This window comes from Cryptomeria japonica, chromosome 10, assembly GCF_030272615.1.
Source record: "Cryptomeria japonica chromosome 10, Sugi_1.0, whole genome shotgun sequence".
Classification (NCBI taxonomy): Eukaryota; Viridiplantae; Streptophyta; class Pinopsida; order Cupressales; family Cupressaceae; genus Cryptomeria; species Cryptomeria japonica.
Genome location: NC_081414.1, coordinates 283,072,335 through 283,360,692, shown reverse-complemented (window position 1 = coordinate 283,360,692; position 288,358 = coordinate 283,072,335). Strand labels below are relative to the sequence as shown.

General features: G+C 36.8%; 2 protein-coding genes and 1 pseudogene across 6 annotated transcripts; 2 read left to right on the top strand and 1 right to left on the bottom strand.

Moving 5' to 3' along the window:
- Nucleotides 1-70,624: 70,624 nt before the first annotated feature.
- LOC131053796 (probable mitochondrial import inner membrane translocase subunit TIM21) lies at nucleotides 70,625-226,835 on the bottom strand. 5 transcript variants are annotated; one of them, XM_057988441.2, is made up of 9 exons: nucleotides 226,429-226,835; nucleotides 224,648-224,768; nucleotides 221,927-222,014; nucleotides 199,827-199,878; nucleotides 192,647-192,822; nucleotides 162,706-162,896; nucleotides 135,288-135,336; nucleotides 135,057-135,176; nucleotides 70,625-71,377 (listed from the first exon to the last, which is right to left on the bottom strand). In XM_057988441.2, exons 2-9 carry the CDS (start codon nucleotides 224,677-224,679, stop codon nucleotides 71,219-71,221), a joined length of 867 nt encoding a protein of 288 aa, XP_057844424.1. In that variant the 5' UTR covers nucleotides 224,680-224,768; nucleotides 226,429-226,835; the 3' UTR covers nucleotides 70,625-71,218. The 5 variants fall into 5 exon arrangements, with proteins under 5 accessions (XP_057844424.1, XP_057844425.1, XP_057844426.1 ...); XM_057988442.2 differs by having other exon boundaries at nucleotides 226,500-226,835; XM_057988443.2 differs by having other exon boundaries at nucleotides 162,706-162,887; nucleotides 226,429-226,831.
- Nucleotides 163,833-164,585, top strand: LOC131053797 (protein TIC 20-v, chloroplastic-like; annotated as a pseudogene).
- Nucleotides 226,836-278,740: 51,905 nt separating the features above from the next.
- On the top strand, nucleotides 278,741-279,511 carry LOC131053794 (uncharacterized). Its single transcript, XM_057988436.1, has 3 exons — nucleotides 278,741-278,930; nucleotides 279,127-279,327; nucleotides 279,429-279,511. Exons 1-3 carry the CDS (start codon nucleotides 278,778-278,780, stop codon nucleotides 279,498-279,500), a joined length of 426 nt encoding a protein of 141 aa, XP_057844419.1. The 5' UTR covers nucleotides 278,741-278,777; the 3' UTR covers nucleotides 279,501-279,511.
- Nucleotides 279,512-288,358: the final 8,847 nt, after the last annotated feature.

The window sequence follows — 288,358 nt, the reverse complement described above, 5'->3', positions numbered from 1 at the left end:
CACTTATCAAAGAGCAATGACAACCATATTCCATGATATGTGCACACATTTATGGAAGACTATGTGGATGATTTACTAGCAAAATCCTTCACTAGAGCTGAACATCTCATCATCCTAACAAAGATCTTTGATCAGTTGCAGAAATTCCAAGTCTGACTCAACCCTAAGAAGTGTGTCTTCGGGGTTACATCAGGCAAGTTACTAGGCTACATAGTCTCAGCTAAAGGTATTGAAGTTGATCCAGCGAAGGTACAAGCCATCATGGACATGCCACCACCAAAGAATATCAATCAACTTAGATCTCTACAAGGATGACTTCAATCAATCAGGAGATTCATCGCTCAACTAGCAGATAAAAGTCTGCCATTTAACCACTTACTACACAAAAATGTACCGTTTAGATGGGAGACTAAGTGTGCAGAATCTTTTTACCAAATTAAACAGTACCTGATGAATCCACCGGTTCTAGTACCACCAATTGCAGGAAAGCCTCTTATACTATATATCTCAACAACAGATATTTTACTGGGGGCACTATTGGCACAAGAAGATCAACAAGGAAAGGAATGCGCCATATATTACATCAGTAGAACATTGAATGACTATGAGCTCAACTATACATTCATTGAAAAGGCTTGCCTAACAGTGGTTTTTGCATCTCAGAAGTTCCGACATTATATGCTAGCACACACCATAAAGCTAGTGGCAAAAATTGATCCTCTCAAGTATCTACTCAGCAAGGCAGCTCTCACAGGCCGATTGGCTAAATGGGTCATGATTCTCAGTGAATTTGACATCCACTACATAGAAAGATGAGCCATCAAAGGACAAGCAATTGCAGATCAGCTGGCTGAAGCACCATTATCCGGAAAACAAACCATGGAGATCGAATTTCCAGACAGGGACTTTTTTGCTCTTTCCTCCAAACAATGGACCCTATACTTTGATGGATCCTATACACAACATGGTTTAGGGGCTGGCATTCTATTCATCACTCCTGAAGGACACACTATGCCAAGATCATACAGGCTTATGTTTCCATGTACAAATAATGTGGCTGAATATGAAGCATTGGTCATAGGCATCAAATGGCCGTCGAGTGTAAAATCACAAAATTAAAAGTCTATGGAGACTCACAACTTGTCATCAATCAAATCAACAACAACTATCAGACAAAGGACGACAAGCTACTACCATACAAACGGATGGTGGATGACTTCAAACAATATTTTGTGCACGTCACCTTTGAACAAATACCAAGGTTGAACAACAAAGCAGCCGATGCAATGGCTACGATCGCTTCATTACTACAAATTCCAGAACAACAGAGTCATTATGAGTTCCTGGTAGAGCAACTATTCTCCCCCGCCTATGACCACTCTGAATCCCAGGTTATATATGCCTTGACCAGTTCAGATTCTCCGTTATATGGACCAATATACGACTACCTCAAGCATAATATCTTACCCATTGACCAATCCCGTAACCAAAAACATAACTTTATCCGACAAGTTGCCCGTTACACCCTTACCGCTGATACCTTATATCGTCGAGGTCTAGATGGTACTCTTCTTCGTTGTCTTGATTGTAATGATTCTGATTTAGCTTTACACGAGCTTCATGAAGGTATTTGTGGCACACATTCAAGTGGCACTACTCTTGCTAAAAAGCTTCTACGAATGGGATACTATTGGCCTACAATGGAGAAAGACTCATATCATTTCGCCAAGAGATGTCCTAAATGCCAGATCCATGGCAATCTGATACATGCACCAACACAGGAACTGCAGCCATTTACAACATCCTCGCCCTTTTGTCAGTGGGGACTAGACCTGGTTGGCAAAATACATCCTTCATCTTCAAATGGATACAAGCTCATTATAACTACAACAGAATACTTTACCAAATGGATAGAAGCAGTTCCCATGACCACAGTGATCGAAAAACAAATTTCCTCTTTTATCCTAAATTATCTGATCTGCAGATATGGTATTCCAAGTTCAATCGTCACAGATAATGGACGACCTTTCAAAAACCAAGATGTACAGGAACTATGTGAAAAATTCAAAATCCAACATCAGTTTTCTACACCATACTACCCACAGGGAAATGGTCAAGCAGAAGCATCTAACAAGACAATCCTAAAAATACTCAAGAAAACAGTAAATGATGCAGGCAAAGATTGGCACGTACAACTCAATCCAGCACTTTGGGCATACAGGACCAGCATTCGCACACCTACAGGAGCAACACCATATTCATTGGTATATGGATTAGAGGCCATTTTACCCTTGGAGGTAGAAATTCCATCTCTTAGAGTCTCTTTGAAAGGTTTAATCCCCGATGAAGAATATCGAGTTAACCGACTGCAAGAACTGGAACTATTAGATGAAAGATGCCAACATGCTTATACTCATCTCAAAGCATATCAGCAACGCATGTGCAGGAGCTACAATCACAAGGTCATTCCTCGCAACTTCAAGGTTGGTGATCTAGTCCTCAAAGAAAATCCAAGAAATGAGCAAGATAGAGAAAAGAAAGGGAAATTTGAACCTAACTGGTTGGGTCCCTATGTCATCATATCAGTCTATGGATCAGGTGCCTATCAGCTAACAAATTCTGAAGGAGATGTGCTCGATGATCCAACTAACAACATTCATCTAAAGAAGTACTATACTTAAGGTAGCCTAATGGACGGAAAAAGCCAAAAACAAACAAAAAAAAAAAATCAAAAAAAATCCAGAAAAAGAAAAAATACAAAGTACAATAAAAACAAATGGTGAAAACCTAGTAAATAGGCGCCCTTGTGAAAGAACGACTCCTTTATCTATATCCATGCCCTTTTATACATCAAAACACTATCGGCCATCGCCCAACACTTAGCATATATCCATTTAGGACATACTTAGCGTAGTCACTATCCTGAGTTATCCATCTGTATCTATTCTCTTATCGCATTCCACCATGGCTTGGAAAACACTGTACATAATCATATCCAGAGGTGCACTCAGCTAGGGGCGTTAAATTGTTCAAACACTTGCAAACATTCAAGCCATTCCAACTATTGCAAAACTCAGACGCATGACATCCAACAAACACAACTACACTTCATCGCAACAACCAAACCAAAAACAATACACAAGAATCTCAAGGATGGATGATTTTCTGAAGTACTAAATGTTGCATTATCGCATAAAAGTCTTGATTATTTTGAATTTTGAACTTTTAAAAATCATTGGAATCTTCTCCTTATCTCATAAAAAGCTTCACAGCTTGAGATCATGAGGAACTTCCAATATTTTCTTAGTCTTCTATCGGGGAGGCGATCACTTGTACTGTGTGAATATTTGCCTCGAGACGTGATACATATCACTGAAGGCCTGATTCCATTTCACGCATATAAATGATCTACTCTTGTATGTTTACGCAATACGCACTCAGGTCATCCTGGTTCAATTATACCTTGACGCTTGTGCTATCTTGCAAAATCAAAAATCATGTAAATTTTACTCAGGTCATTATGGTTCAATTATATCATTATGCTTGTATAAATTTTCAACATATCCAAAAATCAATAAATGCTCCATGATGATATTTACAAAGAAAGCAAACAAATGGTTATATCGAATGGCAAATATAGAATGAGAGATGCTCCAAAAACAATTAGTTGCATTTCATTTTATAATTAGTTGCATATCATTTTACAATTAGTTGCATTTCATTTTATAATTAGTTGCATATCATTTTACCATTAGTTACATATCATTTTGCATCATTATTACATCATTTTACATCATATCATATTACATGTAGCAGCATATTAAATCATACATCTCATTTTCAAGATACATCTCACAGCATATAAAAGCATACATGACGTCATCCATGTAAACATTACATTATCATATGAAAAAGGTAGTCGCTCACAAAACATACATCCATATACACATCACATGATCAAAAATGGTGCGATCCATATATATATCTCAAAAATGGTCCACATGTGCAAAATATGTCAAAACTGTGTCCAGTACAAAGAATACAGTGCTCAAAAATACAACAGAGACCCTGTCTCTCAAGTATGACTATCTCCGGATGGAGATGGTCTCGCTCTAGATGCGCCTGCCCCTGGATCTCCAGGAGGGTCCTGTCTAGCTCCAGATACACTCGCCCCTGGATCTCCAGGAGGGTCCTATCTCGCCGACCCAGTCACTCCTCGACTCTCAGATCGTGTACCAGTAGTTCAAGATCGACTCGATCTCAACTGTGCAAAGCTCTCTACTCGCCGATCTCTGGGTACTGCAGCCTCATAATGCCGCCTATAATACTCAGCCTCCTGCACTCTCCGCGTCATCTCTCTAAGGGTGTCTCTCAATGGACCACCCGCTGCGGCTCTCTGCACAGTCGCCAACTCCTCCTCTGCTCGACCCCGCCGCTCTATCTCAGTGTCTCTTTCAGCGGTCAACTGCGCGATCTGTCGCTGATATGTCAAAATTTGTGCCTGCAGCTGTTGAACTGTAATCTGTAGGGTCCGGATCTGTGCATCCTCCACATGACCTGGCACTCAAACCCGCAGCGGTACCTGTGCTGGAGCCACCCCTCCCACTCGGCCTGTCCTAGGTACTGGAGGTGGGAGTATATCTACCCTCCTCCTCTGTGCTGGTCTAACCACTTCCTCCTCTCCCCCCACTGCAGCTAGTACCTCCGCCACTCTCCCCTCTCTCTCGGCTCCGATAGCCAATCCTCCTCTCCCTCTCTCAATCCTCCCCTACCGTACAACTCTCTCCACACCTCTACCACCCCACCTCCCTCTGGCTCCTCTACCTCCTCCATCATCTCCCCCCTCCTTGCCATTCGAATCAAATGCTGGCCTCATCTCCTCTGGATCCGAGATCCTCGCCACTGCCCGCGCAGCAAACAAACGGGTGAACTCGTCTGTCATACCTGCATCATGTATCTCTGGGGCATAATCCCAGATCTGTCCCACCAGCCTTGTGAAATCCTCTATAGCCACGACACTATCAATAGTCGGCCCCCAATCGGCCACATCCTGCTGTCGCCGTGCATACAAGCATGCTCCCTGCGGAACCCCCTGCTGCCGCCCGAACTGTCGCAAAACTCGGGTCACCAAAAACTGCTCAATGACGAACGGGGTCCTCCCAATCAGATACCTAGTCATAAAAAAAAAAGGCATCTCAATCCCATCCTCCGCCCATACCTCGCAACCTGTATACGATCTCCAGGTGACCGTATCTATGTCATCATAAACTCTCCTCCAGTGCTCTAATTTGCCCAGTTTACGCTGGACAACTAGACCTCTATATCCATAGGCCTATGCAGCACCTACGGGCCTGTCTCTATCTTCCAGTGGCCTCACTGCTGGAATGTGCTCCCAGCACCATACCTGTAATAAGGTCACACCTGCTGATAAGCTACCATAACTAAGGTATACTACCTCATGCAGACTCCTGTAAAGATGGGCCAGTATCACTGACCCCCATGCAAATCTCCGGCCCTGTGTAACCATCTGCTCCAAGACCAGCCCCCATCCCACTGAAAATCTCTTTGACCTGCGATCAGGACAAAGGAATCCCCCAATGAATCCTGCCAATACAGATGGCAGTGGTGCATAATCCAAATCCAAAAACTCCTACCAGGGGATCTCATATCCACAGACAGTCTCATCATGAAATATACGGTGCAGTGCCTCTATGCCGCCCTCCTCTGACTGCTCGAAGGGTAACATGGCCCCTACCATAGGAATGCGCAAAATCCGGTAGCAATCCTCTAGTGTCACGATCATCTCTCTAGTGGCAAAATGAAAGGTGTTCGTGTCGCTATGCCACCTCTCTGCCAATGCTGTCAAAAGTCCCCGGTTCACAGTGAACCAAGGCATATCCAGAAGAGAGGTCAATCCACATCTCTCTATGATGTCCAAATTTACTTGTGATAGACGTGGTATCAGCGTCCATGGTCTCGAGAATCTCTCCCTCGACTGCACAATACCCAATCGCTCCTGTCAACAAACCAAACATATCCAATATCAGTTTCCACATCAACACAAAGATATCAAAATCAAACTTACATCAACAACATGAAACAATTTGCTCATCTACAATCAAAGTTCAACATCCTATCATTTCATATCAACTTGTAAAACAACTCAAGTTTTCAAAAACCATATCAAAACTTGTAAAACAACTCAAGTACCAAAATCACATAAACTTGTAAAACAACTCAAGTTTCCCACCCATATCAGCTTGAAAAATAACTCAATTTTCCAACCCATATCGGCTTGTAAAACAACTCAGGCTTTCATACACATTGAACTTGAAACAGACAACGCAAATGCATCATATTCTGATCAAAACAACAGCTTGATATCTATACATAACCTGGAAAATTGCACATCAAAACAAGTTATACAAATACTCATCTTGGATAGATTCATCAAAACACGACAGGCAAACAAAAACAAATTTTCAACTCGGCCAAAACTGCAAAATTTTTCGGATGCGCTAAAATAGACCTTCAATGCGCTAAATAAACCCTACGCGCTAGGCTGTTTCTCCTACGCGCTAATCTATCTATCCTATGCACTAGACTCTATCTACGCGCTACTCTTTTCTTTCATTGCGCTACCTAATCTGTCCTATGCGCTACCTAATCTGTCCTATGCGCTAGACTCTATCTACGCGCTAATATACCCCTCCTAGGCGCTACCCTTTTAGCCCTATGCGCTAGGTTAGTCCTACACGCTAAACCCCCTTCCCTATGCGAACCCCGACGGCTCCTATGCGCTAGGTCATACCTACGCGCTACCCTGTTGATGCGAAGTGCTACCAAACGCAATACATGCGCTGTTCTACGTGCACGCGCTAACCTAAAAATCCTATGTGCTAACAAACATTTTTCGAACGCGACCTCTAAATTGAACTCGATGCGCTACTCTAAACTTTGTATGCACTAAATTAAGCCTTAGACGCGCTAAACCGAAAAGCCCAAACTTTAAAATTCAAAAAACACCTAAAAATGACAAAAATGAAAAATTCAAAAGGGGTCAGAACATTGACTTACTGGTGGTCCACGCGCTGCAGGTCTTCAATATCTCCGAACACGCTCGAAACGGTGTCTGTGATAAGGAATAGACATTTTCTCTCCAGAGCAAATTCTCCTTTTTCAAAGTCAACAAAGCACAAATGAACCTAATTTGACTCCTTTTCCCCTTTTATAAGAGGAAAATGAAATTAGGGTTAGCCAACTGGACCTGTAATATGGTCGCGGTCTCCCCTATACCAAAACAATTGTAACTTATCGGGAGATGAATCAATCTGCGCACTTTTTACATGCACGAAATTATAAACATCATACAAACTTCATCAATTTAAATCAAAAAAATTTCAAAAAAAAAAATTGATTCATCTCCCGAGGGGGCATCACCATGGCATCTCAAATCTGGGGCATCACATCAAATCTGGGGCACGACTGGCAAATCAAAAGAGTGACACAAAAATTGCATTTAATCATAAATCATAATAGGACATCATTTTCTTTGAAATAACATGTGCACACACATCACTTCAAAGAGGGGCAAAATGTAGACGTATAAAAATGACCATATTCCTAAATGAATATTTTATGTTCATTTCCCTATTTAATTAAATCCAATTTAATTAAATTATCCACATTCTTCTATTTTATTAAATAAATTATTCAATTTATTTAAATAAAATTCACCATACCATTTAATGAATAAATCATTTTATTCAATTAAAATCCCCCTAGCCACTTTTAATTAAATTCAAATTTAATTAAATAGTTATCCTAAAATTGAATAAATCTAATTTATTTCATTTCTCCAAATTACAACCAAATTGAATGAAAATCATTTAATTCAATTAAATCCTATTATCCCCCATCCACTTGCAAAATCCCAAACCCCTTCCTAATCCCTTCTAGAATCTTCTAATCACTTCTAATTAACCTAACCCTCCTCTAAACTTTGTCACATCCCTAAGCAAAGGGAAGTCACTTCTCAAATGACCCAAAGTCTTTGATAACCATTAAAGGTTTTCAACCTTCAACCACCAAAACCCTTAAAGTCTTTGAAAACCATTGAAGGCTTCCAACCTTCAACCACTTAATCCCCAAAGTCTCCAATAACCATTAATGGTTAATTCAAACCCTCCCACATGGTTAAAACATTTGTTTTGACTCAACCTCTACCCAACCCAAAGGTCTCATCAGGCCATTAATGCTTTGACTATGATTATCTCTTAATCATTTGCACAAAGGTTTATTCTTGGATTAACTCTTAATCCAGTGGGTAAACCTAATTTAGACTTGACCCTTAGCCTTTAGATAACCATGAGGTCTTCTCAGGCCTTTAATGTCTCCAACCTCTTCTCTCAACCCAATCCTATGTTGACACTTGTCACTATTTTATTGGTGCCAATTGTGCACATGGATTCCCAACTTTCAAACTTGGCCCTTGATTAAGCCATTCAATCTTGACCATCCATTGCCCTATTTGTGCTATAAATAGAGCTCTCATTCCTCCATTTTTAACAATCATCTTTCAAATTTGAAGCATCACACTTATGCTCAAATTCTTTCAAGCTTTTATGTCATTTTTATGTTCATCATTTAGCCTCTCTCTAGATCAGGAATATAGACTAAATATGCATGTTTAGAGTAATTTATTTATCATTTTAGCTCAATCATAGACTAAATATAGTATGCCAGGATAGTATTCATACTAATCTTGTCATCTTATCATTTAGATTATTGCATTTTAGAATCATACCTAGCTTAACATCCATCTCATACTAAAATCTAAAAAAAAAAGCATCTCTCGTTCTCATATTTGCCATCCCTAAACCATTTTGCTCAGCAATCTGAGAGCAAAAACGTTGGTTTGAGGGACATTGTGAGATACAAAACCATAGGACCCTCCTTGGGATGCTAAGTAACACTACGTTACTCCATAGCTTGCATCAAGAAGTCCTGTGTGTGTGTGTGGACTGGTATTAACTAAATTTTCACATTTTAAGTTTTATTCGCCCACTTTTCTCACATACAAAAACAGATGGTGAAAACCTGGCAAACAGACGCTATCTGTTAGCTAGCTCTTCCATCTATTAGTTCATGCATCTTTTCGCTTGCATTCATTTTCCATCAGCGCTGTTCATATGCATCATAAGCCTTTGTACATACGCAGGCATCCCAGCTAAATCTCTCACCATGGTTTGGATCATTGGGTATATCATAACGAATTTGTTTCTAGGCTTGGGGGAAAATCCTGCACTTAGTTGGGGACAAAACTTTTGATAAATTCTGAGCTTAATCAAATAGGTAGAACAAACGGTTAGACAACTCTTATCAAGCGAAAACTGTGACATATCCAACATTGAACACATGATCAAATTATCAACCATCAAACTATCATAAAGTCGGTCTAAGAACATCACACACTTTTCAATGGATGATATCTTTTGGATAATGATTTTAACATGATTTTTCAACTTTTCTATAATTGATTTTCACTATCATGATTTCTGAGTGACTCCAGGATGTCTTTGACTAGAGGAACATGGAAGGAACATGATATTTTTCTTGTCTGTTGTCTGAAAATTAATCATTAATATGTGCAAATTTATCTCAAGAGATGATCATCGAAGTATCATCAAAGACATTTCTGGTTTTCATATTGAAATGGTTAATACTGCCTATTTTACACAAGCAACACTCAGGTCATCTTGGTTTAATTATACCTCAATGCTTGTGCTAACTTGCCATATCAAAATCCAGGAAAGTAGTCTTCAGGTCATCATGGTTTAATAATAGCATCGATGTTTGCACTCACTTCCCATATTTCAAAATCTCAATGATGATAAAAATGCAATAATCTAGTGATTGGTCCATTTGTAGCTTTGCATTTTCATTTGTATTTAGCTTGCATTTCATTCTTGCATGGGATTTCGCATGCTCCTTTTCTCCAAGGTTAAATCTATCACAAGAATCATCAAGGTATCATCACAAGTGTATACACAATCAGACTAATGACTCATTTCTCTCTAGATATTGACGACCCAGCGAAAATCTTATGCTATCCTCTAAACGGAATCAACATCAGCATATCCAAATCTTTCTGCAACTTGATATCAATAAACTGATAGTTCTTTATTCAATCAATCTTATCAATTCTATTAATCAATCACATCTAAATCAATTTTCTCATGTCTTATACAAGATGTATCTTTCCTGAAACCAGACGTTCTGATCATGTCTTATATAGGATATATCATTCCTGAAACCAGACGCTTTGATCATCTTTGTCTTATACAAGAGGTGTCATTCCTAAAACCAGATTGAATCTTGATCTTATCAATCTAACCAATCAAACTTTATCAATCATCAAGAACCACATCACCATGATTGTAGAACTCGCATTTTCATCAATCAATATTGCAGACATCAAATCATTTCTAATCGGGATATCAATTTCGCAAAGATCACAAAACTCAAAGATCGATTATCTCAATTGATCTCCTGAGGGGGCATCATCGTATCACAATCTAATAACCAAGAGCTGGGGCATCCTATCGAACCAATATCATCATCAAAATGAGATTATTCTTTGAATCAACGTGTCATCACACCTCACTTCAAAGAGGGGCAAAATGTATACACCTAAAAATGGTCTGGAGAAAATTAATTAAATAAGCAATTGTTTAATTAATCCCCCTTCCTAATTTAATTGAATTCACTAATTAATTTGATTAAATTCCCTCATTCATCTACCTATTAATAAATCTAAGGATTTATTTAATAAGTTCATTTCAATAATCCCCTTTAATTAATTCATTCAAATTAATTAATTCCCCCCATCAAATTCACTTCTTCTAAAATCCCCTAATTAATTAAAACAAATCAAATTCATGAGTTGTTGAAATTAATTAGCCTTTTCCTATTATTTGAATTTTTAAATTCAAATTCTCCTAACTTCTAACCACCTAACCTAACCACTCCCAAACCTAACCCATTCCATCTAGCCCCATCCTAGCTTGCACATCCTAACCACCATGTCCCCTTTCCTTGAACACTTTACCCTCTCATGAGCAAAGCTTCTTGACACTTGTCACCATAGAGATGACAAATGTTCCCTTTCATCCAACCTCTTCTAGAATCCTCTTGACACTTGTCACCATAGAGATGAAAAATGTTCCCTTTAATCCAACCTCTTTGCCAACCTCCTCCAATTTCACCATTGATATCTTCAGACTTAATCTTGACCGTTGATTCCTACCACCTCACCTCTAGCCTTGGAAATCCTATAAATAAACCCTGATCCATATCCCGATTGATCCCATCTCATTTGCATTTCAGGCATTGTTACTATAGGCATAATATCTCTTAGCATATTATCATTTGAGCATTGTTATTATATGCAATTGCATTCTTAGATCTAGCTTATTTTATAGCATAATTGTTGAATAATTTAGCTTAATCTTCTCTTTTCTAGCTTAAATGCATCATTATCATCTCAAATCCTTCATCTAGGTGTAGTCAAGTCACTGGAATTTGCTTATCCAGATTTGAGAGAAAATCTATACAAAAATTTATTAGGAGGTGATAGATCGATTAGTCATGGTTTTATCTTTACTTGTTTTAAATTCATTAACCATGCTTGTAATGATCTATTGAGTGTTTTGTGTTGCAGTTGTAGGTATCACAGGTATACACTTCTCAGGCACGACACATAATATTGCCTTGTATTGTTATATCTGGTCTTTGTGCTTGGATTAACATGTTATCCTATTGTGAGATAGTCCTTGAAAATTGTATAATATTCCTCCATCATATACTTATGCATTTCTATTCTATTCATTAATCCATCCACTCAAAATCCCCTTTGCCTTGCTAGACACTAGGGGCAAACATTAAAAAATCATAAAATGTCCTCAAAAAATCCTAAAAAATAATAAAATGTCCTAAAAAAATTCTAAAAATCATAAAATCTCCTGAAAAATCATAAAATGTCTAGAAAAAATCCTAAAAATCATTAAATGTCCTGAAAAATCCTAAAATGTCCTGAAAAAAACCTAAAAATCATAAAATATCATAAAAAATCCTAAAATATCCTGAAAAATCCTAAAAATTGTAAAACTTTTCATCCAAATCTAAAAACATTTAATAAACATTGTGAAGACACAGACACTTTGGATAAACATGCAACTTTGGAACTTCAATGAAATCATGACATGGTGAGATTACGATTGAGAAAACATAACAACACATTATCGACTTATCAAAATCAAACACATTAAGAATGAACAAAAAATCACTTTGACATAAAACATAATGTCTGTTTGTTTGATTATGTCTTTTGATTGTTTCTGATTTTATTTTTGGTGATATGTCTTTTAGCTTTTTCGAGATGTCTTTGACTAGAGATTTTATCTCTAGGATGTCTTTGACTAGAAAGGCGATGATGGGGCATGTTCACTTGTGTGTTGCTTGTGGATTGTTCCTTAGTAATATAATGACTCGTCTTAGGACATGATTGCCTAAGATCATCAAGGACATATGTGTCTCATTCGAACTTGGGCATTCCTTGACTGTTTGATGTGTTTTCCTACACACAATTGGTATGTTGATTCATTTGGGTCTAATCCATATCCAGATGAGTTTATCCTTTTTCCATAATAAGGTCGATGATGACTTTATCACTTAAAAAGCACAAGAATTCTCATCACTTTCATATCCTCTTTCTCATCACTCATTCTTCTTTCTCAACACTTTTCTCGTTTCATCACCCTTTTCATCTCTCTTTTTCATCATCTTCTTCATTCTTCTCATTGCAGTGAGATCAACCAAATACTTTATCCAATTGATGCATGTCTCTAAATATTAAATCACTTTATTGGATCAATCAACTTGCTTCTTGAAATCTCAACTCCTCTAGATCAATCACTCAATCAATCATTATATCACCTTGTCTTGCACTAGCATTAATTCCTATCAGCTTAATCAAATCAATCAGTTGAATAAGCTTATCAACTTGGCTATATTGTTCATTTCCATCAATTGTTCAATTACACCTCATCAACTGTGCATTTCCATCAAATGTACATCTCAACTTAATCACTTGCGCAATATCAATCATCCAGTATTCTCTCCCATAATCTATCAAGAGATCAGTCTCCATCAATTTGTTCAATCAATCTCTCGAGGGGGCATAGCTAATCAATCATCATCCTCACCAAGATATCTCTGAGGCATGTATCAGATGATCATTTTCTTTGAAACAACGTGACAGGCTGCATTGTCTCAAAGAGGGAAAAAATATAAATACATAAAAAAATTCATTACAATTGTCTTAGCAATCGACCTCAATTTTCCCATTAATCAAGTGGATCCATTATTTAATAATCTTATTTTCCATTATATTCATCCATAATATCATTCTATTTTCTCCATTATTCCATTAAATCCATTAAATCAATATATATTCTATTATTCATCCATTTAATAACATATAATCCATTTTCTCAAACCCCTCTCATATCCATATCATACCTTATTTATCATATTTCACCTCTATCTATTACACCCACCTATGCATGTGGGACCAACATCTCCAACCTAATCTTTTATCCCACATTTATCCTACAATTTGGATTCCACCCTAGGAACATCTATAAATACTTTGCTCCTCATTTCTAAGCGTGACAAGTTATTCAACATCTTACATCTCTCTTTCTCACATTCTTTCTTTTCTTAATCATTCTCACATCTTTTCTTATCTTGCATTCATCTTACATAGCTTCAAATCATTCTTCAAATATCCATTCACCATAGCCTCTTGTGCACAGTGCTCTAAGAGCCAAAATATTGAAAACACGAGACCTTGGTTGATAGGAGAGAAATAGAGTAAAAAATCCATTTGCATGCAGATGTGTTTGAATTAGTCATTTTGTTTTGCATGTGTGTTTGGTAGGTACTCCATTGATATGATGTCAGAACATTTGAATCTCGATTCATGAGGTTTTAGACTTGGTTTTGAATTTGTATCTACACTATGAAATGTTGATATATGAATATGTTAAAGTATGAAGTTGTGCACAAGAAGTCAGATTATTGAATGATTATGTGTTCGGAACAATAGTAGTGTAGATCTTGAGAAATCATTTTTGGTGCATCACCTGTTTAGAGTTTGATTTTTCTAATTTAAGCATTAGCTTTCACTTTTCTTCAACAAATCAGTAGTTTAAGGATAGGTTTCAAGTGTTAAATCAGAGGGAGCCAACCCTTTAACTTGGAGGTTTGATATCACATAAGGTACCCACACCTTGAGAACACTCCAATCTTTTAAGATATTATTGAACTATAGGTTCATTAAGGGTGCAAATCTCATTGATAACAGTTTCTAGTATGCCCAATGGGACTGTGAACTATTTTTCAATCCATTTTCAAAGTTTTTTTTACTGTTGTTTGGTGTTTGCAATAGTAATTCTAGCTTTTAGGAGATAAATAAGGCACATACCTGGAGACTCTGAGCTCTAGTCGAAAATATTTGGTGCATAACAACGCATTAGAAGTGTGAAAACAAGAAGTAGCTCAGTCCAATTTGAGTATTTACAACTCTCTCCATCTAGGAGGAAAGGGAGGACAACTCAAAGGCTAAAGGAAACTTTGTTTTATTCTAGGAGAACTAAGTCTACCCCCCTATTGTAAGGTTGCATACTATTGTTTCACCTTTTTTTGTCTCAAGATATCAAATTCCAGTGATTCCTATGGCTACACCTAGGAATAAATCTTTTCTTCCCTTCAATCAAGGTAGCCCTTTGAATTTAACTCAGCATGATGATATCATTGTGGCTAGCTTGAAGAGTATCTTGTTCTTTATTGGAGAAGACCAAACCACTCCAATTGAGCACATAAAAGATGTGGTCAATATTTATGTTGTCCACCATGTTATAGAAGAGAATGTTGCACTTAGATTACTTGCAACATCATTTAAAGGAAAAGCCTTAAAATGGCTCAGAGGATTACCAATGAGTTCAATAGACACATGGGACAGATTGGATGATTAGTTGTGCAAGTTTTTTGAAGATAAGTCAGATCATTTGTATTTGGTAGAATAGATGTCTACAATCAAGAGAGGTTTGCATGAGGACATGGTTAATTTAAACTTTTGGCTCCAAAGGACATGGGAGAGGATTCCACAAATGGTAAGACCCTCAACTGATCATGCATTTTTGTATTATTTGAGGACTTTAAATAGTGAAATCTTTGTTATGATACAATATATGGGGGTACTACACTCCTAATTGCTTATGCTATTGGAATTAGGGCTGAAAATAACGTCATACAAGCTAGAAAGATAGCTCATAGACTACCCATGCCTTTTTTCCCAGAAGTACAACCACCTACATCGCTGAAAATACCCCCCATAGCTACTGTCCCAATATTACCTACATTACCAACACCAAATACTCAACCTATTAGCCAAGGAAACAACCCTCCAACTCAATCTTTTGAGCTACAAGAGATTAAAGGAATCTTGCAATCTTTTGGCAATGAGATCATGAACCTTAAGAGGCAACAAAATTAGAATATAAGACCTTTCCATCCCTTGTATCAACCCTCATATCAGTAAAACCAATACAATAGACCTCAATATCAGCCAAATAATCAAGGTCAAAAGCATGTCCTTAATCCTAGCCATATCAAGATTACAATCCAAATTTTGCTAGCACCTCAAAAGAGCTTGTGCCAATTCAAAATAACATGGCTCAAGAGTATGGGTGGTGTTTTTCATGTAACCAACCTCACTAACAAAATACTTGCACAAATGGTTTCATAGATCAGGATTTAATGATCCAAATCAGTCCTAATTTGTAGCCTAATGTTGGTATTTTGATAATGATTAGTTGTGATTGTCATTGATGGACACACACTTATTTGATGTATGAGTTATTCTCAACCGATATTGTTTGTTGAAGACTATCGATGTTTTGCATAAGATACTTACTAGTCAAAGCATGACCGAAGACCCCAAGCAGTATGAAGATCTCAAGCAGAACGAAGACCCCGAGCAGCAGTTAATCTTTTGATCGAAACACTATGTTCCAGTTTTCTAGTCTTCATTTGTCAACTGATAATCGGTATAATTTGTTAACCGATATAATTGTAATGTGTGATGAGTTATCATCCACCGACACTTTGACGATGTTTTTGTGTCGTGTTACCAAATGTGTCTAGATGCACTGTACCTAGGAAATTGTAGTATAATCTTATTGGACTGACATGAAATCAGACTCCTATATGAGGACATCATGTCTAGGGTTTTTAAGGATTGATGTGTGCGAGTATTGTAGAGCAGATCAGGTCTATGCGAAATAGGTATCTCACTACAGAGCTTGTGAGTGCAAAGGATAGAAGACTGAAGTAATGCTGTAATGCATTAACGAAGAACTATCAAGGATCTAATCAAGTATTCTGTGCTATCTTCTAGATCATTCACTTGTTGATTACTAATCTCTGCGACAAGTCTGAAACCCTTAACTGGGTAGGCGCAACCAAGCCTTTTGTAAATCCTCTAACAAGGTGGTTCACAATCGTGGATCTGAAATCCTTTAACAGGGTAGTCTTTAACAAGACTTATGTCCTAACAGAGATCTGGATTCCTAACAGGATCTGTTCAGGTGAAGAACATTGTAAGGCCTTAACTAGTCTGGTTACTATTCTGCAGGTAGTTGACTTGTGAGTTTTACTCATTGTGGTTTTTCCCATTTGGGTTTCCACATCAAAATATCTTGTGTTATGGTGATTGTTCTTTTGTGTGTGAATGCTCTATTTGCTATTTGGCTTGTTTATGTTTTAACTAGTTTGTTGTTTAAACTACTACATCGGTCTGCTGGAAAATTGTTTAAGAATTTGATTAAGTATTTAGGCATACTAATTCACCCCCCTCTCTTAGCATTCATCAATTGGTATCAGAGCCAACCTTTCTATAAGTCTAACCACTTGGAAGGAGATATGGGGGAATACAACATGAGGGAACTCACTCGCCATCTTACTGAGTCTAAGAGAGCCTATGATGAACTCAAAGTCAAGTATAAAGCCTCTTTAGCCAAGAGAAGAGAACTTGCTAAGCAATTGATGAAATTTACTGAAAACAACTCTTCTGATGAAGCAGACATGAAGTCCCTAGTCGGAGAAGTGGAAAAACTGAATGAATCCAAAACTAACCTAAGGAGGGATTTGGAAGGACTGACTATCAGGATGAGTCAGGAGCTAGAAAATAGAAGAAAAGATGAATATTTAGTGAAGGACAAGGAGCGTATGATCTCTAAGTTGAAACAAGAGATTGGTACCATCAGCGCTCATCTGCAAGAGAGTAATGAAGAGAAAAGAGAAATACAAGCAGACCTTAATGCTGCTATCTCTCAAAATGAAACCTTGATGAAAATCAATGATGCTCTTTCCAAGGAACTTGCTGAATCAAAGGAGATACTTGCAAAGTTCAACCGGGGTGCTACTAAACTGGAACAAAAGATAGAATCAGTGAAGCCATCAAAGGATACCACTAGAATTGGTTTCTCTGCATATGAGGAAGGCGAGACCTCTAGAACCAAGAGTGATGCACCAAAGGAACAATCAACACCTAAGAACAACAACAAGAGAAAAGGTAAGCCAAAGTTTAAACTTGTATGCTTCAACTGTCATAAGGAAGGACATACTGCCAATGTATGTAGGAGCAAGGCTTACAATAATTTTCCTTACATACAAAACAATATGGCTAGAACTGGTATATTTAATGGTCACTATTATGCATGCAACAAGTTTGGGAATAGATCTTTTGAGTGCAGGTCGGTTAGGAACAACTCTAGAAGTTATGCACCAAGATCCAAAGGAGTTGACCCAGAACCTCCTATGAACGGGAACCCAAACTAGTACAGAACCTATGACCACTGGTCAAATGGTTATGGAGCAGCAAACAGTTGGAGAGCAACTTGTTTGATCTATCATGGTAGCGGTCACACTACTGCAACATGGAGAAGGAAGAATGGAAATGTGAACACCGGATCATGGAGAACACCTAGAATGGTATGCTATCATTGCAACAAACTGGGACACATTGCTAGAGCATGCATACTGAGAAAGAATCCATTGGGAGACATACCAAACAACCCAGAAGGGAAGATTGATGTTGAAACCGTTCAGGCGGATATGGATAAAACTTGCAAAAAGAAATCTGAAGAGAAGCCACAAGATGTACCAGTTCCCGCACCCAGTGTGGAGACCCCTGAACCAGAAAACTGAGCTTCAAAAAGATTAGCAGGAACATATTAGTAACAATGTTTCGAACCCTAAGAGTATATCGGTAAACTGCCTTTATCGGTATTGGTTACCTGTCGATCGACATAAGAAACAAATTGGTAAAAGGTAAAGTTAGGGTTTGTGCCCTAATGATGATGCATTTATTATGGTAGGTGGGAGTATATTTAAAAGTGACTCTCATCGTCATTTTTACTTACCTATTCTCAGAGAAGAATTTTTCTAAGCTTGAGCAATACAACTAGAGCAATTCATCTTGCATTCGAAAGAATTCAGAAAGATATCTTGCACAAGATTTTGCAGTCATTTAGAGTGGGGGTCAGAGTGGTAAAATAAGCTTTTGGAGAAGTGTGTTGCATTCGACATTGGTGTACGCTAGTTCAAAATCGATGAACCCCAGTTTGGAATAATAAGGTATTTTCGTCGAATCACTCTCATCATTTGGAATCTTCTAAATATGGCTTCTACATCTAAAATCCCTTCTAGTTCTACCAAACCCGAGGATGCACCCGAGTTTCTTATAAAGAAGATAAAATATAATGCCCTATCTTAAATTCTCGTCGGAGTCATTGTCAAAGGTGATGTTTCAAGATATATTGATTGCAAACTAGAAGACCTAGGGTCCCTAGTGATTCACTCCCAGCTGAGTCTGTTTTGTGGAGACGATAAGAAGATTAAACCTGAATACAACATAATCAAGAAGAAGAAATTACACAATGCAGTATATTTTCTCAAAGAATTTACAGAAGAACACATTAGGATTATTCTAAGTAGGGTTCATGGTGATAAGATGTACCTTGAGAAAACCCATGATATTACACTAGAGGCAATTCATGTCGTGACCAGTTTCTGCAATGTTGGGGAAGTCCCCATTCTTCGCAAGATCACCAAAACCAAAATGACAGAGCTCACCAGTTTTGTGAGTGACCTACGAGCAATGAGTGTAAACACCATAAAAGATGACTTGGTGAAGTATGCATGTCATGTTTGAAAGATGACAATCGAATTGGATGAAGTCCTTGCCAGTTTGGGTGAAAGAATAGCAGAACAAAATGAACCCATTGATGTTGATGCACTAGATACTAAGAATATCACTCTAGATAAGTAAAAAGATGAAAAGGAGAGAGCAGAGAAAGAAAAAGATGAGAAAGTGGAAAAAGAGAAACAAGAAAAAGAGAAACTAGAAAAAGGAAAACAGAGAAAGAGAAACTGGCAAATGAGAAATCGGAGAAAGAAAAGCAAGAGAAAGAGCAAGCGGAGAAAGCGAGACAAGAGAAAGAGGGAGAAGAGAAGGAAGTAGACAAGAAGAAGGAAGAGGAAAAGAAGAAAGAAGATGAGAAGAAGAAGGAAGAGGAAAAGGAGGAAGAGAAGAAGAATAAAGAAGATGAGAAGAAAAAGGAAGAAGAGAAAAAGAGGGAAGAAGAGCGGAAGAAAGAAGAAGAGAAGAAGAGAGTGGAAGAGGAGAAAGAGAAGGTCACCAAGGTAGCCCAAGAAAAATAAGAAGAGGAGAAGAAAAGACAAGAGATCAAGGAAAAGGAAGGAGGACAAACTCCTAAGGCAACTGGAGATCAAGCCAAGAAGGTTGATCACACTGGTCCCACCGATTTGACTCTTGCTTGTCTTACACAATCAATTGATGAAAGTGAGCTACTAAGGAGCATTCAAATAGCTTAGGTTAGATTGGAAGAACTGAGGAAAAAGAAAGAACATGGTGTCATTCAATTTTTTGTTGACACTCTTTCCAATCTAATTCTCGGTACTAACCTTCCCAGTACCGATTCCTCACTGGCTAAGTTAAAACTTCTTTGCACAGTGGTAGATGATCAAGTGCAATCTTTAGAAGATGTTGCCCAGGTTTTTGCAGAGAAGAAGCATGAAAAAGCTCTAAAAGATTCATTAGTAAAGCAAATGGATGTAGACAGAGCAAAACTACTTAAGAAGAAGGATGATATACGTTTAGCTATGGGTGAAGGCAACCTACTCTTGAGAAAAATCTACCTACCTCACCTATTCTGTGAAGATGCTCTGCAACAAAAGAGTCAACTCCAATCGGAGCTAAAGAAGTATATCGACAACTTCAAATTGCCATATGATTTGTTCACAATATATGGACAGATTGTTCACACTCACCAACATCAGATTGTAAATATTGAATCAAAGATCTGCAAGCGGACTCAAGATCTGTAGGAGCTTCAGTTGCTTCTATTACCAAAATTGCAGGTTCTTCAGAAGTGTTTTCTAAACTTGGAGGCTATTACTATGACACAGGAGATGAGCACTATCGATGCAATGGAAGAATTAGCCTTCCAGATGAAGACTAAGAGTGAAATTGTTGCCTCACTTCTTGATTCATGGTCTTCAGACATGAAGAATTTTTTGAAAAACTTTAAATCCCTTTTTGAGAAGTTTTACTCTTCATTGTCATGAACATATGCTATGTTTTATGCAATATAACTTTGGTAAATTACGGTGAAATGGGGAGTGCTTGCATTATTTTGTCATTGTTGGCAAAGGGGGAGTAGTATTGAAAATTTCTTGCACATACTTGTAATTTTTGCAAAGGGAGTAGTGTATATGCTTAGGGGGAGTAATTTTAATTATGGTGTCTGTTTTTGTTTTGTAAGCACTTAAATGTAAGTGTTGCCATCAATGCCAAAGGGGGACATTGTTGCTATTTTGATAATGATTAGTTGTGATTGTCATTGATGGACACACACTTATTTAATGTATGAGTTATTATCAACTGGTATTGTTTGTTGAAGACTATCGGTGTTTTACATAAGATACTTACCAGTCAAAGCATGACCGAAGACCCCAAGCGGTATGAAGATCTCAAGCAGAATGAATACCCCAAGAGACAGTTAATATTTTGATCAAAAAACTATGTTCCAGTTTTCTAGTCTTCACTTGTCAACCGATAATCAGTATACTTTGTTAATCGGTATAATTGTAATGTGTGATGAGTTATCATCCATCGACATTTTGACGGTATTTCTATGTTGTGTTACCAAATGTGTCTAGATGCATTATACCTAGGAAATTTTAGTCTAATCCTATTGGACTGACATGAAATCAAACTCCTATATGAGGACATCATGTCTAGGGTTTTTAAGGATTGATGTGTGTGAGTATTGTAGAGCAGATTAGGTCTGTGCAAAATAGGTATCTCACTACAAAGCTTGTGAGTGCAAAGGATAGAATACTGAAGTAATGTTGTAATGCATTAACGAAGAACTATCAAGGATCTAATCAAGCATTCTATTCTATCTTCTAGATCATTTACTTGTTGATTACTAATCTCTTCGACAAGTCTGAAACCCTTAACCGGATAGGCCCAGCCAAGCCTTTTATAAATCCTCTAACAAGGTGGTTCACAGTCATGGATTTGAAATCCGTTAATAGGGTAGTCTTTAACAGGACTTATCTCCTAATAGAGATTTGGATTTCTAACAAAATCTGTTCTGGTGAAGAACATTGTAAGGCCTTAACCAGTCTGACCTTAACCGGTCTGGTTACTATTCTGCAGATAGTTGACTTGTGAGTTTTACTCACCATGGTTTTTCCAATTTGGGTTTCCACATCAAGATATCTTGTGTTATGGTGACTATGATTTTGTGGGTGAATGCTCTATTTTCTATTTGGCTTGTTTATGTTTTATCTGGTTTGTTGTTTAAACTACTACATTGGTCTACTGGAAAATTGTTTAATAATTTGATTAAGTATTTAGGCATACTAATTCACCCCCCCTTCTTAGTATTCATGACCTAATGTGTCTCACGAAGCCCCTATACAACAACAAGAAGAGAAAACACATGATACAACTCTTCTCAATTGCCAAGGGAAAGAGTTTTGTGGTGTCAATCAAGTTGTCCATCTATTTCAGACAACACAAGAAGTAAAAAGAGAGCCATGGATGGTGGGAAACACTTTGTGAATAGTCGTTCACAAAAAATAAGCTACCAAATGGAAATCAAGGTACTCCTAGTTCTTCTAGTGGTGTTGGGGTTGCAGATTGTGGTGCTAACTTTTCCAATAATGCTAACATTCACATATTGCAAAGAAATCAAGCTATGACAAGCAAGGAGCAGCCCAAAAATCCAGTGCAATCAACTCCTACAAAAGTTGAAACTATTGCTCCAAAGGGCCGAACAAAGGTTAGTGTGACTCCTTTAAATATTCTAGAAATATGAAGACAATAAATGTATCTATGTCTATGTGGGACTCCTTGAGTATTCCTAGCCAAAAGGACCTTCTCCAATCAACCTTGTCAAATTTGAGCATATCTTGTGATCCTAATAGAGAGAAATCTAAGGTTGTGTTGACAATACCATTGAAAATGGTAAGGAACAACAAGTTTCAAAAATTAAACCCCCACCATTTTATGTTTCCTTGATCATAGGTGACCATCTAGTTCATGATTTTATGATAGACTCTAGGGCTAAGAGTTCAGTCATGCCAAAACAAATTGTTGATAAGTTTGGAATATAATATGAACCACTAGAAAAGGGAGTAGTACAACTGGATGGTATAGTTGTTAACATAGTTGGAGTCATAAAAAAATTGAACCTTAAATTGCATGCTTGTGCAAACTTCTCCATACCCCAAGATATCTACGTTATAGAGTTGCCTCCATACTTTTTCATATGGTTGTCTAGAGATTTCATTGCTAAAATTGGTAGATAATCGTGTTCCAATTGGTCATACATGCTCTTTTTGTGCTCTTTTTGACTATGTATGGTACCAAAGTCACCATAAAGATAGAACCAATTTCTAAATATCCTCTTGAGCCATAAGTTCCTACTATTGTAAATGCAAATTGCACCATTTTAGCTCTAGAAGATCATCTTGTAGCCAAGGATTTGGATACTCAAGTTGAACACATGCCTTATATAATTCTAGATGATTGGGAGTACGAGAACTATCAAAGTATCACAAATGAACAACAAGAGGAGGTAGGCTTGGGAGTTTATTTCATACATGAACATAATTCTTTTGTACCTAACCTTGAAAAGAGTGATGAGCAACAATACAAACAACAAGAAAATGAAGTATGGAAGATGTTCTTTGATGGTTCAAAGAGAAAAAATGGTGCTGGTGGAGGTTGCATGATTATATCTCCTAAGGGTGACAAGTATCACTCCTCATACAGGTTCACCTTCAGCTACACAAACAATTCAACAGAGTATAAGGCCTTAATCCATGGTCTGTAAAGAGAAAGAAAGGTATTAGTTGTTTACAAGTGTTTGGATACAATGAAGTTATTGTCAATCGGGTAAGAGGCTTTCATACCACAAAGAATGATCTTTTAAAGTCTTACAAATATAGCATATGGGATTTTCTTGAAGATTTTGAAGCCTTTAATCTGTTGTCCATACCTAGAAGTGAGAATAAACATGCTGATAGACTAGCTTCAATAGGTGCTCAATATGATATACCTGATGAAATTAGCAATAATAGAAAATAACAGTATGTTAAGGTTGTTGTTAGGCCTGTAGTCCTTGATAATAACTTTCATTGGCTAGTGTTTAATAGTGTTTAAGAGGGTATTTAATTTTGATGACCAAGCCAAAAGGCCAAAAGCCAACATGTTGAGGAAAAATATGCTTTTATTCAACTTTGTCAATATTTTAATAATATATTTGCATGAGAATATTGTGATCTAAAAGGGTTTGATCCTCAAATCGCCCAGCATACTATTGAGCTTGAGCCTAATGCCAAACCTGTGAGGCAAAAGAAAAGGCCCTTGAATCGTAAACTTGAGCCACTCATGAAAAAAGAGTTGAATAAACTGATTGAGAGTAGAATTATCTTTCCCTTTAAGCATACCTCATAGGTATCAAACCTTGTCCCAGTTAGGAAGAAAAATGGAGTGATACGGTTGTGTGTTGACTTTAGGGACTTGAATAGACCCTCACTCAAAGACAATTATCCACTTCCCTCTATGGAACAAATCCTAAAAGTTATCTCAGGTTCAGAGAGATTTTCATTATTTGATGGGTATTCTGGCTATAATCAAATTTTGGTTAAAGAAGAAGATCAATTTAAAACAACATTCACAAATCACGTGAAGTACCATGTTCTACAAGAAGATCCCTTTTGGTTTGTCCAATGCTGGGAAAACTTTTCAAAGAGCCATGGATATGTCTTTTCAAGGTTTGATTAAGATTGTTCTAGTTTATCTTGATGATATCATTGTTTTTCCTAAGAATGCTAAAGAATATCTAACCCACTTGAGATAAAAATTTTAAAGGTGTAGAGATTTTGGGATATCTCTTAATCCCAAAGTGTATTTTCTATTCATGAAAGTAAGTTGTTGGGCTATGTAGTGTCAAAACATGCCATTACTATTGATCCTGAAAGAGTGAGTGTCATTCTAACTCTTCCTTTATCAACACATAAGAAAGGTTTGCAAAGCTTCTTGGGGAGAATCAACTTTGTTAAAATATTTATACCTAATGTTGGTGATTTATTGAGTCCACTAATAACCATCCTGAGGAATAATGTGCCTTTCAGTTGGACAAAGGATGGAAAAAGGATTTTTGAGCTCATCAAGAAAGCCCTTGCAGTAACATCTACCCTATTGAATCATGGTTTCTCCAAGTATTTCATACTATATTCTTATGAAAACATTGATTCTATCTCAGTTATGTTAGTACAACATAATGATGAAGGTTTGGAGCAGCCTTTAGCCTTTTTAATTCAAGCACTTAAAGACTATGAGCTAAGGTATACTCTTATTGAAAAACATGTTCTTGTTGTTATAAGAAGTTTGAAAAAATTCAGACACATGCTTTCAAATAATAATATTATGCCGATGATTGCTCACCCAAGTGTGAAAGAGTTTTTATTGAGAAAGGATTTAAGTGATAAGAGAGTTATTTAGGTGACCAAAGTGATGGAGTATGGCACAAAAATTAAGGTCACTAAGCTAGTTAGGGGCAAAGGCTATTGTAAACATCTTGTTGGGAGCACAAACAATAATGAAGAAAATGGGAGCACAAACAATAATGAAGAAAATGAACAAGAGGTTGTCCTATTCCTCCATGATGAAGAACAAATTGTTGCACCTATTTCTTCTACAAGTTGGATGCAAGCTATGAGTCATTTCTTGCAAACTGGTGAGTGTCCTCAAGGTTTGGATAGAGACAAAAGAAGGTAATATAGATTACAATCCATCCCTTATGTAATTTTAAATGGTGTTCTTTTCAAGAAGGATTTTAATGGAGTTTTGCTAAGATGCATTGAAGCTGATCAGATTGACAAGGTTTTACATGAGTTACATGAGGGGTCAGCTGGAGGTCACTTTTCACCAAGGGAAACAACTCTTAAGATCATGAAAGGTGGATATTATTGGCCTATTTTTTTGAAAGATGCACCCTCATGGGTAAGGAGATGCAAAGAATGTGAAATGTTTGCAGGTAAAGAAAATTTAGCAACACTTCCTTTGCAACATATTCAAGTTGAGCAACCTTTTATGAAGTGGGGTTTGGACTTCATTGAAGTCATAAATCCACCTTCAAGTGCTGGTCACAAGTGGGTACTTACAACCACTGACTACTTTACCAAATGGAACGAAATCAATACCACTAAAGGAGGCAAATAAGACAACTGCTTTGAACTTCTATGAAGAGCTGATCACAAGGTTTGGTGTTCCTGAGTCCATAGTTTCAGATAATGCTCTTGTTTTTGTTGGCACAAGAATAATTGTTTGGGCTATTAGAAATGGCGTCTACTTGAATACTTCCTCCAACTATTACCCTCAAGGTAATAGACAAGTGGAGTCCACAAATAAGAACCTAATCAAGATTATCAAGGGAACCATCGAGGGTAACCAAAGAGCATGGAACGATAAATTGAAATTAGCCTTGTGGGTTGATAGGTTAACTCCCAAGAGATCCACTGGATATTCTCCATTTATGTTGGTTTATGGGAAAGAGGATAGATTTCCCATTAATTTCACTTGAGCTCCCATCTCTTGATTTGGTCAATCAACCTGATATGATGGAGGAAGAGCCCATGGTTGCAAGGTTATCTCAACTGGTTGAGCTAGAAAAAGAAAGAGATGAAGCCATGAAGAAGATAGAGAAACACCAAGCACAATTAAAAGGTCTTATGATGAGAGAGCATATCCAAAGAGTTTCAACAAGGGAGACATTATCTTGAAGTGGGATGAACTTAAAAGAAAATCTTCAAAACACTCTAAGTTTGATTCTTTTTGGAGTGGGCCTTATATAATTACTGAATGTAAACAACACAATGCATTCTAGTTGTCCAAGTTAGATGGAGAAATGGAATCAATCACAGTCAATGGGATTCATCTCAAGCATTGTTTTTGAGGTATGATCATAATTTTGTACATATTAGAATAGGTTGATAGGTGTTTAATAAGTGTTGTATCACACTAGTTTTCTAATTTTTTGTTTCCTCCAAGTGCTAATACACATTAGTCTTCAGTTTAGGTATTTTGTAGTTTTAGTTTCAGTCAGTTTCTTATTTGTTTCAGCAAGGTTATAGCAGTTGTATCAAGTTTGGTTGAGTTTGATCCATATCTCTTGTGACCCCTATGCCTAATGGACTTTATAAAGGCTACTGGTCTCATTATGTTCAACAAGAAAACACCCTCGAGATGTCACCAAAATGTTATCCAATTTTCATTCTGTTAAATGATTATTGTCTTTAAGGGGGTACGTTTAAAATTTTAATGTTTGCCTTAAGTTTTGGTCCCAGGTTCATAAGTGCATGCAAAATCTCATGAAATGAGCTTTTAAGAGGTTACATCATGACTTATTTGTCTAAAAGAGGCACTTTGAGTTTTATTGCTAAATTTTTTATGAAAATGGAACCTTTTCCTTTTTTTTTGTTGAAGTTGAAATCCAAAGAGTTTTCACGGGAGTAGGAGAGAAAAATAGGTTTCAATCTTTTAGGAGGGAAAGAAAGCATTTTTCATGTCTTCGTTCATGTATTCAAGAAAAACTAAAGGCTAAACTGAAGAAAGAAAGGTTTTCATGGGTTCATTCATGAGTTTGACCCTAGTTTGCAGCAAAAGAACGGCTCTTAGAGTCACCATCAAGGGTTTCATGGAGTTTCTTTTTAGTTTGTCAAAGTGTTTGCATGGAAATCTTGAAGTTTTGGAGAATAAAACATCTTTGGATCACATGTAACCAGTTGTTGCATTATTACAAAGGCAAGAGAAGAATATGTGTGGAGGTATTCATGTTTTATAGAGGCATTTCTAAGATTGAGATTTGATTTTTCCTCTCATATCTCTTATTTGGTGCCTTCATGTTTGTTAGGTGAAAATTTTGTAAACTAGGAAAGTTCACAAAATTGTTGTTTCAGCCACAATGTGGGAGATTGAATCTATTCTAAGAGAAGGCTCCCCCTTTGTACTACTCCCACTAATTTAAACACAAATTTAATAACTATGAATCCTATTCTAACTTGGGTGGTATATCATCTTATTCTCTCTTTAGAATAGATGTTATTCTCTCCTTTTTGTTTAGGAAAGAATTTACAACGCAAAGTAGTAATGATTAATATAACTTCAAAGTTAAAAAGAAATAACTTAGAATATCTGAATGAAAAATATAAATAAAGAAGTAAAATTTCCATGAAGGCTCAAAGTCCTTTGTTGCTTCTCCGAGACGAGAAAACAATGTTCAAGCTCAAAGTCTTGCAATCACTATAATCTTATCAACCTTTTATGAATAACTTATGTAACCCACAGTGTGTACTAAGATAACAAAGCAAAGCACAAAGTCTCTATTTTAATTTCTTGTTACAATTTTGATAATATTTTCTTGAAAATAATAAAATGAAGCTCAAAGTCTTCAAATTATTATCTCCTTCTACTAAGATGACAAAACGAAACACAAAGTCTTTGAAATGCTATCTTATTATAATTCAGCTAACTTTCTTCAAAATAAAAAAATGAAGCTCAAAGTCTTCAAAATGTTATCTCTTTCACTAATTAGTAATCCTTATAAACAAGAGATGAAATATGACACAAATTTCAGAAGCCAACACTTATTCTACTCTTTAACAATATCTTTCCACAACACCTTTACTTAATCAAAACAAGGTTTTAGTAAGAATGCTCTCACCATAAGCACAATGATGCACAATGGATCCAACTCAAAGTTTGAATGCAAAATATTTCTTCTTATTTGATCAAGTTTGCAATATAACAATAGGAACACAAAGTTTCACTTTTTCTCTTCACTTCAGCAGAGTTTTGTTGCATTTAGATTAAAAATGGTAGATTCTAGATATATACTACAAAGAGAATCCTCATATATAAGGGCGAGGTGCAATGAGATAATATAGGAAAATTATGACTAAAACAAAGAAGAGTCCTATTTGACTTAGAACTCGTGCACATTCTAGATGCAAAAGCATGAATATAAAATGACACTTAAGGTGTTAATTGAGATTAAAAAATGACACTAGGCTAAAGATGCATAAAAATGACCAAGTGTCTGAAGCCTTGTCTTATTCATCATTGTCGCCATTTTTTTCAAGAAATCTTCATATTGTCGCAAGGTAGCCTATATTTCACAAACATCTCATCCCAATGTACTCAATCTAGCATCTGGAGTGGAGTTGTAAAAATGGATTTGAAGAATTCCCATAGTTGGACAATAAAGACCAAACATGTGGTTCATGAAGTGCATCTCGGACTTATAAGTCCGATAAGAACTTAGGGAGGGTCAACAATCATATAGGTGCATATTGGACGTACAAGTCTAATGTATGCACTTATACAAAAGATAGAGGAAAGAAACAATGTCTTTGGTGCAAATCAAGGTTATAACGCTGATTTACACCTAAGAAAGAATCATGGTGCAAGTTAGAGTTACAACCCCGATTCGCGCCAACTTTTAGCACTTGGCAAAATGTAAAGGAAATGGTGTATGACGGAGACAGGGCCTCGAAATGCACCATTGGGTAAGGCCTTGATGTAGGTTGGGGTTACAGACCCAATCTACACTATTTTTAGTGGACTTAGTGTAGGTCGGGGTTATGACTCCAATCTACACCAGAATGGGAGGACTTGGTGCAAATTGGGGTTATAATTCCACCTTGCACCAGAATGGGAGGACTTGGATTTTTAAGTCTTAAGTGTAGTTCGGGTTTATAAACCCGACCTACACTTGACATGAGGTTTCAAATGGCTATGAGGTGGTGTAAATCGAGGTTACAAACCCGATTTGCACCGAACAATAAAATTTTGAAGGGAAGTGCAATTCGGGTTTATAACCCTGATTTACACGTGTGTGCACAAAAACTAACTTAAAAGACCCAAAAAGGACTAGAACCTCTGAATCAAGAATTCAAAGTCATAAATCATGCATGAGGGGGAATAAAGACTACCTTGAAAAGTGTGCTTGGAGAAAATGAGCTACAAATTGGACAAAATTTGTAGGGGTTATCCTGTTTTTGTGACATAGCCAAAAATGAGGACAACAATGTTCTTTTTGGAAGCATTTATCTTCTTCCATCTTCTCTTTTTTATAACTATTAGAGGCCTTTTTAAGAGTTTCTTTTATTATAGTCACAAAACAAAGTCCAAGAATGGAATATTGCTCAGTCATAAATATAGAGAGGGCCTCTGTGTTGAGTACATTATGCAATAGATGATGATTTCATGTTAGATAAAGTGTTTTATAAAGAATGAAATCATGGAAATCATTCAAGGGAGCAACTATGTTTCAGTCATTTCTCAAAAAATACGAAATAGGTTTCCACAATTTTTGGACAACAAAAAGAAAAATGTAAAATAAGAAAACTCAATAAATTCTTACAAACCCAATTCGTATTTTTTGAGAAAACTTCACCAATCCAAATAGAGATGCCATCTGTCTAAAAGAGGCAAGTTATAGATATTTTATCAGTCTTCATCATGACAAAAAAGGCCTCCAAAGTAGTTCTTAGCCTTCTTGAGAGTTCAAGACCGAGGTGGAAATGCTTGGATGAGAAGGCTACATTACTCCATCTAGGAACAACAATGTAGTCATCAAATGCCACTTAAATACGACAAAGATTTCATAGTCAAAAGTCACAAAGAGAAAACCAACGAGCGTGAAGTTGAAAATATGTCTCAATTGAGGTTAAAAATAAGTAACAATATAAGAATATTTAAAGGTTTTCAAGGCCATGCTATGAAATTTGACTTTCTCGGTTATAATTCTATGAATTTTTCTTTGTTGCTATTCTTAGTCAAGTTAATGCAAAGGAAAAGTCATGACAGGTCAAAATATAAAGGGGAGTTTAAGACTTGTAAGGACATTTTGACAAATGTGGGAGGTGCCTATTGGATAGGTATGCACTCAAGCATCCGTTTTAAGCCTTAATGACTTAGTTTATGGAAATTATAAGGGTTTTTATGATCTAATATTGATTCTATCCGACCTCAAGAAGGTTGAAGACAAAAAGGATAATTGTTTCAGCATAAGGAGAGCATCTAGGGGGAGTTAGTGAGTTGTCCAAGTGATGGAGTAGATATAGCAGTTGATTGAAGATATTTTCTAGCCATTTGCAAGAATTTAGGAGCAAATTTAGCAACCTAATCAATAAGACAGTGGTTGGGAAAGACTTTTCTTCATCAAGATACCTTTTTGAAGTACTCTTCAAGCCAATTAAGTAGAGAAAAGGGAGTTGGACGACCAAGAATATGGGCATCAAGTAAACAACTTCTCCTCCTTTCTTCAAATTAAATGCAAAGTAATGATGTAACAACTTCTTCAATCTATAAAGCACAACTTATTTCAAGTCAAAAAGTTAGTTCTTGCTCTTATTTTTGCTTAGTATTGTATCTTGTTTAAGTTCTTTCACTCATAATCACAACACTGTAACTCAAAATCAGTCACTTCATGACTAAAATAAAAGAGTATTTTCATTTGAGAAAACATATCAAGACTTATACCTGTTATTGTAACTCATTTCAATCAAAGGATTTGAGCATTTTGGCCTTCTCCAACATGTTCTATTGTGTGCAATGTGGTAAAATATTTTATTTTTGAAATTTCATTTAAGGAATTCTTAAGTGAATATTTTATTCCATGCACCTTTGGAAAAATTTGCATATCTTGTGTAGGTAGTAGTATGTGTTCATGTTAAGAAGCTTCTATTTGTGAAGAATTATTCATGTGCCTTCCTTTAGAACTATCAAAACAAAGACCTTTCTATGAAATGTTGATATATGAGTATGTCAAAGCATGAAGTTGTGCACAAGCAGTCAGATTATTGAATAATTATGTGTCCAAAACAATAGTAGTGTAGATCTTGAGAAATAATTTTTGGTGCATGACCTGTTTAGAGATTGTTTTTTCCATTTTAAGCATTATCTTTTGCTTTTCCTCAGCAAATCTGTAGTTTTAGGATAGGTTTCAAGTGTTAAATTAGAAGGAGCCAACCTTTTAACTTGGAGGTTTGATTTCACATATTATACCCACACCTTGAGACCACTCCAATGTTTTAAGATATTGTTGAACTATAGGTTCAATAAGGGTGAAAATCTTATTGATAACAATATGATTTCATGTTGTTCTCATATTTCTACAATTAAGCTTCGTATCTAAGTTTTTCTCATTCAAGTTATGTGATTTATGCATTCTTTGATTAATTTATATGCTACATTTAATCCTTTAATTTAGGGTTTACTCTAATACACTTGAGTAGGATTCTAAATTACTTTTATGCATTTTAGCTCATAACAATCTTAGACACACTTAAGATTCAAGAGCACAAACACTATTTCAGTTTCATTATCAACTATTTATGGAGGTGGACATCACCAAAATAGGGGGTTGACTAATATAAACCCCTATATAGCCACAAATTTACCTTATCTATATTTTGTTGAACCCCTGATAAGATTGAGAGGGGGGTGAATTAGTCTGAAACTTCAAAGTAGATTATTAATAAACATCATTAACTTACTTAGCGATAACACAATAACCATCAACACAAGCATCAATAATAAACACATGAACATCATATTTACTTGGAAAACCCAAACAAAGAAAAACCATGGTAAGAATCTAACTCACAATATAAATCACAATATTTACAAGGTAAAAACACAAAGTTGTGTCACACTTTTATAAAGGAAATGGCCAATTCTGTTTCAACTTTTTAAATTGAACCAATAGAAAGTGAAATATATGTTTTGAATTTTGAAATTGATGTAAACTAATAAAAAGTTTTTTTTTTTGTATTTTATGTTTGTATTTTAAAAAAAAATTAAAAAATTATTTGAATATACTTTCTTATTAAGGTAAACACTACAATTTAGTTGCTAATAAAGTACTGAAATTGAAGTTACATGAGGTGTCACACTATATATAATAAATTTTACCTTTTTCTCTTCAATTTTTTTTGTGTATATTGATAACTTGAAACTTGAGTGCAAAAATATATTTTTAACTATTTTTTATGTGTATATATTTTTTAATAAATTTGAAAAGTTGTGTGTACTGAAATATAACTCTTTCCATATGGCGTCACCTTTTTTCTTAATTATTTGTCCAAATTAGAAAAGAATTATATCATCTTGACAAAGACTCCTTTCTCTAGTGCATTTAATTTTTTCAAAAATTTTAAATAAATTTTTGTTTTTTTCCTTTACAAGATAATCAACCTTATATTTTAGTAATGATGACCTACTTTCAATAGAAATAAAATTTTAAAATATTAAAACTAATTAAAATATTAAAATACATATTTTGGAAAATTCACTTATAGATCTATAAAAGGGTAGTTTTACATTTCAAAAAAAATATTATTTATAAGAGTAGGAATAGTTGAAACATTGAGTTTTTCAAAAAATAAAAAAATTAGCAATTAGACCCAAAGTGGTATAAAATATACATTTACTAGACAATTCCAATTGGAAAAGTTGTGGCCCATGTATATGATAGTTATAATGCATCTCTATAGACCATATGTTTGACTAAAATTAAGATTTAGTTAGAATTACTTAAATTCACTTGTGTTGATAAGTTGGTCTGAAACATGACACAGTTTTATGCTTTTACCATAGAATATTTTAGGCTTACTATTAAGGAGCACCAACACCTGAAGGACTTGCAAAAATACAATGCACAACCTTAGGTAAGATACACAAAGGACTTCCTCAACTGAATATCGCTTCCTTTGCTCAATTGAAGATCACTTCCTTTGCTCAACTGAAGCACTTCCTTTTCTCAACTGAAGATCACTTCCTCAGGACAAGATACAAACTATTGTCAAAAGACTCATTGCTAGTCAACAACGAATGAAATAGAGGAATTGAAATTGAGAAGTATTCTCTTGAACATGAAATTGTACTTGAACAACTAGATCAAGCGACCAAAATCATGACAAACATCTCTGATAATATTCACTGACACAACACACTATCTTGCAGAATATATCACCTTCAAAGCTCTTCTCAGACTTACTTTTGCATAATCACAAACTCAATTTTGCTTGAAAATCATTCGCATACACTTCCCATGAAATTTAATTCTCTTCCATAGTACAATTGATCCATCCACAAATCTTAAATATGAAATAACATTGAAATCTTAATTAAGGGCCAGCCAAAATAGAATAAGCAATATGACACAAAATAAACCACACAAACCTAAAATACTTAAATTGATCCACTCCAAGAGAAAGAGAGAACCAAAAAACATTACAATACATCCTTACGTAATTGATCCAACAATACACACATGATAACACATACTCCAAAGTCTTAACACAATTAACACCATATTTGGAGGGCACCAAAAAGTTTTTGGACCATCCTAAATATAGGATGACACAACCAATACCAAAAACATTATTCTACAACCAAGAGAATATCCAAACCAACATCCATTTGGACAACTAGGTTTGGCATCAACGATAACCATACAAGCTCATTCTACCAACAATCTCCCTCTTTGCCATTGATGACAACACCAATATAATCCTTTTCTAGACAATGCCAACACATCAGTTGATCATAATAATACCACAACTCCCTCTCACATTGACAACAATGATAAATATTTTTGCAAACCATACTAACCAACTCACACCACTGCTCCCCCTAAGAGAAGTAACAACATAAATCCAAGAGACAAGGATAAGCGAAAATTCTCTCCCTGGAAAGTTGCACCACTGAAAAATGCATCTTGTTAGAAAAAGGAGGGGCAATAACCCCTAACTTCTACCTGAGATACTCAAAAGTATCCTTCACTAAAGCCTTAGTAAAAATTTATGCAACCTGCTTTGTTGTGGAAATGTATTCCAGTCTAACTTCTTTCTTTGCAACCTTCTCTCTTAAAAAATGATAACAAATTGAGATATGTTTAGTTCTTGAATGCATAACTAGATTCTTCAAAATGATTATATCACTAGTATTATCACACATAATAGGAATAACTTCATCATCTACCATTCCAATATCATTAAGAGTCTACTTCATCCAAAAAAAATGAGTACAACAAGATGTTGTAGCAATATATTTAAATTCTCTAGTGGATGATGACACTGATTCTTGCTTCTTACTTATCCATGAAGCCAAATTGTCTCCCAAAAATAATTTACCACCACTAGTACTTTTCTTGTCATCAATACTTCCAGCTCAATCAACATTTGTATATGCTTTCAACATGAAATATCCATCCTTCTTGTACCATAGGCCACAGTCCTGAGTTCCTTTCAGCTATCTAAAAATCATCTTCACTACTTAATTATGAGTTTTCTTTGGACTAGCTTGAAATCTTGTAACCAAACATTCAACTTGCATAATATCTGGTTTAGAAGTAGTGAGATATAACAGTCCTCCAATCATAGATATATACTTCTTTTGATTAACATATGAAGATGTGTCATCTTTGCCTAATTTGCATCCAACAACTAAAAGGGTAGTAATAGGTTTACATTTCTCCATATCAAACGTCTTTAACATCTCTTTAGCATACTTAGCTTGAGAAATAATGATTCCATTATCCAACTAAGTAACCTAAAGACCAAGAAAGAATGACATCTCTTCAAACATAGACATCTCAAATTCTTTTTGCATCTCTCCTACAAAATTTTTACACAAGCCATCACTTCCTCCAAAGATAATGTCATCAACATAAACAACAACAGTCAAAAACTTAATGTATTCAACCTTAAATAAATATTGTTGTTTGTAGTTCCTTTCCTGAAGTTTTTTTGTAACAAATATCTATCCAATTTTGCATACCAAGCTCTAGTTGCTTGTTTGAGTCCATACAATGTCTTTTTTAATCTATAAATCATGTCCAAATCTTCTAACAATCTAAATACATCTGGTTGTTCAATGTATACGTCTTTTTCTAGTTCCCCATTTAGAAATGCTCACTTAACATCCATTTGATATATTTTAAAGTTCTTGTACAGAAAAAAAGCAAGAAACATTCTAATAGCTTCCATTCTAGTATCTGGAGTGAAAATTTCTTCAAAATCAATACCTTCTACCTGAGAATAGCCTTTACATACCAATCTTTCCTCATTCCTTGTGACTTGACCTTGTTTGTTGAGTTTATTCTGGAACACCCACATAGTTCCTATCACATTTTTATCCATTGGTCTAGGTACTAGCTCCCAAATATGATTATTTTGTATCCGATTCAATTCTTGTTCCATTGCTTTTATCCAAATTTCTTTTTTGCTTTCTTCTTCATATGATATAGGCTTAATAAGTGAAAGAAAACAACAATTAGTTTTCTCATTTACCGAGACAACAATTAGTTTTCTCATTTACCTCTGTAACACTTCTTGTCTGAACTCATTTATTCTTGTATCTAATTATCTGATCTTTTGAATGATTCCTTTGCACATATTTCGGGGTCTTGATTGCTTGCTCTGGTTCTTCTTTATCTTCTTATAGTTCATCTGATTTTTCTTCATTTTTTCCTTTTGTATCTGTATTTTCTTCTATAACAAGAACAATAATCTCAAATTTGGTCTCTTGAATAGGTTCAGGGGTAGTCTGATCCCATACCTCACATAGTTTCACATTTGTACTCTCCCCTATCTTGTTTAATCTCTTATTGTAACACTAGTAGGATTTTCTATTTGTAGCATATCCAACAAAAATTCCTTCATCTTCTCTGGTATCAAACTTTCTGAGATCATTCTCATCTTTTCTGATATAGCACTTATTCCCAAAGATTCTAAAATATTTCACAGTACATGTGGTCTTCCATACCACAACTCATAAGGTGTCCTAGTATGATGTACTCTTATTTGAACCCTGTTAAGAATGTAAACAACAATATGCACAACTTTTTTCTAGTACACATTAGCCAAGTTAGCATATTCCATCATAGTTCTAGTCATCTCAATAGTAGTTCTATTCTTCTTTTCTAACACACCATTCTGTCGAGGAGTTCTCAGAGAAAAAAGATGTCTTCTAATACCATATTTCTCATGAAAATTGTCAAATTCATTTGAAGTAAATTCTCCACCTCTATCAAATATCAAGCACTTGATTCTAGCATCCACATGATTTTCTACCATCGACTTGAAAACTTTAAATATTTTGAAAGTTTTCATATTTTTCTCTAAAAAATGTAACCATGTCATTCTAGAATAATCATCAATGAGATACATAAATTACTTTTCACCATTAAGTTTATTTATCCTTGTAGGGCCGCACAAATATGTATGTATTATCTCCAATGCATATGTCGTAAATTTCTCCTTGTTCTTGAAACTTCTCTGTGTACTTCCCTAACTGACATTCCTTACACATAATGTCAATAGGCTTGATAATATTTGGTAAATCTCTTACTGCCTTAAAGTTATTGATCTTTATCATGTCATGCCCCATCCTCTTATGACATAAGCTCTAGCATTCGTTGCTCTAATTTAGATAACATTTGTTTCCACTTATATCATTTATATAATAAACATTTTTACTTATCATAATTCCTTCTACTACCAATTTTTCAATTTTTTCTTTTATGCTCATACATCTAGTATTGGTGAACACAACTTCATAACATCTATTGCACATATAAATATCAGTCAACAAACTATGTCTCAAACCTTCTACATAATAAAAACCATCAGTTTTATGCTTACCATCAATCAAGATACTTCCTATTCCACAAATTGGTGCAGTTTCCTCTCTTGCAAATTTCACTAATCCGCCATCATACTTCTTCAGAGTGATAAACTTGTCCTTGTATCTGGTCATGTGATTTGAGCATCCAGAATCAATGGTCCATGATCTTGGTTCAACTTTAGCATGTAGTGCAGTCTTTTCTTCCACTCTTCCGGACCTATCCCGATTCTTCTCTTCTATAGCCAGCAATAAAAATTCTTTATTCAAGTCTTCAACATCTTCTTCTTCAAACGAATGTGCCTCCATAGAGAAAAAACTATTTTTCCTTTTATTTCTATTATCTGCTCTTTTCTTAAAATCATGTCTTGTATATCTAATTTTCTTTTTATCATCATCAATTTTTTTATTGTCTTCGGGTAAGTGCACCAAGATTGTGAACAAAAAGGGGGGTATAAGTGACCACTTTTTTTCTTCTTTTGAAAACAGGTAAACCTGAACTTCAAAGAGATATTTGAAGGTCGTGCACTAAAAACTAGGAGTTGAGAAAAGAAAAAGAATTGTAGTGCTCTGAATCTAGTTTCTAAACTACTAAAGAATTTTAAAATTGGATAAGATTAAGAGGGTCAAACCTCTAGTGCACGAAACATTGTTCCTGATTTTTTTCAGAAAAATATAACATAGCTATTTTTGTGCGCTGCACAAAATATATAGTTAGATTTAGTATTTTACAATACCTTTGGTAGGATGATAGGTAAGAGTGAGATCTAGAAGTTGTGTATTTTTTTTGTAATTTTTCATTGAATATTTTTTTTTATGATTTTTTGAAGTGACTGCATCCTAAAAATTTGGTACCTGTTCGTGCGTTGGGCATAACTTCCATCAAAATAATTGAAAATGCAAACTTTTTTTTTAAAAAGTGTATAGAATCCAGTGTAGAACAATACTATATAATTTATTTTGAATTTGGTCAACTATATCAAAATTTATTAAAAAAATGGTAGACATATGTATGTGAGGACTGTCAAGGCATTGGCAAAGAAAATTAAAGTTTACTATGCTAATGTTGTCCAAAATAGAAAAATTTATGTAGTCAGAAAACTGAGAAGACGTGTGAGATTATGGTGGTAATTTTAGAGATACCCACTTGATCATTTGCAAACTTGATGACGACAAAGTCGAGAACATGGATAACTTTAAGAAACCACCCCCCTGGGAAAAAGTGTAAAATCCTGGCAAATCAGACATTATCTTTTGGGGGAAATTTTCATATTGATGGCAAAAAAAATTCAAAATAGGGAAAAAAAATATTTTGTATTGGCGATTTTTTTCTAGGGTATGAAAATTCCATAAATTTCTGGCGAATAATACCTTCTATGGGGAAAATATATATTGTAGGAGGCGAATATTTTTCGTTTAAAGGAACAAATATATAATTATATGGGCAAAAAAATTTACTCCGAAGGAAAAATTATTTAAGTGTATTGCCGATAATTTTTATCCACTACTTGAAAATTATTTAATTTGTTTAGCTAATATTTTGTTATTTATGGAAAAATATATATTTTATTGGCGATTTCATGAATTCATTGCCATTAATAGACAAGGCACATCACATCACATCAGTACATCACATTGAGTCCAGACTCTACATGATGTATCGATAAGCCCGGCCTCTTTGACACGTGAAGGGTGACACGTACCTAAAATCCATCAATGATTTTAAACCATTCGATTATCGTAGATCAATGGCTGAAGTTTTATTTCAACCCAATTTTCTGAAGAGAACATAGTTCACCAGAAAGTGCCTGGAACATAATGTTGGTCATTTAATATATGTCTAGTCACTAACTGCAATCCACTCTATCCCCACGACTTCTAATGTGGTATTTGCCAACTTGGTACTAGTTTATAGCTGTTTCCAATTTCACACACTAGTGTATTTATGGAAAAGATTTGCAGAGATATATAAAAGATTTTAAAAAATTTAATGGAATTAATGCGGTTAGAGAAGTAATTATTACAATTAAGAGCTTCAACTATTTATATACGATCTCTACTTCTTTCATCTTCAATTAGCATTTGTCATTTGGTAGATAAATTGTCGGAGGTCACAAAATTTAAATTTTGCCTCTGGTTTATGTCTATAGGCTCAGGTTGTTTAATTTGGTAATCTGATTTGTCAAGATGGACACTCCTATCCGCTTGAGAAGCATTTCTGCGGAGGACCAGAGGGCCTTTTTGGGCTCCGTTAAAGATCCAAACCTCCAATCAGTTTGCAAGGAGGTTGGGATGTTCACCAATGAGGTTGTTAGGATGGTGTTGGGCAGAGACTTTCTGTGTAACAAAAATAGATACCATGTTAACACAGACATTACATCCCGATTCTTGGTGTATCTTTTAGACCTTAGAGGAGACAAGGTGGACATGTTGATGTTGTTAAGGAGGGCTTTTAAGGAAGACTTCCTTGGAGACGACATTACTGTTGTTGTCCTTGCAAAAGTAGGGGTGGGGATCCCTTGGGTGAGTGAATTAACCAAGCTTCTCCTCTCTAACTAAACAGTGTCAGTGGTCAGGCAACCATTTCTTTTGAACCTGAATGCAGAGCAATTGACGCATCATAGGAAATGGGCGCGGATTTGCAGGGACTTTCTCTGGAAATGGTTGCTCCTGGACGTCTTTCCAAACTATAGTTGGCTTGAAGAATTCTCTCAACTTATGATGTCTAAAGAATTCTACATAGAGGGAGGGCCAGATTCTTAGGGTAAACCATCCACTACCTATGCCCTAGCCTCAACCCCCTAATAATTTTTTTTTTTGGCTACATCCTCACTCCTCATAACCTTGCAGGCTCGGTGGCTCACTCGTTTTATCTTTAAAGTTTTCGAGGGACTCAAGTCTCAGACATGCAAAATTTGTAAATTTTTGAAACATAAATATTAATGATAATTTTGCAAATTCTAGTTCGTTTCAGTTTGCCTCTTATGGATATAAAAATTCTTTCTATTTCATTTTATTAATGATAGTTTTGCAAATGCTTTTTGTCTATGAGCTATGTTTTTTCAATATTTTGTTAAACAATGTAAATAAATTTAATACTGTGATCTTTTTTATGTAATGTTTCTTCCTCTATATTTAATATATAAAAATAAAATCCAGTTCATTCCATTAATTATTTGTACATTGATTATGGTTGATTATAATTTTATAAATATATTAAAAAAGATGTTTATAATTATTTGTACATTGATTATGGTTGAGACATTTATGAACGGTAGATGGGATCGCTTTCATGGAAGAGAACCAAGGATGTGAATATACTATTAGAATAGTTTCAAAAAATAGAATTGATAAGCGGATATATTTTATCATTTATATGTATCAATATACAAAGTAGTAATTGATCCCATTTATTTTGTATCAAACAAATTAAAGTAATTAATTACTTAACAAAACACCCAATGAATTAGGTATTTTACGAAGAAAGGCACGTCCTCTTATTTGGTCCTATCACTCATTTGATCTTATAATCTATCTTTGTAATAGAAGAAAAAGACTATTTAATACACTTTTGATATGATAATCAACAACTTACCCTCTTTTTTAGTCCCTTTGGTGGCCTTGTTTTTTCTAGCAATTACATTGTACAATGCTTTTTTTTTCTATATTCAAAATGACAAAATTTTATGAATCTGATCAATATATCATACATATATATATTGGAACAAATCATGAGAGTATGTCTTTGATCTTTGCAGTGATATATAGTGGGCTATCAAGTGTTTCAATAGTCTCACTAGGATAAAGGTAATACATATTGCATAGGTCCTTAGGAGGTGCATGTTTATCTATAAGATTCACCACATTATTAGACTCAACTTCAAGGCCAAGGTCATTAGAAGAAAATTCAAGATTCTCATACTCAATTAGAGAACAAGATTAGACTCAAATAAATCAATGGCTTAGGGTGGATTCCGGCCCAAATGTGGGAAGTAAACACATTTGTGAAAACTTCGCTTGGAATTGAATATTTTACATTTAATTAAATAAGTCTATAAAACTCTATTTCGGGTGGAAGTTGAAAATGATTAAATAGACTTAAAAAACAGTTTGGAAAAGTGACTCGAGTGTGTTGATGTGCCCGAAAAATGGCAAAATTCATGGGACCCACGACAACTGACTACTGATACCATCATCCATTGGAGGAGCACAAATCAATGACTTAGGGTGGATTTCAACCCGAATGTGGGAAGTAAACACATTTATGATAACTTCCCTCAGAATTGAACATTTTACATTTAATTAAATATAATTAAGTCTATAAAGCTCTATTTCGGGCGGAAGTTGAAAATGATTAAATAGTCTGGAAAAGTGACTCGAGTGTGGTGATGTGCCCAAAAAATGGCAAAAGTCATGGGACCCACGACAACTGACAACATATACCATTGTCCATTGGATGAGCAGAGATCAATGACTTAGGGTGGATTTTGGCCCGAATGTGGGAAGTGAACACATTTGTGAGAACTTTGCCTAGAATTGAACGTTTTACATTGAATTAAATATAATTAAGTCGATAAAGCTCTATTTCAGGCAGAAGTTGAAGGATTAAAAAGACATAAAAAATAGTCTAGAAAAGTGACTCGAGTGTGGTGATGTGCCCGAAAAAGGGCAAAAGTCATGGGACCCATGACAATAGACAAAAAATACCATCGTTCGTTGGATGAGCACAGATCAATGACTTAAGGTGGATTTCAGCCCGAATGTGGGGAGTGAACACATTTGTGAGAACTTCGCCTGGAATCGAACGTTTTACATTTAATTAAATATAATTAAATCAATAAAGCTCTATTTCGGGCAGAAGTTGATGAATTTATAAGACTTTAAAAATAGTCCGAAAAAGTGACTCAAGTGTGGTGACGTGCCTGAAAAATGGAAAAAGTCATGGGACCCACGACAACTGACAACAAATACCATCATCCATTGGATGAGCACAAATCAACGACTTGGGGTGGATTTCGGCCTGAATGTGGGATGTGAACACATTTGTGAGAACTTCGCCTGAAATTGAACGTTTTACATTTAATGTCTTCAGAATTTAGAATGAAGCAACGAATGTTTTGTCTTTTGGCGGTGAATAGATATTAATAATAATTAATAAAATTACAACAGGCTTCTAGATATTTTCCCCTTTAGGTATTACTTTTGTACTTTTCATTGTTTTCAAAATAAGTGACTCATAAATCATAATCATATTTCATTTCATGAACAAACCAGTAAATCGAGGAAGATTAAAAAACGACTACTAGATTGAGGAATGCAAGTTGCAACAGAGGTTGTCTACACCAATCTAATGAAATAGAAATTTAGGGTAAAATCTAGAGCACCTACATCCCGCTTTTTTTACTTTTTTTAATCTCATGGTTCAATTTGAGGGTTAGCTTTTTCAGGCTTGTATCTAGTATTATTTTGAATTATTAACAACAACAACGATGGGGAAAATGAGAAGCAGTAGTTCAATAGGAAGCCAAATGAAACAAAAAATGTACCTAACTGAACTGGTTAAAACACTAGGTTCCATTGATGAATACCATGATATTTATGACCCTTCTATCCATTGTGAAAAGCGTATCATAGATATTAGGTATGCATTGTCTAATAAGGTGGTAGATCCAACTAGGGCAAAATTTACTGTTTTCAACACAATGTTAAAACAAAGAACACATAAAATCGCATCGTGGGATGCTAGATTGGGAAGCATGGTATTACCTGAAGTATTCCCTTGCCCTAATTTTGTCATGGTCTGCGTTGAAAATTATGATGAAGATAAAAAAGCAATTGTCAATAAAAATACAAAAAAGGAAATTCTATCGATAAATGTGGGAGAATTTGCTCATTTGTTAAAGCTAGTGTTTGAAGCACAAAACTCAAACGTCCACATTGACCTAGGAAAGCTGGTAGAGAATTGTGAGAGTCTCGATCCAAGTCGCAGAGATTCATTTATCAAAGCTCTAATAATGTGTGGTACTCTGTTGGATCAGAATCATAAGCCTCCTTATGATTCTAACATTTTTGTTCCATGGGTTTGGGATACTATTTCCTTGCTGACATTTTGCCTAGGATTGGAAAATGATAGGGAAGTGGGTGCTAGCCTTCTTGAAATGATTTTTAATATCCATTGTGTAGCTCAGCCAATAAGATATAATTTTGTTGAGCACGTTGTTCAATCCATGCAAAAACAATTACTAATGATAAAAAAGGTTTCTGTAAGACATTTAGGTTCTCATCCTACTTGTGCTATCTGCTTCTATCCAAGTATCGTGCAATATTCGAGACCAACAATCTTCAAATTGCGAACTATAAGATTGATGAGAAGACTCGAAACAGAACAATGTGTCCAATATATGAATGGACACCAAAGATAAGGATGCATGATAATAGAAAGAACTACAACCATTTTGTAGACTTCTTTTTGGCACCAATGTATAATAAAATTACAAGCACTCCAATGCCTAGATTGCCTATGTCTTGTAGAGATTGCATTCAACTTGGAAGTCAAATACAATTGGTTGACTGGTTCTTCATGGAAGAATACATTGTGTTAAGGTTTTACAGATCAATAGTAAACCATTGCTAGAAACGATTAGAAACATGGACTCTTGGGATGAGGTATTCCCATTGGTGGTGAATCAAGTGCCACTGCCACTGGTGGGGAATCTAGGGATAGTATTCCTATTAGTGTTCAGTCAACTGCCACTGTGATTGGTGGGATTGGCATGGGTACTACTACTGATACTATTTGTCTTGGTGTTGGATGAGGGCAACAACAAAATATCTCTCGCAAGAGGCCACTAGTGGTAGATACTCATACTATTCAAAATCCTATATCAAGTGCCACTGACACTACAAATCAATCATTTGCAGCTTTAGATCACACACCTCAAAAGATTATAAAAACTACACATGAAAGTGACAGTGGGACATAATGAGGAATGGTTGTTGGTAATCCTAGTAACGCATTAAGTAAAAATATAGGCATAAGTGGAACTGGAGCCTCTGCTATTCCTATTTCACCTTTAAAATATTCAATTGCTTTAGCAAGCCCAGATTTTCAATTTCATGATTACTATGAAAAATTTGAACATACAACAAATGCAAATAAAGAAAAAAAGAGAGCATTTCATAGGGTTGCCCTGACTGAAGTTTTAGACCAGCAGCCTGCAAGGAACAAGGTATTTCCAATAAATGGCCCACACAAAGATATGATGGAGTTCATGGTTGTTATGCCCCCAACTAAAGATAAAAAATCCACCACACAGTCAGATACATCCCTCTGAATTTCAAGTTAGCACCCTCCAAATGTATTTTTCTAAAGTACATAATGTGCACAAAATTAGTGTGTCAAAAGGACTAACAAAGTGGTCTACACTTCACTACTAAAGGTGGAGAGAGAAAAAAATAAACTGGAGAAACAAATAGAAAAGTTACAAGCAGACCTGGCAAACAAAAAAATCAAAGAGGAATGCAGCGGATAACAAGTGCAATGATTTACAAAAAAGGATAAAAAATTTGGGCTCTGCAGTAGAAATTGCAGAGCAGGAAAAGATGGATGTAGAATTGAAGGACCTGAGAGAAAAACTGGCTAAAAGCAATAATAATTTGATGAGGAAAGAGCCAGTTTTCAAAAATTATACAAAAGTTATGAGTCTGTTGCTGCCAAAATAAGAAAAATGTAGGACCTATTGGATCATGAGAAGGAAAAAGCAAAACATTTGGAAGAGGAAGTAGAGGAAGAAAGAAAAAAATGTGAACAAACGAAAGAAGACTTGCACAATGCAAACGATAAAATTAAAACTTTGGAGGATAGATTTAAAGATAATATGAAAAATACAACGAAGTATATACAAGAAAACATTTGGCAGCAAATAATGCAGAGGAGTGACAATTTGTGTGAATGGTTTGAATTGAATGAAAGTTTGAGATTAATTTATATGAAAATCAAAGGGCACATTGAGAAGAACATGCATGTTTATTCAAAAGAGGATATGACAAAACATATTTTGCAAGTAGTCTACAGTACCAGTGACAACTACCTGGCATCCAAGGGAATTAAGAGTCGCATTGATGGGACAATTAAGACATTGTCTATCCTTCAAAAATGCCAGAAACTAAGGGAAACATTAGAAGTTATGGATAAATGTGGCAAAAAGATATTGAAGCTCCCAGAAAAGACAACTACTTTGATTAAACTTGGTTTGCCTAAGACTGTTGACCCATCAAATAAATTCATTGGAAAAGAAGCTTACAAAAAAAACACGGAGACAAAAATGAAGTTTGATTTAGACTTGCTTCCTAAGAACACAACTCCCCAAAGCTTTCTGGAATTCATCCAACCATTTACAACTCTGAATGCGGTATTGGGTGAAACAGTGATGTCAAGTCACTCTTCTAAATATGGATTGTTGACGAAGTTGCAATTGACTTTCCATGGTTTACAGAATATTGACCTTCCATCAGACGAAGAGTGGAGCACCCTACAAAAACTAGCACAAAAATCTTAAGAATCATAGTATGTATTGCACAGTTTTCTTCTTTTACTCTTAATTTTAAGGTTTTATGTTTTTTCTATTTGGAATTTGGCATCGCTTGAAATAACTTTGTTTTATGAATAGGAAAAAACTAGCACTCGCTATTGCTAAATTGCTAATCCAATCTGTGAATCTATGATTCATAGTGCAAAACTTCAGACTGTAAATTTGTATTCTCAAATTCTCCCAAGTTTTAACATTTCTGCATTTCTCTATTTCTGATTACTAAGTTTTGGGCACTACTATTATCTATATTTAATTTGTCATGGCTTGAATTAATATATAATTTTGAACTCTATTTTTTGAATAGGAGACATCAGACATGTAGCAGTTGTTAAATTGCTAATCTGGCCTATGATGGCCATGTAAATTTGTGCCGAGTTTGTGATTTTGACGTTGAGTCTTCACATGTTGCAATTTGACCTGAAGTTGTTGTTTCTCCCTTGTTTCTATAAAGAGAATTCAGGGTCATTTGCAAAGGGTTTTGAAACTTTGTATTGACTTTTGCATGGAGAATCACACAGAGTGGTGCATTGAATGAATTGTATCATATGGCTATATTTTGAAAGAATAATGAAAATCTAAATTCTCAAACATGTCTGAATAAAACATCTATGTATCAATAAACACATTATGGTCTTTTATTATGTTATTTTAAATCTGGAAATAGAAAGTTGAAAAATACAATTACAAATTAATATTAAATTCTAATTGCAAAAAGTTAACAGACTCAAAATATCATCAAGTTATCAACCATAATAATATACTTTTGTAATATGAATGATGAGATACGGTAATAAGATTAATAAATACCAATCTCTTATAGTTTCCATTCATCCTCATCAAATTCAGAGCTTTCTTGATTCTTGTCTGTGTTTTCTTCACTCTGAGTCTGCATACCTTCGTTGAATTGCATCTCAATGCTACCAGTAGGTCCAGTACATGAGTCAATAGTCCCACTAGCACTTTTATTTGAAGTGTTGCCCAAACCTCTTCTTTCACATTTGGACCTCCAGATTTGAATGCCCTCAGGAAAAGTGTGGACATCATACCTAGATGTATAGAGCCTCAAACAATTTTCCAAATTTTTGTCTAGTTTGTTTCTTAGCTTTGATTTTAGGAACCCCAAAGCACTAAAAACTCTCTCATCTTCCATCGAACCCAATATCATGGTAAGACATAAATCAACAAGCTTCAAATATTTTGGCATTGAATCACACAACACTGCATTCTCGGCCATATATTTCCAAAGCCTTGTTATTGATCCCTCTTCGCGGGTGTTCTCCATTGTGTCATATTGTTTTTCTAATAGTGTATGAAAAATGAAATGATTGCTCTCGAAGATGAGTTTCATCTAATATTCCATTTATAGTTACTCCATTCAATTCTCTGGATATGCAAAATTGTTTTATCAAAGTCAGTAGCTTACTTTGAAAATCAGCTGCACTGTTGAGGCTCCAATATTGAGGAAACACAATAGACATGGCTTCGAGTAGGTTTTCAAGAGGGAATCTGCTTCTAATTTGTGAGGAAAGATCGTAGGCAATTTTCTTCACAGAAGTAGTCACAGTCTCAACAATCTTGTTGAAATCTTCCCTTGTAACTCTTGCTAGTTGCTTCTTGGGGCGCTTTCTTGGTTCCTCGGGGTCAACAATGGCATAGAAGTGCATTGGTATCTCAACTCCCTGTACATTGGCACATACCTCCCCATTTGCACCAGTTTGTAAAACGTTATCAAGATTGTTCAAATTTGTGAGTGTCCACCACTTAACAAATTTTTCATCAGATAGTGTTGGTTGATTTTGATAGAGATTGTCAAGGGCCATGCATGTCATCTTACATAGTGTAGCATATTCTGCAATATACAGAGCTATTTTTTGGGAAGCCTTCAAAATATTCCCCATTTCCTCTAGCATGGGCAGAAGAGCTGCTAAATTTAAGAGTGTCTCTAGATTACTTAACCTCCGAAGAACGTCAAGAAATTTTGGTTGCTTTGATTTGTTGCGATTTGTGTGAAATAGTCCAATCAAGGATGGATATTCTAAAAAAACTGGATGCGTTGGACCATCCAAAGAGATCCATTTGGTATCATTGTCCTTGAGAAGATTGTTCCCATCAATTATTCCATCAACAAAGTGTTGAAATTCCATAAATCGCTCGGGACTTCGGCAGAAGTGTGAGTAGAGCTCTTTGATTAATTTTTTATTTATTTTTACCGAAGCATACTTGCTCACAATTCCAAAAGCTAGATTTATTATGTGAGCCATGCAGTGAATTGTAGTAATGTACCGTGCAAATGAATTTTCAATCTTTGTACAAAGATTGTTCCTATGACCTTGCATTAATAAAGCTCCATCTGCTCTAACACACACCAATTTTTTGGCAACTGTCATGTCATCCATACCTCCATATTCAGTTAAACTTCTCTTTACTAGTTGAAATAATTTTTTTGCTGTTGCACTCTCCTTCATTTAAGCAACATATAGTAGATGAGGTTGGTAGGCATGATTCTGTACGGTATAAACATGCATGCATACCCATGAAGTATTGTCTACTACCATAACTTTGTCTAAAGAAAATGTAATAAAGTTTGACTCTTATTTTTTCCTTTACATCTTCTTTTTCAACCTCAGCAAAACAACTTGCCCATTCCCATCCACTGTTTACTAACTAGTGTCTATTAGGATAGTTAGGAACTTTCAAAAGGTGTAATAAATCACTAGTTGATGGGAAATCTGACATAGCATGCCCTTTGCTCAAAATATAAAAAACAACGCTTAACTAAACAACTTTTCCCAGTTGTTCTATTTGCATTGATTTTCCAAAACTAGCTTCAACAAAACCTTTAACTTCAGCATGTTTCATCTGTATTTTCTCATGAAAATAATACTCTTCAGCATTCCTTGCATACTTACATTCCTCCTTTGTTTTCCATCTTATCACTGACTTTTTAACTCCATCTATCATTTGTTTTTCATAAACTTTACCCATATGCTTTTCTATGGTGTCAAATTTTAGCTGCAACCTAATTTCCTTGTTATGTTTCCAAGTGAAAATCTTACACCTGCATTCTATTGGAGGCTTGCCTTCAATTGGATTCTCCACTGGTTCAATGAATGGATACTTTGATGCCCAATTAATTTGAAAATCCCTCATTGACATATCCCACTCGCGATCCTTTTTTTTTTATTGTGGTTCATCCTTTTTTGATATGGCTTTTCTTTTCCCCTTCCGTGCATTATCATCAATGGCATTATCACGCAAGTCGATTATATCATTCCGGCTAACTTGGGCATCTACCAAATAATCTTCTTGAAGATCATCTTGATCTGAGATATCAGGTTCATCGTCATCTTCAACATGCGGTGTAGGTTACGAATTTTGTACTTGTACTTGTGATGATGTACCTTCCTGATTTTCACAATAATATTTTCCAAAGCCAAAGTACGAAGACAATGTTCTGTTTTTTGTTGGCCTCTCATGGCCTTCCCCACATTCAAGTTTCCTACCCTTCTTCCTGTTCGACATCTCCAACGAAATAAAGGCTGCCAAAAAAATATCAATTTGTTGAAGAAGCAATAATAGACTATAAAGTATACTATATGTTTCATTGGCCCTACTAACTACAATCTAGATGTCTAAGGTCTGAATGTCCCGGCTGACCACTTGGCACTGATGGGTCGCCACTGAATAAAAATGAACTCAACAGTGCAAATAATATAGATAAATTCAAAATAATATTATAACACTTCAAAAATATGATCGCTCACCTTTAGGTCACTAGCAGTCGCCAATGCAGTCAACAAAAATGATTTTCCTTGGTTTGAAACTTTTCTATTGGTCAAAATTCAGAGCCTAGAACCCACTAGATTGTGTAGAGATAGATATGATCTTTGCATGTATTTATACCAATCCTTATATGGTGAATTTTGTGGGAATTTTATATGGTATACAAATATTTGGCGAATCCCGCGTAACTATAACAAGACATGTAATTTTCAAGGTGATTATGGGTCGTCCAAATAATTGGCAAATACAATATAGTTGGCGAAAGGTGGGTTGAATGGAGACATGCATCAACAAAATGTCGGGTGAATTGGGTCCTCCTAGCTAACAAGTCTTTACATGCCTATAGGAGAGTTATGGTCATCTATTAAGACAACCTCGGAGAGTGTAGGCGAAAAAATTAAATTTACCATGTGTCCACTGTATATTGTATTGACAAAATCCTCACATAGAAACATTTAATTACATAAAACATATGGCGATCGGGTCATGAATTTGACAAAAAATGATAATGTTCTGGTGACATGGACACCCCCAGTCAGTACAAAATATTAGCCATTTCCTAGGTCGCCGACGTGAAAAATTTGCCACTAAAGTAATCTCTGGTCGAGAAATCATGTTGGAAGATGAAAAAATGTGTAAAGGGACAAAAATGGGGGTAAAATGGGCTTGCAAGCCTTAGGGTTATTTTCCAACCCTCTTACCATTATTTTGCGTTTCACAAAACCCATACGGGTTATGAAGACATAATAATGTATGCTTGTAAACTTAGCATTTACTACACATATGTATAGACATACATATATAATATGTGTTTATGTATGTATATATGCATATCTATAGTTATATATACATATATTTATATAGATATATGTATATATGTTTGTATACATGCATGTCTCTCTTCTTTTCCTCTCTCTCATCTTCCTTCTCCCATCACTATCTCTATCTATTCTGAGCCCTAATTATCCTCCTTGAGTTCTATCTCATCTCTCTCCCCCTCACACTTCTCTCTTTGTCGAGTCTCTCACCCTTTTCTTGTTCTCGTTCTCACGTTCTCTCTCTCTCCCTCTAGTTATCTTATCCTATTCTCTCTCTCTCCCTCCCCCTCCCCCTCTCTTGACCCTACTCTCTCTCTCTCTCTCTCTCTCTCTCTCTCTCTCCTTTTCCCAATCTCCCTCTCTCTCCCTCTTGCCCTCTCCTTTTCCCAATCTCCCTCCCCCTCTCCTTATTCTACTCTCTCTCTCTCTCTCTCTCTCTCTCTCTCTCTCTCTCTCTCTCTCTCCACCCTCCCTCTCCCTCTCTCCCAATATCCTCTCTCTCTCTCTCCCTCCCCCTCTCCTTATCCTATTCTCTCCCTCTATTCCTATATCCTATTATATCTCTTACCCCCTCTCCCCCCTACTCTCTCTCTCTCTCTCTCTCTCTCTCTCTCTCTCTCTCTCTCTCTATATATATATATATATATATATATCCTTTTTCCAATCTCCCTCTCCCCCTCTCCTTTTCCAAATCTCCCTCCCTCCCCCTCTCCTTATCCTACTCTCTCTCTCTCTCTCTCTCCCTCTCTCCCTCTCTCCCTTCTCTTTCTTTCCCTATCTCTCTCCATCTCTTCCTATCCCCTTCTCTCTGTCTCTAACTCTTTCTCCCTCTCCCTCTCCCCCTCTACTTTTCCCAATCTCCCTCTCTCTCAATCTCTCTCTCCCCCTCTCCTTTTCCCAATCTCCCTCTCTCTCTCTCCCCCCTCTCCTTTTCCTAATCTCTCTCTCCATCTCTCTTCCTCTCCCATTCTTTATCTCTTAAGTCTCTCCCTCTCAGCCTCTATCTCTCTATCTCACTCTCCTCTCTCAAGTCTATCTCTCTCCCATTCTCTCTCTCTCTCTCTCTCTCTCTCTCTCTCTCTCTCTCTCTCTCTCTCTCTCCAATTTCCCTCTCTCTCCCTCCCTCTCCTTTTCCCAATCTCCCTCTCTCTCCCTCGCCTTGTCCCCCTCTCCTTTTCCTAATCTCCCTCTCTCTTAGCTCCTCTATATTTCATAACCTATATCTACTTTGTCTCTTCTTTATATTCCTCTCTCTCTCTCTCTCTCTCTCTCTCTCTCTCTCTCTCTCTCTCTCCAATTTCCCTCTCTCTCCCTCCCTCTCCTTTTCCCAATCTCCCTCTCTCTCCCTCGCCTTGTCCCCCTCTCCTTTTCCTAATCTCCCTCTCTCTTAGCTCCTCTATATTTCATAACCTATATCTACTTTGTCTCTTCTTTATATTCCTCTCTCTCTCTCTCTCTCTCTCTCTCTCTCTCTCTCTCTCTCTCCTCTCTCTCTCTCTCTCTCTCTCTCTCTCTCTCTCTCTCTCCCCACTTCCTATTTGGTTCCTAGTTCTACATAACCCGTATGGGTTATGCAGAATTAAGGCCAAAACGTCTAGTTTTGCATAACCCACGGATTTCTAAAAAATATAATGTGAGTTCTGAGGAACTTTTGATTTTTTATTATAAAATATAATGTACGGGTTTTGAGGAACTTTTTGTTTTTCTAATTGTTTTTGGCTAGGCTTGGTGTTACGAAGCCTAGCACGTTTTTGAATTTCCAGAACACGCACGAGTTACAATTTTTATTTTTAGTTTTTGCATGTGGCCACTTTTCTGTTCACCATCTTGGTGCACTTATCCTTCTTTATATATACATTTAGAAGAATAATGACCAGTTCTTCCACAATTAAAGCATTTCAAGGGTAACTTACGTTTGTACTTTCCAGTTCCTCTCTTCAGTATTCTTACAAAGTTTTCTTCAATCTCATCTAGGTTCTCACTTGTTTCTAGTTCATCTCCTAATATCCTTGAAATGTTAAATGTAGCTTCTCTTCGATAGGCTATCATATATTCCATCTCTCCAATTTCATAGGTAGACAATGTTTTGATAAGATGATAATTTGAGTACTTATTTAGGTCATGAAATTCTTCAATAACACACTTCTTTGGTTTATAGGGTTTGGTCAATGTGAACAAGATATTTATGAAAACATCACTTTTTTTCTAGTAGTCCACCAATAGCCTGGATAGCCTTCATCATATCATTTACTCTATTTATGTAGATCTCAACACTTTTATCATTAGTTATTTTGAAATCTTTGAATTTCTGCTTCAAGTTTAAAAGTCTTGCTTGTTGGGTCTTCGGATCACTTTCATGTGCATAACACAACTTGTTCCAGATTCCCTTAGCTTCTTTCATTCCTTTAACCTTTCCAAATACTTCATCACTAAGATAGTTGATAAGTATTGTTCTAGCTTTTGTATTTGTCTCATGAGCCTTAATTTCATCTAGAGTTGATGATCCATTTTGAGGGCGTTGATAAATCTATCTAAATAATCTCCCAAATTCCATTCTACAATGCTTCCAAGTAAGACTCCATTCTTTCCTTCCAATATATTAAATTTGTTCCACCAAACATGAATTATTTAACATGAAGGTCTTGCACCATCTCTAGATCTACCTCAAGTGATTAAGCTTTCCAAAGAAGAAGCAATGCTCTGATACCAATTGTTGAACACCCGACAAGACTAAGAGGAGGGGTGAATCGGTCTAGAACTTAAAAATAGATTATTAATAGATAACATTAACTTACTTAGCAATAACACATTAACCATCAACACATGAACACCAGATTTACATTCAAAACCCAAACAAGGAAAAACAACGGTGAGAATCAAACTCACAATATGAATAACAATGTTTACAATGTTTTAGGCTTACTACCAAGGTGAACCAACACTTGAAGAACTTGCAGAACTAAGGTGCACAACCATAGGCAAGATATAAAGAGGTCTTGCTCAACTAAAGGTCACTTCTTCAGGACAAGATACAAATTATTGTCGAAGGACTCACTGTCAGTCAACAATGAATGAAATGGCTAAATTGAAATTGAGAAAGAATCTTTTGAACATGAAATTGTCCTTGAACAACTGGATCAAGAAACCAACATCATGGCAAAGATCTCTAATAATCTTCATTGACACAACACACTATCTTGCAGAATATATCACCTTCAAAGCTCTTCTCAAACTAAATTTCGCACAATCACAAACTCAAATCTACTTGCAAATCATTCGCATACACTTCTCACACAATTCCCTTATCATTTACACTACAATTTATCCTTCAACACATCTTAAATATGAGATACAACATTGAAATCCTAATTAAGGGTTGGTCAAAATAGAATAAGCAATATTACACAAAATAAGCAACCCAGACCCAAAATACTTAGATTGGTCCACTCTAGGAGAAAGAGGGAACCAAAACATATTACAATGCATCATTCCATGATTGATCCAGCAATTTGCACACGCTAACACATACTCTAAAGTCGTAATGTGGAAATAAAAATTAGTTGGCCACATTCTCTACCGATGCAAAATACTCAATGTGGATCTTCACACACCATGGTGAGACTCAAAACAACATCTTAGCACATCTTCCAATACATATCTGGACCAAAATAATATGATCCACTAAACCACAACACAATTGGCAACATATTTGGAGGGCACCAAAATCTTTTCAAACCATCCTGAATACAGGATGGCAACCAACAACAAAAGCATTAACTGCAACACAAAACATAATTTTGCAACAACCAAGAGCATATCCTAACCAACATCCATCTAGATAACTAGTTTTAACATCAATGACAACCATACAAGCTCCTGCTACCAACAATCTGCAATATGTTTTTGTAATTCAGCTATAGATTTGTTATAGACACAAATACAAAAAAAGGTGCCCAAGACCCAAGGATAGAGAAACACTACAAATTTCATTAATTATCATCTTGACAAAGTTGTTGGTATTATGGATGACTTTGTCATGTGTTGCATTGGTTTTGTCATTGATGTCAACACTTGTCTTCTTGGAATTTTACATTATGTTCACTGGTATGGTTAGTGGCTTATGCACAGTCACCAGCAGGTTATATTGTTCACCGGAAACGATGATGACTTGTTATCATCTATCATTTGGTTATGTCGAAGACATGGACTGGAAGTTTGGACTTGGTATTTTTCTTATTGGTCTAATCGGGTTGACAGATTTGCCTTTACCGACAAATAGGTCTAGGTTATGGACCGGTACTTCAGATCAGCACAACACGTTATGGAGATTGTTTATTGATTGGTTATTGTGGTAAATATATTGAGTCGACATGTTGTATCGCATCAAGACTTATTTGTAATTGATTTAGTTGTAATATCTTTAGTGAGTCGACCTATACATTTGGTCTTAGGTTTTGTATACATGATTGTAAGATCTTATTGAAGATTGGGGATATGGTTATGGTATGAGTGTGTTCAAATATTGAAGAGAAAAAATAAGCAGATCCTTGTGTGAATCACGCAGACATTATTTGAAGGTTGAAGGAAAGTTATGAAGGTGTTTTGACACTCATGTTCAAAGCTCAACTGGTAGTGAATCTAGCATTGGAGATGCTATTTTGAGTAGTACATTATCATTGGATTTAACCATCCAATTGTGTATTCAGTGTGACTTATATTTTGTGATTGAGCAGTGAGCTCTAGGCAGTTGCCTTTCTACATGTGTAGACCCCATTTGTATACACAAACTATCTGCAGTAGTATCATCTGATTGTGGGTAAGGTTTCCCACCGTGGTTTTTCCCCTACCGGGTTTCCACTTCAAAATCTTTGTGTCATGTGTTGTGGATATTGTTTTTGTTTCTATTTCATGCATTAAGTTAAATCGGTACTGCTATATCTGTTAATTTGTTTTACCGACACTTAAGTTTGGTTTACCAGAATTAAGTTTAAGTTGGAATAATTATCATTTGGTTTATAATTTATTGACAACTGGTTCACAACTGATTCACCCCCCCCCCTCTCTCAGTTGTCCTTCATGGGACCTAACAATTGGTATCAGAGCCAAGTCCTCTTTTTGCAGAAGCCTGACAGCTTGAGGAGATCCTACGACAACAAATATTTTCAGGAAGGACTGTCCAAAGCTTGATGGAACTAACTATGGTATATGAAAGATCAAAATGGAAACACATATGAACCGCATTGGAAGAGATATATGGGATGTTACAAAGAATGGCTATGTTGCTCCTATTTTGAATCAACCTCATCCACTAACATTGGCTAAGGACATGGACAATGATTGCAAAGCAAGAGAAGCACTTTTGAGCGCATTATTAGATCAACAAATCATGGGATTATCAGACCAATCTACTGCTAAAGATATTTGGGATAAACTGGAAACACTGAATGAAGGAGACACCACTATCAAGATTGCAAAATTAGAATGTTATCGGGTCAGGTATGAAAATTTAAAAATGGAAGAAGATGAAAAACTTTCTGCATTTATGGAAAGAGTTAATGAAATTGCTTTAGGAATACAATGATGTGGATGATCCTTAAGTGAAGATGAAATTGTGTCTAAAATTTTAAGAGCGTTGCCACCGACTTACAAAATGAAAGTGACTGCTATTAATGAAATGAGAACAATGCCTAATACTTCAGTTTCTAGAGATACTTTGGCTGGAAAACTTTCAGCATTTGAGCTTGAGGAATTTGGTCTTGTTGCTACTGTAAAGACTGATTTAGCTTTTAAAGCATCATCATCATCTAACAAAGCTGATTGGAAAACACTTTATGCAAAAGAAATTGAAGATATGAGGAGAGAAAATGAAGAACTTGAAGAACTTGAAGCACTATTTGCAAGGAAAATGCCTAAAGGTCAGGCAAGAAGTAAGTATAAAGGCAAAGCACCTTTCAAATGTTTTAATTACAATAAAGTTGGTCATGTGGCATCTAGCTGTCCTGGTAGACATGCAAGACTAAGGGAGGAAGCAAAAAGATCTTATAAGCCTAACCCTAAATACCAGAGATACAAATTTAAGAAAAATAGAGATAAGTCATGCTACTATGCAGATGAAGGTGTTACAAATGATTCAAATGAAAATCTAGTAGATAACGGATGGGCTTTTGTTTCAATAAAAGAAGACCAACCAACACCTATTGTCAAACAGGTAGAGCAGGCATTGGCAACAAACATTGAAGAAAAAGATGACTGGATTATAGATTATGGATGCTTGCATCATATGACTGGTGACGAAAGCAAATTCTTATCTTTTCAGGAAATTCATGGAGGCCTAGTAAGGTTTGGAGATGATAAAGCTTGTTTAATCAAAGGAAAAGGCACTATATCCTTGGATGGTAAGCACAATACTGACAATGTTTATTATGTAGAAGGTTTAAAGCATAATCTTTTGAGTGTTGGTTAGTTACATTGAAAAATGATTTCAGTTACCATTCGAGGATGGAAAATGCAAAATCATAAACAAAACTGGATTGGAGATTGCAACCGGTAATCAAACTAAAAGTAATATCTTTCACTTGAATACCAGTGATAAAACATGTTTGATTGCACACATTGATGAAAGTTGGTTATGGCATAAAGGACTCTGTCATGTGAATTTTGATTGCATTGTAAAGATCAATTCGACTAAGGCAGTAAGGGATTTACCTAAGATTGTGAAACCTCATAATTTGGTATGTAAGGAAAGTCAAATGGGAAAGCGAGTTAGAACAACATTTAAGAGCATTACTAAGAAGTCCAATAGTATTCTTGATTTAATTCATATTGATTTGTATGGTCCAGGAAGAACAAGAAGTCTACAAGGAGATAGATACTTTATGCTAATAATTGATGATTATTCTAGAATGTGTTGGGTTACTTTTCTCAGGGAGAAATCAGAAGCTTTTGGAAGATTCAAGATATTCAAGGCAATGGTAGAGAATGAAACCGGCAAGAAAATCAAATGTTTGAGATCAAATCAAGGAGGAGAATTTACATCTAGAGAATTTGATGCATTCTGTGAAGTGAATGGAATCAAAAGACAACTATCAACACCCCGGACACCCCAACAGAATGGAGTTGTGAAAAGGAAGAACAGAACTATTCTGGATGCAGCAAGAACCATGTTAATGGAAGCAAATCTACCTCATGTGTACTGGAGAGAAGCAGTGAATACAACGGTTTATACTTTCAATAGAGTCACATCAAAAGTGAAACTGATAAGACCCCTTATGAACTATGGTTTGGTCATATTCTTACTCTTAAGTATTTTAGAACATTTGGAAGCAAATGTTAAATTAGAAGAGATGAGTATATTGGAAAATTTGATCCTGGAAATGATGAAGGAATATTTCTTGGTTATTCATCTAAAAGCAAGGCATATAGATGTTAAAATAAAAGGTTATAGAAAATCATTGAGAGCACTAATGTGAAGATAGATGAACACTTTAAAGGAGATTCAAGATCTATAGAACCGACAGTTGAAATGATTATAAATGAACCGACACATATTGCACCGGTACAGGATGAAGAACCAGTCACATCGACATCATCAGAAAACTCAATTGTGACTGAAGAACAACAGCATGTGAATGTTAATCAGTACAAACCTAGGTATGTAAGATTGAATCATTCAAAGAATCAAATAATTGGAAACAAGAATCAAGGTGTTATGACTAGAGAAAGATTGGGAAATGAAGAGGTATGCTTAATTTCTCAAGTTGAACCAGCATTTGTTACTGAAGCATGTAAGGATTAACATTGGATAAAAGCAATGGAAGATGAATTAAAACAAATTGAAAAGAACAACACTTGGACATTAGTTCCTTGGCCTAAAGACAAAAATGTAATTGGAACTAAATGGGTATATAGGAATAAACTTAATGAAGATGGAGAAGTAATCAAGAACAGAGCAAGATTAGTTTGTAAAGGTTATTCACAGAAAGAAGGAATTGATTATAATGAAACCTTTGCACCGGTAGCCAAAATTGAGGTAGTTAGAGTATTTCTTGCATTTGCAGCTTATAAAAACTATAAAGTTTATCAGATGGATGTAAAATGTGCATTTCCAAATGGAGATCTTGAGGAGGAAGTCTACATTGAATAGCCTGATGGATTTTCTTTGACAGATAATAAGGATATGGTTTGCAGGTTAAGGAAAGCTTTATATGGATTGGAGCAAGCTTCTAGAGCTTAGTATGCTAGATTGGATAAATATCTTTTGAAGCTTGGTTACACAAAAGGTAATGCTGACAACAATTTAAATTACAAAGTTACCAATGATGATATTTTGGTTATTGAAGTCTTTGTAGATGATATCATTTTTGGAGGTGAAGATGGATTATGTAAGGACTTTACTAACCAAATGCAAAAGGAATTTGAAATGTCTATGATTGAAGAGATAAAAAAATTCCAGGCTTGCAGATTTCACAAACAGATATAGGTATATTCATAAGTCAAACAAAGTACTTGAAGGAACTTTTGAAGAAATTTGGTATGGAAAATTCCAAACCGGTAAGTACTCCTATGACTACAACTGATAAATTGACATTGAAGGATGATTCGGCTCCTATTAATCTAACAAGATACAAATCTATGATTGGAGGTTTATTGTATTTGACACAAACAAGACCTGATGTAATGAATGCAGTGTGTATTGTATCTAGATTTCAAAGCAATCCTAAAGAAAATCATGAATCAATAGTTAAAAGGATTTTTCGGTACCTCCAAGGCACAACAAATCTTGGTTTATGGTATCCTAAAGATGAAAATTTTGATTTATGTGAATACATCGATGCAAATTGGGCAGGAGATTAGATGACAGAAAGAGTACCACTAGCGGTGCATTCTTTCTTGGTAGCAGATTGATTTCATGGATAAGCAAGAAGAAGACTTGTATATCATTATCAACAACAGAATCAGAATATGTTGCAGCAACAACTAATTGTACCTAGGTATTATGGATTAAGCAAATGTTGAAGGATATAAAGGTAAAATGGAAAGAACCAAGAATTATTTATTGTGATAATTCAGCAGCAATTGATATATCAAAGAATCTGATATTTCACTCTAAGACAAAGCATGTTTCTATTAAATATAATTTTCTAAAAGAGTATGTTGAAGCAAGTGAAGTGAAATTGGTTTATGTGAATACTAAAGAGCAAATTGCAGATATCTTTACAAAGCCTTTGACTAAGGAAACATTTGAATATCTCAAAGAGCGGCTTGAGATAATTTCCCCACTGGAAGAGACTTAGATGTTGAAGATTGACATCAAACTAGTAGGAACTAATAGAAAAATCTTTTTTTGGCTTTGATGGAGGAGAGCTACTTCTCAGGGGGAGTAGTTAGTTGAATGTTAAGTTTTGAATTCTTAACTACTTTGGCATTTGATATCAAAGGGGGAGAAATATCTATGGAAAAACATTATACATTGGGGGAGAGATATACTTACATCGGGGGAGAGATATATACTCTTTGGATATGTGTATTTTGGTTTTGGTTCTGTAACAAACTTTGTATTGATCTACCTTTGGGAGATTGTTGGTTTATTGTTTTTGGCACTTAGATGTTTTTCCATCTAGTGTTGTCATCAATGCCAAAGGGGAAGATTGTTGGTATTATAGATGAATTTGTCATGTGTTGCAGTGTTTTTGTCATTGATGTCAACACTTGTCTTCTTGGAAGTTTACATTATGTTTACCGGTATGGTTAGTGGCTTATGCACAGTCACTGGTATGTGTTCACCAGCAGGTTATATTGTTCACTGATAGTGATGATGACTTGTTATCATCTATCATTTGGTTATGTCGAAGACATGGACTAGAAGTTTGGATTTGGTATTTTGCTTATTAGTCTAATCAGGTTGACAATTTTTCCTTTACCAGCAGATAGGTCTAGGTTATTGACCGGTACTCTAGATCAGCACGACACGTTATGGAGATTGTTTATTGATTGGTTATTGTAGTAAATGTATTGAGCCGACATGTTGTATCGCATAAAGACTTATTTGTAATTGATTTAATTGTAATATCTTTAGTGAGCTGACCTATACATTTGGTCTTAGGTTTTGTATAAATGATTGTAACATCTTATTGAAGATTGGAGATATGGTTATGGTATGAGTGTGTTCGAATATTGAAGAGCGAAAATAAGCAGATTCTTGTGCAAATCATGCAGACATTATTTGAAGGTTGAAGGAAAGTTATGAAGGTGTTTTGACACTCATGTTCAGAGCTTAACCAGAACTGAATCCAGCATTGGAGATGTTATTTTGAGCAATACATTATCATTGGATTTGACCATCCAATTGTGTAGTCAGTGTGACTCATATTTTGTGATTGAGCAGTGAGCTCTAGGCAGTTGGCCTTTCTGCATGTGCAGACCCCATTTGTGTACACATACTATCTGCAGTAGTATCATTTGATTGTGGGTAAGGTTTCCCACCGTGGTTTTTCCCCTACCGGGTTTCCACGTCAAAATCTTTGTGTTATGTGTTGTGGATATTGTTTCTGTTTCTATTTCATGCATTAAGTTAAACCGATACTGCTATATCTATTAATCTATTTTACCAGCACTTAAGTTTAGTTTACCCCCATTAAGTTTAAGTTGGAATAATTATCATTTGGTTTATAATTTATTGACAACTGATTCACCACCCACCCCCCCCCCCCCGTTTCCCCCGCCCCTCTCAGTTGTCCTTCCCGGGACCTAACAAAAGCTGCCTAGTTCCTCTAACCTTGAGGATAAGGGCGCCTAGTCCCCTTGACCTCTCATTTTTCGTTAAAATTTGATAAAAGTTGTTACAGTGTCTCAAAATCGTAGATCCAATTTAGTGCTCAATGTCTCCATCAGTTAGACAAGGGCACCTAGCATCAATGACCTCTCAGTATGAGCCAGTTTTTAGGAATAGGTGCACTGCTGGGTCTCAATTTCATTTCTATATATGTTTAAAAAAAATTGTTTCTGTACCAAATAGTTTCATTAGCTCATTTATTTATTTATGCTTATTTAGCCCTAGTTAGTTTTCAATTTCAAATCAACTTTTAGAGTAGAAAAGGAACAAAACCCTAAGGCATTACTTGACTCTCTTTGACAAGAGTTAGTCAAGCATATTTACCCCTTTTGTGGTTCATATTCCAATATTTAGCTAGAAGAGGGTTTGGTCCTAGTTGAACTGATAGCTAGTTCAATCCATAACTTTTTCAACCCTAAAAACGTACATTTGTCTTGCAAGAGATAAGAAGCCATCCATCCTCCTTGAATCCTTTTTGACCTACAAGTTTCCCAGCCGAGCTTATGGTGGAAATCAATTCCCAAGTACTTGTATTCTTCTGTTATCTTCACCAAGCAACCATCAAAAATGAAGTTAATTTGTTGTTTCTTTCTTTTAAAAGAGATCATGACTTTAGTCTTGCTAGAATTTACTTGCATTCCAACCTCTTGACAAAAAAATTTTTTGCCTTCAAATGTTTCTTCAAACAATTCATAATTTTTGCAATTGAAAAAAGTTAATCTGCATATAAAACTATCTTCACAACATAACCTACAAGTTGAATACCTTCCCACTATTTTTGTTTAGCCACTCTTCAAGTTTTATTAATATACAGGTCAAACAGGGTGGGTGAGAGAGGACACCCCTGTTTAACCCCGATGTCATTGCCAAAACATTTAGACATCCCCTCAAGAAACCCCTACGCTAGGTCTTTTGGACAACCCAAGTTCTTACTCACACTCAAAAACAACATAGCTCACCATTTTTGTCTTACATATCATTTCAATATAAATCCTACATGAACTTAATAGGAATTACATCACAAGAACCTTCTTCAAGGTTTAAATTAGGGTGAGATGAGAAGACAACCTCTCTCTCTCTCTCTCTCTCTCTCTCTCTCTCTCTCTCTCTCTCTCTCTCTCTCTCTCTCTCTCTCTCTCTCTCTCTCTCTCTCTCTCTCTCTCTCTCTCTCTCTCTCTATACACAATCCATTTCAACCAAACTCAAAATGCATTCAACAACATACAAGCACATTTGTACAATAAGCTCGTATTAAAATTTCTCCATCAAAGCATTGAAACATAAATTCATCAAATAAATATAAAAAACTAACTCTCAAGCTTACATGGAGATTGATAAGGGTGTTAATGAAAATCCCCAAGAAAAAATCTCTCCAAAATTCCTCTCCTCATGTCAAGTGTTGGCATTATTGGCATTAAGTTGTCATTGATGTCAATTGGTTTGGCAATGTCACCGGTAAGTAAGAAGTGGTGACTGGTATAAGAAGAGCAAGACATATGATGGCATTACACATGTGAGTGAGCAAACAAAAGGAAGGCTACTGATACACATGAATTGTGTCATCTGCCAATAAAGCAGGCTTACCGATAAGGCACAAACCGGGGTGAAGGTTGGTTGTTTGTTTGTGATGAAGAGGCAGAATGTTAAAAAAATCACAACAACACTCAATGAGCAGAACAGATAGGATGACATGAAGACATACTGGAAGGCAAGATGAATTATCAAGAGGATGTGTTGTCGGTAAAAAGGATGTTTGTTGGTCATATCGGTAAGGTGAACTGAGCCGGTAGTCAACCTTGGTCAACAAAGAATGTCAAACCGACATAAAAATCCAAGCAAAGGTGGATGTCGACAAACATGACAGTTGGATGCTAGGTGGTGATATTACACAGGTCAGTGGAGTGTGCATCGATGCAACAAGTCAGCAAGAAGGTCAACTTTTATGAAGAATCCGCAAGTCACGGAGAATGCTAGAGGATTGCAGCTCGAGGAAGGCAAGTTGGCAAAGTGACTGAACTGATCCTGCCAGAAGATTTGATCTTCATATCCGTTTGCTGAAGGAAAAGAAAAGCCATTAATGGCGTATGACAAAGAAAAGCAGAAAAAGCATGGTGCAGATCTCCAGATTTAGAAAACACACATTGGAATGCGAAGCTTTGCTAGTGTTGATCGATGTCATGAAGATCATATCCCTAGAAAAGCAAATCGAATCAAATCGGATTTGGATCGAGTTGGAGAAGGCAAAACCTAACACGACATTGTTTGAATGCAGTTTTTGGCGGGAATCTAAGATTATAAATATCTGAGCTCGAGATAGAAATGATTGATGCTCTATGTGAAGAATAAGAGTGAATAGAGCTTGAGAGAAGTAAAATATCATCTTCCTTAGAATTTGTTCTAAGAAAAGTTGCATAGTGAGTTTGCAGGCGAACTGGTGAAAGGGTTTGACCGGCAGAGACAGAATACCGGTAAACTCTTGCAGGTCTAATAGTTAAGCTAACCGGTGAGGTGCGATTGATTAAGAAGGCATCCAAGTGTGACATAGTGAGGCTAAGAGAGAAATAAGAGAGATCAAGAATCGGAGTGAGTAATCTGATAACCGACAGTGTGAGATCCAGTGAAGAAGAGAAGACTGTTAACTGACATAAATCTATTTGATCAAGTGTTGCAAAACTCATTTGCAACTCTAAGCTATAACTGTATCAAAATTGTATTTCAATATACATCACCAAGTTGGAGCTTGGTGCAGGGGTTAGCGCTCCTTAGGTTGGTGCCCTAAATCAGCAGGGGTTGGTGCCCTAAATCTTTGTAATTCATTGTTTCACTTGTGAGGCTGGATTGGAGCAGTAGTCTCCAACAGCATTTGTCACCGAGGTTTTTCCCATTTTGGGTTTTCCTCATACATCTGGTGTTGTGGGTTGCATTTTTGTGTGTCTCTTTTGGTATCCTCATCTGTCTTACCAGTTTTTACTATTTAAGCGCTTAGGATAATAACCAGTATTCTAAGGTTGTTTTAAAAAGGGAAAGAATTTAGGAACCACTGATTTACCCCCCTCTCAGTGGTACATTGATTTCAACAATCTCCTCATAGCCCTCTTAATTCTCCCAATACTCAAGCCAAATTCCCCAAAAATGACAAAAGGCTCCCTCTCCAAACCCAAAAGAAGATCAAATAGAAACCTAAATCTCCCCATATATTCTAAACAATCCTAAGCATGTGCACACACAATATGTGTGGAATCTCCATGGGACCACTCCTCTTCCATAAGGATTCTAATTTGTCTCCCATTAGAGTGGGGCTTGGCAGTGGGAAATATTCCTCATCTAGGATATTTTATGTGACCCCACCATGAGGTTAGTTATGGAATAACAACCATCCTATTCATGACTATAAGATTGTAAATTGTCACTTTTGTTGATTGCCAATTTTAAAAGGTCCAAAATTGGATATGGGATAAACTTTACATCCTAAAGTGCCCCAACCTCTAGTCATATAACCTAAGACTTTAACATAATAAAATATGATGAAAATGTCAATTAAAAAACACTTAAGAACCTCTCAAAAGAGGTAACTCATAATAAACAATTAAGCACTCATTTTCCTCTTTACTCAAACCACTCAATATTATTACATGCAACAATACAACTAGTCTAATAAAAAACCTAGATTTCACATAATCATTGAAATAATACATTTATGACCTAAAAAACAAATATAGGATAACCTAGACATTCCCTTTCATTACAATATCATGAAAAGATTAAACTTTTTTAGTTTTAATTTGAATAGTATATAATTGATGCAATTTAAGGCACATAATTGTGATATAATAATTAAATAAAAATAACATATCTACTTCTAGTAAAAATATTATCATCAAACACAAATAATACAAAAATTAATTAACCTAAACATCTATTTGATTAAATTAACAAACAACAACAAAATCTATCAATGAAAAAAAAACAATAAACACACAAAAGGCTAGGTATTACATAAAAAGAAATGTGGGACAAATCAATAATTAATTTTGTAAAGTTGATTAAGTTTGTGCTATTACATACCCACCTTGAATTAAGATGGCTATATTTTGCTAGTACCTTCCTTTGTTTGAAGAGTTTCTAGTTGTGGCAAAGTAAAAGCGAATAAAGAATGTGTTCTTGGTCCCATCCAAGTTAAAAGGCTCATATCTAATCTTTTCTTCTATATTTTTCTCTACAATGGATGCTTTAGGTGCCAAATTTAAGATGCCAACAACTATTTTGTAATAAAATAAAAAAACAACAATCTAAATTAATCTCCATAGATACAATCAGCTCTTTAAAAATTTAAGAATTAATGGAACAAACATCTAAAGGTGAAGGAAAGAAATTTTCAAAACTTAAGGCATGATCAACTTCAACAAATGAGAATTCCTCAGTAGAAGAACAAAACTAGTATGCAAGCAACTTCTAAATCAAGTAAGATTTCCTACCCGATAAAGAAGAAAAAGTATGACACCATGTTATTATTGTGGACTACAAAATCATAACATAACATTTTTTCATCAAAGGATTGTAACCTTGGAAGAGACCACAAAGAAACACAAAATTTATACTCTCAAACTTACCAAGGGCTTGGTACTTAGAACTAAAGTTTTTGACCCATCCACATATATTTAGATATTAAATTCGCGATTCTCTCATCATTATATGACCAAACCACACAATCTACTTGAGTCTCTTTTTGATAGCTCTACTTCTCAAATTATAGTGGATGACTACACAAAATTTAATTGCAAAGTCAGATATTATATAATTGCTAGATTGTTGCATTGTGTTAATATTAGATGTCATTAACCTTGCAATCCTAAGTTCCTTTCATGTTTCCCCATGTTCATTGGAATGGGTTACATGCCTAGGGAAATGAGAAGCTAAAATATTTAATTTTTTAGAATATATTATAATTCCTTCATAAAGGTGGACACACTTTCAATAATGATTGCAAGGCATATTGGGAGAATATTCCATCTATAAATCCACTTTCGAGGTAGTGACTACACAAACGTACATGCATGAGCATGTTGACATATGTCATTTGCATTCTACTCAGTTAATTGCCCAAGTTTACATATTTTTTGTTTGATTTGTCAGAGCCATCGAAGAGTAATGGAACACACAAGATTGATTAATTTTCATTAGGTGTGAATTAGGAACCCATGTGAAGGCCATATGATATTTAATTACCATTTAATATGTTTATCAATTGTCTACTAAAAGAGGCATGCATTTTTCCCAATGGCTTTTTACTTGTTTCTAGATTCCTCAATGGTTTTCCCTCTCACAAATTTCTAGAAATTGGAGCCTTGGGATAGTAGTTTCATGTTATGTTGCATGTATCGAGGTGCTATCAAATTACTCAAAAATTACAATGAAAAGTATTATTTTACATATTTAAGAGTAATAATATTTTTGCTCTTTCTCATATGCAGTTTTTTCTCAAAAAGAATTATCCTCATCAATATGTTGCTATCTTTGTTATTGATTATTGTATACTTTTATGTTGACTGTGCAGTTACATTATCATATTTGGTAATATTTATTTTAGATTTGTAAACAAATTCTCAAGTTAATCTTGCAATTTAGTTTCACCTTTTTTTCAACATTTGATATCACAACTAATTTATTTTGTTGAGACGGACATTTTTCTCTTAAGTGTTAAAGGTTTTTTTTGGTCATCGTGGGAGCTTTTATATTGTTGGTTTTTCATATTTGTGGAGAGGATTGCATAACATGGTCAATACTATAAGACAAGAAATCAAGATTGAGTGAAACTTAAGCAAGCTAATCACAAAAACCTTAGAAATCACACAAATTTCTAATCACAACAATGAAGTGTGTAAAACCAACGTATGAAACAAATGAATAAACAACAAAGATATACCTTCATACAATGACTTTGATTACCTCCATTACACTTTGTAGCTTCCTTCAATGGTAGTAATGTTGCTCTCAAAATCGTATGTAGCATCATTTTCACAACATGATCACACAAAAAAGTTTAAAGACCACTTGTTCAAAATGATGATGGATTATAGATTTTATAGATGTTTCAATATCGATCAATAGATGAGATTTGATGAGATGAATTGAATGAGATTATTACAAAATTAATTAATTGCATGATGAAGAGAATTGAATGCATGATTGTAGAAGAGTGACTTGATTGATTAGTTAACTCTGAGTGAGTGGAAATTAAGAAAAGAGAGTGGAGATATAATTAGCATTAAATAAATTAAAAATTATTTAATCATGTCCGTGATGAGAATAAAATAAATATTTTATATTTTTAGAATAAATATATTTTAAAAAATGAATAATTAAATGAATTAAAGAATTAGTTTAATTATATATTTTTTGAACTATATGGAATGCAAAGAAAAGAGTTAAATAATAAAAATTGTTTAATTAATGTGCAAAGAGATAAAAGAATAAAATAATAAAATAATAAAAATCATTTGACTATTGTGCATGAAAAAATTAATTGACTAATAAAATTATTTAACTAATATTGGAAGAAATTAGAGTAATTAAATAATTAAAAAGTATTTAATTATAATAATGGAAGAAAAATCAAATTTTGAATTTTGAATTTGATTTAGAAGAATAATGTTTGTTTAATCAAATAATATAATTAATTAATTAATTAGAGCAATAATAAATGGTATGCGAATCTGAGTAGGGTTCAAACCCATGGTTTGCTGATCACAAATGAGAGAGTTACATATCGAATCAGATACTCCATTGTTGTTTACAGTAGGGGTCTCTTGAAGATATCCAGATTGAAGAGCGAGTTTTATAGAGAAGAATGCCAATTTCAAGGAGATAATTCCCGATAGCTCTTGCTTGTTTATGCTTGTTGTTTTAGATCAATTTTATATCATATTTTTAATTGTTTTCATCAGCCCATAAGGCTGCAAATCAATGCAATATCATATTTGCTTCGTTATTGTAACATTCGAGGAGAGTTTGAATAAGAAACAAGTATTTTCTTTCAAATTACAAAGCATTTTTAAGTTGTATTTGAATGTTTTTGTAAGATAGGGAAGAAGCCTACACCAATGCTATTAGAGCAAGGATCTGTTGAGTGTGTGAATAGGCTATTAAGTGAGGCAGTTTGCACCAGGACTTGTGAGTTGTAAGAAAAAATACCTCCAAGAAGAGCCTCAAGAGGTGCAGGTGGAGGTAGAGGTGGAGGTGGAAACCCTCCTAATGTTGTTCATGGTGATGATTTTATGGCCCTTAGAAAGGCAAGTAGAAACATTGAAATAAGAGCTATGCATAGGTATTGAACAAAGAAGAGGAGAACCTGAGAGTGAAAATGAGTCTTCAAACACTTCTACTTAGTCAAGTGGTAGACAAAATGCAACAGCAGCAGTGGCAAATTACCCATTGTTAGTTGCACTTTCAAGGATTGGAAAGACACCCAAGATTGAAATCCCAAAATTTTGTGGGAATTTAAAATCCAAAAGAACTCATATACTGGATAAATGATATGGAAGAATACTTCAAGTTTAAAGAATATGCAAACGGAGTAAGATTTGCAAAGACAAAATTAAAAGAACATGCTAGCATTTGGTGGAAAGAGTCCAGCTAGAAAGAGGAAAGAGGAAAAGAGAAGATCACCAAATGGGATAGGATAGTAGAGAAGATGAAAAGACAATTCATTCAAGTAGATTATGAACTAGATTTAAAAGAAAAAAATGCAAGCATTGAAACAAGCAAGATTTGTGAAATAATACACTAAAGAATTTCATAGAGTTTCAATCCGAACAAGACATTCTGAGGCTAGTAAGGATAAGGTAGCACAATATATTCATGGATTAAAACCAAGAATTCAATAGGAACCGAGTTTAATCACAATTTACACTCTGGAAGATGCATACCAATTTGCATTAAAAGTTGAAGAGAAGCTAAACAAGAAATTTGAAAGCAAACAAAAGGGAAGAGGTAGATCATATGGAGACCAAAGTGAAGATCAAAATTAGAAAAATCAAAATAATGAGTACTCTAGCAGCAGAAAAAATTAAAAAAATAATGATTCATACAATCTCTGTGAAGGTCTGCCATAGGATTTGGTAGCGGAAATTACAAAATACCTTGTTTTAGATTTGAAGGAGGGCATAGAGCTTATGAGTGTCCAAAACAAGGAAAGACAAATAGTCTAATAGAAGACCAAAAGGCAAGGCCCAAGTAGCACATGTTGATGAAGATGTTAAGTCTTCACATTCAGAAGATGCAGAAAGTGGAGACGTACTTTTTACAAGAAGAGCCTTGATGAACGAAAGAAAAGAACCAAATCAAAGGAAAAGATTATTTTGAGGGAGGCTCTCAATCTGCTCTTCGTGTCATCTTGGTAATATTTTAAAAGCGAAGAAGAACCAAGGAAAAATTTAATGTCAAGGAACAAATGCAAGGGAATGATCAATGCTCTCTAGAGAGTTTTGGTGTCTAATCACCTTGATTCAGCTGGTCTCTTTTCTTGGGTAGCATACCTTGAATTGTTATTCAGCTCACTCATTCATTGACTGCCATTATGATGCAGCCTTGGTGCTGTTTGGTCCCTGATGTTGCTCTTTGTTGCTGGCTCGGCTTTCATCACAATAAAATTCTTGTAATGTAAGAAATAGTTAGGTGCCCTTTCTAAAAACCTCCTTATACTTATCAAGAAAAAATGTTGTCCTCTGCAGTCCCTTTAAAAAAGGCTCCCATCCCCTACAATCTCAAAAAATGCATCCCCCTGTTTCCTGCCATCCCCATTCTAGAAAAATGGCGTAACATTGTATTATAGTAAAATCTTCATTAGGAGGCTGTAATATCATGTACAAGTTGTCTTAGTTAGCATAAAATTCCATTGCATTTTACCTGTAGCAAAGGAAGAAAATGTCAACTAAAGGTGTGACCATCAAATGTTCGAAAGGCAGACTCTAAAATTAAGTGTAGAGCCAACCTCTGACTGATGTGGAAACCTCCATAAAATGCTCACTGAGAATTTGTCATTCACTTTTCTTGAACAAAATTTAATAAGCAAAAGTTTGAACCACATTGAACTTAGTTTTAAAATAAATGGCTTAACCTTCAACCAGAAATGAACCTACTTTAATTTGCAGCTACAATAATAATTTTCCCAACTATAGAAGCATTAAAATATGAGGCTCCTTAATGAGCAAAAACACTTTGCAATATTGACGATGCTGGCATGCAATTACACATTCAACATGTAACATTTTGATAGTGGAGATGCAACAGTTTCCATGGCTACAGAAAATATCCAGATTTTGAGGAAAACCGTCCAGGTGGCAAAAAAGGAGAAACCTTGTCCCCTTATCATTGAATTGCAAGCGAATCAAAACATTCTACAGGGTGATTCCTCGCAACATCTGTGGCTCAGAGTTATCCACTGTAGTAAACTGAGAAAAAATGTTAATAAATAGAATGAGAGGAATTTGTTTCCTCAAACATCTCATGTTAACCAGAAATGAGTTATCTTGCCTTTGGCTTTCTAAGAAAGAGTAAAGGGTAAAAAATTGTAACCAGATCATCATATTTCCACACCCCTGTAGGAGGTAACTTAAGAAAACAAAAGGACAAACCTATCGGACAGTTAAAAAGTGGTTAAAATTAAATTTTCCTGTGAGTTGTGAGAAATATATTATTGCATAAAAAATGGAAAAATCTGCTGCCTAATCAAGCATACTGACACCAGCACACTTCCATACCAAATTTCACTCATACATCATGCTGGAACATAAGATTCCAGCATAAGTTGTGTCCGGGTGGGTGATGTGACATCCACAATTAAATATGTAAACTTCCAATTCTTATCTGTTTTATCCTTGAACATCTCACTGTATACTTTACCAGCTCCATGGGGCCCACGAACGTAAAAATTCACCTGAAAAAAAATAAAAAAATCATGAGCTTTGGATTTATTGATTTAAATAAATATTCCAACAATCAGTTTATTAGATTCCCTTTGCAATTGAGCATAACAATGCTTCATTTATCTCAATGATGTATTAGTAAGTTTCAAATTTTTAATAGAAAGCAGTGTTCCATGCAGATGCATCTCCAGAGATGTGGATGACATCCCCCACATTCCAGACATCCGAGGGATTTAATGATTTCGATGGGACATCTACTTTTTCATAACCGGATGGTCTGCTCCATTTGGTGCTTAAAGAAAGGTAACTCATAAAGATAACATATAATAATGCTAAAAAGCTAAACGGGGGAGAGTGAATTGTCATTGCAAATTCAGCAAAATGTACTTATTTTTAAAATTTCAGCTGTTTTTGGTTGTTTAAGTCATTTTTATATTCATCCTCCCATTGTCCCCAAAATTTAAGAAAAAAGTTGCCATCCCCAAAACTATGTCCCAGCATCCCCTGTCCTCTTGGAAAAAATGATCGAAAGACATCGGCAATTTGTAAATAGTTTGTGTAAATTCAGTCTGCAGCAAAATTGCAGATCTTGATAATGCTACATTGAGTACTTATTATGTTTACCTTAAGAACAATTCTAATGTTGTTAGTAATATTGAGAATTTATCCAGGCAAACTAATAAAGTTTCAATGTTGAACTATTATTTTTCTTTCCAAGGAAATTTTTCACACAGACATGTCTTGGACCTTGAAAAATCATCCCTTGTGTATTGCTAATAAAAGAATCACGGAAACATTCCTGGAATTATAAGGGCATCGACATGAACTTTCCTTGTATACCTGCATATCACATGGTAGATGACTTCTAGGCATTCCCCAACCCATCCCCATCTGAGCTCCAGTGAAACAATTTTTTGTTTTTTTTGGAAATTAATAATTCATCAGTCAGCTTATTAGACTAGGTTCTCTTTGAAGTTGGACAAAACAATGCTTATCTCCATGATGTAATGAGAATAAATTACAAACTATGGATGCGAAGGCATCAATGATTCATATATAATGTGTAAATGCAGCCTGTAGCGAAATTGCCAATCTTGAAAATAATACATCAAGAACTTATTGTGTTTGCTTATAGAACAATTAGAAAGTAATTGGTTGTATTGAAAACTTATCCAAGCAAAATGATAAAGCTACAAATTATGGATAGGAAGGCAACAGTGATATGTAAATACTTAATAATGTGTAAATGCAGTCTACAGAAAAATTGCCAAACTTGAAAAAGCAACATCAAGAACTTTTTATGTTTGCATAGAAAACAATTTAAATGTATCTAGTTGCATTGAAAATTTATACGAGCAAACTCAGATTATTTTGGTGAGTATTCAATGTAAACTTTTATTTTTTCTGTGCAAGCAAACTTTTCCAGGGACATGTCTCAGACCATGGGGAGTCATCCCTTGCATTTCATGAATGAAATGAATCAAGGTAACATCCCTTGGATGAAGGAACCACAATGTTTACTACTCAAGGATGTCAAGAGAACACTTCCCTTGTATACCTGCATATCACATGGTAAAGGACCTTTTGGCATTTCCTAACCCACTTGCCTCCAAAGGCTCCAATTGAACACTGTTTTAAAGAAATTTTATTTGATACATATGGAACACACTCAACTATGTTGCCCAAACCCAGAGCCAAAGCTTATAACCTAAAAACATGATGCCGATTGACTGTTTTTGTAATGTCCCCACTTTAAAATAGGATTTAATTATATATAATAATAATAAAATTAAAATACAAAAGATTAAAAATAACATTTAAATTTAAATATAAATTAAATATAATTAAAATTTAATATTAAGTTAATGAATGGTCAAAAGACATAAAATAAAAAGATATGACTCCCTAAAACATGAGATATAAAAAAGAGAAGAGAACCTCATTTGAAAGGGGGATAATTGGAAAATCAGAAGTGCAGATCTGATTGTGAAAGGTTGTGTCCTTTCAAAGGGCAGAAATAATGAAGAGTTGGACTCTTTCAAAGAGTGCTAATGGTGAAAGGGTGTGTCTCTTGCCAAAGGACATACATGATGAAGAGGTGTGACCCCTCCCTCACATTGAGAGATATAAAGGAAAGGAATCAAAAGCATCCAGTGACATCACCATCGATCAGATCAGATCAGAACTGTTATTAAGTTACAGGCAGTAACATTAATCCATCAATACGATAGAGATACAAAAGGATCGAGTGTTATCAAGGAGGAGAATATAATACAAAAACTATACTCGGGTCAGAAACACACGCTTCCGCAGTAACAAGGCATTGTGTATTCTCTGTACAATGAAGTATGGCTTGGATATTTGATGCAGAGGACCCAAGGGTGTTTAGAATGTCCTAACTCAACAAATAAGAGCAAGCTGCAAGTTACCAAGACATATCTCTTTGTTAGTTTTAAGATCAGATTTGCAATAAGCAGAAACACAGAAATACAACACCACATGAAAAATAGAACACAACATATATCCAGGGAAAACCCTCCTTCTCAAGGGAGAAAAACCCAGCCAAGAATATATCTTTTATATATTGAATGAAAGAGCAGAAAGCTGCTTACAATATGGGCCAAACTCTAGGCTGATCTGAAATAATGAAACACAGCACCTATTCTTAGATGCGAATGCACAATTACAATGAATTCTCCTTGATGTCAATCTGCTCTAAGCAAAATGATAATCTGTTGTAGATATGTGAACTCCTTGATAGGTGTGAATTGTCTTGAGAATGAATTGATCGATCGATTAAATGATCATCATCTTCTATATATACAAAGTAAGGTGCCTCTTCACAAGCAAGGTGACTCTTCACAAGGGTCGGCCTCATTCAAGAACCAAGGCGACTTTTCATCTTGGGTCGGCCTCATAAATATAAAATAATAATAATTAGATAGCAAGTCCGACTTGCCTTGGAATTATTTAACTATTTATTCTTTCGAATTTGCCAAAAGGATATCTCCCGAAGCTATAACATCAACACTATTGACTCAACTCATTGGTCCACTTACTAGGCATCTCAACCCTCAACCCGGTTAGCACCAAATCTGACACAACTTCACAAAGGAATTGTGGAACTTAGGAGCAGGCTTCTAGAATGTTTAGAGACATCAAAACCAATCTCGAAATGCAATGTTGTAACCCCAAGACACTCCTTTATGTGGTTTGCCTTGTATTGGCTCATACACCCTACTAGCCCTACTCAGAGGGGTTTTGGTGATAACTTTAAAACTACAGAACATGGGGACCAAAGAAAGACCTTTTTAGATACCCATTAAGGATTATGATGACATATATGAAACTCACTTAGGGTTGTTTCAGACTGTTTGGGTCAAACTTGGGACTGTCACAGTTTTAGGCCTCCAATTAGGCTTCTTTTACAAAGCAAGTGTCTCAAAAGCAACATGCACACACACACAACTCCACTTCCAATAGCAGGGGCATGTCAACAATGAAAGGATTTCACAGGTTTTTGCATCACTTTGTATTGTTTTGTCACCATACTCCAAATCCTTCACCTCACCTATGCTTCCTCAGCCTAACACATGGAGATGTTAGGCATTCAACACCTCAAACCTGCCTCAAAGCTTGGACCCTGCAAAAATGGAAGAGAACCCATTTGGAGAACACCTACATCTACCATTCCACCAGATTTGAGGTTATAATCTCAGTGGAATGGCAAGATATCTACATATCTCTATCCAAACGCTTGGAACTAGGGTTTCAGGGAAGATTTTAGAAATATGCTCACCAATTACTCAAAACTTAATAAAAACCTACAAAATTGGTGTCAAATGAAAGGTAATTCACAGAGATTTCAGATGAACCCTGTCTTACATCCTGCTTTGACCATACAAGAGAGTTATGAACATTATAGCAGCACTGTGCAGGAAAATTGCAGAGAAAAGCTTCAAATTTTATTGATTTCTTCCTTTCTTCCGTAAACACACCATCAACAACCAGCCTCAACCCAAAATGAGGCTATTTAAACTCCTCATACCCCATTCCAACGACCCCCAACTGATTTTTGAAAGGGGTAACCGTTGGAAAGCAAAATACATTAAACTTGCATTAAACTTTTACACTTTTGACCTAATCCACATATTGACTCAAAACTTCACATATACCCCTAAGACATGTCAAAATAGACCATATAAAATAAATTACATTATTTCCACTCATGTTGGACACACTTGGAGTGGTTTGACCAACGTTGACCCAATCAGGACCTTATAGGTCTATATGACTCAAATGGCATCAAAGGCCTTACAACTTGATTTAAAATGATTACAAATGGATTGAAGTGACACCAAATGGTCCTTAGGACCTTATTACAACTTGACAAAACACCAAAACAAGAAATCATGACAAAAGCCTTCATAAGGCATCAATATGACCCAGGTGCTCCTGCACCAATATTCAACAAGAGCTTGGACAACCTTCAATCAACTGCTTTATGATTTATCCCATAACATTGCTCCAAACATATGATAAAATTATGCAAACCACTCACTCACAAAGGTAAACATGAGTTCCACCTCCAACTGTCATGCCCCTGAATTAATAATCTTAATCAGCAAACCAATCATAGGCAATGAAATTGTCTTACGCAGTAAAACATCACAATTTCATGGAATCGAACCAACACATATTGGGCTTCCAATCACCTAAACCATATAGGGTTTGCTTAATGTTAAAGAGTGCAACGATCTTCACAAATTATTAATTAATTCACATGTATTAAGTGAATCGTTCAATAAGATTAAATGTTGATTATGAAAGGGCAGCAGTTAAGATATAAAGGTACCTCTTCACAAATGACATAACAGCAGGGAAAGGGCATGATCCTCCAGCATGGAAGAAGGTGTATAAGAAACCATTTCAACACCCAAGAGAAGACATCGAAGGATTCAGATCTAGCACTCCTTAAGATATTAATTCTCAGGCAGTCTGTCTGCAGCTGGTATGAATTTTCTGTGCAAACATAATAAGTGCTGTAACAATATTTATATATCTATTTCTGCATATATATGATCATAATGAAGAGGAGAACTATTATATAAGACACCCTATATGATCATAATGAAGAGGGGAACTGTTACATAAGACACCCTATATGATCATAATAGGGAAACTGTTACATAAGACACCCTATATGATCATAATGAATAGGGGAACTGTTATATAAGACACCCTATATGATCATAATGAATAGGGGAACTGTTGCATAAGACACCCTACATGATCATGCTTGAATAGTTAATCAAGACACCCTATCAACCCTGCATAATAGCACACAGTGATGAGGTTGTCTCAATCATAAATTATGTCTCTATCCTTGATTCTGTTACATGCATCTCTTTATGCTTTACTTGAGTCATTTCTATACATAGTCGTTTATATGGTTACTTCTTTATGTAATATGTAGTATTTTTCTGACCATGTTTTTGCAGGTTGACTTCAGCAGAGGCTAAGGTACTTTCCTAAACCCTTAACCTAATAACTGAAAACTGTGATTAAAGTATTTTAAGGTACTTTATAAATAGGGAACATTACAGCTTTTTAATTCAGGTTTGTGAGAGCAGAAGGGCAGCAACTATTATCGTCCCAACACAGCAGGTTGGCATTTTCAGGTGCAGTTGGAGAGAATGCTTTACCTTAGTTCAAAAAATCGGCACAAAATCACCAACTCACCCAGTAATCACAAGATTAATCTGCCAGCAAGTAATTGCAAGTATAACTTAGAATAAATTGCAAAATGCATAGAAAAGCTTGGCCACGCCTGTATAAGCTAATTCCACCCAATAGAATTCATTTTGCACAATTTCAAGAGTCTATTTTTTAGCACTAATGTCGGAGGCTTTGGAGCACTTGCCATCTATTTCCAGGCATTTGGGAAGCAGGATTGAAGAAGAATAGCCAAGTAATCAGCTCTTATTCAACAACATTTCAAAGGTATGAAACACTAATCCAGTTTTTTGGTTTTTTGGTTTTTTGGTTTTGTGTCTTAATTTTAAATTTCTTGTGCTAGGATTTAGTTATTTGTTTTTAATTTTTTAATTTGATTTAGCTTGTAGTACAAGCTAGGGTTTGTTTGAATTTTTTTCGGTTTTTCAGTTCTGCTAGGGTTTATTTTCAATTTTTCACAAACAAAATGGAATGCACAAGTAGGACAAACTTTATAACATTTTAAGAGTTTATTCACAACATGATCCTATGGTTGAAGCTCTTGTTTAGGATGATGCAGGTATGCCATCCAACTTGAGGACACTCACACAGCAGCGGTAAACTTTTTTAAGCTTTACTCAGAAGAAATTTATTGGTCATGAGTATTTAAATTATAATTTGTGAACAATTTTTGAGCTTTAGTCATAAAAGAAATTCATGGGTCATAAGCATTGAAATTATAATTTGATATATATATATATATATATATATATATATATATATATATATATAGAGAGAGAGAGAGAGAGAGAGAGAGAGACTTGAAGTTGATATGCATTGAATTCTAATTTTGATCTGTATACATGATGTTCCCTAATGTTAAAAAAATTTACCAAGTTATTTATAAATTTTTCCAAGATTTTTCCATGTCCAAGCATTTGAAAAAAATTGGGTCAACTGAGTTATTGCCAACTCTGACATTTTCTACTATTCTTTCAAAGAAGCAATTGAAAAGTAGTTGTTACAAAACTCAATGGTGGAACAGCCTAATGGAAGAGACAGAGAAGCTGCAGAAAGTGAGACAACGGGAAATGGAGCCAATTGCCCATCCCTGTCTTGGCTGAATTTGCAAGAGAAGGGGCCCTTTTAAGTAATTCCCTGCCATAATATGTCACCCACTTGTACCAGAATGGACTCAAAAACCCAGGTAGGTCGTGTCAACAGCAATGTTAAATTGATTCTTAAGAGTGCCAGGGAAGTTATAATAGGATGAGACAGCATTTTGATTTACTGAACATTTCAAATATGAAGCACAAGCAACAAAGTTTCCCCCAAAAAATCCAAGATGTTTACATTGCAAAAGGTAGATGAAACTAAGAAATTGGCTTTTTAGCCTAAATGTCTATTCCAAAATGCACATGCCGAGAGTATTACTGAGAGTCAATTCATTCAAGCCAGGTTTCCTTATAAAGGGAAGAAAGCAGCAAGTACCTTACAAGAAAATTATACCAGGCAGGTAAATTAAGCAACTGTCGAGCTTTGATCTACCAATAAGATCCCTTTATTGCTGAACATTCTCTCAATTAAAAGAAAGAGATGGTCATAAAAATTGAAACACCACAACCTTCATATTTACCCACAAATTAACTCAAAATGAGAACCACCTTGATTAGAAATCAATGTATTGTCCAAGAACATGGTGATCATCCTTAGAACAGGATTTTGTGTTCATTACCTTCTGTGTTCATATAGGTTATCCGGGCATTCACAAACCTTGGAGGCCTTAATAAAATTTATAATGACCCCTGGTGATTGTAAATGCATACTTTAAGATTCTATGCTGATAGTAAACACATATAAGCTCTGGCTGGAGGATAAGTGGATTTTCTTTTTCAGGAAATTTAAAAGATTAGCCATTTAAGGTAAACAATATTTATTTTTTATTTTAGTACATGTAGTATGCAAGAAGTGGAACCCATTACCTATTCCCATTTTGGCTAAAAATTCAAGGGATTCCTATAATCCTCAAAAATCCCTGTTGCAATGTCATTTGATTGGAGTGGAACAGGCCATAAGCCCAAGTGGGTCACATCAGTGGCAATGTAAAACTTGTTCATAAAATCGGAAGGTGAATTGTAGTAGGGTGAGACAGCTTTATTGAGTATTCCAACTAGGAACTAAGCACATACAGCAACAAAGGAAAGAGGAAGAAAATTCAGCAGCTACTCTCCACATTAAAGGTCAAATTCCATTCATTGCAAGGTATGCCACAATCACCTTGACTGTTTTCTCAGTTTGTTTTCATTTCTTTTTATTTTGTCAAAAAACTTCGGTGAGTCCCCAATTTGTTGTTTGCTGTCACATATTTCTTTGCAAGTAAGAAAGAGCAACAATGATGAATGTGGGATGGAGAGTGAAGAAGGGAATGTCAACAAAACCCAAAATGAAGTTGAAGTAAGTGGTAGGGGTTCTTGTTCTTTTGAAAACACAAGTGTTATTGGCTAACAATTTTTTTGCCCCTCACCCTCTCTCAAAGACTTTGTAAAATGCCCTTTCAATTCCAAAAAGCCCGTGATGCAATTTCTCACCATTTTGAGCAATAATAAGTCCAAAAATGCAAGGGGTGGCAAGAATTCATTGATTCATGTTTGCAATCCTAAGTTTTATGGGAGTTATATTGGGTTTGAGCACCAAGTATCAAGTGAGAGTGGACATGGGGTTAGGGTTTGTGGGAAAATAAAGTTGGAACATGGAGTTGAAATGGCAAAGTTTGTTGGGGAGAGGAAAAAACTAGTAGATTTACATCCATGCCATCTATTCAAGAGTATTACAATGCATTAGATGTTGCTAGTAAAGGAGAGGGTTCTAATAGGGAAAGACACTTCTATTATGAGTAGAAAAAATACAATAGCAAGTTTGATTTCAACAACATGAGGATGTCGATGATTCAATAACCAAATATTTTTATGCTCCTTCAATCTCATTTCATGTGGTATAGTCTCCTTGTTTCAAAGGCATGTTGAAAAGCAAACACAATTGGATCCTCTTATGCAACAACTAAAGAACATTGATTAAACCTCCCTCCTCAACAAACAATACTCAAAGGTGAATATATTGATGAAGGACATGTGGACAAACATAGATTAGGATTAGTTGTTCCATTGTCAATGGGTGGACTCATATTCAAAGTCGACCACTCATGAATCTTATTATTACATGTCCTACTATTTCATACTATCTTAGAGCTATTGATTGCTCTAGGAAACATAAATATGCCAAATACTAGTTTATCCTTTTCAAGGAGGCCATTGAGGAGGTTGGGCATTTATTATTGTGCAAATTGTGACAAATTCAACTCATGTTTGTAAGTTAGCTAATTTGATAATTGAGACTTCTTGCCAGCACATTTTTTGAACTCCATGTTGTGTAAATGCTTTAAAAGACGTTGGAAAAATAGATTGGATAAAGACAATAGCAACTAAAGCTACAAACATACAAATGTTTGTATGTAACCACCACATCACTTGCATTATTCTTGTCTTTCTCAAAGAAAAAATTCCTCAAACCAATTGAAACTAGATATGATGGCTATTTCATTTTGGTAGAGAGAATGTTGGAGGTGCAAGAGGTTCTACAATCCATGGTAGTTTGTGGAGTTGAAGAAGTGATCTAAATCAAAACCAAAAGAAAGGAAGAAGGTTAGACAAAGGGTGCTTGATGCTACTTGGTGATCCACTATTGTAGTCGGCAATTTTGCCATAGTTAATAAATAATGTTTTGTTAAGTAATAATTGGCGATGTTATGACATTTGTTTCTGAGTAATTGTGGGTAGTTGACAACAATTGGTGATCTTAACCAACCATTAAGTACTATATGTACTCCATGGTTGTCTTAGAAACCATAATCATTGATTGTACATTTTGAAATAAATGATACATCTTTCTGGCCATGTTCTGATGTTTATTACAGTTATGTTATATTGCTATATGATACATTTGCCTACTGTTTACTCTGTGTAATCTAAACTAGTTCCTTTTGGGAGTAAACATTGTGGCATTGTTGCTAATATGAAACTGGAGATCTAAGCCGTAGAGAGGTAGCATGGCAACAGGCAATATTGCAATATAATGGACCAACTATTGGACCAGGAAGCACCAAAAACTACCGACGAAGAGGAAGAGATAGTTGTGGACGGAGTGACACAATCTAGTGTACTTGTGGGAAATATCTGTCAGCCAATACGTTTGAAGGGAGGCTCTCCAACAAGAGGTCCCATAGAGTGTCATGCGTAACAAACCTAACAATGAACGATACAGTTGACCACCTTCTTTGAAGGCTCCCAAGGCTGTTGACAAGAAACTTCATTGACCTTCAAGGGCTTCAGGAGGAGAGGGACTGAGAACAACGTTGACAACAAATACTACGACGATACGAAGAAAGGAACCAAAGGGAGAAAGAGGAGCATGACACAAGCAGGCATCATACCTCTGGCAATTAATGCCCCTTCAGCCAAATAAGGAAAGAAGACGTACTGCAAATAGCCAAGAGGAAAGAGAGAGATTGATTTCATCAATCTATCTGGCTTAAAGAGCAAAGTGAACAATGATAGCAGTTATAGAGAATCGTCGCGGAATCATAGAGTCCAACAAGGAGTAGAAGTAAAAGTGTCAGTCGAAGCCATAGTTAGGCAAGACAGCCGTGTTGTGAAGGGCACACAACACCGCGTACATGGAGTGAGTGGGAGGAAGTTGCCAAGAACCTACCACTCTCGAACAAAATAGGCGAAGACCTTGCGGACCAAGTAGCCAACCAGTCAATACAATTAGTGAAGGACGAAGACTCTAAAAGCGAGTCCATAGAAAGTAGCCCATCTATACCATGAGTATGTGATGAAGAAGATGAAAGACAAATATCTCAAGGACAAGGTCGCCAAAATATTTGAAAACAACCTGCATCGTATTGAGAACCTATCTATAGCAAAGGTGTTGAGACATGGACCAGCTAGGACTCAAACCTAGGACCTTCCATACGCTGCTGGTGTTTTCTACCACTGAGCTACTGGCCCCTCTTGGACCAGTCCATCGTCGGTCCGGGTGTGGCTTATTTCCAACACCAACACCCCCCCTTAAGCCACATGTCTCGTGTGCTTGGGGCTCCTAGCCTGGACCTGGCTTTGATACCATGTTGAGACATGGACCAGCTAGGACTCGAACCTAGGACCTTCCATACGTTGTTGGAGTGCTCTACCACTTAGCTACTAGTCCCTCTTCGACTAGTCTATCGTCGGTCCGGGTGTGGCTTATTTCCAACACCAACAAAAGGGACTAAGAATAGGGGGCCTAAGCCGAAGACCCCAGGGAGGAGGGAATCCAAAACTAAGGAAGGTAACCAAGGTGCAAAGGACATAGACGATGGATGTGTAGAGGGTTCGCACATAGTCTAGAGTGCAAGTGAAGCACCGAAACGACGAAACTGAAACAGTCCAATCTAGTTCTAGGCACATGGTACACATAGTTCGAGGACGATGGTGACTCGCCTAGCGAGTCCAAGTATGGACAAGCAGAAACTTGCCAAGTTCACTAGTAGTGAATCAATGGATCCTACTTGGCAAATAGTCAAGATGACAGGACTATTGGTTAAGGTCATTTCCCACAACATTAAGGGGAGTGGTGATTAACTGGTTTCAAGTTGGAAAAGAAACACACAAAATCGTGGGATAGCCTTAAGAAGGCATTCTAGGAGGAATTTAAAGTCTTGAGGAACGACAATGAAATTGTGGCTGAAATTTATAACACCAAATAGGGGAAGCATGAAAATGTACAATCTTATAATCAAACTTAAAGAGTTACTTGGAAAAATGGAAAAAACAGCTAGCCGATGGGTTGAATAAACGATGGTTCATTGAGGGGTTGATCCCTCGCTCAAGGAAGAAGATGAAGGTGGTACCCCCGTCGTTGTACGCCGATGCTTACAATCGGACAATGGATATTGAAAGCAAAAGTAAAACATCGCAGGGAAAGAAAAAAAAAAAGTGATGATAAAAGCACGAAAGATAGCAGCAATGACAGTGAGTCCAAAACAATACAAGCCCTCAGATGGGATATGCTACGAATGATGGAGTTAAAGGCTAAGAAGGATCGAAGGAGAACAAGGAAATATGGTGCATCGACTATAAGGTAGGTCACACAAAAATGAATAGCAGCAATGACAGTGAGTCCAAAACAATACAAGCCCTCAGATGGGATATGCTACGAATGATGGAGTTAAAGGCTAAGAAGGATCGAAGGAGAACAAGGAAATGTGGTGCATCAACTATAAGGTAGGTCACACAAAAACAACCTGTCCAAAGAAACTATTTTGTGACATATATCAAGTACTGGGACATTCCATTAAGGAATACTTATACACCTTTAAGACAAGAAGCACACAAGTGCTCTTTGCCCAAGGGGAACAAGCAACCCCACCAACCACACCACCAAAACCATCTGTTAATTCTTATGCATCGCTTGGCAGATACCATAACAACCTGAAAAAAAAGGGGTAAATATGCAGGCCATGGAAGAGCTAGATGAGGAAGTGTTGTCGATCACCAACCTAGAAACAAATAAAGCAATATATTCAAATCCTCGTACTGAGAAGGAAAGACTTTAGGAAGCCAAAGTTGACGTGGAACGGGCAATCACAAACAAAAGAATAGCCTCAAATGAAGTCACTAGTACTCCATTACGGTAGAAGTCTAAAAAGAACATAATACGGCATGTACTGCAAACTACAATACCTGTAGGGGTAACTGACCTACAAAATATGCCACAACTGAAAATGGCAATCACGAATATAGGCAGTGACGACACAATCGGCCAAAAACAATACAAGCCACTGGGTGACCTAGACATTGATCCCATGTTACTAACGGTAAGCATTGGGAGGAAGTCGACCATCGTCGAGATGGAGATAATGGGCAGGAAGCTGACAAACACCATCATCGACAGAGGCTCGGGCGTCAATGTATGGCCAAAGGAAACATGGAAATGTTTGGGGAAGCCAACACTTTGGCCACTAACCTTCCATTTGTTGGGTGCCAATCATCATGGCATCAAAGCCATTGGGGACATTGATGGAACAAAAAGTAACAATTGGCACACAGTATTTCTTCCCAGATTTCATAATTATCTTGTTGCAAAAAAAGGCATATGATGCTCTCCTTGGGAGGGGTTGGTTGATCACTACCAAGGCGAACCAAAACTAGAAGTGAAACACACTCTGAATCAAGAGTGAAGAGAGGAAGTAGGTCATCGACTTGAGCAATCAAGCGGTGAGCGAAGAACTGGTGTCCTCCAACTCAGAGTCAAAAGATGGAGATTTCAGGATGGATGAAGGACGAAGAGAAATGGAACCTAATAACAAAGGCGTGCTGGAATTGGAAGATTGCTTAGAAGATGAAACAATCTCTCTCAATGGATTATTTCACTGGTCGATGGAGGACTACAAATTTTTCCACCCCAAGTGCAACATGCTACAAATTGAGGAGATTGAGGAAGTTGACAAGGGTGCAAAGAGTGCTACCTTTCGACCCAAGTATGAAATGTATGAGGGAGTAGCACAAGTGGATGACACACCAGCGCACCATTTTGAAAGAGACAAGGTCATAAAGTACAAAGAGCCAAGTGTGAAGAAGGTAAATCTAGATGATGAGGACAACTTGAAGGTCATATTGGGCAGCGACGACTGGGACCTGTTGACATGTTTTTTATGACAACATCGAACACAGAATAAAGTTGCCTAACGGTCACTTCACTCTCTCTTGATCAAAGTACGATTGCATGCTAAGATTGCAAGAAGTTCAAACAATCGACTCCAAGGTTCCTTTATGCTATAGACGTGACTCAGTTGGCTGATGTGATTGCTGGTAATCCAAGGGGCCTTACATTTGCATCGTTCTTTCACTTCTTTGTTGTGGCTAGAACTCCATCATCGGATATGACAATTCTGCGATGTTGCTACTTCGAACGGACTAAAATGAACTGAAAGTAAAGGGGAAAGGGTTAGAAGGATCTAAATGTTGGATTTTGAGTATTAGACCAGCATTCAGACTTTCAATATGTAATTTCAGATTAGGATTAAGTGAATAAGACTAGTAAATGAAAGAAAGAAATGAGTGCACAAGAGACCAACTCAATTACCCTTGGAAAACCTCCAAGGAGGAAAAACCCAGCACTAAAGACCCACAGGTCAGATTATGTATTCAATTCTGCATTGTAATAATACAATACTTAGCTCAAAAGTGAGATCTTCAAACTGCACACTTGCATGAATCAGATCTGCCCCTTTTAAACACCAGGTTTGCACTTTAACATTAACCAGATCTGTACCTTGACATGCACCAGGTCTGCTCCTTTTAACAGCTGAATCTGGACATTCACATGCACCAGGTCTGCACTTTCTTGGCAACTGAATCTACACTTTCAGTTTGCAATTAGGGCATAGAGATCTTCACACAAAGTTGAATCTTGTGTTATCAGTAGAGTCTTCAACTTTGCACAATAATATTCGCACTTCTAGGTATCAAGGTCGCACTTAGATTAGACTGAATTTGCACCTTGACTGAAGTATTTCACATAGACTGAATTTGCACCTTGCTGGAGTTATTTCGCATAACTGAGAGCATAAGCAAAACTGAATGTGTTTGACTTGTGAAATGTCTTTTATTTATATGCACCTTTAACCCTTATTTGTAAGTCGGCCTCCTTTAAGTTTTGGCGCCAATATTATTATGGCATGTGTATTTAGGATAGCGTGAGGAATAGGGCAGGGCCTAGACTTGGGGCACGTTACCCTTTAGGGTCCAGACCTAAAAGGGTTCGGATGTTGCCTTAAGGCAATCCGAACCCTATATAGCCCTAGTTACAAACAACACTAAATCTACTCCTAAGGGCAGTGATAACAATGAATAGTGCTTTGGTGGACAAATTCCAAATAAATCAAGCTCTGCTTCGCCAAGATCAACTACAACTCCACAAGAACCGGTGCAATCTTCTGGGGATGTGTTGATGTGTATTTTGTACACAGCCTAACACAGAATAAAATACCCAAGGGTACCTTATCCTCTCTTGAATAAAGTTTCCGAATGCTGAAGATATCGCGAAAAGGATCAATCAGAGAAACTTCAAGGTTCTTGTATGTAGGGTCTCTACGTGTGGATAAGCTCCAGTGGTATGATGTGATTTGCTGGAATCACAAGGGGACTTACATTTGATGATTGAACTTCTGATCTGCTTTGCTGGAACACAGGCTCTTACTAGCTTAGATTTGAAAAAATGGAAAAAGGATGAGGGCGAAGAGAGGATCTAATCCTAATACTAGGAATGTAGGAGCAATGATTGATCTTTGATGAAACTCTAACTAGGTCTTGTTTTGACATCACAGGACCATCTCCACAAGGCTAGTGCGATCTTCGAAGGGAAGTTTTATGATGTTCAAATCATCACTGCAGGCATAGACACCATCAGGTTGATGCATATTAATGAAGAAGCGACAATTGAAGTTAAACTTAAGCTGAATGATTCCAGTTGACTACACAAGGCAAGTCTGCAATCAACAAACTGCTAGTAGTATGGATATGCGAATTTCACCATCAATCAAGCATATTTCTTCCACTCATCTAATAACATGAAATCAAATATGAGAAGTATAAAGACCATGCAAATTGTCGAATCGACCCATAAATTTCACCATTTCTTCAATGAAGTTACAAGTCTTTTACAACAACATCTTGGCAACAATCTTTGCCTTCTCTCTCTACTCTACTCTAATTGCTATTCTATCAACTTCTATCTACTCTCTATCTACTAACTGCTTCCAACTATTTTATAACTATTAACTGCCTTTACAAAATGAAATGTCAGGGCTTATATAGTGCCCTCAATACAATTCGATGGCTTAGATCAATTCGAGATCAATGGCCAAGATTCAACAATGAAAACCCTAATTAGGGTTTGTTACAACCATTACATAACATTTAATGCTTGACCAATGATAAAATTGTATTGCTTGGACACATGTCCTCTCTAGAAAAATCGACCAATGGATAGCTGGGGTAGGTACATCGGAGTTTGTGCCACCTTCCATGAGTTAGGTACATTGAATCTGGACATGCTGAGGTGAACCACACTGATTGGAGAAGTGATGACTAGGATGCCACCTCGTCTGACACTTGCAACTTGGTAAATATTCAACTTGATGTTGTTGAGAAGCTAGCTTTAATTAATTCATTTGGAACTATCTGCTTCTTCAACGAACCCTTGTTCTAACCTCTTGTGTCCTTGATGTGCAGGATGATGATGTACCTCGCCTTGGAACGCTGGATTGGAAGAGGTCGCCCTTGTCCTTGCTTGATCGTCCCGGAGGAGACCGTCCTTGATCTGGCTTGATTTTCCTTGATGAGATCTCCATTTGATGCCTACACAACATTTCAAAATTAGTAACATGATTTTGCAATGAATAACTAGATTAGATTAATTTTAGGAAACTTCATGATAAGTCTTGGAGTTATCATTTCCTAAAAAAAAACGATTGAGCTATTGAAATTCAAAATTTCAAAAATTCAAAATTTTAAGGCTATGACGATCAAAATTCAAAATTAAAACAAGGGATCTTGCCATACCTTACTTGAGAGCTTAACTCTAAAATGCAAAACAAAGGAATTCGCCTAGGTAAAAATCGAAATTTGGTGACTTCAACGTGATCTCTCTCAAGCTAGCAACTTCGCCACCTTTGGGGGAGGGTCTTCAACGTCTTTGATGTGATCTTGATGATAGCAAGTTCGCCTTACTTGAAATTAAGCTCGCACTCCCCTTTGAAGATGTTTCGCACCACTTTGATGAAGTTCGCACCTTGTATCTTCTTGATGAAATTCGCACTTCTCCTTTGTATTCTCCAAATCGCATGCTAATGAAGTTTGAATGATGATTTGAAATGAAATAAACCACTCCCCTTTATAGGCGCTAACCTTATTAATCCCCATAGGCCGACTTTGCAATTTAAAACAAGCTTTAAATAAATTTAAAGGCCGACTTTTAACAAATAAATCCAAGCGCTCCAATTTTTTATTAATAATTAATTAATTTAATGCCCTTATAATTAATTTTTTCGATTTTTTAATAGGCAAAATTAATTAATAAATGTTTTGCGCTATTTTTTAAATGCAAACTTGATTGGATATTTCAAATTTTATTGATCTTTAGCATTTAATATAATTTAAAAATTGTGTTAGCGCCAAAACTTGGAGAAGTGGAAAGATACCAACCATATCGCTCTGGTCCCTGGGAGAGGGACAGGAGCGAATTACCATCCTAGCCTCGATTCTTTCGTCACTTACGTCCAAAATCATCATCTCCACGTTGAAATTGGCATTTTCGACAAGAATCTTGTGCTTGATCGACTTGATTCTGTGGATGAATGCCTCCTAAGATTGATATCGCCCTGGTCCCTTGGTGAGGGACAGGAGCGAACTTCCATTTTTAGTTCAAATTTGTGATATTTTGACGTTCACTTTTTGTGTCGCCTTCCAAATGACGTTTTTAACCTTTTGCAACTTTGTTTTGATGCGATCTTGGAAGAAAATGAGTGATGTAGTTAATATCGCCCTGGTCCCTGGCTGAGGGACAAGAGAGAACTTCCATATTTCTCCTTGATCTTGCTTTTTTGATTGCTAATCTTTATCATAAGGCAAATAATAACGTTATTTCTTCATTCCACTCTTACTTTACTTGGCTTTTACAAGGCGCATTTAATGTTTGAAGGATTATCGCCCTGGTCCTTGCCTGAAGGACAGGAGCGAACTTTGTGTTCTAGCTCAAATTTGCTATCTTTCAACCTTTGCTCTTTGTTCATTGCCTTCCAAACGATATCTTCGACCTTGTGTACCCTGGCTTGATGTGATCTTGTGGAACGGATGATAGATTTAGTGAAAATCGCTCTGGTCCTTGCTTGAAGGACAGGAGCGAACTTGGGCATCTTGAGCTCATCTTTGTTCTTGTCAACTTGCAATTGCCTTCACAATGTAAAAACGATGTCCTTTGATCCTTCTTGAACGCTTGAAACATGATTAACATTCAAAACTTAAGCCTTCATGGAGATTTCGCTCTGGTCCCTGACTGAGGGACAGGAGCGAACTTGAGCATATAGTGAAAGTCCTTCATCATGGGCGGTCTTTGTATCTTCGTTCTTCGTCGAGAAACTTCAAAATGTCCTTACCACCTTACACCTTGACTTGGAGTGACTTTAAACTTGGGAGGAAGGCATCATAACTAATACTTCGCCCTGGTCCCTGGCTGAGGGACAGGGGCGAATTTGCACTTGTAGGCTCCATCATACTTTGCCAACTTCCAAATTTATCTTCAACGGACTCGTTGTGTACCCCTTCACTTGCCTTTGGCATGAAATTCGTTCTAACTTGGCAAGAAATTGACCTAAGGCAAAAATCGCTCTGGTCCCTGGGAGAGGGACAGGAGCGCCTAGGCCACTATGGAGTTCATCAGGCGTCTTGCAATCTTCAATTTGTCTTCAATAAGTTCATTACACCTTCTTTGTTTGCCTCAAACTCAAAACTTGCTTGATCTTTGCCCGAAACATGCCTTATGAGGAATTTCGCTCTGGTCCCTGGGAGAGGGACGGGAGCTATCATTAAATTCGCCCTAGTCCCTAGCTGAGGGACAGGAGCGATTTAGCTTCTAGGTCCAATTTTCTTCACGAAGGCACTTCCAAATTATATTCAACTCATAAAACATGCCTCCTTTGATCTCCTCAAATCGTCAAATTGTTCAAATCCTGCAAGGACAAGGCAATGTTTGATTTTGAGCTCCGGTCCTTCACTGAGGGACAGGAGCGATTTTTGCTCCTGGCACATTTCCATGCTTGTGAAATTCTTCAAATTATATTCAACGGGAAGAAAATGCCTCCCTTTACCACTTCCAATCGAAAAATCATCTTGATCCTGCAGAGACAGTAAAATTTTGAAAAACAAGCTCCGGTCCTTCACTGAGGGACAAGAGCGATTTTGCTCCTACAGTCCAAAATATCATGATTTCATGAGTTTAAACACTTCACAAGGCGAAAACAAGTCATTTCCAATGCCCGGGATCAATTATCAAAATTTTCAAAATTTGGTCAAAATTACTTAATCGGACAAAAATCAAAATGTCATCATTCACACTTAGACAAATTTGGACTCTGCATTCAAAATTCCAATTGAAACTAGACCAACTCACTTAGCCTCTGGCGAGTTCACTTTATTCAAAACTGCATCCTGCGAGAGGAAGCTCAAAAAGCTCTCAAGACTGACTGGACTCTGGCCTGAAAACATAGTAACGGAAACCCTAAGGCTTGACCCTAATCCAAACAACTGACAAACTACCAAAACCCTAAAAAGCAAAGCGAAAGGCGAGCAAAAATGAAAAAAAAAAAAAGAGGGGGTCCCCATTTGCAATGGGGCGATGTGTGAAATGGTCACAACAGGATGCTAGAGGATTTTCAAATCGAGAAAGTACATTTGAATACCCAAAAATGACGCAATCCAAATGACCCTCCACAATCAAACTTAGCACAAATTTAAGGGGTTCAGGCTAACTTTACACTGCAACTTACAATCAGCAAGATGCAAAAAGTATGAACCATGGAAATTCATCAAATACCATTACATTCTCCATTGAAATCAAAGCACTATACTACTTCTACTCTAAGTGAGGAAGGTGAAACCATGCAAGCTTTGAAAAAATAATTCAAGTGGACACCATCAAAGAACAATGTTTCACTATTATTATCTCGAAACTTATCACAGCAATTTCATACAAAGCTCCCTCCTTTAGAAATGAGGGGGGTCACCCCTTTATATAGGCTTTAAGCCCTAGCTACATGCAAAACCCTAATTAGGGTTTTCCCTAAAGATTCTCCACTCAAGATGCAACAAGGTGGGAATCTCCAATTAATAACCCATCATGCCCGTATACAATTAATTCCATCCCATTACAATTAATTACATTCCAGAAGTACCCACTATGCAATGAATGTACCCTCATGCAAAAATCGCCCGTGATGTCATAAATGCACCATCATCTTCTGAATGTGATGGCTGCATGCAAAAGGAATGTCATAATGCCATAAATGTGACGGCTGCATGTAGAGAGATGCTTCATTAATTCAACGTCCGTTGACTCGGCTACCACTTGGCGAGAAAACCTTGGAGAGAGAAAACTTCAGGAGAGAAGAATTTGATCCATGAAGAATTTTTCTTGAAGTTTCTCGAACTCTCCATGCTCTGGAGGAGATTTTCAACAATTCTTCACCATCTCCTATTTTTTAGGAATTTCCACAATTTTAGGGTTTTGGTTCAGGAGAGAGAATTCTCTCACGTATCCATATCTTCAAAAATTTCTAAATTTGGAGGTTATTTGAGCCCTGAAAATGGATTTTTCAAATTTTTCCTTGGGGGGGAAATTTCTTATTCAGTTCATCCCTGATTCCTTCCTTGCCTTAGAAATTTTATCTTCAATTCATCCTTGGGTGTGATTTCTTGTTGTGGAAGAATTCTCCTTTGGAAAGGAATTTGTTCCTTACCCTGAGGAAGGAAATTCTTCATGCCTTGGCCAATTTTCATGATTTCCAAGAACTATGTCCTGAAGGAAGAAATTTCAAACACTTACTCAATTTTTACCTTTCCTGGAATTTTGTCTTGAAGGAAGGAATTTCAAACACTTAGTCAATTTTTCACCTTTCCTGGAATTTCTTCTTCTTGGGTGCAGTTCTTCCCCGATGAAGGAATTCATCTCTTTGTGCACTGTCCATGAGAAGATCATTCTAGCGCACTCCTGTGTTCCTAGGCGGCATTTTACACTTGGGGAATTCTTTCAATTCCATGGATTCCTTGCATCCCACTATCTTGCGCTCCTTCTCTCACTTGGGCTCTAAAATTCCTTGGTCAAGGACTCTTGCAATTTGCCTGTTTCTCCATGCACCCTTCATTCTGGCACCCTCCACAAGGCTGGGGCGGGAATTCCTCCCGAGGAAGGAATTCATTGTTTTGTGAATTGTCCATGTCTTCTTTTCAACATCCCTATTTTTTAGGGATCCTCCTAAATTTTAGGAGCCAGGTTCATTGGATGGAGAATTCTGCCACGATTCCAAATCTATAACAATTTCCTCATTCCGGCGAGATTCAATGTCTAAAAATAGCAAATTCAAAAATTTCCCCGAGGGGAATTTTACTTTCTATTCCTCCTTGACCCCTTGGATTCCATGCCTTAGGCAAAATTTCAACTTTTTAGCTTGGGCGTTGAATTTACTATGCCTTGGAATTTTCACTTTTTTACACCTTCCATGGAATGCCCATTTTGGCGCCCAATTGCATCCTTGGGCGGAATTTTCACTGGAAGAAGGATTCATGGAATTGTCCTTCTCTCCTTGGGCATGCCACTTTGGCGCCCAATTGCATCCTTGGGCAGAATTTTCACCATGCCATGGATTCATGGAATTTGTCCATCTATCCTTGCCTGACCCATTTTGGCGCCCAACTGCATCCTTGGGTGGAATTTTCACTATGCCATGGATTCATGGAATTTGTCCATCTATCCTTGCCTAACCCATTTTGGCGCCCAACTACATCCTTGGGTGGAATTTTCACTATGCCATGGATTCATGGAATTTGTCCATCTATCCTTGCCTGACCCATTTTGGCGCCCAACTGCATCCTTGGGCAGAATTTTCACTATGCCATGGATTCATGGAATTTGTCCGCTTATCCTTGCCTGACCCATTTTGGCGCCCAACTGCATCCTTGGGCGGAATTTTCACTATGCCATGGATTCATGGAATTTGTCCATCTATCCTTGCCTGACCCATTTTGGTGCCCAACTACTTCCTTGGGCGGAATTTTCACTATGCCATGGATTCATGGAATTTGTCCGCTTATCCTTGCCTCCTCCATTTTGGCGCCCAAGTCCCACATCTGGGCTGATTTTCTCATGGGCCAAGGATTCATGAAATTTGTCCACTTATCCTTGCCTCCCCCATTTTGGTGCCCAATCACTTCCTGGGGCGGAATTTTCACTATGTGAAGGCTTCGTGGAATTTTTTGTGAATCCTTGAGACCCTCATTTTGGCGCCCAATCATTTCCTTGGGCGGAATTCTTCATGCATGGAGGATTTTGATGCTTCTCACAAGTTTCAGGCTCTTTGTTAGGATATATATATGAAATATATAATTTAAGTATAAGTTATACTTTATGTTATATTTCATATATATTGTCAGGATGTTTGAGAGTGGTTTCAGGTCCATAGGAATCATAATGCAAATTCTGGATTTTGGAAGATCTTTCAAGTTTTCAAACTTAGTCAAATTTCAAGCCATTTTTGGATCAGGATGACATTGGTGGATTGATGTGAATTTCTGGACTTGGATGATTTTGTATGCTTTCCTCTTCTGGAATAGGAGTTCCAAACTTTACTATTTTTTGATCCAACTTGTCTGCCTTATGACTCTTCCGGATTTAGAAATGGTCTTTAGGAACGTTTAGTCTTCAGTGTCTTCAAAAATATTCAGCTTTCAGTGTTTCCTTGTGAAGATCTTGCCAAAAATAGATTTTCCCAAATAGTAAGTGTTTCAAAATGTCAAGATTTGGGCAAAATAGGTCAGAAAAGCACTTACTAAAAATAGAAACTTTCTAAAAATAGAAATTGCTAAAAATATTAAGTTTGATTTTTGGCAAAATGACGACATTCTGGGACTCAGTAAAATCCCTAAAAAATAGGAACTTTCTAAAAATAGAAAGTTGCTCTGTTTTGGCTCAAATTTTACGAGGAGGTTCCTAGAAGGGTCCTAATTCCAGTCATATGTTCAATTTTCCAAAACCCTAACAGAAACCCCTAAAATCTAGGACAAAAGGCAAAAACCCTAAAAAAGGACAAAACAGGCCCTAGACTTCACCAAACTCGCTCCAACGAAAAGCAGATTAAACCCAAATGACCCTTGAACACTTGCAAAGCAGGGAGATTGCTGCAAAAAGACCCCAAAAACGCAAGCCAAAAGACCGAGAGGGCCTAAAAAGTAGGGGGTCCCCATTTGGAATGGGGCGATACCGCCAGACTTGTGCATACATAAAATACCCCTCATACTGGGTGCACAACCCACAAGGAAGAGGCCCTACCGAATGAATAAAAACTATGCTGCCAAGGTACATGAAAAGATTGAAAACATGTTGGAGGTGGGTATTGTTGACGTATTTTTTAGGACAACGTCTAACACAGAATAAAGTCACCAACGGTCACCTTATCCTCTCTTGATCAAGATTAGTCTGTATGCTAGGGTTGCTTAAAATTCAGATGGCTAATCCCAAGGTTCCTTCAGTGAGTGGACGTGACTCAGATGTTTGATGGGTTTGTTGATAACCCAAGGGACCTTACGCATGTTCAATTGGAGAAGACTTATGTAAGCTCAAGGATTTTTGTGCGGATGATTTGCAATGAAAGTTATGGTTTTGGATCTTTTAGGTTTTCAATTATACGGAGAGTAAAAAGGAATAGGGTAAAGAAAAAATAGGCTAAGGCAAATTTAATCATAAGAACAGGAGATAGGATTACTTATGCAAAATCGAACCATTCTTCGTTTCGCCAGCAGAGCACAACTACACGAAGGCGGTGCAATCTTTAAAGGGTGCGTGGAGGCTTTTCAGATCATCAATACAAACCATCGGATCAAACAATCTCTACTGATGACCGAAGTTAAACGCATACACATCAACAAGCTCAAGCTAACTTTGCACAGCGTACAACAATCAGCTGCACACCAAAAGTATGAACTCGAATTCAGCAGCAAGTTCTATCAAATCCAGTTCTTCTCACAACACATAATCAACTCTAATCTAATCAAAGAGAGCAAGACAATGCGGATTGCCAAAGTAGAACAAGAATACACCATCAAAATTCGAACAATGCCTTAAGTTGGCTACTTCACAATCCTAATGCAACAATCTCAGACAAAATAATCTCTCTTACAAATGAGGGGGATCACCCCTTTATATAGACCTCAGGCCATGCAAACCCTAATTAGAGTTAGCCCTAGAAGATTCCCACTCAAGGTGCAACAAGGTGGGAATCGGCAATTAATAACCCATTATGCCCATATACAACTACCTCAAAGAGCCTAAAATAGCACCCATTAGCACATTAAATGTGCCCCATGATATTGATTATGCTTAGAATATAACCAACACCTTCATAAATGCTTATCATTCTCCCAGCGACGGCGACATGCACGGAGAACCTGTCATAAAACCATAATGAGAAGGTGACATGCAAGAAGATTCCTTATCTGATGGCGACATCCATTGACTGGACCCACGCCTAGTCAAAATACCTTCAGCAATAAGTACGCCACTACTATTCAGCCAAAAGACTTTCGTCCAAAAACGGACGACCATTATCCTGTTCATTTATGGCATACGCAATGAATCTGCCAACAACAACTTCCAGCTCTCTGATGGAGACACTTGGCACATTTTCAATGTTAAATTCCATCAAGGCAATTTCTTCCTCGCTCTTGGAAAAGAAGCTCTCCCACTCCGCCATGACTTCCTACGTCTTCTTCATTATACCGGAGAATGAAGAAACATTTGCAAAATGTTCTTTAGGGAATGAACCTACGAAGAAGAAATCGTGCAACTGAGATTTCAGGCAGTTCACCGTTATCCCTTCATCGTTGAGTTTCTTTGCAAACAATGCTTCTATTGCACTAAGGATTTCCTCCTGTACCGCTCTAATGGACTCCTTCAAGGTGACAGAGTCAACGTTGAATTTGTCAAAGGTGTTCTTTCCTGAGCAGATGGCGTAGAACCATCGGGGAAAGTCATAAGCTTCATTTTCTTGGATCACTTTCCCGTCCACCAGAGTTTGCCTCGGAGTCTTCGTCAGAGCCCTGAGTCGCGGAATGGTCAAGTCTTGGTAAATGTCTACATCCTCCCATAATCCTTCTGCTGTCTCCAATCTATTTAGGAGGGCCACGAACTTCGAATGAAGCTGAGCTAGATCCTCAATGAATTTTCCTACCTCAACATAAACATCCTCTACCCATTCACAGGAATTTTGCGCCATTGCTCTAATAAGCTCTGCATCATCAACCACTTCCTTGGGAAGGGAGGAAGGAGTGAATGATGGACTTGCCTCCCTAAGGGGTCTTTTGAAACTCCTGACGTATTCGCATAGGACTCTATTTTCTTCCCTCAACGCTTACATTTCGACTTTGATTTCAGCAATTTCTCCTTCATGGCTAAGGAAGATTTTTCAAAGTCTCCCATTACCTGACCTGTGGAAGCATGGCCAAGATCAATCTGTCTGATGACGTAATCCTCCTGCCTGATCTCACTTCTATCTTTATCCACTGTAGGCTCAGCAATGTGCAAGGTCCAAGATCCAGATTCTTCCCTGACAACCTTGGAGAATTTCCGGGGAGCCCTTCTTTCCGTTGGCCGATCCATCCTCTTCAATAATTCTTCCAACTCCTGAGTAGGATTGGTTTCTCCTTCTGCTTCATTCCCCAGCTTGCCTATCAACCAGTTTGGAGTGGGGATGGAGTGGCTATGATCTTCTACATGCTCCTGTTCCTGAGATTCTTCCTCCATTTCACCAAGGATAGCCTCCATGAAGCTATCTTGGTGAGCTTCCTCCTAGTGCGGGGGACTTTCTTGCCTCTGACTTCTCGGTTGACAGTGTTCTTGAGAAGCATTGATGCTGAGTATATCGAGTGCTGGAATGTTCCCTGGAAGTGAGCCCGTGGTATGTGGAAACATTTCATCTTCCTACACACTTGAGGAACTAACTGGCGAATGTTCACTTTCGGTTCTTTCTCTCTTTTGTGGAGGTTCTTCTTGCTGGGCTTCCTGTTGAACCTCCTGTGGGATTTCTTGTTGGATATCTTTCTTCTTTGTTGTCCTTGGTCTCTTTGGGGCATTTTTTACTTTGTCCATCTGGGCTTCCCTTCCTGCCTGAACCTGTGAAGAGCTTTCAGTTGCCTCAATGTGGGAATCCAGACTTCCCATTAGCTGGTATGTTAGATGGACATTTTCTTCCACCAACTTTCTTATCTGCTTGTCAATCCAGTACTTAGTGAATTTTAGCACTGATCTAGCTAAGATATTCAAATCATCCATCTCGAGCTTTGACCAATCCGGCGACTAAATTGGTTGATCCTTTACTTTTTCAAATTCAAGTTGTATCAAATCTACATCTTCCTTCACCTGATCTGGCACTTGATACATTTCACTTATCCTAATGGTGTCGAGGGGCAATCTGGAATGTATTCTTCTTCGGACCTCAAGGTCATCCTCGGCACTTGCCCAGTAATCCTCCAAGTGAAACTTGTGCATGAATTTGACGTCAGCAACCTTCCTAATTTGGCTGTAAGGATCATATTGGGCCCTGGCTGTATAAAATGGCAGGCGATAGAACGCCAATTCCCCTGCTGCACTTTCAGTGGCTTCCAAGCCTGGGCATATTTCCATGAAGTCACCCAAGACAATTGGAAATTCAATTGATTGCTTCTTCTTCTTCTACAGCTGATCATAGGCCGTTAACTGCCTCATGAGCTCAAGTAATACAAGCTTGTCTGATGGATATCTGGGCAACTTGTATGACTAGAAGGAGAATCCTTGCGTCCTGATGTAGGTGAATTTAGGAAATTGAAAAAACGCAGCTCCATACTTCTAGACCAAGGCACTTGCTTGTGGTGACATCCTTACGTGCAACTTATTCTGCATAAGCCGTGTCAAGTACATGGTGAAGGTGTCATTTGCCAACCTGTAAGAGTTAACATTGTGGAGATGCAGCTGGGGATAACACTCATGTACTTTCAACTGAGCTGGTCCGCAACCCATGATTCCTCTTGCTGGCAGCCCATCGAATCCTCCTCTTCACGCAAGCATATAGAATAGGTAGGAGCTCATGAAAAAGGACTGGGGTCTTTTCTCTTTTAGGTTGTTCAATTGTTCATGCAAGTAGTGACTAATCAATCTGGCCCAGTCAATCAGCGTATTTGAATTCATGATCTCGCCTATGTAGAAGAACATCCAAGCGTCAAAGTTCACAGAATTTGGGCATCCCATTACTCTGCTTAGCATTTTTATCAAGTCTACATACTCTTGCTTGAACTTGAAGATGGTGAGAGTTTTGGGCATCTTGGAAACGTGCACTCTAGGCTTCAGCAACCACTGCTTATTGATCAAATCAGCGCACCTGGCAGGACCTGCTTCATATACTGCCTGAGCTCTGTTGCTGGTCCTGTACGTCATGGAATAATGTGACGGAATCCCAAAAGCCTCACCAATTGACTCCGGAGTTAATGTTGCCAGCAGCTTGCCATCTAGCGTTGAGACTGTTTTCCGCTCCAAATTATAATGTGTTGCACATTCCAAGACCAGGTCTGGGCATTGAATAGCGGGAGGAAAACCAATTGCCGCAACTATTCCAATTTTCACAATTCTGACAACTGTCGGGGATGGATTGTGCCCTGTTGTTCCAAACATTCGGATCTTGAATGCAGCCAAGTTGAATGTGCCCAAGTTAGTGTCGCTGATTTCATCCCATCTTGAATTCAACCGAGAACGAGGAAGAAAACTTTTCATTTCCGCCTTGACCAATGCCTGCCTGGAGATAGTAGTTGCCTTGCTTGATTCCACCATCCTGGAAGTACCTTGGAAACAATGAAAATGGAGATTAAATATGACTATTCTTCACTTCTCCACTTCTTCTTTCCTGAATCTTGCACGTGAGAAATGAAATGCCTTTCCAAACTTATATAGAATTCTTAAGAGACATTAATTTAGCAATTGCATTCATGATGCGTCAAACTTTCCCCAATCACTACGCCATGCAAAGGCAACTTCCCATACGAATGAGTTCGAATTTAGAACTTTCCTTAAATGCTCCAAGTCATGCGTCATACTTGGAAGATTCTCTTCGCCAACTCGTTGATTCTCATTCTTTCCAATTTTGGAGGGAATTCGAAGGAATCTCTCAGGATTTGATTGATTCCATTCTAACTTGTCGTCGCCTGCTTTTGAAGGAACTTCCATGTCTCTTTTCAATATCCCTATTTTTTAGGGATCCTCATAAAATTTAGGAGTCAAGTTCATTGGATGGAGAATTTCACCCCGATTCCGAATCTATAAAATTTTCCACACTCCGTCGAGATTCGGTGTCTAAAAATAGCAAATTCAAAAATCTGCCCAAGGGGATTTTGCTTTTCGATTCCTCCTTGACCCCTTGGCTTCCATGCCTTAGGCAAAATTTCAAATTTTTAGCGTGGGCATTGAATATCCTGCCCCTTGGAATTTTCCCTTTTTACACCTTCCATGGAATGCCCATTTTGGCGCCCAATCACTCCCTTGGGCGGAATTTTCACTGGGGGAAGGATTCATGGAATTGTCCTTCTCTCCTTGGGCATGCCACTTTGGCGGCTTCCCTCATGTCCGGACGCAAATCACACTTGGCCAAGGATTTTTTCATTTGTCCATCCATCCTTGCCTCCTCCATTTTGGCACCCAAGTCCACATTTGGGCGGATTTTCTCATGGGCCAAGGATTCATGAAACTTTTCCGCTTATCCTTGCCTCCTCCACTTTGGCACCCAAGTCCACATTTGGGTGGATTTTCTCATGGGCCAAGGATTCATGAAATTTTTCCACTTATCCTGCCTCCTCCATTTTGGCGCCCAAGTCCACATTTGGGCGGATTTTCTCATGGGCCAAGGATTCATGAAATTTTTCCGCTTATCCTTGCCTCCTCCACTTTGGCGCCCAAGTCCACATTTGGGCGGATTTTCTCATGGGCCAAGGATTCATGAAATTTGTCCATCCATCCCTGCTTCCTCCATTTTGGCGCCCAAGTCAACAACTGGGCGGATTTTCTCATGGGCCAAGGATTCATGAAATTTGTACATCCATCCTTGCTTCCTCCATTTTGGCGCCCAAGTCCATAGCTGGTCGGATTTTCACCTGGGCTGAGGATTCATGAAATTTGTAGTTCGATTTTCCAGACCTAGGACAATTTGACCCCTTTGCAATTTGGGAATGACTTCCTGAACCTTGGTGAATTTCTAAGCTTTCCATTAGGCTTCCAACACTTGATCAATTTTTGGCTTTCTCTGTCTGTTGTCTAACTTTCCAAAATTAGAATTGTCTGCGAACGTCTGATTCTTGTCGCCTTGTTTGATTGACCCTGCCAGTACTGACTTTCCAAAAATAGAAACTTTCAAAGTGTTCGCGTTAGACCCCTAGACAGGGTGCAGGAATGACTTACTAAAAATAGAAAGTTTGATTTTTGGCAAAATGACGACATTCTGGGACCCAAAAAAATCCCTAAAAAATAGGTACTTTCTAAAAATAGAAAATTGCTTCGTTTGGCCTCAAATTTTACTGGGAGGTTCCCTGAAGGGTCCTAATTCAAGTTGTATGTTCAGTTTTCCCAAAACCCTAACAGAAACCCCTAAAATCTAGGACAGAAGGCAAAAACCCTAAAAAAAGGACAAAACAAGCCCTAGACTTCATAGAATTTGCTCAACAGAGAAGCAGATCAACTCTAAATGACCCTCGAACATCCGCAAAGCAGAGAGATTGAAGAGACTGCCAAAAACACACAAAAAAAAAACAAGACCAAATGACCAAAAGGGGCTAAAAGCTAGGGGGTCCCTGTCTGGGATGGGGTGATGTGTGATTAGGTCACAACAGGTATAATCTTCAAGGTGGAAACTAGTGAGTGGGTCTTGCCAATTGTCATATCCCTCAAAAAGGAAGCAAATCAGATAAGGATTTGTGTGGATTTCAAGTGTCTGAACACAATGACGATCAAGGACCCCTTCCCAATCCCATTCACTGACACCATGCTCGAGGAGGTTGTAGGCCACGAGATATACTCCACGAATGGATTCTCGAGGTACAACTAGATAAGCATTGTTGTTACATCCCTTTTTCCTAACTTTGGAATTATGTTTATTATGTTATGATGATTGGATAATCAAGGTTAAATATATTTATTCCTCATATGGATGAAAACTCTTAACGAGTAGGAATTGATTGAAAAAGTAATTTTGATAATTGATATATTCATCTTTAAAAGTTATTATTGGTTAAGATCTAACTAATCAATTTCCTTTCATGCAACAAATGGATGCAGAATGTGTACTACCCTCAAGAGGGAGGGAGAGTACCATCAAGGATAGGGTCCTAGAAATTAGAAATGGGCATTGCCAATGAGACCTAGGTCCGATTAATCGAACGTACACTCTGAGAACCTTGACCTTGGTAGAGTAAGGTCCATATTACCTACTGATGTTGACCTTGAGTCAATTTGTCACCCTTGTACTGTTAGGTAGTTGGATACCTTAGTCTGAGTATTTTGGATTTATAAACTTATGAATATATTATAAGAAATAAGGCTAGATGTAAATGAATTTTAAGTATTTTACACAGAATAAAACGTACTCCATTCGTTTTCATTCAAAACATATTACATATTTATAGGATTTCCATATACTAATTTTTAGGAAACAATATTCCTAAATAAACTATAAGTTGTTTTTGCAACTCAATATAAACACATTCATACCACTATTATAATAACATATTTAATAGACTCAACAAACCTATGTGAGCACTAATAATAATATTAACTTGTTTCTCAACAACTTAATATTATGACACTTAATCATAACACTAATTTTAATACTCACATAAACTCTAATTTATAACACCTATGTGAACATTAATTCCCAACACCCCCCCTTAGTGTCAAAATGGGGTGAAAGTACAACACAATACTTGATAACCACACCCAGTAGATCACCAAACACGATAAGATAAGAGTAGGGACATACACATCTACTCATGTAAAGCAATAGTGGAATTAGCCTCACTACACTTAGTATACTTTCATCCAAGGATAGGGACAAACACGTCTATCCATGGAACTAGGGATAGGGTCAAACACATCTATTCAACATCAAGATCATGAACAAGGACACACACATCTGCTCACAACAATTAGGATTGGGGACACACACCTCCAATCACAATTACCCAGCAAATGTGACCGGGGACAAACACTTCAATCACATACACCATAGATCGTGATTGGGGACAAACACATCCATTCACAAACAACCAACAATAGTGATTGGGGACATACACATCCAATCACAATATAAAAAGTTTCACAACCAAGTCCTTGTTGTTGCATATACAGCCACCATTGTAGATCATTGCCACTCTGATCACAAATGATATGAGACAGTTGTCGCTGCCACTTGAAAACCAATCTTGGCTTTAGTCATTTTGGCAAAAATAGTTTTGTCATTGATGCAACTTCATGACTCTATCACTAGTGACTGACAAGGTCACTGAATTTTCTCCAGCCTCTAGTGCCTCCATCCTCAAGTAGACTTGATACTTACTAAGTGAATTTGTCTTTTGAGGCTCATTTCATTAGTTGTGAGTAAAGAATATATCCTCCCCCTTAGAATGGATGTCGCATACAACCGATAATGCTCCCGATTTACGATTGTCCTCTCCCTTGATATGAACTTCTTACCAACAACAAGGAGTTATAGGTGCACGTGGATGCCTCCAGCTATGCAATCAGGGCCACATTGTCACAAGTGGGTGTACAGGGATTGGACCACCTGATTTTATTTGCTAGCCACATACTCTCCAAGGTTGAAAGGAACTACAGTACAATTGAGAGAGAGGCACTGGGCATGTTGTACTCCATCTAGAAGTTCTACTACTATTTACAAGCAACACACTTTACATTCTACATGGACCACCAAGCATTAATGTATCTAGTAAACAAACCAATCATCCATGGGAGGGTGAGCAGATGGCTACTCCTATTGCAAGAATTCGCGTTCACTATTATCATTCATTCAGGGAACAGTCATCACATCGCTGACCAGCTGTCGCGGATAAAGTCAAGAGAGCCACCTGACAAGGTGAACGAGGACTTCCCAGATCCACACCTCTTCCAAATTGCATCCTTGTCATCATGGTATGAAAACATCAGGAGTACTTGTCAACATCCACCTTTCCAAGGGAAATGCCACCAAGCGAAAGAAGGAAACTATCACTTAAAAGCAAAACTTTTCAGTTGATAAATGGATTGTTGTACAAGATGGATCCCAACCAAGTGCTACAAAGATGTGTCATGCAGGAGGAGACTCTCAGAGTTCTGAATGAGTCACATGAAGGCTTGGCAGGAGGTCACATGGGAACAAACACCACTACACATAACGTGTTACTAGTAGGACTATTGTGATGGCCAACATTGCATACAGATGGCCATGAGTGGGTAGTGTGATGTGATACATGCCAAATAGCTGGAAAACCACTGAAACAAGACTTAATGGCTCTATTTCCTTTGCAGCCCGAGGAGTTGTTTGAGAGATGGGGTCTTGACTTTGTCGGACCATTGAAGGTGAGCTAGGCACATCAATGCAAATATATTGTGGTAGAAATAGAATACCTCACAAAATGCACCAAGGCTAGAGCACTTCCTAATAATACCACCATCAATACGACAAAGTTCATCTACGAACAGATAGTGACAAGGTTCATCTAGATTACAAATGACCGAGGAGTACATTTTGTGAACCATGTCTTCCGATCGATGATGACGGAGTTTAAGATCTTTCCCAACCTCTTTAGCCTGTACTACCCTCAAGAGAATGGGCAGGCCAAATCGACAAAGTCCTGATCTCCATAATATATAAGTCATGTGGTGTCGAGGAAGAAGTTTGAGAGGAGAGACTACCAGCAGTACTATGGGCGTACCACATGACGTACAAAGTGACAACAGGGAACATATAATGTCCCCTTTTGGAATTCCTTAAGAGTTAGGAAACAATTAACTAAATCAATCAATTGCAAGAGACTTCTTTCTTCAATCAATCAAATAATGCTTAGAGTGACAATGATAGGAGTTCCTCGATTGTAAAATGATAGCTTATAATATCTCTTTATAAATGATAGTTCTTAGGAAGTATAATTAATAACACTTATATTCATATATTATATGATTTATGCAAACAAATATTACTATCTCTGATTGAGCACTTAAATATATGCAAGGTGAACTTTGTATATATAATATATATATATGATCTGCAACTTGTAATCTGATTGGAGGTTGCTGTCCTTGACTACCTTGAAGGAGTATGCAAATGAGATATCCAATCTGCCGAACTGTAGAGAATGCTGCCTTCTCTGATATACCACTGCGTATAGTATGCTCCGAATTTCTGGTTCTATATTATAGTGATGATGCTAGGAGGCTGTATCTGTCGTAACGATATAGTTACACTGATAAAGATCTTGATAATTATCAATGATGAGAAATTGCTATTTCTGACGTCTTCATCAATATGCCAATGTATATGATATCGCTTGCATCAGTATAGTGCTGTTTCTTATTATTACTTGGAAATCGTGCGACAATGATGGTGCTATGTCTGATATAAGCTTTGATATATGCCACCTTCATGCCAAGGCAAAGTGTTCTGCTGGGCAGATCCAATAGAATTCAAATCAGAAACCAAAACAATCTTCCCCCGATGATCCAAAATAAGAGATAGAGATGTCTCCTTAATATGCAATGAAAGGATGTGAATGTGAATGGTTGCCACCCCACAAGAGATCGCCCCCCATATGAAAAGCTAATCGACGCTACTGATAAGTTAACGTAAACATCTACTACCCTTCCTTGGCAGCAATTATGGGAATGCTTTTATCAATACATGAATTGTTTGTTTAGTTTAATGTAAACCGATCAATGTTATCTTACGTTGATATTGCATTTCTTGGTCAATCGAATTGATTCATAATCTAGTCGATACCTCATACATATGAGTCATAATTTTACTTTGGATATGCTCCTTTGATACGCTCCTTTCTTATTAGTAGTGGTAACTGTGTAGTGTTTCCCATCTATCCTTCATGATGATACTCTACAGAAAATCCCGAAGTTTGAGCTATGATATCTCTTTGATATACTAATCATGCCTCTATAAGAATTGCTGCCTTGTCTATTTTTAAAATACATTAGTCTTCACCCAAGTATGATCTATTTGTCAGCATATCAATATTCATTTGATTTTCTGCAAGCTCTTTCCATCGAATGTCTATGACTAATTGGCTTATAACGGTGTAACACCTTTGCAATCATTATTCTAGCTTGTATGCATGATGATTCTTAATTAGGATGCTTAGATAGTATTCGTGTCGTCTTCTTGGTGAATGGATAATATAGTAACTTCCTCTCCTTATTTCATCTTGATTTATTCTCCTGGAGCTCCTATAGGAAAATCATGAAGTCTTATGGAATAAGATGATTTTCCACAATGTGTTCTATTAGATTTCACCATACTCAAACTGTCTATATTTTTACAACTTTGTCTTTTTAGAGACTTCTCAGACTGAAAGATCATGTGCAACATTAGTGGTGTAATGTCCAGGATGGGGACATTACTGAACACCCCATTTCAACTAATGTATGGGTAGGAGGCAGTGGTTCCGGTGGAGTACATGGTGGCAAGCTTGCGCATCACCATGAGAATCACCTCAAGATACAAAGAGATTGAAGGAACATCAGCTTAACCTCAATAAGCTGGATGGGCGTAGAGTGATGGCAAAGTGGGCAACAAAGGTGATACAAGGCCAACGGAAGTTATGGCACGACAAACATCTTCGAAGGATGAACTTTCAGCCAAGTCAATTGGTTGTAGAATATAACGACCGCAATGAAATCAAACCAGTGAAGTTTAAGGTCCGTCGGCTCAAACCCTATAAGGCAAGGGAAGTTGGTCAAAATAGAGCCATTAAACTTGCAACACTCGACAACAAGCCCATTTGAGATCCCATGAACAAATCAAAACTAAAAGTGTACCAAGAGAGGAGAGGACTCACAATAGCAGTAAACATGTTGGGATATGCCACTCAAGGAGATCGAACAACTGGGAGAGACAAAATTCTAGAAGACGACCTTGTAATCAAGGAGCAACCTTATGTACTAGATAAGGACTGGGCTAAACCTATAACATCACTTGAGGAGAGATTGGCAAAAAAGAATGTGGAAGGCATTGTTGTACCACGCATCCTTAAGCACCTAACCAATGCCTCCTTTGGCACACCTACAATATGGGTACGAATGGGTGGATATTGGAAATGGAAGGCACTGTATGAGGGAATACGCCACGGATACTTGGCCTATAAAATTGATGAAGAAGCAAAGAAGAAATGAAAGGAGGAACAAGTTGCCAAGGAAGTGGAACCAAAAGAGGCTAGGAAGAGGAAATTGATCTAGAAGAATATGGAGAAACGTTGGGCCCTCACTATGATCGTGACGGTAGACGACATGTTTATTGCTGAACGAGATGGATATAACGAGGACATTATCAAGCACTGCATTGAGGAAGGTAAGGATCCTCCACCGTTGCCAACCTCAAATTCATTATGGCAAGTCATCCCCAACCTAGCGGGCTCACCAAAGACCGAGGGGGAGGATGCAACCTAGCACCCACAATACGGAGATTGATATGTGGATGGAAGCTACAAAAATATTGGGCTTGCACCCCTCAATAAAATCTTCAACTTAGAATACATTGGTACCTACTATTAACATAAGTGTTACAAGAAACCGCTAGGTACATTCTAATGGCAATACACCTCTAAGGTGAAAGTTTGATCTCATGATGGACATATCGGGACAAAGCAAAAATTAGATGGGAAAGATGGCAACCAAGCCAAAGAGCAGAAAGACGAGGAGGTAAGGAGAAGTTGCAAAAATTTAAAAATATTAAAATTAAAAAGAATAATGTGGCGTAAAGTATGGGAAAGAATATTTTTTAAATTAAAGTTAAGAAGTATGGTGACATCAAGAAAAATAAAAAGGTGTGAGAAAATAAAAATGTGCAATGGAAAGAAAAAATAAAACAAAGGGAGACAATACAAAGTGTACAAAAATTCAAAAATACAATGGGTTAATGATATTAAAAGAAGGAAATTGTTTTTCATAAATATAATAAAGTTGTTTATTATGAAGCTAACCCTAAATGAATAAGCTCATTATAAAGCAAATCGACAAAGACAATGTCATTTTTGTTCATCAAAAACACAAGTAAGATGAAGGAAGATACAAAGTAGAGCAAGTGAAAGAAGGAAGAGGTTGTATGTGAGTGCAAAAAGGAGTACGTCATATGTGAAGGCAAGGAGGAATCCATACGTGGCACTGAAGTTGCACAAGGAGGAATCATACAGATGAAAAAGGAAGCACCATACGGAATGAAGTTGTACGTAGTGGGCATCAAACTATCGTACAAAGAAGAGCCAAGTGTACAAGAGAAGTCGTACATGGGAGCATTGCAAACCATATGAAATCGTTGGAACCAAGTCATACGTGACCAGTAGGAGAAAGTTGTACGTAAGAGCATTCACACCATACGGGAAGCAAGGCGAGACATACGAGGCTTAAATCAAGCCATACAGAGTGCAAGAACACAAAGCCAGTCCGTACGTGATGTACCCCACGCCATATGCTAAGAACACGTCTGCACGAGAGGTGGAAACATACAATTTGAATCACACATTTGTATAGTAGCATCAGTTGCACAAATCCAAATCCAAACGAACAAGATTTTAAGGCACGGGACAAAGAAGAACGGAAGCCATACGTAGACAAAAGGTCCAAATTGTACGACATAAGTGAACTTGCCAGGGTGTACAATGGAGTAATTTGCAAAGAAGTAATTTAACGAAATGATTGCAAGGCCATGGTATAGACAAGCTTCAGTAACCTGCAACACACAAAAAGTAATAGTTATTATAACGACCCGACGGGTAATAAAAGCGACAAAGACAAAGGAGAGACATCAATTGTTGCAGCCAGCCATGGCCTGTGGTTCAAAGGGGAAGAAGCATGTCAAACCCCACATTGTAGGTAAGAAGCAGAAAAATGATGAACTAGTTACCGCTGACACTATCATGTGGGAAAACTTGGTAGGGAATGAATGTAGAAGCTAGTGGACAAACATAGAGGACAACAATCACATTCTGAAGCATGCGCTCCAAAGTTCATTAGGAAACAAGGTTGTGCAATTGCCAATTATTAACTCCAGAGAGATCGAACCATTCCTAAGGACCATGGCGATGCGTTACAATCAGGTAAGAAGGGAGTTCATAATCAACTACAATGGTTGCAAGGTCAATCTCCAAAACTCGAACCTCAAATTTTACTAGGGTGATGGGTATTCCATCTACTAGGTGCTTGTCTAGAAAACACAAGATGATAAATGAAGAGAAGATGTATATTCAGCTGGTATGCAGGCAAGACTTAATGCCAAAAGAACAAGAGAGCATTTGAAGTTCAGGTGACCACAGGGGTTTAAAGAAAAACTTCCTCGCTAATGCCAAGTGGAACTGCATACTAGATTTGTTGAAGTGTCTCTTATTGGGCGTGAGCCGTGCATCTGATATAGACTTTTGGATGGTTGAGTACATGTTGAACATAAATGTGGAGAGGACATACAACTAGGCGAGAGATTTGTCAAACCAAATTCATGAGTTTTTTAGTCTCCGTCACAAAGCCTTTTATATGACATAGCACACTATCGCCCTATTATTGGATGCTATCCATACACAGATGTTGGCAAATAAGTGGGGGAAGTTGCAACCAGATGGATGAATATAGACAAGGTAGCCTACAACATTCCATTGGGCAAGCCTTCGCAATGGCAAGGCCAGTGCCATTACAACCTCCTCATCATCTGGTGAAAGCGCTTCCCCAGATAGTGTTAATTCAAGTTCAGGAGAAGAAGAGTAAACAAAAGAAGGTACTATATCGGTTCAACTGCTACCACCATCGTTGAACACAATCAAAGAAATATTGCATATAAGAAATATAGACAGAAAGGCAGAAGCTACAAAAATTAAATTTAAACAATACCGTGTTGCTTCATCTTTGTCAATCAAATATATTACATATTAATAGGAATATCATATCCTATTATTTAGGAAAATCCCACAACCAACTTTCCTAAATATATTGAGTTGTTTTAACAACTCAATGCAAACACATCCGTACCACCAATACAATAACCTATTCAACAAACAATAATAAACCTACCAAAACTATTATTTCATGCATCCTATGATGCAATATTTCCAATGCCACCACATATTGCATCATTGTTGAATGGGGATAGTGGACCAACAATACTTGATGACCACATTCAGTAGTTCATCATAAGGTATGAGTAGCGACATACACATCTACTCATGAGAAGCAATAGTGGAACTAGCCTCACTATGCTCACTAAACTTTCATCCAAGAATAGGGACAAAAACATCTATCGAAGGTCTTTCATCAAGTTAGGATAGGGACAAACACATCTATCCAACATCAAGGTTATGAACAAGGACACAAACATCTGCTCACAACAATTATGACTTGGGACACATATCCAATCATAATCACCAACTCTTGTGATTGCGGACAAACACATCCAATCATGTACATCATCTTGTGAATGGAGATAAACACATCCATTCACAAACGACCATGAAATGTGATTGGTGACATACACATCCAACCACAACATGAAAAACTTGAACACCAAGTCCTCGTTGTCGCTTATGCAACCACCACTATAGATCATTGCCACTCCAATCACAAATGATATGAGAAGGTTGTCGCTACCACTTGGAAACTGATCTTGTCCTTAGTCATTTTCGCAAAAATAGTTTTGTCACTAATGCAATTTCACAACCTTGACGCTAGTGACTGACGAGAGGTCGATAAAGATCCTCCAACCTCTTGTGCCCCCATCCTCCAATAGATTTGATTTAGAAAACATATTTCTCCTCACTATCTTCATGTGGAGGGTCTTCAGTAGTCACCCCATGAAGACAATCTTCATCATCCTCTGCAACCAATGCCTTATCTGCATTTAACTTGCCATCAAGGAGATCCTTGGCACATTGAGTGCAATTCATAACAATGTGTCCCTTCTTCTTGCAGTAGTAGCAGAAAATTCTATTATTGAAGAAACGATTTCCCTTTGATGTAGAAGAACTATATTTGGAGGAATGGTTGGGCCTATTTTTTCCAGACATTGCAGTTTCCTCTATAGTTGAATCAATTTTTTTAGCTCCTTCATCACTCCGAGTATATATTATTTCATCTAGGGTAGCAACTACTTTGCTTAATATGAAAACAATGTTTCCATAACTAGGAGGCATGCTATTTAACAAAATAGCTTTTGAATCATCATCATCTACTTTAGCATCTATCCCAGCTAGTTGTTTCAATAGAGCGAAACTTACTGATATTATGAACAATGTTGTCACCTTCCATCATTTTTGGCCCGAACAATTTCTGCTTTAAACCCATCTTTTCACTTGATACTTTTGATCCAAACAAATTATCCCACACTTCACTTGAGGTCTTCGATAAGTCAATGTGGTGGAGGTATGCATCTGAAAGTGCAAGACCAATTAAAGCCATTGCTCTTCGATCTTTCACAGTCCACTTTGCACTTTCATCAGCATCAATTGGCCTTGTTGTTGCTCCACTTATTATATCCCACAGATCCTTTTCAATAAGGATTAACTGTAACTTGATTTGCCATGTGTCGAATTTTGAACCTTCAAATTTTTCTATTAATATGCTATTTTTCTCAATCAAAAGAAAATATTTGACCTTGAAGCTCAATTTTATAATTCCCCCCATAAAATGGATATCGCGTACAAGCAAGAATGCATCCAATTACAATTAAAATAATGTTTTTATTATTTTGTTTACATCAACAAACTGACTCTACAAAACAGATAAAAATAATTGGAAGAGACCCTAGTTTTAAAAAAACAAATATCTTTTTTAAAAACTTCACATCTGAAATTTGTTGTTAAAATCTCTTATAATCTTCATAAACATTTAACAAAATTTGTACCTTAAACAATCCACAAGCCATTTGAACTAAAACCACACAAAGATCATCGCATAGATCACTAATCCCACTATGAAATTTGCGCATAAGATAGAGAAACAATAAAAATATTTGTTGCCTTTCTTTGATTTCCCACTTGGCACAGTAGCACAGAGATCGCTGGCAAACCTATGGCTTAATCATTATCAAACTGGATCAAAAGCTCCAAAAAACGCCTTATTTAATGGCATTATTGTGCAACAAAATTAATCATTGTCATTTCCATAGACTCACGCACTCACCATATCTCATGCACTGATTTGCAAATATATTTAACATCTACTTTCATTGCAAGGGCTACTTCATCCTCACATTCTGAAATGCACATCCCTCAAAAGAACCAACTCTATGATGTGTGGGTTTGCAATGAGTTAATCATCATTTTATGGTTTCCTCCAATCGACTTGTCCTTAACTCATTGCAAACCCGCACAACATATAGTTGGTTCTTTTGAGGGACATGCATTTCAGATCATGAGGATGAAGTAGCGCCTGCAATGAAAGTAAATGTTAAATATATTTGCAGATCAGTGTATGAGGTATGGCAAGTGCATGAGTCTATGGAGATGACAATGATTAATTTTGTTGCACAATAATGCCATTAAATAAGGCATTTTTTGGAGCTTTTGATCCGCTTTGATAATGATTAAGCCATAGGTTTGGCAGTGGTCTTTGTGCTACCATGCCAAGTGGGAAATCAAAGAGAGGCGACAGATATTAATTGTTTAACTATCTTATGCGACTTACGCTCAAATTTCATAGCAGGATCAGTGATATATGTGATGATCTTATGTGATATACGCTCAAATTTCATAGCCTGGATCAGTGATGGTCGGCGGTTAACTGACGGTTGCCGGCAGTTGGCACCGGATAACTGTGCCGACACCTATATAGTCGTCCTTGTTTCCAGTTTGTGGTACGATAGTACAGGCTTGATGTTATCTGATGTACTGGCACATGTTATCAATGAGAATGCAATATTGAGTTAATCTATTTATCTGCATCTATGTATATTGTCATATTCTGGTTATCTGCAATACACTAAACACACACTCACACCCGTAGGGAAAACATCTGGCGTTGTTGCCTAAATTAATCTGGAGCACGGGAATATACTACATGGCACGTGGATAATGGGACAACCATTGCCCGAAGGGACGAGCAGTAACCCTGACGAAGAACCTAAAGAACTGTTCAAGGGAGAACAAGCACTTACAAAAGATTTCTCCTACATCCTCCAAGCGGCGATCGAAACACACGTATGAAGAGAAGCCACCACCGAGGATGTTCCAAAGGATGTTGTGTGGAGTGCGCTTGGTGTAAGCCCAGCGGTAAATTGTTTGATGAGCAACTTGCCCAACCTTCTGGCACAGGCATTTTTGGGTCTTCAAAACCGCAGGGAAGACACCTATCGGGAGAACCAACGACAGCAAATCCTACGAGAGTTTTACAAGCGCCAAGAAGAGGAGCGCGATGAAACCGAGCGAGGGGCAAAAAATCCCTGAACTGTGTACAGGCGAAGGAGAATAAACAAGAACACCCCAATTATAATGAGTATGTCAGTGACATACATTGTATACGAGGGATGAATTAATAAAAGTGTTCTTTTAAATATGATGTCTTGTTCTATTTCATAAGGAGAATTTAGAATTAATGCCCAATCTACTAAATAAGGACAAAACCAAAAAGGAATACGTAGGGGACTCTGAAGCCGCCCATCGAGCATTAATTCTCGAGAAACAAGCAGAACGAAGAAGAAGATTCAAGAGGATTGTCGAGGAAGGAAGCGGCGGAAATGGCAGCAATGGCTTTGGCGAGGACCAAGATTTGGTGCTAATCGAAACCACTAGGAAACGGTTAGGGGATTTGTCCCTCACGTTGGAGGAGATCGGTGACGGGAGTGCGGTTGTTCTGTACACACCATTAGGGGAAACGAGACGAGAAGGGAGAAGGGGACCGAAACTGAGAACAGAGAGGTCAGGGATACCAGTGCGGCCGAAGGTGTCAGAGGGACACAGGAGCATGATACGAGAAGCAATTTGTTTGGCTCGGCGGCATCCAATCCTAAAAGTCAGAGTCACATAGTAGGAACCAACACACCAGTTTCTAGAGGGTTGGGTTAAGGAGGCACAAGCATAGCGCAGCTAAGAAGTGCGATGGCAAACAAACAGAAATTGCCAAAGTTTGCGGGGGACGGAAAGGAAGACCCCGTACGACATTGTCGTACATGTGAGACCATCTGGTCTGCCAACAGGGTGGTGGACCAAGCTGAGTGGGTGCTGCAATTTCCGGCAAAGCTGAGGGGAGTAGCCATTGATTGGTACTCCGACATAGATAAGCAAAAGGTGACTACATGGGCTAACTTACAAAAAGAATTTCAAGCAGAGTTTTGGCTACTACGAGACGATAATGAAATTGTGGCCGAAATCTACAGTACAAAACAAGGCAAAAAGGAGACGGCCCATGCATATGGCCGAAGGCTGAAAGAGTTGTTGGGGAAGATGGATAGCCAGCCAGCAGACGGGCTGAAGAAGAGATGGTTTGTGGAAGGATTGAGGCCTTCCCTTCGGAAAAAAATGAAGATTGTACCGCCCACATCATACAGCAATGCGTACAATAGGGGGATGGACTTGGAGAGTGAACATAAAACATCTAAAAAGAAGGACAAACCCTCGTCCGTCGAAGATGACTCCTCGGAAGAAAGCAGCAACGGCGGGGAATCCAACAAGAAGGTCCAAGTGCTCCAGAAAGACATGGAGCGAATGATGAAAGAGTTTAAAACAATTAAGGGGAGCACAAGCAAAATCGAGGAAGGCGATTTATGGTTTACTGAATGCAAAACTGACGAGCACACGAAAGGTTCTTGCCCGAAGAAGGCCTGCTGTGACATTTGCCAAATAATGGGACATTCGACGAAGGAATGCCCTTATAATATGAAGACGAGGAATCAACAAATCCTCTTTACACAAGAGCAACCGTCAGCATCCGCAGTAGCGGGCACATCCCAGCCCACCAATAACAATGCATCATCTGGCGGGTACCAGAACAACCAGCGGGGAGGAAAAAGCAATAACAATAACAACCGGAGCGAGATCCGGTACAATGCAAAAGGGCAACCAATGATCCAGTGTAGGACCTGCAACCAGTGGGGGCACGTCGCCAAAGACTGCACAACGGAAGAAACCCCGTAAAAGTTGTGTAAGTGGTGTGGACCAGGAGATCATGACGATGGAAACTGCCCAAAATCCGGGGTCAACCTACTAAACATCGAGGGAACGGGGATGGAGGAGTAGCTGTTGGCTCTCACAAGGTCGAAGACGAAGAAAGCCACCTACCCTGCCCCACGTACAAAGAAACAACAAACACTAGAGGCGAAAGCCCAAGTGGAGAAAGAGATGATGGCACAACAGAGGGACACCTACGAGGCGGCAAGTACCTCCCGCTCGGAGGCAGAGGAAAATATTCTGAAGCAAATGTTGCAGATAGAAGTACCCGTAAAAGTGAAGGGCCTTCTAGAAACAATGCCTCAACTACGTATGGCACTCTTGCGTTCAGTACAAATAACTGCACAAAGTCGAATAACCCAGGGTACGGATGTCTCTGGCAATTCGACAACAGACCCCTTGATCCTGACATTGAACAATGGTCGGTATCCAGCAGTCATGGAAATGGGCATACTCGGGACCATCCTAACAGACACCATTGTAGATGTCGGGTCTGGGGTAAATGTCCTTCCTGAAGAAACCTGGAAGATGCTTGGCAAACCGCCACTGTGGCCACCAACTTTTAACTTGCTTGGCGCGGACCAACATGGGATAAAACCCCTGTGAACGCTTATGGCATAACAAGTGACGATCGAAGCACAACCATTTGTCCTGGATTTTGTGGTGATCCCACTTAAGAAGAAGGGCTACGACGCCATCTTAGGGAGAGGGTGGCTGGTCAAAGCAAAGGTGAATCACAATTGGAAGAAGAACACCCTCTCCATGGAGAAAGATGGATGGAAGTACGTCATTGACCTCATGAACCAGGCCGTCACCGAGGAGCTTGCATCGGACTCTGATTCAAAAGACTCAAATAGATGGGAGTGGGATTCCTACGAAGGCAAAGACAAGATGGAACCAAATAACGAAGGAGTGTTTGAACTGGACGGTTGCTCAGAGGACGACATATGCTCATTGAATGGACTCTTCCATTGGCAGATGGAGGATTATGAGTTGTTCCAGTGCAACATGCTCTAGATAGAGGAGTCAGAGGAGAACAGGTTCCCGCCAACATACGGAGAGTACACTGAAGGGGACACACCCATAAATGAAACACTAGTACATGAGCTCAACATGGCGAAACCCATTCGGTACAAGGAACCTTCCGTAAAAGCCACGAACCTCGCTAAAGAAGTTGCGCCTAAGAATATTCTGGTAGGTGATGATTGGAACCTTGTATTAAAAGTTGCCGCATTTAAAATTTTCATGGAATATAAGGACGAGTTTGCATGGACCTATAAAGACTTGAAGGAAGTACCACCAAAACTCTGTGTACACCGGGTTCCTTTGGTACCGAAAGTCGTACCTATACGAAAAAGGCCGTACAGGATGAACAAGAATTATGTGGCAAGGGTAAATGACGAGATTGAGCGTATGCTCAAAGCGGGGATCATTTTTAAGGAGCAAACCAGCGAATGGGTATCCCTGATAGTGATATCCCTGAAGAAAGAGACCAACTAGATCAGAATCTGTGTCGACTTCAGGTGCCTCAATGCAGTCACTATCAAGGACCCATTCCCTATACCATTCACCGACACCATTCTAGAGGAAGTGGTCGGACACGAAATATACTCGTTTATGGATGGATTTTCTGGTTATAACCAGATATCCATCGCAGAGGAGGATAAGTTGAAGACAACCTTCGTGGTGGAAGATGGCGTCTATGCATATAACAAAATGCCCTTCGGCCTATGCAATGCGCCAACAACCTTTCAAAGAATAATCCTCCACATCTTTGACAAAATGTCGGTGGGCAACTTCAAGGCTTTCTTAGATGAATGGTCAATTTACAACACACAGGATGCACATTTAGCAGCTCTCAGGGAATGCATGGAAAGATGCAGGAGGGTGCGACTGGCACTAAATCCCAAAAAGTGCAGATTCATGGTCCCCCAAGGGAAGTTACTGGGACACATCGTATGGAAGGCTGGACTGAAATCCGACCCAAACAAGGTTCAAGTGATCGTGGAAATGGAGACACCAACGGACGTCACTGGAGTGAAGTCCTTTCTCGGACACATCGGGTACTATAGAAGATTCATCAAGAGCTTCGCTCGAGTATCGTACCCACTGGACAAACTGACACAAAGTGTACTGTCCCCTACTAGGGTTTGGTCAATTTTAACCATAATTAATCTATTTTCAAAGTACTTATGACTTGAACTAACTTTATTAAAAGTCAAGACTATCTTAACATGAATCAAATCTGGGATGTTTTATCCCTTCTTTAATTTATGAAGTAATTGTCTTACCATACTAAATAATTAATCTTATTCTGGTTCATTATAAATCCTTTACATATTTATTAATTACTAATTATATGAATTATTACTAATTTCTAAAGGTATTATGTTAATTATAATTATTATATTTTATTATTGTCAATATCTATATTTACAATCATTATATTATTCCTTACTCTGACTTGGATATATATATATATATAAAGTAATAGTACCATGTATTAGTTGATATTCTTCTATATAATTTATATAATACTACTACCAACTTAAACAATCCTAGTTAGTAATATGTTTACTTGTTGGTAATGGCAGACAGATCTGATGCATGTCAGATCTGGTCTGCCACTATCATGATACTTGGTATCCTTATTAAATACATATTGCACTCTATGTTAATATTCCTATTAATATTAAATTCTGCATAGAAACATTATCATACTTCATATAGTAAAATACGTCCCCATGCATACCATCAAGGTCAAGGATGTTATTGCCTGTAACTTAATAGTTCTGATCTAATCTTTATTCTTAATTAGAAAGCAGACATAACTTAATATTCAACAGTTATTAGTTAATGAGTAGTTGCAGCATGTTGCCCGTGATGTAATAATCTACTAGTAACTTAATGTTCTATTCCTTCCCTAATACGGTCTGTAGTCACAACAATAACCTGTAAGTACAATTCGAACTGTTGTATATTTATTTGCAATCGTTTGGTGTGGCAAAGGCAATTGCTCTTAGAAGAGCGATCCAACTGGAATAATTATATATATATATATATATATATATATAGCCCAGCATCTGTCAGTATATCTGATATCCTTTTCTGCTCTTATGAGCAAGCCCATACTGGACAATGAAACACAAACATATATCCCCCCACCTTCGATGGTTGAATTGCCTTTTTATATCTTGATTGTGAATACGACAGGTGGCATTACCAAAAGATACAACTATTCGTTAATTCTTCTTAACATATGCTAATCGCACCTTTCCAAAATGATCACTCTTTACTTATCATGCCTCTTTAATTTAATCACATTGTTCTCTAATCTGTTCTCTAATTAGTGTTTGCTTATGACTAATTAATCTTCTTTATTAATTGGATACGCATTCAGTACCACTGAGTTACGATAGTCTTTATTGTGTAATGTCCCTTCAAATTCGTCATTCTTCATAACAACTTATTAATCATTCACTTCATCAATACAAATCGCAGCCTTGGCATTATGGGTAATGGCAAGATATTATCTTTAAATTGTAACTCCTTATATTAATCACTGCATTATTAAACTTATCACTGTCCATTGTTGAGGGGACAATCTCTGACACCAGCAACCTGCTTAGCATATAATTTAATAATTTGATCAGGATTCATCTATTATATATTGTTTTTATTTGTTCTCTGAATTTATTTATCATTATATTTGTTAGAAATGATAATGAATGTTTACTTAATAATTCATTATTGACAATTACCGACTGTTATTTATTAATATGTAATATTTATTTATAATATTTTTAAATATAATATTAATTCATTTTAATTAAATATTTCAAGAATATTAATTAAATAATAATATTCAATAAATAAATATTTAATTATTCCAAGTAATCATTTGTTGATAATTATTATATTAATTAATAATAATTACTTCATTTAGGTTATATATAATGATCAAAGAGGGGACATGACATGGAGAGGAGAACTGTACGCGTGGGGAACGGCGCAGGAAGAAGCATTTCAAGAACTGAAGACACGGCTGGTGGGTGAGCCAATTCTTACGTATCCGAACTGGGACAAGGAGTTCCATGCCCACGTGGATGTGTCCAACTTTGCAATCGGAGCCACACTGGCACAAGTTGGGGACCACAGACTAGACCACCCGGTTTACTTTGCGAGTCGGTTGTTGTGAAAGGCCGAAAAGAACTACAGCACCACGGAAAGAGAAGCCCTGGGGATGGTGTATTCGGTCAAGAAATTCCAACACTATCTTTTGGCAACGCCATTTACATTTTGTGGACCACCAGGCATTGATGTACTTGGTCAACAAGCCGATCATCCAAGGACGGATGAGTCGGCGGTTACTCCTCCTACAAGAGTTTACATTCAATATCATTGTCTAACTCAAGAAAAGCCATGTGATCACTGATCAATTGTCAAGGATCAGGTCTAGCGAGTCGGCCACGGGAGTCAACGAAGACTTTCTGGATGCTCATCTATTTCGAATTGTTGTCTTGCCTGCTTGGTACACCAACGTGGGGGAGTACCTTTCAACATCACAGTTTCCAAAAGAGATGCCGCGAGGAGAAAGAAGGAATCTGGTGCTCTGCAGCAAGACGTTTCAATTAATCAATGGCCTCTTGTATAAAATGGGACCTGACCAAGTCCTACGGTGTTGTGTTGTAGAAGAAGAGATACAGAGCGTCTTGAGGGAAGCACACGACGGTCCGACAGGTGGACATATGGGGCCGCATACAACTACCAGGAGAGTGTTGTTGGCAAGACTTTGGTGGCCGACACTCTATAACGATGTCCGAGAATGGGTGATTAGTTGTGATGCGTGCCAATGGGCCGGAAGGCCACTTAAGAGGGATTTCATGCCGCTCAACCCATCGCACGCACAGGAGCTATTCGAACAATGGGGGTTGGATTTCATCGGACCCTTGAAGCCAAGTAGAGAACACCGATGCTGGTACATCGTGGTGGCGACAAAATACTTAACAAAGTGGGTTGAGGCACGAGCTCTCCCAGACAACTCAGCAATCAGCACAACAAAGTTTATCTATGAACAAATCATCACCCAATATGGAATTCCTATCCAGCTGACGAGTGATTGGGGGGGCCACTTTGTAAACCACATCATCCAGCTGCTAACCATAGAGTTTAAAATTTTCCACTCCCTGTCGAGCCCCTATTACCCTCGAGCGAACGAGCAAGTCGAGGCAACCAATAAAATAATAGTGTCTGTCATTTATAAGTCGTCTGGGGTCGAAAAAGATGATTGGGAGGAATGACTACCATCGGTACCCAGAGCCTACCAGACAACGTATAAAGTGACCACCGGCCAGACCCCTTTTCAGTTGATGTACGAACAAGAAGTCGTGGTGCCGGTGGAGTTCATGGTGTCAAGTCTTCGGATTGCCATGGAGAATCACCTGGGTGACATGGAAAGCCTAAGGGAGAGGTTGTACGCCTTGAACAAGTTGGACGAACGGTGAATGATGGCACAATGGACCACAGAGGCGGCCCAGCAAAGACAGAAGGTTTGGCACAACAAGCATCTTAGGCGAACGAGATTTACTATGGGGCAATTAGTGTTGAAATTCAATGGGCGGAACAAAATCAAACCTGTTAAATTTAAAGTACGATGGCTAGGTCCCTTCAAGGTGCACGAAGTCAGTGCAAACGAAGCAATTAAATTGTGGACGCTCGACGGGAAGGAGGTGTCGGACGCCGTAAACGGATCGAAACTAAAATTGTATCATGAGAGGCATACAATCAATCCGTATGGCATGTTGGGGGAAAATCCATACAAATCAGTACGACACACATAGACAGGAGCATTTCGTACATACGATGGAGACAAGAAATCTGCACATTATGAAATATGAATTCCATACAGTAGTAAATCAAATTCAGCACATCATGAAATGAAATCCGTACGTGCAGAAGGTGAAATCTGTGTGGCCAAGGAAGGCATTGAGATTAGAGTGTGTAGAATAATTAACTGTTAAAGATTGAGTACAAAGCCAAGGCCAGAGAAGTTGAGATAGGATACGAATTCTGAAAAGGATATAAGTGTGCAAGCAGGGTACAAATTCATTGATGGAGTTAGAGAGCAGGAAACTAAAGAAGTTAGATTGGAGGAAGCAGTTACGGCAATCTGAGAACTCATTGGGACAACAGTGTGGAAGGAGCAGAATGGCGGATTCGAACAATGCCGGCAAAGCGAAAAAGGTGGTGCAACCAGATGAAGGAAAGAAAGAAATGCCACCAAAAATTACAACATAAACAGTTACATTCGAAGGTTTGAGCGGAAGTGTGTGTTGGACATGGTGGGTGGAAGCACAAACCCCAAATGACACTGCGCTGAAAACATCATTGTGCAGGGCGCGCGTGCATTTGGGCTATAAAGATGCCTGTTTTTGCCATACGCGACTTCGAGCCATACCTCTGCATGTTAATTAAAACCTATAATGCAGAGTTGCGAGTATCGGCATTCAAATACCAAGACACAGATATTGTCGTTTCCTTCGCACCAGACACTTTCACTAGGGTGTTTGGTATTCCAGACGAGAGCAAGGAGGTGGATAGGAGTGCCACGAAAATGTCAGTCGAGAGGAAGACGCAGCTCCTACAGCGGATATGCCGCAGTGATTTGTCAACAGCCGAATGGGGGAGGATAACTGCACCGAAGGGTAGGGGTTTGAAGAAATCTTTCATCGTACCAGTAGGGTGGCAATGTTTGCTCGATGTAATGAAGAGTCGCCTCACAGGAGCCAGCAGGGGATTCGACACAACGATACCTATGATCGCCTTGATGGATGGATTGCGGAACAGCACGGTGTATAACTGGGCGACGGTGCTTTCAGATAGAATCAATGAATTTTTTACTTTGAAGCACAAGGCGTTCTACATGCCCTTCCACACCATCGGTCTCTTCTTAGATGCAGTACGCACACAGGTGGCTCTGGAACGATGGGTATGGAAGACGAGCAGTAGCATTGACCCCTTGCAGCCCTCCATTTTTTATTGGACCCACCTCGACACCTCCACAGGTGGTGGAGATGCACAGTCTAGTAAGAAGTGAAGGAGACTAATCCAGGTGACCGTTTCTAAGAGTGAGGTAGAGACTGCAAAAGAGGATGATAGTAGCAGTGGGGAGTCCGATGATGGTTTGTCGAGGAACAGTGGTGGAGACGATGCGTTACGCCTTACAGGTCGAAGAGAGGTGTAGGAGAGCCCTTGTATGGGGGAGAGTACTGACGGCATGGTGACTTTTGGACATATACCTAGAGGAACTCGGGGGCTTCTATTTGGTAAGGTCAAGCCCCCAGAGGGAGCCAAGACAGGCCACATCCTCTTTACACCGACGTTTTTGAGTGTGGATGGCCAAGTGACACCACTCGCGTATGGGGGTGACAGTTGGTGTCATCCCAGCAGTCCTTGTGTCAGGTTTTGGACAGTTGCATCCTCCACCAGCACAGTTTCCCGCACGGATGCCAGCACAGAGGGTTGTAGGGAGTACGCCCTCCTTTGTGGAACTAGCAGTATAGACCTTGGAGGGAGGTGCGGACATGGCAAAGGATGACACCTCTATGGATACATGGTTGGGTCGCTATGCAGCTCCCCCCCTGATGCCAGTCCTGATGCCAGTGGGACCACCGCCCATATCCCCACAACCACCTCTGAAGGCTGTTGTGGACTTGGAGAGGGATAGTTCTTCTCCCCAGCAAGAGAACACCAAGAAACTGCATGAGACAGAGTGGTTGGGAGAGGAGGCTCGTCAGCTAGATCTACAGATTGGGGACCCTGCGGAGAGCCAGCCCAGTGGGATGGGCCAATTTTTATCCAAGGTTGAGGCATGTGCTCGACGGTGGGCGACTTCAGTGCAAGAGCGGACTCTCAGCCCGCCAGCCTTAGAGGGTCTCCTCGCATTTGCCACAGGGGGCTGCGTCAAGGCATTTGGGCAATGTTTTGAGGATAGGGGTTGGCCTGAGGTTGAGCTCCCTGTGATGTTGGAGGAGTGGCAGCGCTCGGGGGTGGCTGGAGAGAGTGGGACACAGTCCCTACTTAGGAGAGTCGAGCAGTCTATTTGAGATGGTTATTATCGGCTCAAGCAGACTCAACACAATGAGGAGACAAACAACGCGGGTGGCCGCCCTGGCAGCTCGAACGGAGCTGGCCACCCGTGTTCCACCTCTTGAGTTGGAGCTTGCCCAGCAGCGAGCTAGGGCCAGTAGCCTGGAGGAGGAGTCGGCTCAGGTGAAGGCAGAGTTGGCAATTCCCACGAGTGAGCAAGCATATTTGGAGACCCGACTCACTTCTACCCTGGACGAGCTTGACGGGAAACAGAAGGAGCTTATGGAGGCTGTCCATATGGTGAAGCGATCGAGGGAGCGGCAATTGGTCGCCGAGAGGGATCTTCGCCACCGTACACAGCAAGTGTACTAGCTACAGGGGCATATGGCAGCCACACCAGCGGGCCCTTCTTCATCAGGGATGCCCTCTGTACCCCCTTCGTCTTGAGTTTCTTTTGTTGTATATGTTACATCATTCCCATTTTGGTTGTATGTCGTTTGGAGACGACCCTTCTTTTTGGGGGGGATGATGTTGTCGGGTAATTACGTATGTGTTAATTTGTGTGTTAAAGGTCGACGGTTAACTGACAGTTGCCAACAGTTGGCACTAGCTAACCGTGTCGACACCTATATAGTCGTCCTTGTTTCCAGTTTGTGGTACGATAGTACAAGCTTGATGTTATCTAATGTACTGGCACATGTTATCAATGAGAATGTTGTATTGAGTTCATCTAATTATCTGCATCTGTGTATATTGTCATATTCTAGTTATCTGCAATGCACTAAACACACACTCACACCCATAGGGGAAACAATGCATTCTTATGAATTGCACTCAACATGCCAAGAATCTCCTTGATGACAAGTTAAATGCAGATAAGACATTGGTTGTAGATGATGATAAAGAATGCCTTCATGGGGTGGCTATTGAAGACCCTTCACACATAGATAGTGAGGAAAATGTTTTCTAAATCAAATCTACTGGAGGATGGAGGCACAGGAGGTTAGAGGACATTTAGCGACCTCTCGTCAATCACTAGCAATGGGATCGTGAAATTGCATTAAAGAGAAAACTATTTGTGCCAAAATGACTAAAGCCAAGATCAATTTCTAGGTGGCAACGGAAAACTTCTCATAACATTTGTGATCAAAGTGGCAATGATCTATAATGGTGGCTGCATACGCGACAATGACAGCTTGGTGTTCAAACTTTTTATGTTGTGGTTGGGTGTGTATGTCCCTAATCACATTTCATGGTTGTTTGTGAATGGATGTGTTTGTCCCCATTCATGAGATGATGTAAATGATTGGATGTGTTCGTCCCCAATCACAAGAGTTGGTGATTATGATTGGGTGTGTGTGTCCCCAATCATAATTATTATGAGCAAATGTGTGTGTCCCTGTTCATAACCTTGATGTTGGATAGATGTGTTTTCCCCTATGCTAACTTAATGTAAGACCTTGGATAGATGTGTTTGTCCCTATCCTTGGTTCTATGAGTAGATGTGTTTGTCCCTATCCTTGGTTGAATGTATAGTGAGGCTACTTCCACTATAGCTTCTCATGAGTAGATGTGTATGTCCCTAGTCATACCTTATAATGAACTACTGAAAGTGGTCATCAAGTATTTTTGGTCCACTATCACCATTAAAGAATGGTGCAATACGGGGGGTGTTGGAAATATTGCATCATGGGATGCATAAAATAATAGTTTTGGTAGGTTTGTTATTGTTTATTGAATAGATTATTGTATTAATGGTACGAATGTGTTTGCATTGAGGTGTTAAAACAGCTCAATATATTTAGGAAAGTTGGTTGTAGGAGTTTCATAAATAATAGGATATAATAATCCTATAAATATGTAATGTATTTGATTGAAAAAGATGAAGCAGCACAGTATTGTTTAAATTTTATTTTTGCTTCTACTTTTCTTAACCCATATTTCTTATAGTAGTGCCATCGGCAATGTCACATTTGCACCGGCCATCCAATCCCCCACTACACAAAGAATCTCGCCGATTGTATCACTGAGAAACTATACGCCACAAGGGGTACAAAAAACCGCACTAGTCGCCATCATTGCAGAAAAGAGAACAGTGTCAGCACTTGCTAGTGTCGTTGTACCTGCCAGTGTCGCCACCATGGAGGTGCCAATCGCCATGAGCACCACAATCACACCAGCCGAGTATGAAGGAGATGCAAGGATGGATAGTTGGCTGAGCCAGTTTGAGAAGACATCGGCAGCCCCTCACCTACCATCGTCGAGATTCTTGAAGGATTTGAAGGTCCTGCGAGCTACAGACAAGAAAGTCATGCACTTGGCAACTGCAATGAATATAGAGCACAAAGTAGTGGTAGAGGAGCTAATAGTCCAGGTTGTCAAGCCTATAGGGACATTGCAAGCAGATGAGCATAGTGGCCATGCCACAGAAGAGAGTGCCACTATTTCCCGGCCAGTCAAGGCTAAGGCCAAGGTACCAACAAATGATTTAGACGATTCTAGCGAGTACGACACATAGAGCTTTCATATCAAGATTTCAAGACCACATCCCCATGATGTCTTGGGCATGGTTCACAGATACTTGTCTCAACTAGAGGCAAGATGGCAAAGCTATCACAACAAATGGACATCGAGCATGCGCCGCTGGTGGCTAATGAGGTGGAGAAAATTTTGAGTTTTATGCAGCTAGGTTGTGAGAGTGAGTTCTTTAGCTATTTCACATCTCATGGATGGCTTGATACGGAGACCCCTGAGATGTAGGAGGCATGTCATCCAATGAGGCCCCCTATAATAAGTAAGCATGGTTGAGTACTCTTTGTGTTCCATAGTATGGAGAATTGCTTCTGCGATGTTTTCTACCAGATGACCACACTTCCCTAGAGGAAGTAAAGACAGAGGCAGATGCACTTGCCCAGGCAGAGGCTGCTTGGGAGACTATGAGGAGGGAGTTATTTGCTTAGATGGCACTTGTGCAAGAGCAGCTTGCTCAATAGACACAAATTACCATATCTTAGTGGAAATGTCGTATAGCGTTTGAAGAGCAGCTAGAGTAGTAGCAAGTTGTCTTGGCAGGGAAGGATGTTAGGTTGACAGAACTGGAGGAGCACCATAAAAACATGGCCTGAGAGTTGGAGAAGTCCAAGAAGGATTTGATGGAGGCAATGCAAATGGTGAAGAGCTCACGGGAACAAGAGCTGGTGGTTGAACGTGATTTGAGGCTCCATCAATGCAAGTGCAACATCTTCGTGAGAGGCTTTCCACCTCTAGGCCTACATCCATTCCAACATCCTCTACTAGTCCAGGGACGTCCTCTCACCCTGCTCCTCAATAAATTGTTATTGTACATAGCTTCAATTGTGTTTTTTCATCGTCTAGAACATGACTTCTCTTTTTGGGAGACTAATTTAGTTGGCAATTTCACCATAGTTATTAAATAATGTTTTGTTAAGTAATAATTGGCAATGTAATGACATTTGTTTCCAAGTAGTTGTGAGCAATCACCAACGGTTGGTAATCTTAACCAACTGCCAAATACTATATGTACTTCATGGTTGTATTGGAAACCATTATTATTGACTGTACACATTACATTTTGGAATAAAAGATACATCTTTTTGGCCATGTTTTGATGTTTATTACTGTTATGTTATATTGCTATATGATGCATTCCTATCTACTATTTACTCTGTGTAATCTAAACTAGTTTCCTTCGAGAGTAGGAAATTTTTATTTAATATGTTTGTTTTAAATTTTAGCATTTAGCATTTAATCTCTTTTTTCGAAAAAAATTGACATTCAATTTTATTTTCAAATCTTTTCATTATGGTTTTATAATTTTTTATTTGTAATTGTTTACAGAAAATTTAAATGTTGCTTGTTGATATATTTGTTCAATCCTATCACCTATTGTGGAGGTAATACTATAATAAGTTATACCAAACAAGCACTTTGTAACAAGAATCTTGAATCAAGATTATATGACAAACATATCAAGCCTACTGTGATGATGAGGTGGAACACGATGAACACCCCTCTTCATATGATTGCCTATGCTCTTAACCCTAAGTAGTATCCATCTGGACTTGGCAAAGTTCCGCCTAATAATAATGATGACATAAAGGAGGGGTTTATAAAAGCCTTCACAAAAATGTAAAGCACTAAGGATGGAACCAAAATTCAAGAACAATGGGTTTAATCCGTCAATCTTTGGAATCCTACATTCACCAAAGTAGAAGCTAGGGTGACTAGGTTCACTTGTGCACAAAATGACCCTATTGGATAATGGACATGGCATGTAAAGTAGACACCATTGCTAAATGTTCTTGGGAAATCTTGCCATTCACCTACTTTCAAGTTGCTAATTCCTCTACTAGAGAGGAATTGGTCCACCTATAGATTCATCCACTTAATCAAAAGGAACAAGGTTACCCCTAGACAAGCAAAGAAGCTGATTGTTCATAGTGCCTTGAGACTTCAAGATATGAAGAATCCTGACTATCAACAAGCTCCAATTACACATTAGAATGCTGATCTTGAAGATGTTAAATAGATTGACAAGGAGGAGTTGAGATTTATCAAGCCAAAACTGGATATGAGTGACATAGATTCAAAGGGCTCTTTTAATATTCATAGCCCAAATGAGGCATATTTGTACTAAGTACTTTTTTATATTGTTGTCTATCGAAAATTGAGTTTGAACAATGAAGTTAGAAATTGCTATTTCGTAAATTTATATTGCTACAAGACTCCTATCACTAATCAACCATATCAATTACACTTCAAAACTTTGATTTAATTTTAATATTGAATTTAATACATTAAATGTATAAACTTAGATTTTTATGTCACGTATAGTTAAATGTCATGCCCCCGCCATGATTTATCATCCAACTATCAATCAAAGAATTGTCTTATTCATAAGAGTTCACAATTCTATGCAACTCAGAAGATATTACATAATCCTGCAGTTAAAGAGAGCAATCGTATATCGAGTTATACTAATTTGGATCTTATTACACCTAAGTACTCAGCGATAAATTAGTAAAAGCAAAAATGTTTTAAGAGAGGATGCCACCTTACATGAGTCATATCCAATGGGAAGAGACCAAAGGACATCACACTTGCATACATCATACCCAATGGAAGGAGACATAATTTTTCGCTCCAATGGAGAAAGTATATATGTAGCAAGTCGATCAATACAGGGGGACTTCAGAAAGAGAATCGGATCAGGTGAATCAATTTGAGAAAGACAAACAGAAATAGTAACTCTTGTGGCATGCAGCATGATGTAATTCTATGAATAATTACTCACATATGAATGATATGTATCCAACGGCCAACCTAATGATATTATATAATTATATAATCTCTTATATATAGAATTTAGACGATAATGTGTATTCCTCATATATTTGTTTAAATGTTGCAAACAACCATGATAGGGATAGTGAGGGAATACAAGGAGGGGGAACTATTATGAGGTCCTCTTCTAAGTAAACCACCTCATGGTGGGTGAATAATAATCCCACAAGGCCAAGGGGGTGCAAGGTTGACTATTGGGTTAAGGAGTGTAATGTCCCCTTCCTAAGGCAGGTGTTTTTCTAATAGAGTTAGACTATCGACAGGGGTTCCCATAGGCTAATGTAGTGGACAGGGGAGCCCATTCAAAGGGGGCAGGTGACTTTGGAGAGGTCTATGAGGCATTTCCAGAGCTCAGAGCCAGTTTCCTATTTTTTAGGAAGGGCTCCTATTTTTTAGGGAGGGCCTGACAGTTCACCCGAAGATCACCCAAAGCCTGTGAAGCATAGCAAGAGACCTTATGAGCATTTTCAGTTGTTTGAGGATTGTCTCCTATTTCTAAGGGAGTTTCCTAATTTTTAGGAGCAGACTGGTAGTTCACTTGTTGACCTTCCGGAGGTCAGGGAGATCGGCAAGGAGCTAGAGGAGCAATTTCAAGTGATCAGAGACATTTCCCTATTTTTGGGGAGAATCCCTATTTTTTGGGAGAATCTGGCAGTTGGCCCACTACAACTTGAAGTCACCCCAGGGTACTAATGGATTCATCAAAATTCTGTTAGAGGTGATCAAGTGTTAGTTCCAAAATAAATTCGGATATTAAAGTGATAACTTTAATATTTCAATTTAATTAAATAATTGTCTTTTGATAAAGTCGTTATATTATTATAATAATAAGGGGGTTAATGTAGTGGACCACCTTGTGGGATGTGCTTCCTAGCAGGCACAAGTTGTTTTTAAAAGAAAAAAAGTCATATTTTAATAAATTAAAAGGCAAGCTTCATGAAGGAGTTCGAATTCTTTAGAGGGAGCATCTAATAAAGCACATTGAATAGAATCATTCAAAAGATGCCAAGTAAACCCTAGAAAGGGGATGTGCAAGAGGGAAAAAGAATAAAGCAATGTTTGGAGGGGTAATTTGCATTCCTTCAATCATATTTCAGCTTTGGCAATACTGATTTTGGAGCTCTGAGCTAGGGTTTCAGATATTGGATTGTTTTTGGGTGCCTATAGGTGTGAGAGACCACCCAAGGGCGTTCATCCAGCTTGTATCTTTCAGGGGTTTATTGGAAATCCACCATTTTCAGTTTAGGGAAGAAATCAGCAGCAGTTCCCAGTGTTTTCAGGGGCAGATCAGAGAGTTTTGTTGGCGGATCTGGAGGTATTGAGACTCCATTTGCAGACCGTACCACCTCTTGCCAGGCCATATCCCAGCAAGAGCCTATGTGGGAAGATATTGTCATTTGGGATAGTACTACACATGCTGTTTCTGACTGTTTATTCCAGACCAGACCTGGCCGTACCACCCTTAGTCATCATTCAGCCAGTTTGGTGCCCAAAAAACATCACCTTCAGGCAGTGTAGGGTTTGAAGAGTTTGTAAAAGCAGATCAGAATTTGTAGCAGGCCTGTAGCTATCATTTGGGGTATGTGATTGACCTCTAATTGCCAAAAATGTCAATGAAATTGGCCTTTGTAGTCTTCTATTTAGTTCCTTGAATTTACTTCAGCATTCTTTCTTTATTGCAATTAATTCTTTGTCATATTCAAGCAAAAAAAAAAAAATCAGAAAATCAGAAACAAAAATCAGACTTGCTTCTGTAATGTCCCCTTCTCAGTGAGGAGAAGTTCAGTGAGCCATTAGCCTATTCCGGAGACCCATAGGCTAAATGGAAGCAGAAATTAGGGTTTCCTATTTTCTAGGAGGATTCCTCGCAATTTTTAGGGATGTTCCGGTTGAAGTTTGGCAGATTGAATCAAGGTTTCCTTCTGGGTCTTTTGTAAGCTTCGAAGTGATATGGCATGCAAATAGTTCAGAGGAGTTTACAGAACTTACTATTTTTAGTAAGTTGATGTCAGTGATCATGATTATTGGGTTTTTCTGGGTTCTTCGTGCTAAGCCACAAGGTTCGAAGAACAATCTTTTTTGAGTTGTTTTCAAGACTTAATATTTTTAGTAAGTGTCTTTCAAGCAGTTCTATTCTTAGCAGTTTAGTGCAAAATTCCAGCCCAATCAGTTGACGATTTTTCAGCACTTCAAATTCATGCTTCATTTTAGTACTGATTAGTGTTTGATTTGCAAGTGATTCTCTAAGGTTTAATATTTAATTATTATTGTTGGACGACTTAGGAAAGGAGAAATACTTTTTATTTTAAAAAGATTATTAAGTTCCCTAAGTTAGGCGATATAGATGAAGAGTGCTTAAGTTATAATGTTTTTATATTGCAAAGTGTGGACCAAGGGAGAAGTTCGAACTTGTAGCCTTGGTGGTGGACTTTCATCTTGGGTGCCATATACTTGAAGGAAATGAAATGAAATAAATCGCCAAATGTGAATGGAATGAAATGACATGTGATTTGGGCAAATTTGGGGGAGCATTTGCATTTGAATTTGACTGGGCAAAAGTTATAAATAAGTGACTTGGGCTCTCATTTTTCTGATCCATGAAAATTTGTATAACGAAGTGCTGCCAGAATGGTGCCAGATTTATGCTTCCATGTTGCAAGCTTCCTAGCCTATGCCAGTTTCGTGCTTGAGATATAGCACCTAGCTGCGGAGAGACTATTTCTCACTCTGAGGAATAGATAGAGTTTATTGGGAATGGATGATTCAGTTGATTTTCTAATTTTGGTGTGAGTTGTGTGTTTTCCTAGTTGCTGGTTGGCGTCATGGCTGAAGTATAATTTCACTCCTAGTTTTTTGTGCAGGTTTCTATTGATTCTGGGTATTGGCTCTAAAGATTTCTATGCTCCCAACGATAAGATTTGTAAGTTTATAGCCCCTAGTATTGAGTTTCCAAATTTTAATTGCAAATCGAACTTTTCAGCTTAGAAGTTTTTGTTAAGGAGTGCATTGGGATACATGCCGAGTGTTTGGGGTTATATTGTTGATGTTTTCATGTTGGTTCTTAGTCGAAAATATGCTATTTATTAGTTTGGGTGTGTTGTTGGGTGATTTCAGTGGGTTTTGAAAGAGTTAGGAGCATTTTGGTGTGTTTTGGTGTTGCTGGTTATGCATTTCCAGCTTGCTGTCATAAATATCAGATTTTCGAAAATTGGTCATTGGGTGTGCTTTTGAGAGTGTGAGTAGATTGGGTGGTGAGATGATGATTGGAGGTGTTGTTGCAGTTGTCATCTCATAATCAGCACTTGGCTATCAAATTTCATATTTATTGTCATGCTGGTTAGTAGTGCTAACAGCAACATTTTGGCTTTTTGCTGTCCCACTGTATAAGTGGAAGAGGCTGGCTTAGCCGCCTATCTTAGATTAGTAATATTTCTTATATTCAGAAATCCTGTAATGAATTTGTAAAGCTAGTTAGTAGTACTAATAGCTATCTTTTAGATTTCTTAGTTGGTTCCCACTACATAAGTGGAAGAGGTTGGCTTGGCTGCCTATCTTGAGTTTGTAATTCTGTCCTCCCACTGAATAAGCGGTGGAGTTGATATTAATTTCTATTTCTAGTCCTCCCGCTGCACAAGCGGTTGAGTGATTGCATTCTTCAGTTCTTTGGCTTGTCCTTGGCTAGTTTACCGCCAGGTGATTGCATAGTTTTCAATATCCCGCTGTATAAGCGGAAGGGGCTGACTTGCCGCTCGAAGATTGTAATCATTTTCAGTTATTGGCATCTAACGATCCCCTCGACACTGTATGCTCTCACCCTCCCAGATTGGGCCCTCGGTGAACAGAAAGTGGGGGATTACTTTCAGCAGCATTTGGTTTTCATTTCCTAACCATAACAAGTGTTGTGTGGAATGTAATTGTGGAAAAAAATGGGAAAAAACTAAGGGGGATATTTCAGCTTCTGTGATCTAGGGTGGGTCACCACAAGGAGTCCCAATCATAAGGAGGAGATTAAGAAAGACAAGAAGAGAGGAGAACTGCCATAGGATTCATCACTAGGTACACCCCCTCATATGGATGGTAAAAGGCCACATAAGGCCAAGAGGGATGGTATATCCCTCTTAGGCCTAGGGTAGAGGATCAATTCAGGCACCCTATCATGCCTATTTATCCTAACTCTTTATGGTTGAACTCCATTAATGAATGAGATATATAATATGATTAAAATAATGTTCCTAACCCTAGTAGGAAAGATCTATTTATATGTAGTATGCTTTCAATGATTGCAGGGTTTCAACCAGGATCTAATTGGTAAATGATATCTCTAACTCTATTTCATTTCTTGCTTTATTTAAAATTGTGATTTTAGGGCAAAAACTAGGGCATTTACAAAAGGGGACATTACATTAAACTTGTGAAAAATTGGGTGTATGTTACATTTTGGATTTTTAATTTAATTTTTAGTTAATAGGCTATATAGTGTGGGCATTGCCCATCAGAATTCGGTATTTCTCATGCCACAGAGACAGTTTTGAGCTACAGTGTTAAATGGACACCTAATCAATGCATTTAATACTTGTTGTACAAAGAGAAGCATTCATACAATTTTGTTCGATAATGAAAATAAAATCAGATTTCAATATAAGGCTGCAAAAATCTTGTCTAAACCCCAAGAATCTACTAGCTCTGAAACCCCGATATTTTTAGATCTACATTCGTTTATTGAGATTATATTGAACCAGCAGGTGTAGGGAGATTGGTGTTGTTTCATCTCATTTTTGTAAAATATCTGCTTTGGTAGTGTTCCGTAATGTTTTTCCTTGTAAACTGTTACCAATTTTTCTCAACAGCATCATTGACAGCACAACACAATTTGTGTGGAATCTTGAAGTAAGTCACTTGCAATGGTTTCAGTGATTTTTTTGGGGAATCTATACACTGATGGACAATTTTTGTTCTATTTTATTTCGTTCAAAATTTGTAATCCATTAAATAAATGCCATTGGTTCTGTGGTTTTAAACATTTATCTATGCAGATACTTATCATTATTTTTCTATTGGGCCGACCTCATGAAGATAGGCACCCATTTTCGGAGGCAAAAAAACAAATTAAATAAAAATCTTATTTACTTCTTAGCCAAACTATTCGAAGAGATGCAACCATTGGTGGAAGGGTGCAATAGTTGGTATAAATAAGAGGTCACTTGGAATTCATTTAATCAAGCAGTCAATTGAAAATTATTCCTACTCAAGACAGAATTAAGCAAACCTTAGAACAAATCTAAGGAGCCTATGTGAGCAGAATTTTTGAAGATTTATTTCAAACTTGATGAGCAGACATGTTGCAGATTTATGAGAAGATTTATTTCAGACTTGATGAGCAGACTTGTTTCGAATTTATGAGAAGATATATTTCAGACTTAATGAGCAGACTTGTTTCAGATTTATAAGCAGATTTGTTTCTGACCTTATGAGCAGAAATCATTGAAAAAGATAAGGTGATTTATTGCAGACTTTGAGGGCAAATGATTGCAGACCTATGAGCAGAGATGTTTGAAGATCATAAGAAGATTTAAGGAGCAACATTTTAACAGACTTGTTGAGGAGGATTAGATCTGATTAAAGAAGAAGATCAAACACTTAAAAGTTTACAACTTTTTTCTTTTGGAGGTCGGTGCCTCATTTTCAAAGAGATCAGTGACTCTTGCTGAGTTGGTGCTTAGTTGTGAGGATTGGTGTCTCATGTGGGTTGGTGTCTACAAAATTAGTAATAAGTTTTTTATACAAAAGCAGTATTTTTCTGTTGTTTTCTCCCACAAAGGTTTCCACGTAAATCATGTGTTCTTGTGTTTCTTCTTGCTAGATCTTGCACTTGTGGTTGATTAAGTTTTGAAGTATTACTGTTGCATCTAATCAAGTTTTGAAAAGTAAAAGAATTTGTATTATACTGATTCACTGCCCCCCACCCTCTCAGTATAATTGTGTGCTCTTCATTATCAAGGAGATTTTTGCTCCTTTGTTAATATTGAATATCCTGGTAATCATTCTTTGTGTCATAACTTTCCATAATATACCAAAGATGAATATATAGAATGGTCAATATTTACCCACTCTACAGAAAGTGAAGTTTTAGTATGTACACTTGAAAATAAAATGAGACGAAGTGGCTTTGTTTTTCAATTTGGAGGTTTTGCTACTTTGGTATAAGGCAAAGTGAAATCTCCCCCTTGGTCTCACAAGCATGTTTGCACCTAAAATATCACCTTTACCTAGACCATTGTTTCCAAATGAACCCAAAATCTATGATGTAAGATTGTCAACAGCTACAGGAATTTCCCAACTTGCTTCTTCACTAGAGAGAACACATGCATTCAAGCTTATGATTTTCCAAGATGACAAACCTCAAAATATTCTTAATTACTTAACAGCCTTAGTCAAAGCCATAGTGTTATTTTCCAGCTATTTATTGAAAGGAATAACTGACAAATTTACTTGCGACATAGTATCTAAAGAAGACATGCACAATTGTAAAGGATAAAAGCACCAACTTGAAGGAAAAGGATCCAACTCTTAAATGTCCATAATGGCAATACATTATTTTGGTAACAACTAACAGTTAAAGGAATCTTCTTTATTATCATCATTTCTGATTTCCAGGTGTGATGCAACTTTGAACATACCTCAAGATGGCTTATATACTTTTTTTTTTTAACTCAAGGGTATCCCCCTGACCCAGCCCAGTGCCCAGCTTGCCTTGCCTTGGTCTTACTTTACTGCCAAGTTGGGGCCAAAAAGGGTGAGCTGAGGCCAGACTAATCCGTTGGGGATGCACACAATCACCTGCAAACCACGTGCATCAAGAAAACCCGACCTTCGGAGTCAAACCCGAGACCAATAGGGAACAAACCCACAGCCCAAGCCAACTCCGCTACTCGTGCGGGTTATATACTTGAAAAACAGTAATTTCATTGAACTAGTCTTTAGGTGGAAAACATGGCATGCGACTAGATGAATGAAATGTTGATTTTCTTACTTCTAGTTGTAATTGCTCATCATATTTAATACTGCCATACACAGCATATTCACATTTATCAAAAAACAAGCCTTCTATGTACTAAGTTTTTTTAGTAATGAAAATGCTTCCAAACTGTACTCAAATTTAGAACTTTGAAGCGATTCATTAGAAGATTTCTTGTCATATTGTGCTACAGTTACATTGTTTGCATTTAGTGTTTACCTCAACACGTTCAACTCCATCTTCATCACTCCATTTTCTATGAGGAATTCGCTGGCGGGCAGCACGATTCCTACTTTCATGGCCATACCCAGTGATAGGAGATCCTATTCGAACTTTAACCTGACAACAAAATAAAAGTCAATAAAATGTCCTAATATTTCCACATTCAACAACATAATAACCCAAGCCAGAGACTCTTGTAAAACAAGAACAAATAAATCATCTATTCACCTGACTGTCACTCTGTACTCTCTCCAAGGCCTTCCCGAAGATTTTGTACCTGTCCCACAGATCAAGAAAGCATTAATAGAGCCAATCAAAGCTCCACATCCATGAACAAATTTCAATGTATCCATAAAAAAAACCTCCTAATCCAAAAAACACATAATATATTTACCATTAAATGTTCAGTTAGAATAATGAAAACAAATACGTTGCTACAGTAGTTCACTTTTCTTGATATGGACTGTATATTTAATGCCCAGATTATATAGTGACTGATAATGTCTAAATTTCTGCTGTAGCTCAAACTAAGCATTCACCCCCCAACAAAATCTTCAACTACATTTTCAAGGCAGTGGAAGACAATTTGAGGACAGAGACAAGGAAAAATACCCAAGTCAGAAAACAGAGGAAGAGTAAAACAATGTCCAACATTCACAAATTAAAAATATTCAAATATTGTTAAAAACTTGTCCCTTTCTCTCTCCATCTATGGGGTAAAGGCATGCATTGATAAATTTTTCTCTGCATAATTGGACTTGGGTGCTAGAAGAAAAACCAGGGGTATTACTCTACTTTCTCCTACCAAGAACTCTTAGCCCTAGAAATTTCACCATGAACATTAGTACCAGTTTTACAAGACTCGGACTTGTTGTGACCTAATCACACATCACCCCATTCTAAATGGGGACCCCCTACCTTTTAAGCCCTCTCGGTCTTTTCGTTTTCATTTTGGGGGTCTTTGGTGGCTGTCTTGTCAGTCTCTCTGAGTTTGCAAATGAGTGGGGTTGATTTGGACAAGTTTGTTTTTCGTTTGAGCGAATTTGGTTAAGTCTAGGGCTTGTTTTGTCAGTTTTAGGGTTTTTGCCTTTAGTCCTAGATTTTTGGGGTTTCCTTTTGGGGTTTTCGAAAACTGAATGTTGTATTGGAGTCAGGACCCTCTAAGGATCCGACACGTGAAATTTGAACAAATTCTGAACAACTTTCTATTTTTAGAAAGTTCCAATTTTTTAGGGATTTCACTGTCTCCCGGAATGTCTTCATTTTGCCGAAAATCAAACTTACTATTTTTAGTGATTTCTATAATTAGTAAGTTTCTATTTATAGTAAGTCGCCCTACGTCCTGTTTTGCTCTAACGCTGACAGTTTGAGAAGATTTCTATTTTTGGAAAGTATATTTGTGGCAGGGCATCACAGGCCGACACTGAAAATTGAACATTCATGATCATTTCTAAATCCACTTCAAAACCCCAAAATGGCATTTCAATCGAAAGAAGTTCAAGGTTATAGCTAAGTCTGGAGAGTTGAAAAATGAAATTCCATGCCAAGATGAAATCCATGTCCAAATTTGGAGGAAGGTGCCAAATCCACCATGCCTTGGAAGAATTGAAAAATGTAAAATTCCATCACTAGTGAATGTTAGCACCCAAGCAGGAGGTCTGGCACCAAAACAAAGGAAGCATGGAAAAACATTGAAGTGATGAAATTCCTTGCCTTCGTGATTTTAGCAATCAAGGAAGAGAGTTGGACGCTAAGGTGAAGTGCTCATGGAAAGTGCCAAAATGTGAAATTTCATGCCTAATGAAAAATTCCACCCAAGGAAGTCATAGGACGCCAAGTAGGGGGTAGCATGGAAAGCGTAAAGAATGTTGAATTCCTCGACACTTGCAAAATTCCGCCCATGGAAAGATTAAGGCACTAAAAGGACCCTAAGTGGAAAATGTGGGAAAAGACAAAATCCTCCACCATCATGAATGAGCGCCCATAGATGGAGGAAAAGTGCCAAATTGACTCAGGCGTGGAAAAATTGAAAATATTCAAAATCCTTGTCAAGGTGAAGTTAGCGCCCAGTCAGGTGAGAAGAATTCCAAAATCAAATGATCATGGAAAGTCCAAATGTTGAAGAATTCCTCCACAGTGAAATCCACGCCCAAGTCCAAGATGGAAATTTTCCAAGGTAAAGGGGAATTTGAAGGTCAGGAATGGAATGGAAAAGCAAGAAATCCCCTCGGTAAAAATTTTGAAAAATCTATTTTTAGACGCCAAATCTCATCAGAATTTGGAAATTTCTGCGGATTTGGATTCGTGAGCAAATTTGGATCTCTCCTGGACCCGGATCCTAAATTTTAGGAAAGTTCCTAAAAAATAGGAGATGGTGGAAAAGCATTCAAAATCTCCTTCAGGGTGTGGAAAACTGAAAAACTTCAAGAAAGTTCCTTCGGAGGCGAAGATTCTCTCTCCTAAAAGATTCTCTCTCTTCAAGTTTTGGTGCCAAGTGGACAGATAAGAAGGAAATCAAGTCAAACTTTTAAAAAATCCCTCCAAAATTTGAAGAATGGAAAGTAATGAGTTGGCAAGGGAATATTCTAAGTATGACACACAACTCAATGCAATAAAAGAAAGTTCCATTTTGGAACTCAACTACGATGGTGGAGCCCGTTTGCATGGCGTTGTGGAAAGGAAAGTATGACGCATAATTAATACAACTACTCAAATTGACTCCTCGCCAACTTAGTACCATATGGGAAGAGTTCTATATAAACGCACAAGTGTAATTCACTCTTCACATGCGAATTTGGAGAAAGAAGAGTTGGAGAAAGTGAAGTCAGACTTAGAGAATTTTTTCATCCTTTTCAACGGGCTTTGTTCGTTGTAAGTGACAATTTATTCCCAGGATGGCATAATCAAGCAAGGCGGCAACCATCACTAGGCAAGCACAGATAAAGGTCAAGTTGAAGGGATTCCTTTCAAAATCTAAGATGGTGTCGACCTAGAAGGAGATCAGTGATACAAATTTAGGAACGTTCAACATGGTTGCCTTCAAAATCAGGATGTTTGGGACAGCAGGGCATAGTCCATCTCCTACCGCTACCAGGATTGTCAAAAGTGGGATTGTTGCGGTAGTAGGATTTCCCCCTTCTATTCAATGTCCAAACTTGATTCTGGAATGTGCAAAACACTACAATCCGGAAAGGAGGACAATTTCAACATTAAGTGGAAAGTTGTCAGCCACCTTGACTCCAGAATCAATTGGTGAAGCCTTCAGAATTCCTTCACATCATTCGATGACTTACTGGACTATGAATGGAGCTAAGGCAATATATGATGCAGGTCCTGACAGATGTGCAGAGACTATCAACAAGCATTGGTTGCAAGAACCTAGACCACATATCTCCAAAATGCCTAAGGGGCTCACCAATTTTGAATTCAAGCAGGAGTATGTGGACCTGATAATGATGCTGAGTAGGATAATGGGATGTTCACATACTGTGAATTTTGAGCCATAGATGTTTTTCTACATTGACGAAATCATGAATGCCAATGGGTTGGTGGACTGGGCCAGACTAATCAGCCACTACGTGCATGAGCAGCTAAAAGATTTGAAAGAAAAGAAGTCCCAATCCTTCTACATGAGCTCCTATGTAATTTACATGCTTGCAAGGATGGGAGGCTTTGATGGTCTACCAGGAAAGGGAGTTGTGGGCTGCAGACTGGCATAGTTGAAAGTTCATGAGAATTATCCTCAACTGCACCTCTACAATACTTATTCTTTCAAGTTGGCGAATGACACTTTCACCATGTACCTAACCAGATTCATGCAGAATGAGCTCCACATGAGAGGGTCACCACATGCTAGGGCATTGGTTCATAAATTTATGGCAACATTCCTACAATTTCCAAAGTTCACATATATCAAGACACAGGGTTACAATTATCAACCGTATAAACTGCCGCAATATCCATCCAACAAACTGATACTGCTAGAACTTATGAGGTAGTTGACAGCTTATGTCCAAATTCAGAAGAAGGAAAAGAAGTTGTCTATTGAATTTCTAGTCATCCTCGGGCACTGTGGAAGCGTGCCCAAACCTAGCGGCAGTTGAGAAGGCAACAAAAGAATTGGCATTTTACCGCTGGGCATATTACACCACCAAGTCTCACTACGATCCATATCGTAAGATCAAAAAGGTTGTTGGAGTGAAGTTTTTACACAAATTTCACCTAGAAGACTATTGGGTAGGTGTCAATGTTCACCTAGAAGACTATTGGGCAGGTGCCAAGGATGACCTTGAGGTCAGGAAGAAAATGTTTTCCCGGCTGCCCCTTGACACAATCAAGATAGGTGAAGTAATGCAAGTGTCGGATCAAGTGAAGGAGGATTCGAATATAGTGCAACCTGAATTTGAAAAGGTGATCACCTATTCAGCTTCCAGATTGGTCAGAGCCCGAAATTCATGATCTGGACAATTTGGCTAGACTTGTACTAAAAATTCACCAAACATTCGATGGATCGACATATTAAGAGGTTGAGAGAAGGAAATGTCCACCTAACTTACCAGTTGATGGGGAATTTGGACTCCCACAGTGAAGCTATGAGAGGATCTTCATAGGCCCAAGGTGAAGAAGGAGAAGTTCAAAAAAGGGAGGCTGATCCTGGAAAAGGAAGGAATGTTTTGAAGAAGCCACGAACAGTGAAAAGGAAGAATGCTCAGCAAGAGGTCCCTCAGGAAGAATCCGCGTCTAAGAGAACGAGAGTAGAAGGAATGCAATCACCAGCTAGCTCTTCCAGTGTACAGGAGGTGTTAATGTTCACACAGGAGAATCTTGTTAATCCACCGCAAGACAATCTTCCTAACATTGCTCTAATGCAAGATGTTCTCAGTGCCAGTGGTTCACATAGGCCCAATCAGCCAGGAGATCAAAGACAAGAAATTCCTCCCCATAAGGAAGAACCCCACCAAGATAGTTTCATAGAAACAATCCTTGGAGAAATGGAGGAAACATCACAGGAGCCCGCACACATGGGGATTTAGAATCAATCAGTAATTGCTCCAGATTGGCTAAGGGACAAGTTGAGGAAGGAACCAGAGAAAGAAATTGATCCGGCACAAGAATTAGAGGAACTCCTAAAGAGGATGGATCAGCCAGCAAAGAAGAAGGCTGCCCGAAAATTTTCAAAGTCACGAGGAATGAGTCTGAATCCAGGACTCTACATTTGGCTGAGCCCGTGGCAGATAAAGACAAGAATGAAATTGCGCCAAGTGACTACGTAATCAAAGAAATTGACTTGGGGCGTGCTTCCACGATGCATGTTGTGGAAGATTTTGAAGGGTCTTCTTTGGCAATGAAGTAACAAATGCAGAAACTAAAGGAAAAAATGCAAAAGGCTAAAGAGAGAAAATCATGCCTTATGCAGCTATGTCAGAAGTTTTAAACAGCCACTCAGAGAGTTTGACCCTTCATTCATTCCTCCTCCTTCCCTTCCTCAAGAAGACATTAACAAAGCTGAAATAGTTAGGAAGATAGCTCATGACGTCGAAGAATGGGTAGAAGATGTCTTCGCCTCAGCCAGAATTTCGTTGAAGATCTGGCTCATCTTCATTCCAAGCCAGTTACCCTTTTGAACAGAGTGGAAACAGCAGAGAGTGGAAACAGCAGAGGGTCTATGGGAGGACGTACACATCGATCAAGAACTCACCATTCCACAACTCGGGGCTTTGATGAAGATTCCGAAGCAAACATTGATTGATGGGAAAGTCATCCAAAAGAACGAAATCTACGACTTCCCAAGGTGGTTTTGTGCCATTTGCTCCCGAAAGATCATTTTTGAAAGGTGTACTGTGGAGTCTTTAGCTCTAAAAGACTCAATCAAAAGGGTGCAAGAAGAGATTGTCGGCACCATCGAAGCATTGTTTGCAAGGCAACTGAATGAAAATGGAGTGATAGTTAATTCTTTGAGGACTCAGCTGACTGAATACTTCCTCGTTGGATCGTTTTCCAAACAGCACTTTGAAAATGTTTCTTCATTCTCCAACGTCATGAAGAAGACACAGGAAATGGTGATAGAGTGGGAGAACTTTTTCTCCAAAGGCGAAGAGGAAGTCACATTACTGGAGTATTAGATTGAGAGTGTGCCAAGTGTCGCAGTGGGAGAGTTGGAAGTCATCATCACCAAGTTCACAACGTATGCAATCAATGAACGTGACAATGGTCGTCCATTCCCGAATGAGAATCTTTTAATATAGTGACAACACATTTATTGCTGGAATAATTTGACCAAGTGGTGGACTGGTCAATGCACGGCAGATTTATGATGCATCTTTTGCATGCAGTCACCATATTTATGGTTCTACGACAGATTCCCTTTGCATGTAATGGTGAGCATTTATGAGCATTTGGCATGGAGAATATTCATTGCATGGGGAGTCAAACTTGATGAAAAGGTGCATTTAATGCACAAATGGATGCCATTTTGGGCATGTTTGAATTAATTGTATATGGGTTTCATGGGCATTAATTGATGATTCCCACGTTGTTGCATCATGTGTGGGGAATCTTTTGGGTGAAACCCTAATTAGGGTTTGCATGTCCTCATGGTTTTAGACCTATATAAAGGGGTGACCCCCCTCATTTGTAAAGGAGGAGAGATTGATTTTAGAGATTGTTGCTAAGAGTTTTTGAGCAAACACTTAATACATTGTTCAATTGTTGGTGTATTCTTGTGTTGTTTTGAAGCTTGCATGGTCTCACTCTCTTCATTTAGATTAGATTTGTTTTCAAGTTGTTAAATGAACGAGAATTGATAGGATTACTTGTTGTAGAATCCAGGCTCATACCTTTTGTATGCAGTTGATTGTTGCTTACTTTGTAAGGTTAGTCTGAGCCTCCTTTATGTGTACCTAACTTTGGTTATCGGGTGGATGTTGTTCAAGTTGATGGCATTCATTTGTAATCTGAAAACCCATTACACAACCTTGGTAGATTGCAACGCTTTCGTGTAGTTGTGCTATGCTGGCAAAGCAAAGTGTGGTTTGATTCTGCTCGGGTGATCCCATCTCTTTGTTCTTAGGATTAGATTAGACTTAGCGTAGTTCTCTCGACCCTTCCTCCTTACTTTCTACATATTTTATCCAAAATCCAAAAAAAAGAGAACTTTTATTGCAAATCATTCGCAAAGTTGTCCTTGAACCCGCAAATTCATCAGAATCTTCTTTGAAAATACGTAAGGCACCTTGGATTACCAGTAAACACATCAACCGATAGAGTCATGTTCGTGCATAAAGGAACCTTGGAGTTAGCCATTTGATCTTTTTTCTCAATCTTAGCATACGACCTAACTTTGATCAAGAGAGAGTAAGGTGACGCTGGTAACTTTATTCTGTGTTAGACATTGTCATAAAAAACACGTCAACAGGACTCAGCGTAGACTAGGCAAGCTGATTTTTGACTCGGACTTGATGCCCAAACTCGGCAAAAATAGAAATATCCTGGACACAGATAATACTTCAAATCTGATTTGGGTTTTCAATTTTTGCCATGTTTTGCTTCATTTCATTGCAAAGTGTCAACATGCAAACATGCAAACTAAACATGCAAAGGAAACGATTGTGATGTCCCAATTTGGGAGGACACTAAAATCTTGCCCAATATACATTTAGAATTATTGCAGGTTATGTATTTCCAGTCTCTTGTGGTAATTTGGACATCCTCAAATTCGATGTTGTTTCCCTCTTTAAATGCACATGTTTATTGTTTATATCAATCTGATCTATTGCATATATATATATATATATATTGTGTGTGTGTGTGAATGAGAATCCTTTATATTCCATCAGGTCTAATTCTCTAGTTATTGATTTAATGTTTCCTCTTCTTTTCCTTCAATGCATGCTTTATTATTGTTTGCAAATTTGTATGTGTTCTAATCTCTTTGATAAATGTTCATATCAATCTTCCACAATTTTTTATAATTCTGATTTAGGTCTGCTCCTAAATCTGCTTTAAATGCTTCAGATATTTTTTTCTATTCCACGGATCCTTCCTTCTCAAATGAAAAATTCTCCACTTAATATCCTCCAATGTGAGGGAGAGGTCACACCTCTTCATTATGGATGCCCTTTGGCAAGAGACACACCCTTTCACCATTGGCACCCTTTGAAAGAGTGAAACTCTTCATTACTTCTGCCCTTTGAAAGGGACACAACCTTTCACAATCAAATCTGCACTTCTTATTTAAGTCAGATCTGCACTTCTAATTCACAAATTATCCTCCCTCAAATGAGGTTCTCTTCCCCCTTTTATATCTCATGTTTGAGGGAGTCAAAACTTTTCATTTCATGTCTTTGACCATTCATTAACTTAATTAAAATTTAATTATGTTCTTTTATATTTTTATTTTTATTTTATTATTATTATTTATCATTAAATTGTATTTCAAAGTAGGGACATTACAACGATATAGATTTCCAAGGAAATAAGCATGTTACAAAGACAAATCTATTGATAATGATTCTAATATAAAACATAAATGATCATTTGAAACATACAGAAGAAGATTGAATGACATGCAAGAAGAGAGACATATGCAATGTGTAGCTGTTGCTGTAGAGATGTGCCAATACCAACATGCAAGGAGGAATCAATATCAACCAAGCCTACAAATAATCACTGCAATATGAAAAATGATTACTGTCCAAAATTGGAAAAGCTGCTACTACACAATCGCCCTAGCGAGAAAATCTCTTCAAAAACCTGATTAAAATGATGCCAATATGCTCAATGATGAACCCTAAATGAGCCCACCTCTCAAGTAGTGTTGGGTTTCCGTCCAACCTACGTATATCCAAGGGTTTCCATCCTCAAATATGGCTGCTATTGTCAAACCAGCAATAATGGAGAAATTATCAAGTATTGAATCAACATATCGTAATGCTTGGGGAAGGAATCCCCTTAAATAGATTTTCTAAACCGCTTTTGGAAATCAAAATCACAATGTGTTATTTTTAATAAACTTTTCCCTCCAAGAAGTTCATCCCACTTCTAGAAGGCTTAATAAATGTTATAAATTCATTTTATAACTTTCCCTTCATGATAAAGTCACTTTATATTTTATTACCTTCTTAATAAAGTCACTTTATGACTTTATTTCATGACTTAAGTCACTTTATTTTTACAATTTAATTTTATAACCAAAACTGACTTTTCCCTTATAATATTACTTTATGGGCTCAAAGTAATATTATTTATTTCTCCATCAATAAATAATTGACAATGCCAGCCTCTCATCCCTTATATCTCCACATTAGCCTATCGGAATAACAAAAAAATAGGCTAATCAACACCTGAATGTTCACTGAGGAGAAGGAGGCATTACAGTCCTCCCTTCCGGGAGATTGCTTGCCCTCAATGACATGCTGAAACTAAATATCGGGATCCCATATCAACCTCAGGAACACTGCTCCACCAATCTGCTGCGCTAATCTGATATAAACTTCAATGTGCCTTGAGTTGTGGAGCAACTCGTCAAACTCCCGCTGAAGCAAAGTATCAAACATCTCGATGTCAATTCCCAAATTGTCCTCCAAGGGGTGATGTGCGAAATCAGAACTCTCATTACATCTTTTGCACAAAGTGTGAGTGCCATCGTCCTCATGTGAAGTGGCAGCAATCTCATGGTGATGCAAGGGAAAGAGATTGTGATTGCCAAGCAACAAATTAAAATGGAAGTCATGCGCAACCATAGTGTTTTCAAACACTCCTTCCTTCATGGTGAAAGATTCCTTACTGAATGCTTTGTAAATGTTATTGCAATTTCCAATTTAATGAACAAGTTATATGCAGGATGGTGTATTTATGATTTTGGTATTATGACTATGACAATAATATTGTTGTCTTTCTTTTGCTGCAGGTATGGAGGATGAACATGTATAGATTTCAATGTCATCCCCTTTCTTTTGAATGATGCATATATAGTAAGGTAGTCACAATCAAGTGGCACCTTGATCGGACATGTCTTTCGGACATGTCTGACCAAGATGTCACTTGGTCGTGACTCTTACAAATGTCAACTGATCCACTCGGTGTCTATGATAACTAATCGGTGCCATTTTAAATGATAACAAATCGATATAAACACACCCGATAATGAATCGGTATCAAAGCAAACAAGCCCGATAACTAATAGCATTACATATGCTATAGGATTAATACCCCGATAGTATATTAATGCCGATTCATAAATGAATCGACATTAATATGCTATCGGGTTACTAGCCCGATAGCATTTAGATCGACACTTAACTATGTTAAGCAAGTCGTCGATCTAATCCATCTTTATCCAATGTCAATAGTATAATCATGATCAATGTTACAGTCTGACAAACATATTCAATTCGGAAAGCATAAATCAGATAATCTAATAGCACAGAATAGAGGAGATTAATGGGTTAGGAAAGTCTTATCTTACAGAAGCTACTAATGCATTAACACTCCCTCTTAGCTTTGGAAGATAGATAAAGTAACCTACATCACATTTCTTTTCCATAATGTCAGTCTCCAAGAATATATATCATCTATACATATGATATGAAGTACCATCAGGACATAAGATACAAATATAAAATATCACTCTAAGTATGTGACATAGAGTATCACCTAACCATGTGATATAAAAGATTCATCATTTCATTATGACAAGATATCATCTGAACACATGATATCAGTATTGCCTAAACACGCAATACTAAGGATAAACATATGAGAATGGTTAGATTCTCATCTTATCCAGGTTGTGATATGTGCACAAACATTTTATACAAATGTTTTATCACAACACCATCATGGCACATCCATGACATACCAGAGATCCAACATGATAACTGGTTTAGAGAATCATAAGATCGTCACCTTATGATGTTTGCATACAAGTGTTCATAATCTGAGAGATCGTCACCTCTTAGATATGAACACAAGGGGTGAAACCCAGAATGTCTCAACATGACAAAAGAAGTTTACACATTAAACATCTTATTTACAAAGCAGATTACCTTTCTATCATACCTAAACATTTTCTGAAGTGATCAACCTTCACTCTGGAAAGTGGTTTGGTCAGAATATCTGCAGTCTGATCTCCTGTACTAACATATTCCAATTTGATCACATTTTTGTCTACCATGTCTCATACATAATGGTATGGAATCTCAGTATGCTTAGATCTGTCATGAAATACTAGATTTATAGAAAGTTTTATGCAGCTTTGGTTGTCACAATGGATGATAGTGGGTTTCATGGGCTCACCAAATAGTCCCACAAGCAACTTCCTAAGCCATACTGCCTCTCGAGCAGCCATGGAAGTTGCAATGTACTCGGCCTCGATGGAACTCTGTGCTACAGAAGACTGTTTTCTACTGATCCAAGAAATCATAGCTGATCCTAAACCGAAGCAACACCCTGAACTGCTTTTCCTGTCAGTCACACTCCCAGCCCAATCTGAGTTTGTAAATCCGCGTAGGTCTAGATCGACTTTCTCATATTTGAGACCAAGGTTTAGAGTACCTTGTAAGTATCTCATAATGTGTTTCACTGCAATCAAGTGGATTTCCTTAGGCTCACACATAAACTGACTTAAGGCATTGACCGCATAACAGATATCTGGCCTTGTATTCACCAGATACATCAAGGACCCAATCATCTGTCTGTAGAGAGTAGGGTCAGTGGATTGTGACTCTACTGATGCTTCCTTAAGTTTATGTAAATTTGTTTCCATGGGAGAGGTCATAGGTTTGCAATTATGCATTCTGAATCTCTTCAAAATGTCCAAGGTATAATTTCCTTGGTTTAGTATAATATTTTCAGAATTTTGCCATATTTCCAAACCTAGGAAGTAATGAAGGAGTCCCAAGTCCTTCATATCAAATTCTTTAGATAAATCTTTCTTACATTGATCTATGAGGTGATCTTCTCCTGTGATTAATAAGTCATCAACATATAAAATCAATATTAACATATCACCTTTATTTTGTTTGTAGTAGAGATTTGGATCTGCATCATTTTTAGAGAAGCCTACTTTAGAGAGATAGGTGTCAATTCTTTCATACCAGGCCCTGGGAGCCTGTTTAAGCCCATAGAGAGCTTTCTTGAGTCTGCACACGAGACTCTGCACCCTGAATTTCAAATCCTTTAGGTTGTTCTAGGTAGACTTCTTCTGAGATCTCACCATTAAGAAATGTTGTCTTAACATCCATCTGGTGCACCTTCCACCCTTTTGCTGCTGCAATGGCTAGTACTGTTCTTACTGAGGTATATCTGGCTACAGGTGCAAAGGTTTCTTCATAGTCTATTCCTTCCCTTTGAGAGAACTCTCTAGCTACAAATTTGGCCTTGTGCTTTTCAATACTGCCATCTGCAGCATGTTTGATTTTAAAAAGCCATTTAGATGAAACAACAGATTTCTTAGTAGGCCTAGGAACGATCTCCCAAACATCATTCTTCATAATGGACTGATACTCTTCAAACATGGCATCCTTCCATACTTGATGTTTAAGTGCATCCGATACATTGTTTGGTTCAGCTTTAGAGAGATCATTCATAAGAGCAACATAGCTAGTAAATTTATTAGGTCTTTTGCTTTCCCTGAAGGTTCCTGAAGGAGCAGCAAACTTCTGAGCTTCTGCTACAGTCTTGGTGGCCCATAGAGGTCTTTTCTTGAGGTTTTATCTAGGTAGGATTGGAGTTTCACCTATAGTTTCCTTAAGATTCTCCCTCTGAAGCTCAGGAGTAGGATCTTCTTCTATGTTAGGAGTGGGGATATAGATTTCAGGCTCTATTGTACTTAGGGCTCTTTTGAAAGCTAAATCTTCTTCAAAGATTACATCCCTACTAAGTTCAATATCTCTCTGACCATGTATATATATTCTATAGGCCTTGGATGTTTCACTATATCCTACAAGTATTCCCCTTTTTCCAGAAGGTTCTAGTTTTAGTCTTTTCTCTTTAGGTACATGTATATAGACAGGACACCCAAATATCCTAAAGTGGCTTATATCTGGCTTTAGTTTGATAAATACTTCTTCAGGAGTTTTATCTTCAAGATGTGAGTGAGGACATCTGTTTTGTATATACACAGCAGTGTTAGTTGCTTCTGCCCAAAGATTGATATTTAGATTCTGATCAAGAATCATGGCTTTGGCAGCTTCTACAATTGTCCTATTTTTCCTCTCAGCTACCCCATTTTGTTGAGGATTATAAGGTATTGTTAGCTCCCTCTTAATCCCTGAGTTTTTACAAAAATCTTTAAATAATTTTGATGTGTATTCCCCTCCATTATCAGTCCTTAGGATTTTAATTTTATTTCCTGAGTAGTTCTCCGTCAATGATTTAAACTCTTTGAACCTACTAAGGATCTCTTCTAATTCTTTACACTTCAGAAAGTAGATCCAAGTTTTCCTAGAGTAGTCATCAAAAAATATTACATAATACAAACATCCTCCTAGAGAGGGAACGGACATTGGTCCACATACATCAGAATGAACTAACTCTAAAACTTTGCTTGTCTTCCTAGTACTATTATGGAAGGCACCCTTGATATTTTTACCTAGAGCACATCCCTTGCATGCCTCTGAATGATATTGCTGCAACTTAGGTAAACCTGTGACAAGGTTTCCCATAGATGATAAAGCTCTATAATTCCAGGTGGCCTAGTCTTCTATGCCAGACCTCATTTGCATTTGTTGCTTCATGAATTAGGGCTAGGTTGGGCTCTGTGCACAGCTCATACAAATAGCCTTGTCTTTGACCAATGACTTTAGCTTTCTTGATGGAAGAATTTCTTGGCCAAGCCAACAACTTGTTCTCCATGAAGGTTACTATGTATCCGTTATCTTCTAGGGCTGATATGGAGACTAGATTTCTCTTGATGCCGGGGACATATAGTGCTCCTTCAAGTTGCAATGATATGCCTGTCTTCAGTTTGATGGTGCAGGAACAAATTCCTCTAACTGGATGTGAGGAATCATCTCTGATGGTTACTTCCTCATCATTATCCTCTGTCATGGAGTCTAGCACTTCTCTAAACCCTGTAATGTGTTTGGATAAGCCACTGTCGATCACCCAGGAGTTAGACTTATTTGATGCATGGCTTGTAAGTGCTAAGTAGAGGACAGAGTTTTGGGAGTCATCTTCTCTTTTAGATTTTCTTGCTCTGGCAAATGTGGCTTGTTTGGCTCTCTCTAGACATTTTGCAACAAAGTGCCCGAACTTATCGCACCTATAGCATTGAATATGTGATAGGTCTCTCTTTGAAGTGTTCTTGCCTTGATGACCCTTCCTCTTCCTAAATTGCTTCTTCTTGGTTGTCTTATTTGTGTTAGTATTTAGAACTTGAAGGTCTTCGTCTATGTTCTTTTGTTTTATTCCCATCTTGTTCAATCTTGATTCTTCTTGGAGACAATCGTCCCTTAATCTTTCAAACTTAGGATACTTGGACCTTGCACCGATGCCTTGGACAAATGTACTCCATCCACTAGGCAACCCATCTAGAGCAATGAGTGTTAACTCTTTGCTTTGGATCTCATAATCGAGAGTTGCTATTTCATCTCTTAGAATTGATATCCGCATAAAATAGGCGTTGATTGTCTCCCCCTTGTTCATGGTGATATGATTTATTTCTCGTTTTAATGCCAGAGTTCGACTTGCATTTGATATCTCAAATGTGCTTTCAAGTGCTTTGAACATTTTATAGGTTGTCTGATGTTTTCTTATGATGGGCATTATGTTGTTTCTCACCCCATCAACTATTATTTTTATGGCCTTTTCATTTCCCTCAATCCATGTTGTTTTGTCAGGTTCATTTTCAGGTTGGTCATTTTTAGTTTGAACAAATGAATCCACTTTGTTCTCCTTTAAGATCATCTGGATTCTGAACTTCTAGGCTGAAAATCATCGCCACCTCCAAATCTGTCTTCGAATCTAATAGCGCTAGCCATTGGAGAAATGTGATGTAGTATATAACCTTGTTCTTAAATTATTCACAAAATTGAATAGCCTCAAGTTCAATCAACTTGGCTCTGATACCATGTAAATGTTATTGCAATTTCCAATTTAATGAACAAGTTATATGTAGGATGGTGTATTTATGATTTTGGTATTATGACTATGACAATAATATTGTTGTCTTTCTTTTGCTGCAGGTATGGAGGATGAACATGTATCGATTTCAATGTCATCCCCTTTCTTTTGAATGATGCATATATAGTAAGGTAGTCACAATCAAGTAGCACCATGATCGGACATGTCTTTTAGACATGTCTGACCAAGATGTCACTTGGTCGTGACTCTTACAAATGTCAACCGATCCACTCGGTGTCTATGATAACTAATCGGTGCCATTGTAAATGATAACAAATCGATATAAACACACCCAATAATGAATCGGTATCAAAGCAAACAAGCCCGATAACTAATAGCATTACATATGCTATCGGATTAATATGCTATGGGGTTACTAGCCCAATAGCATTTAGATCGACACTTAACTATGTTAAGCAAGTCGTCGATCTAATCCATCTTTATCCAATATCAATATCATAATCATGATCAATGTTACAGTCTGATAAACATATTCAGTTCGGAAAGCATAAATCAGATAATCTAATAGCACAGAATAGAGGAGATTAATGGGTTAGGAAAGTCTTATCTTGCAGAAGCTACTAATGCATTAACATGCTTCTTCAAGAAATGGCTCTAGCTGAAAGTGACAAACTTCAAACTTGCCTTGAACCCCTGTCATGATGATAGGTGTGTCACTGCACTTCCACTGGAAACCATCTACTTCATGGATGACAACTGCCCTAACTGAAATGCTGCTGTCAATAATCAGAAAATCAGAGTATTCTGAGATTAGGACAGTATCAAAATCAATCAAGCAACCACTGACAACGTTCTGATCACCGTTCCAAAACAAGAAATCAGAGCTTCCCAAGCTTATGGCAGCACCAAACCCATTCAAGTAAGTATTGTCAAAAATAAGACCAAGTTCTTCTGTGTGTAGGGTAGCATCAAGCTTCATCAACAAATCGTTGTTCTTAATCAAAAAATCAGAAATTTCTGATTTTGGGGCAGCATCAAACTCAAACAAGGAACCATCTTTCTCATGATTTGATGTCAAAGCACAAGATGATCTCTCCTATGAAGCATCCACCTGAAAAGTATCTTCCATCCCCTCAACCAATTGTCCCTTGTCAAACATTCTTGCAACTAGGTTTACTAATTGGTCTATAGCTCTTTCCTCAACAACACTCCCATCTAACTCATGCACAAACAAGTTGTCATCAACATTACTACGAGTTAGATTTATTACCTCACACTCTTCTTTATTGGCTGTCATGAAATCAGATTGTGAGTGATCAGCATCTCCATCTTCTATCATGTGTTTATCAAACCACGCCTAGCTATCCTCAATGGAATGCTCATGTGCCTCTTCTTCAAATGAATTTTCAGCATTGGAATGATCTATATGCTCATCATTAGTGACTTCAATGTGTTCATCGTAGTTATGCCTCTTATCCATCTTCTTAGCTTCTTCCTCCAAAAGCAATTTCTCTAACAATAATAACATATCCGATTGATATTTTTGAAATGCTTGAAAGAAGTCATTCGTACCATTCATAAGCTTGTCCATATGTCGATCTCTTTGTGGACTTATACTATCCCTTCTATCCTTCACTGATCAACTTGTACCACCTTTATCCATTGTTGTAACCTTTTTTACACTTGCTAAATGTGACGCTGATTTTGGAAGGAAAGCAATTAGCAATCTTCCATCTATAATTCTAACCATTGTTGTGACCTTTTATAAAATTGTTGTATGTGGCTGAAACAACTAATTTCAAACTGAATTTGTACCCAAAAGCTGACAAGATACTATGCTTCATTACTCATTCCCAATGACATGCAACAAAACCCACAAACACGCAACACTCAGAATCAACATGCAACTATCTGGGTATCCACCAAACTGCTCAAAAGTAACATGCAACCATCTGGGTATCCACCAAACTGAAATGCAACGCAAATCCACTAACCAGAACTGCTCAGAAATAACATGCAATGGTAAACCTCTTCATAAATTGCTCCTAAACTAACATGCAATCATCTGGGTATTCACCAAATTGCCATGCAATAACATCCAACACACATGCAACTGCAAAAATTGACATGCACTACTGAAACCCTAACAGGCTGGCAAGATCACCAGCTCTGATACCACTGTAATATCGTAGACATGGATAATGCTTCAAATATGATTTGGGTTTTTGATTTTTGCCATGTTTTGCTTCATTTCATTGCAAAGTGTCAACATACAAACATGCTACTGGCCCCTCTTGGACCAGTCCATCGTCGGTCTAGGTGTGGTTTATTTCCAACACCAACACCCCCCCTTAAGCCATACCTCTCATGTGCTTGGGGCTCCTAGCCTGGACCTGGCTCTGATACCATGTTGAGACATGGACCAGCTAGGACTCAAATCTAGGACCTTCCATACGTTGCTAGAGTGCTCTACCACTAAGCTACTGACCCCTCTTGGACCAGTCCATCGTCGGTCCGGGTGTGGCTTATTTCCAACACCAACATCGAGGCATAGGCAAGAAGATGCAAAGGAGTCATCTTATTCCACCTTTCTACAACAATTGCTTCCACTTGTTTGAAGAATTTCTCCTCAGGGTCTTGCTCTCTTGCATTTATAATGCACTTCATTTTTTCAAGCATTGAGTCAATGCCATCATAAATCTCACCAATGCAAAGCCTATCCATGTCAATGTAGTGAATTATGCTCATATGGGCTCAATGAAACTAAGGAGATATGTCACAAGATCCTACCATGAGTCATCCAATATCCTAACCCTAATTCTTGTTGCCCTCTCAATGCTACTCTACTTCCCTATAGCCCAATTTCGACTGATCACCATATTGCAAAGTTCCACTTTAACTTTCACAAGTCGACTCAAGACGATTGTGTTTGATGCAAAATGGGTCTCAGCAACCTATAACACAAATTAATGTCAAAATAGTTAAAAAATAAAGCCAAACTTTAAAGAAGAATACACATTAGCTTACACAATCATCTTTGAACATTGATGTTTACCCCATGGGGTGTGTTATTACTAATGCATATCAACAGTCAGATGATAACCATAGGATAGAATAATAACCAGAAACTCAGAGCAATGCTTTTATTAATGCCAAAACGTCTAGTACAATAATCATTCTCTGCATCCCTGTCCCCAACAACAAGTACAAAAGCATGTATAAAGACACAGTCGAGGATTGCGGTTACCGCCCGTGGGGAACCGTCGTGCAACGGACAACTACCCTCGACGACGCTAACATACTTAACCAACATAGCTTAGCAAATAATACAAAGCCCATTTTACAACCAACATTATCCCCCCCCTAAGAAAAGTCGTCTTTAGACAACAAGGACAAATCCGGGACTAACACAACAAAATGGGGATGAAGTAAACTCTATACAATAAGAAAATCACTGAGAAGATGAGGCTGAGGGGGTGTCCCTAAAGGAGGTAGTTGCACCGCCAATGAAGAAGGTGCAGGAACTGCTGAAGCCAGTCGAGCCCAGAACTCATACACCTGCTGCGTCCTTGCCTGAAAACCCTTTTCTACTACCATCCGATGCTCAAGTGCGGATTTCACTAGTATTGCTTCCACAAGTTCTTTTTTTTCCTTGACATCACAATCTTCCTGTGCCTAAACCAAACTTGTCTGCAAAACACACTTTTTAGTCTCAGCCTCCACCAACTGCTACTCAAATGATACTGTCTCCCTAGCCAATTTGTCCTCGATAGCCACCCGTGCTGCCCTCTCGGCATCCAACTCTTGGGTACGCTAAGCTAAGTCTCACGCTACTATTGCCTCCAACCTGGTGGTTAGCAACCTCCAAATCCGTCTCCCTCTACGACTTATGGCTTCCCCGCCAATGCTTAGCTTCAGGGTTCTTTCTCACAGTACGGAACAATCCCAACACTTACTGTGACTTCTCTGATGCCCTTCGCCCAACTCAAAAGTGTATTGTAGCTCAAAAATAAACTAGGTGTCTGTGGGCAATGCCCCCAGCGGGGTCGAGGGGCAACGCCCTCACGGGGTTTGGGGCAGCGCCAAAAACCTTCTTCTCCACTCTAATTTTTTCAGCGTCCTGGCTCCAGACTCCATCGAATGATTTTTCAATCAAATCGTCGGTTTTTTTTGGTTTTTTTTTGGTTTTTTATAAATTAAATGCATGCTTGTTTGAATGTTGGTGCATTTTTTCTTTTCACATGCCATCACCACCGTTTATCCCTCCCATGCCGTGGTATTTTTCCTTTCACCCTTTTTTAAACCGTCATCGTGCTCCTTCAGGCCTACAGTGGTATTCCACCGCCGGTGACCTCCGTTGATAGTGGTCTCACCGTGGTGGTTCCACCACACGGTGGTCACCGGCGATGCCCCCAACAGTGGTTCCACCGCACGGTGGTCACCGGCGGTGGCCCCCTGACAGTGGTCCCACCACACGGCAGCTCCACCGTGGCCACCGATTTTTATTTTTTTTCAAATATTTTTTTTTACTTTAATTTCCCAATCTAATTGTCCAGAGAGTCTTCGGCTCGGGTCTCGTGCCTCTAGGGTCGCCCTTCATCCTTCTCGGTTTGCCTCGCCCAAAAGTCTCCCGCTTTGGTCCCGTGCCTCTCGAGTCGCCTACCCGACCTCTCGGGTCCCCTTCCATCCTCTCGAGTCCCCCTCAAGACTCTCGGGTGTCCTTCCGGCCTTTCGGGTCCCCTGCGCGCTTCTCGTGGTAGGGTTTCAATTTGGATCCGTTGATGGCAAGTCTATTTTCAATGGCCATCCAAAGACCTGGAACCATAAATTCTACAGGAACGACAATCTCCTTCCCGTACATAAGAAGAAGAAGAAGAATAAAGATTTTGAAGGCTGCGGCCTTCCACACAAGGTTCCAATCGTTGCCGACACAAATGATCTTGGGATTATCTACGTCACCGAGGTTTGTCTCCTTCAATTTTACCTCTTGATACTTGATGGGTTCTTCCTTCGGGAACTAGTGTGCGGTGGTGTCACTCACACGGGCATCTCTTTTCCAATATTCTCTATATTCCGGCAGGTACACCTCTGTTACTTGCTCTAGGTCCTCTACTTCGAGCTTGTAGCTCTGGAATATTTCGTAATCCTCCATCTGCCAGTGGAAGAGACCGTTCAATGACCCTGTCTCATCCTTGGAGCACTCTCCTAGTTTGAGAATCCCTTCGTCGTTGGGCTCCATGCAACCCCGTCCTTCGTCCCTCAGGTCGCCTTCTCCTTCACCCTCTGATTCCGAAGATGATGTCAATTCCTCACTAACCAACTATGTCTCAAGGTCTATGGTAAACTTCCTTCCTCCATTCTCTATAGACAGTGTTCTTCTTCCAGTTGTGGGTGGCCTTGGCTGCCACCAGCCACCCTCTCCCTAAGATCGCATCATACCCTTTTTTCTTTAGTGGGATTACCACGAAGTCCAGTATGAAGGGTTGCGCCTCGATGGTAACTTGTTGGCCCATCAATGTCCCGATGGGTTTGATTCTATGTTGATCTGCTCCCAATAGATTGAATGTAGATGGCCACAGCGTCGACTTCCCCAGCTTCTGCCAAGTTTCTTCTGGAAGAACATTCACTCCCAATCCACCATCGACGATGGTATCGGTTAGAATGGTGCCAAGGATACCCATCTCCACAATGGTTGGGCTCCTTCCAGTGTTAACTACCAGTAGCCTGGGGTCTATTGCAGACCCCCCAGGAACATCCGTGCGATGGTTGGTATTGGTGCGTGGTTGGGAGAGATTATTCAGCAACGTCGTTCACAATTGAGGCATTGTCTGGAGAAGGTCGTGTACCTTCACAGGCACCTCCAGTTTTAAAATTTGATTTAGCATAGCCACCTCCGCCTCTGGTCAGCTGGAAGTACCCGTCGTACCCTTCGCCTTCGCCCTCTCTCGTATCTCTTTCTCAATTTCTTCGCATGCTTCTCGTACCCTTTGCTTCTCCATCTCTAGGTCTCGGCACGTTGCTTGTCTGGATTGGGCGCGGGTTACAGCCAACACTTCCTCTTCTTTGGTTTCCTCGATATTGAGCAAGTTGACGCCAGACTTTGGGCAGGTGGCATCTTCGTGGTCTCCCGGTCTACACCATTTGCACAAATATTGTGTGGCCTCTCCCTTCGGACAGTCTCGGGCGAAGTGCTCCCACTGGCTGCACGCTCTGCATTGTATCATCGGTCGACCTTTGGAGTCGTATTGGATCCGGCTCCTTGTATTGTTATTGTTGTTATTGTCGTTTCATCCTCCCCACCGGTTATCTCGGTAGACTCCCGATGTTGCATTGTTGTTTGCTTGGGAGCTATCGGTACCGCCCGATGTAGTTGGTTGTTCCTGCGTAAGCAATACTTGTGGGTTTCATGTTTTCATGTTGTAGGGGCATTCCCTGGTGGGATGCCCCATCAACTGGCATATATCACAATAGGCCTTCTTTGGGCAGGAGCCTTTTGTGTGGCCATCCGTCTTACATTCCGTGCACCAAAGCTCCTCTTCGTCGGTCTTGCTCGAACCTCCCTTCATAACCTTCAACTCTTTCATCATCCTCAGCATGTCCTTCTGCAGGGCTTGCACCTTTTTGCCGAACTTGCCATCGTTGTTGCTTCCCTCGAAAGAGTCATCATCCTCGGACGAGCTATCCTTCTTTTTCTTCTTGGATGTCTTGGTCTCGCTCTCGAGATCCATCACTCTATTGTATGCATCTTCGTACGAGGTTGGTGGAACAATTTTCATCTTCTTCCGAAGGGAGTGTTTCAGTCCCTCCACGAACCATCTCTTTTTCAACCCATCCCCACTGGTTGACTCTCCATTTTCCCCAACAGTTCCTTGAGCCGCCGACTATAGGCTCAGACCGTCTTGTTCTTGTTCTGCTTTGTGCCATAGATTTCGGGTACTATTTCATTGTCGTCTCTGAGGATACGGAACTCTATCTCGAACTCCTTCTTCAGGTTGGGCCATGTGCCGACTTTGGCTTTATCCATATTGGAGTACCAATCGATGGCCACTCCCCTTAAGGTTTATGGAAATTGCGTTACCCATTCGTCCTAGTCGGTAACACCGTTTGCTAACCATATGGTTTCACAAGTCCAGCAATGGCGAACGGGATCTTTCTTCCCGTCATTGAACTTCGGCAGCTTCTATTTACTAGCCATTGATGGGGGTCGTGTCGCCTGTCGTGCACCTGCACCACTCCCACCCGCGCCGATGGTGTTTGTTGTTTGAGTGACTAGGGGTACAGTGGTTTGTACCTGCATGCTTGGTGTGATGGGTCCCAAGAGGGGCTTCTACTTGCCGTGTGCCTGTGCCTCCTCCGCACCTACGGTCGTATGGTTGCCCTCCCCTCCGTTCTCACCCTCGTCGTCTGTTCACTCCCTTCGGTGGTCCTTCGTGCGTTGTGCAAGGGATAAATTCCTGAATTGATCCCGAGTCTCTTCGACCAGATTTCTTCGTAGCCTTGTTTCCTCCAAAAAAATTTCGTAGCTTCTCACCCTACGGTATTTTGGCAACACGTATAAATCTCCTTCGGCTTCTGCCCCTGCACCCTTCGTGACACCACCTTGGTTCCCTTCGAGCAACCCTTCGACAGGTCATCCTTCAGCAAGTTGCCTCAGCCTCCGTCTATGTTCTACTTGTTCCAGAATCAAGGCTCTTTGTGCGGCCTCCCCCTCCTCACTTTGTGCCTTCTTATTTCTATCCTTATTTAATAAGTTGGGCATTAATTCCCGTACATCTTCATAAACAGCAACAACACATAAAAATTAGAACACTTCTTTATTAATTCATCCCGTCAGATACAATTTATGTCAATAGTACGACACCATTATTATAGTATAGAATGTTCTTTATTCCTCCTGGAGGTTCAAGGTTCAATTTCCCCTTCGCCTCTTTCCATCACACTCCGCTTCCTGGCGATGATTGTTTTCTTCATACTGTCGAAGGACCTGTTGGCGTCGCTTCTCATGGGCAATCTCCTCTAGGCGGGCTCACTATGTCAATGATGCCTATGCAAGCAACCGGGGGAGGTGGTTCATCAACAGATTCACTGCGGGGCTAACTTCCAGTGCGGTCCACAGGGCACTTGTTGGGACTTCAGCCTCCGTGGCCTCTCTTCAGACGTAGGTCTCGACGGCTGCCTGAAGTAGGATTGAGAATTCCTCGTTGCAGTGTCTTCTCCGTCGTAGAGCTCCGTTTGTGCGTCGTCGGCCTCTAGGTTAATCTCACCAATAGGTAGGCCCATCGTGTCCGTACGCCATCCGCTCCTTCCTTTCCCGAGTATGTCTAGGCAATGGCGCCAGATGTTTACCCCGTGGGGTGTGTTATTAATATTGCATATCAATAGTCAGATGATAACCATAGGATAGAACAGTAACCAGAAACTCAGAGCAATGCTTTTATTAATGCCAAAATGTCTAGTACAATAATCATTCTTTGCATCCCTGTCCCCAACAACAAGTACAAGAGCATATATAAAGACACGGTCGAGGGTTGCGATTACCAGCCGTGGGGAACCGTCATGCAACGGACTACCCTCGACGATGCTAACATACTTAACCAACGTAGCTTAACAAGTAATACAAAGCCCATTTTACGACCAACAATTGAAAATAAAAATTTTAAAAATCAAAAAATGTAAAATTAAATTACTATTTCACTTACCTTTAATAGCTTCAAACTCGAAAAAGATTTATAAATCCCTTGACACATGTGGTGGTTTGTGATGAACATCTAGATGTCAGCCTCCGCATACACTTGTTTGATCCAATCAATTTTATTCCCAATCTTTTGTAACATAAGATTGAGTGAATGGACTACACAAGGTGTCCAAAAGATGTGACGATAGCGTTTCTCAACCAACAAACCAGCAGCTCTACAATTTTTTGCATTATCCATTATGACTTGAACAACATTGTAGGGTCCCACAATCTCAATGGCAGAGATGAGAATATCTGCATAAATTGGCCATCTTTTACTTGGCCCTCACAATCCACAACTTTCAAAAACATTGCCCATTTAGGGGACACTCCTATGACATTTGATCAAGGGACGATTTTTAGAATCTTTCCACCCATCTGAAACAATTGATACACCTGTCTCAGCCCATGAATCCCTTATGGCTTCAATGCATCTTCAACCCCCTTCACCTCTCTTTCCAATAAGGTTCCACGTACCTTCTCATAACCTAGGCCTTTTATACCCTCTTGGAGATTCATTAACACTTTCCAACCATGGGGAGCGAACAACATTGAAAACCAACCCAATTGCATATATGCATCTTGCTACATCTCAATGTCTCAACTCTCATCTTGAAATGCAGTTTCTAAAGGCCCCTTTGATCTTTCGCATGCAGTTGGTGCTTCACTTTTAGGCTCAATTGTGGTAAAGAAAGGGTGGTTTTCTACTACAACATTGGGATTATATGGAGGTTGCATTCCCTTTGCTTTTTTTAAAGCGGTTTGATTTAATCTACGGGCTTCTCTCTCTTCTGTTTCTTCATGCTCCCTAATATATTTCAACACCGTCTCTTGTGGTACGGGCACGCCATTGTTTCTAAGGCATTTTTTGATGCCTCTTCCCGGTATTCCACACAAATGGCCTACCACCCGATAATATGAACTATTACATTCTTTATCACATCCTTGGCATTTCCAACCCAATCCCCCACCTCTTGGAAGCGGTCATATAATGTCAGGATACTTCCATAGGGGAGAATTTGGATCATTTCTTTGTTTTGATTGTCCATTTGTGCCTATGGAGGAAGAGGTAGATGCCATTTTAGTTCCTATGGCAAGAAATAATATGAACACATTCAAAAACAAAAACAAAAACAAAATAATGAAAATCAAATAATGTTTCATGTTTGACAATTTGTGAAACAAAAATGGTTGAAAAAAAGGTACAAAAACCGACCTTTTTCAGCCAATGGGAGCTTGCAAATGTGTGGAAATCATTCTGCAAAACTTGTTGAAGCTTCAAAAATCAATCTTCAACTCCTTCTATTTGATGTTGGAAGCCAAACTTCTTCAACCTGTAATGAAAAAACTGATGTTTGCAACACAAATGAGGAGAAATGATCTAACTTTATGTTTTAAATCTCATTTTTAGAATTCTATTTTGGTTTTTCAAGTGGTGGATTTCAGAATTTAATTAAATTTTGCAAAAAAGAAAAAACACTTTTTGGGCCACCGGATTCCCGAATTCGCCTTGGCAGAACCAGCCCTCCCAAACACGAACCAGACCAGGACCGGACCGGACCAGAACTAAGGGCCAGACCAGAAAACCCTGCAACTTAGTATATATTTTATGTTTTTAAAATTTTATTTGTTTTGACTATGTTGTTTATAAAATTTTACTTGGGGCCATGCACAAAGACTGAACAAGGGATTCTAAACATATAGTGACCTCTTCTTGATTGTTGATGAATTTATTGCAAGGTATGGACTATGCTTAGTCTTACACAATGCATGTGTCTTTCATACTATTGCAGGTCTCTAAGTTGGAATTAATGTAGTCATTTGCACCGAAGAAGGTTGCCCACTTTGTACCCTGCAGCTGATTCTATCCATATTTCATCCCTGTGCAAATGTATTTTCTGACCACCAAAAGCATTTTGACTATGACTAGGCTTGAAAGCTGTTGTAACCGAATGTGCCACTGATTTCCTTCAATGGTATGTAAACCTAGCTGCAAATTGTAATGAGGGATGGTGTGTTGGCCAACTATTGGGCCTGGCCCTGCTCCATAATTTGGGAATGAAGGTATTTTACAATTCGACTTCTCTACAAAGAAGTGAAGACACTGAAGATTGGGATATTGGGTTTCTTTTAAATTCCAATTAACCAATCTTGAAAGATTCTCCCCATTCCACCCTCCTCTCCCCTAACTTTTGTTTGCTACCCAAAAAAAAAAAAATATATATTGTTGCTGCTTGATTTTTGCTGCCACCATCTAAACTTCTAATGGAGACCTCCCACATGGTACATCCGCTCTTTCTCCTCACTGTGATTTCATCTTGTGATATTGCATTTAAATGGCACCTCAGCTTTCTCAGGGCAAACCATTTGCTCAGAGGATTTTGCTGCGCAGGAGAAATCAGGGACCATAGGCACTGCTGTAATGAAGAGATGATGCTCCACCCAGGACTTGCCATAGAGTGGGGCCATCTTGCACTTACAGCTCACATGAACTTTCAGCATCCCTGAAGTTGCCACTGTCGGCTATATCAAGGAGACTTTTGGTACAGAGGTCTTAAAAAATCTGGGGTGCAGGGTACTAGGGAATCCACATCAAAAGATTTTGTCCACAGGCTTGTGTTCATGTTCCAGTTGCTTGCATGCAGAGATTACATTAACAGCCAAATCCTACCAGCAAATAAGGTTTAATCCTACCAGCAAATAAGGTTTTCCTCCTTGGGGAGAGCTCTGAAAAGCAATTTTTGGAATCAGAGAAAGGGGAAGCAGAACTGCTTCTCAAGGAGCACTTGGTTGGCAGTCAGTGTTTGTCTCCCTCGTTGACAGGAAAACATGTTGGTCTGGTGCTTTATTGTCAAGAACTCACATTGTATGTTGATAACCTACACATACAGGCTATCCTTCAGAATGGCAGCTTGGAGATTTCTGTTCTTTACATATTACCAAGTGTCTCTAAGAGTGGTGTTTTTTATTATACTCATTGCTCTTCTCTGGAACCCAGACTCAAGGGTAGGGCAGAGGACTCAGATGGCTCAGCTACCGAGCCATCATCTTATCGATCAGCTCCAGTTATTTGCTTTGTGATCCCAATTTGTCAGTGGTTTTTTGTTAACACTGTAGCTTTTATTTCCACAACTTGGGCTTTTATCACTTATCAGCCTTGAGGGCTGTAATTGCTTTACTATCTTTGGGTGTGGGTCCCTATAGAACCTACAATTAACCAATCAGAACAGATAATTAAATTAATAAAACAAGAAACCAATAACCAAAAAAAAACGTTAGACATGGATTTTCAAAAGTTATGATTCTTATCATCGATAATTAGCAAAATAACTCAGTAGTGATCCAAACCATCAAAATTAGCAAAATAAGTAAGTAAACATCCAAACCATCAAACATGCAGGAAAAATGTTGTTAATAGTATTACATCCGCCATCAACTATTTTAAGGCTCATGAAAAGATTACCCTCCCAGAGATCCTCCAGCCTTGCAACTTCAAATTACTAAAATTCATTGCCAATAGCATAGCTCAAAAGGTGTTTTATATGTAATTTCTATATGATAATGGCCTAAAGTTTAAACTAGCTTCTGTTTACCATAATACTTTAAACCAAGATGGAAAGATGCATAAATATTTTATAGAATATGTGCCTTTTAAACAATAATGGGCAGGATTCCAACACTACGAAATTAAATTTTCAAACTGCAAGAGTTTGTTTATTGATTCATAATATATTTATTTTAGATATGTTATTATTTCATAATATTAGAATCATATGTTTTCAAGAAACGATTACTAAAATAGAGAATAAAATATAAGAAAAATCTCACTCTTTAGGTTCAAATATAAGCTCCTTAAATACAGCATATGCAGCACCTGCTGCAACAGCCAACCCTGCCAATATAACAAGACTGTAAGAAGCACCTTCAGCAAACGTTACAGGTTGCTCTGGAATTTGATCTGTTAGAGGATCAAAAGGGTCCTCCTTTTTAGCAACATCTCTATCATGTTTCTGCAGAAACTGATGTATCGAATCAAAACTCATGGTTTTCTGTAATACTAAAAAAATTCTTGAAGCTTCTATAACAAAATAAAATCTTATTTGTAACAAATATTCAGAACAAGAACTCTCACATTACTTTCAAATTGTCTTCTCCATAAAATGAGATCTTAGCATAGCATAATACATACAAAGTACAGCATAAGCCATTTACCATAGATGTTTAGTAAGTAAACAATATTGAAAAGAACAATAATTGCTACTAAAAAATCCTACAAAAAAGTTAAAAACTATTGTACACATCTAAAAATGACTAATGCATTTCATCATGATTTCACCAATTCTTCTACAATTATTTAATTAAGCTGATCTTTTTTCTCTTCATCTATAATAATTAAATAATTTTTAATAATTTAAATAATTATCATTTTCTCTCCACTATTAATTATTAATTTAACTTTTGGTCCACTATAATTAAATAAATTTCAAAAATTAATTAATCAACACTTCTTCCAAAATAAATAAATTTCAAATAATTTATTTAATTTTCTCACCTGAAATAAATAAAATAATTTTTTAATTTATTTTCTCTATGCATTACACCCTTTTTCCTTCCACCTCATCAATCCATGTGCTAATTATAGGTCTTACGCTCTCTCAAATTTTTTCATCCATTGACCTTTCTAATTACGCCGAAGGCGTCTCGTATATAAGATGCACCGACTGACTTTGCAAATCAATGGTCCATACTCATAGTGTGTCTAACGAGTTGCAAGACAATCACAAAGATCATAACCGTCAAATTTTCGATGGATTAAAAGTACTGTGGCAGTCAATGCGTGTTTTGTACACTGAACGTTATAAGCCTCCGCCATTATAGCAATTAATACATTGCGTGAGTTAACTTTTCACCATTGGATTTGGCCGCTTTTCCGTTTATGCGTTTTCGCGAATTATGTATGGATGAGAAGCTGTTGGGCTTCTTTGAAAACTTTTCTCCACTGCTACAATGGCGGCTTCACTCTCTTTGGCTGCCTCGTCCTTGTCAAACCTACATTCACCAAAAACTTCACCCGAATTCATTTCCACAACTAAATCCCTCAGTGTTGGAACATCATCACGTTGCGGGTTCGATTCCCCCATTCTCAAGAAATCAATGGTTGTCCTTTGCAGCAGAAACAACAATAAAACTCCTTCTGTGCCTGCAGCAGACCGATTGATTGCAGCAGTTGGGTATTTTCTCCCCTTCTTCAACGGAGTTCAATACGGCCGCTTTTTCTTGACAGAATTTCCTTCAGCACAGCTGCTATTCGAATTTACTGGCCATAAGAGCATACCGGAGTTTTCCCTTTGCAAGCATTCTAGTGTTTTTCATCTTCTACTTTTCTGTCGTAAGAAACCCCAATTTAAGTCGTTATGTGAGGTTTAATGTTATGCAAGCAATTGTGCTTGATGTTATCCTCATTTTTCCTGAATTGGTGGACCGGAGCTTTGGGTCTGATGGAGGGCTTGGCCTCAGCCTGTTGATCAGTTTTGATAATACTGTCTTCCTTTTCCTGCTAACTTGCCTTGTCTATGGTTTGAGTTCTTGCCTTCTGGGTCAGGCTCCTAGATTGCCCCTTGTTGCAGATGCAGCAGATTCACAGGTGTTCTGAAAATATATCGTAAGTGGGTTTTTCATAATTTTGCCCCTAAAAGGATTTATGCATTATGCTGAATGAATATGTATATCAGTTACGGTTTTGGAGATATTCTTGTTGTTCAGAGGTGCGCAAGTCTCCTGGTTACCTGTCGAAATCAAGATCTTTTCTATATAGATTAAAAGTTTTTGTGCTTGGAGAAAACTATGGGAATGCAGCAATTAACGACATTCACAAATTTCCTGGTTCCCTGTTGAAATCAAGATCTTCCCTTTGTGGATTAAAAGCTTTTGTGGTGGGAGGAAGCTATAGTGAGAATTTACACATTGCCAAATTTTCAAGAGACTTGGCATGGATTAGCTGCACCGGAATTGCCCATAGATATCTTCCATCATGGATGCCATTGAAAAATTTAAGAGTTTTAGAACTTCACTATTGCAATAAGATGGTAGGATTGTGGAAGGATGGGATGGACGCAAGTATTTTTCTCTACGGTTCTCTGCAACCTTTATAATTCAAATCATATATTTTTTAACAATGTTTATATTTTCATTAATTAAATTTAAAATTGATTATAGTTTCCAATGCAGTTAAGAGAGTTGAACATTAGTTCCTGTTATGAATTGAAAGTGATTCCAAAGTCCATAGGATATCTGGAGAATTTGAAAAAGATATCCATGTCTTGGTGCAATGTGGAGAGTCTACCAGAGGAATTTTGCCGTCTTCAATCACTGGAGCACTTGCAGTTGCATTGGTGTGAAAGGCTATCATCATTACCCAGCTGTTTTGGCCGTTTGACAGGCCTGCGCCATCTAGATTTGAGTTATTGTAAAGAGTTGCGGACGTTGCCAGATTCTTGTAAGCAGCTCACGCTCTTGCAACATTTTAATTTGTGGAGGTGTGAGAAGCTCACCTTACGGTCAGATATCCTGGAAAACATGAGAACGCTTGAATATTTGAATCTTGGGAGGTGCCAGCAATTAAAGTACTTGCCTTATGATATCACAAATCAGGCTTCCTTGAATGAGCTCTATTTAGACAAAACCATGTTAAAAGGAGCTCCCAATTAACATCAGTCAATTCAGCAAGTTGAGAGTAATGGAGATAGGTCCACATCAAAGGTGCTTTCAGATGCAATCTTTACCAGAGTCTATATATCTCTCTCTCCTTGCTGTTCTCTCCCTAATGGTAATGGAATCTAATTGTTTTCCTTATTTAGAGGTTTTGTTTGTGTCACATTTGAGTCCATGTAAGTGGACAAATAGTTGCTTTGAAGCTATCACTTCTCTATTCAAACTGTTACTGCACAAACAATATTATTTTCTAAATCACCTAAAATTGACCTGATGTGATGGATAAATGTATGCAAAAAAAATAGAATATACAATTATCCTAATCAGCCTTCCACATCTATTCGGTGTACCCATTGCACACCAAGGTGCAATTGCTAGTTAATCAAATGTTAAGTGGCACATAAATATAAGACCTACACTCATTCATTTTTCTCTAGCACTTTCGTGATCATACCCTAGTGTTGTGAGGTATTCACACATCGCCCCATCGCAAATGGGGACCCCACTTTTTTCGCTTTCTAGGTTAGTCATCTTAGTTTAGTTGTTGGTTGTTGTCGAGTATTTGCTATTAACCTTTTGTTTGTAGTTGCTCAGGAGCTGATCAAGTCTCTCTCTTGGAGATGAAGTAAGGTTCAACACTCCCTTTGCCCAGCCAAGGCATAATCCCTTCCACTTCTCCTAATCCTGCCAGTGGGCACCCAAACCCGATTCCTCCCATTTCCATCCCTCACCATCGCCACCACCATTTTCACTTCTCCTCACTGCCCTCCATATCACTCAATACCCCTACCATTACCTTTACCTTTACCTCCATCACCCCTTCCATCTCATCCACCTCCCACCTTCTAACCTATACCTTCATCTACCTGACCCTCTTCCCATCCTAGCATACTCATCCCCTACCCTTCACCTACACTCACACCTACATCCTCTACCCTCCATCTCACACCCCCCTTACCCTTCTACTTCCCTTAGCCTACCCTTTCCCTTACTTACCACTTTACCTCCTACCCCGACCCACCTTCCATTTCCTACTTTTTCCCTTAACTACCACCTTACCCCTTACCCCTTACCCCTTACCCTTTTTATTACCCCTTATACCTCCCATTACATTTTACTCCCCAACGTCCCCTAACTCCATCCACTACCCCTTATACCTCCTAACCCCACGTATCTCCTACTTTCATCATTTATCCCCTTTATGTCTCCCTTTCCTCCAATATCCCATTCCCCGTCTTTCTCCACGTAACAGTTCCCCTTAACATTTCTCACCACTCTCCCCTCACACTCCTCTCCACCGTATCACATCACATGCTGGGCCCCACACACTCCAAAATGGAGAATTAAATAGATTTGTCTTAAGGACTCTTGCTGGGACCCACTAACCACTGGCTGAGAATGAAAAATGTTTTATGTCTTTGATATTGCATGGGCCCCACCAGAAATTTTGAATGAAAGAAAAGTTTTTTTAGGAATTTTAAAAGACAAAGTATCCACCTCATCAGTCCTTGCAAGGTGTGGCAACAAAAAATAAGGAGCTGGGTCTGAATGAAGATGTGTCACTTTAACAAGAACAGAGTAAAACAGACCCTTAACATCCAACGCCTATATAAAGGGAGTATTTCGCATCATTTTAATAGCATTCTGATCAGACATTTAGGAAGCAGATTTAGTAATAGAGATCAGCGATTTTGGCAACAAGATTTTGATCATCACATTGATCAAATGCTTCTTCAAGGTGCTGTTTGATTTAAGGACATTGTTATCCAGTCTTTTGAAGGCAAAGGTGCCGAATTTGAAGGAGTTCCAGATCATTTTCCAAGGTTCTGATTTGATGTACAGTATCAGCAATTTTAGCAGACCTAATTCTGATTTTAAGATCAGACCTGATTTTGGCAAATTTTCTACATATATCCTGGCTATGGTTCAATCAGTATCATCATGTCCAGCCTTAAAGATCCATGTTCAGAATTGAATGGGTTGTAGGAAGCTTGATTTTTGCAGAAAATTGTTCTCATTCCTAATGTTTTGATGCAAAATATTTTTGCTTTTCAGGTTTGGTATGAAGATAAGAGAAAAGAGAAAAATGAGCATCCAAGAAAGCATGGAGAACCAGTCACGTTGAGATTCAAGATAAGCAACTTACATTTCAAAGCAACATCAAGCTGGAAGATAGCTATTCAGAAATGACTTCCTCTCCCATTCAAGATATTTGATTACACTTACATTGAGATGCCGGTTGAAAGGGCAGGTTTTGATTAAGTACATGATAATTTCAAGTGCTCCCTGGTTGGAGCGAAATCTGCTTCCATTGCTCATAGTTGGGAGTGATGTGGACTTCTTGAGCAGCATTTGAGGCACTTGAGTGGATGAAATGAAAAGGAGTAAGCAAAGAATGTATTAATTTCAAGTTTGGATTTCAACTTCATGTCTGGAAGTAGGAGAGCGAAGAAGATTGCAAGACCACTACCTTGAGCAGATTGAATGTTTGGGAAGAGTCATTTTAAGTTAAGAAGATGAAAGGTAGAAGTTCAAACAAACTTCATCTTCAAGCACCTATGAGTGCACTTCACAAATAGGAAGAGATGAGCGAATTTCATGAACATGTTAACAAGAGCGAACTTCATGTGGTGGCTGATAGGAGCGAATTTCATAAGCTTGCTAAGTGGAGCGAATTTCTTACTTCATGAATTCCCTAGTAAGAGCGAATTCCTTTCATGTGCCTTCAAGCAGATTCGATTTCGAGACAAAAGCAAACTTCATGAACTCAACCACATGAGCGAACTTCATAAACTGAGGTAGATGAGCGAAATTCAGGAATTGAGGAAGGAGAGCGAATTTTTACTTTGTGAATTTCTAAGTGGAAGTGAATTTCTTTCATATGCCCAAGGAAGATGTGTGAGTCTTTATCTTGAACAGATCCGATTTTGAGTTGAAAGCAAACTTCTTGTGCTTGGAGATGAGAGGCAACTTCATGAGTTGAGCAAATGGAGCGAACTTCATATCTTGAGCATGAAGAGCGTACTTCATCTTCAAACCTATAGGAGCGCACTTCACAAATTGAGGAAGATGAGTGCACTTCACAAATCACCATATATGAGCGAGCTTCACAAACTGAGGTAGATGAGCGAAACTCATAAATTGGGCTATATGAGCGAAATTCATGATAGAAGAGCAAAGGAGATTTAAAAGCATTCAACTTGAAACGAACTTCATGTTCTCAAGGAGAGGAGCGACTTCATGTTTCAAGGTACATGAGCGACTTCATGTTCTCAACAAGAGGAGCGAACTTCATGAGTTGAAGGAGAAGAGCGAAGTTGTATTATTTACCCACAATAAGATACAAAACTGCCAATAGATCATTTCATAAAACTTATTTGATGCCTTAACATGCCTAAGAGAGAATAATTTTGAATGAAAGGCAAGTAAGAGGTTAACTTCATCTTGAAACCAAGATGAGTGAAGTTCAAGAATCCAAGTAGATGAGCGACTTCACCTTGAGCAGCATGTGAACAAACTTCACAAACTCAACAGCATGAGCGAACTTAATAAACTCACCCACATGAGCGAACTTCATCTTTGAAAGGAGATGCGTATTTTATCTATTCCTAAATGAGAGTGAAGGTCTTCCATTCGTGCAAGAGGTGATATAGGAATATTTACCTTGAGTCAATCCAATCTTCAGTTGGAAGTGAACTTCATGAACTAACCTATATCAGCGAACTTCAAAAATTCAAGTACATGAGTGAACTTCACAACTCAAGGTATATGAGCAGATTTCATGTTTTGAGAGTGAGTTTGAGGGAGAATTTCATGTGATGACCTCCACGAGTGAACTTCATATGCAAAGGAAAGGTCATTTTGAGTGGAGAAGATAAAGGGTGAATATTCGAAGATCATTTCATGTGAAACAAAATCAAGGCGAATTTCATGAGTAGCGCTCTCAGAACGAAATTCCTATAGAGACCTCCCTAAAGATAGTTTGTCATGTTGTCATCAATTAATGACTAAAAGCTTTAAAGTTGAGCTCATTTAATGAAAGAAAATGAAGGAGAGTGAGTTTAAAGACAAGGGCAACTTCATGGACATCAAAGGTGGAGTAAACTTCAAGAGCTCCTCTCTACGAGCGAAAAAACAACTTCAAGTGCTCCTTCATGAAGTTGAATTCGCTCTAAATCCTCTTATCAAACCTGCAAATCACATAAAATCAAGGGATATATCAAATTAAGAAGAACTATCAAAGTTATATATTATGTATTTGATATCATGTTTGTTTTGTTTTGCAGATGAGAGAGGATGGTGATTGCAAAGCAAAAGGAGAAAGATTGTAAGATCTACATCATCGTGCAAAGAAGAAAACCTCTCTCACAGCACCAGAGAGTCACAGAGAAGGAATTCCAAAGAAAAAAAGTAGTGGTGACATCAAGAGTTCGTTCTAAGGCACACCAATACTTCAAAACCAAGATCTATACCTTACAAATCCATGGTTGACACCATCGAGAGGATAGTTTCAGAAGAGTTGATCAAAGTTAGAAAATCATCATCATCACCGCCGAAGCTGGATAATGTTGAGTATCAAGAAATATTTCTTCATGATGATCTATCAAACCTACAAAGTGCAAGTTAAAGGTGGCATCCTAGTCATCATCCCACCAATCAGAGGAATTCCACCTCAGCATGTCCAGAATCAATGCACCAAGTTCATCCATGAGGGCACAAACTCCGAGGCACCTACCCTCATTATCTATTGGTCATGCCAAAGTGTTGTAATTATTTCATTGGCCAAAAATGAGTTTGTTGTAACAAACCCTAATTGAGGTTTTCATTGTAAAATCTCGACCATTGATCTCAAATTGATCTAAGTCATTCATTGTAATGAGCTCTCAATATAAAGCTCAAGCTCCTCATTTTGAAAAGGTTAATAGCGAATAGTTAGTAGCAAGAGGAGAATAGAATAGAAGATAGAATAGCAGTTAGAATAGAATAGGAGGAAAAGAAATTGTTGTTGAAGACTTGTAAATGAGATACTCTTTTCATTGAAGTTATGGTGAAATGTATTATTTCAACAAGTCTCATGGTTTCTATTTCTCATTTTGTTTTCATGTCAATTAGATTGAATGGAGGAATTTGTTGAATGCATTTATGTGGAATCCATTTAGTCCACATACCACTAGCCTCTTACTGATTGTAAATGTGCCTTATGTGGTCAACTGGAATACTATGAGCTTAACTTCAAATCGCTATACATCCATTGTTTATGCATTAACTTGAATGGTGAGCACTCTTTGATGGTAATGATTTGAACATCTTTGAAATGTCCTTAGAAGATTGAACTGAGCTTGTGTCAAATTGTTCAAGTTGATGGTGAGACCTCCCCTAGTAGGATTTCAGCTAATCATTCAACTATCTTCTTACATTCTAGGTCTTAGAATAGACTCTCTCAAGCCTTTCCTTTTGCCCTTTTTTTCAATTCAAGTTAGTTTAGGACAAAAAGCATCGCAAGATTGAAATATCAGATGATCAAGTTCCAGCGATTCAAGCATTCGACAATTCAACGTAGGTCCCCTTGTGATACCAGCAATCACATCAACCAACTGTGTATCCACACGTCATGACCTGGCATACCAAAACCTTGGAGTTGTCTCAAGTGATCCTTAAGCTAATCTTTAGCATTTGAGAAGCTTTGTTCAAGGGAGGATAAGATACTTTTGGGTATTTTATTTTGTGTTTGCATGTGCATGGAAAACACATCAACACCTAGCACTTTCATATCCTAGCACTCTTATTATCAAATCACTAGCATCACTATCCTAGAATTTTCATGAGCACTATCAAGCATCAAGCATCAAGCCTTCATCTTATCATGTTGATATCAAGGTCATGCTAAAAATCTGAGAGCAATCTACATCATGCATTCAAGCAATATCAAGTAAACAATGAAGTAGTCTAAGGTCTTTTCTATGGTATAATTGTTTCTCATTGATTTTATGCATATATCTTATGCTTTATTGAGTTAGCATGGGTGTGAATTTGGATCTTGCATTGCATTGTTTCACTTTATTTAGATTCACATTTCCATACCATTACATCTTGACACACCTAGTCGGACCCACTTCCTTATTTGATCTATATTTTTGGAAGTTTTTTAACCTTATCTTGCTGGTTTTCCTTTTTTTGTTCAAAAAATTTCAAGACTAACCTTGTGTAGACGAAGTTGAAGACAAAACCCTACGGTTTTCAAAATTTTCATCATCTCTCTCAAACGGTTGCGAATTTTTCAACAGTTTTCTTACTAACAGTTGAGCATCAACTCAAGAGCCTACAATAAAAAAAATCAGCTTCAAATCATCAATTTTGAGTGTGTTATGATGATTTTATTATTTTTCATGAATCTAATATTTTGGTCGCAAATCAATGAATTTGCCGAATATTTTTACGCTTCTAGAAAGCTCTCAGTATTTTATTTGGGTATGTTATTTACATTTTCATTTTTGAAGTTAAATAATAAATTAAAAAAATCAAATCTTTGTCAATTAGGGTTTTTTTCATAGGGGCACAAATCAAAGAATTTTTCAAAAAAATTTACACTTTTGAAAAGCTCTCAAAAATTCAATAGTGGTATCTTCTTAGCATTTTTTATGTTTAGGGTCAAAAAAATTGCAAAATAATCGAATCTTATTGTTGGAATCCATGAACACTAAGCGAGGGGGGTGAATGAGTGTTCTGCAATTTTTAACTTTGAGAATCTGTCCTTTAAACCACTTAATGTATATGAAAGAAATTAAAGTGCAGAAATACAAAGCAAAGATCAGCAACACCATAACACCAAGATTTTTACGTACAAACCCGGTTAAGAGAAAAACCACGATGGGATTCTAACCCACAATATTAATATACTCTACTAAAAGTATAGAAATATTACATAAGGGGAATGCACATGCATTCAAGCACACTACCTAGAGCTCACTGCTCAATTTACAAATAAGGGCTACAACCCGAAAGGCTCACTACCTTACAAAGTGTTTGTAAGAGATTACAATGTATTTTGAAACATGAAATAGCATCAACAAATGCCTAAGTATAGTTCCGGTTAAGCACAAAACATATTCTTACTCTGCTCTACAATACTACTCTGTTCTGATATTTTGCAACATACCGGATCACCAATCTTCACCTTGCGCACGCAAAACTGCATACAATTGCTCATACACATATCTCGCACAATCACCTATTACCAAAATGATCAAATAAAACTGTCTTATATATCCACATCACCAATTTAGGTCACCACCACGTCGGCTTCAAGAACACGTCACAAAAGATGAGACATGTACACAAGTCGACTCAATCTGATCAGAAACAACTAAGCGGACCAAAACACATGCGAACACAGAATAAAATACCCAAAAGTATCTTATCCTCTCTTGATCAAAGTCTCTCAAATGTTGAAGATTCGCTTAAGGATCACTTGAGATAACTCCAAGGTTCTTGTATGTCGGGTTACGACAAGTGGATAAGCTCAATGGTTGATGTGATAGCTGGTAATCCAAGGGGACTTACGTTGAATTGTTGAATACTTGAATTGCTGGAACTTAGATCCTAACTACTTGATTGAAAAATAAATGGCAAAAGACATAGGGTTCGAGGGGTTTATTATAATCCTACGAATGTAGGAGATAATGAATGATTAGGTGAAATTCGACTAAGCTTCGCTTTGCCATCAACAAACAACTCTACAAGGCTTAGTGCGATCTTCTAGGGTAGGCACGTGATGTTCAAATCGCTATCAACATCAAAGACACCATTAAGGTAATGCATATCAAAGTGTGAATAGCAATTGAAGTCAAACTCATTAAGAATTTCAGTTGACCACACAAGGCGAAATTGCAATCAACAAACTGCTAGTGGTATGGATTAGGAATTTCACCATGAATCATACACAATTCCTTTCATTCATCTAATTATTCATCATCTAATATGAAGATCCAACAAGAAACCATGCACTTGTAAAGAAACAACACATTCCACCATAACTTCAATGAAAAGGAAGTCTATTTACAATTTTGACAACAATTTCTGCCTTCTCCTATTCTACTCTAGCTGCTATCTGCTACTAAACTATTCTTGAGATACCAACTATCAATTATTAGCTATTAACCTTTACAAATGAGAAGCTTGAGCTTTTTATAGTTAGCTCATTACAATTCAAAGGCCCAGATCAATTTGAGATCAATGGCCAAGATCTTACAATGAAACCCTAATTAGGGTTTGTTACAACAAACTCTATTTTAGCCAATGAAATAATTGCAATGCTCAGACACGTGTCATTTCTTGAGCGTTTGTCCAATAGATAGTGGGGGTAGGTACATTAGAGTTTGTGCCCCCATGGGTGAGCACGGTGCATTGAACCTAGCCATGCTGAGGTGGAACTCTTCTAATTGGTGGAGTAGTGACTGGGACGCCACCTCAACTCGCTTGTAGACCTCATACCTCATCTCAAGCAAGTGTTGATACTCTTAGCAATATCCCTTGATACTCAACGCCTTAAAGCTTGATGTGATGATGATCAAGTTTCACCCTCTACCCTTGCTCGCCTATCTTGCCTTGAGGTGATTGTATGATCTCTCACTTATACTTTACGGTTTTGCCTTCCTCATGTCATTATGATGTGGTGAGAGTTCTTGAATACCTTGAGTTCCTTCCTATGCAATCGCCTTCCTTGATACCCCTGTGCTTGCTGATGAAGTTTTTCCCTTGAAGTTGCATGATGGTGTAGATCTTGCAATCTCCTTTCTCCTATTCCTTCAAGGTGCTGCTTCGCTATTTGCATCATCATCCCTGCAAGACAAACAAATATGAAATCAAATACACATGATATATAATCCTCACACACCACCTTGATTTGATATGACTTCTGATTTTTATATGTTGCAGGTGATGACTGAATTTGCTATCTTTATAATGAAATTCGCTCAATATGCTTCCTTTGCTGAATAAGTCCGCCCTTCTTATGGTTGAAATTTGCTGCACCGATGATGTAATTCGCTGATATTGATGATGGTAAAAAAAATGCTTCTGCTCTGCTGCTCTTGAATTCGCTAATTATAGGAGGAATCGTTTTGATTTGGTGCTGGAAATGATCCTTGAAATGATCTTATATAGGCGCTCGAAGGAAAGGTTGTGTCTTTTCCTATGAAGGCCGACCTGATTTGGTATAAATAAAATCACAAATTATCTTTTCAATGCCTCTTCAAGGTGGCCGACTTATCACTCATTTAAACATTTTTCATTCAAAATCGATTTTTGGGGGCCAATTAGTACTTATAAGGTACTTGAGAAGGCAGATCACTCGAATCTATGAGCAAAGGAAGTCTCCTTTTAAATGCATCGTTAAAATTCAGAGGCAAAGGAAGTTTTAAGATACTCATCGCTAAAATTTGTGATCAAAAGAAATAGCCTCTCAAGTAGATCGCTTAAAATTGTGGTCAATGGAAGTCATCTCGAAGGTCATCGCTCAGATTTCAAGGCAATGGAAGTCATACTCACTTTTGCCCTTCAAGTTGATTTCATCTCTCAAAGCTTTCATCTCTCAACGCCTCAAGTTTCTTGATCTTCTTGCACAAAGGTTATCAAAAATCTTCAACGAATGCCTTTAGAAGTAACTTCTCTCTGATTTCAGGGCAATGGAAATGACTCTAATGCACATCGCTCAAATTGGTGAGCAAGAAAAGTCATCCTTAGGCTGATCGCTAAAATCCAAGAGCAAAGGAAGATCGCTAAAAATGCTTAGCAAAGGAAATGCTCTTACTTGCATCGCTAAAATTCAAGGGCAAAGGAAGTCTTAGATACTCATCACTGAAAATTATGAGCAAAGGAAGTGCTCTTGAAAAAGGGGGTCGCTAAAATTTGTAAGCAATGGAAATGCTTTCTAAAGCATCGCTCAAATGCTAGAGCAAAGGAAATGCTCTCTCCTAAAATGACTTGCAGAGGAAATGCTCCTCAAGTTTGCCCTCTATTCTGATTTCATCCTTGATACCTTAAGTATCTTGACTTCTATGCATGAAAGCTTATCATAAAATCTTCCATAAATGCCTTTGGAAGCAACTCCACTCTGATTTCTAGGCGATAGAAGTGATTCAAGTGAGCATCGCTCAAATTAGAGAGCAAAAGAAATCTCATCAAGACTCATCGCTCGAAATGTAGAGCAAAGGAAGTCTCCTTCCAAATGCATCGCTAAAATTTAGAGGCAAAGGAAGTAACCTCAAGAACATCGCTCTTTTTTGAGAGCAAAGGAAATCACTCAAGGTGACATCGCTCTTTTTTGAGAGCAATGGAAATCAACCAAAAGGAGATCGCTTGAATTCTGGAGCAATGGAAATGCTCTTAAAAGGGGATCGATAAAAATTGGGAGCAAAGGAAGTCATTGAATTTTACCATCTTGCAATGATGATCAGGACAGTCAAAGGAAGTGCTGTTGATCCTTGGAATTCCTTACAAATTTTGATCTGCATTCATTATGTAATTAGTGGGACCCAAGCAAGGCTACGGTGGTAAAGGAAGCCAAAAAGAAATGTTATGCCTTAAAACAAACTTTTAAATCTCCATTTTAGATTTTGTGGGGCCCAGCAGGTATGAGAGAAATGTCAGGTGGAAGGAATGTGAGGTGGAAGGAATGTGAGGTAGGTGGTAAGGGGAGCTGCTACGTGGGAAAAGAGGAGGAATGGGATGTTGGAGGAAAGGGAGACATAAGGGGCATGCATATGTGGAAAGAGGGGTAAAGTGAGTGCTACGGTGGGGTATGGATGTTTAGGATGTGGGAGGTATAAGGATTAATGGAAGGAGTTAGGATATATGGGGAATAAAGTGGAATGGGGGTATAAGGGGTAGTAAAAAGGGTAAGGGGTAGGGTGGAAAGGGAGTGTGGGTAATGTAGGAGGTGGGGTAGGATAGAATGGAAGTTAGTGAAGGGAGACTAGGATGTTGGATGGAAGGGTAGAGGATGTAGTTAGGGGTAGAAGTAGTTGTAAGTGTAGGTGTGGGTGAGGATGAAGTATACGGGTGGAAGGGTAGGACAGTGAAGGAAGTTAAGGGGTGAGGGTATGAAAGGAAGGATAGGAGGTATGGTGGTAGGGGAATAAGATAGTGGATGGGTAGGATAAGGGAGAGGTAGTGGGTAAGGAAATAAAGAGAGATCTAGAGAATGTGGGTGAAGGTAGAGGTAGGTGGAAATGTAGGTGAAGGTGAGGGGATAGGTAAGCTAGGATGGGAAAAGGGTTAGGTAGATGAGGGCATAGGTGAAGGTATAGAGAGGTGGAAGTGGAAGGAAGTGGAAAGTAGAGAAGATGGAAGGGCTATGGGATGGAGAGAGACAAGATGGAAATGGAAGGAAATGGAATGGTGAAATGGTGATGGCAATGGTGAGGAATGGAAATGGTTGTGATCGGATTTGGGCATCCACTGACAGTGCTGGGAGAAGTGGAAGTGATTATGCCTTGGCTGGGCAAAGGGAGTTTTGAACCTCACTTCATCCTCAAGAGGAAGACTTGGTCAGCTCCTGAGCAACTACAAACAAAAGGTTCATAGCAAAGACTCGACAACAACCAACAACTAAGCTAAAACAACTAACCTAGAAAGAGAAAAAGTGGGGTCCCCATTTGCAATGGGGCGATGTGTGAAAACGTCACAACACTTACCTTTCATAGTCTCTACAGTATCTCTTGTTTCAGTTCCAACTTCAACCTTGACCTCTTTCTTCTCCACATTTTCTTCTGCAACTGCTTTCTTTTCAGGTGCTGGAGGGATCTCAACTTTATCTGTTATATCAACTTCACCCACACCTGCATCACTCTCCATTCTACTTTCTCCCGAAACATTGGCTTCTACATGTTCTGCTGATTGAACTTCCGAAACAGAAGTATCAACCACTGCCTGCTCAACTGACTGCACTTCTGGAACTGAAGGTATATCCACCTTGGTTTGCTCAGTTTCCGGATGAGTGTCATCTTGTTCCTTTATCGGATTGACTTCATATTGATTTTCTTCCAAAACTTTCCTCCAAATTTTCTTTGTTTCCTTAGCAATTTCATCAATTTTGTCGAACATGATCTTGTTTACTCTATGCTTACTTCTAAACGTATCCTTGGCTAACAGGAGTAATCTAACTATCTCCTCCTTAGAAATAACTGAACATAAATTGACTCATATGTATTCCTTCAATTTTTCATCTTCTTTGTTTGTTATTAGTCTCTGAGCGTCCAAAATGTCATACAAACTCTTTAGAATTACAGATGATAACTCTATCAAGGCTTTACTATATACATTCATATGTTCAACTACAGCTTCTTCTAATGTCCTCTTCCTACTTTCATCAAAATTTTCATACCACTTAAATAGTGGTTTCAAATTACCGTCCTTGACAATTGAATTAACAATCTGTTCTAATGTAATAGGGGGCACAATAGTGTAATTACCTTGAATTTTTCCTAACTTCAATGCCTCATCAAGCTCATATTTTGGTTTCTTGCATCTGGTTTTGTCAAATAGTTTCTCCTTAGTGACCTTGGTGGCCTTAGGAGCTTTTGCCTTTACTTCTCTTACTGCCTCATCCGATTCAGTTTCTTCTTCATCAACCACCACAAATCTAACCGATTTCTTCTTCTACACTCCACCGGATGGCTTAACTGATGATTTGGGCTTGGGAGGCTGAGAAATAGGAGCAGTACTTCTGGTTCTGGCTTTAGGCTTAGGGACTGCTACCGATTCCTCCATCACTCTTACTGATTGCCCTTCGGAGGTAATGTTTTCCTCTCTAGCTTTCCAGACTACCTCTTTTCATATCCCCATGCTTTCTGCAAAAGCTTCAACCTCTTTCTGGACCTTCTTCTGAATGATTGTTCTCTTAAACTGTTGATGAAGTTTTAGGCTCTTCTCCTTGTAGGTTCCAAACCTTTCTTCATTAGAGTCCACTGGTTGGCTCAGCAAATGTTACGCATATAGTTCCAAAATCTATTCATCAACCTCATATCCCATTGGTAGAATCTATGAAATTCGAGGTTCCGCTGCTTCCATCAAGCACTGATTTGTGTCAACCATGAAGCAGATTGTGTCAGCATATTTTTCCACAATAGATTTCGGGATTCTCTCGCTCTCATGCATTTCCTCCTGAAAGTTCTTGAAATATCCCCATAGATTCTTGTTTCAGGCTTTGGAGTTACCGGAGCTGTAGAGATACTCCCGGATCTGCATACCCACAGGCCTATCAAATGCCCACTGTACCGGACCAACTCCCGGAATCTCGTTCTTAAAATAGAATAACATGCACAAAAGTAGAGTACCATATTTGAAGGGGTGCTTCTTGTTTTCTTTGATCTTCTTTAGATTCTTGATGAGCTCACTTCAAAGCAACTCGCAAAGATCATATTTCTTATTCTCCCTTAACATCTCATATGCAGCGTATACTGCAATATTGGATACAAAGTTCATTCGACTGGAGTAATAAATCTTATAGCCTATCACCATGGATGCAAACCGGATGTCATCAATAGTAATTGCTCATTTATCAAACTCTGACACAATTGCATTGGTTACAATGTCATTCTTCACTATTTTCAAAGATGGTAATGGATCGGATGCACACAACCTTGTTACTACCCGAATCACACCTTTAGTGATCTTATGTAGTTTGTCCAACCACATGAATTAATCATGAACACGACACAAAATGTACCGAATCCACTCTTGTTCGTACGCCATTGGAAACTTCACAAATTGAGAAAAACCCTTGCTTTCCAATTCTTGAAATTCAGATTTCAACATGAAACTTTGATCGGATAATCGGTTATTGAAAAAATTCAGCAACTGTGAGCTTCCCAATTCTTCAATCGGACCATGTGTGTAAACCCTTATATCTTCGATATGTAGGACTCTATAGGGCACGGACAAAAAAGCACTCTTAGGGTCGTCCTCCATTGAAATGAATGGATGATTCTTAAAGTTGGGACGAAAACGCTCAATGATATTGACAACCAGATGGGTTGTGGTACCAGATGCAACCATTTTGCAAATTAAAGATTAACCAAAAAGGGGTTTTCACTAATAAATACCTTTGATACCGGATTAGGTTTATTCGCCAAATCTCTTCGGAAATTGATAGCACCAAATTTCGCTTGCCTTCTTCACAAAACTTTCTATACTTCTCTTCAATTGCAAAGTGAGAAATGAAGAGGAAAAGTTACCTTTTATTCACCACGGACCTAACTTTTCACTGCAATAAATGCACTCTGCCTTAATTCTTCTGGATGCTCTATATTTGTCAGAAATTCTTCACCAGATCTTCAAATAGGTTCAAATCTTCTGGAAATCTACTACAATCATAAACACTTCTACAACCTACCGAAAACAGGCACAGATCTTCAAACAGGGGGTTTGAAAGATTTGCATTATAACTCCCCCAAGGTCGGATGCCTAGGTTCAGTTACCGAATGTAGTTCTAGAACCAAAATCAAGTGTGGACCCACTTCCTACCTCTGAATCAGTCTTCTTTACCCATTTCTTCTTCATTTGATCTTTGATCTCCTCAACTTTTGCTTTTCCCTTCTCATCTAACTTCTCATTCTTGTTCTTGTCTTCCGGACCTCTCCTATTCACATTTCTGTTTCTGCAATATTTAGCAATGTGACCGGATTTGTTGCGAACATAGCAAACAACATTTCCTTGCATATGTCTAAAAATCATCTGATTTTTTCTTGATCTACATTGATTAGCAACATGTCCAAACATACCACATGCATAACATCTGACATTTCTCTTATCTTAAAAGTTATTCATCATACTTCTGCATATATTTGCCTTATGACCATACTTATTTCAATTGAAACATTGTCCGATAAAAGATGAAGCATTATTGATCATCCTATTTCTGCATTGACTAGCTATATGACCGAATTTATTGCAAACAAAACAATTGCCATTGAATTTATGAACATTAGGTTGTCTTACCGGAGGCTTTCTTGAGTTGTTCTTCTGCTGTTGAGTCTTAGGATTGCTTAGACCAGACCCAAAGCTTTCTCCGTTCTCATATCCAAGACCTTGAGTGTCATTAGTATTCTTTTGACTTGCAAGAATTTCATCAAGCTTAGCTAAACTGATCTAGAACTACTCCTTGTATTCGTTTGCAACATCAAGATCATATCTAATAAGAATGATTTGCCTTTCAAGATCTTCCTCATGTTGTCTAGCATCTTGTAGGTCAAGCTTCAATTGTCCATTCTCACTTTCAAGTCTGCAACATTCTTCAGATTTGTCTTTCAAGGATTGAGCAAGCTTTTCTTCATTCTTCTTCCTTTCTTCAATCTCTTTTGTCAGTCTCATCACAAAAGCTTCCATTTCATTCTTCTGCACTATATTCGCTCTAGCTAGTCTATCACATTCTTTTGTCTTTTCCCTCAAGGCTTCTTCATCAATGCTCTGACTTTCCTTCTGCATCAATGGTCTAACTTTCTTGGATCAACCTCAAGCAGTTAGACTTCTTTCAAGGAACTAGGCTCTGATACCAATTGTTGGAATCAATGGACACTGGGGGGGTAAATCAATGTTCTGCAATTTTTAACTTTGACAACTGTCCTTTAAACCACTTAATGCACATGAAAGAAATTAAAGTGCAAAAACATAAAGAAAAGATCAGCAACACCATAACACCAAGATTTTTATGTGGAAACTCGGTTAAGGGAAAAACCACGGTGGGATTCTAACCCACAATATTAATATACTCTGCTAAAAGTATAGAAATATTACAAAAGGGGAATGCACATGCATTCAAGCACACTGCCTAGAACTCACTGCTCAATTTACAAATAAGGGCTACAACCCGAAAGGCTCACTACCTTACAAAGTGTTTGTAAGAGATTACAATGTATTTTGAACTATGATATAGCATCAACAAATGCCTAAGTATAGTTCTGGTTAAGCACAAAACATATTCTTACTCTGCTCTACAATATTGCTCTGTTCTGATATTCTGCAACATAACAGAGCACCAATCTTCACCTTGCACACAATCACTCATACACATATCTCGCACAATTACCTAAATGCCAAAATGATCAAATAAACCTGTCTTATATATCCATATCACCAATTTAGGTCACCACCACGTCGGCTTCAAGAACACATCACAAAAGATGAAACGTGTACACAAGTCGGCTCAATCTGATCAAAAACAACTAAGCGAACTAAAACAAAATGTCCACACACTTCCCACAGGTTGGCTTACCAACCTTGAACACATAATCAATCACCAAAATCGATCGGCAAGATCCGCAAAATGAATTATCACACGTTACCACTGATAACCACTATTCTAGCCAAAACATGATTACCAGATCTTCTAACTTACACAAAACTTATCACCAAAAGCCACAAACCTGGAATAAGATAAATTGCATATCCATAACACATCTCCCAGACCCGCAAAGCAAAATTCTCAACCAAAATAATCCGCCAACCAAAACACTGTACACTTTGCCGGATACACTGTTCTTATCAAACCTCACCAATAATTGATCAATCTTCAATCAATCTTCTGGAATGATAAAAACATGAAGTGTGGATGCCAATTCTGATATGAGTTGCCATCAATGACAACATCTCAACATACATGCAGTGTCTCTTGCCAACACCTGTTTGATTAGATCAAAAGTAAAAGATTGAAATTGTAATCTTGTGATGAGTATATATATTTTTTTGCATCGTAACATTACTTTTTGATCCTTGCATGTAATGTCCCTTCTTGGGGTCTTCCTGATTTTTGCCCTAGAAAAACAATTTCCACTTAAGTCTAAGAAGGTAATTCATTTACAAGCATAACTTTAATAAAATATTGTCAATTGTAATACATTATTTAAGATAATCTTGGTTTAGGTCCTACAACAATATCCATAATCATTAAAAAGTAAGAACATATGATAATATCTAACTTTACAAAGAATTAACACAAATATCAAGATTTCATAACAACATATACATCCTATGAACATCATTTATATTTAAATCCAAAATAGCAATAATTATTATTCCAAAGCATATTCCTATAGTAATCATATTAGGAATTCGTTAGAAACATTTGCAAACCACAATCTCAAGGACGATTGTACTAGTATTGTGAGAGCATGGATGGATCCTCAACCAACCATCTTGGGGTGGCATCCTTGAGAAGACCCTCAAGCCCAAGAGCACTCACACACCTCTCGGCCTATGAGCATTGCATCTCAAGGTGGTGTACTTAAAAGTCCCTCAAGCCCAAGAGCACTCCTTCACCTCTTGGCCCAAGAATATGGCAAGATCTCGATCTACTCCATCCCTTAGTCCAAGCGCCCCATCATTCTCAATTACACCCCGGAGCACTCATACACCTCCCAACCCAAGAGCACTACATCTTGGGGTGGCGTGCTTTAAAAGAGCATAAAGATTGCCTTCCTCACCAAGCCTGGGACCACTCATACGCCTCCCAACCCACAAGCGCTCCATCTCGAAGTGGTGTGCTTGATGAAGGATAGGTTAGGACTTCACCTCTGGTAAACTTGAAAGGCCTGATATCCTTCCTATTTGCAATCCATTTCTAATGAATTCAAAATTGATTAGCTATATGAATTGGCTATTAAATACATATTAAAAGGAATTGCAATTAAATTACTTAGTATGATCAATTATTTAATTTCTGCAAGGTATAACTATTGCATCTATATATTTATAATTTATTTCTATTCATAAACTTATCTCTCAATCTATTATTGTTGATGATAATAATAATTTCTGCCTTGTATCTTAGCTATCTTTTTATGTTTTCAGATTTCATTTCATCAATGATCCCCCTCTCGAATGAGATTGTTCCCTTTTTATATCTCCCTGAGTGGAGGAAGTCATAACCCTTTATTTTGTAAGGGTTACCGCTCTTCATGAAGTGCTGCCTAGAGGTGATAATTGGTAATCTCTGCCTTAAATCATTTAATCCAGTCGTCCTCCTTTATTTAGCCATCCTCTTCTTATAAATAACCGATTTGGGAATTATTTCCTTTTTCGTTGGCCTCTACAATGAATTCTTTTAATTAACTGTTGATAATCTTTTCTTACACTATTCAGCCCTTATTTTGACTTGCTATGGTATTCTCTTGCCTTGGTTGGCCCTTACATGGAATTGCTATTTTACCCTTGGTCGGCTCCTAGCTATTTCCCAAGTGTAAAGATTACGATTTGTATTTATTAAGGCAATGTTCTCAAAGGGAGCATGACATTGGAGGAGTTCTATTATCATTTGTAAAATCATAAAGAATCCATTGGTGTAATCTATTTTTGGCTTTAGACTATCATGTTTGGCATGCTTTTACACACTTGAAATTGGACTTAAAATCAACCATTCACATTTGGATTTGGGATCTAAAACAAACCATTGTCTTTTAATGTAATGTCCCCTACTGAGTTTAGGCCTGTTTCAACCATAATTAATCCATTCCGATATACTTTAAACTAGATTTATGTATATAAACACATTCTCCTTCTAATATTCACTTGAGAATTCTTTCTGATTTACACTCTAATATCTATCTATCGGATCAGCCATTATTTCTATATGTATATATATTCAATAATATTATAATGTATGTTTTACTTTTATTTTCAATAATATTATAACATATGTTTTACTGCAGAACAGTTCTTATAAGATAATATAGGAATAATGAGTATTATACTATTATCAGGATTCATCTATCTATTATAATGATTATACTGTTATCAGTATTAATATAGTAATACTATTATAAATATTTGTCTATTCATTATAATTATTATGTTGTTATTAATATAATTATTATATGACTGTTAGTAGTTATTTATTAATATCCTACATAAGAACACTATCGGGCTCCCATATGCTAAGCAATGCATATTAAGCACATCCCATGCATACCACCAAAGCAAGGATGTTACCGTCTGTCACTTAATAATAATTCTGATCTGCTTTCTATCGATGGCTGTTTCAATTCTGAATTCTGCTCAGAACTGCAATTGCTGATCTTTCAAATCTAGATCAGATCTCAAATTGCTTGATCCTTATTGCCTACAAATTACTTGCTAAATCTTCCTGGCTGCTGTTTCCTGAATGCCCCCCAAACTTTCTTAAATAATGACAGTAGTAACAAATATTATATACAAACTTATTCTTCTTAAACTAATTAATTTAGGAATTCTTTCTGATTATACTCTAATTTTATTTGTCTAACCAAACATTAATTTTTTATATATATATGTCATACGTACTGCGGTCTATATTAATATTACTAGATTGTCGTATTAGACTACAGGTTGCTTATAGCAGAGATGTTCTAATCAAATTCCTTCCACGTAATTATTTACGCACAACCTCCATAATTATATTCACCGTAATTCTTTCATCGACTATCAATGGCTTGATGCTAGTGTTGACTTCTCATTACTGAGTCGGGGGCTGGCTAATATCAATCCGTGATACTTGCAGTATGGTCTGTAGGGAGTATGAAGCCTCCACGTGGGTTGTCCCTTGCGGAGATGGCACTTATTACTAGCTTCTCCCTTGTTATCCCTTGATGACGTTTTTCTGCCGCCCCCTTCTTGGAATTATCGTGACTTCTTCATTATATCTTGTATTTAGGGAGATTGCACCTTTCCATATTAGAGGAGACACAACTCCTACTAATCGATCCTCCTCATAACTAAATCGGCTTATACTAACGATATCGATTAGTGTTAGCACCATCTTTAATATTTATTACTAATTGTTATTATCAGTGATGCTAAATGATCTGATATAGTTGTATTATTCCATTAACTTGTGACCATTGATTAATTCCCATGCTGATAACTAATCAATATCGTATCTCTTCATGAAGGTAATTATTTCTTCTTTAATTTGATAACTAATAGTTAACCTTCGATGTTTATTCAATCGATATTTAATAAATATAATAATATTTGATATCATATTTAATATTTAATATTAAATATTGCTATTTAATAAATATAATAATATTTAATATCGTATCGATATTTAATAAATTTTAAATAATCATTCATTGGTAAGTATTATATTAATTAATAATAATAATTGCTTCATTTCATATGTATATATAACGATTAAGGAGGGGACATGACATTTAACCCCCAAGATCTGCGTATGTATGCTCTCCTCTTGCGCCTCATAGTGATCTTGAAGATCACAAATAAGTGATCTTGTTTTCTTTTCTATGCTTGTTTGTCAATCTATGTGCGGAGATCAAGATTCGAGGTTGATAAAAGCTAGCTTGAAGCTCTTCATATTGAATCAATGGTTTTCAAATAAAAATGGAAGCATAAAATCCAAGTTCACCTGTTCTAAACCCTCTCATTTACATTTTCAAGTGAGTCATTCTTTTTTATCTACTAAAACCATTGTTTGTTTTACATTTCCCTGCTTGGTTTGTCTTCCTCACATAATAATTGGGCTTAGAATCGACATTTCACATTTGGATTTGGGATCTAAAATGAACCATTGTATTTTAATCCTCAAAGTTTACTTACGTATGCTCTCCTCTCGCATCCTATGGCGATCCTAAGGATCAAAAATAACTAAAAAAGTTATCGTGCTTTTCTTTTTTAGGAGGCTTTCCTAGAGAAGTGATCACTCTAGGGGATTACCTTAACTCTCATGTTCTGGTGAAGTATAAAGTGCACGGGATGATTGAAAGACACACCTCTTGAATGTGCCTAGGCTAAGCCTTTAATAACTTTATACCTTAGAGAAGTGAAGGTGAATAGTGGGTGACCCCTTCCTCCTAATTGTTTGTCAATATTCCCTTTTATCTACGGATTAGGCCTCACATACCCTTTACATATATGGAGGATATCCCTAGTTGAGCTTGTAAAGCCCAATTGAAAACCTTTTGGTCACCTTTCCTTGTGGTGTCTTGTGCATATAAAGATTAATAAACCCACTTTAGTAGGCTTGTTCATGTGTCTTGTGTGTTTGAATGTTTAGATCAGCTTCTCCACTTGAAACCAAGAAGGGGCACTTATCCAAATTGAACATTAAGGAAATTGTCTTTTGCATTCATTTCTTATGTGTCCTTGCATATTGGACCACAATTCTCAATAATAAACAAATCTTACCTTTGTGTTCTTAAGATCTAGAGTTGTTAATGTGCTTGGTGTCCTTCCATGCTCTCGAAGAATTATTATCTATCTTGTTGTTTATATCTCCTTGCCAAAAGAAATCATTCAACCAAAACAACAACCGAAACCAAACTTTCAAATATCAAACTTCCTTGACAACCACATTTGAAACTTGAAACTTGGAAACTTGAACTTTGAAGCTCGCATCTTGATAAGATTTGGAGAACAAGAGAAGGATTTAAGAAGCTTGCTGTGTTATTGCTTAAATTCATTCGAGTCTAAGTTGGATCTCCTCTCTTTTTTATTTTTAGCTCTCTTTTTGTTTGGTCTCGCATGTCTATTCCAAGTTGAAGAGCTAGATCGTCTTTTATCATTAGTGAATATAGTGGCTTTTCAGTCTTTGTCTAACCTTGAGTTGGTGTATCTCACTTTTTACTCGTATGCTTGGTCTCACAAGTCTAGATCAAGTAAACCTTTATATTCTAGCACTCTTATTATCAAATCCCTAACATCATTATCAAAGGAGCACTATCCTGGCATTTTCATGAGAATTATCAAGCATCAAAAGAGCAATCTGCGTTGAGCATTGAAGCAATATCAAGTAAACAATAGAATAATTTATGCATAGATCTTAGACTTCATTGAGTGACTGTGAACGTGAAATTGGATCTTGCATTGTATTGTTCCACTTTATTTAGAATCACATTTTCATACCTTCACAACTATACAGCAGCTTTAAAAGAAAACTACAAATATAAATATAGAGCATTATTACTAGTAAATACTAGACTTAGCAAACTTTACAAATCAGTTTGAAAGATCCTTTTGTTAATGTAATAGCATCGGTCAGAATTCTTCTAAACCGACATAGACAACTAAATTGTCTAATTGACCTATCGGCCTCAGACAATTTAGATATACCGATTGAATATTAAGATTGTCAACAAGCATACACAACTTGTTTATATTTATTAAAGTGTCATTTGTGTAACAGTATTATTGTTTATCATTGAAAATCTTTGCTAATAGTATTATTGTTTATCATTTAATTTATGCATAGATCTTAGACTTCATTGAGTGACTGTGAACGTGAAATTGGATCTTGCATTGTATTGTTCCACTTTATTTAGAATCACATTTTCATACCTTCACAACTATACAGCAGCTTTAAAAGAAAACTACAAATATAAATATAGAGCATTATTACTAGTAAATACTAGACTTAGCAAACTTTACAAATCAGTTTGAAAGATCCTTTTGTTAATGTAATAGCATCGGTCAGAATTCTTCTAAACCGACATAGACAACTAAATTGTCTAATTGACCTATCGGCCTCAGACAATTTAGATATACCGATTGAATATTAAGATTGTCAACAAGCATACACAACTTGTTTATATTTATTAAAGTGTCATTTGTGTAACATATAATTCCGCCACCCTTGTATTAGACGTGTTCATTATGATGTAACAAACCCCTAACTAAAGGACGTGATGGTTAAATAGAAGCCGATTTTTGAAGGAGGCGTGTTGATTGGTAATGTCTCTACTTGAATATAAAGATCAGTTTCTCTCACTAGCATCGAAACAACATTCTTGTATCTAGCAGATCGAAGTATCGATATCCTCCAGCAGTTCACATTCATCTCCAGCAGACTCGCAATTCTCCATTAGGGATTTATATTGAGGGTATATCCATTAAGATAATCTATAGCATTTGAGGATCTATCAAGGAAGATCGACTTCATAATCAGATCATATATTTGATATAGCAGATCGGATTCTCTCCCTAAGTGAATTGTTGTTATGCATATACAGCTTCTAGAGTGAAGCAAATTCTTTGTAAAGTCACTTGACATGGTTGAAAGAATAAATATATACTTCATTGCTGGGTTTTTCCACCTTCAAGAGGAAGGTTTTCCAGGGTAATTTTTGTGCAATTGTGTAAACTCCTGTCTATCTAATCTGATCACCTAAATTTAACACCTTTTAATGTGGAACCATATAGGCTAGTTAGTACTGGCTGGGCTGTTCTAAAGTATGTTCCAGCAATTTCCAGAATTTCTTAGAAGATTTATCCCTGCAAAAAGATCAATGAGTAAGCCCTCTTTTGTGTGAGCTATCCTCTTCAAAGTTCAAATAAATGTTTACATGCCTATCCTATGAAGGAAAACAAAGGCACAATAATTGAATTAAACAGTTGGACACATGCGATTATTGATCTCGATTGCCAACCTGGAGATGTCCCAGTAAGTTAATTGAGGGCAAATCTAAAGTTCGTAAAAGGGAACAAAATTGTTAACACAGACATATGGGACAAGATTGTATTGACATCAGACAAAAAATATGTGCCGATTGCCAACCTGCAGATGTCCCAGTAAGTTCATCGGGGGGCAATCTACAGTTCGTAAAAGGGGAACAAAATTGTGAACACAGAAATATGGGACAAGATTGTTGTTGACATCAGACAAAAAATATAAGTGTACACTCCCAATATGCCAAACAACTGTAACAAAAGTGGAAGTAACTGAGATAAGTGAGGGAGAATTTTTTGGAGTCTTCATTGACTGATGACCGAGCTGTGGATAAAGTGATTAAACCACCAAAGTGGACTCCATCAGTATCTGCAGCAAGAAATGTAGTTTTTCATTGTTAAGGCATTGAGGTAAGCGTCCCACGAAATGCTCAAAGTGAAGTAGAAGTTCCAAAGGAAAGCTAAGGCCTCCGGGTCCTCTTCTTTCAAATCTAAAAGAAAAAATATATTCCCTCTGGCATTAAAAAGCAAGACAAGGAGAAGAATTTTCAGAAGTCAAAATAGTTCAATACCAAGTCTAATCAAAAGAGCCATCTCAAAGGGATAAAAAAATATCAATATAAACGAGCGATTCAAGGAAAACTTTAATACAGGTAAATGGTATGCTTTCAATAACATGCCCCATAATTATAAATCTAAATGCAATTCTAAAAAGGCATTCATATTTCAACATTCCACTGAACAAGCAGAAGCACTGTTCCCTCAGGCCAATGAAAAAGGCAAAAGCTATTGTTGATGCCAAACCACAGACTACAGTTTTTCTGCGCAGATAAGAGTTTTTTTTTACTGCTGAAGAACTGGAATAAGTGATGCACAGATTAGTCACACTCAAATTTGGATCAAGTGAATGGAAGGTAACCCTCTAGATCTGATAACTGATACTGTCAACAGAGGAGCCCTACCTTAATACAGTTGGAATATTGTCCCACAGTACTTTAACTAAATTCAACAAAACTATGGTTTTAAGTTTCATCCAACTTTAAAATATTAAAGCTAAAATATGAACTGATACCATATTTATTTTTGTATACTATAGCTATTAATTACTAAAAATAAATATTTAACACTACCAATATTAGTTTCCATGTTAATATGGTATAGGTAGTATATATATATATAACAGACAGACAGACAGACAGACAGACAGCTTTATATTAAAATAATATAGTTTATAGGCAGCAATTCCCTGAAAGAAAATGCCACATGGCATATTATATCCATGTACCTGTACCTGTAATGGATTGCGATTAAGTAAATTAGATTTTGTTAAAAAAGCTTTCTCAAGGAAATGGGCCTAGTGACTATATTCATCCTAACCCTTAAACAATAGGATGAATTCAAAAGGTACAAACGTTGAGAATTACCAAACAATTTAAGATGCAAAAAGTAATCAAGAATGTGCAAGGTGAGATATGTAATTTTGCTGATCTTGAACTTACAGATATGCTTTTTGGGCAGATTAATTTGTATAGGCAGATAGAAAATCAATGCAGGCCTCAACATATAAGAAATAAAAGTAAAAATGCCAATAGCACAGGATACCACAATACTTGCCTAAGACTAAAGTCTTGTTGGTTTCAGCAAAGTTGGCTAAATAAATGGCCAACCACACCCAAATATTTAGGCTGTATCTTTTATCAATACTGCATAGCATCTGAACCAGCAAAACAATACAGAGGAAATGTTTGTATATTCTCAAAAGGTTAATCACAAAGAAAATAATTTCATTTATAAAATGAAGATCATGCAAGGAACAAGAAATGCTCCAGAAGAAAAGCTGCCAAAGCAAAGGCACACCATTACAAGCTGAATATTACAGAATGCAAAGGTTTGCAGCTAGTAAAAAAAATGCTCCAGAAGACAAGCTGCCAAGGCAAAGGCACACCATGACAAACTGAATATTACAACATGCACAGGTTTGCAGCTAGCAATATGTTTGAATCATTCTCCACTCTGGGAGCAATCTACAGAACCAGTTCATGCACACCTGTGGACACCTATGAAAGAGGATTCTGTTTATGATTTTCAAGGTAAACACATCAGGATGCAGACATTTTCCTTATTCAAAGTTGTCAATACAAAATAAATTCCCTCTGAATGGTATTGGTTATCTTGAATAAAGATGAAGAAATGATAATTCCAGCAGAAAGTACTGGAGGTAATCCCACTTAAAAGGAGATGATTGATCCAAATACAAAGGAGGAAGCCATATGCATTATGGAAAAGAAACAGCATTGAACACCTAAAAAATATACACAGAGCAACACTCCGAAACATGGCTCGCCATGTAATAGATTTTGAATTATCTGAGTTCATCACACAGGTTTGTTCCCTTCACAACATGATCCAGAGACCACAATTGATCCAGGGAGAAACAAACTAAAATCTGATTCATAATGTAATGAATGGAAACGATTTATGAAAGAAAGAGAACAACAATAATGACAATCAGACATATGTAGGAGGCAGGGACTGGTATATGTATATGTATATGTAAATTCTCATATGGTAGATGTGCAATTTAATCAAAAGCTTACATTTGCTCTTCTAAAATTTTCTCTCAATGAAGAAAAGGTGGAATAATTGTTGTGCAGCACATTAGGATGACTCGGACACGTGGAATTACTCCATAGCAGCCCTGAAGGAAAAATCTATCAAACTATTCTAAACAATAAGAAGACAAAATCTGCACCACAACCATAATAAGGTGGTCTTCAAGGGCAAAGTCTGCACCGCAACCAACACAAAGTAATAAGACCCAAACCATCACTACAAAGTATGCAGGGAAGATAAAAATGTAAAATGTTGAAACTTGAATGAAATTGTAATTTTTTGATGATGGCTTTCAATCATTGTGTGATTCATATCACAATATCGGCTGCTGTATTTGCATGTTGAAGGAATATTGCACTTCCTTTTTATTCAAATCTAATTGAAAAAGTTTCCCCAATGTTCTACAAGCTCATTTCATATGCTTTGTAGGAGGTTTTTTAATGAATTTAAGTAATTGTTTGATTTGTTCAATAAACAAGTCCAGATAAAAATTGAGTCTGCTGAGTTTTGGCAAGTTGCTAGTTTTGAAACTCATATACATGTGTATATATGTGTATATGTGTGTGTGTATGCATATAAAAAGAGTCTCATTCTTTGATGAAATAGTTGAATCGGCAAAAAACCCGGGCTAGACTTGATAAAATGTTTTATGGAAAAAAACAAATAATTATGTTTTTTTTAAATATAAAGCAAGCCACAACATTTCAGTTTTAACTTTAAGATCTATGGGAAATGCCCAACTTCTGTACCTTCATATATATGGCCTGAATTAAATTAAAATGTTGTATCACCGTAAATTCAATTATTGTCAAATCAAAAGAAACAAATCGTGTAGAATTAGCATAGCATAACTTCTTACAACAATGGAAAAATAAACCATCATCCTTAAATGTACTGAAAAATTGCATTAAGCTTGTGTTAACGAAAACGAGTTTTAGCAACAGAATACATGCTTTGTACTCTAAAGTACTTCAACATGTCACTCTAAACTGTTTGGAAAAATAAAGTTACAAACCTCTTGCTTGGTTTGTTGATTGGACTCTGTTGCAGAACTAGAAGCAAGGGTGCGGACTGAGAAAGAAAACATCCAATGCATTCCATTTGATTTTAACACTTTATTTCTATAGTTGACTTCCACACCATGTGCACTGCCAATTCGTTCACCAAGTTGTGATGAGAAACCTGGCAAAACTGATGACATAAAAATTATTTCAACCAGTTGACATATTTTCAGTTAAATACTAATCTCCAAGATAATCATCTGCAAATACACAGTATTCTAAACTTTAAGGCAAAAAATTACCAATATTATATTCAACAAAATCAAATCACATTAAGAAGATTCTATTAGACTAACATATTTACATAAAACAGGAAACAGTCATTGAGAGTTACAAACTACTGCAGGTAAGCAGGCGCAGATTTTTAAGTTAAATAAAATAAGGTAAAAATAGAAAAGTAAAATATGTGGCATTCCAATATTGTCTTAAATCACTAAGCAATCTAATACTGCCAAATTCAATTAATATCGTAAGGATATTGATTCTTTGTTTACAGATGTAGTATCGGAATGGCTATCCCGAGGGTCAAAATGACATCAATACAAAATCTAAAAAATACTTCGGAAAAGGTGAGAAAAAAAGAAACCCTATGAGATCCTACAAAACCACTGTGATGAGAATAAATAGTCCAAATAACAAGTGTGAAGATTGATCGCTAAAGAAGATAGAACCAAGAATGCCATAATATAGCATGTTAGAATTGGCAAACTGGATCAAACCTGTATTACTATCTCTTGTCAACCATTACTTACATTGTTACCAAAGATCAAAACAAGCTCGTAATGCCCATGTAATGATGGAGGATGTCACATAAACTTTAATTGTATTAAACGTGACAAGGCTCCTGGTCATTATGGTTGTTCTATTACCTTTTTCCAACACTTTTGAGGAATTATGGGTTTTGATCTCATTGAAGCATTCAAGGAGTTTAATAGGTCAAGTGGATTACAAAACATTGTGAATATTAAATTCATTGCACTTATTCCTAAAAAGCAAGAAGCAAAGTCCGGTGATGGTTATCATCCAATATCTCTCAACAACATTGTTAACAAGTTGATGTCAAAGGTTATTACAAATAGAAAAAAACCATTCTCCATTCAGTAACTTCCTAGGAACTAAACAAATTTTCAGTGGTATCACTATAGTTCACAAACTCATTCATCCAGTTATATAAAACGTGTGCAAAGGCTTGCAAGATAGGATAAATATCTCTTAACCTTATGAAAGGGCATGCTGGACTTTCCTCAATGGAGTTTTTTGGGTTCTCGAAAAAATGGTGTGCTTGGATAAAGGAATGCTATTCAACATCAAAAACAAATTAGCCAATAAATCACTCTTCAAAGGTGTTTTTCAGATCCCCTAAACATATTTTGCTGTGTAAATAGTGTATCATTGAGTCTGCTTTGAGGCAGGCCGCCAATATAGGCAAATCCAAAACTTTCCTTTCACTGTGAGCCTTAATGGGCAAGTTTTTTTGTATATTATTTTAAACTTTGAAGGGACTTCCTTCCAAGATATAGGCAGCATCAAATAATTTACTGTCTTCCAGACCTGTCCTCCTTTTTCCTTTTCAAATTCCAGTTTGAATCTCTCTTGCTTTGTCTGCTGCCCCTAGAACTTTCACATTAGTTTGCCTCCTTTTCTCATCCATACAGCATCTCATTCACTATGGATTTTACTTTGAGCTCAGAATTTGATGGATCGATATTGTAGTTTTCTTGTCAAAGTGGAATCTGAGTTTTTACTAAACAGTCAAACCCAAATGAATGAGATGGAGACCATTATTTATGTATTGAATAAGTGGCAGTCACAAACAAATTAACATCAATATCACAAGGGCAGGAAATGTAGCATAGTCTCAACTTCTTATGGTAGATTAGCCAACTTTGAGATTAGCACCCAATTGACTATTTGAGACTTTGGGTGATTTGTGAATGTAAATTAGTCTCCACTACTTTGATTTGGAGTTATTAGTTGTTATGCTAGATTGATTGATTAGTCAAACTAAATGATTGATCAGTCAATCTAACTGTCTGATCCATCAACCAGGGCAACTATGCTGCACTCTAGCACATCAGCAAATGGATTTTAAGGTGAATCCCCCAAACTACCTCAACATACAAATCAAGGAAATATAGATAACTTCAACATGCTCACACACACATACACACAAAATACAACACAAGATTAACTCTAGAGAATCCTACAAGTGGGCAGAGTGAACCATGTTCCTCATTGTCACTAAATTACTAATCCATAGTCATGCATGTTTTACAATACCTCCGTATATTGTCTTGAAGAGAGCATGAATTTCTGCTCTACACGCTACAGTGGAAAATAAAGAGCTAGACCCTCCATACAAAGGATCTACTGTCCACTTGCAGCAGTATGGAAACTCATTGCATCAGCCACACTGGCTCAGCATGCAAAATCTGCTGAAACGAAATTTTGTAAAGGTACTATTCCACCACACTTGTAGTTGCATTCTTCTCCTTCCTCCAATACCCTCTCTCTGCCAACCAAACTCTGCTCTCTAGTCAATAACATGGCTTTGGATCTTAGCTTTGCCAAGAACCTCCGTGAAAATTCCAACAATCTCTGCCTGCCAAGAGCATTGGTCTAGCAATCTCAAGCTCTCAACCAACCATGGATGGATTCAACTCTAACTGTTGACCAACCAGCTCCACACTTGTGGCAACATGGTTCCAAACCATCTTCTTCAATCGATTCACCTTCTGCCTTTGTGTCCCTTCAAATACCATGCTAGCCTACAATGTGGATGGTGCTGCTCCCAAATCTGTCACAGCAAGCAATGAGTGAACAGTTGGGATCAAAGGGGCGTCTCACATTACCCGTGATGGGAAAATGGACATGGCTAGGGCAGAGACAAAAGGTGCAACCAACAAAGAAAGCAGTTGTCTAGCAGACGAAAATTAAAAAATGAACCTGTCAACAAAGGAAAGTAGACATGCACAAGAAGAGGAAGGGTTGCTGCAAATGAAGGGAAACGATTGCCCAGGCAAACTTATCAGTCACACCCAGGGGGAAAACACCCGGCTGTCAAGGAATGTGAACATCAATCAAAGAAACAGAAACAAATGCCACTAATCTAAGAAACAAAAACCTATCGATGGAGAGGAAAAGTCAACAGCAAGGCAAATGGATAGCCACATCGGTGATGGACACATTGTAGTCATCAAGAAAAATGGTCATTGCCATAAAGAAAAACAGTCACCATGCTTGAACTGCCCTTCCAACTTCCTATGTCGCCTTAAACCTTGCTGCCACCAACTCTACACTTGGACATGGCCTTCTGTTCTCTTGGGCAACTGTCAGACAATACAACACTACTCAACCAACATGCCCTTTCCATTCTGCCATACTTGCAGCACTACTAAGAGATTCAATAAGCCTCAGATCACACCTGCAACATTACTACAACTACAAGCAATACTATCAAGCTACTACATGCATTCTTGTTGATAACCAAAACCAAAGATGACTATAGAGTGAATCCTACCACGCTCAATGCTGTTGCAGGTGACTTGCAGCAGACTTAAACATTTGTGGCCTTTGCTACAAGTGAGCTTGCAGCACCATCAAGCATTTGCAAGCTGCTGCAGGTAACTTGCAGCCTTCCTACAGGTGTCATTTCAATTGCTAGAGGAGAACTTGCAGAATTACCTCTTAGTCCACCTAAGCTAATCCACATACAGATCAATGTCACTCCAATAAGTTGTAAGCTTAAAATGGAGTTTTAATTAACACCTCTTCTAGTTTCTCATAGTTATATTCTTGGCGCACTTGTCTATTGAGTTAGATTCTTGGTGCACTTGTCTATTAAGGGTATATATTCTAATTTTAATTACGATTCATATAGTCTCTTTTCCAAGAAAAATCCAGATTTTATAAGAAGACAATTGCAGGTTTAAGAGTTCAATACCATGTATTTGTTGTTCACATTTTCAGGAGTATGCGTTCATGGATTAGCATAGCCAATTATTATTTTGATTGAAGTTTTCACTTTTTAAGCTACCTACTTTCAGAACTTAACTTTCTAAGTGTAGAATCTGCTTGCCATGATCTAAAATTAAAAATCAACGTATCATCTTGGATGTCATTTTTTTTCCTTTCATTTTCAAATCCTAAATAATGAAAACCCTGCTGTTATGCTGCTGAAAGTTTCTATTCTTTCCCACCCTGCTGTATTTGTTTGTTTTACTTTTCTATTCTTTTTTTGAAATTTCAAATTCAAATGAATGAAAACCTACTTTTATCATGCTGATTTTTTTTCCAATGTCTTGAATCTACAATGTGCAATGGAAAGCACGAGCATTAAAAATCCTACACGGAAGCATGGCACATTGGATGCAATCAAGGGCACAATAACCAGCAGTTATTGTGGGTTTAATAGGAAAGGAAGTATCAATCAAATGAAATACCACCTTGCTCGAATTGCTAGCCAGGCTGTCCAGTTGTGTAGCCAAGAGCAAGAAAAAGTGAAAAAAGAAATGACTGCCCTACTTTCTAGTTATGAGGAAATGAAAATTTCAAGGAAAAGAACAAGGGAAACAATTGCATTAGTGATGGATCTTTGCCAAACCCATATCATCTAGAGATTCTCTTCTTTACCCATGGATTCAACAATCCTCCATTGAAAGAGTTCGAGCTGTCTGAATTCCCCACCTAATTTCTTTGTTACTCACAATGTTCCAAGTGTGCAACCTTCGCTTGAAGGTAGCTTGGTACTAAGAGAAATGTCATGAGACAAGGATGGCAGCTGCAAATGCTTGGTACTACAATAATATACCATTTAATGTGGTCAAAATTCCATATTGGATGGATCACAACATGCATTAACCAATGCCAATGTGGATTTTAATAATACATAGCTAGTAGAAGATCGGAGAAAACCAGCAAAAAAACGGCTGCACCATTTTATTGGATGCATGGATATATGACAAGAACAGATGCTAATAAACATTTTTATGACTTGGAGCAGCATATTGGTGTTCCTGAAGTCTATAGATGTTTCGCATGAACTGAAGAATGTCAAGACTTTGTGCAATCTATTTGAGGGGGTGATCCAAGATGTTGAGGTGGAGAACATTGTCCAAATCGTCACAAACAATGCAGTAGCATATGTAGCCGCAAGGAGACTTATTCTAAATAAGAATCCCACCATTTGTTGGAGCTTTTGCGCCACCCATTGCCTAGATTTAACAATTGAGGGCATTGGGAAGAATGGATGGATCTAAAGTGTGGTTGAAGACACTAGAAACAGTACCAAAATTATCTACAACTATACTTGGTTCCTTAGTTTGATGAAAGAGTACACAAAAAGGTAGGTACTTCTGCAATTGAGGGTCACATAATTTGTCAATTTTTTATCACTTTCCAAGGCATTGTAGTGGCAATACCTTCTCTCTAGTAGATGTTTGTGAGCATAGACTGTAAACTCACAAAGTTCTCAATGATGCTGAGTAGTCACAATTTTTTTCACTATGCAAGTTTTTACATGTTTAACTTAGTGAGTTGTAGGGGACGAGTTTTTGTGAGTTGCAGTGCCAAATTCCTGGTGAGTACTCAGTGAGTTTTTAGGAGAAACTTGTGAACGTCAAGTTATTGCCAAGTTCTGCTAAGTTTGAATTTAAATTTTTAGTTGTCAAGTTTCCCCAAGTTTTGGCCATGTTTTTTAATTTGTGGTCTGTCATGTTTGAGTATGTGAACTGCACTTGTGAAAATAAGGACCATTTTTTATGAGTTTTTCCCAAGAACACAAAGGAGATACTCAAAGTAATAAACTTAAGTTTTAGAGGGAGTATTGTTGTTTTGTTATTGCTTTTTGATTTCCAATTTTTTAGGTAACAAAGTGTTTGGTCGAGGTTATAAGTTTGGTCGATGAGGTTAAAATAACAATGGTTTATCCCTATGAGGCCTTAAATAAGGGCAAGGAGGCAATCTTGTATTATTATGATGGGAACAAGAGAAAATCTAAAGTCGTTCAGCACATTATTGATTGTAGATAATGACCAAATATTGAATTATATGAGCCGATCATCTGTTATAATGAAGATTAAAGTTAGCTAAAAGGCTCTGATGGGAGTATTTTAATTCTGGCAATAAGTTAGTTACCAGATATCTTTTAAATCTGCTTCCTCTTCATGAGAAGCATCTGCAGCAAAATGAGTGTAATCTGAAAGATATAGTCCAAGATTTGCATGGTATCAATAATGGAGACTGCAAGAAATAAAAGATGGAGCTGAGTTCCTTTGCTACCATTTGGAAATGCAGAACACACAGAGTGACATTGTCAATCTCAATTTTGACAAATGCCTGGCTAGTGATGCCACTGCCAGCTATAAAGTTGGTATTATCATCTGAATGAAGGATGACAATGAGAATGAAGATATGTCAATATTAAGTAGCTGGATGCCTAATTGTTTTAGTTAGAAACTAAGCTATTGTAGTATCCAAATAGTCCAGCAGGGTTTCCTTTCCTGGACCAAGCTTGGCCAACTGTTTAAGTTATTTCCTTAAATTTCCATGAGATGTACTGAGGGGAATGCCAAGTTGCTGGTGCCAGCTATAATAATAATATCATGGTAATGGTGGATGACAACAAGAATGCCAATATTGTCATTATAAGCAGCTGGCTGCATACTTGTTTGAGTTAGAAGCTAAACTATTGTACTATCTAAATAATCCAGCAAGGTTTCCTTTCTTTAAGCAATCTTAGCCATCTGCTTAGTTATTTCATTAATTTACTGGAGATATACTGGGGCATGTTTACTATAAAGTTTTTATTAATGTAACGTTTTCTTTATCAAAAATTAGCAGTTATTCCTTCCAATCAGAAATAAGCTTCCATAAAAATAAAATTCTGAAAGGGGCAACAATAATTATTTACTTTCAAAGGATCTAACCTGTTTTGCAGATGCTGTTCTACAATTATATCAGATATTGAAATACAAATTATGACCTCAGCACTCCAAAGATCATAATCAACAAATTTGAAGTCATATTTTATTACATGCTCTTCACTTTTTTTTTTTAAGTTTAGTTTAAAAATAGCAAAGAAACATTCGATTCCAATAAATGAAGATAAGCAATAAAAACAAGCTTCCTTCTTACCATTACTTGATAGCCTGACATCAGGCCTGCATCTCTTTAATTCTTTAAAAATCTGCAAAAATAAATAAACTACGAAATTTAGAAATGATTTTATTTAGTTTTAGCATAGAAACATAAGCCATTGATTTCCTTTTCATGGGCATTGGTAATTTACCTGAACAGACATTTCTTACAGTTACAATTATAATAACTCAGGAAGCCATTATTGTCCTCACTAGAATTTCATATTTGCTTCACAAAACCTTTTTCCTTTTAAAACTACAATAACATGTGTAAGAAATAGAAAAAGAAACAATCAAAATTAAAGGAACCAAGGAATCAGCATAATGAATTAAAAATTTAAAGGGCTGAGATTGCGATGGAGAGATTGAAATTTATCATGTACAATGCATACAAAGCTCCAATGCCATTTTCTAATCATTGCCTTGACTTCAATAAAATTATGTGGTGGCAGACATTACTAACAGTCTTTCTGAAATTTAACAGATGAATAAAGCCCCCTCACTAAAATCAGCTGGAATCTAATTAAGCAGGACTCATAATTAGCTAGAATCATGAGATTTAAATACCTCAATGGTCGTGAAGGCATCTCCTTCCTTCACTCCGAGCAGCTGCCGAGAGGGTCTAATACCTGGAATAATCACATAAGGACTAAGGATCTTGTCTGCTCGGGTTATCAGTGGCAGATTGGTAATGGAGAGAGAGTTTGTTTTTGGAAAGACCCTTGGTTTTCGCCCATCCCCTTAAATTCCCATCCTATTTATTTGGCTATTCGCCCAGTCCTAGAAGGAAGGTTGGGGTGCTTTGTCAAAGACTACTAGGATTCTTCGGTCTCCCCCCCTTCCTAGAGAGTTGACCGCAACTGGGTTCACCCTCATCTCCGTAATGCTGCTGAGGATATCATCACCTCTCTCTAATCAAAGATACCAAAGGACCCACCTTCAAGATATTCTCATTTGCCAGATTCCCGTCATGGAAACTATTTGGTGAAGTCTAGTTTTAACTTGTTGGAACCAAAATGGACCCCTGTTTTTAACTGGATGATTCTGTGTAAGCACAATGTCATCCCTCAAGTGAGTTTTTCCTTGTGGACTTCTTGCCACAGAAAGGTCTTCACAATGGATATCCTACAAAAAGGAGGTATGCAACCGGTGAACAGATGTTTTCTCTGTGAACAAGCAAAGGACAGTGTTGATCATCTTCTCATTCACTGTGTCTATACTTGGAACATAAGGCAGAAGGTTCTCAACCTATTCTTGATGAGCTGGGTTTGGCACAGAGGCATAAAAGGCATAACATAAAGTTGGTCCCATCCTTTTTCTCACAATCTCATTGTGGAACTTTGGTGGTTGGCTTTCCTTCACCTTGGCTGGGGGGTCTGGAAAGAATGCAATAACAGATTCTTTGGAGATAAAAAGAGACCTTGGCAACTCCTCACTGATTCCATCATAAACTCCATCAAGGAGAACATCAAAGGAGTTGAATTAAAGAAGCCTTCAAGAAATCCTTCGGAGCTGGAAAACAAAATTCTTCATTCTTGGGATGTCTTAGATCTTCTCACCAGCGTGAACACCAATAAGGCCTCGGCCCAGCATCCTACCTTCTGGTCCTCCCAACCCTAGCTGGCTCAAGCTCAATTTTCACAACTCTTCCTATTGTAATCTGGGGCAAACAAGATGGGTGGTGTCGTGAGGGACCATAAAGGCAATTTCATATTTGTCTTTATTGTCAAGCTAGGAGATCAAACTTCAAATTATGTTGAGGTGACGCCAGCATATTATGGGATCCTTATTGTGAAGGATAAAGGTCTCGATAATATTATTTTTGAGGGGGACTCCTTAAATGTCATAAACATGTCGATAGGCAAGGCTTTGCCTAGTTGGCCATTTTGAGATACAATTACTTTGGCTTGGAGTAACTTAACTTCTCTGCAGAATCACAAGGTCTCTCACGTGTTTAGGAAAGGCAACCAGGCTATGGATTCATTGGCCAATTTGGCCATGCATGTAAATAATTTCACCATTTGGGATGTTGAGATCTCTCTCCTGAATCAAGTGAAACAAAGACTAAAAAATGAGGTCAAATTAAATGGCTCATATGGTTAGAAACCTTCACCTTACTTCTTATGATGATTCTTTTATTTGCTCATACCATTTTTTTGGTACATTCTCAAAGGAAGCTCTTTATACTTCCTGGCTTATCAGTGTTCTTTTTAATTGCTCTTTTATCTTGGTGCTGGTTTATACGTTCAGAAACTTCTGGAACCTTTCCTTCCTCCCCTAACCATCTTCTCAAGAGCATTGGTGTCTCCATCATGGGCATTGACCTAATCCAAGTGGAGCCTAAGGACTGTGAGATGCTCAAGGGCAATCAAGAAGCTTGGGAGATTCTAGTGATGGCAATTTTGATCCCTACATTGAAGCTATGAATGGTTTTGACCAAGCTCTCTCTGCAGAATTTGCCAACTCTTGGAAGGACGGTATGTGACTATGCGGGGCATCTCTTTTCAAGATTCTATGGAAACCATTACTACCGCTATTGGGCTGCACAATGATGGCATCAAACTAGCTAAGAAAACAAAAGGTGATTATAGAGACACCATGAAAAGGTTCCTTGCAGATGGGAAGGTCAATCGTATTCGAAATAGTTTTAACAGGGATGACCTCCTGGGGGTTTGGGCCAAACTTGCTTGAGTGTTGATGAGGTACCTTACCTTGGAAGGCTGCTACAAGCGGTTTCATTCCTTCCTCTTTCCCATGTTGAATCATTTCCGACACAATGTTAATTTAAATTTTGCTTTTTGGATTTTCTCCTCCTTGGAGGAATCAATGAAAAAAGCTCAAATACTGGAAAAAACTTGCCCCTCCACCAATGCTTGATACTTCGGCTTTTCCAATATAATCTTCCTCTCACCCATGCTTTTAATGTTCATCCCAGAATTGTCAACCTTTCCCTCCTTGCACAAAATGAGGGCCCCATTCCTAAGAAAAACTTTATGGCGCCTCTTCCTCTTCAGCCTCTGTCGCCCCCAATTTGAATTTGGGCCCATAGAACTCTTTGCACACCAAACCCCCTCCCGTGGCCAAGGAAGCTTCTCCTAAGGGCAAAACCCTTACAATGGACCTCACTCCCCCCAATTCTCAAGGCAAGAAAGTGTGTTTCCAAGACCCACCTAAGGACTCCCTTGTCTCTAACTCTAAAGAGGACTCCAACTCTCTTAGCTCTTTTAGTTTCCATTCGCATGATTCTCCTAGTCTAGCTAGCTCCCCTTGCCCTCCCCCCTAGTTGAATGATCCCCCCATTCCCCTCCCAAAGATTTTGCCCAAGATAACCCTGATGTGGTCCTTGTCTTCCAACCTAACTAGCCTTAGTCCCTTCTCTGTATCTAGCTTCAAGCAAAAATTGAGGAAATTTGCAAAGGTTTTAACACCCACATGGGCAATTCTAAATGGCAAATGGTCCAACTTCATTCTGCCAAACAAAAGATTCAAATTCTTGAAACCCTAATGCTCAAGAAAGCTCAAGAATGGTAGGCGGTGTCTATTTACAAAAGCATTTGGGATGTTATGAAGAAAGTGGCAGCTACCTTTGATAATTGGGAGAAGCTCAACAAGGAAGTGCAAGACAGCAAGGAGGTGGGCTCGGGGAATCAAAGGAAGCTCTTGAGGAAGAGGTGTTTAAGCTGAAAGAGAATCACGGGGTTCTTCTAAAGAAAATTTAGGACTTAATCAACTAATGCAAGTATTCATTTAAAAACATGGCCACTACCATTCAAGTTTTGCAACGAGAGTTGTGTAGGAAAAAGGAAAGGCATGTTACGAAGACTCCCCACTCATTTGTCTATTGCAGTTGGTTCCAACGTCTCTCTGGGGGAGGTATCTTTCGAAGATAAATGGGAGTTGCTTAACAAGAAATGGCAAACCATTAAGAGCCTGAGATCTTTAAATGATACTTAGTTCTCTGTTGGTCTCCAACAAGTTTCCGCAGTTTTGCCATGTTCCTAGTTCTCTGTTTTTAGTTGTGTTAGTTTTAGTTTTTTGTTTTCCTAATCTCACTGCTTGTGAGATTTTCTCTCTACCTTGATGGTTGTTTTGTGTATGGGTTTGGGCCCTTATGGAGCTTATCTAATCAAAACAATCTTTGTGAGTCTCCCAATATGATCAAAAGATGCAAAAATATAAAACACAATATGAGAAATTAGGAAATTGAAAAGAGATTGTCCACATTACTTTATCATTTGCTTTTTCATTGTATGTTTATAACATGTTGTAGTAACAAAACTTCATAACCACAAAGAAACTAACCCAAGAAACTACTGTACATCTCTAATTGGCTTATGTATTGTCTAAACTATGACTTGAATATTGAATATCATGACCAAGACTTTATTACATGACTATCTAGCAATTAAATTAAGACTTAGCATTATGGTAGTTGCATTAATAGTCTATCACTCTCCCTTAATGGTAATGCATGGTACAAAATAAGCTTGTCCCTAAATTTGATAAACTAATCATGTCCAAGCAATTACATGAAGATATTGGTCCTCGGCTCATAAGCTGAAAAATGTTGTAACAATTTCCATATTTTCCACAAGATGCAAGATGTAATGGCAATGTAATTCAGCATGCTTTATGTGTGCATGGAATACAAAGATTTTGGCCAATTTTTAGCACACTTCAATTGCCTTAATGAAGTATTGTTGCTTCAGTATTGTGTCACTTCAGTATTCCCATGGAAAATTTTGAATATAAAAGAGCAGCAAATAAAAAAACAACATCCACCGCCCATCCCAATGGTCCAAACCCCCATAGGGATCTGTCCAGCTTCCACAAGCAAGGGCATCCAAAGGGGCATTTCCCTCTAGGAGAACTTCCCTAACGTCCAACAGAAAAAACCACTAAAAATTTAAAAAACTGAAAATTAGAAGAAATCATAAAACCCTTACCCTAAAATTAAAATGGGGCCTTGCCCATCAAGTCCCCCCCAACCTAAAAACGCCTTACAAATACCCTAACCCATTCTCTATTGCAATCACCAAAAGAGTAAAAGAAGAAGAGGAAGTCCCCTGGATTTAAAAAACCAACATTTAACAAGTAAAAGAAGAAGAGGAAGTCCCCTGGTTTGGTGATGCTGCCCCTCGACCCTACTAAGTTTGCCGCCCACAAGCTCCAATCTAAGTTTAAAAAGTAAAACTTGTTTTGGGCTACACTAAATAAAATCCTTAGGAATTGAATTCTATATATACTTTTGGTTTGCAGTGATTCTTGATTCTAAGTAATGCTACCTTGGTTACACCCAAATGATTTAGAAAGTAAATATAGTGATCTAGTGAAGATGCTTTGATTTGTGACCTTACTTAGGAACATGTTGAAGCTCCTAGATACTATTATAAAATGGCACACTCAAATTTTGGATTACAATGGCTGAAGTGGAGAATGCTATGGCTAATGAACAATGTCACTCAAATGCAAGTAGTAGTACAGTAACAAATCAATTACAATTCAATACAAATATCAGAAGACAAGTACTTCAAACTACTGTACAAGTTAGACTAGTGGATTTATTACAAAGTATTCTTGAACTTCAAAATATTTTTGTATTGGGTAAGATGAGACGATGTATGCTACAACCCATTTGGAATCTAGCAAGAATGAAGATCCAATAATTGAACCTTCATTGTCAGACAATTGAGTGATTGATCCAATGTTACTAACAGTTAACATGACAAAGAAACCAACAATGAAAAATATGAAGATCCTTGGAAGGAATCTCACCAATACAATTGTTGATGGTGGGTTTGGTGTAATGTAGTTCTAAAAGAAACTTGGAGAAGTCTAGACAAGTCGACCATTTGGCCCCCAAATTTTCAACTTGTGAGTGCACATCAACAAGGTATTAAGGTAATTGGAGTTTCAATGGGCCAAGAGGTGATTATTAGAACCCAAGCATTTTTGTTGAATTTTATGCTCATTTCATTATGAAAGAAAACATACAATACATTCTTGGGTTGAGATTGCTAGTAGCACACAAAGTCCATCACAATTGGAAAAAGGATACAATCTCCATTGAGAACAAGGGTCAAAAGTTTATAATCAATTTGAAAATCCAAGCAATCGATGAGGAAGCAAGTTCCTCTTATTCGTTAGATTCAAACTTTGAAGAAGAATGGACGAGAAGCATGATCAGATCTATGGAACCAAACGATGAAGGGATTTCAGAATTACAATCGTGTTCAAAAGAGAAAACAAATTCTTTTCACAACCAGTTTCACTAGCAAATGGAGGATTGTAAGATATTCCGTCAAATTGTAATTCTATTGAAACTATAGAGATCAGCAAAAAGTTGGATATTTTCATGTGCACTGGATGCAATACAAGGTTCACAAAAGAGAACACTTTCAATTCCAATAAAGACACCTAACTTTACCCAAGATCACAAAATTAATGATGATATGTCTCAAAGTACTAATGTTAAAATATTTTATCTGGAACACGCAAATACTTCTTGTCAAGTCAAATCAACTTCACAACATAATTATGACAAATGGAAAAATATTGGACAAAAAAAATATGCAATCAAAGCACAAAAGACTAATTGGGCCCCACGTGATAATAATGAAAAAAATGAAAATAATAAAAGTTCAAGTTAGAAAAAAAATAACAAACCACTTCCAACATTGTTGTGTGCTTGCATTGTAAGACAATCTGATTTTCTTGTAAATCTGTCATACCACTCCCTTTGTCAACCACAAAATCACCCTCTATGCGGCAAGTGAAAATTTCATTACCCTCTCCATCATACAATCAAACCTTGTTCCTACCATATGGCCCCATCACCTAAATACCGCATTCCTACGACTTAAAATTGTTGATAATTGGCGCTCCCATACATTGTATGACCCCTACCTGCCTACATGACGTACGTTTCAACTTCATCTATCATTGTCCTACCTTCCTCACACGATCACCATACAGCTCCTAGCCCAACCTATTGAATGTTATACCATACAATCATCTCACCTTATATTTGCTCCACCATACACCTCAAACTCAAAAAACATTTTCATTCATACAAATTACATCAATATTCTTCACTATACAACCTAAACTAACATTATTTGATGTATGGTTTGTACCTTCATCATTTGTCATACAAAATATTGGAATGTGGTTTTGCCTCAAACAAAATTGGGTTTGTTTTTCGCATTTGACTAAAGAAATTATAGTTGGTTCTTCCTCTAACTATGACTGGCAAAAACAGGGAGTTTTTCATACAGGTTGTCAAATTGGGAAGAAAGTACATTCTTGGAAAATGGGCAATATTTTCATGAACAAAATGTTATTGAAGTGCCAGCAGTACTATATGGGGTCAAGAATTCTCAACTTTCAGTGTGAAATCAAATGGGTTTCCCTCGTTATTTAATCATAAACATTATCACATAGTGACATATGTTGATTAAACATTCCAAAAACTGTATTTTATGGCATTATAAGCATTTTTTCTACCTCTTAAAAAATCATAAAAATGATGTGTGCCATGAAGATCTGTGTGGTTTTGAAAGTCTTGATTTGGGCTTGGTGGTGGGGATTTAGCCTCTCACCCCCGGCCTTATCATGAAAAGGAACATACCAAGAGAACTATCCTCAAGCCCTATGAGGGACATTGCCCTAGACACCCACCAAACTCATTTGATTTGCCAAGTACTCTCCAAGTCTGAGTTTGTAAACTATGCTTCCAAGTTTGCCTAAAGTCCTTATCTACAATATCATCATTAGTTTGAAAAATCTTCCATAATGTTACTTAATGCTTACTTATTTTCCTTATTGTCTGGAAGAATGACTTTTTCTTTTGGGGGGGATAATGTAGATGGTCTCCAATGCTTATTGTTATGTTCTCATAATATGGTTTATCCAACTATGTATTAATTGCTTGTTAGCTTCGAGTGGTCGTAAGAGTTGATTGATGGTTGTGTTCTACTTGGCATCTATCAAATAATTAAATAGATTATGTATCATCAAGGAGAGCAGCATGATCTAGTTGGATAGATTTTGATCCTTGGCTGACCATCTCAGATCTATTATAATAAATTCATATGCAAATAAAGATATACTTTTACTCCTTTATCTAGTATGCACAATTAATTTTGTTCATTATTTCAAGTATTCATTTTATCAAATAGGACGGTAAACCAAAGATGAAAAACTCTTAATCGGCAATAAATCTTTTGGCCCAAAAATTTTAAAAAATCAGGACTTAGACAAAAAATTGGGAAAAAATCAGCAGTAAATCAGCAAATTTATCATACATTTGAAAATATATAATTTTTTAAAATATTCTTAAAAAAGACACATACACTAAATTTATAGAACATAATAACATATTACTGGTTTCCATCATATATAAATCAACTTAAAATGTAAAAAATAAAAATATATTCTTAAAATGTAAAATAAATATATATATATATATATATATATATATATATAACATTAATTTTAAAAAATAAATTAACTTCAATTATAATTTAGAATAAAAATAAAAATAAAAATTTAATAAAACAAAATATCATTTAAAAAATATAAATAAATATTACATGATAAGATACTTTTTTTTAAAATTATTTTGATACCTTTAAATAAATAAGGGGAGAATCTTTCAAAGATTGTTTAAATGAATATACATGGAACTTGGGGAACTTTAAGTTTTTTAAAATAAAATAACTGCCCACTACTTGAGTCCTTTGAAGAAGTGTAAAGACCTCGCCGAAATTTTTGTTCATTGCTGGAGGGAGAAAGCCAATAAAATCGAAGAAACTTTTGTTTAAGAACGGAAAAATGATGGGCAACAGATAGAAATGGCATAATGAACATATAAATGGTTGACTGTTTCCCTCGTCGCAATCATTTCACCGCACGTTTTTCACCAAACCTCATCACTGTTATCACGATTTTTACATTTTAGTCCCGATTTTATGGCGATTTTTTGCGTCTGATAGTCGCGATCTTTCGAAAAAAATCGTCCGCGATTTAAATGATGATTAAATCGTCTGCATTATTGACTCGCGATAAATCGTGATTAAGGCAATTTTTTAACGATTTTTTCATCACTGGGGTAAACAACCCTACCATACGGTTGAGGATTTCAACATTCAATGAGAGTACCATACCTGCTGATAAAAGGTTAGTAAAATTTTGTTGCAAAATATGACAAATTTTTGGCAAAAATTCTAGATTCAGTAGTATGACATAAGGAGAGATACTTAAAAATCAGTTGGAATAACTTGTCTGAAGCTTGAAAATTTAAAATCAATCATTGTTCTAAGGAGTTAGCAACATATTTTTCCAAGCAATTGAAATCTAAGAAATTCCACAATTACAAAGTTCAGAAACAGTGTTGATAATGGCAAGAAAGGGGAAGAAAATAGCTTCAAACAGTGAATTGACAGGTAGCTCTTCAGTATATATTGAAAATCCTAAAAACAACTATAGAGAAAGCATTTGAAAAAGAGAGTAGTGGAACACCAAGGAATCGTCTGCAAAAATTACAAAAGGGAAGAAAAAGTTGCAAGAATGGCAAACAAAAGGAGTCAACACTATAGATTCTCTCATAGTAGAAAAACTCGGACTCGGCAATAACTCAGCAGGCAAAACTTTTAAAAACTCAAGACTCAGCAAATAGTCAGGAAAAACTCAGCTATAACTTGGCAATTTTATCGAACATTTTATTACATAAATATCTAAAAATATTCTTCAAAAACACAACTAAATTTGTTGAGCATATTATCATTTTCTAACATATATATTTTAAATTATAATTTAATACATAATAGGCCAAAAAACAAGTTCAACTCTAAATGAATTATAATGCCACTTCCACTAGCCATGTCATATGTAGAAGTTGCCTCATCTAAAGAGATTTTTAGCAAGTTGTGCAATAACGTCTAAGAGTTATATTTCAATTCCCTATCACACCCTCATTGTAATCAAGTTTTTTATGACATATTCCAATATCTAATGAGGATTTGGGAGTGGAAAACCCAATGAGGTAGTGGGGTAGTGCCCCTCATGGGGGTCTGGGGGCAACACCCCCAGCGGGGTCAAGTGGCAGCACCCCTTGTGGGGGTTCACAGGCAACCTTTGAAACCTTTGCCACCAACAAAAATCACATTTTTTAAACTGCAAACAATAAAAAATAAATTATATGAATTTGAACAAGTTTTTAATACAAAACTCACAATTTTTTGCATTTCCTCGAGAGTTTTATAGGAAAAAATTGCCACGAGTTTTTCAAAAACTTGTTGGAGAGCTTTTAGGCAAGTAACTTGCCTAGCATTTTGAGTCGAGAGTACTTGTGAGTCAAAAGAGTTTTTCGCGAGTTTTTCAACACTGGATTCTCTCACCTAGGAGAGTCTAATAGCTACAGAGTGTCAATCATGGCGGGCAAATAATCCAGAAGATCACTTGCTCAAAGTTGCACTAATGTCCAATAAGGTAAACAAAGTTATACTGGTCCCTTATTTTCATTTCGGAAAGTTTGAGCCTTAATTTTTTATATTGTTAATCGTTTACAAATATTCTGCTCATACGAGCATCAACATGAGACTAATACAAGCTCTTGCAAGCACAAGCACAACACTACTATTGTTTGCTGGTACAACTGGAAAATTAAATACAGGAAATAATAATGTACATGACAATGCATACTAGATACGGCAGAATATATATCTTTATTCGCACATTCAATTATTACAGAGAAGAGACCAAAGATGGTCGGCCAAATATTACACTAGATCTGACAATACCATCCCCCTTCCTTGACAATACACAACATATTTAAAGGACGCGACGGTTGCCGAGAGGTCCAACCAACACATAACCACCTGAGACTAACGACCCACTTAATACAATTAATTAATACCTTGTCGGATAACAAATATTATTAAACATAGCAATAGGCAATTTATGCCGACAACATTATCCCCCCCAAAAGAAAAAGTCGTCTTCCAGACAACAAGGAAACATCAAGTAATATTCGGGAAGACTAACAACAAACAACGACTTCGACTAGACAACCCCAACTTGTAGTGTACTTGCCAAATCAATTTTTAAGACGTCAGGAACAAGGCCAATGAAGTCAAAATTCTAATCAAGGTGCATTCTCCCGTAAGGGAATTGTGTTTTCTGACTTGTTCTCCTTCCATATGGGATTATCCTCCTTGTGTAGACTTGTTCTTTCATACAAACTTGTGCTTCTCTCTTGGTTGTACAATGCATAGGTGTGTGACTTGAGACTCCCTTCATCCAACTCAAAGCTGATGCCTTCGATTTTTTGATATATTGCTTCCTTGACCATACGGTATTCTTCCTGTGGTCCGTACATATTTCTCTTGGTTGTCGTACGACATCCGCCTTTGGTTGTCGTACCTGTAGCGTGGTCGAACGACCTCTCCCTGATTGCATCCTTGCATACCGTACGATGCCTCATGTACGATGTTCGTACGGGTTCCATGTATGTCGTACGCCTCATGTGCCATATTTGTCGTACTGTTTCACCGTACACCGTACCCTTTTCTCTATGTAGTTTATGTCATACGTCGTACGAGTCAAATGAATGGACTACGTCGTACAAAATGGGTGGATGAGCTACGTCGTACGGGTTGATTGAACCAGGTACGTCGTACGGGATGGTGCTCTATCGTGCACCGTACAAAATGGTGCTCTGTCGCACGCCATACAAACTCCTTGCCTTGCTCTGCACATGTGTGTCGACCATACTTGTTGGTCGTACAGTGTACGGTATTTCTGCTTCTTCACCTACACCGTACGGATTCAACTTCTCCTATGGCTGGATGGGAATGTTCCTTCCCTCTGTCAATTTTGTCCTACTGTCAAGTCTGCTTCCCCAACTCTCCCTTGACCGTATGGATCTCCAGCACTCGGCTTCTCTAGTTTGTATGGTGTAGCTGGGGCTCTTAGCTTCGTGTGGTAACCTCATCATGTCGATGCAACCTGGACTCTCACGAGCCAACTTGCTCTTGTTTGTTCTGAACCGTACAGCTGAATTACTTTCGACTGATGTGAACCGTTTAGCGTATAGTATTAACTTCTTCGGGGCATCTCCACCAGGATCTACAACATCCAATTTCAGATCCTCGCCCTGTGAATCTTCTTCGTACACCTTAGATACTTCCCCATTCCCACTCAGCGACCTCTGGTCATACGATACAGGCTCACTTGGTAACTGTTCGTACAGCCCAGACACACCAACGCCGGATGTGCACAGATGAATATCGTACGACGGACTTTGTACTTCCTCAATTTGGCCAATTTGTAGCATGTTATAGTTGGGGTGGAAAACTTCATAATCCTCCATCTGCCAGTGGAATAATCCATTAAGAGAACTCATCTCATCTTCAAAACAATCTTCTAGTTTGAGCACCCCTTCATCGTTGGGTTTCATGCCTTTCCTTCCTCCGTCCATACCTAACTCTCCACCCTCAGACTCAGAGTCCGAGGGTGCCAGTTTTTCACTCATCACCTGGTTCCTCAAGTCGATGACGTGCTTCCTCCCATCACTCTCGATCGAGAGTGTGTTTCACTTCCAATTATGATTCGCCTTGGCAGTAACCAACCATCCCCTCCCGAGGAGTGCATCGTACGCCTTCTTCTATAACCGAATAACTACAAAGTCCAAGAAAATTGTTGTGTCCCAATCATTACTTTTTGTGCCATCAATGTTCCCAACGGCTGGATGTCGTGTTGGTCGGCACCTACCAAGTGGAAGGTTGGTAGCCAAAGCTTCGGCTTCCCCAGACATTTCCATGTGTCTTCTGGCAGTACATTTACTCCCGAACCTCCATCAACAATAGTGTTTGTCAACTTCTTCCCCATTAATTCCATCTCGACGACCGTCGGCTTCCTCCGGATGCTCACCGTCAACAACATTGGATCACTGGACTCATTCCCTTCGGTTGATGGTTTTCCCGTTAGTTCCTCCTCGTGTGGCTTACATTGTTTCTGGAAGACAATGTCGTCACTGACTATGTTGGCAATTGCCATTCTCAATTGTGGCATAGTTTGAAGAAGGTCTGCCACCTTGATGGGTATGGTTGTTTGTAGCACCTATTGGACTATGTTCTTCTCTAACTCCCGCAATGACAGACTTGCAGTTCCATTGGAAGTTACTTGTTCCTTCGCGAACACTTGTTCTACTTCGGCTTGTTCCTTTTCCATACCATAGTTTGAATACATTGCCTTCTTTGTTTGTGCTCTTGTGATTGTCAAAACTCTGTCCTCTTGTTCCTCCACATCCAGCATATTAATACCCTTCTGATTCGGGCAGTTGGTGTCTTCATGGTCCCCTGGTCCACACCATTTGCACAATAATTGTATGTTGTCTTTCCTATTATGGCAGTCTCTCGCAAAGTGTCCCCATTCACTACATTGCGGGCACTGTATGATAGGACGTCCTCTAGAGTCGTACTATATTTGGTTTCGCCCTCGTTGATTTCCATAACCACTCGGTGATACATTATGTGATTTCGATGGGCTGGACTCTCCCTATGTGAAGAGTACTTGTGTACTTCTCATCTTCAAATTGTACGGGCACTCCTTGATTGAATGCCCCAGCACTTGCAAATTTCACAAAACATATTTCTAGGACAATTACCTTTCATGTGCCCCTCCCTTTTGCACTCAATACACCATAGTTCATTACCTTCATTGTCGGTTCCTTTCGCAGCCTTTAATTGTTTCATCATTCTCAACATATCCCGTCGAAGGGCTCATACGGTTTTGGATTCTTCGTCACTGCTACCTTCGGTGCTCTCATCATCATCGATCTTCCTCTTCTCTCGGGAGGAGGTTTTATTTTCACTCTCGATGTCCATCGCTCGATTGTACGCATCGACGTATGAGGACGGAGGCACTACTTTCATCTTCTTGCGCAGTGAGGGTATCAATCCCTCCGTGAACCACCTCTTCTTCAACCCGTCGGCTGGCTGGTTTTCCATCTTGTTCAACGGTTCTTTGAGCCTACGGTTGTAAGCGCGTATACTCTCATTTCTCCCTTGCTTAGTATTATAGATTTCGGCCACGATCTCATTATCATCCCTCAAGAGTTTGAACTCCTCCTGAAACACCCTCTTCAAATCACTCCATTTCGTCTTGTGCTGGTCATCGAGGTCTATGTACCAGTCAATGGCGATCCCCCGAAGGGTGGCGGGAAATGCCTTCAACCAGTAGTCCCTGTCATCTTGGCCATTTGCCTCCCAAATGGTTATGCATGTTTTGCAATGCCATACCGGGTCCTCCGACCCGTCTCCCCTAAACTTCAGCAGTTTCTGCTTCTCCTGAGTGTTCAACATTATTTTCACTCAAAAGGTACGTGTGTATTCACCTTGTGTGCCGAACCTGGGTGGACTGTTTCGACCACTACGTTCCGGTGCTTTCCCTGCACTCTTGGCCACGCAGGTGTCCTCTACATGTCCACCTTCAGCATCCCCAACACTTCGAGTACTTCCAGGTGTGTCGGACCTGAGTGAACTATTCCGACCGCTACTGTTCTGGTGCTTTCCTTGCACTCTCAAACACGCGCGCATCCTCTACACGTCCACCTCCAACATCCCAACACTCCGAGTACTTCCAAACTTCAACTCATCTTTGTGCTCCCTTCAGCCGAGGGTCGTCAAATCACCTAATCGCTTGGTCTTGACCACCCTGTGGCCTCTTCTCACCTTTGATGGGATCTATGAACATGAATCACTCAAGGCTGACCCGATTTCTTTTAAGGCAACGGCGCGAAAATGTTTGTTGGTACAACTGGTAAATTAAATACAGGAAATAATAATGTACATGACAATGCATACCAGACACGGCAAAAAATATATCTTTATTCGCACATTCAATTATTACAGAAAAGAGACCAAAGATGGTCGGCCAAGGATTACACTAGATCCAACAATACCATCCCCCTTCCTTGACAGTACACAACATATTTAAAGGACCCAACGGTTGCTGAGAGGTACACAACCGTCAACCAACCGACACATAACCACCCGAGACTGACAACCCACTCAATACAATTAATTAATACCTTGTCAGATAACAAATATTATCAAACATAACAATAGGCAATTTATGCCGACAACAACTATCAAATCCTTTCAAGCAACCTCACAAGAAACCACCTATGGAATACCAAGAGTCACTACATAGAAATCCACCTATTTAGAAACTACCTCCACATTAGAAACCAACAATGGAAGACCTAGAGTCAGAACTTAGAATTCCACATTAGATGTCCCATTTGATTTAAACTTGGGTCCCTGCATTGAGAACTCAATGCTTTAACCAATTAAGCTCAATCCCTTGAACTTTGAGCCTATATAATAAGCATGCTATCAAACTATAATAGAGACACACAAAACTTTATTGTACAATATATTGATTTAGAAGTAAATATCATATATGCTCATGGTGATTTTTGTCAAGTATTTGGGGTCCCACGTTCAAAAATCTTAGTATTGAAAGTTGAAGCCCACAACACATGTCAATCAAAGTCAAAAGGAAGCAGCCATCCAAATACTGTGTAAGGAAAACCTCACAAATCAAGAACAAGCAAACATCAAGAGTAAGGAAAATACAAGTGATGAGTGGAAAAAAATTCTACATCTCACTACGAGTAGGTTAATGGGGATTACATAAGCTTCACATGTCATGTCCCCATTGCAGATCGGGGGTCAAAGGTCAAGGTTGCAGCCCAACAAGTACCCGAAAATCATAGGGCAAGGATCATGAGTGCAAGCATACTTCACAAATGTCCATCAGGATGACACCTTATAGGGCTCTATATGGTTATGATGCACTATCCTTTACTAGTCTCTTGCTCACAGATAGCAAAGTACCAGCAGCAAATAGCCTGATGGAACGCAATCAAGAGATATTGAGGGCTTTAAAAGAAAACTTACAGCAAGCACAGAATCAGAAAAAGACCTATGAAGATTGGAAAGGACAGAAAGGAACTTTGAGGTGGAGAACTTGGTTTTCCCAAGGTTGCAGACATATAAGAAGATTTGTATTAAGAGAAGAAAAGTTGAAAAGCTCAAACCCCACTACTATGGGCCATATAAAATTAGGAAGTGAAATAGCGAAGTAGCTTACAAATCGGAGCTCCCACAGGGCAACAAGATTCATAATGTTTTCTATGTATCTTGTTTATAGGTCATCGGTCAACACATCTCACCCACAAAGGAGCTGCCTCACTTAGACAAAAAATAAAAGTTGATTCTAATCCTCGAAGAAGCGATGAACACCCACGTCAAAACCTTGAGGAATAAGAGCATTACGTAGTTTCTAATCAAATGGAAAACCTTGCAAGCTAAAGACGCCACATGGGAAGGGCCTGAGATTCGCAAGCAACCTAACTTGCATTACGTAGAGCAAGCAATCTTAGGGAGGGAGGACGTGCCATGTCCCCAATGCAGATCGGGTGTCGAGAGTCAGGGTTGCAGCCCAACGTGTACTCAAAAATCATAGGGTAGGGATCGGGGGTGCATGCTGACACGTCCCAAGGCAGTCAGGATAACGTGAAAGGGCTGGCACAACAATGGTAGCATGTGAAATGGTGAGAAAGAGCCAACAAACAACAGTTGTAGTATGTGGATTGGAGAGCAAATTTGCAAGACTGAAAAGCTAACCTAAATAATGGCATGGCAAGTTGAATTTGGGCCTTGGGCAACTAGTCTGATTTGTGTGTAGTAGCATGTAAGGCCAGGAATATTTTCCCATCAAGGCATGGAATGTTATGTTATGTATTTATTGGGCACTCGTGTCAAGTGATCTATTGTGGACGAAAACCCATTGGAGACTATGATTAGTGGACAAAAATCCATTGATTGTTGGAATTAGAGGACAAAAACCCTTTGGTTCTTTAAGGGTATTCTCATTCAAGGAGTGCATTGGAGCATCAAAGCATTGTATGAAGGTTCAATGAGTCATTGTGAACATTATTGTTATTGTGGTGTGTTGTTGTTGTAATAAATGTAAAATCGTTCCATTTCTTGTGGTGATATTAATAAAGTGTTGTGTGTGTTGCTGGTGTTTAATCCATTACTATTTTTGATATATTTCAGTGAAAATTGTGTTAATGTTATTTAGCGAATATTGTTGTTTATATTGTAAACTTGTTCCCATTAAAATTCAGGACAGGGACATTACATCACACATTGTTGTCTAGATGACTAAATACATGGTTGGGTTGAGCAACGGAGAAATTTATAATTGGGCACAATTATTAACAGCAAGAATACAAGAGTTTCTATCTTGAAAGCACAAAGCTTTCTACATGACATAGCATGCAATTACATTGTTCCTAGATGTAATGTATACACGGACACCCACAATTGGTGAGTAGTAAATTTCAACCAAATAGAGAGTATGATCCTTCTTGCCCATCTATCTTCAAATGGAAATCCCTAGGTTTACAAGTAATGGCAAGAAAAGAGAGTAAATCAACATGACTAGAAAAAAAAAGGAAAAATACACAAACTGAATCATCTTTGGAAGAAGAAGAAGAACCCACAGAGGAAGGTGATTGCGAGGGGGTGAAGAAGTTGCAATTATAGAAATAACTGTCTCTTGGCATCACACACCTATGGAACCTCCTTTGGAACCCACACCTATAGAATCATCCAAGGAAGCCTCACAACACATAGATGTGTGGTTGAGTTTATTATGGACTCCCATCGATATCATAGAGTACGCTCCCTTGAGCCCTACACAAGAAACAGAGCAAAAATCTCAATCACTACCTACCCTTCAACAAGAGGGAGGTCCTCAACAGTTACAAGATGGAGGTGCTCAACAATTGCATGATGAGTCACATAGAGACAATAATGAGATTACCATTCAACTTTCCAAACGATCCCCTTAGTACTATCCCTGAATTCTAACAATCCCCTTAGAACTATCCAAAGGTATATTGAAAACGTACAACCGGTGGCACGCATCATGTGCATCATTGTTGATATTGCACAAAAATTGAATAGTATTCATTATTCATTGGTCTTATAGGAGGCTCAATGGAGAGCACTTTATTGAAGGTGAGTGCCAAGAAGAGTTTATTATAATCTTTCTCCCTCGTGAATGGGTTTCTTCACCTTGCCACTTAAGTGGAGATTCAACAAATTAGCAACTCGGGCTTCTTTCTTTTGAAAGGAAGATGTATTGTCAAAGGGACCAACCATAACAATTAGTATGCAACTATTTGAGTGCACATTCTCTTTCTTTGAGGGTTAGTTTTCCTTTTCATATGGGTAGTTTTCACCTCTTATTTTGGAGGGTGGAAATATGGATATCTAATATGGCTGCACATTTGTCGGCACCCCTTCATTGTTGGGAAAAGGTGTGTTGTTCACCTTAGATAATGCTAAAAATATTCAATTAATATTATTTCTAATTCACTGAGGAATGTAAGGATGCATGCATCACTTGGGTTAGATATTCTTGTGGCCACTTTGGACGTTGTATATAACATTGAATAAACATTTAATGTAGGTTTCACATTGACAAAATATTTAATATTGGGAAAACTTAGTGCCAAAAACTAAATGAGGGGGACAAGGTTTTGTAAACTCGTGATATTAGGCACATGTTTATGTAATACCACTTGGTGGTTTTGTGCAAGCTTATTTCTATATAAAAAAAAGTGCATAACTAGTTGATGAGTTTGGCTATTATAACCTTTGACTTTTGGCTAAAGGTTAGATGAAGCATCTCTTGTAGTTGCATATGTGAGGAGAGAAAGCATGGATTGAGATGTATGGTTATAAGATTCTCATTTGCTTGTTCACATGGAGTGCAATTAGGAATCTTGATGTTTCCAAAGACTTGCATGGAGGCTTTGCAAGTGCATTTTAATCCTTGTTCATTAGATAATACATAGAGAGTGTGAGTGTTTTTGAAGGCTAGGTTTTTCCCAAGGTATATCAAGTGTCATCTTGATGGTATGTTATCTATGCTTTTGCATTGTGGATTATGAATATTTGCTTGCATGTTTTTCTCTCATGGTGTTATGTGAAAATAGTTTAATATGGCTGCAAATTTCCTTTCATCCATACCTGCCTAAGCTGAGGGTGTTGGTGCATTATTTTATTTCTTGTATTTAGTTACTCTATTGGATATTAAGCACCTATAATAAGCATACTTAGATAGGTTTCTACTTAATTAGGTTTCATTTGCTTAGTTAAGCAATAATGACATGTTCACCTTGATTTAGGTAATCAAGTGCCACCACTACCTCACCAATCCTTAATTTGTGACAATCAAATGCCAAATCTATCTTAGTTAACTAAGTTAATTCACCTCCTAATTGGGAATGATTGAGGCAACTCGAGCTCTTCAACAAGTGTTGTCTTGACTCATGCATCAAAGAGGCCTGTATATTGTAATACATGCATTCATTGCAGCCTAAAATGATTGATTGTAATTCCCTTTTGCATCCTCATTAATGGAATAGCAGTTATATTGCATTTTCCTGTTGTGTTTTTGTTGTTGCTATTGTGGTCATTGTTGTCACCAAGATCCTAGATTCTTTTGCTTTCTTGGCAATTCTAACACATGCAATAGACCATGTCATAGAAGAAAGTTTCATAAATCAAGTAAGCTCACCTGGGCTTAAATAACTACTACTTGAACATGATGTTTGTTTCCTGTCTATGAGACTGTCATGTGGCAGGTATTATAGGTATAGAATGCAAGCTGGTACTAAGCCTAACAAACCTGGATATGGATGAGGCTAGCCCAAATCTTCAAAATGTTTCTGAACAAATCACAATGATTTCTGGACCATCCAGCAAGCATTCTAGGTGCAATATGTAAGGCTGGAACTAAGGCTAACAAACCTAATTACCAAAAAGACTAGCCCACATTTTGAAACTATTTCTTCATTAATCATTAAAATCTCTTTTCAAATCCCTTTCAAAACAAAGTTAACCCAGATAACAATGAGATACACACCAAACAATATTGCATACATATCATAAATAAATTAAAGATTTTAAGCTTGGAAAAGTTGTCACCAATGTAGCACACTGCAACGTGGTTTGTTAACAAAAAAAATGAAGTAATGATGGTATTTCAACATTCAATTTGTTTGCAAAAGGAAACAGCAGCATGTGATATGTATCCCTACTCGAAAGCATGTTAGTACAATCAAAACTATGCCTACAACAGTTCATGCCCATGCACATAACAAATCAATTCCTTGGAGCTCCTCTCTAGCAATTTAATGCACAACAGCTCCAACAAGCATCTGGGATTTAATGGTGAAATATGTATTACATACCACTGGACACCTCAAAATGTGGAAGTATAAACATTTCATCATGGGCTAGAGCTATTACCATGGTTTCATAAATAAGTTTTACAAAGTGAGCAAAAACTAGGGGGAGCGGGAACATGAAAATGATATACGTAGTCCAATTCACTCCGAAGAGAGAACAGACTATAAAAAGCATAGATAAATTCCTTGTCTCGACAATGGTATCTGTTAGTTGTTTGCAAAAACAAACCAACCAATCAAACAACTAAGAGAAGTTACATTTAATATTGAAAATTAATATGGGTTCAAAATTAGTAATCATCTCTCATTCACTTTCTCTGTAACTTTGTAAACCTGTTTATAGAAACTATTTTCAACCTAGTGGAATTTAATCCCACTAACAGCAAGCAGTAATCGTTAAATTAGTGACTGACAAGTTACTGCTTGCACCTTATATGATACAAGTTATTAAAATCTGAGAGGATAGTTCCTAATTTTACATGTTGATCAAATTATTAAAAGTTATAAGAATAATGTCATCTCCCCCAGCAAGAATATCCCAAATTAAGGGGCTGCTTTTGGTAGATTTGACTTGAAAGAGACACATTAATAGACAAGGATCTGCATTGCCTATGCTTATATAACCAAACAGATGTCAAGGGAACATCCCCCATGTCAGACATATGGGGTCATCAAAATCTCCTACTGTATGGTCATTTTTTCCTAAATAAAACTTTTCAGTGTACTCAACAGTGAATTTCCAATCATGAATTTGGTAATATCGTGCATGAGTCACATATATTGAATGAATTTTTTTTTTGAAATGGTCGTTAATTGAGGTTGAAATGAATAAAGAACAAACAAAATATGATAGAACAAAAGAATTACAAATAAAGAGAGAGAAGAATCATCAACGAATAAGGATAAAATGATTAGGTCAATAAGGTATTGAACACAATCTACCAAAGTCCTTAGAATAAGATAATATCAGTTGCACTGAAATATGATAAGATGGTTTGCATAATACAACTGTATAAGCCTTTTATCTCTATTTATTTACCAAAGCAACCTCTTCCTTGGTCTTTTGCAATTGATGATTAGAGATCTAATACCAGTGGCCTGTGAACCATTTTGGCCCTAAATATAAAGCATGGTAACAAGCAATTTTGCTATGAATAAAATAGATTACAAGAAATAATTCTGAGAAGTTTCTAATGCCAAAATATGCTGACAACAGAGCTGAGCAGACTTGAATCAGTATTCAACAGCATACCACCCCAGCAAGTATAAATTGAAAGCTGTCCCTTTATTCACTTTATTCTTCCTAACTAATCCTAAAAGTGTATGACTACAACAAATTTGTCAAACAGAAGAAATATATTTAAAGATTAAGCCAGGTCAAGAGATTTATCTATTCAATTACTTGTAGTTATAGTGGAATGTCCATACTATAAGAAGAAATTTCTGCAGTGCAACCTTTGAAAGAAAAGGTGAAACAAGATAATTTATTTGGAGGGCCATCTCAATATCCCATTACATTGAGATTATCTACCTCTAGAATGATTTATTCTAAACATCTAGGCATTCAGTCTTTGAGGGTGATATGATGAATTGCCTGCAATGTTCTTTATTGCATTATAACTTTGTTAAAATCATAATAGTTTTATAATGGTGAGTTAAGAGTCAAAACACTATCAAAAAATGATCCAACTAAGCCATTCTTCTTATAGTAATGTATCATAAAAAAATAGGTCAACAGATGCCACAAAATAACAAACCTGAGAAGAAGCTGACCGCCACACTTGCCGTTTCATTCTTCTCTCTTTAAATTGCTTATCCAATGAAAAGAAAAATCGCAGCAAGAGCCTGAATCAATACGAATTAATGTATAGATCTTTAACTCAACAAATAGGAAATTATGAAGCATTCATGAGCCAAATTGTTGTGCACAAATCAATCTAAAAATGGCAATGGATAGCTATGACAAAAGAAAAATATATTTTCTAAAAAGGCAAATAGATATACATTATACAATAGCGAATATTTAAGTATAGGTGACAATAATGTTGACTGTAGAAGAAACCAAAAGAATTATAATATTTCATCCACTTCTGTCCTCATAGCATAAATTATGAAGCATTCATGAGTCAAAATGTCATGCACAAAGCAACCTAAAAATGGCAATGAATAGCCTATGGCAAAAGAAAAATATGTTTTCTAAAATGGCAAATGTTCTAATAAGCATAAATGAAAATAATTTTGAATAGAGAAGAAACAAAAAGAATCATAATACTTCATTCTCTTCTGCCTGAGTTACTTTCTTGGATCACAACAAAAATTTCATTATTGCTCTTTACAGATTCAAAGAAGAATAAACAAGGCCCATACATGGTTGATGCAAAACATCCAACAATCTCAACCAATTAGGGATATCTTTCTCCCAACTCACCTATTCAATAGGTAACAAAATCCAAACCCTCACTAGACTACTAGCCTCTCAAGTTGCTTCAACACCCCAAAGACACACTCCTACTCCTTAACCCCCATCCAATCACTGACATACATCACCTTAGGCATACTCATCTTGCCCAAATCCATCTTGTGATCTTCCAACCATTGAATCACACCAACTCTCAAAATCTTACTCCCTCAAGTCCTTCTCCAATTAGGACTCCTAATGGCTTATAGACACAACTTCCAATGCCAAGTAGGCACACACCAACCCAAGGATCTTAATGGGAACACTAAAGAGACTCTCTCCCATAGACGAAACACAAATCTTTACCCTCCCAACCTCCCTAGAAGACAACATGGACCTTGCTGTGGAAACACTGTTCACAGTGGCAGTTAAGTAACAGTAGGACAGTCAACCACTTATGGTGCATTTAATAATCCTTGGAACTTGAAACAATAGTGGATGTGTTGGAGGACATCCCTACAACTCTTCAACAAACTTCCCTATGGCCTTGCAAAATATGGAAACTCAGTCCACTGTCATGTTGTGACAGTCATACACAAGTTTGAGGACAGTCAACAAAACCTTGACACTTTGGCTTGTCAAAAGGTTTTCAATCCTGGACACATATTTGTGGCACCCTCACACTCCCTTCTAAACCCTCAATAGCCCTCCAAGACCCTTGCTTTACATTCAGCCCTTCCAAACCTCCACGTTGCTGTCCCATTCTGACTGAGACTCAGAAAACAGTGCTTTCTTCACCATTTTGTACGTACTTTCCTTGACATGGAGCCCTGCAGTGATTAGGAAACATAAAGATACATATGTACAAGCGTTTTCCACCCATTGGAGGGTTTATTCAACGTGGAAATGAAACATAATGCATTTTTCTTTGTCTCGGGTTACCCTAGATAGGGTAGTAACAATTTTAACAAAAACCAAGAGAACTTTAACAATACTGCATAAAATTGAATGAAACCAAATGGAAACGACAGTAGATTCACTCCCCTAAGACATGAAATAGATTTGCAACATCAATGAATAGATTTAAGCATGAAAAAACTCAGTATAACAGTCTGCACGTTGGAAAAGAACAGTAAATATGCAGAATACTCCAAGTTTATTAATCTCTTTTCCCAATACAATGACCATCAACCCCTCCACCGAGGTTTGACAAGATTTTATAGACCCAAAACAAACATCATAACCATACAAACCGAATTTCAAACTCCTTATGACCGTTGGAGGCACTAATACAACTTTCTTTGTGTGTAATTGACAATTTTGACAACTTTTAGGACAACTTTTACATTTTGATATATAGTGACTCCAAACTTTGCATAGATGCTTCAAATGACTTGAAAATGATTAAAACATGAATACCACCCTCATTACATCAACAATAATGCCATGAAAGGCTTATTTACATCTAGGACTCCTTATGACAACCTAAATAGGTCTTTGTTGACAATTTAGGACTAATGACACCAAATAGCTTCTAAACACACAAACCTAACATTAATCCATTAGAAATGCTTTATTATACCTTATTCATGACCTTACTACCTATCAAAACATGAAAGACTCATAATTTGCCTCATAGAGGCTTGAGGACAACTTAGGTGCTCCTGCACCAATGGTCTATTGTAAGTTTCTTCAGGCATCTCTTCTTTGCTGTCAGTTTCTATCCTAGAACAAGGGCTAGGATTTTGTAATTTTTTTCCTCAGGTCTTTCCACTCATCAAAATATGGGTAAGGAGGGTTACATGAGATTTATATTAGATAACGAATTCCACATGCAAAGGCACTGACCATACTTATCAAAGCCAAATCACTTGTGACTGTAAAATCACTTGTGACTGTGATATCAACTATCATGATAACCCTAGAATTTATTATTAACACCCGTAAATAGTCTATTGTAAGTTTCTTCAGGCATATGTTCTTTGTTGCCAGTTTCTATCCTTGTGCAAGGTTTAGGATTTTGTAAATATTTCCCTTGGGTTTTCTTTCCATCCATCAAAATATGGGTAAGAAAGTTTACCTGAGACTTATTTGAGATAATGAATTCTGCATGCAAAAGCAATGATCATCCTTGTCAAAGCCAAATCACTTGTGACAGTGATATAAAATATCATGAAGAGGTCACTTGAGCTTTGGCGTACCTAAACCATGAAAAATTTAAAATAAAGTATCAGTTAAAACACAAGCCTCAAAGATTACCTTAAGAAATTAACAAACGACATGCATACTAGGAAAATCGATCTTATGCGTTCCTAACAGAAGACTGAGAAGTAATTTGAGCAATGAGAAGAAATTCAATTCCAAGAATAATTCCTCAATACCCTTACTATGATTTCTTCTTATCTCTACCACATCCTTTGTTTCAGACCTCTTCTCTAGAGTTTCTACAATTATGCATCCGGTCACACTCTATAGTATCTATTACTCTCTATTAAAGTTCCTAGATATTAAATTTCATGAAATCCCATATGAAAATTACCACTTCTTTTGATTTCTTTCTACCTAACTCAGGTTTGCAACCCACAAGATGTCGACCAGTTTGAATTATCACTTTTCCTTCATGGTTATATCTGTAACGTAATGGTTTTGTACTTTCAAAAAACATCTATTGTATGGTACACTCAATGATTACACAAGAAAAGCATCAATCAGCAATCCCGTCAGCTCATTCAATCTTTTTTCAAATTGTGTATATTGGCTATGATTTTTGTATTTACACTTTACTCAAACAATATGCACAAGTAATTAGACATATAACCATACATTGCCACTAAAACTATAATTCGAAGTTAAAACCATCAATAAGCAAAAGCGATTAGACAGAAAGCCATATGTTGCCACCACACAAGATATAACAAGCCACCAGCTCCATATACTGTATAAAATGCCTTTAACCAAAAGTGAGTAAAATATGATATTTAACCGTGTTGTAACCATTCAACTAAGCAACAAGTTTTTTCCAAAAACTTTGAAAGTAATTCAACAATTGTCAATTGAGAACAAGAATAACCACATGCTTGTTAATAAATTTTCTGATATCAAACTGCAGGTTAGGTTTTTAATTGTCTATCAAAACGGGAAACAACTCTTCCATGTCCAAATCTTCTACAAAGTTACATAAACATGCACAATAAGTGATTTGATTGTCACACTATGGTGAATATTTCTTCGATGTAATACAATTATCATTGCATTTCTATATGATTTCTCCTCAGTGTGCATGTTTCCATAAAATCTACTAAATTTTAGCTGTCGAAAGTTTAATATATCTGTAATATTTTTAACCATTTCAAGGTTTAGGTGCTTGGTAATTCTTTATTAGTTTCTAGTCAAAATCAAGTCCTGCTGGAAATGATCTATTGGTCTGAACGAGGTCATTTTTGGTCAAGTCCTCGTCTCAGAAATTTCTCTCCATCCTTTTTGATGGAGCATACATTAAAATACACATGTTCTCTTTTGTTATGAACTAATCTGGGGCCTTTATATGGATATCCCTTGAATTATCAGAAGAAAAATGATTCACAGTATATATAGAAACCATGAAAAAATATCACAGCCACGGTGAACATTTAATACTTTCTGTTAGCCTCCATTGCACCTTTTGAGCACAGTATTTCGAAAAAATGCTCTTTCAAGATGTTTTCAAAAATATTTGCAAAGTCAAGAAATCTTAATTCATTTGGAAGTCTCAATGCATCCATTGCGAAAAAAAATTAAAATTACAATTAAGAAACTAGTAAAATAAACTCAGAACATTTTTTTTGAACAGAGAAGAAGAATGAAATAGTTTTTAATCATAACCTGCTTTGCTGGTGATTGATCAAAGCAGGTGATTGATCAAATTGCTATGGGGTTTAATATTGTTCACTCACACATACAGATCGCTCCCTTACGATTATCCTTGCTGCAATGCATCAATTTATCATCGTACCATCAATTTTATGTACAGAAAAACAACCACCCTTCTGTTCTTCGTTTATAATCTTCCGTTCGGTGAGGTGAATCCATAGGTTAGACAAAATGTCAAAAAGCAATAGGGTTTCAGAAGCATTTGGGTTTAAAGCTTTTTTTCCAAATTCTTGGACGTTTGACGTTGTGAGTTGAAGGCATTTGCTTCACTCAGCTTTGTAGACATAACAATACCTATCACTTATTTACTAAATCTTAAAAGGAGGGAAAAATATAGAACAAGTGAGATCTAAATGATTGTTTTAGTGTGTGAAGAGATTTTAAAAGGTTTTAATTGTTGAGGATAAAATCTTATTTTAATTATGTGGATAGGCCTAATTCTACTTAGACACAACTTTTTTATTTGTTTAAGAAAAACTAAATTGTTGTTTTATATCAATTACGTTTTGCTTAGTAAGAATAACATTGAAGGTCACCTATGTCGAGAATAAACACTTAGATGAAGATAAGAGCTTGAATAAGGAATGTTTTTCAAGTATTAAAACAAAAATATTTAGCAAGTGCAGTTGTGAAAGGCAACTTCCAATATGCATTTACAATTTTTGTGGCATGGCATGGAGAATTCTATATAAAGAGAGTGAATGTTATACAATAATGCATCCATTTTGAAGAATACATTCCATTTTGAAGGTTTTTTTTTGCATGGTTGGGTTGTAAACAAACATTGTAATGAATTTGGTTGTCTGCTCTCAGGGTAAATATTTGATTGTTGTTCTTTGTGCATTTGTTGATATTTGTTTTTTGATCGATCTTTACATACATGTCTTTGCATCTGACTAAGGTTCTGAAGGCCTTCTCAATTTACCTATTTTGTACATATTCTATTTAATACTATAAATAATGGCAAAAGTTGGAAATAGGTTTTTATTTTGTAGGATAATGTTTAATTTTCAGCAGCAGTATGTTTTACTCTATAAACTATTTCTAATATATAGAATCATGAATTTAAAAGCTATGAATAGTTTCTTGAAGTTTTTAAGACTAACAAATCGAGTGGTACTAAAGAATTGATAAGGAAGAACACATAAAAAATTCACATATTTATGTGTGAAGGATGTGATTGTTTTTTCATTTAAAGATGGTTCTGAATTAGAGTGATCATTCCTTAAGATCTTCATATGTTAGAACATTTAAAATTTCACATGTTTTCTGAGAGTGAGATGAAATATATTTTTCTTAATTTCCATTCAAATCCTCTAGTAATATATTATTTTCTACAAATTCTTGTGGAATGTGAAGCCATATTTCATTTTTGGGATCAAGATGATTACCTTTTGCTTTCAATCTATCTTGTTTGTAATGTCATGTTGTTTAAAAAAATTGGAACCTAAGAACATTTGTTTAAAAACTTGTCAACATTTTGTACCTTTTCCTAATCCATCTTCAAAAAGCTTAAGAAAGAAGTTAGAGCTATTAAAAATTTATTGCTTTGTCAAATTGCCTATTGAATACACTTATTAGTGAAGTTAATATAATATTTAAGCTAACACTTTTAATTACATTTATGTATTTGTTTGTAAATTTATTCAACACCAATACAATTAATATAATGTAAATATAAATAATATAATAATAATATCAATATATTGTAATAATATAAGTATAATATAATATAATAAATATTAATTAACTAACATTGAAATAATAGAAACAAATAAGAATGAATAGTTTCAAAGTTATAACTTTTACAACTTTTTCAGTTTTTTAAAGTTGTTATACAAAAATCAAGTTTCTATTTCAATGAAACTCCTTCAAACTGCCATTTAAAAGACAAGTTTATATTTCTAGCAAGTTACTATATTGATCCTAGATTTGGTTGATCTCTTCAAAATATAATATTATCAATATATTATAATAATATAAGTATAATATAATATAATAAATATTAATTAATTATATAGCATTTGAATAATAGAAATATGTAACAATGAATAGTTTCAAAGTTTCTAACTTTTGTAGCTTTTTTCAAAATCCCAAGTTTTAAAAGTCATATTTTAAAACCAAATATTCCAAACAAATAAGAATGAATAGTTTCAAAATTTATAACTTTTGCAACTTTCTCATTTTTTAAAGTTGCTAATCAAAATTCAAGTTTCTATTTCAATGAATTCTTTCAAACTACCATTTAAAAGACGAGTTTATTAAATAATTATTAATAAAAATATAATCTTATAATAATTAAAATTATAAGGCATGCAATTTCTTACATGTATATCTATCTGTAATAAGGTTTTAATATCTTATCAATTGATCAATGCAATATGGGTCGTGTGTTTATCTTGTAGGTTTTATTACATTCAATTTCTTGCTTGTGTATCTATCTTGTAAATAAGGCTTCAATGTCTTATCCATTGATCATTATAATATGGTCTTATATATGCCTTGTAACAAAGGCTTCAATTTATTATTAATTGATCAATGCAATGTGGTCCTTATATTTGTTTTAATTGTTTTAAATAGTAAATCTTGTCATTTGTTCGTATTTATAAATGCTAAAGATTTTTTAAATTTGATATTTCTTGATGTCTTTTACGTGATTTTTATTTGTAAAGTAAAAGTATGCTAGTTATAATTAAATGTCATTAATAAACAACTTTATTAAAAAGCATTGGGAGGCCAACCCAAGAAGGGTAGGGACATGACAATAATTCATGACTATTTCAAAGCTACATCCTTTTACAAGATAAAATATAATTAATAGCTCAATCAATGATCAATATGCTTTATCTTGTATTCCTTTTCCATTTGAGAAACTTAAGAACCCAACCCCATTTGCACTTGTCTAGCCATAATTTTCAAGTTTAGATATCAATACACTATCATAAAGTTGTAGGTACATCCTGAATCTTTGTTGAATCAAAATCCATTATGAAACATAACCATTTCAACAACTTAGAGCTTACATACATATTATAACTAAATCTCTTTCAAGCATACCACTTGAATTATCTTAATTTTGGTAAGTGGTGGGAGCGATAACACTTGCAACCACTCAAACAGCTCCAATATTTTTTTGAATTTCGAAATTAATTATTATGGTACCTCTTTTTTCCTTCTTAAAAAAAAACCTATACAAGAACACATTATTTTTCTTATGCATACCCACAATTACTGACTTTCAAGGATAGGATGAACCTCTAAATTAAGTAAATGTATCAAGCATGGAGCTTAAAAAATATATAAAATAAAGTAATTAAATTCTAGGACAATATTCTATTTAACATATATATCAAGATCTATTGAAGAAAGTGAGTTAAAGTCTTGTTCCCATGGAGAGTACACACAACAATTTTATGTGCACATTAATAACTACACTTTTATTTTGCAAATATAAAAAAACAAACTTATCAAAGGTTTTTGCAAACTTTTGAGTACCCCACCACCAGCTAGGGTTGAGATTAGCCTTCCCAAGTAATCACTGCACAAACTTTATTTTATTTTAAATTATAATTTATAATATTTAAAGTTTTGAAATGCAACAAGTTGCATATATAAATATATTTAAGATATCTACACTAATTAAATTATTTCCACAAAGTAAGCTCATAAGATTTGAGCTTCATACGAAAACTTTTTTATGCACACAATTTATTTGCATAAAAGAAAACACAAAGACTAGTGAGGAGTGATTATGGGTCCTTCTTTACTAAATTATACACATCATTTTAAATTATTTTATTACGGAGTCAATATTTATTGTTATAGATAGGGTGACTTTATTTTCTACTCTTATTAAGTGGGCATTTTGTCATATAAAGCATAAATCTAGTTTTGCAACTAGGAAGACACTATTGAATTCAAATGTTTGCATCATTTACAAGTAGTTTGTAACCCCCAACACAATTTTTTCATAAAAAGTTATTTTAAATATTCATCGTTATTGTGGCAATATTGGGGTGCAAGCCCAGAGTGCTTTATGAGTTTTTCCATGTAATCTTAATGTCAAATAATGTATTCTCTAGAATAAAGTAAGATCGCATAAAGGGTTTTGTAGAGAGAAATCACAATAGGTTTTGAGCCTTGCACTGAGGTAGTTGCTATTGAAACATGATTGATGAGCATGGACTTTGTGGAGTAATCTAAGGTTTATTAAGATGGAGACAAGATCTAGTAGAGTTATAATGTTTAACATGGTGTGGAATCAAAAATTATGGGATTCCATTATATGTACAAGCACAATTGGTAAACTCATTGCATCATAAAAACATCACTAACTTGATCATTGTATTGTAGTTTATCATAATTTTTAAATTATAAATCTAGGAGTCATCTATCAACCAACATCCTCTAGCTTGCACTCTATGGCATCTGGCTACCAAAGGTTGGCTAATAGAACAACCACTTCCCCACCACCAAGGCACTACGGTTTTCAATCTATGATAGATACTAATGGATTTGAATAGCCATTGAAAAAATAAATTCTAGTCAAGGTATTATAATACCTTCATAGTTCTCCAAGTGCAATGATTTAACAGTTCTCACTAAACTTGGAGATTTTCACACCTAAAAGACAACTAGGAAAGCACCAAACTATAATGGAAGCACTTGTTAAGAGTGTGATTCTTTTCCAAGTTTGTGAGAAAAAAAAGAATTTTTTTTAAAATTTGAGAGCATTCCATCATGACTGGAGATATATATGAGTAAATAAGCAAATTTACCTAGCACTTGCAAGGTTACGCCTCCAACTTGTTTTTCTAAAATGCAAATAAATTTTTTGGGGCCTGTTTGGAGAGACTGGAGATGGAATACTAGTAAAAAAATTCTTTAATGCAACTAATTTTCTTTATGATAGGTATGGACACAAGTTTCAAATTTTCTATCAACTAAGTAATGAATAGGGACCTAAGACTAACTGATTGATGATTACATAAATGCTAAAGTATATAAGAATAGAAAGTAAAAATGCTTTAAGCAGAAAGTATTGAGTTGATTAGTCAAAATAACACAAAAGAAGCTAATTCTTGTAGACATTAACTATGTTGAATGACACCAAAAAGAAATTATGTTGTGCACCTTTTGTAGTGAAAAGTAGCTAAAACCTTTTAGGGATGCACAAAAAGAAGATTATAGGGGACTCTTTGTGTGCCTTGCAATGGAAAACAATACTAGGAGAAGAAACATGGATGACTAAAGACAAAAAGAGATCAATCTCAAACTATGCAAGTTTTGCATTCAAAAGAGTTGAAACAAAATTTTAGAGAGAGAATTCTTCTTTCTAATTATAGAAACTCGATACTTTAAGGATGGACCTGCCAAATGCAGTCATGTCTAGAATTACTTTTAAAAGAATATTGAATCATTCCAAATTGAAGCAAAACTAGAGATGCTAGCTCTATTTGTTTGTGGGAAGATGATCTCTCAAATGTAGCTCCCCTATTTTTATTTAAGTAGCTTAGGCACATGGCTTCGGAAAAGAATATAATAATATCAAAAGTATATCAATACTTAATAGTATTGTTGATTCCTAACCACGTAACCAACCTTGTGAGAGTATGTATCCATCTAGAAAACAAGTTATTTGTTGTGTATTCAACACAATCTTTTAAAAATTTAGTTGTTGTGTCAGACCAATCCCTTGCCTTGTGAGATTTCATCTTTAAAGTACAAAAGACAATGTAATTGTAGAAAATTGTGAAGAAATATGATGTACTATGTATAAGGTTTGTGAAGAAGAATGTATAAATTTTAACATATGAAGATGGTCCAATCTTTATTATTCACTCTATGTAGAAAAACTCTAGAAACCATTGCATTTATAACTTCAATAGAAGCTAGTATCCATTCAATGCTAAATAATTCTATCAAAAAAATTGTCACAAAAATAATCTCAAGGACAAAGAAAATAAAATAAACAAAAAATTTGAAACCACCAAATAAACATTCGATTCATTTCACAATTCAAAATATATCTACATAAAGAAACAAATAGGGATCTAGCAATAGGTATGATAATAATATCATATATAAAAATTATCGTAGATAAAACAATAGAACCAATACCATTTATTTAACAAGCAACAAAACAATTGTATTTGAATGAAATAAATAACAAAAAGTATCTAGCCACCTATAATTCAAAAAAACAAATCATTAAAACCATGGCAAGTGACTTACCTCAAAATTCTACACAAATTGTGTTGTGTTGTCAATGATGCCAATGAGAAAAAGTGGGTAGATTTTGCAAGAAAAATATTGCTAAACTCTACCAAAGCAACAAAAAAAATTAAAATGAGATGAACCAAAGTTGTTCTCCCTGCACTTGCTACTTCAATCCATTCGTAGTAAGCAAAAAGTTGATCTAAAAATATCAAGGATTTAGAGCTAGTAGATTCTTAAAATTTAGACAAGATTTTTGCAACCTTTTAAATGCAAATATTAGTTTGAATTAAAATTTACTTTCAAACATGGAGTGAGGAGAATGTTTAGTCTGCGTGAATTTATTTTTTCTAGCATGAGACAACTTTTCAGGTGAAATTTGCTACAAAACATAGCTTGTCGGCTAAATAATTAACTTTTAGATAAATAACACTAGCACTTCCACTAAAAGGAAGTGCAATGGTTATGATAATTGTTATTAATATAGAACATCCTATACATTTGACAAGAGGTCTTTTGTTGAATTTAAAATTACTTTATTTAAAAATTGATAAAATGTAAGAAGTGTGTACTAATCATTATTAATCATTTATAGCTCTTGATACAACACTAGGTGGTGAGTCTTGACATGAGCAATACCATTTGCAAGACTTGATAAAAACATTAGGTGATGTGTCTTGACATAAGTGATATCATTTTCAGGACTGGATACATCATTAGGTGGTGATTCTTGACATGAGTCATTGGAGCAATCTTCGATGTCATGCCCATTGATAGTTTTAAAAATATTTTTTGATGAGTATAGAATTGGAAAAGTTGAGTATCATCTAGATAGTTCTGCAACAAGAAGTAATATAAAATTATAGCAAAGGAGGTGCAATCCATACATTTGGGTGTGTTATGAAATGCATTTAATTGACAAATATTTCGATACATGTTGAGTACAATTTTTTTTGTTATGAATAAAATAAAATATAAAACTATTGTTGATTATAAACCTATTCTTGAAATAGAAAATTAAATTTATTAAATATTTCTATCATATATTTATTTGTAATGTTGAAAAATATTTTCTTTTATTACCTTGAGTTTTTTTAATTCACCAAACATTAACATTTATTACTCATAGTTGATGTTGACCTTTCCTATACGAGTTTATCATGCAACACTTCTTTGTAATTCATTTCATTTGTATTCATTGGACTAAGATTTTTTTAATAAATGATTTTTTTTTTACTCATTTTAGAAGAAAGCTATATAGTGTGAACAATGAGAAATTATGTTATTTTAAATGTGAATTTATTTTATTCTAAGTAATGTAAATCAACTAAAGAAAATATAATTTGGACGAGGACAAATTTCTTTTTACATAGAGTCATTGAGTCCTCACCATGTCAGGAAGGAGGAGTTTCTTGAAACAAAAACTTATGATGGGCATCCCCTAGATAGGTACACATCCCCAACGTGACATTGAGAAGATGGCATAACAGATGTAAGGGTTGTTTTTTGGGTAAGGAACCCCTTATGCATGCCAAAATTTAAATAGAGACTTGACTCAATGAAATAAACAAAAGAAGACACCTCCACAAAGGAAAATACAATGACCTCATGTGGAGCATCCTCATAAAGTAGCCCAACTAAATCAAGTTCCCTAGTAAAAACGCTCTTCACATTCATGAGACCGAGCTCACAAAATGTTTTTGGAGAAAACAATACTTGGGAAATGAAATCCTTTTGTAGAACCAACTTGAAACCTGCCAAAGTGACCAATTGAACAAGTGATGCATGAATATTAGGAGCATTTTGTAGCCTGACCTCTAACAAGAAGTTGAGAAGAGTCTTATAATCTTTTGAGTTAATGCCCCAAAACTCCTTTGAGAAATCACCCCCATCTCATCACCATCTTCATCCAAATTATCCTCATTCTCACTTGTGCTCACAAATTTAGCTTGCCCTATCCCATTCAAAGATTCCTCGCACCCACTCTATTACTCCCGCTCTCACCCATTATAGTATAGTTTGGTCCTTTCTATTCTTGGAGCTTACGATCAACTTGTAATATATTCCACAATACCCAATTTAGTAGCAAATGAAGTAAACTTTCTACACGATTTCGTTATCTCCAAATTTTGTTCAATAATTGTAAATATTTAAGAGAATATTTGTTATGAACTGAAATTATAAAACTATATTTATTTTTTAAGAATTTTTTAAAATTATACTCATAGATAGAAAGAGATAAATATTAAGTCTTCTAAATAAATTATGGTCTTTAAAGGATTATAATAAAATTAAAAATTGTTATTTATGTAAAATTTATTCAATAAATTATAATCTAATTAAAAATAGAACTACATAAACTTATGTAATCTAATTACATCTATGATAAAAAAAATAAAAGGTAAATAAAAAATAAAATACTTCTATATTATTATTATGTCGAAAGCGTCTCTTATATGAGATGCACTAGCGGACTTTTACAATCAATGGCTCAAATCTCTTAATAAGCTTGGGAAAATTTTATCCGTTAGATTTTTGTGGCTATATGTACACCATTTGCTTGAAAATAAAATAAAAATAAAAATCTATTTACTCTGACAACTTTACAGATCATACTGTCGTTCTATTTGACAAGGAGAACGAGGTACACTATATCATGTGAAGCTCATCTGCAACATCAAAAAGAGATTATAGGGGAAAGGACCCAGTAGTTGAGCATGTACCAATTGTTGTGAGGGTTGTTGATACCTTTTGTTCCAAAAATTGAACAAATAAAACCTATTGTTTGAAACAAAAAATATCAATTTTTGTTAGGAAATGTACCAACAGTTGTTAGGAAATGTACCAATAGTTGTTAAGAAATGTACTAATATTGTAAAAAGTAACCAATCAGGTGATGCCATGTCAGCTGCACAACTATTGGGGTCTCTTTTGCACGCCTATTGGTCTCACTTTTTTTGGGCGCTGTTTTGGACACCTTGGCAAAAAGCATGCTGATGTGGCATCATATTTGATGACGTGGCCCTGAAACCTTAGTTATTAGCAGGGGACTTGCCAAGTAAGCTGCTGTAAAAAAATCGGAGTGATTTGAAATTTCCAAGTAGGATTTTGAGAAGCGCGAAGTTAGGGTGCACGACTACTGGATCCTTTCCCCTAGTTGATCTCGTTCTCCACATCGCCATTAAAGGACAATGAATCCTTTAAGCTCATTTCTTCTTCCGCAGAATTCTTTACGACTCACTCCTCCTCTGTATACTAGTCCATTTTCTCGACTCTGTTGAGCAACACCATGAGATTTCGTGCAGGTGCACTGTAAATCTGCTTTGCCTCTGGTACGACATCAATTTCAACATTTCTATTTCCTGTAAATCCACAGACAGGGCAGGCGACATGTCTAATTGTGTTTCGGAAGGCTGCATGTAAGCAGTAGTCTGCAATGACTATGATGTCGTCATTTTGGACTGCTTTGAAGCATTAGGGTTTGTAAGGTCCTCATTCTAGGCCATTTGAAGGCTCGGGGTTTGCCGGTGAAAATATGAATGTCATTCAAAATGTTTTTGAGAGGTAGATTAGAGGCTGTATAACTTAGGGTTTGAGACAGTCCACTTAAAATGCTTCGAAGTGTTGCTATTGAAGTTAAGCTTTAGGTTTTCTATGTGGAAAATGCTTTCTTTTTGGGAGACTTTATCAATATTGAAGTAGCATTGGCTAAAAGTTTTCAAAGCTAACGAATACCTTAAATTTGTATACACAACATCGTGACGGAGTTTGGTCAAGAAGGGAAGGCTTTAAAACCACTTCAAAAATATTTTATACGGAAAAATGAATTGGACCAAATACTTTTAAAATGCCCTTTACATTTGATATTAGGTTGCATTCTAAAATGAGTAAGTATATGTACAAAATTTTACAAATTATATCATTTAATAGTTTTGATTTTATTGATTAATTAATTAAATGTTATAGTAGACATAAAATTAATATAAATAACGATAAAATTGAATAAATAAATATATAATGAGTATTAGAAAATTAATGAAAAAAGATTTAGATGTGTATTTACACAATTCAAATTAATTTTAAATGATTATATTTATTATTATATTTGACATTATAAAATTTAAAATTTTATATTTTCATTTTGACGATGAATCATTCAGTATGATTGAAATGTTGATGCAAACAAAAGTTTACACAGATGAAATCCAAAAACCAAAACAACAATAATATAATATATACTTTACATAACACAAATTAAATTATATATAATTATTTATACTTCTATTATATATAATAGTTATATTATTATATATTATAATTTATAATAAAAATTATTAATTAGAATAGAAATAAAAATTTATATAATATAATTATATATAGTTATTCGATATAAATATCAAATTATTATAATTAATAGCTAACAAAGTATATGTACTACAAATTAATTACATATATAATAGAATTATATTTATAATTATGTAGAATATTTGATATAATATAAATTCTATCTTTATTGCATATTGTATTTTATATGATATAAATTACTAAATCTATCTTTAAATTGATATTGTATATATATATTATTATATATTATATTCTACACTTAAAATTATTAAATATAATATATAATATATTTTCATATCATTTTATCTCTCTCACTCTCTCACTCCCCATTCCACCTCTCTTCATCTCTTTGCACCTCTCTCTATTACTTATCTCTATCACCTTTCTCTCTCATTATTTTCCCCTCTGTCTCTATCTCCATATCTCTCCCTCCCCCTCTCTATCTATATCTCATTATTTGTACATCTCTCTTATTCACTCCATCTCTCCTAATTTACATCTTTATCTCCCTCTTCTTCCTCTATCTATCTTTGTCTATCCATATCTCTACCACTATCTCATTATCTCTCTCTTCTTCACTCCATCTTCCCTTCTCTCTCTACCCCTCTCCATCTCTCTATATCTCCCTCTATCTATATCAATCTTCTCCCTCTATCTATCATCTCTCCCTCTCCCTCCCATTCCTCTTTATCTATTTCCATCCATATATTCCTTTACTTCTATCTCCCTCTCTATATATTGGATCATCTTTCCCTCTCCCCCATACTCTTTATCTTCATCCTCTATGTATCTCTCTCCCTTTCTCTCTATCCCTCTCTTTATTCCCCCATTCTCTATCTTTCCTCATCTCTCACTCCCTCGCTCTCTCCCTATCCCTTATCTATATTCCAATTTCTACCCCTCTCCCTTTCTCTCCCCATATATATCTTTATCTTCTCATATATATCTATAACTTCCTCTTTCTCTCACCCTCTCTATCTCCCTCTATTTCTCTCCATCTCTATTTGTCTATCTCTACATCTCTATGTTTCTATGTCCTTTTATCTAGACCTCATTGTATCTCTCTTTCTCTCCATCTCTATTTTTTTTATCTCTACTTCTCTATATTTGTATGTTTTTCTATATATCTCATTGTATATCTCTTTCTGTTCTCCTCTCTATATCCCTTCATATCTCCTTATATCTCCATCTCTCTCTTTCTTAGTCTACCTCACCATCTCTCTCTCTCTCTCTCTCTCTCTCTCTCTCTCTCTATCTCTCTCTCTCTCTCTCTCTCTCTCTCTCTCTCTCTCTCTCTCCATGTCTATTTATCTATCTCTACTTATCTTTCTCTATCTCCCTTGATTTATTTTATCCTCTTTCTATGTCTATTTATCTATCTCTACTTCTCTCTATCTATCTCTATGTTTCTCTCTTTTCCCACCCCCCCTCTCTGTATATCCTTATATCTCTTTATATTGCTATCTATCTATCTTTCTTCCTTCCTCTTCCTCTACATATCCCTCTCCCCCTCCCTCTTCCTCTATATCTCTCTATCTCTCCATCTATATTTATCTCTCCAAATGCCTCTCTACATCTTATTTTGTTTCCTTTCCTCTCTCCCTCTCTCTTCATTTCTATCTCATTCTTCATCTATATCTCCATCTCTAAACATTCCCTCCTCTCTCTATTCATCCATCTCTCCCCCACGGGGCCTTCACTTAGTGAACCTGGGTTATAGCACGTGCATTCATGGCATACTAAAGAATCTCCCTATTTTCAAAAAATAATACCTTAAACTCTTTTTTTGTCACCCCCTCCCAATACATAACTTGAATTAAAATCCCCCCTATTTTCACCAAATATTGTATTTTTCATAGATGGAATTAAAAACCCCCTATTTTTATCGATAGGAAATATATTGCACCCTCATTTTTGAGATATTAAACCCCCCAATATGAATGCACATGATATAATATTGCCTAGATAGTGAAGCCCATGTCCTCTCCCCTCTCCCTCCTATACCTTTGTCTCTTTATCTCTACATCTCTCACTACCCATATATATCTCCATCTCTCTACCTCTTTCTCTCCCTATATCACTTCTTATCTCTATATCTGTATCTATATCTCTCATTCCATCCCTGACTCTCCCTCTATATATATTTATCTCTTTCATCTCTATATATCCCTTATGCTTTCTCTTTATTTCTCTATCTCCTTTTACATCTCCATCTCCATAGATTCTATCTCTATCTTCCTCTCTCTCTCTCTCTCTCTCTCTCTCTCTCTCTCTCTCTCTCTCTCTCTCTCTCTCTCTCTCTATTACAAAAATAGCATGAGCTTGTGGGTAATGGAGTCTAATTATCTTCTTAATTTAGAGGTTTTGTTTCATACGTGTTTAAATTCTTGTAAGTTGCATGGTTTATTGAAAGCTATCACTTCTCGACTAATGCTTGCTCATAGATGGTTTAATTGCTAAGGGAAGTTCCATTGGAAAAATCAAAACAGTAATAGACTTTTGAACTTCTTGGACTCAAGCCAAAAGATCATGACATGAATGGGGCAAAGTGAGACCTTAATATACTTCAACAATTCCATCCATCACTATTTTTTATACACTTAAAATCATTTTAAAACAATTTTATAATATAATGCCCCAAGCTTTCTCACAAGATACTAATTGAACCAACATTGGATGAACAACTTTTTTCATTTTGACATTCACATTGTGCATTACACACCAATATGCACACAAGGTGTCATGACAAGCACAATGACACACAAGATGACATCACCAACACATCAAGCATGGTGCAACAAAGAAAAAGGGCTTCACTAATCATGTTAAAGGTTGTTGTTACCTTTGTGGCACAAACACCGCCATTTTTTTGAATGGCCTACCAATTCAACTCATATGTTGCACAAATGTATGCAACTAATAGACAAAATATTTTCCTAATTGATCTTCCACACCTTTTCGGCTTACCCATTGCACACCAAGGTGCAATTGCTAGTAATATACAGTATAGATTTGGTATAGATATGAAAATAACTCCAAAAAATGCTAAGCTTGTAAGGCCAAATTCCATGCTTGTAAGGCCAAATTCCTAGAATATTACTAGCTAGGAACCCAAATGCCAATAATCACTAAAGTATTTTGTATTGTAGATTTTTTTTCATTGAAAAATCAATATTTATGACTAAAGAATCTAAAAGAATTGATTTTTTTTAAAATGGCTAGAACATCTTGCATTGGAGGAGTGCAAAGTTGGTGTGCTTCAATCAAACCTAACAATAGTTAGGTGCAACGCAATGCAGTTCACCATCATACAAGTAGATCGAATTATTTTACTTTGCATGTTTAATTTTGTTTTATTTTTTTAGAAGATAGTTCATATTTTTATGATGTTTCAAAGGAGATGCACGAGCAAATAAATCTAGGCATGATTGTATATGTAGCACCTAAAATTGTATTGTTCGAATTAAATAAATATTTTTATTTATTTTATTATTTTATTGTAAGCCTTCTATTAATTAAATAGATTATTTATTTATTTAATTAATTCATTTATCTTCTTCTAGCCTTTCCATGTTTAAATAATTTTATTTATTTATTTAAATTATCTTTTCCCTAAATTAAATAAATATTTTATTTATTTAATTGGTCCCACTTTTTCTATTATTTAAATAGATCTTCATCTATTTAATTAATTCATTGGCTTTTTCCCTCAATGACACTTGTCATTTATCTCTTAATTTTCTTCTAACTACCCCTTCATATTTTATTATTATCCCTACCTACCCTTCAATCCTAGTTGACCATTTATCCTTTTACCTCTTAATCCTATCCCTCCATATTCTAAGGTGTTCTCTATATAGGAGGATACTCTCATCCTTGCATAACCCTACTGACATATCCAATCCAGACTTCTTGCGATTAAGCTACTTTACAACCACAATCTGTTCTTTGTTGAGCTCTTCTGTGTTGGCATTGCATGAAGATTGAATTAATGAAGTATAAGTGTTGTCATTGATGTCAATTGCAACCGGTGATGGAGTTGTATTGCAATCGGTAGTGATGTAGTAATGCAACCGGTAGTTGAGCAATGAAGGAAATCGGTATTACTATGGAAGCAGAGAGATCAACCAATAACTCTAACCTGTTGATATGTCGAACCCTAACCGATGGAGCTTGGTGAATCGATTGTGTTGATCTATGATCGAATGATGATTGGAGATGATTATGCCACGTATGCATGATGCATGTGATGAGTTTCAAAGCGGTTTTGGTGCATAGAGATAACTATTTTATCTTGGGAATGAGTAAGTGCATAGCATGAAGTGGAAACCGCGTGATGAGTTACAAGATTCAATGTGCGGTGATCCAAGAGCGGTCAAGGTTGTCTAGAGCTATGTGCAGTTGATTGCTATGTAATCCAACGGTCATATTTGAACCAATATGTTTGTAATCTGTATGAGATCTTAGGTTTTGTGATGTGTTACTGACCTATTGTATTGCTTATAAGGTTGATGAGTTGTTTTGTAATAGTGTTGGCAATTTTGGTTATGTGTGGTAGTCTGATTGTTGTCGAACTAGAAGGAGTATTTGCAAAATGGTGTGAAGGCAGATAGGAGCATAAACAGATCTGATCAAGCAGGGAAATGCTATTACTAGATCAGCAAGACCTTGTTGTTCTCTAACAATTACAATAGTTAAATCCCCTAACCGGGTAAGCTTTAACAAGCTTGGTGCTTTCTAAATCCTCTAACTAGGTGATCCATTAGCTTGGATTTGAAATCCTCTATCGAGGTTACTCCTAACAGGGTATTGCCTTTAACAGAGTATTGTAGTCGATCCCTTAACCGGGTGGTCCTTAACCATATCTATTCATAATAGGACATTTTTGTAAAGCTTCTAACAAGGCTTGGCTCCTAATAGAGAAAACTTCATAAGAGTTCATAATTCTTGTGGGTATTCATCCCAACCGTGGTTGTTCCCATTTGGGTTTCCATGTCAAAAATCATTGTGTCGAGTGGTGAATGATTTTATGGTTATGTTTTGATATGGTTAATATATTTAACTGGTAAAGCCACTTAGATATGTTTAGATGACTGGAAGTGATCTGAAATATGCTATTACCAATGTTAGTAAAGTGGTTTGATATTTTGGTTAAATGGTATGTGGGTTTTAGATTTGATACACTATTATATTGGTATTCTGGTTAACCAGTAAACTTGACAGTGAAGTTGCAGTTTTTGGTAGAGTGTTTAAATTGGTTAGCTCAGTGATTGATTTATAATTTGGGTTTGAGTTTGGTGAAAGTTTAGTTTGTTTTCTATCTACTGATTCACCCCCCCCTCTTAGTAGTTGATCGGATCCTTATTGATTCATCATATCATCAATTGGTATAAGAGCATTTCAAGTCCTCTTGTGTTTAAGCCTAACAACTTGAGGTAAAAGATCTAGGAGAACATGATGAAGAAAGAAGGTCCGAAATTCAATAAGGAAAACTATAGAATTTGAAGTGATAGGATGAAAATCTATATCAAAAGCTTAGGAAGTCAATATTGGGAACATGTTGTTACTAAATATAACTTGCCTAGTGGGATTTTGTCAGATGATCAAAAGAAGGAGCAACAAGAGAATAATCAAGCATTGAAGGCCATTATTAGTTCCTTGTCCAATTCAAAGTATGTTGATGTCCATGGTTTGGAGACTGCTTTTGAAGTGTGGAAGAAACTTGAGGATATCTATAGCGGTGATGAGCATGTGAAGATTACCAAAGAAGAGAGTCTGAGATGTAAATTTAATGACATGCGGATAGTTGAAGGTGAAAATATTCAATAGTATGGTCAAAGGATCAAGGAGATAGTTGGCGAGATTAAAAGTGCTAGTGGTACAGTGGAGGATACCACAGTGGTTAGCAAGGTGTTGAGAACCCTTCTACTAGTCTACGCTATCCAAGTTGCAACCATTCAGGACCTTAAGTCTATTGATAAATCAAAGGTAACTCTTGACTCCATCATTGGTAAATTAATTGCTTTTGAATTACATGGTTACGATGGAAGTGTTCAGAAATTTGAATCTGCATTTAGAACTTCAATTTCTAATCAATCGGTAAGGAAAAGCAGAGAAGCTAGTCACACTCATGAGTTTAGATCCAGTAGAGAAGTTGATGATGAAGACAGTCTGATTGAGCTTGAAGCATTGTTGGCCAAGCGGTTACCCAGAGGTACCGGTAAGTATAGAGGTAAATTACCTTTGAAGTGTTTTGCATGTAACCGGATTGGACATATTGTTGCTAACTGTCCAAATGGAGATAATGAGCAAAAACGTGAGAAGTATAAGAAGTACAAAGGCAAAGGTAAAAGAGATTGCCTTCGTTGCAATGGATGGAGGAATCACAGATGAGGAGTCTGAAGAAGATGCAAGTGAGGACATTGTCTTTGTTGCTATTAAAGAAGAGATATTAGATCATAAGGCATTAGTCTCTCACATGGATAGTTTTGATGATTGGATTATAGACAGTGGTTGTTCACACCACATGATCATTGACCGAAGTAAGTTTCTTAATTTGAAGGAATTTGATGGAGGTGTTGTGAGATTTGGAAATGACTCACCCTGCATGGTAAAAGGAAAGGGAACCATCTCTCTTAATGGAAAGAGCAGTGCAAATGATGTCTACTGGGCTGAAGGATTGAAACACAATCTTTTGAGTGTTGCTCAACTCAATGGAAGATATTATCCACTAGAATTCAATAATGGGATGTGCAAAATCTATGGAAGCAAAGGTGAACTAATCGCAATCGGCAAGCAGACAAAAGGTAACTTGTTTCACCTAAATTCTAAAGTCAACAATTGTTTAATTGCAAAAGTAGAAGATAGTTGGCTTTGGCATCAGAGATTTTGTCATGTATATTTTGATAACATTGTAAAAGTCAATAAGTCCAAATCAGTAAGAGGTTTGCCACAGTTGGACAAACCAGTGAATGCTCTATGTAAGGAATGTCAGTTAGGGAAGATGACGTCCTTAAATTTTAAGAGCAAATCTTTCTCAACAAAACATTTGCTAGACTTGGTTCACCTCTGTGGACCAATAAGGACTAGGAGTATTCAAGGTGATCGATATTTTATGATCTTCACTGATCATTGCTCAAGAATGATGTGGGTCACATTCTTGAAGGACAAAATAGAAGCCTTTAGCAAGTTTAAGGCATTCAAAGCCTTAGTTGAAAAGGAAAGTGGAAGAAAGCTTAAGTGCTTAAGAACTAATCAAGGTGGTGAATTTACTTTAAAGGAATTCACTAGATACCATGAAGGCAATGGAATTAAGAGGCAACTTTCTGCACCTAGGACACCACAACGGAATGGTATTGTAGAGAGAAACAATCGGTCAGTTGTTGAAGTTGCAAGGACTGTGCTAATACAAGGAGGTGTAGCTAAGACTTTCTGGAGAGAAGCTGTGAGCACAACTGTCTACACAATGAGGTAGATATTGGTTAAAAGAGGTAAGGATAGAACTCCTTATGAATACTGGTATGGTAGATCACCTAATGTCAGTTACTTTAAGATATTTGGTAGCAGATGTTTTATCAAGAGAGGTGACTATGTTGGTAAGTTTGATGCTAAGAGTGATGAAGGCATATTTCTTGGTTACTCTGCCAAGAGCAAAGCCTACAAATGTTACAACAACCAGACAAAGAAGATCATTGAAAGTGTTGATGTCCGAGTGGATGAGTGTCCTAAATATTCATGAGAAATCAGTAAGGAGAAGGAGGAAGATGAACCTTGCATTCTCGTTTTGGAACCAGAACTGGTGAAGCCAGAAGTTGTTGAAATGAATGTTGTCCCACCAGTTCAACCAGAACAGGTAGATTCTGCAAATGATGAAGAAAGTGAAAAAGAAGAACCTAAAGACCATGATCATGTTATTCCAAGGTATGTTAGACTCAATCATAATCCTGATCATATTATTGGAGACAAAGATGTTGGTGTGTTAACCAAAAGAAGAATAAGAGAGAATTCTTGTATGATCTCCACTATTGAGCCTAGAACAACAAAGGAAGATTTTGGAGATGATAATTGGATCAAGGCTATGGAAGAAGATCTTGACCAGATTGAGAAGAACAATACATGGACCCTAGTACCCAGACAGGTGAACAAAAATGAGATAGGTACTAAATGGGTATTCAGAAATAAACTGAATGAAGATGGAGTAGTAGTCAGAAACAAAGCCAGACTAGTATGCAAAGGTTATGCATAGGAAGAAGGTGAAGACTATGGTGAGACATTTACACCAGTTTCTAGATTGGAAGGTGTTAGGAATCTACTTGCATTTGAAACATACAAAGGATTCAAAGTATATCAGATGGATGTGAAGTCAACATTTCTAAATGTAATATTGGAAGAGGAAGTCTACATTGAACAACCAGATGGTTATGCTTTGACTGAAGCAAAGGATATGGTGTGCAAACTACACAAGGCACTATATGGACTAAAGAAAGCACCAAGAGCATGGTATGAAAGACTACATTCTCACTTGGTGGAGATAGGTTTTCAGAGAACCAATGAAGACAACAATATATATCTCAAGACTGAAGGAGATATGATACTTGTTGGTGAGGTATTTGTGGATGATATCATTTTTGGAGGCAATGATGACATGTGTGATGACTTTGCAAATGAGATGAAAAGTGAATTTGAGATGTCTCTGGTAGGAGAGATACAATTCTTCATAGGTTTGCAAATTCAACAGATTAAGAATGGTATTTTTATCACATAGTCCAAATATGTGAAAGAAGTATTGAAGACATTTGGAGTGGGAGACTGTAAACCAGTTGAAACGCCAATGGTTACAGGCTGTAAACTGTCTAAGGATGATGATTTTGCATTAGTGGATGAAAAGGAGTATAGGTCTATGATAGGGAAACTACATTATGTTGTTCACAATAGATTGAATATTTCTCATGCAGTTGGATTAGTTGCCAGATTTTAGAAAAGTCCTAAGGAGACACACATGGTAGCAACTAAAAGAATATTCAGATATTTGAAAGACACAATTGATTATGGATTATGGTATCCATATGCAAGTAACTTTGATTTGAAAGTCTATATAGATGCAGACTGGGCAGGAAATGTTGATGACATGAAGAGTACAACTGGAGGTGCATTCTTTCTTGGAGGAAGACTTGTATCTTGGAGCAGCAAGAAGCAAAGTTGTATATCACAATCAACTATTGAAGCTGAATATGTTGTAGCATACATGAATTGTACCCAGGCAATCTGAATGAAGCACATTTTGGAAGGATTCAAGTTGAAGATTACAGAATTGGTAATGATTTTCTGTGATAACACTAGTGCAATAAACATTTCAAAGAACCCGATGTTTCATGCTAGAACCAAGCATATTGAGCTGAAGTATCATTTCTTGAGAGAGAAAGTGCAGAGTAAATATGTGTCACTAGAGCATGTATTTACTAAGGAACATCTAGCAGATATCTTTACTAAACCTCTGCCTAAGGCTACTTTTGAGTATCTTAGAGGTTAGCTAGGGGTTGTACCCCTACATAAGGTCAATTAAGTCAATGTGGAAGACATCAGTCCCAAAGATTATTGAAGATCTTGAAGCAAGATTGGTGTAGAGTGGAGCTACTCCACAAGGGGAGCAACTAGTTGCAATTAGTGAAGTATGACGCTGTATGTTTTACTTTCACTTTGGAATTATTGTCAAAGGGGGAGAAGAAGTATAGCCAGTTACCAGCTGAAGACATGGAGACATAGTTGAAGGAGAGTACATGAAAAATGTAAACCAGGATTCCTATACCTGTGTATGTGCATTACTCTCAATCATCACAATCAAAGGGTATTGATATTTGTATTGCCATCAATGCCAAAGGGGGAGATTGTTGGCATTGCATGAAGATTGCATTAATGAAGTATAAGTGTTGTCGTTGATGTCAATTACAACCAGCAATGGAGTTGTATTGCAACCGGTAGTTGAGCAGTGAAGGAAACCGGTATTACCGTTGAAGCAGAGAGATCAACTGGTAACCCTAACTTGTTGATATGTCGAACCCTAACCGATGGAGCTTGGTGAATCGGTTGTGTTGATCTATGATCAAATGATGATCAGAGATGATTATGCCACATATGCATGATGTACGTGATGAGTTTCAAAGTGGGTTTGGTGCATAGAGATAACTATTTTATCTTGGGAATGAGCATGTGCATAGCATGAAGTGGAAACCGCGTGATGAGTTACAGGATTCAATGTGCGGTGATCCAAGAGCGGTCAAGGTTGTCTAGAACTATGTGTATCCGATTGCTATGTAATCCAACGATCATGTTTGAACTGATATGTTTGTAATCTCTATGAGATCTTAGGTTTTGTGATGTGTTACTGACCTATTGTATTGCTTATAAGGTCGATGAGTTGTTTTGTAATAGTGTTGGAAATTTTGGTTATGTGTGGTAGTCTGATTGTTGCCGAACCAGAAGGAGTATCTGCAGAATGGTGTGAAGTCAGATAGGAGCATAAATGGATCTGATCAAAAAGAGTCGTGTTATTACCAGATCAACAAGACCCTATTGTTCTCTAACAATTACAATAGTTAAATCCCCTAACCAGGTAAGCTTTAGTAGGCTTGGTGCTTTCTAAATCCTCTAAATAGGTGATCCATTAGTTTGGATTTGAAATCCTTTATTGAGGTTACTCCTAACAGGGCATTGCCTTTAACAAGGTATTATAGTCAATCTCTTAATCGGGTGGTCCTTAACCGGATATGTTCCTAACAAGACATTTTTGTAAAGCTTCTAACAAGGCTTGGCTCCTAACAGGGTGAAATTTAGAAGAGTTCATAATACTTGTGGGTATTCATCCCCACTATGGTTTTTCCCATTTGGGATTTGTTGATGTGTCTTTTGTACACAACCAACCACAAAATAAAATACCTAAAGGTACCTTATCCTCTCTTGAATAAAGCTTCCCCGAATGATGAAGATCTCACAGAAGGATCAATCGGAGTAGCTCCAAGGTTCTGATTGTAGGTTCTCTATGTGTGGATAAGCTCTTGCGGTATGATGTGATTTTGCTGGAATCACAAGGGGACTTACATTCAATGACCTGAGCATCTAATTTTATTTGGATATCACTGGAACATGGGTCTTTACTGATCCTTGATTTTTAAAAAAGGGAAAAGGATAAGGGTTGGAGAAGGATCTAATTCTAACACTAAGAATGTAGGAGCAATGGATGACCTTTGATGAAACTTTAACTAAGTCTTGCTTTGACATGCTAGGATCGTCTCCACAAGGTTGGTGTGATCTTCTAAGGAAAGCTTTATGATGTTCAGATCACCGCTACAAGCATAGACACCGTCAAGTTGATGCATATCAATGAAGAAGTGATAATTGAAGTTAAGCCTAAGCTGAATGATTCCAGTTGACTACGCAAGGCAAGTTTGCAATCAACAAGCCACTAGTTGTATGGATATACAAGTTTCACCATTGATCATACAAATTTCTTCCATTCATCTAATAACATAAAATTAAATTTGAGAAGTATAAAGACCATGCAAATTGTAGAATCGACACATAGAATTCACCATTCCTTCAATGAAGTTTACAAGGCTTTTGCAACAATCTCTTGGCAACAATCTTTGCCTTCTCTTTCTACTCTACTCTAAAATGCTATCTACTATTGAGCTACTAATTATTGACTATCTCTCTTTTTCTAACTCCTAACTACTAACTATTATCTATTCTCTGACTATTAACCCTTTACAAATGAGGAGCCAAGGCTTTATATAGAGAGCCCTTTATAGATTGACGGTTCTGATTGACTTAGAATCAATGACTAGGATTACAAGATAGAAACCTAATTAGGGTTTGTTATAACAAACTTCCTTAGCCAATGAGAAAATTACATTCCAGGAGTGAGGACCAATAGGAAGCAGGGGTAGGTACACCGGAGTTTGTGTCATCCCTGATAAATTAGGTACATTGAATCTAGACATGCTGAGGTGGACCAATTCGACTGGAGGAGCAGTGACTGGGATGCCACCTTGTCTGATGTTTGTGTCTTGGTTGATCTTCCTATGTCCTTGATGTGATGAATGATGTACCTCCTTTACTCCCATGTACTTAATGAGGCTTCCTTATTGTCAAGTCTTCTTTCTCTGGTAGCATACCCCGCCTTGAAGTGTTGGTAAGTTCATTCTTCTCTATCATCATGTAGTTTCTTCATGTGGCAGAATGAGGTCTTGAGGCTGGCTTGCAACTCCTCGAACACTTGAAGTGTCACGACTCGAATTAGACCTCAGTTAGATTTATTTATTATGTCGGATACCTTTTGATTAACTTTTAATAATGATGGATGATATTGTGTGGTTTAGTGACAATGATGATGGTTAGTTATTTTATGATGTTACTTTACTACCATGATTAATAATACTTAATAATGATGTTTTATTGATATGATGTCGTTATTTAATAATGACAAATAATATTGTTATGATATTTAATGATGTTAATATTTTGCTAGATTTTTTTATGTAATGGGATTTGACGAATTTTTGTCAAGTTGCAGGGCAATCGTCGAAGGCAGACATATGACCAAGGAGGGGTTTTTCTAGCTCGCCAGTAGCAACCTAAGTATTGGAACCCCATGCAAAGTACCCTGTTAGATAAGCAATTAATAAATTAAACAATGGAGTCTAATACAAATTGATAAAATAAAATAAAATTATAATAAAAAGATAAATTATTAAATCAAACTAGAAATTTATTTATAATATAATTATTTAAAAGAGAGTAAATAAATTAATTAGTTGAGTAATTAAAAATAAAATGTATTGATAATTAATATATAAAACATAAAAAGCTACGTAAGATATAAATAAATACTAAAATTAGAGGACTAATTAAAATAAAGAATACGATTAATTCACGAAATTAATTAAAATATTAGTTAATAAATTTAAATAAATGATCAAGGCATGCAAAAATACAATGTTGGAGTAAAATTATGTACTAAAAATATAGACGACATGCGAGAGACTAATAATTAATTATTTTCTTAAAAACTAAATCTTTAACAAATTGTAATTTAATAAAATCAATTAATTATTTTGTGAGTTCTAATTTTAATAATTAGTTTTATTTTAAGAATTTAATCATGCAAACAATTAAATTTTATTTTTAGAGAATTCAATGTTTATAAATATAGGATAAACCTGTTATTTGATCATTCCAATTCTTTTTGAGCTTCTTGATTCATGTGATTGCTATGAAGTCGACAAGGTAGATTGAAGAGATTGTCTGAAATTTGGGAAACGCCTGCGATTATTCTTTCTTACAACCAGGTTCATTTATTTTACATATTTAATTTGAGTCTTAATTTGATCTTTTTCTTTAAAAAATGGATATTGTGGATTTAATGCTAGTTTGTTTGATGTGTCAGTTGTGTTGTCAATGCTATCTTCTCGATGTATGTTAAAAAGTAGAAACTGGGTTTTTGCGTTTTAAATATTTCTAATTACTGTAAAAAATTCAGAGAAATTGGGATCTAGGTTTTTAAGAAATGACTGAAACATTACAACTATATTTGGAAAATCTTGATAGTGGTAAATTATAACTTCAAGATTGATTTAAGAATTTTTAAGAAAAGAATACAAGCAATATATATATATATATATATATATATATATATATATATATATATATATATATATATATATATATATATATATATATATATATATATATATATATATATATATATATATATATATATTAGGAATTGATTTTAAAGATTATATTAACTTAAATAGAGATTCTTAATTTAGAATTATTGAAAATATTAAAATTAAATTTTGATTTGAGGAAATTATATTATAAAGGGAAAATTTATAAAGAAAACATATAATAATATTATTCTGACATTAATCCATGGAGGGTTAATTATTTTTTTGTCTATGAGGGATGATTATGGAACGAGAGTGCTTGTTTATGGGCTAACCAGGGAAGGGTGATTTTCTTCACCTGCCCAATAGGGTAATGATGGCCATCATATTTATTTATTTATTTTTCTCCCTGCCATAACACATGTAGTTAGTTCAACCAGGATGGGTTGTTAGTTCTACATGATTGCACAGGATTCCTTTACTACCAGTTGGTATCGGCTTGCTAAGATACTTCGTCGTGAGGGACGAGAGCTTATCAAGAGCACCGAGAATCTTATGCTTCATTTGGTTAGGCGGATAAAACGCCTGGGTCATATGTCCGTCATCCGGTTTGCGAGAGGAGGTTATCCAGGTCAAATGGAGGTGACACATTCAGAGACAAAGAAAGTCAGAGATTCCAGATAAAATTTTATTTAATAATTGAAGATGTATATTTTATTTCATTGTAAAGACCAGAATGGTCGCATGTAGAAGTTATGGAAAAAGGACCTATAAGGTCACATGATGTAAAGCAACAAGAAGTCGCCATGCAATGTACCTAACAAAGAAAAAAAAAAGAAGAAAAAAGGCTACTAACATACTAACCGACTAACATGCATGATTTACTTTCTTAGATCAGTTTTCATTTACGCATGCATGCATGGTCATATTTAATTATCTGGTAGACTATTTAATTATGAGTTTTTGCATGTTAATTTAATTCATAATAATTTCATGCATACGATTTACGCTACTCATGCACACACGTAACTCGACATCGTAACTAATTATGGTTTGCATTCTATTCGGTCCTCATGCGTAATTTTAGTTTGTTATTTTTCGCATGCACATTTAATTTCTACATGTTATTTATGAGTTGCATGGTTGTTCAGTTACTTATCTATTACTTGCATGTTGATAATTATTGCTTTTGCATGTGCAGTAATGGTTAATTTAATTTTTAATTAAAACAATGAGTTTAAGTTTGGTTTAACTAGGGTTAGGACAAGCGGGTCCTTACATGAAGTCTTCCAACGCTTCAAAACACCTTGAGTCCTCCTTTATGCATCTGGAATGTCCTTGATGGTGATGTGCTTAGAATAGGTCATCCTTGTCCTGGCCTGATTTTCTTCCACCTGCAAAACAAACCAAAAGATGATTAAGGACACATGATATATTTATCTCACATAGCATTTTCTACCTTAAATCATTAATAAAAAGGCATTAGAATGAAATTCACTCAAGATCCTCCCCAGGGACAAGCCCTACAAGAATTTCACTTTGGACCCTTTGGAAAGGTCAAGTGCGAAATTTGCTATTTTGCTCAATTTAGACCTCGTTTCATCATTTCATAATCTTAGGCCTAGCCTTTCACCTCCAAAATTGTCTAGGAATAGGTTTTGCTCAAAGACCTAGGCAAACTATTAGACCTCCTAGGAATTTCACTCTGGACCCTTTGGAAGGGTCAGGAGCAAAATTTGCATTTTAGCTCAAATTTCATGATATCCTTTCCTTGAACTTCTCTTGACCGTTGAATCACTTTCTCCTGAAGACATCATTGATTTGACCCCCAAAAAGACCAAAAAAGAGGATTTCGCTTTGGACCTTGGCCAAGGACAGAACCTATAGAGAATTTTGCTCTAGACCCTTTGGAAGGGTCAGGAGCGAAATTTGCATACTAGGACAAAATATTCACATTTTGTGACCACAACTTGTTCAAATTCATGCATACAAATGTTTCTAATCTCAATCAACACTAGGTTTGATGCAAAATTGAAGCAAAATAGAGTTTTTAAGGATTTCGCTCTGGACCCTTTGGAAGGGTCAGGAGCGAAATTCTTGTTTTGATCTCATTTCTTCATTTTTTAACTCCAATCCACCTCAAAAGTCAAGGACAAATCACGCCACTCCTATCCACGCCATAAAAACTAAGGATTTGACCTTCTCCAAGGAAAAATAGGTGTTCTTCAAGAATTTCGCTTTGGACCCTTTGGAAGGGTCAGGAGAGAAATTCTAGTTTTAGCTTAATTCCTTCATATTTGGCGATCACAAGCAACTCAAAGCCATGCTTAAGGACATCTTCAATCTTGATCCGCACTTGGCTTGACACAAAATTGAGAGAAAAAGGTAGATTTTGGGAATTTTGCTCTAGACCCTTTGGACGGGTTAGGAGCGAAATTCTAGTTCTAGGCTTGACTCTTAACTTCCCCAGCTCCAATTCACCCCAAAAGGAAAATACACATCATTTCACTTCCAAATATGCCCAAGGAACAAGGTTGGTAGTCTCAACAAGGAAGCAAATGAGGCTTAGGAAGAATTTCGCTCTAGACCCTTTGGAAGGGTCAAGAGAGAAATTCACAACCTTGGACAAAATATTTACTTTTCAATGCTTTCGATCACTTCCTAAGGTAAGAAAATATCAATCTAACCCCACCATGTCCAAGGAACAAGGATTTCAGAGAAAACAAGGAAGAAAAAAGGTGTCTCCTAAGAATTTCGCTCTAGACCCTTTGGAAGGGTCAGGGGCGAAATTCACATTTTGGGTTGATTTTCACCATTTCATCACCTCAAACCTCCATTCAAAGGAAAATATGCATCAAATTCCTTCAAAGCATGCATTTAGGAGTTACAAATTTGGCCATGTTAAAAAGAAAAATAGAGGAAAAGTGGATTTCGCTCTGGACCCTTTGGAAGGGTCAGGAGTGAAATTCTTAATTCCATCATTTCTCCACTCCAAAATGCCTCCCAAGAAAAGAACATGCTAGCATTATCTCCACCAAGGCTTAGGAATTCATACCTTGACCTTCATCATGGGTAAACTAGGTGATTTGGGGAATTTCGCTCTGGACCCTTTGGAAGGGTTAGGAGTGAAATTCTTGATTTGCTTGTTTTCCTTCACCTAGATATATCCTTCTCACTTTCTATACTTGGACTCTCATCTTTGGATCCTTCTCCCATGTATGCAACACTTTGTTTGACCTCAAAATGGCTTACTAAGAGAAATTATGTAAAAATCATGGCCAGGGACAGGACCTATTTAGGATTTTGCTCTGGACCCTTTGGAAGGGTCAGGAGTGAAATCCTTGTTCTAGCTCAAAATATTGATCATTGGTGACCACAATCCATTCAAAGGCATGCCTAGGGGTCTTTCCAAGCTTAATCCACCCTGATCCATACTTGGCTTGACACAAAAAAGGAAGGAAAAGAGAGATTTTGGGAATTTCGCTCTGGACCCTTTAGAAGGGTCAGGAGTGAAATTCCTCCTTGGGCTCAAATCCTGACTTTATTTTCACATTTCTTCACTCCAAATAAGTGTTTTTCCTTCACAAATGCCTGGGAATGAGCTAGTTCATGGCTTTGGTAAATGTAGAGTGTCTTATAGAGGAATTCGCTCTGGACCCTTTGGAAGGGTCAGGAGGGAAATTTCCATTCTAGGCTCAATTCACCTTGGATTTGACTTGACTTTGCCTTAGACTTGATCCTAGGTCCATTTCCTTCCCTATCCTTTCAAATTTTCTCAACCATTCAATGATTTAGGTGAAGAATTTAGGTCCTTTGTGAAATGTCGCTCTGGACCCTTTGGAAGGGTCAGGAGTGAAATTTGACATTTTGGCCTCTCCGTCAAGATTCATATATGGAATATAACATTTAAGTTTAAGAAAGAAGAAAGATATAAGGATACTTTAAGTTATATTCCATATATACTGTCAGGATGTTTGAGAGTGGTTTCGGACTTCCAGGAGTTATAATGCAAAATCTAGTTTTTGGAGGATTCTTCAATTTTCCAGACTTAGTCAAATTTCAGGACCAGGATGACATTCCAGACTTAGCCAAATTTCTAGACATTTGAGGATTAGGATGACATTCCAGACTTAGCCAAATTTTAGGACATTTGAGGATCAAATGACATTCCAGACTTCTCAAGGCGAATTCGCTCTGCCCTTGAGTAAGGGACGGGACCTAGGAGGACATTATGCATTCAACCAAGGTTTGATTTAGCAACTTGAAGTGCCACCAGATAGTACACGAAAAACACCCTAGGAATGATCTAAATTACCCCTAATCACCCAATTGACTTGACCTCTTGAGGAGATCCATCTGACTCAAGCAGAGCCTGCTACCCTAATGAGTCCCATGGCGACCCTTCAAATGAAAAAGGTCAATAGACAAGAACCTAGAAGACCAAGAAAACTAACCCTAAAAAGAAAAAGGTAGGGGTCCCCATTTGCAATGGGGCAATGTGTGAATATGTCACAATAGGTTTCCACGTCAAAAATCATTGTGTCAAGTGGTGAATGATTTTGTGGTTATGTTTTGATATGGTTAATATGTTCAACTGGTAAAGCCACTTAGATATGTTTAGATGACTATAAGTGATCTAAAATGTGCTATAACCGATATTAGTAAAGTGGTTTGATATTTTGGTTAATTGGTATGTGGGTTTTAGATTTGATACAGTTATATTGGTATTCTAGTTAACCAGTAAACTTGATAGTGAAGTTGCAGTTTATGGTATAATGTTTAAACCGGTTAGTTCAATGATTGATTTATGAGTTGGGTTTGAGTTTGGTGAAAGTTTAGTTTGTTTCTATCTACTTATTCACCCCCCCTCTCAGTAGTTGACAATATCCTTATTGATTCATCATATCATCATTGTGCACAATACAAAATTTAAGAGAAATCATATTAAACAAGATCAATGGAGATAGGAAACAATGGAGATCAAACCCTACTCAGCATGTGAATGGTATTATTATCTTATTTGTTGATTTTCATGTTCTTAGGTTTCTTCATTGGTGTATGGTGAATGCTTTAGTGTAGAACTAGGGTTTGTTTATGGTTGGATCTTTTATGGTTTTGCAATAGTTTATAATCATCATTTTTCACCATGTAGAGTATATATTAAGACAATAGTAATTGCAAATCTAATCACTCTTTTTTAATATTCAAATTTTTACTAAGATGTTATTGTTGAGTTTAAAGAATAGATAAAATAATAAAATTCAACAAAGTTAAAAATCAAAATAATCAGAAATAGACACATAATATAATGATTTGTACGTGGCTCACCATTAAAAATTACATCTATGAGAAAATATGACAATATCTTTATTCACTATTTCTTTGATACAATATACATAATCTAGATCATTTTACATATTGTAAATCATTGAATTCTTGGAATAAGTTTGAATACAAGCATCTCAACTAAACTTTTACTGCCTCCAACTTTGACATCCTTGTATCTTGTTCTTATCCAAAAATGGTCTGCAACAAACAAGAAACTTGAGCTTCAAGGTTAATAGGAGACTTTCTCCTCTCAAAATCTCCAACAAGTCTTCCATCTTGCCTTAGGAAGACTTGGAGATGGATGTGTTGTCCCTTGCACTATTTTTAAGAATGAAGTGTTTTCTTCCACACATGTATAGCACCTTCAATGCAATTCATAATTTCCAAAGTGTGATGTTTAGATGACAATGTCTAGAAGATAATTTGGCAATGGGAATGGTGGCTACAATTTGTGTTGGAATTTCGGTTATGACCCAAGTTCCAAATGCATTCAATGGGAAAGGTGGCTACAATTTGCATTATAGTTTTATTATAAGTGAAACAATAAGGGTTATAAATGAATTTAATGAAAATGGTAGTTATAATTTGTGTTGGAATTTTGGTTATGATTTGTGTTCTAAGGGTGGGTCCCCATGCAATTGCATAGCTTGTTTTAGTTAGCAACCATTGCTCAATTTTTTTAGCAATAATTGGTGGAGATGGTGACCCCATGATTATTGAATTTTGCAGTTATTTTGAATAGCATTTTTAGATGAAATTATTAATAATAAGTTGTGTAGATAAGATTTGGAGAAAATTCAGGAGGCAAATAAAAAAGAGAAAATAATTTGTGGAGCCATGTGTCATTTTTTTCAATAAGCATTTTCAGCCCCTTGAAAATTATACGAAACACTCTAGTTGCTTAAATAAAATAAAAAAATACACTTAAGCAACGACATGGAGACATGGGGTAGTTGTGGATGTTTGAGTTCTCTATTGAATAAAGTATTGCATTTCCTATCTTAATGATATATATATATATATATATTTCAATTTATTAATATTTCAGATGTGTCTCAAAGCTCTATTGAACACACTCTTCATGTCTTGGTTATCTTTTAGTGCATCTCCATCTTAATATAATATTCTCATATTTAACCTAAGATCTTTATTAAAATAACTATTCAATTTGATAATGTATTATTAGCATTTATATCTATACAATCTAATTAAGTTAATGGAATGAGTTACATAAATTAAGGCTCATGTTATATATCATTCAAATTTTGTGCGAATGAAAACAAAAAAAAAGGCTTGTCAAGGATTGATGTTATGATGAAATAACAAAAAATGTCAGTCAATTCTAAATGTTTAACACTTTTAATCCTAAAAGTCAAACAATAATATGTATGATTTAAGCCATTGGAAAACCTTGTGCAGATTCATCATACTGACATGGTACTCTGCATTGACTAGATCGATATGTTTATCAACAAACTAGAAGATAATCTAGTCGCCCATTATCATTTATCGCTACAGGTTGAAAACGAAGTGTTCTGTGCGTAACCTTGCCACTTGATCAGAATGGTGTAACCTCACCACGATGAAATACATAAGCTATTCAGTAAACCCCCCACCTTAGTTGCCAGAAACCCAACAGTCTCCCATCGTTTCGGGTTTCAAAGCGAGAAACAGGTTTCTCGTTTCTAACGGTCGTTTCCTCTAGGTGTTTTGGATTGTTTTTTATTTGTCTCCACCTTGTCAAACTTAATGAGATCTTTACCACTTAAAATAATGCTCTTTCACTTTATTAAGTACCATTTATTATAAGTGCAGTAAAGTAATTATTTTTAACAGATTTGACAGTAAAGTAATTGTTTTTTACAGATTTGACAGTAAAGTAATTGTTTTTTTATTGATTTAATATTGACAGATTGATTTTTTTTGGCATGTGAAATTGCATGTTTCATGGCCTAACTTTGGATTAACCAGTAGATACAAATTATAGTTTTCTAAGTCATGTTAGTTACATTAAATATATAACTTTAACTAACATTAATTATATAGCCTCATGCAAAATATCTCAATAGAAATATCTAGGATTCATGCAATGCAATATCTTAAAATATAACTTTAATAGAAATATCTAGGATTCATGCAATGCAATATTTATCTCCAAATATAAATATCTACAGTTCATGCAATGCAATATCTTCAAATAATTTATGTTTATCTTCCACTAGTTTTTCAGAATATCAAGGTAAATTTGATTATATTTAGTTTTTATCATTAATTTAGATTTGATTTTATATATATATATACACGTTTCTTATACACAACCTTTAAATATTTTGTTTCTCATCACGTTGTCATTGCCGTTGCGTTTCTCATTTCTCGTTTCTGGTAACTTAGCCCCCCAAATGTAGTCATATTCTGGATGCCAAATATAAGATGACCAAAACATGCTAGTAAAATATAGCATAGGGTTTGAGTGCAGCGAAGAGTTATGGAAAACCCTAGACAAATATTCTCCATCTGTTTGTGTAGAAAAAATTACAGGAATTTGAGCCATAAACATGCATTTCAGGTAGTATGTTATTCATCTTTCAAATTTAATTTTTACAAGGTTTTTTAAATCTTTTGACATTTTTTCCTTTTATTGTCTTGCACCTATTGATTTAACTTTAAAAAAAAATAGAATGAATGTCTGGGAATATTATCAAGCAAATGCAATTGGTAGGTGCAAAACCAAATTCCAAAACCTTGCCAACATCCTCCCTACCTATGCCAAAATGGAAGCTTTGGAACAACGCACGGAAATCCATCAAAGCATACAAATTAAAGACATTTGTGAGATGTTGTGGGTGCGACTACCTTGGTGGACATATATGCAAATTGTAAAAGAACAAACGATGCATTTGGATGTTTTAAAATATACCCTAAAGAAATGTGGTCTCATGGTCTGCAATGATTGCAGGAACTCTAAGAAAATGCAATTGTGGGTGTAAAGTTAAATTCTACATTCTTTTCCTGCATCCTCTTCTGCCTAGGCCAAAATGGGAGCTTTGGAACATGGCAGACATCCCTCCAAACATAATGAAAAGAGGATTTTTTGTTAGATATTTTAGTTGGAAATGCTCTGGTAGACTGGTATGCAAAATGAGGAAGGATGGATAAACATAATGTCTCAAAGAGATGTCATTTGATGGAATTCCATGATTGCAGTATATGCAGAAAATGGATTTATTAAGAATAATGTCGAAGCTTTGAAGAAAATGCAACTTTATCTGTATGCTTACTACTTGTCCCAAAATTGGAACGTTGGAATAGGGTATAGACATCCAACAAAGCATAATGGAAAGGTTTTTTGTATACATTATAGGTAAATATTATGGTTGTAACTGCTCAGGTAGACATGCTTCCAAAATGAGGAAGGATATAAAATGCACAAAATGTGGAAGTATAGACAAAGCATGTTAACAACCCATGCAGAGGTGTGCAAAATCTGGCAAAATGTGGTAGCATAGACAAGGCGCGTCTAACTACCTGGATATACATAAACACATAGATAAAGAAAATGAAATAATTAACTGTTATCACAATGACTCAGAGATGTCATCTCATGGAATGAGATTTATGTCAAAAGTAATTGACAGGTGTAAATCCAAATTCCACAACCTCTGTCGGCATCTCCCTAACTATGCCAAAATGGGAGCTTTGGAACAGGTTATGGACATCCATCAAAGCATAATGGAAAGAGGATTATTGTAAGATATTATAGCTGAAATTTCTCTAGTAGACATGTATACAAAATATGGAAGGATATGCATGGCATATGAATAGTTTGACAAAATGCCTCAAATGTCATCTTATGGAATTCTATGAGTGTAGTTAATTCATAAAATTATTTAAAAATTTCAAGTAAATGCAATTGGAAGGTGTGAAGCCACATTTCACAACATGTGCCAACATCCTCCCTACTTGTGCCAAAATGGGAGCATTGGAATAGGGGATGAACATCCATCAAAGCATAATGGAAGGGGCATTTTTTGATATTTATAGTAGGTAAAAGATGGAAGAGCTTTGTCAAATGTTGTGGTTTAACTGCCTAGGTAGACGTGTATGCAAAATGTGGAAGCATAGTAGGGGTAAAGCTAGATTCCACAACTTTTGCCAACATCCTCCCTTCCTATGCTAAATGCGAACTTGGAAGAGGACAAGGACATACATCATTTAGCATAATGGAAAGAGGATTTTGTCAGATATTATCACTGGAAATGCTCTAGTACACATGTATCCAAAATATGGAACAATAGACAAGACACGTGAATAGTTTGAAGAATGCCTGATTGAGATGTCATTTCATAGAATTTCATGATTGTAGGATATGCACAAGATTGATTTATTAAAAATGCTGGTGAAGTTTTCAATTAAGTGTTATTGGTAGGTATAAAATCACTTTCCACAACCTCTTCTAGAATCCTCCCTAGCTAATCTAAAATGGGAGCTTTGGAATAGGGAACAAACATCCATCAAAGCATAGTGGAAAGGAGATTTTTGTCACATATTATAGGTAAAGGATATAATTTTTTTGTGAAATATTGTGGCTGGACTGTTCAAGTAGACACACATGCAAAATGTGGAAGCATAGAAAGTGTAAAAACAAATCTCACAACCTTTGCTAGCATCCACCTTGTTTGTGCCAAATTGGGAGCTTTGGAACACAAAATGGACATCCATCAAAGCATAATGAAAAGATGATTTTTTCTTCTTCAGATGTTATAGTTGAAAATGCCCTGATATCTATACATTCAAAATATGGAAGAATAGTCAAGGAAAGTGAGTTATTTGACATAATGCCTCAAACTAGTATCATCTCATGGAATTCCATAATTGCAGGATGTTAACAAAATTGAATTATTAAAAAAGTTGTTGAAATTTTCAAGAAAATATAATTGGCAAGTATAAAGCCACATTTCACAGTCTTTGTCAGTATCCTCTCTACCTATCTAAAATGGGAGATTTGGGACACATTATAGACATCCATCAAAGCATAGTGGAAGATGGATTTTTGTCATATATTATAGGTAAAGCATGGAAGGATTTTATCAAATACTAGAGCCGAGCTACTCAAGTAGACATGTATACAAGATGTTGAAGCATAGTAGTAGGTGTAAAGCCAACTTCCACAACCTTTTCCGACATCCTCCTTGCCTGTGACAAATGGGGAGCTTTGGAACATAAATGGACACCCATGAAAGCATGACAAATTGATGCAAGAGCATCCCCGGTTCATAGCAATTATACATCAACCAAAAATATTTTCCTTTCTATTTTCCTTTTTGTTTGTAGTTTAGCATTTCTTTCTGTGTGTCCCGGATTTGGCTCACCGGATCCTATGGAGTTGGATTCTACTTGAAGACTTGATCATATTCCTTATTCCCAAAACGCAAAGCATTTGGATCTTCTTCCGGCAAGTTATCGCTATTGGTTTCCATGACAATTTCTTGTTACCGGTTGCTTGCACCTATTTGCATCGTGATCTATCAGACCCCTTTCGTAGCTTGCAGAGCCCTAAGCGTTGATTCCGATGTTTCATGGCATGTGGTTGAGCTTTTCCCATGATCTACACTTCATCCTTTGGATTTTTCCAGAGGAATCTCTTGGCGGAGGCCAACCTTGTTAGTTTCACATGTTAGGTCTTGTTCTTCGGGTTTTGATCCCTTTTTGGGGCGATCGGATCCCTTGGATCGTATAAATCATTGTAATTGAGCATTAGAATGTAATGATCGAACAATCAAGCAGTTAGACTGAGCGTAGAAGATAGATCTTAAGATTGAAGGTCCCAGTTGTGACATATTATGTACTTTGAGCAAGTTTAGCAGTCTTGTGAGCCAGTTTCTATAACCCGGTTGTTACTGGTTGGTTGTAATCCATTTTCATGAAATAAAAAATCTGTTCTGCATTGCCTCCATCATATATTTGTGTTTCTGTTGTGTTTACTCTTGCTGACCGGTCTAGATTGATCTCTTTGAGGTCCATCCTAACCGATGACTGCTTCAAGTGGTATCAGAGCGAGTTTTTATTCTGGAGGTTGCGTGTCTTGAGATTTTTGTTGAAGGCTAGTAGACTATGGATCCAACTTGCAGTTGCAGAGGACTGGCATAAATGATAACTCAAAGAGGAACTAGGAATGGTGGAGCACGTGGAAATGCAGACCATGTTGTGATGGAAATGTTGCGAGGGATAGCAACCTGGTTGGAAGCCATGAAGACAACCCAGAGAAGATGCCGACACATCAAAGATGTAAGTGAAGATGAAGGAGAAGAAGCCCTGATAGAACAAGTAAACCCACTGGCGGTTGATCCAGATGAGGAAAGGTTTTTGAGGGTTTTGAGTAGAGCGAATACTAAACCTCATTTTACCCCATCGAAATATGATGGAAAGTTGGATTCAGATGAATTGATGGATTGGATCTTGGAGATGGAGAAATATTTTGATTTTGAAAACACTATAGAAGAAAGGAAGGTGAAATATGTTTGTACCCGGTTGAAAGGTCATGCATCTCTTTGGTGGGAGCATTTGCAAGTTGATAGATAGAGAAGAGGTAAAGAGAAGATCAAGACATGGGATCAGATGATTGCTAAGTTGAAATCAAAATTTATGCCAGCTGATTATGAAGTGAATCTGTTTCGGAAGTTGCTGAATTTGAGACAGAAAGAATCTAGTGTGAAGGAATACACCGAAGCATTTTACAAGTTGAATATCAGATCTAGACATGTTGATGATGAAGTTGAACAAGTTGCAAGATATTTGAATGGATTGCGAGTGTCTATACAAGATGAACTTAGTTTGATTAAATTAGAGTGTTGAAGAGGCTTACCAGTATGCCCTAAAGGTAGAAGAGAAGCTAAACGAAAGAAATGAGCAGAGATAGAGAGGCAGAGGTGGAAGGTTTATCAGAGGAAGATTTCAAGGAGGAAGAGGATATACCGGAGGTAGAGGAACCTATATAGATCAAAACAAGGATAAGGAAGTGAACAAAGAAGGTAATTCATACTAGAAAGATGATAGAAATTTCTATTGGAGGAGAGAACCAGATGGCTATCGGAATGAGAATTGTGGAAGACAAGACAAGAGAACATTTAGAGGAACTTGATTTAAGTATGGAGGAGAAGGACATCGTGCTTTCGAGTGTAAGAAGATAGAGGATACCTAAGAGAAACAATGGTGGAAGAAAACCCCATTGGATCAGATAATAAACCGGAAGATGGAGAACTGTTGATGATGAGGAGAGCTTTGTGTCATACCGGAAGAGATGAAGAGCCCTTGTAGAGGAAGAATTTGTTCAAGACCAAATGTAAGGTATCCGTAAGTGTTGTAAAGTTGTTATTGATAGTGGTAGTTTAGATAATCTTATTTCAGAAGAGATGGTGAATAAGTTGATTTTGGAGAGATTGAAACACCCTAAGCCTTATTAGATAGCATGGATTCAGAATGAACATAAGTTGTTAGTAAGTGAGCAATATTTGGTGAAATTGAAAATTAGGAATTATCATGATGAAGTCTTGTGTGATATTATGCCTATGGATATTTGTAATCTTTTGTTGGGTAGACCTTGGTAGTTTGATAGACAGGCAGTACATGATGGGAGGAAGAATACATAAACTATTGTAGCCAATGGGATGAAGCAAACCTTGTTGCCCTTGGAGGAACCTTTGAAGAATGAAGTCTGTATGAATGCTAGAATCTGTTCGGTAGATGGAAGGAAATTCCTGGATGGATTGAGACATGAGAATGCATGTTTTGTCTTAATTCCTAGGAAGATTGAGAATCAAAAGCATGAAGATGAACAACCATAAGAGATAAAAGATTTGTTGACAAAATATAAAGACATCATTTTAGATAATGTACCTGATGGATTACCACCTGTGAGAAGTATCAGTCATTGCATGGACCTGGTTCCCAGAGCTAGTTTGCCTAACAAAGTTGCACACCATATGACATTGATAGGGAATGAAGAACTGAATAGACAAGTGTAGGAGTTGTTGAAGAAAGGTTTGATCAGGGAAAGTCTGAGCCCTTTTTCAATACCAACAATATCAACACCTAAGAAGAATGGAGAATGGAGAATATGTATCGACTCCAAAACAATAAACAAGATTACAGTGAAATACCGGTTTCCTTTACCTAGGATGGATGACATAATGGACTATTTGAGTGGAGCCAAATACTTTAAAAAGATAGATTTGAAGAGTGGATATCATCAAATCGGGATTAGAGAGGGAGATGAGTGGAAGACAACATTCAAGACAAATGAAGGACTTTATGAATGGTTGGTGATGCCTTTTGGGTTAACTAATGCACCGAGTACTTTCATGAGGCTGATGAATGAGATATTGAAAAAATTCTTGGGTAAGTTTGTTATTGTATATTTTGATGACATTTTGATTTTTAGTAAAACAAAAGAGGGGCATTTTTTGCATTTGAGACAAGTTTTGCAGAGGTTGAGAGAATAAAAGTTGTTGATAAATATTAAGAAGTGTACTTTCATTAAGGATGAGTTAGTCTATTTGGGATTTGTGATATCTGAGGATGGTTTGAAGATGGACCCTAAGAAAGTAAAAGAAATTGTTGAGTGGCCTACACTGGAAAGCATTGGAGAGGTAAGATCACTTCATGGATTGGCTAGTTTCTACCGAAAGTTCATTAGAAATTTAAGTTTAGTTTGTAACCCTATGACTGAGACCATGAGGGGAGCTCGTAAGGAATTCAAGTGGACCATCAGAGCAAACAAAAGTTTAGAACCATTGTAGCAGAAAGTAATCGAGTAGCCTGTGTTAGCTTTACCAAATTTCAATAAAGTATTTCAAGTGGATTGTGATGCAAGTGGAACAATAATAGGAGCAGTCTTGAGTCAGGAAGGGAGAATAGTAGCTTATTTCAGTGAGAAATTGAATGATGCTTAGAGGAGATATTCCATGTATGATCAGGAGTTTTATGCCATAGTTCAAGCCTTGAAGAAGTGGAGACATTACCTGTTGCCTAAGGAGTTTGTGTTGTATAAAGATCATCAAGATTTGTAGTATTTGAACAGTCATAGTAAGTTGAATCAGAGACATATCAAATGGGTAGAATTTTTACAGAGTTACACCTTTGTGTTGAAGCATAGAAGTGGGAAATCTAAAGTTGCTGATGCATTGAGTAGGAGAAGGAATTTGCTGATAGAGATGAGAGTGACATTATTAGGATTTGAAGAATTGAAGACCTTGTATGATGATGACCCGAATTTTGCAGAACCTTGGAAAACATGTAGAGAATTGGTTATGGTAGATATAAGCAAGTGGTTGGATTACTTCATTTAGGATGGGATGTTATTCAGAGGAGTTCAGTTGTGCATACCTAAGAGTTCTATGAGGGAGAATCTGATAAAGGAGAAACACAGTGGAGGATTAGCTTGACATTTTGGTATTGGAAAAACAGTAGCATTGGTGATTGAGCAGTACTTTTGGCCTTAGATTCATAAGGATGTTAAGAGATATGTGCAAAGTTGTAGAGTTTGTCAAGTTGCAAAGGGTAGTAGTCAGAATGTGGGATTATATAGACCTTTGATAGTATCGGTAAGGCCTTGGGAGGATATAAGCATGGTTTTCATACTTGGATTGCCTAAAACATCGAGAGGGAATGATTCTATATTTGTGGTCATGGATAGATTCTCAAAGATGACTCATTTCATACCTTGTAAGAAGATATCAAATGCATTACATGTAGCAGACCTATTTTTCAAGGAAGTAGTGAGATTGCATGGATTACCTAAGAGAATAGTTTCACACAGAGACACTAAGTTTGGTGGCTATTTTTGGAGAACACTTTTGAAGAAGATGAAGACAAATTTGAAGTTCAGTTCTAGTTTTCATCCACAAACTGATGGACAGACAAAAGTAGTTAATTGAAGCTTGGGAAATTTGTTGAGATGTTTAGTTGGAGATAAAACCGGAAGTTGGGATTTGATTCTTGCACAAGCAGATTTTGCCTACAATAATTTAGTAAACAGGAGTACCAGAAGAACACCTTTTGAGATTGTTACCAGAGTGGATCCTAGAAGTATATTATAATCAAGAGATATTAGCAGTGAAGACCAGAGAAGTTAAGAAGCAAAAGACTTTGGAGATCACATGGCAGCCTTGCGTATTCAGGTTAAGCAGCATTTGGAGGACATGAACAAAAAGTATAAGGAGAAGGCAAATGAGAAGAGGATACATAAGGAATTTGAAGTTGGTGATGAAGTGATGGTATATCTAATGAAAGAAAGATTCCCGATTGGAACTTATAACAAATTGTAGATGAAAAGTTTGGACCTTGTAGGATTTTGAGGAAGTTCAGTTCTGGGATTGCATATGAAGTGGAGTTACCAGATAGTATGAGTATTTCACTTGTATTTAACATTATAGATCTTCATGAGTATCATGAACCATAATTCAGTGAGGACAGTATTCTAGACTTGGAGAAACAGTTGCCCCAGAAGGAACCAGGTAAGATTGGAGACATTTTGGATAGTATGATTGGGCGAAGTACCCAGAGCAGTTAGTATAGGAAGTATCTTGTGAAGTGGAAGGACAAACCAGTTGAAGATTCATCTTGGATTTCTCAGGCAGAGGTAGACCACCTTGGTTTTCCTCAGACCTCAGTAAAGTGAGAGACTCACTTTTTCAATAACCCCGGATGTTTGATGCAGGAGCATCCTTGGTTCATAACAATCTTGCATCAACCAAAACTATTTTCCTTTAAGTTGTTCTTTCTATTTAGAGCTCAATATTTCTTTCTGTGTGTGTCGGATTTGGCTCATTGGATCCTGTGGAGTTGGATTATCCTTGAAGACTTGATCATCTTCCTTATTCCCAAACCAAAAAGCATTTGGATCTTTTTCCGGCAAGTTATTTCTATTGGTTTCCATGACAGTTTCTTGTTACCGGTTGACAATTTCCTATTACCGGTTGCCTGGACCTATTTGCATTGTGATCTACTAGACCCCTTCCATAGCTTGCGGATCCCTGCGCGTTGATTCCAATTTTTCTTGGCGTTTGGTCGACATTTTCCCATGATCTACACTTCATCCTTTGGATTTTTCGGAGGAATATCTTGGCAGAGGCTGACCTTGTTAGTTTCACACGTTAGGTCTTATTCTTCGGGGTTTGATCCCTTTTTGGGCCAACCGGATCCCTTGGATTGTATAAATCATTGTAATTAAGCTTTATAATGTAATGATCGAACAATCAAGCAGTTAGACTGAGCGTAGAAGATAGATCTTAAGTTTGAAGGTCTCGATTGTGACCTATTCTGTACTTTGAGCATGTTTAGCAGGCCTGTGAGCTGATTTCTGTAACCCGGTTGTTACTAGTTGGTTGTAATCCATTTTCATAAAATAAAACAATTTGTTTTGCATTGTCTCCATCATATATTTGCATTTCCATTGTGTTTACTCTTGCTGACTGGACTGGATTGATCTCTTTGAGGTCCCTCCTAACCGGTGACTGCTTCACAAATGGGGATATTTGGAACATGAATGGACATCCATGAAAGCATAATGAAAAGAATATTTTTGTCAAATATTATATTTGGAAATAATCTAGTAGACATATATGCAAATTTATATGTTATAATAGTCAAGACACGTGAACTCTTTGACATAATGCCTCAAAGAGATCTTTAGGAATTTCATGATTGTGGGACTTTCAAGCAAATGCAATTGAGCACTCTAAAGGCAAACACAACAATTTATAAACTTTGGTTATTGCGTCATTGCTCTTCCATCCCATTTAGATCCTGTTAAATTTTCTACATTATTCTTAGGAATGGATTTGATTACAGGAACCTCACTGGTGGCACAAAATATGGTGACTGCATGAATAGCTTCCTTAGAAATTTTATGTGGTTGGTCAAGCCACATAAACTGATCATGAATTCTGAGCTAAGAACATATCTCACAAGTGCATCATTAAAATCATCAAAATCATTAATGGTGTTAAGGGCATGATGAAACCCTTTCTTGGTAACCCTTTTGAACTGTTCCTTCAAAATACCATTCTTATCACACAATGCTCTATATTGATAAAAAATAGTAGCCATACCAAGATCCTCTAGTTTGTAATGATAGAAAGATCTAACATCTTCAACATGTAAGGCACCATAAGGAACTCCAGATAGAGCTTCGGCGGGATCAATTTCCTCAGACTTAAATGGGTGCCTCTTAAATTTAAGATGGAGTCTATCGGTAACATCAACTAGATGTGGGGTGTACATCTTCAATGAGTCAAAAAGATAAGCAGATAACAAGATTTTTGGATAAATACCTTTTACTGCTTCTGCACTAGGGATCCAAACACCGACAAAGCTTTCTCACCGATTGTCGATTGTAAATCACACCAAATCACTTCAAATATCTGTCAAACAGGCTAGATGTTGCAAACACAAGCTCTACTTTGCTCTAGTCTCTCTCCAAGTGTTCTCAGGAATGCAAAGTGACAAATGATATTCAAAAAGTTCTTTTTATTTCCCCATTATCTACCACATTAAATGTCATTACCGGTAAAACCCTAAAATATCTTTTAACACACTACCGATTCTCATAACACATCAAATCTACCAGTTTGATCATAAAATCACTTCTTAATATCATAATACATCAAAGTGTGCAAATTTAACATACCTTATGGTCCTTCAGGGGGTTCTAAAATAGATCTTACATTAATCTCCCCCTAAGTTTTTTAACAACTTAGTTTGTTAGTGAAGGGTTCTCCACACTAGGTGAAGAATTAGGATCTTTTGATGGTTTGTCTTCAGCTTTCTCATCATCCTTCTTTTTCAAGATTCTATTCATTTCAGCTCTGGTCTCCTCCACATCAACTTTCATCTTCCCTTTTTGGTCAATAGGTTGATTCACCTTAGCTCTGAAAAAGTCTGCAATATGTCCCAGTTTATGACAATGATAACAAGCCATGCCAGATGCTCTCCAAGATCTAGCATTGCCTCTACTAGTCCTTCTTCTGTAGCTCATAGCTACATGACTATAGTTATGACAGATTGTGAAAACCACATTCATCCTCTTTTTCATCTCATAAGGGCTAGACCGGTTAGCATAGGGTCTCTGCCAATTAGGACTTCTTCGGTCATTAAAGGTTCTTTTCCAACCACCAATAGACCTCTAACTCATTTGAGGTGCCAGATTATTTGCTCCATACCTATACTCAACAACTCTATGTCCATGCATGTTGCAAGTGTAACAATAACCATTAAAGGTTCTAGGCTTATATCCTTGATATGTATTAGGTCTATAACCAATAATAACATAAAATCTTCTTCTACAAACATTAGCAGTATGTCCTGGCTTATGACATTTGAAACATACAGTTTTGTAAGGTTTCTTACCGGTGGATTTTTGAATTTTAGGTGCAGATGTACCTTCTTCCATGTTGTCCTTTGTATCAGAAGGCTCACCTTTCTCAAATGTATTGTATCCCAATATAGTTGTATCACCTTTCATCCTTTGAGATTGGATCTGTTCACCAAGTGTGGTAGAAATTTTGTTAAACTTTGCAAGCTTCTCATTAGCATCAACAAGTTCTTGTGTAAGGTCTTCATTCCTTTTTATAAGAATCTCTCTAAGAGACATTGCCATATCCAATTTTGCCTTTATTTATTCTTTTTCTTCTTTCTGGTTCCCACTTTTTGGTACATTCTGATTTTTGCTAAAATCATATATTTTTAAGAAAATATAATAATTTAACCTTTAAGAGGTCCCATTTGAAGTAATTAATTTAAGAGAGTTAGATCAAAGGCTCTTAGATCAAAATTTATTGGATAGATCATTTCTACTTCTAAATCATACTTGCAATGGAGTCTCCTCTACATCTATCAAATGCTGAGAAAAAAAAAAATTTATATTAGCTTTTGGGGGGTCAAATGAATTCATTTAGAAGTTTTACTTTTTAAAGCATTTATTCCTTATTATAAGCTTTCCAGATAGTATAATTTTTAATATATTTAATTTCATTAATATATTGTTATTTTATTTCTTATGAATGTAGGTTTTTCACCGAACATGAACTTCTTTGTTCAGTGCATTGGTAAAAATAGTAAATTAATTCAAATTTTTTTTGAAAAATATTTATGCACTAGGTATTGATGTCTTCTTTCTAACAAAGAAGATAAAATTTAATTTTGATATATATAGAAAAAGTTATGTGTTCAAACGTACACCTATATCTAAATTATAATTAGTCGGACTTCAAAACTTAATAAAATATAAAATATTCAACATTTCACTATCAAACCAACTGCATGCCCTGGTTATTGATGTTACAAACCAATATTCAATTTTTTTAAATTTTTTTTTTATCATTTATAGAAAAAAGGTTATGCATTTCAGGATGCACATCACTCTTAAAAAAATCTATTTGCTGTAAAAAAACTACTTTTTGAGGGAGATGGAATTTTTTTTTAAAAATTTTAAAAAGCATATTTAATATCTACAAACAAGATGTTAAAAATCACTAGTCTACATCATATTCAAATTCTTAACGGTTTAAAATTTATAGGTGTCAGAAAGTGAAGGTTTTTTTCAAAATGTTCATCTAGGTGTCAAAGTTGGTCAAAAAGTGGGAACCAATATTGTGAGTTAACCCATGTGTATAGAGTGTCATTTTCCTGATTTAACTTAAAGATATCATGTTCTTTCTCTTTGATCTTGTCTTTTGCTGCCCTCCTTGCTTCAAGTTCCTAACTCATATAGATGGTTAGGGCATCTATCTCTCTCCTCAAGTTAGCCTTCTCATCATTCAGTTTCTCCACTTCATCAACCAATGCACCTATGTTTGCTTCATCAGAAAAACTGCTCTTTAAAACCTCCAACAGTTGTTCAGTTAGCTCTCTTCTCTTAGCAAGTGAAGCTTTACACTTGCCTCTCAATGTTTCTAGGGCTTTCTCAATTTCTGCAAGTTTATTAGACATCTCTCTATAACTCATATCCCCCATGTCTGCCTTAGGAATCCTTCTCAAGAAGTTAAGCCTCAAAGAAGTTTTCTCTGATACCAATTGATAAACTTATAAGGCACTGAGAGGTGGGGGGGGGGGGGGGTGAATTAGTGCAAGTAAAAACAATATGAATCTGATCACCAACTTAAACAACTTAAAGCTTAACAAGAATAGGAGGAATATCACCACATAAGCTAATGCCCAATAAAACAAATTCCACATAACACAAGAGATTTATACGTGGAAACCCAAAAGGGAAAAACCACGGTGGGAGTTAATACCCACAAGATTCACTATCTGCAGAATAGAAATCTTGACTGGTTAAAGTCTTACAAATATGCCCTGTTAGGAGCACACCCAGTTAAGGGATTTAATATGAAAAGCCATGTTAGGAGCTTTGACCTGTTAAGATCAACCTTGCAAGAGGATTTAAGACTCTAATATAGAGCTACCCCGTTAGGGGATTTACAAATTAAGGCTTATTAGGACCTATTCGGTTAGGGGATTTTACTGCTGCAAACTGTTAGGAAAACAACAGTCAAATGATCTTCATGTAACACCTCTGTGTTTAGTGAGATTTGCTTCACATCCTCAAAACTTCAACAACACATCAATACAGAGCTTCACTAAACACCGCACAATCAAATTCACATCCTTCGCCAATGATCTCACACTCTTCATACACACACCAACTTGATACCTCATCACACTTTTTATAAACATCTATTAGTCGGCTACAACCTTGGAACAATTTCCTAGGTTCAATGAATCTAGACATTCTTACATTACACACCCTACTTATGTCAGCCACCGACATAAGAAATAAAAAACAAGACAAAACCTATGTCGGTTTACTGATCATAGTGACTTTATCACTACCGGTTAAATGTTCTTCCAGATAGCCTGCTCTGTACATCAAATCTCGCTTGTTTGGTTGAATCTACCAATACAGTCATGAACATAGCTCCAAATACCTGTCTCCATCATTTCTTTAAAACTACATCATCCAACTCTTCATGAATCACGGGTGTACCAATTGCTGGAATGCAACTATGTCTCTGTTTATCGGTTGAAGTCCAAATTACCGGTTCTTTGTTAAACTGTATTATGTACCGGTTATACCTTACTGGTTGGCTTCCAAGACTTAGATGACTACAAAAATATTGTTGCCATCAATGACAACATAAGACATAGTCATCAAACATGAATCTCAATCTCTTCATCACATTCACCAATCAATCATATCACCAATAGTCTTTACCAGTTTAGTCAAATGCCAACAGATGCATCTTACAACAACATGAGACTCAACATGAAAGGCATCCAATAAAATCATCACAAGTCTGATATAAAACTAATTCATAAAGGACAATTTATACACATACATACAAAGCCATATAACAAGATCATGTCATAAGCTCAATGCATCATAATGCAACAATAAAAAGAGCCTCCAAAGTGATATAAACACATAAATAGGGAAATAGTATGAATCCAATGATACCACATAGTCCTCAATAGCGAGGTACAACATAACCTCTCGTCAGAGCTGCATATACTTATCCTCAACAACAACACATGCACACATCTTACTAGAGAAACATTTCAAACCTCAATAGACAAGTGCAAAAATACTTGCTCCAGAGCCAAAATATGATTCAAACACACCTCAAAAGCATGGATCAATGCCCAAAAATCATCAATACAACAAACCCTAGCCTCTAGAGTCCAAAATCAACAAAAAAAGTCAACCTGAAAGGTCAAAACCCCATCCATAAATGTGAGATGACATTGTTTTAGTGCTTTTGTTCTGCTCTGGTGCTTTTGACTCCCAGAGTGGCACTTTTGTTTTAGCACATTTGTAACTTGGTAACAACATTTGCAAAATGGGAAAATAATGCAATTAAACATACCTAGATTTGGGATGAGGCACAACCAGGGTCTGAAACTGACTCATAACTTGTAAGAGACCCTCTCAAATATAGAATAGGGTTTACATGAGATCAACAAGACCATTAAACCAATAATATGCCTTCAACCCGCAAATACATGAACCAAAATATGTCGCAGAGACAACCATACAAATGCTGATCATAACATATGGACTCCAAACTCTATGAAGACCTAAAATAGGGTTTACAAGAGCAGTACAAACCAACACAACATAATAACCATTGCATAAACAATCACAAGGACATTATAGCCATAAAACCACATTCAAACACCCATTTTCAGCATTGCTAAGAAAATAGAATTACAAATTTAAATGCTATCTTTCCCAAATCATTTCCTTCAATCAAATGAATGATTAAATACTGAAAACTCTTCCCAATTTTTCCCAAAACAATCTTTAACAAGCATTTGCAGACAATCTTTCCTGAAGATCAAAACTAAGAATAAAGTATTCGGATTTAACTTGGAAACAAAGCAAGGCAAGGAAAAATCAATAAAGAATCTTCAAAAAACAACAAGCTTCAATCAAAATCCAAATCCAATGCCAAATCGTCAAGCAAATTGCGAATTCTCCCAGAAGCCAACCTCTGTGAATGCACAGGAAACCATAAAAATACCCAAAAATCAAACCCAAAACTATATTAAAAATCAACCAATCAAAATGTTTCCAAAAAAAATATATTATACCAACCTTTGCATAGTTCGAGCAAGGTATTAAATATATATATTATTTACCTACCTCCCCCATTTGACCAATTAAATAAAATGGTAGGTAGATTAAATATTTCACATTAACCAAAGAGGGGTAGAAAAACAAATAATTAAATAATAGTTTATACATCCCATAATAAAATATTATACACAAATAACAATATAATAAACTGCCACATAATTATTTTTTTCTTGATTATAAGGTAAAAAATGAGATACAACGAAGTAAGATTTGAGTTCAACAACACATACTACCTAACAAACTGCACATACCCATAGTTACTTACAAGTACATCGGTTATTGATTACATACATACATAAATTAAATAAATATCCATGAATAATAATATTCATCCATAAATAAAATGCCAATGCATAGAAAATAATATCAATTAATTAATTAAATAAATAATCATAGATAAATTATAATAATAAGGAATCAAAAGACACCAAATAATTAAAATAAAATAAAGTAAAATAAATATATAACTCCTTTAATCAATGTTAAATAAAAACTCAATAGTAAAATCAACTAAACAATAAATAATAATTAAACTTCAATTAAACATTAAATCAATAACTTAAACATTAATTAATAAAAAATAACTATTGAATAGTTAAATAATCACACATCACCCATTAGGGATATCATAGACTCAAACATCATACGCCAAAGGGAAAAGAACACAACTCAGGACTCTAACCTCAACTTACGTTGTGGTGTAATCGACAAGGTACACAACTTAGACCTAGAGTGTGTGAGGGAAACTATGTCATCTCCGACAACTTGCCATTGGGATAGAGACACACTCAGACTTGTGAAGCCAAGTGGAGTCGATGCCTAGTACCTACAACCTGCATCAAACACTAAACACAACATGTACAATACATATTCATCATAGTAAATAGACAAGTGATAGAGAATCACGACGACATATCATGCTCGCAATGAGTGATATGATATCGTCTCTACTCACGAAGACAGTCACACAATAAATCATCAAACATCACATAGAGTCATAAACATGAAATAGGGTTAGTACCAACATATCATCACAAGTCATGTAACCCCACATGAGAAATGATCACATATGAATTCATGAATCATGTAAATCCATCAAAGTGGTTCTACGTACTAACATCCACAAGAACCATCAAATGTCATATATCATATAGTATTCCTAGCATCCTCAATCACGTGAATCTCCAAACATGATGAGTCATGTCAAATAATATAAATCCACATAGAGTACTAGCATCAATGATATCATCTAAGATAGCAATTAGAGTCATGAAAACCATCTAAGTATCCACCATATGTCTATATAAGTCTATCAAAGTGCAAATCAAAATGCAAGTCTAGGAGGGACACTACACATAAGGATTGGTTGCAAGGAGTTGACAAGGCGTCAAATTTATATTTGGTTTTGCAAGTTTAGGGTTCGTTTTTGCACTTTGTGAAATTTACTCAAGTTGATTCCATAATTTGTTGAGATGGATAAAAATATAGATGGATAGAGAATAAAATTTGGTTTCTAAAAATGTGTGCAATAAAAATAAAATTAAGTTTAGATAATTTGCCAACTTTTATGTCAAAATAAACTACTTGTAAAATAATTATTATACTAAAGATAACTCTATCAAAACAAATCTAAAATAAAAAAGAAAATCAGAGAATACACTCTTTTTTTTATCATAATGAATTAAATTAGATATAAAGACTCAAGCTATATAAATAAAATATTTTAAAAACATTTCATTAATATAAATACCTATTTGATTAGAAAAGAAAGTTAAGGACGATGTTTGATTATATTTTTTAAATGATGAATTGAACTTTTATAAACAAATTTTATACTTAAGTACATATATTCTTAACTGCAGTTTCAAGTGTATAATTTAAAGTCAGTCTCTGGCAGGAGGGTGTCGTTCCACAGGCTCAATATGCTGTATACCCGAGGAAGCTCGCACCAATGACAGATTCTGGGACAATACCCATCCCGTTTCTCTCTATGACCCCGTTCATTGGCAACAATTGCCTAAGTATCTAGTGATACCAAAGGGTTGGGTGAGGCTCGATAGTTTAGGGATTTGCTGACAGAGCTTTTGGTGGCAAGGAACTTTTGGTCATGGTTAAATTGGTTTCAAAACCGTATAGTAAGGATCAATAATTTTTGTGTTATTGATTTTTGTGAAAATTACAGATCTTTGATCGTGATCAGCAGATTTAGTTATGATTTTGATTTTTTGAAATTTTTTGAAAAATCAATAACACAAATTTTAACATGCAGTTTTGAAGCCAGTTTAGCCACGTCCAGAAACTCCCATGCATCCTTGTATAAATGGAATCGGCTCTTCATGAAGAACCAATCACCCCAACCAGGCACACTTGGGTGAGTGCAGAAAGGGACCTTGCCCACTTTGCAATCCTGCTCCGATTGGGTCACTATATAATAGTTTCCAAAATGTACCGTGTGATATTTGACTGCGGAGAACTCATTGAAGTATGTATAACCTCTCAATAATGAGATTAAATTTGTATAAACAAATTTTATATTAAGAATTTGCATGTTAGGAGAACCCAAACAAAACTGGTTGCTGAAGTCAAATCTCAATTATGAGACATAGAATTTGTATAAATGAATTTTATATTAAAATTACTTCTATTCATTAGTTGCAACTTGCAGAATTCTGCAAGGGATCTCAGAATATACAAGACAAAATTATCAATTTTTTAAATCTGTTGACACGAATAAACAGCACTATAAATTGTATTCACTGAGCACTCCATACTTACCTTCCTATGCAGGCATTTAGTTCATTGACAAGCTCTCTGCCACCACCCTAATAACCATTTTTAATTCATAATCTTGTATATGGTATATACAACCCATCTTCCTTGCACCCATCACAAGCAATTTAGAGCTAAAATTTGAATTTCAGTGGTTCCATTCATCAGAATGGGCCATCAAAATGAAAATAAAAAAATTAATTTGCATTGCACTCACATTCTATTTTGTGGGCACTTTAGTCAGAGCTACAAATGTGACTAACTGTGACTAACTGGTGTTTTAGACTAACTGGATTGACAATGTTTACTCCCACAGACAATGCCTTTTGGGGCCTCACAGCAAGGGATTTGCTGTTCTATTATGTCTTTGACACATTTTCAGAAAGAAAGTTCATGTGCCCTGTTTATGCAATGGCATGATGAATTTCTTTATAGCTATGTTTCAACCAATTTTAAAAGTGTTATACATGGGCAGGAACAACCTCACAACCATAGTATAGACAAGGCTCATGAACTGTCTGAAATAATGCTTCAAAGAAATGTGGGTTCTCATGGAATATCCTGGTTACATGATATGCAACAAAGTGGATTTGTTGTTGAGAAGGCTTTTAAAACATTCAATTTTATGCTTGGCTTTTGAGAAATAGTAACTAAACTTAAGTTTGAATCAACTCAAAAACTCCTTAATTCAATGCATTTTCAGTTTGAATTTGGATAGAGACATATGTTGTTAATATATTAGCTAATGATATGTTAGCTGGGCATTGGATGGCGTATGAGCATTTCAATTTCTTCTCTAGAATATGATTCGGCACCACAAGCAATTGAGGAAGGCAGGGCCTAAGAATCATGATTGAATTTTGTACAGAATAATAATAACATCGAATTTGTGGAGATTTATGATAAAGAGGCTTGAATGGGAACATTTTATTAAAGTCAACATTGAAAGAAATTCCCAAAACAGACAGCAGCTTACAGAAAACAAAGCGCCTATCAAAACGTTTTTGGAAAAAAGTATGGTGTAAAATCTTAGAAACATTTCCCAGACCGTGAAATTTAATTTTCCAACCAGCAATTACGTCCTTTTCTAACAAAAGAAAATCAGTTACATGCTAGAGTTGAAATTGCAGTTCAGATTTAAATGCAGAGAGGTGGAATTCAAATTGAATAGAACTCCTAATCACACATAACGGACAACACAAAAACTAATGTTAGTAATTAGACAATTCCTCGCGCAACACATGTAGCCAACCATGAATGCCCTGGCTATATAGGGAAAACACATACAATGATCTCTTTCCACATGCACCATGGAAAACTCAGGATGGGCAGACATTCTCAACAGCTGCAATGGAGCAGTACCCACACAGGATTTTGGCTCTGCAGATCAGTATATGGATCTCTCATGGCAGGGCCAAGGAGGATCTGTTGATGTGAACAACTTACTGGGTTTTGACAGTAGAGTTGAAACACTTTTTGGATCTGCAACTCAGGGATCTAATGAAGAGCATATGATGGGAGGAGGAAGAGGAGGAGAATTGCTTGAATATAGCCACATTTTGCAGGAAGGCAGGCAAGAAACAGGTATTCCCTCCCTACCAAATACAAATATTTCTTCAGAGATAATCTTGGATTCCTGTGAAGTGCAGCCACCCAAAACAGGGCGTAGAACACATGTTCAAAGGGTGAACCACATTCTGGCAGAGAGGCAGAGAAGAGAGGAGATGAATGAGAAGTTTTCAATACTGCGTTCCTTCATTCCCAAGTCCATCAAGGCAAGTCATGTTTCCTTCTCCTTTGCTATCAGGTTTGAAAATGAATTTTTGATAGCATATTTGTTTAAAAAATTAAGATAATTTCGAAAAAATAAAATGTATTTGTATCAGACTTGCTGTTTGTTTTTTCTTACATATTGTACAATTATGACTATCAACATAATTTTGTAATTTTTGTAGACACCTGTAAACTATCTCAGGGTTTGTCCATTTTTATATTTATTGTATGTGAAACTTATTTAACTAACTGTAATTTGTTTAAGGGTATAGATGCTGATATTGTTTTTTAGCATCTATGAACTATCTCAGGGTTTGCCCATTTTCGTTTCTTTTTATGTATGTGAAACTTATTTAATAAATTGTAGTTTGTTTAAGGGTAGAGATACTGATCTTTTTGTAATTTAGTTGAATTCATGATAAAAAGATTCAAAAATAAAAATAAAGTGTTTTGTGAATTTGCAGAGAGACAAGGCATCTATTGTAGCAGAAACGATAAATTATGTTGTAGAAATGGAAAGAACTCTGAAAAGGTTGAAAGCTTGTAAAGCCAAACGCCAAGCTTCTCCCCCACCTGCCAAGCTAAGAAAATCTGGAGCTTCTGATGCATTTCAAAAATTGAATATTATTGGCTGTGAGCCCAATATTAATATTGTTGAAGAACCAGTTGAGTATTTTAATTTCAATCTTTTTTTATTATAGAAGATTTGAACTCAGCACCATTTAGATGCCTATAACATGAACTTTATGGCTAATTTCAAACCTTTTACATTATAAAATTTGTCTATATTGAAGAAGAAAATGAATGATTCAAAAGTTTTAATGAATTGATCTTTCTTTCTTTCTTTCTTTTGATTCGCAGAAAATGACTAGAGCACAATGGAAATCAGGACAGATAGAAGTTCAAGAATTGGGTAGTCATGCAGTGATAAAGATTACTGACAAATGGAAAAGAGGGATTGTAATGCAAATTCATCTTGCATTGGAGGAGTGCAAAGTGGATGTGCTCCAATCAAATGTAACAACAATTGGGGACAACATAGTGCAGTTCACCACCATACAAGTACATAAAATCCTTCTACTCTACATGTATAATTGTGTTCTATTTTTGTTTAGTAAATTATTCATATTTTTTATAATGTTACAAGGGATATGTGTCTGCAGATGAATCCAGGCGTGACTACAAACATCAAGACAATAGTAGATGCAATTGAAAAGGCTTCCACTCTCATCTAATATTCAAGAAGAAGGAAAGCCTTTAAATATTATTATATAGTTCTATTATATTGTATTATATCAATTAGTTGTAAATTATTTATATATAATTTTATATTTAAAATTTAAAGATTTTAAGGGATAAATGATATTTTTATTTTGTCAAATATTCTGCATGTTTTGTGCATGCTTCTACATTTTGTATATATGTCTTAGTAGACAACTTGCAACAAACAGTATAAATTTTTCCTTTCGATTATAATTTTATGGAAATTCATCTCTTGTTTGAAAGCTCTCATTTTGGCATAGATGTTAAATCTAGCTTTACACTTTCCAATTGCATTTGCTTAAAAGTTTCTAATTTATTTTAAGTAAACTCATTTTGTGTATATTGTTGTAGTCCAAGAAAAGATGAAAACATTTGTAGTAGCATGAAAGAATCTTTTTGTACAAACAACGAAAAACTGAAAAAATATATACTTTTAATAGCTAACTCTTTAAGCATCTTTGCATCAATATTTTTATATCATATTTTAACAAGTGCCACATAGTGGGAGTACTTGCCTTTTTAGTGAAAAAAATGTTTAGTTAATAGATGAGTTATAACATATCAATTTGGACATGGTTCCACAATAGTTTGAAATAATATATTTTTTCAAGGCATATGTATTGCAACTATGTAGTAGAGAGTGCCCACAATTGTAGTATATGATGAACAAATTGAAATTCAAAGTAGAAGGTGTTTTAATGATTAAACATGTATAGTTATTGCATAATTATTCTAATTTTTAAAATAATAATTAATATGTTCAAACTCTAGCATCTTATAATTATATATTACACACATATCTGTAACTTTAATTCTAAATTAACAGCGCTTAACCCTAATCTTAATTTTAGTCTTATGTCCAACCTAGTTCAAATTCTAATTGTAACCATAACCCTAATTCTAAAATTAACATTAATTCGAACTGTAGCCCTAATACTTAACCTAATTATAAAGTTAAATACAATCCTAATCCTATTAGTCCTTAATCTAAAATTCCAACCTTAATTTTAGAAATAGTTTAACTTCGATTCTAACCTTTGATGCTAACCCCTATTCTAACACTAACTCTTGTTATAAGTCTAATTTCAATCCTAATTATAATTATTAATAATAAATGTAATCATAACATAATCTATAATTGTAATTATTACAAATATTTCTAAATAATTTATAATTAATTTAAATTTAAATTTAATGGTGGCATAAAATAAATTAAGTGATTTTTATAAATCATTATTACTTAAAATGTATTAGCATGTTTGCAATTACTATTTTTCATAAGATGGTACAAATGTATAATATGTTTTCATATAATATGTTAAATTATGATAAGATTGAATACATTTAAACCTAATGCAAAATAAAAAAAAATATTACAATTAAAAGAAGATTTCTAAATTGATATTAAAAAATTAGTTTAGATTATGGTTTTATAAATATTCTATAAATTTGAAAATATATGTTTATAAAGATATGTACCAACCATTATGTGACACATATTTAATTATTTATTTTTATTTTGAAATTTCTCATCCCCTTAAATATGTGTTTGTAATATTTATTTATTTTTTATAAAAGTGGCAAAGCCACTGAATAATTTTATTAATATTTATATAAAAGTTTACAATAGCCTGGTTCATATGAGCATATCGATAGGAAAGAACCAAGCAAATAAAACCTTCGGTTGTAGCCCTTGACCAAAAACCCATATGAAAAACTAGTTGAATAACCCAATACATGATAACAGACCCACCCCAACCTAATACAAACCAACAAACCCAGGAAACCCCCCCTCCCTCACATTGACCAACCCACAAAATTACAAATAAGAGGAACCCATAAGAGGTTAACATCGTGCCTAAAAAAAACCATGAACATGGACTTTCTTCTAGAGGTGCAGAAGAAGAAGGATCACATCATCAATCGAGGAGAAAAAGAAAACAACCACCCACTTGTCGAAGATAGAGTAAATCCAGAGAACACATCGAGAGTAGCATCAAGATAAGGAGGAGGAACATGATCATAGAACCATTGAAGTCGCAAAATTGTATCATCAAAACAAAAGTCAAATAGTCCACACTTGGCTACATACAACAACTCTCCAATCCATCTATTAGCAAGAAACTCATTAAAAGACATAAAAGTATTGTAAGGGAGCAAACCATAATCAAAACTGTAAAAATACAGAGCACAATCCATATCAAGAGAAGAGTAGGATGTCGAGACCAAGAAGGAATCTGCCAGAGCCTGAACCATCTGAGTAGCCATAGAAAAATCCATGCAAACAATAAGAAAACAAGAAACCACTTCAGATATGTTAAAACCTGCATTCTCTACCAAACAAGATTTACCCACCACCTACCAAACCGCATAAACAACATTCAAAGAAACTAGACTAAAAATCTGTCCAAGTTTCTCATCTTCAAATGCATGAAAAAAATAAACTTCAGTTTGAAAAAATGACAAAAGAAAGAAACGCAGAGATCACTAATGATACAGAGCTCATATTCCCGAAACATATATAGGTCGAACCTCATATCAAGTGACATCATAAAAAAATAATGCCTGGCAAGGATGTTCGACCTCCCACACAAGTCGAGAGAATCTACTCGAGCAAAAAAAAGACCATCAAAATTTATAATTAAAACACAATAATCTCAAGATACGACCAACCTAGATGAAGCCAAAGCAAGGAACCACAATATCAAGCAATGTTCCAGCATAATTGCAATGGCACGTCTTGGAGAAAGAATAACCTACTCATTATGACAATCGTTCACTTGCAAATGTACAACCCAAAATAGCCAAGTATGGGGAAACATAAAAGAGACCGCCAATATAGATACCAAAAATCCTAACCCAAATGAAGCAATTACGAATCTGCACAGAGTAATCATAAGAGAAGCAGGCCAAACAAAAGAAATTCATAAGCATAGAAGACACCACCCCCCAATGATGAGACACTCGAATGCATAGCATTGGCGAAAATGTAGCCACATAATCAATATGTGGACAACACCACCCCTAATGCAACACAAACAAGTGATCAACCTCGAAAGGAGTGCCAATATAGATACTTTCATAACCATAGAAGATGCCACCCCCCAATGATGAGACACTCGAATGCATAGCATCAACGAAAATGCAACCACATAATTGAATATGTGGACAATACCACCCCTAATGCAACACAGACGAGTGACCAACCTCACGAGGAGTGCCAACTGAATATTTTGAAATGAAACCAATCCTCAAGACGAGAGGAGAGAGATCTGTTAGTGATGCCATAAAATGTAACCATGAAGCCAAAAAATGTTATACTACACAAAGCATTAAATTTTCCACAGTAACATAAAGGAAACCAAATATATAAGATGGAGATAACAAGCACCCATATGAATGATGCACACATAAAGTGTGCATCATCTGAAGGAATGCAAAGGCTATCAAACCATACCATTACCTACAATCATCATTATACTCAAAGCAAAAGGCCATCCATGATTAACTATAAAGATCTACCATTATATATAAAAGTAGTCACGGGCCGCAGGTCATGACCTCATAACAGATACCAAAATATTAACATGATAGCCTTGAAATATAAAATCAAACAGTTCATATGGAAACATCTCCCTTCACCAAGGAGAAGGGAATGTCTAAAGCAGAAACATCCAAATTATCAGCTTGTTCATCAATTGCCTTATTAGCTAAAAAGTATACAACTCTATTAACCTCTCTATAGAAATGAGAAATGGAATAAGAATCAAAGAGCAAAAGTTTCAAATGGAATTCTTATTATTATAATGTTTTTGAAATGAAATTTAATAATAATAATTAATTTCATATATTCAAAAAGTAATTTATATATTATTATAAAGATAATTGATAAATAATTATTGTTTAAAATTTCATTAGTGCTCTCTTTTGAACTTTTATGCAATTAGTTCAAATAATTTTGTAAATATAGAACTCATTGCAATAATATATAATATTAAACTTAAAAAAATCTAGATAATTTATTAAATATTTATTTATTTTATGTGTAAAAGAAATTTGAAAACAAAATTTAAACATTGCCAAAAAAAATCATTTAGATAATAAGATGTAAATTTTTTAGCCAATTAGATTGGAGAAAAATAATTTCCATAATTTAAAAACTTAAAAATCATGCATCTTAACTTTTTTAAAATTGAAAAAAAATATCAAAAGAAAAAATCCATAGTTCTAATTGGTGGAAATACAATTGAATAATAATGAATTAACCAAAATTGAGTGCAATTGATTGCAATAATACTAGCCTAAGGGCAAGTACTAAAAAAGTAATAGACAATTTCTATCTAGTAGCTTCAAATGTTAGTTCACTATATATTATATTAGTGAGTTATCTTAAATATTATTATAATAATCATTTTATAGGTCTAAATAATCATGGGTACTTTATGTACTTCTAATAATCAAGTTACTTTCGCTAATTAATGATATCGGATTTCCACAATCCATAGCTTATAATCTCACACTTTTGGATTAGACTATGTAGCAGTTTTTTGCATCAACGTTTCGACATTGATGCAAAAAATTGCTAGACAGTCTAATCCAAAAAGTGTGAGATTATATACTTTTGCTAATTTGATAATATAGTTTAAAATACACTTGAAGTTGTTATGATGTTTAATTTCTAGTTTGTAATGTTGCAATCTTATAAGGAGTTGTCAAGTCTCTTTATTTTATCATCAATTTAAATATTTCTCTTTTTTAGTTTTTTGTTTTGCAGTTTCTATTTTTTTTGTGATTTGATTTTTATAATATCAAATATAATTATAATGAATCATGAAAATATAATATTTGTATATACATATTTTGATTATAACTTGGGTTACATTATTGATATGGACAAGTTACAAATCCAATTTACTATGTATGATTGTTCTTTTTATCTGAGAAGTATAAGTAAAAAGTATTTTACATGTGTAATACAGTAAGTTTAAATAGTTGCAATAATTAATGTGGGTAATATTGCATAGTTTAAATTTTATTTTAAAAATTATCGGTACATTAAAAGAAATGCCAATTGCAAAGTTTACCATATTTACATTAGAATAATAGAAGTGGCCTTAGAACTATCATCAAACAATTATGCATGACATTAATCCTATGAGCCTACATGGTTCAAGGAATAATATTGTGAGTGGAATGGAAGAAATGATAAAAAATCATTGACTAAAATTTTATTTTGCAACTTTGAATACTTGTTTAGAAGACAATCATATGACCTTGATGAATTTGATATGGAATTCTGATTCTTTAAGATATCCTACATTAAGTTATTCTAAATGGTAAATTAGACAACACACAATATTCTTTTACAGAAAACAACCCTTCCCAATAAACAAGATCCTTATTATATCAACCTTTAGTCACATTTGCAACAATTTAGTAATTTCCTCAACCTATATCATATCCGTTGGGTTCATTGGCCAATATGTAAATATTTAAGTTTTATCAAGATGTATAGGCTTATGAAATTTGATAGATATAATATATAGATATAGGTACATTTGTAGCCAAATATATTTGGATCCTTTAAATAATTATTTTAATTTGTGGGAAGTACAAATCAAGCATCAATGTTGATACTCATCAAATTCCACACTTTTCTGGTAACATTCATCATTATTGTACATTCAACTATGTAAATAGTTTCATAACTATTTTCTAGTTTAAGTTTGATTATGCTCATTGTCTTATGACCCGCTTTAAATTATTATTCAACTAAAACATAAGAAAGCAAACCCCTATTATGTTTCAATCACTTGAACTCAATAAAATAGACATTTAGCCAACAAAAAAAAAATAATGCAAAGAGTCTAACCAACATAGGTATGTAAGGAAGGATAAGCCTCTGGATATTCCCCAGACTGGTGGTACTCTCCCAGAGAAGACATCGGGTTCCTCTGGGCTTTTGGGGGAGGGGTCCAACGGGGGGCCCATCCCACGTGATGACTCCTTGGAGAGCGGAAAAGAAACAAAAAAATGGTCTTCCCTCTTTGGAACTAGACCATCTGGTAAATCCTCTTTACCTTCTGTCAAGAATATTTCAGATCCTTCTGGTGGAAAGTTTTCTCTCTCTATTCCTAATCTGGTTTTAGATCATAATATAAATAGTATGTCGAATTCCTTGGTAGGCAAATTTATGGGCTCGTGTCCTAATATCGAAGTTGTTAGGGTTTATGTTAAACGAAAATGGGCCCTGAAGGGTAATGTTGAAATCTCGGCTTTACCTAAAGGCCTCCTGTCTTTTACTTTTTCATGTGAAGAAGATAAATTAAGGATTCTATGTGGGAGCCCTTGGATGGTAGGAAAGACAACTTTGGTTCTTCAAAAATGGCATCCAAATTTGAACATGAATGACTCTCTCTTGGCACAAGTTCCAGTATGGGTAAAGCTACCAGGTTTGCCTCTTGAATATTGGGCAGAAAGAATCTTCTCAGAAATTGCAAACTCCTTTGGTGAACTCCTCTCTATAGACCTTGTCATAGCTTCAAAAAGGAGACTCACTCATGCTAGGTTCTATGTAGGGATAGCCCATGACGCAGATAAGCCGGAACAGATAGATCTAGTATCAAAGTTGGGAACATGGAAACAACATATTGAATATGAATCCATCCCCTTTGCTTGCTTCCATTGGAAAAAAGTAGGTCACTGGGAAAAATCCTGTCCAATCAAGTCGAAGGCAGAATCCAAGCAGTCTAAACCCCAGATTGAAAATCAAAAGGCTCCACAAAAAATGGTATGGCAAGTTAAAAACTCAGAGAATAAGGAAGAAGACCACAATCGCTTTAATCCATTGGGGGAGAAGAAGGAAGTGTCCTCAACTTCTATCTCTAGCCCCTCAACCCAGGAAGTATTGAGAAACGAGTCAACCAAAGTCAACACCTTGGTTACTACTTGAACAGAGAAACTGAAAGATCAGACTGAATCTTCAAATGACATAGCTGAAGTGGTAGCTGACACTTATGAGAGAAAGGAACTGCAAGAGAAAGATGACCAACCAGAGGAAGGGAAGATCCCTGGCTCCCAAGAAGAAAAGACTGACTCTTCACTAATCATGCCAAGTTCTGAAATACAAGAAGCTCAAAAATGTGCAATACTGGGTATGAACCTCTCAGACTCAGACCAGAGCTCAAAAATAGTTAACAGTGATTTAAATGCTTCCAGAACCCCTAACTGGGGTAACGAAGAAGAAATTTCCAAAATCCTCAGTAACCCGGAAAATACCAAAACACAGGAACAAGAAAGGAACCACTCCCTCAGCTTCTCTCCTAAGGAAATCCAACAAAATAGCTCAATTTGATGTTGGGTATATCTCCTCTTCCCTAGGTCGACCCTCTAACCATAAAATCAGAGACAAGGAGGCCAGTAAGAACCTTGCTGATGGGACCCATAAGACTCTTAAGGAGTTAGGAATTGGTAAGTAACTATGAAGATTATCTCTTGGAATATTAGGGGACTCAATAAACCCCATAAACATGACATCATTAGGAATATGATAAGGGACAATAAACCTGATGTTTTTCTAATTCAAGAAACCAAAATGAGTAGAGAAAAATTTAAATCTTTGAAGTTTTAAAAAAATGGTAATGTTAGTGGTGGCAGTTCGGAAGGTGCTTCAGGAGGCATAGCTACCATCTGGAACCTTAATACTGTCAAAGGACATGTTCTTATTCAAGAAAATAATTTCTCGTGTATCAAATTTGAGCATTTAAAAGATGGTACTTCATGGGTCTTCACTAACATTTACGCTCCCAATACTTTGAAGGCTAGAAATTCCTTCTAGAAAAAACTTATACAAACTAGGGACAACTTCAGAAATCTTAGTTGGCTGGTTATGGGAGACTTCAATACTCCTTTGAGAGAGGAGGAAAAATTTGGAGGAAGTCCCTCTCAACTGGAAAGTAGGTTGGCCCTTATGGATTTCATTAATTTTGAGGCTCTCAATGAATTGGAAATACATGGATTCAATTACACTTGGACTAACAAGAGAAATGGTAATGATCTTATCCAAGTTTGTCTTGACAGGACTCTCATCTCTGATGACTGGTACATTCATTATTTATGTTCTCTGTCGGCCCACATTCGGGTTGGATTTTATCACTTTCCTATCACCTTTATTGCTGACTCAATTAATAGAAGGAGACACTTCCCCTTCATATTTGAAATTTTTTTGACCCTTCACCCAGATATCAAAAGAAATATTCAGAAATGGTGGAGTATCCAAGTTGAGGGAACTGCTATGTATAGAGTTGTTAAGAAGCTTAAAAGTGTAAAGGATAACATAAGACTTTGGAATAAATCTAGCTTTGGGAATATCTTTGAGGCCAAAGGTAAAGTCCAGGAAGACCTTAAAAAAATATAGGACCAAATCCAAAAGGATGGCTTCAGTACTGTGTCCATTGCTGATGAAAATGAGACTCTCAAAAAATACCATGATATCATTGCTAAAGAGGAAACCTTCTGGAAGCAGAGATCAAGATGCATTTGGCTTAAGGAAGGAGATAGGAATACTAGATTCTTTCATATGTCGATGATCAAGCATAAAGAAGCTAATAGGATAACCAAACTAATGGTGGATAATGGGGAGTTGGTCAAGGAGGATGAAATAAGGAACGAAGCTAAAAGGTATTTCTCAGAATTGCTCAAGAGGGATCACAGATTGCATGCTGAAGCTCAAAATTCTTTTCTTCATAACATCCCTTATCTCATTGATGATCAAATGAACGTCTCCCTCTCTTCCATTCCTTCTAAGTTGGAAATTAAAAATGTTGTTTTT

Excerpts from the sequence above, each read along its gene's own strand:
- LOC131053794 (XM_057988436.1), top strand. The coding sequence starts at position 278,778 with ATGGAAAGAACTCTGAAAAGGTTGAAAGCTTGTAAAGCCAAACGCCAA. Across the intron at positions 278,931-279,126 it reads TTAATATTGTTGAAGAACCA|AAAATGACTAGAGCACAATG; the intron begins GTTGAGTATTTT and ends TTTGATTCGCAG. Across the intron at positions 279,328-279,428 it reads TGCAGTTCACCACCATACAA|ATGAATCCAGGCGTGACTAC; the intron begins GTACATAAAATC and ends ATGTGTCTGCAG.
- LOC131053796 (XM_057988441.2), bottom strand. The coding sequence starts at position 224,679 with ATGCAGAATTCATTATCTCAAATAAGTCTCAG. Across the intron at positions 192,823-199,826 it reads TGTCAGGCTATCAAGTAATG|TTTTGCCAGGTTTCTCATCA; the intron begins GTAAGAAGGAAG and ends TTATGTCATCAG. Across the intron at positions 135,177-135,287 it reads GAGTACAGAGTGACAGTCAG|GTTAAAGTTCGAATAGGATC; the intron begins GTGAATAGATGA and ends TTTTGTTGTCAG.